Below are 287,635 nucleotides of genomic sequence, written 5' to 3' on the forward strand. Positions count from 1 at the left end.
GACTAAGATTCAAAAACATCAGCTTTTTGGGGTTTCCAGTTTGCAGTCCTTTGTGCTAAAATGACACCATCAACCCTCCTGGTTTTGGGGCCTTTGGACTCGAACTGGAAACTGGAACTATGCCATTATCTCTCCTAGATCCGCAGCTCACTGGGGGCAGATTTTGGAACTTGCCAGCCTCCATAATCCCATAAGCCAATTTCTTATTAAAAAAAAAAAAAAAAGAATACACACACACGTATATGTATTGTACAATCTCAGATATATCCTATTTATTCCATTTCTTTGTAGAATCCTAATACATGGAGTTGCGGGGCTGTTTAATTCAGTAGCGCAGAAGTATTGGGGAGAAGATTCTTGCCACCTTCTCAGTCTGCCATCTTAGCATCCTGCTTATCATCTTATGCTGATTCCTCTCACGGCCCCAGTGGCTGCAGCAGCTTCAGACATCACTTCTTCATCCAGCCACCCTGAGAGTCGGAATAATGCTATTGTTTTTTAACATGTTTCTTTTTTAAAAGCAAGCCTTGGGGAGAAATAACCCCAGGATATTTCCCCTCATCAAAAGATGAAATGATAATTGGCGGGAAAGATCACATACCTCTTCTTAACGCAGTCTCTAGAGAACAGAATAAAATTACAATGATTGGCTAAGAGTAGTCAGATTTATCCCCTTGAGACAAGGCATCTGAGTGACTTTCCTTGAGCCAATGGCCACCCATCAGGTGAACAAATGAACAAGTTTTTTTGTTTGTTTTTTTTTAAAGATTTTTTAAAATTTATTTATTTGACAGAGAGAGAGAGATCACAAGTAGGGAGAGAGGCAGGCAGAGAGAGAGAGAGAGGAGGAAGCAGGCTCCCCGCCCAGCAGAGAGCCTGATGCGGGACTCGATCTCAGGACCCTGAGATCATGACCTGAGCCAAAGACAGAGGCTTAACCCACTGAGCCACCCAGGCGCCCCAAATGAACAAGTTTTAACAGCAAGAAAGAAGGGGAACATAAACTTAAAGCAAACACCAGGATCCGCTCTAAGTATCCTGCCCTAGGATAGCTCTCCATTTCCATGTAGATGGGAAGCTTGAAATTTCCTAATGGTGCTGAACCTCAAAATCAGATTTTCCCACTAAGTGATTAAGAGCTATAGAGTCCACAACTCAGGTCTCCACCCACTCCTTCAAGATTGAAGCACTTACTGCAACAGCTGTTGGCACTATTGGCACCTTCAGTTTTTATCTGATTCCTCCTTGGGAACTGACTTCAGCTGAAGAAAGAACCCTCATTCATCTGGTTGCACTGGGGTGGAAATAGAAGACTGGCCCATCCAGGAAAAGAAAGGTGCAGCCCACTTTGCCTCAGTGCTGAGGTCATCCTAGACTTTCCTGCAGCATTGGTTGAGGTCTTTATTATGGCAGCATTCTAGTTCAATCTCTCCTTTCGCCCAATCCTGCTTTCTTCACTCACCTTCTACCCCACCCTCAGGTATAGAAGGCCAAGATCCCTCCCAGATAAACTTCCCATATCGAAATCTCAGAGTCTGTTTCAGGGAAAATCCAACCTGCTCAGGAGAAGACCACAGAGGGGACTGGACCACAGTTGATGGGATATTCAGATATGCTCCACTAGTGGAGATTATGTTCTGACATCTTCTCCATAGTAAGAATTGTAGCTGTAGTGAAATATATTACAACATCTGTAACTTCTGTTGTCTTAATTGGTATATAAAAGTTCAAATTTAAGATCGAACTTTTCCTAATCTAGCTGTAGAGATCCATTTTTTAAAAATAAATAAATAAATGTCTAAAAAAAAACACACAAGTAGATTTCTAAAGAAAAGCTTTAAGCAAAGGATTTGCAAATGCTATTATTTCTCCCTTTGTGCTGATACCTTTCATAAGAAGGCATAGCCACCTTGGCATAAATTGATTTAAAAACAGTGATCAAAATTCATTAAATTCATCTGTCCCCATGAGAAGAAAACATCATTTCAGAACTTATTTAGAGATTTTTCAAAGGGCCTCCCATGAATAACACCTAAAATGTACAAAGGCGCAGCCTTGGAGATACAAAAAAGTTATATTGCCTTAAGGAGCTTATACCCTAGTGGAGTAGACAGAGAAGTGGAAGAATGTAGTGTGAAAAATGTAGTAGTTGGACTCAATTGCAGTAGTAGTGAAAAATGCAGTAGTTGCACTCAGTTGACCCATCAAGTACAAGGAAGGAAAGGAAAGAGGTAAGAAATGATGTTGGAAGGGTACGTAGGTATCAGATCATGAAAAGTCTTCCGAATATGTCAAATTTAAAAGTTTAAACTTTATTCTAGAAGATAGAGAAAATTTAAAAATTCAGGCATGGTGGCCATGGGCAGAGTTGCCCACAGTCATACCCAGAACAGATTTAGAGGCACAACTGAGGTAGGTAGGTAAAGACACCATCACAGGAATCCAGGCAAGAAGTAGCAGGGACTTGAGAAAAGGTGACAGAAACAGATAAATCATAAAAATCAATGAATCATGGAGATATTTCAAAGTACTATGAAGAAGGCTTGGGTAACATTTTCGATGTGGGTCTTTGGTGAGATACAAACACGTTTGCTTTGAAAAATCTTAGGAATTTTACTGGCATTTAGTGTCCACCATACAATGTTAGTCAGTTGTCCTAACTGATCCGATCTCTAAACGAGAAACCTTCACCAAATCATTATAATTCCCAATAGTACCATATATACTCTGGTTTTCTTGGTTCTAACCCCTTCCATTTCCATGGTAACCCATGTAATAAAGGTAAAAGAAAAAAAGATTTCTGGCATCTGTATTTTTCAGGGCTCTTGTTTTTCTTTGATGCTTCAAAAAGTAGTCCTTGCACCAAATTTTAATTATTCTGAGGAAATAACAAAATCAACTAAATATTACCAAGGGGAAAGATACAGTTTGTAACTTTCCTAATCTATACTCTTCTTAAAGGGAAGCCATAGCTAAACCCAAACTGATATTCATAGATCTTAATAATGTTCCCAAGAATGATAAGCTGGGATTTACAAAAGCAACAGGAAGGCCAGGCTGGCCACTCAATGTTATGCCACCTGGAAGAGATGATCACAGAGAGTAAAGACAATGGGGGAGGGGGGAAAAAGTAAAAGTTCTGTTCTTTTCCAAGTTCACTCCAGTGGTCTGCTTTTAATATTAGATCTTCTTATGAGTAATACCAGCCCTCTATAGTCAGTCTCAGGAATCTGCAAACTTAATTTTTTGATACTCCTACATAATGCCATAAGTTTGAGATAGAGCAAAAGACAGTGATTTCAAAAAAAGGCAAGATATGAGCTAGAATAAAGTATCACCATTATTTTAGTCACATATTACCCACTTTTCTCACAGATAGGTTCACAGTAAAATGGATAGTGAAGGAGGAAGAATAAAAACTTTCAGCCCTAGTCCCAAAGCTATCTTACATATGTTAACATTTTCATTCCCATTTATTACAAATGTATAATAAGTGAGGTTGAAACATCTGGAGTATGAGGCACCAGGTGGTATCATCAAGCAGGAATGTGTCACACCCATTCAAAGCAGTGAGATCTGCACAGCAACATCAGGTTGGACCTTTTAGAACTTCTTCCACATGCCTGCTTCCAATTGCCATGTATACCTTGCTGACTCCTATTATTTGGATCCAATTTGGGGTTTCTAGTGTCTTTTCTATTTGACCCTTGGCATTGCTCCTTCAATTACCCAGTAATTGCCTCTGAATCTACTACATTGCTACTCTCTCCTTAAATTAAGTTTGAGGACACCAGCAGATCTCCAGGATTGACTGTTATGTACCCAGTCGTCTGGTGTTCCTAGAGTTTGTGCAGTACATGATACTAGGATCCATCAATGAGCCACAGAAAATCAACACATTAAGACTGGGCATTCAAAATTGGATTGTGATCAAGATTACCCAGTGTATAAACTTGTTAAATATCATTAAACTGTACACTGAGAATGGGTGAATCTTATGTTATGTAAATTATACATCAGTAAACTGAAAGAAACAGTTTGGTCAGATAATGGAAGTAGGTAGCACAAGTTTGGACTGACACTGAACCCAACCAAAAAATAAGTAAACATAGAGGGTGCTATCATCTTGACAAGGGCTGACCACACAGAAAATCAGTTCATTGGGGCAAATCATAGGATCTGCTAGTTACATCAGCTCCCAGTACCCAGAAAATTGGGGTATTACTAAAAACCTAGTAAAAGATAGCATTGTTGTTGGTGTTGGTGATTCAGCATAGTTACCATTGGGATCCCAAGACGAAGTCCCAGTTGCAAAGAAAAGTATCACAACTGTAAGAATGGGTTAGCATAAGAACGGCCATCTCAAAGGCCGGGAAGCCATTTTACTAAGCTGAGGGACGAGGGACTAGGGGAAGCTTGAAAAACAAGTTTTGAACAACAAGTTCTGAAAAACAATCCTAAGCACCAGAATACGGGCGGCTGCGGACTAGATGCATTGGTAAAGAGCTTATCTCACTAAACCACCTGGGAGTGACGCAAAAGTACACTGTCAGAGTGTGGCGCCAGATATGAATGTAGCTATGGAAAATTACTGTGTGTTAAGTGCTTTGAAAATGCTATATAAACCCTTGGCTTTGAGTACTCGGGGTCCCTGTTGAAACCCGCTGCGCCGGGCAGATACTTGGACCCCAGCTAGCTGGAAATAAACCTCGCTGTGTGACTTGCATCATCAAGAGTGTTCTCTGTCTAATTGAGGGGTGGTCGACTCTGTACCCTAACAGCAACAAGGAATTTACGTTTGCCTAGTTGGGCTTTAGTATGCAAACCAATTCTATTTAATTTATGGAACACCTCCCCAAATGATTTATTACAAAGGTATGATGTCATTTATAAAACCAAACACCAAAGTGTTGGTTAGAACACTGAAAGAACGAGGACAGGGCTGACAGCCTTGGGCAGCCCTCAGTTCCACCGCAAGACGGGGCTGTGGTGCACATCTAAGGCCTTAAGTTCGAGTACCTCATGCACTCGGTGACCCTTCCACGCAACTGGTCCCAGGACTCAAAAAACATGAGCAGTGGCCACTGGGGCTTCCTGCTGCAGCACCACCTTGAGATCGTCATGCCCCTAGGCATCAGTGGCCACGGCAGAGCTGCCACAAAGCTGTCCCTGTAGTCCAGGCCCCAAACCGTCAGTGACTTCTCCTTGCATGGCCTCTGCAAGAAGCCCTTATTAGTGGACCCTGTATTCCAGAGGCGTGGCATAACGCCACAGCTGCTGCCACACATGTGCACGTTCAAGTGCCAAGCACAAATATCAAGATCTGCTCAGTCTAGTGGCGCCCAGAATTCTGAGACCTGGGAGGGAAGTTTCACCAGACCCTGGAACCAGAGCCCAGTGTCTCACAGTGACAACCAGTGGCGGTCCAGGAGGCCCGGACAGTCCAGGAGGTCCGGGCCACCCAGGGTGCACCAGGCTCACCCCTGTCTAGTTGGCCTGTTTTAGTGGCCCTTCAGTGATAACTGCTGCCCAGGATCAAGACCGTCACTTACACCTTTCAGGCCCTTGCGACCACCTCGACCTCCCAGCAGCCAGTCATGCAAGCGGTTCACACCGCCCACCGGATCCCTGCAGTGCCCGTCCCCAGCGTGGCTGGCCTGACCCCAGCGAACACTGTCGCCAGGCAGGTCGCGGTCACTCAGGCGGCCACACTGGTCCCTCCTAAGCCAGGGCCTCAAGATCCGCGTGCAGATCACAAAGCAAAAGTGAAAGTGGAACCTATTCATGCGATTAGCGGAGTCACACTAGAAGCCGCTAACCGGGTCATTCAGTTGTGACAGACCACCCCATCCGGACCGTCACCAGAGTGTAACAGGCACCTCCAGGTCGGCAGCAGCCACCTATAAACACTGAGCGGCAAAACAGGACTCACGTGATGCCAGTCGGCGTCCCGGGCCACGGCCAGGTGAACAAGGCAGTGCAAGTGGTCCGCACAGGCTGGCGACACGCGTCCCTGCCCACGAAGTGCCGAAACCGCGACCAGTCCAGAGCGCAGGCGGCGAGGGCGCAGGCGTCTTCACCCTGCACGTGGGAACGCCCCCCGCAGCCATGAGCGAGGCTGCGCGTGCAACTCGAGTCGCCGGGAGAGCTTTTCCTCCTTAAACGTCAACTCTGTGGAGCCAGAAGGAGACACTGCCTCTCACCCAACGCTCCTAGTGCATCCTCTCCGTGGTAGAGCGCCAGGAGGTTGAACTTCACCTCAGCGCTGGAGACACGAAATGCAAGTGGCCTTCAGTTAAAGACGGAAGTCACGCCAGCACAAACCCTCGTGCACAGAAACCTGCGTGGGGCCGTGTCTCCCACGCCCCGCGCTCGGCTTTCCGAGGCGAAGAAAAGTGTGCCCTTCCGGGTCCTTCCGAGGGGGCGGGACGCCTGGTGAGGGAAGACCTGCCAGGACCCTGGCCGCGGCCACCCCGCCACCATCAGGGGACCCCGAGGACCAGACGCTGTGTAAAACAGTACTTTGTTGTTCACATGTGGAATTAGAATATTTTGAAGTGTACTTTATTTCTTCTTCTTCTTCTTCTTCTTCTTCTTCTTCTTCTTCTTCTTCTTCTTCTTTTTTACAAAATAAGAGAGTCTGACATTCAGATCCGTCCATTTCTACTCCAGACGTTTTAGAATCACACCGGAACTTTCGCGTGGGTTTCAGTAAGAAACAGCACAGTTTTGTGTCCAGCCTATGGCATAGTTTACTTGTTGTGTCTGTCCAGTTAAAATTCAGGTGGAGTTACTTGATGACATCTGCAAGTTTTCCCTGTTAGAGCAGGGGCCTGAGGCATTTAATGCACCTCCATTTCAGTGTGTAGGATGGCCCGGCAGACTGGACAGACCACCACCTCCTGTCACCCTGAAGGAAAGAGCTGCCAGGTTCACCAGAGCTGTGCTGAACAGTTTCTCCTTCCTGCTTCTTGTGGTAGTTCTTGTTTCTTTGTGTTGACTTTGTCCCTGGCATAATTTTCCACCCTAAGTAAAACAAGTCTCCTAAGGATTGTGTATGCATAAGGAATAACACAGAGGACATGGGGAGATGGAGAGAAGGGAGTTGGGGGAAATTGGAGAGGGAGATGAAGCATGAGAGACTATGGACTCTGAGGAACTAACTGAAGGTTTTGGAGGGGATCAGAGTGGGAGGTTGGGTGAGCCTGGTAGTGGGTATTCTGGAGGGCACATATTGCATGGAACCCTGGGTGTGGTGCATAAACAATGAATTCTGGAACACTGAAAAGAAATTTAAAAAATAAATAAAAATTTTTTAAAAAATAAAATAAAACAACAGAACTGTTACTACTTCATTGGGGGGGTAGTCAATCTTTTACCACACACCCTTTGGAAAATGTCAAAGATCTCTCTATGGCATGCTTGTGACCCGGTGTCACTGGCTCTAGGCATCCTCCAGTCCAACCATTTGTCTACCCTATGATGTTGCCGTTTGCCCTGCTCACGGGGAGCCCTTGCAGGGGTGGAACAGAAGCTGTGTTTTAAAAGCAGGGTCTTGGAAGCAAGTGCCATGTAGCTAAGCATTGGAAACATCCAAGTCGTTTTCTGATTTCTAATAGAAAATTCCCCTCAATCTTTCAGAACTGAACCAGTGCTAAGGCTGACTTCTGTCTTATAAAAAATAAAATCCAGAGGAAAGGAAATGAAGTTGAGAGAATAAGCAGTAGGAACCCCTCCAGGCTTCAGTCTATGCTACCCCAGAAGAAAACCACTGGCCTTTCCAGAGTGTTCCATGGGGTTCCAGTTCAGCTGTGCAAACAGAAAAAAAAAGCTTTGGCCTTATTGTGAATTTCTAAAAGTCATCATCATAACATTATTTATTTAAATGTAGTTATTCCGGTATCTAATGGTTATTAAAAAACCACACCCCCCACATACATATGTGTAGACATACCTATAATATATATGAGTACATACACAAACTCAATAAGGAAGACAGAAAGTAGGCTATCAGCAGACAAGAAATGCCATCAATTTCTTTTGTTTGTTTTGGTTTTTGTTTTGTTTTGTTTTTTGAAACGCCATCAATTTCTTAAAGAGAATAGCAGTTAGGTGAGTGAGATAGTGAGTTGAAATGGGGGTCTCGCAAAAGATACATCCAAGTCCTAATTCCCAGAACCTATAAATATCACCTTATTTGGAAAAAGGGTCTTTCCATGTAATTAAGGCTCATGTGATAAGGAGATCACCATTGATTTTCTAGGTAAGTCCTAAACCCAATGACAAAAGTCCCTATAAGAGGGAAATTACACAGACAGAAGAGAAGATAGCCCTGTTGAAGATAGAAGCAGGGACTGGAATGATGTGATTACAAACCAAGGAATGCCCACAGCCACCAGCAGCTGGACACGACAAAGAATAGGTACTCCCCAGAGCCTTTGGAAGGAGTGTGGACCTGCTAACATCTTGATTTTGGAGTTCTGGCATCCAGAACTGTGAGATAAATTCCTTTTGTTTTAAGCTACCAAGTGTGTATAAATTTGCTATAATAGTTACAAGAAATTAATGTAAGTGGTTTCTAAAGAAGCTGAGGAAAATTGGCCTTGTAGAAATACAGAGAAGCTCATAAAACACTAATTGGAACCAAGGAATGGAATATGAGGTTAAATGCAGGAATTAATTGAAAGTAAGTGAAAGTTATAATTGTCCCTAAGACTACTTGCTCATCCCAACAAGCAGAATACCATTATCCAGGCATTTACCACCCTAGCAAAAAAATGACAGATTCTTCTCTATAGAAACTTCCCTGTGGAGAGAAGCAGGGCAGCTGACATGACTGTTCCCCAAACACCCTAAAAAAGGTCAATTCACTGGCAAGCCCAGCCCACAACCATGGAGCTCTCAATCAGCTTTTCATTGCTTTATTTTTTTAGTGAATAACCAATAAGGAAGGAACCCCCAAATAAAGAGAGGCTAGAGATAAACAGGGAATGGTTGGAGAGAGTGGAGGAGTCCGAAAAAGTTGAAATAATTCAAAGAACAAGAGAGAAGCAAGAAAGAGAAGGCAGTCCTTTTTTGAATAGACTCAGATGTCTGCCAGGGAGGGCAACAACACCCGCTCCTCAGTGTCTGCATCTACCTCCTCAGGGCCACCTCGCCGGAGGCTCCAAGTTCCTTCCTTATTCGCTTTTCCCTCAACTTTGGGCGTAGTAGCTGTTCTCTGATTATTCCTTCTCCATACCTTAGAGTTCTCTCTCAACGCTTTTGGTAAATACATCTTTCCTTAGTTCACAATTGTGGAATCGTATACAATTTCTGGACACGAGAGACTCAATTTTCAAGTCCCACTTTTCTTTCTAACTAATGAACTTTTGAACTGAGCCATATAAGGTTATTGTTATACAAGCAGTTGCTCATAAAATCCAACAGCGAAACCAGCATTTGAACCATAAAATTGGTGATAGGAACTTTATGAGGACAGCAAAGTTAACTAATACATACCAGGAATAGTTTTGTGTGATAGCACCAATAAAATATTCAGATAGTAATCAAAAGTGGTTCAATCGGTCAGCACCAAATTAGCAGGGTTTTTGGTTTTTTTCTTCTCTTCCTTATCTAAATCATGTAATTACCCCTCCCTTCCTTCTCATAAAAACCTCTTGCTTTCTGCATATGAGCCAGACATTTTTCTGGTTACTCCTGAGTCTGTACTCTGCAAATTGCAATTCTGAGACCCCAAGAAGGCCTTTGTTCTTTTTCAGTTTGCCTCCTTTTCTCAATTGATGCAGTGTACTTGGTTCACAATTATTTTCTCCATGCAAATTATTGGTGTGGTAATTTTTGTCCGCTGACCAGACACTGACTAACACAATAGTCAGTAAGAGTCTGAATCTTTAAAATTTAAAATTTTAACACTAGAGATTGGGTAAAACTGTCAGATTGCTAAAGTATAATTTTCAATAGATGCTTAGAAGCCAAACTGAGAAAATCTCCCGGAAAATAGAACTAGTTGAAAGACAGAAAATATTGGAAGGGAGATTGAGGTGTGGAAAGGACGGAGAGGGAAAGAAGTGTAAGGTTGCTGATATCTTCATCTTAAAAAGTGGAGTGACCTAGATGATATATAGTTGACCAAAAATAAAAGGGTAAGTGTATTATTTTAACTTACAAAGATAACAAAGACAGAAATTAAATATAATAATAGTAACACTTGTTTAGTGCTTTTAATGTATTAACCCATTTATCCTCATAATAATCCTCCGAGGAATGGACTATTATTATCCCCATTCTATAGATGAGGGAGAGGGTTCGGAGAGACCAAGTCACTTGCCTAAGGTCACACAGCTGGTAAATGGCAGAAATGGGGTTCCAGAGTGTGTGTTCTTATCCATTGTACTCTACTGCCTCCTTACATGACTTTATTGGGAAGAGATGGGTAAGGAATGCACCGGGTGATGCAAATGACTTAATTCATCTATTAGCGGTAGATAAAGGCAATTCTTAAAACTGATGAATTAAGCAATAGTGTTAAGAGATGGAGAAGTGAGCACCAGAAGAAACAAAAACAGAAACTGTTTAAAGGGATGTATAATAGTTCTCCCTAATCCATGGGGAATACGTTCCATGACCCCCAGGGGACGCCTGAAACTGCAGATAGTACCAAACCCAATATATACTGTTTTTTTCCCTATATGTGCATACCTATGAAAATGTTCAGGCTATCAATTAGGCACACTAAGAGATTAACAACAAGAACCAATGATAAAATAGAACAATTATACTGTAATAAAAGTTATGTGAATGTGGTCTCTCAAAATATCTATTGTACTGTACTCATCCTTTATGTGATAATGTGAGATGATAAAATGCTTATGTGCACAGATGATGTGAGGCAAATGACACAGACATTGCAATGTAGAGTTAGGCTACTATTGACCTTCTGCTGATTCGTCATAAGGAGGATCATCCGCTTTCAAACCATGGGTGCCTACGGGTAAATGAAAACCTGGATAGCAAAACTGGGGGGCAGGGGGAATTACTGTACTCTTAGGACCAGTGCTTTGGGAAGGAAGTGGTGAACCACGGATTTGTCATTTTCCCTCATAAGTATCTTTCTGTATTATTAACATCTTACTTTAATAATCATTTATTTTAGACATTTTAAAAAACAAAATTATAAATTATCTCAGGTATGGAGAGGAAAAAATGGGATCAAGAAGCTAAACTACACAAATTATGTATTTTTTAATTTGACATGCTAATTATACAAAGATAATCTTAAAAGTGAAAACAAGGAAAGTCCCCTCTCGCTTGGGGTGGAGATATCTAACCTGAGTCCCTCAGAGGATACCTGGTAATTACACACAACAGCGTTTGGGAAAGCCTCTACTTTCACACTTTGTAAGAGAGATGAAGCTAGTTCTCAATCTCATAAACAGATGTCATTTGAATGATAAGATGAAAAAATTTAAGCGTTGATCAGCACAAAAGACCTGCAGCGGAGAAAAGGGAATGAATGTCTGATATGTATCTTTTGTCCAACCACCGGATCTCATGTCATATTCAAAGGATGAGCTGTCTAGAGAGTGATCTCCAGAAAGTGGATTCTTGAAAGTGTTGCTAGACAGACTGGTGGTATGAGGACTCTTCTGTACTGTATTTATTAATCTAGAAACTACCCTGGTGTCAAATATGTCTCAAGCTATTATAAATTCAGAGTAGTATGTTAAGCATCAGTAAATTAAATGGTTTGGATAACAAGCGGGTAAATGATAAGATGTAATAAGGGCATACCTTTAAAACGGGGGCTTTCTGACACTGGTAATGGCAGATGTTGCTTTACTGCCATCTAGTGTTCATCGCTTTAGAGACCTAAACTGAGCATAGGCTGAATTTGGATTTTTTCTTTCCTTATCTTTGAAGTAGTTCCTGTTTTTCTTGGGGCCTTTTGAGACTTAAATTAAAACACTTTTCCTAACAAAACAATATTCACATATACACAATAAATCCATAAATAGCTTTATACTTTATAGTTCCATGAATTCTGATCTAACCCACATCTATAGGTTCATCAAGTTTATCAAGTTTTCTTAGCAAGTCACTTCACAGAAAGTTTATAAGGAAGGCTCAATTATTTCAGTAAGTCATCTACTAAATTTGAATGGCAGTCATTATTACAAGGCAATTACTATTAACTCATAAATACCTTGCAATATGTGTTAGGAGTTGAGAGAGAAGAAATTCTTTTTTACCCAATATGTCAAAGAGATACACTGCAGGGGGACAAAAGTTCTGAATATCAGCTAAAGATTCCCACTAAATCGCATCTTTGAGTTCTTATAAAAGTAAAGGAAGTTCCCTGGGGCGCCAAGGAGAAAAAAGTGAAAGAAAAAGAGGAAAGTAGGGACTATTTAGTGGCGATCCTACACTAGAAGTATTTGCTGATTCCCTAAATATAGTCCTGGAATGGAAGGACTTCCCAAAATGTTAGATATGAATTCTCATTTGGTGTGGGAATTAAGGTCTTTGCATAAAATTGGGACCCTCAAGAGACTACACCAGCAAAGGAGGCTTGAGTGTCTGAGTTATAGTTTGAGTAGAAAAAAAATTTCCCCTCTGAATTGTAAACATAACCTCTTTTATGTAGGATTTAGGTTCAAATCAATATTAACCTGATAGGTTGTATATGGGGTGTAAGAAGTCAAAGACTACTCAAAGGTGTTTGATGTTTGGCTTGAGTGGGAAAAAAAAAAATGGAGTTGCCATTATATAAAATGGAGAAAGCTTCAAGGGAGGGGTTGATCTTCAAGTGGGGATTAGGAGTTTAATAATTCTGAGATGTGTATTTAACATCTAAGTGGAGGTATCTAAGTATGCGGCTGGATGTACAAGTCTGAAGTTCAGGAGTGAAGAATGGGCTGTGGAGATATCTCTGGGAGGAGTCTGCATGACCATGGGACCATAGAGACTGGCAGAGATACCAAGTGAGTACATGTGGATAGAGAAGAAGTCTAAGAGATTAATTCTGGAATATTCTAATATCAAGAGCTCAAGGAAATAAACAAAAATTAGTAAAACAGACCCAGAAGAAGGAAAAGTACAAAGACATGTAATGCCACTGGTTAGCAAATAGAAGTTAATGAATTCAAAATAACACCAAAATTATATAAAATACTGAAGAACGAATTTAGTGACAATATGAGAGAATTATGTGAAAGCTCTCTTAATTAAAAAACCATCATATTTGGCATTTTTATTATAATTGATAAAGAAACTCTGGAATAAAAATAATATAGCATGAAGCCATTAAAATGGATTAAATAGATGCATATTACTGACATATAAATCCTTCTAGAATGGTAATACATGATAAAGACTAAAACAAGGCAGCCCGAAAAAAGTCTATAGTATGAAATTGTCTTTTTAAATTTAGTGTGTTTAGTATATATATGAAGGAAAGTCTGGAGTAATGTATTAAAGACTATTATCAGTGACCAACATATGGCAGAGTTTCAGCCTCTACAGTAAAAATGTCTGGATGATTGATTGGATTTTTACTATGAGCACATATGAACATTATTTTTAAAAAATTTTTTATTATTATTTGTTTGGGAGAGAGAGAATGAGTAAGCAAGGGAGAGAGAGGGAGAGAGCATAAGCAGGGTGGAGGGTAGAGGGAGAGGGAGAAGCAGACTCCCTGCTGAGCAGGGCCCTGGGATCAGATACTTAACCGACTGAGCCACCCAGGGGCCCCTATGTATGAACATTACTAACAAGCTTGACATTATTTTTAAGATTTATTTATTTTAGAGAGAAGCATGTGTGTGCACCTGTTGCAGGAGGTGGGGGGGGGGGGCAGAAGAGAGAATCCTATAGCCAACTCCGCTCTGAGCAGGAGGAATCATCCCAGGATTCATGAGATCATGAGGTCATGACCAAAGCCAAAAACCGAGTCAGATGGTTAACCCACTGAGCCACCTTGGCATCCCAACAAGCTTAACATTTTTAACGAAGTTTATAGGGCCTATATAAAAGTGTAGAAATGAAAGTACAGCATAATGCTAATTCAAGGAAGCAGAAATATCTTACATACAACATGACCAAAATTAAAATATACATAGAAAACAGACTGAAAGCAAAATTGCTTTAAAAAGGTAATTGAGATTCTCTTTAGGAGATAGTACTGAATATTTTTTCCTATTTCCCTGTGGTTCTATGTCTTTCAAATTTTCTATGACATGAGTTTTCCTACTTTTGTTTTGCCTGCTTATTACAAAAATTTCCAAACACACAAAGAAAACATATAATAGAATACCAGGTACCTATTAGCCAGCTTCAGTGACCATCAAAATTTAGGTATATATGGGTTATCTCCCCCCATGTGTTTTTTTTGTTTTAATTTTGTTGACTATTTTAAGCAAATTTCAGGGGCATCTGTGTGGCTCAGTTGGTTAAGTGGCTGCCTTCGGGCTCCCTGCTCGGCAGGGTGTCAGATTCTCCCTCTTCTTCTGCCTGCCACTTCCCTTATTTGTGCTCTCTCAATCTCTGTCAAATAAATAAATAAAATCTTTAAAAATAAATAAATAAAAATAAAGCAAATTTCAGACATCAAGTCATATTCTACAGATTTAAGAAAAGCTTATTCATACATAATGACAATGCCATTTTTTCCTTTGTACAGAAAGAAATAAAAATTCCTTTAATATAATCTAATACTTAGCCCATACTGAAAAATCTCTATCTGAAATGTCTTTATACAGTCAGTTGGTTTTGAATGAAAATCCAAATAGTTCCAGTCTTTGCATTCTGTCCTAGGTCTAGCACAATACCAGCAGGGTTACAGGCTAAATTTTGATCCCTCCCCACAAAATGCATAAGTTGAAATCCTAACCCCTAGAACTTCAGAATGTGGCTATATTTGGACATAAGATTTTTAAAGAGGTAATTACACTGAAATTAGGTCATTAGGGTGGGCCCTAATCCAATATAACTGATGTCCTAAGAAGAGAAGATTAGGACTCAGGTACAGAAAAAAGACTATGTTCAGTCACAAGGACAAGGCAGCCATCTGTAAGCCAAGGAGAGAAGAGAAGAAACTAACCCTGCCAACATTTTGATCTTGGACTTCGAATCTCCAGAATTGTGAGAAAATAAATTTCTGTTGTTTAAGTCAACCAGTCTATGTATGGTACTTTGTATGGCAGACCTAGCAATGTAATACAAGCAGTAAAGCCAACATGATTTGATTGGTTAATGTACATTTTGTACCGGGGAATAAGTATTCTATCAACAGTATTTATGTTTTATTCAATAAATTAATTATTTCTTATTTAATAAATGTTTGAATGCCCTAAATTTATTTCATGAATGGTTGGCCAATTTTGTTATTACTACCACTACTAGTCTTAATTGCTTGCCTCTCCAAGTACCATTAAAGTGATCTCACTCTTATATTCTGAGCTAATGAGAAGGAAAGCACATATCTGCTTTCTCCAGTTTGAATGGGGCTCACTTATATGTTTGCTATGTATTCAATTGCTTACTGGATATATCCCTCGGAAACTATCTTCCCTCTATACCTGCTAACTTTTCACTGTTAATTAGCCATTTTCCATCCAGTTTCCTAAGCCAGAAACCTCAGTACCTTTAAACCATTTTTTATTATTTTGAAATACTTTTAAACTTACAAAAAAATTGTAAGATAGTACAAAGAACTTCTAACTTTGCCCAAACTCTCCAATTGTTGACATATTACATTTGCTTTATCATCTTTTCTCTATACACATTCACATTTTACTTACATATGTTATTTATATATACTTTTTTCTGAATGTTTGAGTAAGTTGCAGGCATGAAGCTTCGTTATCTCTAAACAATTCAGTGTGTATTTTCTGGAAACAAAGGTAACTCCTACATTAGCAGACTATAGTCATCAAAATCAGGAAATTAACTTTGTTAATATATAGGTGATATGTAAAATATCACCTAGTCCACAGACCCAATTCAAATTTTGTCAATTGTCCCAATAATATCCTTTACAGAAAAAGGATCCAATGCAGAGTCGTATGTTCCATTTTGTTGTCATGTCTCTTTAGTTCCCCACAATCTGAAAAAAGTTCTTTAGTTGTTCTTTTGTCTTTCATGACCTTGACAAACTTTTGAAGAGTAGAGATCTATGATTTTGTAAAAATGTCCCTGTTTGAGGTTGTCTGATCCTTCCTTATGATTAGATTCTCACTTATGCATTTTTTGGCAAGAGCATCACAAAAGTGTGTTCCAATTGTCTGTTACCACGTGGCATACAATGTTGATTTGTCCTGTTACTGGGAATGGTAACTTTGCTTACCAGTGCCAGATTTCTCCACTGTTAAGTTTTTATTTTTCCCTTTGTGATTAATATATTTGGCCAGGAGATACTCTGAGACCATTATGTTCCTCTTAAAGTTCTCACACTCTAGTTTTAGCATACACTGATGACTCTTGAAGGCTAAGTCAATTTTTACTATAATAGTTGCCAAATGGTGATATTTCTACCTATATCATTCCTGCTACATATATCAGTTAGCATATAAGGAATATATACACATATATGTATATGTGTATACATATATGTGTATATATTCCTAATATAAGGAAGAGTGTTACTTTATGCCCATTTAAAAAATATTCATGTATTTATTTCAGTATAGACTCAAGTATTCCTATTTTATTCAGCAGATCATAATCTATTAACATTATTATAATGGTGCTCAAATTGCCCCAGATGTGGCCAATGGAGGCTCCTTCAAGCTGGTTTCTGTGTCCCTTTCATATGTTCCACCATTCTGTGAAAACGTCTTTAATTTCTGGTGCAACAAGGTTTTTCAGGCTCATGTTGTACTTCCCCTGTTACTGTTCTGAATCAGTCATTTCCCCAAGCGGCTCTAGTTCCTTTTAGTAGAAAATGGTGTTTAGAAACCAAGATCTAGGCACTACCTGCTCATTGCTCCTTACATCTCTTTAGCAGAGGGCGCTAGGGAAAAAACAAAATAGATGGATTCAAAGTATAGACAACATTTGGGTAGAGATATGGAGGTGTAGGAGTTTATAAGAGATTTTTCAGAGAAAGGAGACATATGTACAAGAAAGGGGACATGGGAGGGTATGGATTGTTTTGAAGAGTACACATAATTTAATATTACTGAAGCATAACACTGAAAAGAGGCAATGAGAGAAGAAACTAGTCAGGCAGATGGAGTATCTTATAGCCTAGGCAAAGTAACTAAATTTTCTCTTACAGATAATCCTTTGAAGAATTTTCAGGACAGTGGCATTATCAGATTTACATGTTTAGTGAGGTCATTCTGGTAGCAGTATGGAGGGTGGCATTATGGAATCAAACCTGGAGTCAGGGGACTGGCAAAGAGGCTATCTCACAAGAATAGTTAGAAGTAATGAAGGCTGGCATGAGGCAGCCCCAGTCAAGATGGATAGGCCATACACTAGTAGATAGTAGATAGTAGATAATAGAATGGACATAATTTGGTCTAAGAGGCATTTAGGATGCTCTATAGGCATTTACAACACAGGGAGGATGGTGGTTGCTTAAACCAAAATAGAAAATCCAGAAACGGGAGTAGGTTCTAGGGTGAAAAATTGAACAGTTCGGTTTAAGATGCTTTGGATCGATGGTATTTCTCACTGAATTCTCACAAGATTTTTAGAAAGAAAATGAAATATGTTTTGTAAAGTGTGGTTTTGCTAATACGAATAGAAAAGATGGCCTCTGAAGAAACATGCTAACACTCTCACTTTGCAAACTAAGCAACAGGTTATGGTGCAGTGTATGACCGCAACTGCAGGAAATTCGAGAGTTGGGGAAGGACCTGTCTCGTATTTTTCCATCCCTGGTGACTCAGAGGTAAAAATGGCGCCCGTGGCAGAAATTACAAAGTGGGAGGGAGCACTGGGTATGGAAAAAATGAGTTTTTTTTGTTTTGCTTTAAACATTTGGTGTGGTAACTCAGCGCCACACGAATTACGAACATTTTTTTCTTTAAGGTTTGGTCTATAGTACAACACTATTCTCCGCGTTTAAAAGGATGTTTCATTTTGTGGGCGCGATCGCTTAAGGGGAGGTGGCGTGCCTGCTGCTTTGCCTCATTTACGCTTCTCGGCCTCGGCGGGTTCCACGACTGCCTCCCTATCTCTGGCCCCTCTCGTTTTCTTCTCCAGCGCTGGCTCCAGTTCTGAGAACACTTTCTTGGCGGTGACGACCCGACGGACTCAGACCCTACGCATTCGCAGGTCTCCCTGGCGCTCGGGGACGAGAGATTCTTTCTTCGGAGGACTGCGGCCTCGCGCTTCCTACACGCGCACGAGGAGCCCCGCGCGCGACCGCCGGAGCGCGTGCCCGACCGCACTCTGAAGGCCCGCGGGCGGAGCGCGCGCACCACCTCCGCAAGCGCGACACTGCCGTAGCTCCGGGCCCCGGCGTCGGCGGCGCGGGGGCGGGGCCGTGGAGGGGCTTCGAGGCCCCGCAGCGGTTCAGGCCGGGAGCTCGGGCCGCATCTGTTGTCGTGGGAACGGCGGCGTAGGCAGGCACTGGCGTCAGCGGGCGGCGCCCGCACTGCGCCACCCGGGGGGCTCTCAGAGCCGGAGTGGCTGGCGGCTAGGGTGGCTACGCGAGTGCCTGGCTCCCGGCCCGCGCCCCCGGCGGCGCAGGGACCCGCGTCGCACAGTCCCAGTGTCGGCTCCGGCGGGACGGACCATCGGCCGCTCTGGACTCTGTTCTCCGTGAGTACGCTGCAGGCCTGCTGGTGGCGGGAGCCCGGGCCGAGTGCTTGGCCTGCCTGGGCCCTCTCAGAGGGGGCGGTGGCTAGGGGGACTGGTCAGGTCCGAGAGCGCGGAGGCGGCGCGCCGGGGGGCGGGACGGGGGCGGTGCGGCCCCACCGCGGGCTGACCCGCCCAGTGCCGCGGAGCCCTGGGAGGTAGTTCCTAATGAATGTCTCTAAGTACTTTCCCGCTCCCTTCCCTGGGCTCTTGTCTCGTGAGTCCTCGACGCGGTGCCCAGATCCGCCATGGAGGAAATGCAATCTTTGCCTTTCCCACTCCGGATTCTGGCTTAAAAGCATTTAACTCAGATGCGCACTAAGTACGTTTATTTCCTTGTAGGGTGTCAGCTTGGTGCTGAACCTCGAACCTGTGAAATGCCTTCTTTTTTTTTTTTTTAAGATTTTATTTATTTGACTGACAGATATCACAGGTAGGCAGAGAGGCAGGTAGAGAGAGAGAGAGAGGAGGAAGCAGGCTCCCTGCCTAGCAAAGAGCCCGATGCGGGACTCGATCCCAGGACATTGAGATCATGACCTGAGCTGAAGGCAGAGGCTTAACCCACTGAGCCACCCAGGCGCCCCGTGAAATGCCTTCTTAATTAAATCCGAGAAAAGGTGATAAGTGTGTTAACGTTTATAAGAGTCATGTCGATCTGTATACAAACAGAAAAAAGAGTGCACTATTTAGAATCGCTACCAATGGCTGTAGTGTATTTCAGCATTACTGTGGAAACAAACTGCAGTGTGTTGCTTTTACTTTTTTGAGAAAAGGATGCTAACGATTTTTTCACCTGTTGCATTAATTATTTTGCTGTTACTGCTTGGAGTTTCAAGGAAGAGATTGCTCGTTCTGAGAACTCTGGGAAATTTCAAAAAGTATTTGAAAAATCCAAATACCAAAAGTTTTTTAAAACCATATTTAGAATCTTGTTTGTTTATGGAGAGTATCTTGATTAATCAGTTCAATTATGTATACAGGGTTTTCGTTAGTTTCTTCTTTTCCTATGCTATAAAATTCAGCTAAAGGGTGAATTATCCAAGCCTCTGTTGCTTCTCCCTTTGATCTTTAGACATTTATTGGCCAGTAATCAGGTGTTTAGAGAAAAAGAAAAATGAGATGAAATGTATTGTTAATTTTCCTAGTTAGTATTTCTCAGCATCTCTTATAAAAGGGTTTGTGAGGGAGAATCTTTAAAATAATCGTATATATGAGACTCGGGGATGTCATTTTAAGTTTGACCTTATTTTTGCCAGTGATGTTACTAACCAAATATTAGTCATTAATTCTATAATGTATTTGCTATGGGACACATTGTTTGGAAGTGATTATTTCTGTAATGTATTTGCCATATTAAGTAGTATTAGTGTTTGTTCAACTGTGTATTGAACTAAGTAATAGTAAATAATGTCACTACATTATGTATTGTATTGATGTATTTTATTTTATTGCACACATATTTAGTACTATAATAATAGACATAAAGTTATTTTATTGAGCACCTACAGTGTGCCAGCCATTGTGCTGATCACTTTGCTTTTCAGTATTTCCTTTTCTTCTTACAATAAAGTAGGTACCATTTTAATTTCCTGGGTCATAGAACATTTTACCAGGGTGAAAATAAAGGACTGAAGTAGAGAGGGAGGTATGGAGCTCAAGGCACTGTGGGAGCACGGTAAAGTATTTAACCGTCCCTTGAGGTTAGAGTGCTCCCAGAGAAGATACCATCTGCATTTAGCATTAAAGGATAGTTAGGAGTTTGTTGGAGTGACAGAAGAAGGGCATATCTCAGGAGAGAGGTGGGTGTGTAATGGTATAAAGGCAGGAAGGCGTTTGGCACAACTGAGAGCCTCTAAGTATGTCATATGGTTAGAATTCAGAATGTGGCTGGAGAATGAGTCATTTCATAAATAGCCTTGACCCCCTCAATGGTATTGACTTCCAATTTTTTTCCAGTAAGTGACTGAAATCTAGTGAAGAAATTTAAACAAAGAAATGATACCATTGCATTTGTATTTTAGTACTTTTCTTCTGCTTGCAATGAAGAGGATGATTTTTTTTTAAGATTTTATTTATTTATTTGACAGACAGAGATCACAAATAGGCAGAGAAGCAGGCAGAGAGAGAGAGAGAGAAGGAAGCAGGCTCCCCACTGAGCAGAGAGCCCGACACGGGGCTCCATCCCAGGACCTTGGGACCATGACCCGAGCCGAAGGCAGAGGCTTTAACCCACTGAGCCACCCAGGCGCCCTGAGGATGATTTATTTTTTAAAAGGATAAGGTGGTAGAAGCATGGGAACAATCTTAAGAAAAAAAGTAAAATCTTTCTATAGTTTTTTTATCCCTCAAAGCTGCTGTATCATGTCCCTGCCTTTGAGGGTGAGGGAAGAAGGCAGGAAGCAGAATCGTAGAAAGAATTAGCTACATGTTTCTTCTATGGGTCTCACCTTCCATTCATCCCTCCACCTGTTGCCACCAGATTTCCACCCCTTCACAGACAGCTTTGCAAACATGTGACTTGCTGACTGGACTGTAGATCCAGTGGACACTCTTTACAACTTGGTACCACACAGTGATAGAAAACTTCTTTCTTAAAATTCTTTTTCTTTGGGGGGCACCTGGAGGCTCAGTTGCTTAAGCCTCTGACTCCTGATATCCACTCAGGTCATGATTTCAGGGTCCTAAGATCTAGCATGGCACCTACCTGAGATTGTCTCTCCTTCTCCTTCTGCCCCTTGCTTGTTCTCTCTCCCCCTCTACTTGCTCCCTCTCTGTCTCTCTCTAACAACAACAACAACAAACTTCTTTCCCTTGGCTACCTCTCTCTTCGAGCTTTCACCTCTCTCTTTGATGTCCTTTTGCTTTATTTTTGGGCTCCCAGAATTCTGTCTTTGGCATTTTTTCCCTGAAACCACCACAGATATAAAGTCTAGTTCTCAAATCTTTAGCCTGGTTCTCCTTGCTGGATTACTATATTCTATTGCCTACCAAACAACCTGATGATATGCATAAACACGTATGAATATATACAGTGATAATAGCTGTCATTTTCAAAGGGCTTGCCATGTTCCAGGCATTGTGCTGTTTTATTTGCATATTCTCACTTAATCTGTACAAAAACCTTATGAGTGGTTTATTATTGTTACTCTCTTTTGAAAGGTTAGGAAATTGAGGTCCAGAAGTTAATTTACTGACAAGTAGAACTGGGATTTGAATCTAGGGGTCTGACACTGAGCCAGTGCTTGTAGCTGACTAGTGCCCCTCAGATACCCAGCTCAACATGCCCCGCTAAGCTCACTGAGTGTCCCCATAAGAAGTATCTATTACAATCGAACAGATGTGCACTGGTGTTTGTTCTTTTTTTTAAAGACATTATTTTAAATCATTTGACCCTTATAACAACCTTTTGAATATGTACTGGTAGACTGATTTTACAGATGAGGAAACAAATGCCTAAGGTCACACAATTAACTTTGAGACTAATTCCAGGACTTGGGTTTTAAACTTATCCATTATACTTGTCCTGTATTCCAAAAAGTGATACTGCTGGCCTAAGTGTTCTATTTTCAGAAAATGAGAATCATCCTTGACTCTCTGTCCTGCATTGTCAGTAGTTTTTATTTAATCTTTCTGAAATGTCTAAAATACCATAAGTACCATAAATTTTTTGTTTAATGGTAAGCAAATCAAGCTGAATATAAGCAAGTCACTTTTCTTAGTGACTCATAGTCATATAGTTCAGCTGTTTTCCTATATATTGAATGACTATGGAATATATAAATATTAAGTCATTATTTGGTTTATATTTTTTCTACTTACGTGCTTTCAGGTTTCAATTTCTGATACACTTAGATTTACATCTTCTCTCTTTTCTAATTTGGGGTAGATTGGAAAGTAGATGACCAATATTTCTTAGGTGTGTATCTACTAGGAAGAATACATTCGGGCTCCCATCCATAAAGCACAGGAGTCTTTACTGTGTGAATTTAGTGATATCTATTTTGTCTGTGTACCAGAAAATTGTTATATGAGTTAACCCACATAATTAGGTATATGTGTATAATCATTCTTACCTTTTTAGCCTTTCTTCTCAGACTTTTCTGTCCAGAGTACCCATGATATTAGAGGAACCAGTGGATCCCCAGGGATCTGGAGCTTTAACAGATAATTGCTGAGCCAACTCAAATTATGTTTTTCTTATTTTTTTTTTACAGTCTTCTGTTTTATTCTTAAAAATGTGTGAATATTGTGTTCTAATGTGGACATTAATATGTTTGTTTTGGACATACACCCTCATCTTTAAGTAAAATTGGAAATTCAGGAATAAATATACTGAGTTTATCCCTGGTTTTGATATGTAATAATACACACCCATTATATTTGAGGAAGATAGTACAAATGCTTATGCTTAACCTTTTCTACTGTAACATTTTTAGTGGCAGGTACAAAAGTGTCTAAATGCATTGTCTGTGAATATGCTACCTACAAGCATATTTTACTAATTTAATAGTGTATGCTCTTGGGAAAGTCAATTCTTGGATGGAGTTTGTTTTCTTAAAAGTACATTGAAATGAAAAAAAAAGTACATTGAAATGTTTATTTTTCACTTAAAACACTTGTAAAAATACATTAACATATTAAGTACATATTTATTGCCTTTCAAGATTTTTAAAAGTTTTTTGTTTCAAATACATATTTTATTCAAATATGATCCAGTTTTCTTTACTTTTCTTCAGACTCTAAACTAATCATATGTACTTTAAGTCATATACATAAGACCGGATAAGAGAATTTAGCTTTATTGGTATAAACCTGATGAGGTAGTGGACAAATAATCACATAATCTTGTGTGAAAAATGTTTTGTAATTTTTTATTTGCAAATTCCCTACTACAAATAAATTCTCGTTGTTTTAACAGGATCCTGATTGAGTCATAGCTTTGCATTATAACTCAGTGCTCTCCATAAAGCTGAGAGATGCCCACTGGTAAGACTTTTATGAAATTTATATCTGCAATACATTTTATTTATTTACTTATTTTAAAGTTTGAATTATTTTAAGGGGTTCTTTGATCTGTTAATGAATACATTAACCAAATACTACAATTAGATACTTAATAGTTTGATATTCAATTTCCTATTTATTTTCTTCTTTTATTTTTTAATGTTTTTTTATCAATTTTCTATTTATTTTATTTTCTTATTTTGTTTTTTATGTTTTTTATCAATTCTCTATTTAATGTTAGGTATTAAGGTTAGTATGTATTTAATAGATAGCAGTTTGGGATTTCACTGGAGAAGGTAAATAATCATTACAACAATGGTGAGTTTTTGTTCTTTATTATCAAAATGGACGGTTTACTCTAGAGCGGGTATTAGCAACTTTTTCATAAAGGGAAAGCTAGTAAATATTTTAGGTTTATTCTCTGCTATAACTGCTCACCTGTGCCATTGAAGCATAAAAGCATCCATAAGAATTTTTTTTTTTTAAATATTTTATTTATTTATTTGACAGACAGAGATCACAAGCAGGCAGAGAGGCAGGCAGAGAGAGAGGAGGAAGCAGGCTCCCTGCTGAGCAGAGAGCCCGATGCGGGGCTCAATCCCAGGACGCTGGGATCGTGACCTGAGCCGAAGGCAGAGGCTTTAACCCACTGAGCCACCCAGGCGCCCCCATAAGAATTCTTAACAGAGTGGGCATGGCTGTGTTTCAGTAAACTTTTATGTATAAGAGTAGATGACTGCCCTGTAGGCCGTAATCTGCCATCACCTGCTCTGAGGCAATCATCCATTCATTCAGCATTTATTCAGCATTAGGACGTGTTTATTGAGTAAGTACGCTGTGCTAGATCTCATGAAAATAGTAGGGATGGTAGCATAGTGTAGTGGGAGAGACAGATAATATAATTATTTGTGTAGATATACAAATAATTATACAGTTTCAAGCTGTGTTAGGTGCTGTGAAGAAAAAGAACAGTCTGCCATGTGAGGAATGGGGAAATTCAGATGAGATTGTCAGGAAGTGTTCCACTTTTAAGGCAACATTTGAACAGGCGGCTTAACACCAGAAAGCTGAGAAATTAGAGGAAGTTTGCACCAGGTAGAAGCAGCTTAACATGGGAAGGTGCTTATTTTGGTGGAGGAGTGAGAAGGGCAGAATGGCTAGAATGTAGGGATCTAAGGGGCTGTTTCTCTTGGTTTCAAGCTGTAGAGGTAGGCAGGCCAGGAAATGAGAACCCTGTAGGACGTGTGAAGGAATCATTTTGTCCTAAGTGAAGTGGGAAACTGGCAAGGTCTTAAGCAAGGGAATAACATGATCTGACTTATGTTTTAAAGAAAAAAAATAACTTTCAGCTTTTCGTATTTATTGAATGCTGATTATTGCCCAGGCAAGTGTTAGCCATTCTTCATGCAAATGATCTTTGATATAGAATTATTCTGATTTTACAGATAACAAAGATGAAGTTTAGAGTTGTTAAGTAACTTGCTTAAGGCCACCTAACAGTGGTAGATGCTATCATGAGTTACAGGTAGAAAGTTAACTTAGTAAAGAAAACTTTTAAAGGGAGTAGCCCAAAAGGTAAGAGGGATTCAGGTGAGTGTGGTGTCACCAAAACCAAAAGAAAAGTTTTGCGAAGGAAGAACTGGTCAGTTCTGAAGTAGCTGAAGAACTCATGCCGATATTTACAAGACTATGTTCTTTAACATCTGCTAGCATATAGCAGATACTTGCTATCATAGAGTTGTTTAGAAAATGACAGGAGTCTTTATCTTTGCAGTGGAGAGTGAAGCCAAAGTAAAAACCAAAGTTCGCTTTGAGGAATTGCTTAAGACCCACAATGAGCTCACTGATGAAAGAAAAAAACTGAAGAAAAAAGTGGGCAAATCTGAAGAAAAAATTGCAGTGAGTAATCGATCATTTGGTAATGATGACTTATATATCTGCATGAAATTATGACTTTGATATTAAAACTCTGAGGAACTTTGGAAATTGAAAATAGTGTATCTATGTCATAGTCAATAGCACATGATATAAAAAGCTTATGTTAGAATCTGTATGACTCTTGGGGTACTGAGTTCAATCTTCAGTGCTATGCTACCAAAATAATGTAGACAAAATGATGAGAGTGGTGAGAGAATGGGCAAACTCACCTGGCCAACATAGTACACATTTTTAAAGAAAATGAGGGTTTTTTAATCCAGAATTGTGAAGAATTTAGGGAGTAATATGTTACTTCAGATATTCAGCAGCTTGTCTTTATTTAGACTGATTGATCTAATTCTACCCAGCAGAACCAGGAGAAGTCACTGGAATCTGAAGGCAGTAATTATCCTTTTGTATTTGAGGTACACTTTCAAATGACAGTTTTTGGCAGCACAGTTGAAGAGATTAAAAATGCAGAACTCAACAGTACTAAACAGATCAACAATTGACTACACTCTGATTCCAGAATATTATGGAGTCTGTAATCGTATCCACGGTTAATGTACTATTCACTCTTCAGACCTGTCTTGGTATATTAGTTGGACCTTTTATTCCTTTGACCATAATCTGTTATGTACACACACACACACACACACACAGGCACAAATAACTTCATGCATGTTCTGGTAATTGGTACATAGTATTTCTTTGACTAGAGTTTTATGAGTTATGTATAGCTTATATTTTACTTGTTGCAGATTTTACCCTATTCTGAATTTTGCCATGTGACCTCTTCATTCTAATATTCTCTCTGGCAGCCATCAACATGATAGTATATATTCTCAAGTGAGAAATAGTACTAACACTGGCCAGAATCCAGCTGCACACATGTGAGAGGTTTGTAGTACAGCTGTTTACTGTTGCGTACCAATTTAGAACTCCTGGCGGAATCGGGCAGATTAGGTCTTCCATAGTGGATGCTGCCCATTTGTATAATGCGCTTCTCCCAGTGGTACCTGTATGAGTATGATAGGGAGTAGTGGGATATGGAGGATGGAACATTGCATATTGGCATATGCCCTCCTCTTGGGTAGGTGATATACATTGGACAAAAACATAAAAAAAACCCTGAAAACAATTGTATATTTTTAAGGACTCAGTCAAAATAGAACCTCATGTTTTCTCTTACTGGGCTTTGTGAACTGGACTTTGTGAGCATGAACTAGATGCTGTTTAGACCAGGAATGCTCAATTGAATGGATAACCAAGAAATGGGCAGAGGAGATGTCCATTTACATATTGTCCAGTTAGATGTTGGGAACACACAAATGTGAGGTGACTAGAGATAATCTACCTCGCCCCTTTTGGTACATAACAGGCCATTCAGACGCTGCCTTTATTCAGAGATGAGTATCCTAAGAAACAGGAAGAGATTTTTTAGCTCAAGAGAAGGGAACTATTCCTGGAGAACTTAGAGGAAAACAAAATATTTTTGAAATGATTTACTTTAGGAAATAAAGTAAACCTCTTTTTATTTACTAGATAACAGTGCTTCCTATCTTTCAAGCACTTCTAAACATATTATGTTTATTCACTAGTTTTTAATAACGTGAAATGATGAGGTTTTATTCCATTTTAAGTTAAGGAAACGGGATCACAGAGAGGTTGAATAACTGCCTAAATTTGCATAGTTGGTGGCAGAACCAGAATTCAAACTCTAACAGCCTAGCTACAGAGCCCACTCTCCTAACCATAACCCAATAGAACCTCTTTGAATAACATATGAAGAGATGGGACCTCATCAGAACAAAAACACGTACAGAACAGGCAGGCTGAGATTGGAAGGGAAGCTGGCTGAAATAAGAAAAGGAAGCAAGGAAAAGGCTGTACTAAGAGAATTCATAATAATGCAGATTTACCTTATTATTTTTCAATAATCTGTTAGGCACTGTGATAAGAATTTTGCAAATGCTGTTTCCAATACTCGTGTTGATCATGAAACATAGATGGTGGGGCTCTTATTTTGCATGAGAGGTTTTATAAACATCAGAACAGAAAAACCACTTAACAAAGATGTTAAATGTTTTGCCAGAGCCTTAAAGCCAGCAGTAGAGTAAGGGAGATTTAAAATTATAGTCTCTCCATGTTCTGCCTTTAGTTGCTTTTTAAAAACTGTGTCTTCAGCCTAAAACAGTGGAATTGGTACCATGGAAAAATCTAATTAGTGATAAGGAAGATAAATATGAGGCATTCTCCCATGAGAAGAAATGGCTAAAACTAAAATGAAGCTAAGTAATGAAAACCTGTAGAAATATTTGACCTCTAAATAAGTGTTCCCAGACAATGCTAATGGGGCAGAAACAATAGAAAGAGCATGGTGAAAAAAACCTTCTTGAGATTAACAGAAAGATCTAGGAGGAGATGAGTCTATCTTGCATTCCAGGTAAAATTTATGAGATAAGAACTATATTTAGAATTTTGTAATTTCAGGAGAAAAGTTAATTTTGCAAGTATCTCAACAGAAAAAGACACATCTGGTGCATTTCAGGCCTCTCTCAGAAAACACTAAACCCAGAAGACAATAAAGCAATATCTGTACAGTATTGAGGGAAAAACTGTATCACAAGAAATCCAATGACCTAAGTGTCAGTTGTTTGTGAGGTCAGTAGTGAACATGAGAATGAACAGAGAATTATTATAAGTGTTCCCTCCCTGAAAACAAGAAAACTGTTGAATGTGTATTATTTGAATACATAGTACCATTTCCAGAAACATTAATCAAAATTAAGAATGTAAGAATAGAGAATTTATGGTTTGAAAATATATCTGCATGAGTCTTTTGAGACCAGTTAAACATATAGAACTTTATTATTTGTGCCAAAAATAATTACTGAAGATTCATATTACATAATGTACCTCTGATAATGTGAGATAACAGGAACATTGTTCTAAAACATTGGGCAAATCTTTCCTAGCTTGCGGAGCAAAAAAAAGTCCTGTAACGATTACTTTTACCTAAAGTGTAGTCAGAAGTTACTTCATCCTGGAGTTTAAAATAAGTGAAACAAGTAATATATAAAAATGATTATTATACTTTCAGAGTCATCAGATGTCAAGAAAAAACGGGTGCCTGGGTGGCTCAGTCATTAAGCGTCTGCCTTCAGCTCAGATCATGATCCCGGGGTCCTGGGATCAAGCCCGGCATCCGGCTCGCTGCTGGGCAGGAAGCCTGCTTCTCTTTCTCCCACTCCTCCTGCTTGTGTTCCTCTCTCATTGTGTCTCTTTCCATCAAATAAATAAAATCTTAAGAAAGAAAGGAAGAAAGAAATGAACAAACAAACACAACAGACTTTTTTAAAAAGGAACAAAGGTAGTGAAAGAAGAAATTTAATAAACTCTTAGGGGTGCCTGGATGGCTCAGTTGGTTAAATGTCTGACTCTTGATTTCAGCTCAGGTCATGATCTCAGGGTGGTGAGATGGAGCCCTGGGTTGGGCTCTGTGCTCAGCGGGGAGTCTGATTGAGATTTTCTCTACCTCTCCCTCTGCTCCTCCCCCTGTGCATGCACACTCTATCTCAAATAAGTAAATCTTTAAAAAAAAAAAAAAAATGAACTGTTAATCATAAAAATAAATGTAAACGTTTAAGCTTCCTATTTCAAAAAGCAAACTCTAAAATAATTTTTTTAAATGTCAGGTGTTTAGCTTGCAACATTGACAGATCAAACAAAATGACATAAAGTTTAAAACTAAAAGTTGGCAAAAATATATACAAATCTAAAAAGAAACAGGATTTTCTCAATTATGAATATATTGAAAGAACAAAAAGCTTAAATAAATATGAACAAAAGAAATTTAACCATATGTTGACAAAATATTTGTCTCAGCCAAAATAGGTTTTCTCCCTAAGATCTCAAGAATAGCATTGGGGCACCTGGGTGGCTCCATCAGTTGAGGTCCAACTTTTTGGTTTTGGCTCAGATCATGATCTCAGGGTCATGAGCTCCATATCAAGCCCTATGTGGGGCATAGAATCTGCTTAAGAGTCTCTCTCTCCCCAATGCCCCCATATATGCGCACACATTCTCTCTCTCAAATAAACTAATAAATTAATTAATTTTTAAAAAGAATATCTTAAAAATTGGCTGTAAGTCAGCATCAGTAAATCAGTACAAATAAGTTGAATGAAAACCATATGATTGGAGCGCCTGGGTGGCTCAGTGGATTAAAGCCTCTGCCTTCGGCTCACGTCATGATCTCAGGGTCCTGGGATTGAGCCCCGCATTGGGCTCTCTGCTTGGCAGGGAGCCTGCTTCCCTCTCTCTCTCTCTGCCTGCTTGTGATTTCTCTCTGTCAAATAAATAAAATCTTTAAAAAAAAAAAAAAAGAAAACCATATGATTGTATAAAAGTAAGGGGAAAAGCCATAATATTTTACTTAGAAAGAGGATACTAGTGATTTTCGAAAAAATAATTTGGTGTTCATGTAAGTGATAATTATGTACCTTCTGAGGTGCATACACATGGCTTATTGTGTATGATTTCAGGAGCTTCCAGATCCCCCTTTGAGAACGGAGGGTAGTCCCCTGATGACCTAAAAGATACCTCACCAAAAAGTACTTCCTTCAAAATCAGGATCCATAAGGAAAGATCTCTTTTCTCAAGAATATAATTAATATTCTTGAAGTTTTAGTAAATATAATTAGACAAGAAATGTAAATAGCATTGTCATAGTTTTTCTTCACCTAATATTTGTCTCTACTACATGCGGGGGACTATGCTAAGTGCTCTGCGCGCATTACTTCACCTTATCTCGCAGGAATCCTGTCACATGAGTATAGATCAGAGAACAGAGAGATTAAGGAACTTACCCAGGATCTTACAACTAGTAAGTAGTGAATCCAGATCCTTATGACTCCGGAGCTTATATTTGTGACAACTGAGCGGTATGGCTTCCTTGGTACCCCACTGTGTAGTGTGAGCAAATGTATGACTCTCAGTGAGGAGGGCAAGGACTTATACTTGATATTCCAAATAGTAATGTTATCTGTGCGAATCAATTGAAAGTGAACAAGTATACAAAAATAATCTGTTATAGCCTAGAAACACATCTGAAATACTGCAGAACAGAAAAATTAATAAGCATTTCATATACAGAAACTATAAAAGCCTTACAAGATCTTAAAAATAAATTTTCTAAGAATACAGATTCTTATATTAAAAACCTGTGATTTTTTATTAGTAGATATTTCAGAAAGCTTGCACTTTATGTATGCTAGTTCTTTTAAGCTTAACCCAATAAGTAGCAGTCTCCAGTGGACTATTTATTTATTTATTTATTTATTTATTTATTTATATTGGGGGGTTCTGTAACAAACTATCTACCTATTTATTTATTTATTTTAATTAACATGTAATGTGTTATTTGCTTCAGGGGTATAGGTCTGTGAATCATAAGTCTTACAGAATTCACAGCACTTACCATAGCACATAGCCTCCCCAATGTCCATCACCCAGCCACCCCATCCCTTTCACCCACCTCTTCCCTCCAGCAGCCCTCAGTTTGTTTCCTGAGATATAAGAGTCTCTTATGGTTGTCTCCCTCTGTGGTTTTGTCTTGCTTCATTTTCCCTCCCTTCCCCTATGATCCTCTGTCTTGTCTCTCAAATTCATCACATCAATGAGATCATATGATAATTGTCTTTCTCTGACTAATTTTCCTTAGCTTAATACCCTCTAGTTCTATCCATGTCGTTGCAAATGGCAAAATTTCGGGTTTTTTGATGCCTCATAGTATTCCATTGTATGTATATACCACGTCTTCTTTATCCTTTCATCTGTTGATGGACATCTGGGCTCTTTCCATAGTTTGGCTATTGTGGACATTGCTGCTATAAACATTCGGGTGCACATGCCCCTTCGGATCACTACATTTGTATCTTTAGGGTAAATACCCAGTAGTGCAGTTGCTGGGTTGTAGGGTAGCTCTATTTTCAACTTTTTGAGGAACCTCCATACTGTTTTCCAGAGTGGCCGCATCTAGCCTTTTTTATTAAAAAATCTCATTTAAAATAATTTTGATTAGAGAAATACATACTGGTGTGTTTATTCTGTCATTTGACCTAATTTGATAATATTTAATATTGGGCAGCATTTTCAGTGATGTATTTGGATTAATTGTAGGGTAATTCTAAATTACAGACTTTTGATTTTACAGTATAATTATGAGCAAAATGAATGACCTGGGTGTGTTTTCTATTGGGAAACCTGAAATGCTCTAACTCTGTGGCTCCTTTAGCAATTTCTCAAATATCTTATAATTATAGTATGGATCATTCTGCCAAAGAGAAAATTAACATTTGAGATGTGAGCAATTTATTCACTTCTGAAAAGTCATTAAGTATTTATTTATCTCCATGTTAATTATCTCATTTAATCTGAGGTTACTCTTAGAAATTATAAGTCTAATGCCAAGAGCGTAAACTAGGCTAGTGCTAATGAGATGGTCTAGAATGCTATCAGTGTGTTCAAGTAAAAAAATGAAATTATTTTCCCAATAGTACACTGAACACTGATCATTGTGCTTTATCTTTATGTCACTGAACTGCGCTTGGCTGAAACTTTGTTACTGTGCCTTCTTTTCCTAGCTTGATGCTGTTAGAAGCAATCTTCTGAAAAGTAAAGAAACTAGAAGTGATGATGTAAGTCCTACGAACACTAGTAACTCAGAGAAGAGCGTGCAGGTCACTAAAAGCAAACTAAGGAATCCTCAATCAATGCCTGAAAATCCAGATGATGTTAGTGTAGAGGAAGCAAAGCAAGGAAAGACAAGTAAAAAGGCAGTGAAAACAGTATTCCAGATGACTGCACAAGGAATGGAACTGGAAATTCCTGTGAAGAAGGTGGATTCCACACATCAGAAAGCACGGACCAGGCCACAGCCAGGTGTTGCTCATCAGAAGAGCGAGAAGGCAGATGAAGAAAGAGAAAATGGTAATTTAGATGAGAAGGAAGAATTGTTGCAAATATACCAACTCCAAGTAGCTGAAGAAATGGCAAAGGAGATTAAGAAGAAAATAAGAAAGAAACTCAAAGAACAGTTGACTTACTTTCCCTCAGACCCCTTATTGCATGATGGCAAACTGAACAGTGAGGAAAAAATAAAGAAAAAAAAGAAAGTTCCAATGTCTTCTAAGGCTGAAACAAGGTACTTTGCATTGACAGATATAAAATATCCTCTAGTATTCTCAGCTTTTGAGTGATACCTGTAGTTACACTAAGAAAATTCTTAATCTTTCTTATGGATACATTACCAGTACAATAATAAGTTACACTTTCCATAGCACCTTAATATGTGCTAACTGCTTTTAAAGAATTAACTTACTGATGCCTTGTAACAACCTTATGAGGAATAGTAACACTATCACCCTATTTTGCAGATAAGGAAACTCGAAAGTTTAAGTCACAGAACTAGTATGAAGCTGAGCCAAAACCTTAGCAGTCTTGTTCTAAAGTCTCTACCCTTCAATACTTACATCTGCTTATTAAATAATAGAAACCCAATTTGTCTCCCTTTTTTGAGTTACAAATGCCTATTTGGAAAAATGAATATAGTGTTTTTCTTTATTATAGAAATGATATTTTCTTATTGTAGAACATACAGTAAAAACACAAAGAAGGTGAAAGTAACCCAACCATCTAAAGGTGATCATTATAAGCAGTTTAGCATACTTATTTTTTCTATATATGGTGCTTATACATATATGTTTGCATCTGGGGTGTGAGTGCTTCTGTGATCATATTTATATTTATATGTCTCTCTTTGGGGGAAACGAGATAAAAAATACCTTTTAACTACTTAGCTTTGTTTTCTGCAGTCCACATCTACATAAACAACTTGAAGTGGAAACATTCTGTATTTAATTATGCCCTGGCCTTCAGGGACAGTTTTCGCTAATGTCCTCATCCAAAAATAATTCCCTTCTTACCAAAAGCTAGATAACTAGTGGTAACAAAAGGAGAGCAAAAAGAGTTGCTAGGCGAACATGTTACTATATGTATTAACTATCTGTTGCTGCACAAAAAGGCTACTCTAGAACTTAGCAGAACAACAAATATTTATTGTCTCTCGGTTTCTGTGGATCAGGAATCTGAGCATGGCTTAAGTGGGTACCGCTGACTCAGGATCTCTCATGGCCTACAGTCAGGATGTCAGCTGGGGATGCAGTCATCTTAAGGGTTGGCTGGAGTAGGATCTGCAAGTGACAGAGCTGTTGGAAGGCTTGGAATATCCACTTCTAAGCTCACTCGTGTGGTGCTTGGCAGGTCTCAGGTCCTGACTGACTTGGCCAGAGACATTGATTCTTTGCCACGTGGGTCTCTCCATGTGGGCTACTCACAATGTGGCCACTTGCTTCCCCAGAGCAAGGGCTCTGAGAAGGAGAGTCATAGTCTTTATGGAATCTAATCTTTAATCTTGGTTTCAAAGTGGCATCCATTACTTTTGTCATATATTGTCTATTAGAAGTGGGTCACTAGGTCCAGCCCACAATCAAGGGAAGGGGCTCAACAAATATATTAAGAGCAGGAGGCAAGGATCATTGAGGGCCATCTTAGAGGCTACTTGCCACAGTATACCATCAGTCTTTCTTACAGCTACCATATCTGTTATGAATTTGTAAGCCATACTTACTATTACATGTGAGTTCATGAATTTTAAATAAAACCACAGGTTACGTGACCATGGCATGCAAAAGGTAGTTCTCTTTAAATAATAGTATTTGGTGATGTGATAAAACAGTATGGCTTTCTGGAATGATTATTTTGAAATATTTCTCTAATCTTTTTATTTCTCAACCTCTTTTTTAAAAATATGACTATATTGGAAGTCAGTTTTTTATTATTCAGGTGCAGATTTTTTACTTGATAAATTAAAAACTTTAATAGGCTGGTTTTTCTCTACAATGAGTATAACTCTAGGCTGCTACTCCTTAGCATTTATTAGTTCACATGATAACACATTTTCATTTTAATAATGGCCTTCTGAAAATCTGGTAGCACACCAACCCCTGGAAAAGATAATTAATTGTTATCTAGAAATCAAAAGTTGAATATCTGAAGCCTCTTGAAAGCAGAACAAACTTAGAACACTTTTTTTTTTTGCTTTTAAATAAGGTAATTTAGAAATTTGTTCCTTAATCATTGACTTGGCAACACGGTGAGGATGCTTTCATCAGTCCTATAGAAAAACAGATTTACTGCTCATAAAATATACAACTTTATCTTTTCTGGGAGTTTAGAGCTCAAGTTTAATTTGGCTCAGGGGTATATAACTCATTACCAAATATAAAATAATACCTATTGATACCTAATTTGACAGTTCACCATTTTAATGCATAATAAAATATATGTATCCCCTAGCAGGAAAGAATACTGATTTTAGGATTATCCTTGACTCTGTTCACTGTTCAGTTTGCTGCATCGTTAAGAAGAAGAAGAATATATTTGTAATGGCTTGTACTTGGATTGTATTTGCAGTACATTGATCATCTCTGATGACACAGCTGAAAGTGAACAAAAGAAAGCATCTCCAGTTAGATCAGTTACTTCAGATTCTCATCAAGATGAGAAAATAAGCTCAGTGGAAGACAATGTAGAAGACAGCATGCAAGATGATACAAAATCCAAACCAAAAAAAAAGAAAAAGAAGGCTAAAACAGGTTTGTTATCCAAATTAAATGAAAAACATGTCTTGGTAGAAATAAGTTGATTCTAGGACTTTGAGTCCTTAAAACTAAAGAAGATCTATTCCCAAAGACTATAATTTAAAAAATCCAGTATAGACTGCAGTTGACCCTTGAACAACATGAGTTTGAACTGTGCAATGCAGGTTCACTTACACTGATTTTTTTTTTATAAAAAAGTAAAGTACTGTAAACGTATTTTCTTTTTCTTATGACTTCCTTACAGCATTTTCTTTTCTCTGGCTTGCTTATTTTAAGAATATAATATATAATATATGATACATGTAACATGTAAAATGTATATTAATTGACTGTTTATGTTATCAGTAAGGCTTCTGGTCAGCCGTAGGATATTAGTCTTGGGCGAGTCAGAGATTAAGCACAGGTTTGCAAATGCACAGGGGGTTGGCATCCCTAACTCTGGCATTGTTCAAGGGTCACCTGTATGTGACACTTGTTCTTGGATTCATGTATGTTAAAACACTTATTTATTTGTAACTGTGGGTCTCTGTGGTCAGTATTACATAAGTCATCTCTAATTCTTGACTTAATTTAATTGAACCCTAGAATGACATTAACTTTGTTGCTGTTGTGGCACAGATTTCTTCTTTATACCATTGAGTTTCAAACTCCTAAATAATTCAGACTCATATTTATTGAAAGTGTTAAGTGGTCAGCAGTTAATAAACATTTCACATGTTAAGGCTGCAACCCTATGTCACACGTGATTGTCTTCCCACGTCCTTAGCCTGATTCAGTTTCTGTTTTTCCTTCCCACTTTTCCTTCCCACCCTCTTGCTTCGTGTCTTCCTCTTTACTCATTTTCTTTCTTTCCTCTTATTTTTCTTTACTTGTTACCGCCTTTTTCCTACTTCTTACATTCTTTTTTTTTTCCTTTTCAATTTCCATTTAATTGGCCAAAAATGGGGACCAAAGTAGGCAATTTTAGAATTTATGGTAGTTATTCATTGGATATGCAATTGATGATGCTTTGTGGGTCCTGTGAGTACATTTGTAAAACCTTTGTTAAAGTATGATACACACACAGAAAAGTGTTCTATGTTACAAGTATACTGCTTAGTGGATTTTCACAAACTGAACATGCCAGAATCGTCATCCAAATCTAGAAACAACACTGTTAGCACCAGAAACCCCGTTAAGTCCCCTTCCCTTTCATTGCCCGTCAGGAGTAGACGTTATCTTGACATCTAACACAGTTTATTTCTGCCTGGTTTTCTACTTTGATGTGAATAGAATCAGAAATACTGTGCTCTTTGTGCCTGACTTCTTTCACTGAAAATTATTTTTGTGAGATGTAGACTGTGTTGCTTGTGGTTGAGCTTATTCATTATCAGTTCTGCTTTTGCACTGTATGGTTATCTGTTGTGGGGCTATACTGCAATAATTTACCAATTGTATTGATGGACATTTGAGCTGTTTCTAGTTTTAGGTGGTTACAAATAAAGCTGTAATATTCTAGCCATGTCTTCTGGCAAGCATATATATACATTTGGGGGGCATCTTTTTTTTTTAAAGCATAGTATTGTTTATTTATGGAGTTCCTGTTTCTTTCAGAACTGCTCACTGGTAGGACACAGGTTGGGAAACGCTACTCGGAAACATGGCTGTGATCCTTTAAATCTAGCATCTAAAGAAAAACTGAAAAAGTACTCCTCATTGCTTTCTAATATATTTATTTTGTTGAGCATCTTCTTAGGAGAGAGTCACTGTCAGAGATTATGTATATTTATCACTTTAATAAATACTTCCCATTTTCCAGAGTTGGTTTACAAACTGATGACACTAGCAGTATTTGAGAACTTCTAGTGCTCTACATCTTCACTAACATTTATATTCTCAGTATTTAAAAATTTTAGCCATTCATAATGTATAGTGATATTTCAGTTTTACTTTAAACTTTGGTAACTAATGAAGGTGAGCATCTTCTTCATGTTTGTGGCCTACTTGGATTTCTTTATTTATACACTTGTTTAAGTCTTTCGTGTATACTTTTAAGAAATGGAATTGTCTGCCTTTTATAATTTGTGAGAATATTTTTTTTAATTTTTAATTTTTTTATTAACATATAATGTATTATTAGCCCCAGGGGTACAGGTCTGTGAATCACCAGGTTTACACACTTTTCAGCACTCACCATAGCACATACTTTCCCCAATGTCCATAACCCCACCACCCTCTCCCTACCCGCCTCTCCCCGGCAACCCTCAGTTTGTTTTGTGAGATTAAGAGTCTCTTATGGTTTGTCTCCCTCCCGATCCCATCTTGTTTCATTTATTCCTTTCCTACCCCCCAAACCCCCCACATTGCCTCTCAACTTCCTCATATCAGGGAGATCATATGATAATTATCTTTCTCTGTTTGACTTATTTCGCTCAGCATAATACCCTCTAGTTCCATCCACATTGTCGCAAATGGCAAGATTTCATTTCTTTTGATGGCTGCATAGTATTCTATTCCGTTTGTGTGTGTGTGTGTGTGCGTGTGTGTGTGTATACATATATATATATATATATATATATACCACTTCTTCTTTATCCATTCATCTGTTGATGGACATCTAGGTTCTTTCCATAGTTTGGCTATCGTGGACATTGCTGCTATAAACATTCGGGTACACGTGCCCCTTCGGATCACTACATTTGTATCTTTAGGGTAAATACCCACTGGAGCGATTGCTGGGTCGTAGGGTAACTCTATTTTCAACTTTTTGAGGAACTTTCATGCTGTTTTCCAGAGTGTTTGCACCAGCTTGCATTCCCACCAACAGTGTAGGAGGGTTCCCCTTTTTCCGCATCCTGGCCAGCCTCTGTCATTTCTTGACTTGTTAATTTTAGCCATTCTGACTGGTGTGAGGTGGTATCTCATTGTGGTTTTGATTTGTATTTCCCTGATGCTGAGTGATGTTGAGCACTTTTTCATGTGTCTGTTGGCCATCTGGATGTGTTCTTTGCAGAAATGTCTATTCATGTCCTCTGCCCATTTCTTTTTTTTTTTTTTTTTTTTTTTTTTAAAGATTTTATTTCTTTATTTGACAGACAGAGATCACAAGTAGGCAGAGAGGCAGGCAGAGAGAGAAGGGAGGAAGCAGGCTCCCCGCTGAGCAGAGAGCCCCATGCGGGGCTCGATCCCAGGACGCTGGGATCATGACCTGAGCTGAAGGCAGCGGCTTTAACCCACTGAGCCACCCAGGCGCCCCATGAGCCACCCAGGCGCCCCCTCTGCCCATTTCTTGATTGGATTATTTGTTCTTTGGGTGTTGAGTTTGATAAGTTCTTTATAGATTCTGTATACTAGCCCTTTATCTGATATGTCGTTTGCAAATATCTTCTCCCATTCTGTCAGTTGTCTTTTGGTTTTGTTAACTGTTTCCTTTGCTGTGCAGAAGCTTTTGATCTTGATGAAATTTGTGAGAATATTTTATGTAGCTAGACATCAGTCTTTTCTTGGGTACAAACACACACACACACACACACACACACACACACACACACGTATATTGCATACATCTTCCCAGTCTGGATTTTACTATTCTCTTATTGGTATCTTTTGAAATGCAGAATTCTAAAATTTGATTTATCCATTTTTTCCTTTGATGGTAGGTGTTTTCTGTGGTATAAGAAATCTTTCCCAAGTCCTGAAGATGTTTTTATATCTATTCTTTTCTAAAAGTTTTTCGTTTGCTTTTCGCATTTAGCTCTGCAGGTCATCTGGAATTGGTTCTTGAATATGGTGAGAGATAGTGGTTAAGGCCCATTTTTTTCCTGTGTGAATGAATATATAATTGACCTAGTACCATATATGGAAGAGAGCATCTTTTTTCCTCTGTATTGCAGTGTCACCTTTATCCTAAATAACATGGCTGTGGCACTGGATCACTTTCTGTTCTGTTACATTAGACTTTGTACCAACACAACTATGAATAATTACTATAGCTTTATATTAGATCTTGCTATTCAGTTGTGTAAGTACTCTAACAGCTTTTTTTTCTTTAGCATTACCTCAGCTATTCTTTTGCCCTTTGCATTTCTATATGAATTTTAGAAGCAGCTTCTCAATTCTCCCTTTCCTCCCCCACCCCCAGCATTATTTTTATCCAGGTAGGGTGAATCTGAAGAGATTCACAATTTAACATCTCTCTAGCTAGAGTTGACATCTTTACAAAGTATTAATTCTTGCCATCCCTGAAATTGGTATGCACCTCCATATTTACATCTACAGTTTATCTGAATAATATTGTAAGTTTTGGTAGAGTCCGTCTTTAGATGTATTCCTAGGTATTTCATGTTTCTTAATGCTGTTATAAATGGCATTTTTTTAATGGCATTTTTTAAATTTTTGTTTTCTCTTTGTTGCTTGTGTGTGTGTGTATACATGCATAAAAATATATGCAGTGAGAAATATAGTTTGTTTTTAAAAAATTAACATTGTATCCAGTGTTTTTGCTAAATTTATTACTTCTAAGTGTATATCCATGGATTGTTTTGAATTTTCTACATACACAATCATATCACCTGTTAATAATGATTGTTTCATTGTGCCTTTTTTAGTCCTTATATCTTACTTCTTTTTCTTGCCTTGATACACTGGCTAGGACTTTCATTGCAGTGTTAAATACCTTGGAGAAAAGCTTCTGTTAATTCACTACTTGGTGTAATGTTTGCTTTGGGATTTCTTGTAAAATACTCCTTATCAGGTTTATGAGTTACCTTGTATTCTAACTGGCTAATAGTTTTTTTAAAATCATGAATAAATACTGAATTTTACCAGGTGTTTTTTTCTGTATCTTTCAACTTGGTCATACAAATTTTCACCATTTTTTCTGTTAATGTAGTCAATTGTGATTTGAATATTAAGCCATCTTTGTGTTCCTGGCAGGGGTTAGAGGGACCTGCAGCTGCAGCTTGGTTACAGTGTATTCTGTGTGTGTGTGTGTGTGTGTGTGTGTGTGTGTATTTTAATCTGTTATTGGATTTGATTTGCTGATGCTTTGTTTAGAATATTTGTATCTGGGGCCATGAGAGAGAATAGTTTATACTCTTCTTTCTGGAAATACCCAGTTTTTGATAGCACAGTTTTGATAATCTCAAAAAAATTTGGGAAATGTTTCATATTTTTCAATTCTCTGGAAGCATTTATATAAATAGGTGTTATTTCTTCCATAAATGTTTGGAAGAATTTACTAATGGAGACTTTGAAGCCAAGGTTTCTTTGTGGGAAGAATTTTAAATTTTCTTTTTTTTTTTTTTTTAAAGATTCTATTTATTTATTTGACAGACAGATGACAAGTAGGCAGAGAGGCAGGCAGAGAGAGAGAAGGGAAGGAAGCAGGCTCCCTGCTGAGCAGAGAGCCCGCCATGGGGCTCAATCCCAGGACCCTGGGATCATGACCCGAGCTGAAGGCAGAGGCTTTAACCCACTGAGCCACCCAGGCGCTCCTGTAGGAAGAATTTTAAATCAGATTTAGTTTCTTTAATAAATATCACTCTTCACATACTGTTTTTTCTGTCAGCTTTGAGAGACTATTTCTTGAGGAATTTGTTCATTTAATCCAAATTTTCAAATTTTGTCTGTCTGTGGCATCTGAAAGGGTGTCCCTTGATATTGGTAATTTGTTTTTCCTAGATTTCTTGATCAGTCTCAGGATTTTCAGTTTTCAAAGAAATCAGCCATTGGCTTTGATTTTATCTGTTGCTCATTTGTGTACTATTTTGGTTATTTTATTTGTATTAGTTTCTTCATTCTCTTTTCTTTGATTTGCTGTTTTTAGCTTTGTAAGATAGATCTTATAAGATTTCAGGCTATATATATATTTAAGACTTTAATTTTTTCACCTAAGTACTACTTTAGCTGCATCCCACAAATTTTTGATAATATCTTCATTGTTATTCAATAAAAACATTTTCCAATTTCCATTTTAATTTCTCCTTCGATCACCTATTTTTAGAAGTATATTGTTTCATCTCAGCCAGCAGGTGATTTTCTAATTCCTTTTTGGTTTTAGTTTCTATCTGCCATTGTTATCAGAGGACATATTTTTGAATGATTTCAGTCTTTTGAATTTATTGAGGCTTTCTTTATGACCAGCTTATGGTCGACTTGCTAAATATTTCATGTGCATTTAAAAAGAGTGTGAATTCTGGTGTCATTGGGTGCAGTGTCCTGTTTACGTCAGATCAAGTTTATTGTGTTCCGGTCATCTTCCCGATTTTTTTTTAAGATTTAATTTATTTATTGGATATAGAGGGACATGGCGAGAAAGGTAACACAGGTAGGGGGAGTGAGAGAGGGAAAAGCAGGCTTCCTGCTGAGCAGGGAGCCTGATGTGGGGCTCATTCCCAAGAGCCCAGGATCATGACCTGAGCTGAAGGTGGATGCTTAATGACTGAGCCACCCAGGTGCCCCTCATCTTCCTGGTTTTTTTTGGCTATTTATTCTATCCATTTGTTGAGACAGGTATTAAAATTTGCACTGTGATTTGAGGTTTCTTTGTTTTTTCTTTATTTCTTTTTTTTTTTTTTTTAAGATTTTATTTATTTGACAGAGAGATCACAAGTAGGCAGAGAGGGGGGCAGAGAGGGGGGTGGGGAAGCAGGCTCCCTACTGAGCAGAGAACCCAGATGCGGGGCTCGATCCCAGGACCCTGAGATCATGACCTGAGCTGAAGGCAGAGGCTTAACCCACTGAGCCACCCAGGCGCCCCTGTTTTTTCTTTATTTCTGTTAGGGTTTTTTTTCCTTTATGTATTTTGAAGTTATGTTATATCTTCTTGTCAGATTGACACTTCCAAGTTGTCTTAATCATTCAGGCTGCTGTAACAAAATATCATAGACTGGATGGCTTAAACAATAAATAGTTATTTGTTCAGTCTGGAGCCTGGAAAGTCCAAGATCAAGGCACCCACAGATTTGGTGTCTGGTGAGGACCCACCTCCTGGTTGTAGACTGATGCCTTTTTACTGTAACCTCACATAGCAGGGTAGCCCATCCATGAGGGCTGTACCCTCATGACCTAATCACCTCCCAAAGTCCCCACCTCTTAGTACTGTCACATTGGAGGTTAGGATTTCAACATATGAATCTTGTGGGGATACAAGCATTCAGTGTATAAGAGCAATCATTATGCAGTATCTTTTTTTGTCTCTAATAATTTTCCCTCAAAGTCTACTTGTAGTTTGAGTTTGCATGGTATAGTTTTTCCCATCCTCATTTCTCTGTCATTACCACCATACACCGCCAGATGGTGCCAACGTGGTGGGGGGAGTAGCCTTCAGACCTGTGCTTTGTCTGTGGTCCTCAGGTCTAGATGGAGCTTGCCATTACTGCATCTCTCCCCCCCCCCCCCAACCTCACCCCTCTAGGCTTCTTTGCCTGTGCCTACTTTGCATCCCCCTTACTTGGGACAAGTGTCTGTTCATTTCCTTCCTTTTTTGCCTTCACCTCTTTTCTTACCCAACGTTAGAACATGGGAGGGTCTCAGTCCCTAGCCTGCCAGCTCCTTGGGGGCAGACCCTCAGTAAATGTGAAGTGCTCTGCCCTCCTCCCAAAGAGCAAAAAACCCCCTTCTTGTTTCTAGTCTTTCTGTGGATTTATATTTCTATCTCACTGTTTTGTGTATGTGTTATACACTGTTTTGTGTATGATCCACCTGTCTTATATTCCTTTTTCTCCTTGTCTTCTTTTGAATTATTTATTTAAAAATTTTTCTTCTTTTATTAACTTAATTATACATATTTTTACAGTTTTGATTTTTATCCTCAAGAACACTGAGTTTATTCTTGACTTATAATGGTCTAATACAAATTAACTCCCTAACAAAATATGCTTCCCCAGCACTGCTAGAGCATTAGGATAGTTTAATTCCATTCGAATTTTGTCACTTGCTTTTTCTATATCTCTGTCTTTCCTGTCTCATAGGTTTCTTATTATGCATTTTAGTTCAGCATGTATTTTAAACTTCACAGCTATTTTAGTGACCATTTTGTACAGCTGATACTAATCTGTATTCATCCCAAAATTTACTTTTTCCTTAATGAATTTTCATTTTTCCATTTTTCATTTGCTTGAAGAGCTCAATTTAGTATTTCTCCTAGTATAGGCCTGCTAATCCCCTTAGATTTTGTTGTGTTAAAATGCCTTTACTTTCATTTTTATCCGTATTTGCTAGCATAGAATTTTAGGTTGTAGGTTGGTTTTCTTTAGTACTTTGGAGAAGTCATACAGTTGTCTCTTGGCTTCCATCATTTCTCTTTCTAGCAATTATGTCCCATTAGTGGGAATGTGACTTTTTTTTTCATCTGACTCATCTTTAGATTTTCTTTTTGTCTTTGATGTCAGTATTTTATCACATTATGCCTAAATATGCTTTGTTCGAATTTACCCTGCTTAGAGTTTTTTGGTTGATATCACTTATCAGTTGTGGAAAATTCAATTATTCAATTTTTTTTTAGAATATGGCTTCTTCATTATTCCCTCCTCTTTTTCTAAATTATAAATTCACATTTATTTTTTTAAGTATGTCTACTTGTTTATGATTTTTCCTTATATTCTTTCAAAAAATTTTTTCCATTATGATTAAGTTTTGGGTATTGATACTGCTCTTTTTCCTGTTTTACTAATCATGTCTTTCTTTGTGTCCAACATGATATTAATATCATGGATATAATAGAGGATATATGTCCTCTATCTTATTGAGTTAATTTCAAATGCTGTGCTGTTTTGTTTTGTTTTTTAAAGTAGGCTCCATGCTCAGCATGGAACCTAGTGCGCTTGAACTCTGAACCCTGAGATCAAGACCTGAGCTGAGATCAAGAACCAGACATTAACTGAGCCACCCAGACATCCCTCAGATGCTATATTTTTCCTTTCCAGAATGTCTGTTGGGTTTTGGTGTTTTTTTTTAAGATTTTATTTATTTATTTGAGAGAGAGAGTGAGAGAGAGCATGAGAGGGAGAGGTCAGAGGGAGAAGCAGACTCCCTGCAGAGCTGGGAGCCCGATGTGGAACTTGATCCCAGGACTCCAGGATCATTACCTGAGCGGAAGGCAGTAGTTTAACCAACTGAGCCACACAGGCGCCCAATCTGTTGGGTTTTTTAATGGATTCCTGTTCTCTGTTGAAAGTTTCCATTTTAACCCATTTTTTCCTTTATTTTCTTGAACATATTAATAATCATAGTTATCTAAAGTCCTTGTGTGCTAACTCCAGAATGGATCATCTGTGGGTCAGCTTCTGTTTTCTCTCTTTTCTCCTGGTTGTTGGTCATATAGTCTTGCCTCTTTTATATGTAGTAACTTTTTATTATATGCTGGATGTTGTATGTAGAATGCTAGAGGCTACAGATGATTTTATTTGCTACTAGAAAAGGTTTCCTCTTTACTCTCTTAGGTAGATAGGGTGAAGAAACTGATTTTAATCCATCAGGAATTGGGCTATGTCAGGGCTAGATTGTAGTTTTGATAAAAACTGTATCTTTGATTTGCCCCATTTCTAAGATGTGGCATTGTAGGAGTTTTGAACTGAGAATCTGGCAGATATTTGTCTCTCCAGCCTCAAAGATTCAGTTTTGGCCTTCTGAGGTTTTCAGCCTGTTCCTTTAGCCTTCTGTCCCATTCAGCTTCAAAATTTGGCAGATACCTTGAAGGGGAGACTGACCATGTGTTTGAGGCCCCTCAGGTCTACAGTTTTGTTACTCCAGCCCCATGTGAATGCCAGAATCTCTGCTGGTTTCTCTGTCCCCCAGTAGGGGTCTTCTGCCAGGGCCATGCCTGGATTCTCAACCTCTAGTTGTGCCCAGAATTAGTAAGTGACCCCAGGTAAAAAGCAGTTATAGGTGGAAAATGGCCATGCCCTCTAGGGCTTTATTTTGCCCGTTTTGTTTCAGGCCCCTCCCCCTGGTGGGTCATCGTCTCCTAGTACCACAAGCCTGAGAGATTTCACTACTTCTTTAGTCTATCACATAGCCTCAGAATTCAGTTTTGTGGGGGAAAATTAGCTATGTGTTTGAGGCTCCTCAGATCTCTAATGTGACTGCTTTAGCCCCATCAGCCACTTACCACTAAAAGTTTTGTGGGTACTCTTTCTTCCAGTGGTGACCTTTTGTGGGGGCCAAACCCTGATCCTCAGCCCGCACCCTGAAACAGTAAATGGCCCCAGAGACTAAAATAGCTACTAGTTCATCAGCTTACCACTGAATGATTCTCCCCTTCTGGAATTTTAGCCCATGTGCTGTACATTGTCTCCGTACTGTTCTGATGCCTTTACCAGTAAGGTTTTTGTAATTCATTTGGCTTTTTCAAGTTGTTGTTACAAGAAGCATTGACCTGCTACATCCTACTACATCCAACCCAGAAGTAGAAATTACAGTTACAGATGAATTGAGTGTTGCATATTCCACTACATAAAATCACTTTTTTGTCTTTTGTTCTTACTATTTTCTTTTTGTGTTCTTGGTCCTTGTTAGGGAAAAAAAGAAAGATTCCTCATCCTATTTTGATGCATTAGTAAATGTAATATTTTACTCTCAGAGTGTAATCTGCTCTTGTCTGGCTTTTTCTTTTTTTTCCTTTGAAGTTACTTTGTCAACAAAGACAAATAATCATGGATTGTAAAAATTAGCGTACATTTAAATTCAGTGTATATTATTAAATATATTGTTGTGGGAACAATTAATTATAATGTTGATTTTCTTCCATGCATGTAGTTTCAGATGATAATGAAGACACTGATGGTGATGCGGTTCATGAAGTAACAAGCCGAGATAGTCCAGTTTATCCCAAATATTTGCTTGATGATGATCTTGTCCTGGGAGTTTACATTCACCGCACTGATCGACTTAAGTCTGATTATATGATTTCTCACCCAATGGTAAAAATTCATGTGATTGATGAGAATACTGGTCAATATGTCAAGAAAGCTGATAGGTAATTTTTTTAATTGTACAGCCAACCCTTGAGATTGAAACTGTCTACAGTAGAAGTCCTCTTTTCTACCACTAAAAGTCAGTGGAAGGGTGCCTGGGTGGCTCAGTTGTTAAGCGTCTGCCTTAAGCTAAGGTAATGATCTCAGGGTCTTGGGATGGAGCCCCACATCTGGCTTCCTTCTCAGCAGGAACCCTGCTTCTCCCTCTCCCACTTCCCCTGCTTTTGTTCCCTCTCTCACTGTCTCTCTCTCTGTCAATCAAATAAATTTAAAAAATCTTAAAAAAAAAAATTCAATGGAAATAGAGCTAAGGATTTGTAATAGAGAATAATTTACTGGTTGTAGGTGTTCTTAGACCATTGATACTGATCAGTATGTTTTCTAGAAGAAATAGAGAACATTTCTTAATTCATTGATTCATTTTAAGTGGAGGTGAGTTGAGAGAGCTTCTCCCTAACTTAATGACTAATTTATGGCATTGAACTTGCAGTATAAATCATTGCATGTTGCACTGTACATGCTTTAATTGTCTAACTTAATATTTTTCTTTTGAAGTTAATATGTTACTTGGGCCTCATATGAAGTCAGTAAATCTTGACTTTTAATTTTTTCCTAATGTTATATAGCTAATATGTGCTTGAAGCTTATAAATAAAAAGCACCGTAAAATAATTGGTTATACTAGAATTCAAAAGTCATTTGCTTGGAAAAATGACAGTGATGAGGACCGTGAAGATTATCAAAATTCTGTTATTCAATTATCTTAGGGCATACAAAAAAAAATATGACACACCTCAAAGAGTTTGCAATCCTGTTGTGCTCATTTTCTTATTTAAATGTAGTGTACCAGTTTATTACAAACTTATTTAAGATTCTGAAGGAGTCCAGCTCTGTTACACTCTCACTTTATATTTCTGTAATAAGATAATTCTGTGAAACCAATCAATAGTGTATAGATACAAGATGGTAGTAGGATACTACCATTTCTAAGTGTCATAAATTTGTAATTTTCTTGATGTGGCAGTCAAAATAATTTTTCATTGTATATCATGACTGTATTCATTATTTCTTCACCTTGATGACTATATTTTTCTCACCTTCTCAAAATTATAAAGAATCATGTTAATGGAAGCATCTTTTTTTTTGGACAGTGAACGACCTGTTTCATCTCACTATGAAAAAGAAAGTGTGGATTACATTCTTCCTATTATGACCCAGCCATATGATTTTAAACAGTTAAAATCAAGAATTCCAGAGTGGGAAGAACAAATTATATTTAATGAAAACTTTCCCTATTTGCTTCGAGATTTTGATGAGAGCCCTAAAGTCATCTTGTTTTTTGAGGTATGAGTTGAATGGAGCATTTAAACTAAATTTTGTTTAATATTTTAATAGCATAAATGTAAGCTATTGTTTTTACTTATTTAGTAGTGTAAGAAAGTACTGTGCAGATTTAATCCCTAAGATTTAGTGTTTGTAATAGGCTGTGGAGATATAATATGCTATAATAGTGTATGTGCTGAGCATTTACCAGTGTAAGTAGTTAACCATGTAATTCACTTGGAATTATTTAATTCTGACAGTAATGCCATTACTATAAACTGAAGTGATGAATCTAATCTATATCTGTACAATCCTCCGTTGTTAACCCATTTTACAAACTGTAAACTCATTTAACAGTATCGGACTCCCTAAGAGTTTGTACACAACCAAGGGAAAGAAAGATGAACACACACAGACCACTTGACTAATAAAATATAATATATAACCAAGATGAAGTAGAACTTCCTAGAGGTGGAGGGTGAATAGAGGGTCAGCGCTGTCAGGGAAGGGTTTATGAAATAGATGGCCTTTGGTATGGTAGCAGTCGGTTAAGCATCTGCCTTCAGCTCAGGTCAAGATCTCCAGGTCCTGGGATTGAGCCCCATGAGCCTCATGGGTGAGTCTGCTTCTCCTCCCCCCTCCCCCCCGCCTCTCCCCCTGCTTGTTGTCTCTGTCTCTCCCTCTCTTTTTTTCTTTTCTTTTCTTTTTTTTTTTTTTAAAGATTTTATTTATTTGACAGAGATCACAAGTAGGCAGGGAGGCAGGCAGAGAGAGAGGAAGGGAAGCAGGCTCCCCGCTTAGCAGAGAGCCCGATGCGGGGCTCCATCCCAGGACCCTGAGATCATGACCTGAGCCAAAGGCAGAGGCTTAACCCACCGAGCCACCCAGGCGCCCCTCCCTCTCTTTCTTAAATGAATAAAATCTTTTTAAAAAATGAAATATATGGCCTTTGAGCTGACTTGTTATTCTAACTTTTTTTTATGCAAACAAAATCAGTGTTCAGAGTATAAAGTTCTTTACCCAAAGTTACTCCAGTTTTAAGCGTAGGTAATTTGTGTTTCAAGATGGTTTGAATCTAAAGTACACGTTTTTTTTCTCTACTTCATGTCATTTCTCTATAAGCAAAGGGAAATAGAGAAAACCTCTTTCAGTTTAAGCAAGATGGGGAGTTGGAACAGCAGGGCATGAACATCGCCAATGACTGATTTTGTGGAATTACTGTTTTTTTGATCTTTAACTTTCAGATGATTTGTGTATGTTTGGGATATGAATATTCCACCATTTACATCTGTGATTATATTGTCTGATTTATACAAAGCTGTGATTTTTTTAAAGAGTTCTATAACTTGGGGGTGCCTGGGTGGCTCAGTGGGTTAAAGCCTCTGCCTTTGGCTCAGGTCATGATCTCAGGGTTCTGGGATCGAGCCTTGCATCGGGCTCTCTCTGTTCAGCGGGAAGCCTGCTTCCTCCTCTCTCTCTGCCTGCCTCTCTGTCTATCAAATAAATAAATAAAATCTTTTTAAAAAAGAATAATAACTTGGATGTCAAGGAACTTTTTCTTTGTCATAGAAATTTGTCCTTGGTTATAATGTTCCTTCACATTCATTTTAGTAATAGTCATAAATTTAAGGAAGATTGTTGAATTTTGACATTTTTGGTTTCTTCTTAAGGTTTTGGGGGGGGTTTGTTTTGTTTTGTTTTGTTTTAGTTTCAGGAGTAGACTTTAGTGATTTATCACTTACAGATCATACCCAGTGCTCATCCCAACAAGTGCCCTCTTTAATCCCCATCACCCACTTATTCCATCCCATCACCCATCTCCCCTCCAGCAACCCTCAGTTTGTTCTCTATAGTTAAGAGTCTCTTATGGTTTGCCTCCCTCTCTGTTTTTATCTTATTTCTCCTTACCTTTCCCAATGTTCATCTGTTTTGTTTTTTAAATTGCGCATGAATGAAATCATATGGTATTTATCTTCCTCTGACGTATTTCACTTAGCGGTAATACACTCTAGTTTCATCCATGTTGTTGCAAAAGGCAGTTTTATTTTTTTCCAATGGATGAGTAATATTCCATTGTATTTTTTTTTATGTGTGTGTATGTATTTATATACACACACACACACATACCCCACAGCTTCTTTATCCATTCATCAGTCAATGGACATTTGGGCTCTTTCCATAGTTTGGCTATTGTTGATAGTGCTGCTGTAAATATTGGGGTGCATGTGTCCTTTAGAATAAGTATTTTTGTATTCTTTGAATAAATACCTAGTAGTGCAGTTGCTGCGTTACAGGGTAGCTCTGTTTTTAACTTTTTAAGGAACTTCCATACTGTTTTCCAGAGTGGCAGTTGCTTCTCAAATTTTAACATAATGTGTTATTGTCTACAAAACTACTTTTGATTTCAGCTTTTTAGAGTTTATTAAGAACAACTTGATATCTATCAGAAGTCTTAAAAATCATTATTCTACTTTTCAGCATTACTACTAAGGGAAAAATTACAAGAACACAACAATGTGTGTGCAAGAATACTTAAACACTGTTAACAGTCAAAATTTTAGGAAAACAAATCTCTTGAATCAGGAGGAGGTTTGGTTATGTAAATAATAGTTTTTATTAAGTTTATGGTATTCATAATACTAAAGTATACTAGGCAGACATTAACATGATGAAATACATATGTATGTATTGACTTGAAATATTCACTACATGGTATATAAAAATAGTTTGCAAAATAGCATTGGACTTATAGTAACATGCATATACTTAGGAATGCACAGAAAAAAGTTTAGGTGTATAAACCAGATGTTAATTTTGATCATCTGTGCATCTAGATTACAAGTTGTTTTTACTTTGTTATATATTTTTCTTGTATTATGAGTGTTTTTTCCCTGAGCTTCTATTGTATCCAAAAACAGATTTAAGTGTATAAAGAAGAGGGATGAATGGAGTCCTTATTATTTTTTAAGCTACATTGTGTTATAAAGATTTGTTATCTTAGCTAAGCTTTTGAGAAACACCAGTTAAGTTCAAAGTGATAGTCTATGACAGGTATGTAGAACGCAGAGAAGTCTGTGGCAGCTTTGTTCCAAATTCCGTGAGTTTTAACATCTAGGCAGGATGGAGATAATGAAAGAAATCCTCTTGAGATGCCTAATGACAGCATATATCCAAAGAGAAAATCCCCAACTTCAGGAAGGTGTTGCAAGGAAGGACCCAGAGATAAGATCATGAGTTTGTTAAATAGGCATTTGAAGTCTGCACTCAAACAAAAAAAAATAAAAGATTAAGGCTTAAGAATTCTGTGACTGGAATATTTGTGCCTAGACTGTATCTGAGGTGATTAATACTTGGTCTTTGATGTGAATTAAATCTTAATAAATGATTTATTAATAAAAGGTAAACTGGTCAAAAAATACACTCTCACTAACAGGATGAGTTAATGTAAATCTGAAAGAAATAAATGCTTTTCTTTCCTGTGAAGAAAACACCTTTTAAGTGTACAACTTACTTTTTAAATTTCAATAATATGTTACTAGAAAATATTAAATTTTAGGTAGGTTAGTATTCTGTGAAGTAATTTTTTATACTTCTTTACAGATTCTTGATTTCTTAAGCATGGATGAAATTAGGAATAATTCTGAAGTTCAAAACCAAGAATGTGGCTTTCGGAAAATTGCCTGGGCATTTCTCAAGGTATGTTTTTCACCCATTTTAAGTGCTTTAAAAATCCTCTTCAAATCTGATTGGCTGCATTTTCCTAAGCAGTTTAGTTTCGTATAAGGAGTTATGATCTAAGATTTCAGTTGTGAAAAGTTATTAATGCAAGCTAAGGTGACAACTTGGATTCTTAAATATCTATTGAGTGTCTAGTGTGTGCCAGATACACTATTTGGTTCTGAGTATGAAGTATTAAAAAAGATACACAACAACCTGCCATCATTTATTCACCTTAAAAGATATTTATTAAACCCTTTCTGTGTGCCAGCAATGGTTCAAGTCAGTGGATAAGAAAATAAACTCCTTGACCTTATTTTTTTTTTTTTTTTTAAGATTGTATTTACTTATTTGACAGATGGAGATCACAGAGAGGCAGGCAGAGAGAGAGGAGGAAGCAGGCTCCCTGCTGAGCAGAGAGCCCGATGCGGGGCTCAATCCCCGGACCCTGGGATCATGACCTGAGCCGAAGGCAGAGGCTTTAACCCACTGAGCCACCCAGGTGCCCCACTCCTTGACCTTATTGACTTCATATTCTAGCAAGGAAAACAGATATAAAACAATTGCTTATACAATTTATCAATTATTGCAGTTTTTGTAAATACTGTGTGGAGGTCAAGGAAAGATTTCCTAAGGAAAAAACATTGAACCTGAGTATTAGCTAGATGGTAGCAGGGGGGAAGAGAAAGTTGTGGGTAGATAGAGGGTACAATATTTGCAAAAACCCTGATGTTGGAAGGAGCGAGATACCCTCAAATAACCAAAAGGCCACCGAGATTGGAGGACAGAGACTGAGGGGGCAAATGGTTATCTTGATCATGCAAGGTCTCTGAAGCCATTATAGCAACAGGAAGCCATTACAGAATTCTAAAGAACAATGGAAAGCCATTATAAGATTTTAAACAAAACAGTAGAATAGGGCGCCTGGGTGGCTCAGTGGGTTAAGCCTCTGCCTTGGGCTCAGGTCGTGATCTCAGGGTCCTGGGATCGAGTTCTGCATCAGTCTCTCTGCTCGGCAGGGAGCCTGCTTCCTCCTCTCTCTCTCTGTCTGCCTGCCTCTCTGCCTACTTATGATCTCTGTCTGTCAAATAAATAAATAAACTCTTAAAAAAAAACAGTAGAATAATCCAACTTATGTTTTAGAAAGATTACTTTGCTTGGTGGAGGATGAAATTAGAGAGGGTGTACATATATATACTGGAAGATTAAGGTTGAAAATTCTTACAGCAATCTTGGTAGGAAATGATGGTGTCTTTAACTAGAGTGTTTCTGCATAGATGGGAGATGTGATGGGTTGATTTTTACAAAAGGGGAAATGTTAATTTTATAATTCTTTTATCTGGTATCCTTTATTTCTGATTTCAAATATAAATGAATTATAAAAAAATCGGAGGGGGAGACAAACCATGAGAAACTGTGGACTCTCAGAAACAAACTGAGGGTCTTGGAAGGGGGGTGGTGTGGGGATGGGTGAGCCTGGTGGTGGGTATTAAGGAGGGCATGTATTGCATGAGCACTGGGTGTGGTGCATAAACAATGAATCTTGGAACACACACATGCACACAAATTAAATTTTTTTAAAGTCTTGAAATTAACCTATTTTGTACAATTTATAAAACTTTCTATTTGTGTATCCATCCTTTGAACAATATTTATTTAGTGTCTGTGAAGTGCCAGGTACTCTGCTAAATACATAGCATTCATAGATAAATTAGAGATTGTCCTTGCCCTCCAGCTCAGTTTCCATGTAAACATATTACTTGCATGATTTTGTGCTATAGAGTAGATGCTGTGAAAAAGCAGGTAAGTCATTTAATCCATATTGGGGGTTAGAGAGAGGCTTTAGAAGAAGTGCAGGCCGGGGCACCTGGGTGGTTAAGCTCAGGTCATGATCTCAGGGTCATGAGATCCAGCCCTGTGTGGGGATCTGCACTGAGCATGGACACTGCTTGGGATTATCTCTCCCTCTCCCTCTACCCTGCTTGCATGTGTGCGTGCTCGTGCTCACTCGCTCTCCCTCTCTCTCTGAAAATAAATGAAATCTTAAAAAAAAAAAAAAAAAAAGGAGTGCAGTCTGACTGCTGAAAGGAAGCCAGATTGGCTGTAGGAGGAAATAAAGTGGACTTAGGAATCCTTTGGTCCAGTATAGCTTCTAAAATTACCCTTTTGTAACCTGTTACAACTTTTCTCTATCCCCTTCATACTGCTTTAGGGCAAAAAAAAAAAAAAAATTGTTTACACATAGTAAATACTGTCATTGTGTGGTCTTATCAGAAAGCACTTTTGTTCCTTTTAAAAATGCTAAGATTTGTGCAGAACTGCAGTAGTAATTACAAATTGCACTTGGGAAACAATGTGTTACAGCATTTTTACCTTTAAGTGTGTGTAGATTTTTATTTATCCATTTTATGCCATTGGCAGAAATGGCAAATCAGGAATTCTCCCATCTCTACCCCCTACAAAGTGTAAGTATTCTGTGTACTTCCTCTACTGTAACACTTCTGTATTGCCTTCATAGAATCTAAGTTTTTTAAAGTCACCGAAGTGACTTCTTTTTGACAAATTCGTTGAACATGTTTTAGTCCTTATTTTACCAGATCTCTGCATTTTTTAGCACTCTCTTGAAACTCTCTCTTCTTTAATTATCACCAGCTCCCAGCATATTAGTGGCACACAGAAAGTGTTCAGTGAATGTCTGTTGAGAGAATTAACAAATGTATGGATTAGGAAAAATCCACCTTTGGAAGTAGCATGGGGGTGCCTGGGTGGCTTGGTTGGTGAAGCGTCTGCATTCAGCTCAGGTCAAGATCCTGGGACCCTGCGTCAGGCTCTGCACTCAGCAGCGAGCCTACTTCTTCCTCTCCTTTTGCCTCTCCCCTCTGCTCATGCTTTCTCACTCTCTCTCATATAAATAAATAAAATCTTTAAGAAAGTGGCATGAATCAAATTAAAGTTTAAGTGTGTTAATACCTGTACCATTGATTCCAGTAATGTCCTAGATAACTGTAAATTTACTGTAGTGGTCCAAATAAACCCCAACGGACCCTACCCAGATATAAATGAGACTTTATCTTAATTCTCAGCCAGAGGCACTTTTAATTCATTTAGCATATATATATTACTATTATTATACATTATAAAATAATAAAGCCTTATTTAGCCACATTTTACATTATATAATTGTAACTATAATGACAGGATCTTGGCTGATTTTAGTCATGACTCATGCTAAGCATCATACTAGTGTAAACTAGATTGCATGGTGAGTATTAAAACAACCTATAGAAAGTATGATTTAGAAGCTGGGGAATAATATCTCCTTATAATATTATTCTCTTAAAAGCTTCAGGCAGATAGGAGTAGGATTTATGAAGGAAGTCTCTCGAAGGCTTAATGTTTAATTACCGAACACATCTATTGAAACTATTCTTTATCCCTGTATATCATAACCATCTCTCAGCTTATGACCTCCATTGACTTTACATCCTTCCCTAAAAGGCTAAGGATGAAATGGGCTATATTTTTGCCAGCTCTGTTGATTGATGCCTCATTCCTGAACACACTGCAATCTGTATTCTGTTTCAGCTCTGAAAGTATCTCCAAACAAATCATCAGTGACTTCTGTTTGCCACATTAGTGAGTGAACATTTTTCCTTTATACTTTTATCACACCTGTGTGTGTTTAATACATCACTCTTTTGAACCTCTGTTACCTTGGTTTTCTTGACACCATCTTTTCCTGCATTTCCCTATTACTGTTTCTTCAATTTCCTTCATGGTCTTCCACTTCCCTCTCTAATATCAATCCTACTCATGGTTTCAGCTTTATTCTACTTTTCTTAGACTCTTTTCTTGCCTCCACCTCAGATTTCAGATATTTCAACTTGGACAACCTATAAATATCAGACTTCCCCAATCTGAGCATCCTACCTAAATCCTCTGCTACTTCAGTGGGTAGCACTGCCATCAGCCCAGTCTCCCCATTTAGAGCCCTAGAGTTGCACTGTTCATTTTGGTAGCCACAAATCACATGTGGCTAATGAATTCAAATTAAGTAATTAAAATTAAATGTAATTAAAATTTGAGTTCCACAGTTGCAGTAGTCAAACTTCAAGTGCTCGATAAACCATATGTGACCAGTGTGTCTTGTGTTGGGGGTACCACAAGTATAAAATGTTCGCATCATCACAGAAGATTTTCTTGGACAGCACTGCCTTAGAGTCTTTCCTAAATCTTCCCTTTTTTTCCCTTTCCAAGTTGCGTCAGTCAGTAACAGCTATTGAATATATTCTCTGCTCTCAGTCCTTGTTCTCCTAGGCTGCCACCTTCATGTTCTGCCTCAGCTGTCTCCTAACTTGTAGAGGACACAAAGATTAACATGACATTTTCTACTTAGATTCATAGCCTAGTGGAAGAGGACCTATTTTGAGTTGATGAGATTTTTATTTTTCTCATAAACATCTCTATTTATTTAGTTTAAATATAAGTTGTTTTAGGTTTTTTATTGAATAGCCTTTTTTAAGAAGCTAGACTAAAATATTTTTAAATGTGATTAATGCCTGGAATGAGTTTATGTTAATTACTTTTTGAAAATGATTTTGATGTTTTAAAAATTGAAATGTTACCATTAAACATTAAAATGTTACCATTAAAGGGGTGCCTGGATGGCTCAGTTGGTTAAACATCAGACTCCTGATTTCGGCTCAGGTCATGATCTCACGGTGAGATTGAGCCCTAGGTCGGGCTTTGCATTGGGTGTGGAGTCTGCTTAAGATTTTCTCTCTTTGCCTCCCCGCCAGACTTGTGCATGTGCAGGTGCACTCTGTCTTCCCTCCCCTCTCCTGTACATGCGCTCTCTCAAAAAAAATTTTTAAAACTGTTCATTAAAAATACTGATACTGAATAAATAGAAAATGTCTTTTTGTGTTTAAATACTATGCATTTTATCACTGTTATTTCAAACAGAGGTATCTTGATTACCTCCTTTGTGCCAAGTAACATCTGACACAGTAATGTAAATGCTTTACCAACAGCCTGAACTTGTACATGCCAGGCACCTATCAGGAAAATATTTAAAAAGTAATTTGGGTTACCTTTTTTCTAAATGATCTGGAATTGTGTTTAACCAACTGTGTCAGTGTTCTTTGCTTTATATATCTAAGGAATTTCAGCAAATGAGTTTTTACTGTGTACTGTTGCTTACTGGACATATTTATTTTTAGTGAAAATAACATTTTATTGGAATTCTTATTTTAAGCTTCTCGGAGCCAATGGAAATATAAACATCAATTCAAAACTTCGTTTGCAGCTGTATTACCCACCTACTAAGCCTCGATCCCAATTAAACATTGTTGAGGTTTTTGAATGGTGGTCAAAATATCCAAGGAATCATTATCCATCAACATTATACGTAACTGTAAGAGGATTGAAAGTTCCAGAATGTGTAAGTTAATAATAGCACATAGAAAGATATGTTCTCTGTTGTTGAAATTAAATGGTGACGTTTTTCATTTCTAAAAAGATAAGACCTCTAAAATTATTTTATTAAATTTCTAGAATATAAAGGTACTTTAAATAATTTTGTATTAAGACAATGCTAGCTGATATATAAAAGATACTTAAATGAATATTAAGTCCTAAATGTAAGTTTCAGTGTGAGGAGAATTTTAAAAAGTAATACTGGTTTTTTAAAAATTAAAGGTAAAAGAATGATGTAAAGTAGGTGTTGACAAATATTTTCTGTAAAGCCCAAGAGTAGTTAATATTTTAGGCCTTGTAGGCCTAAATTTTGTTACAACTACTCAGCTTTACCTTTATAGTGAGAAAGTAGCTACATAGGTGGGTATGGATGTGTTCCAATAAAACTTTATTGGCAAAGACAACAAGCTACATTTGGCCCAGGCATTTGCAGTACCATGATTTACAGGCGCACTTTCCATAATATTATTCAAATAATCGGTAAATAATGTTTCTACTACTGTTTTCCACAGATTAAAACAATGAATGATTCTAGCAAAGAATTGGTTCTAAAACAGAACTTTTGTTTTTGTCTTATTTGCAATAAGACATTTCAGGACAGTTGTATGTTCTGTAAGTGATATTATATAAGTGTGACCACAGGGTTGGTTACATTAATTTGAATGGAGTTAAATCTCTTTTTAAGGAAAGGAAGATTTAAAAACTTAAGGTCTTTTTGATATCAGTTTTGTGATATTAAAGTGAGGAATACCGTAGTATATCAGAGCTGTGACATAACATCTGGTAGGTATTGGTGAAGAGGCAGAAACAAAGGGCTAGAGTTATTAAAACCATTTCATGTAACTATTGGAGTTCTGTTTTTTTCCTCCCAACTTTCAGGGCTTTTTGGGTATAGAACCAAGCACTTTTCATCTTATTCAGAATAGTGTGCATAAAAGTAGAATGTTTTTCTGGGTTACATTTTGAAAACATTTCCACTTTGTTTGTTTCAATATTTAAAAGACCCTAGATCCTAGAAAAGACAAAAGGGTTAATTTGATATTTATATTTTCTCATCTTCTATTCACATTCAGATAAAGCCATCTTACCGTTCTGTGGTGGCTGTCCAGGAGGAGAAAGGTAAACCAGTGTATTGTGAAGGACACCATGAGGCCAGTTCAGTAGATGCAGAACCTGGACTAGAAGATTCCAAAGAAGTAGTGAAGTGGAAACGACTGCCTGGGCAGGTGAAATACTTGATTATTCTCAATTCATTTAGAGCTGCCTATATTTATTTTAAAAGCTCCAGTAGCTCTGAGGGTAATTAGCTTACTACTGGAAACTCTCAGATTATCCTTGCTTTTAACCACAGTCTTGTCTTTCCATTAATTTACTTGATAATAATAGGGTATATATCGTGTGCATAAAAGCACTATCATAGGTTCTTTGTTTAAGGACTTAGGTTAGTTTTATCTGTTAGCTGGAGCTGCCAGAAGGAAATAATCACAGATGGGGTAGCTTAAATAACAAGCTTACTCCTTCATAATTCTGGAGGCTGAAGTCCCAAGGTTAAAGGTTGTCAGAGTTGGTTTACTCAGAGGCCTTTCTCCTTGGTTGGCAGATGACTGCCATCTTGCTCCTCTTCATGGTCTTTTCTCTCTGCATTTAGATCCCTGGTGTCTCTTCCTCTTAACAATGACAGCAAGTCTTTTTTTTTTTTTTCTTTTTTTTTTAAGATTTATTTATTTATTTGTCAGAGAGAGAGCTTGAGTGCATACACAAGCAGGGGGAGTGGCAAGCAGAGAGAGAAGTAGACTCCCTGCTGAGTAAGGAGCCTGAAAAGCAGTCTCTTAACTGACTGAGCCACCCAGGTGTCCCAGGGACAGCAAGTCTTATTAGATTAGGACTCCACCCTAAAAAAAATGCTCTTTAAAAATTTTTATCTCCAAATACTGCTACATTCTGAGGTACTGGAATTAGAGCTTCAGCATACAAATTTTGGGGGACACAATTCAATCCATAACAGCAATTAAAAAAAGATTTTTTTTGATGTTTTAAGAGGTAAATCTTTTAATGAGTTTTCTTAGTAAAATGGATTTTATTTTAAAAAATGGATCATTCTGATAGATTCATGAGATTTTTTTACAGTCCCCAGCTTCTTCACATTTTGATGGAATTATATATGTATATTTTTCTACCATAGGTTGAGGATTATTTAAGCTTTTATTAATGGTTATCATATTTTGCAGTAGCAAAAAGCATTGCTGATACAGTTTTGCAAATCTATTACTTAGTTCCACAAAGAGTAGAGTGGTTCATTTTGTACATCTGAGCCATTGCCAAATGCAGTTTATCCAAAATCTTAATTTATCCAAACATTCAGGATGCTGTGACTAAAATATGAAAAGACATTTGCAAGGAAGTGTACCACATTCATTGCATCTAGTAAAGAACCAATATGTGTTTAATTGAACTTTCAAAATAATAAACCCAGAAACTAAGGATCACTGAAGTTTGGAAGAGGTGTAATTAGGATAAATAAAAGTAGTATTTTCTACAGTAGATATTATACATGGAAAGTTTTGGTTTCATTTGATAATAGGAAATGAAAACATAAAAATTATGAAATTTTAATAAAATTAGTGAATGAGAAACCAACAGGAGGTGATTACTCTGAAAATACCTTTCAGAAGGTAGGCACAAATGATGGTTATTTTAAGAGATAAAAAGAGAGAGAAAATGAGCATTCATACAGCCCACGCTTAAGCTAGGCCTTTAGGGCAGTTATGGTCTCAGAAGAAGTTTATGGCTCAGCAAAAATCACGAAAATCTCTGTCATGGAATAAGGATGTTATGACGTTTTGTGATAAGACGTTTTGTGTGTGTGGCAATATATAGACATATCATTGTGTGTGTGTGTGCCAATGCGCACGCAATAGTGACAGCTTTAGAGTACTACATAATGAATTTTCTTTATTTTTTTAAAATAATTTTATTTATTTATTTGACACAGAGAGAGAGAGAGCTAAAGAGGGAACACAAGCAGGGGAAGCGGGAGAGGGAGAGGCAGGCAGGGAGCTCGATGCGGGGCTCGATATCATGACCTGAGCCAAAGGCTTAGGCTTACTGACTGAGGCACATAGGCGCCCCAATTACGAATTTTTGGTGAATTAAGTACTATTTAGAAGTGGAGTGTAAAGTGACTTTATTTTATGGAGACCTGATCTCCTCGTTAGGAAATAAAATAATTTACTATAGTTTTCCATCCATTCTGTTTACTTTCCTCTTTCTCTGCATTAGTCAAGGGGCTTAAAAATAAAGCTCTACCACTGCAGTAATTTAACAACTAGCCTTCAAATTTTAATGCTTCTTAATTTATTTTTTTTTGAATGTATGTTTTTAGGCTTGCCGTATCCCAAATAAGCACCTCTTCTCACTAAATACAGGAGAACGAGGATGTTTTTGTCTTGCTTTCTCTCATAATGGAAGAATATTAGCAGCGGCCTGTGCCAGCCGAGATGGATATCCAATTATCTGTGAGTAATAATTCTATCTATTTAATGGTATTGAAGTCTATCTGGAAGACGTTTGTTTTTTAAAATTCATTGAAATCTTAATTTGAGTAACCCCCAGTTTTTTAATAATTATTTCACAGCTTTCTATAAAATATATGTTCAGAAGTAGAATGAGAATAATCAAATGAAGGGTGGCAAGTTTATTTGTGAAACATGCAAGAGGATTTTTATAAGCATTTTCTTAAATATGGAAATTTAGAAACATGAAGGGATTAATAAATCCCATGAAGAATTCTAGCCCATGTGGTCAGTTGATAGAAGTGATAATTTAAATTATGAAAGCCGTCAAATTTCATATGCAGTAGAAAGTAACAGCTCAGGACAGGAGTACCTAGAGGACGATTTCTCAGTAGTAGGGAAGGCAGCAGAGAGACCAAAAACCCACTTTCAAATTGCCTTTAAAAAATACAGAAAACCGTGTTAAAAAGGAAAATTTCTGTAGCTTTAAGTGAGCATTCTCTACTCTTCTAAAGTGAGAGACATTAAATACTTTCCCTAATTTCTTGTGTAATAATGAAAACCAGCTTCCTCAGCAGGAAGTTGCCTGCCCCTTGTGGGCGTTTGCCCTAAGTACTAGGTGGTATTAAATTTCCCTCAGCCTCACAGAGTTTATTTCAGATGATTTATTCTTTTCAGCAAGGACTCATAATTGGCTTGGCTAGCACTTATTAAATAAATACTCCTCTTCATGAAATAATGTTAGCTTTAAAAAACAAAATTACTTTTGTAGCTTGATTATGACTGTGCTATTTTAAAAATTCACCAAAACCAATGCATGGAGGAAAAAAGATTCTTAGGACATCTACTCCAGAGAATTAATAGTGATTTCTTTTTTGGGTAGTGAAAGAATTATTTTCATTCTGATTTATATTTTAGCATTTCAGTGATAAATATGTGTTACTTTATTCTTAAAGAAATCTTATTCAGAATGCTATATAAATTTAGACATTTATTATTATTGCTTAAGTTTCCAAAGCACAGAAGAATTTTTGTCTTTGGTTTCTGATTATTTGGCTATGATGTGTCTACTTGGAATTTGTTTAGCTTGTTGGATATGTAGATTACTGTTTTTCACAAAATGAAGTTTTCAGTCTTTCTTTCTTCAAATTGTTCTTCTCCTTTCTATTTTTTCTCTTCTGAGACTCTCATCATCTCATTGTTCTTACACCTGGTGGTGTCCCACAAGTCCCTGAAGCTTTATACATTTTTCTTCATTGTTTTTCCTTCTGTTCCTCAGACTGCATAATCTCAAATGACCTGTCTTCAAGTTGTTTCTTCTGCCAGCTCAGATCTGTTAGTGAACCTCTTTAGTGAATTGTTTATTTCCATTATTGTACTTTTCAACTCTAGAATTTTTGTCTTTTTTAATAATTTCTGTCTCTTTATTGATACTGTTATTTTAGCAAGAAATTATTCTCACACCTTAATTCTTTAGACATGGTTTTCTTTTTATCTTTGAACATATTTATAAGAGTGAATTTAAATAAAGTTTTTGTCCAGAACTATGTCTTGGCTTCTTCATGGTCAGTTTCTGTGGACTGCCTTGTTTCCTGTGGGTGGCTCTACTGGACTGTTTTGGTTTTTTCTTGTCTCCATATTACATGTGTGGCAGGTCTGGAAATCAGATTCCTCTCCTTCCCCTGCACCTACCCGCCCAGGATTTGTTGTTTCTGAAGTCTCTGCTCACTTAGCTTGGTGGTCAGCTATGGTAGAGATTTTTAAATGGTTTGAGTGAGTAGATCGCCCAGCCTTTACCAAGCAGGTGTGTGGGGGTGTGTGTGTGTGTGTGCGTTCTTAACACTTCACCGCAGGCAGTTGCAGCTCTGCCTTACTTCACTTTCAGGTCAGTCAGAGGGAGAGAGGGCCTCTGGTCTTTTTGTTCACATACATATGTCCTGCTGGGTTCCCAGGAATTTGTTGGATCTTTTTAAAGTCCTCTCTGGACATCTCATTCCCAGTTTTTTCCTTTCTCATTTTTTTGCTCAGCCTCTCCTTGGCCACTCTCCTTAGCTTCAGTTGGCATCACTGCCTCAGCCAACTGTGCCACTGATTATTTCAGCATGCACCCTGGGGTTAGGGCTTTTCACACAGAGCAGACTCTGAGCCAAGCCAAGGAAAGCCAAACCCTGGGAATGGAGCTTTTCAGTGGTAAGTATTGGAAGTAGGGCTTCGTGGGGAGCTTCTTATATTTTCTGGCCCATCCCATGGCTACTAGGCTGCTGGCTTTAAGTTGTGAGGCTATTGGTTTCTCTAGCTGCTCTGCAGCTTGGGAGAGGGGAATGGGACCATGGCAAGTTAAAATGCCACAAAGCTCATGTTCTTACCAAGATTAAGCTGTTTTTCTTGAATAAATGCTCCTCAGGTTGTTGCAAGCCTTTGTTTAACTTCTAGAGTTCAGAAAAAGTTAATTTGGATAATTTTTGCGGTGTTTTCGTTGCTTTTATCAGGGAGCAGATATTCTGAGGTCCTTCTTTGCTATTCCAGAAGTACTTCTGTACTGCTTTGTATTTTAAAGGGCATTTGGTTTTACCACTAGGTGGAAGTAGAGACTTGCAAATTTTGTTGTTCTCAAGTCACTTTTTCAAAGCTTTCATTGTGAACCTAACTTAGAGCAATACTGTAATGTCTTGTTTATCAGATTAGGTCTCTGTTAATTCTCTTATTATATCATTTTAGTATTGGAATTTTTTTTCAAACAAGGGCTGCCTGGGTGACTCACCTGACTAAGCATCTTCCTTCAGTTCAGGTCATGATTCCAGGGTTCTGACAGGATTGGGAGACTCCTCCCTCTCCCTTTGCCCCTTCCCTTGGCTGGCGCTCACTCTCACTTTCTCAAACAAACAAACAAACACATAAATAAATAAAATCTTTTTTTAAAAAAGAATTCTTTTCTAATAGTAGCACAGTTTAAATTTCTTCTTTAAATAATTAAAATTTTGGCTGGAATTTAATTGATTTTCAGGTAAAGTAATATCTTATTCATGAAAACCCAAATTAAGAATCTTTGAAATGAATTGCAATTTAACTGTTATCTATTATTTGATTAATAAATTGATTGTGAAAAACTACTAGGAAAATTGCTTTGAGGAGATGAGAGTAATTGTAGCATGCTATAAAACTTTATATGCATAAATTCTTGTGTCTGAAGGAAATGAAAAACTACTTTTAAGTAGACTTTGAGATTTTTTTATACTGAAAATATCTTTGGTGATGGTATTCTTAGAGACTGTGTGCAAATTATTATAAGCTATATGTTTGTATGTTACTGGATTAAGGACTCTCTGGCTGGAAACCTACTAATTTTTGAATATTTTCTATAGTATATGAAATTCCTTCTGGGCGTTTCATGAGAGAATTGTGTGGCCACCTCAATATCATTTATGATCTTTGCTGGTCCCATGATGATCGCTATATCCTTACTGCATCATCTGATGGCACTGCCAGGTTAGTATACTTGAGAAGTACTTACTGTGTATGTTGGCCATCAAGGAAAGTAAAGAAAATATAAAGGGATATAGCTATTCTTAGGCTTAAGTAATATTTTGCTTATCAAGGGACTGTCATAGAGATGCATCATACAGACTGATTAGATCAGTAGTAGTAGTGGGAAAGCTTTTTCCTAAAGATGTTTTTATTAAATATATTAATATATTAAATATATCTTTTTTATGTAATACATAATGCTTCTAGTTTTTTATGTAATACATAATGCATCATCTGATGGCACTGCCAGGTTAGTATACTTGAGAAGTACTTACTGTGTATGTTGGCCATCAAGGAAAGTAAAGAAAATATAAAGGGATATAGCTATTCTTAGGCGTAAGTAATATTTTGCTTATCAAGAGACTGTCATAGAGATGCATCATACAGACTGATTAGATCAGTAGTAGTGGGAAAGCTTTTTCCTAAAGATGTTTTTATTAAATATATCTTTTTTATGTAATACATAATGCTTCTAGTTCCCAGTGTCCTTAAATGATCATTATGTACACTATTTGATTAATACTCTGCACTGTTTGACATAAGGTAAACAGTTGATATTTTCCTGGAATATAAGCTCTTAATGGTAGGGCTTCTGTTTTCCCTGTTAGCTGTGGGCAGGGGCAGGCCACAGTGATGCACAGTGCATGATAGACAGCAAGGAATGGAAACCTTGTCTAAGACAAAGGTATGGCATAAGGGGAAGAAGTTATAACTGTTAATTTACATGGAAAAATTTTTGAGCATTCTCAGACCCAAATATAACTTCTCTTGGAGTTTTCTGATACCTTGGGACACCTCTTTCTTTAAGGGGGGCACAAAATAAATTGAAATAAAGCACAGGTGCTCACAGATACAGTTCAGAACTGTGGCAGCTTGACGTTGAGATGCTGAGTGTAGTTTCCGGGGACGAGTGTCGCAGTGCCCCCTCGCTGCTGGGGCTGCGCTCTCCCTGTGGAAGGGCTCACGGCAGAACAAGTGCTGAACCCGATTTTGGCTTTTCTCCTTTTTTCATTAAAGTAAAAATCCTCTTCACATTTCTTCTGGTTAGCGAAAACAGGTACTGACGTAGGTCTTAGGTAAAAGTGAAGTGGTGTAAGGCAGACTTTGAAAAGCAGGGGATACCTACATGTAAGTGAATATGTGCCTTATGTTTTAAGAGTTTTATAGATTTTCAGTATTTGCATTTTTCAGAATGTCAGTTATAAAATAATTTAATCCCTCCCAACTTAATACGTATCATAAAATTTTTTAAATCTACTTTGTAAAATTTCATTGACACTGTTCTAGCTGCTTGTTCTACCTTGTGTGCATTCTAAATGTATTATTAGGCAGTTTTTCAAGATGCTTTATATTATATATGTATTATATATGTTATTTAATTTGACTCCAACAAACGTAGGTGGATACACATAAATCTTTATTATCTCTGTACATCAGGAAGCTGACATTTAGAGCAGTTTGGGATGCCTTCTGACTTTACTCTTATTTAATTCTGCTTTCTGTATTTTAACACACTTTTTAACAGACACTTCCAGTGTCTGAGTCTCTTCTATTACTCTTACCAGCTTCCTTTTTAATATAAAATATCTAATTAATTAAGATGTTATCAGGACTGTTGAGTTTCTGTTTAAATGCTTAAACATTTAAATGTTAAATGCTTAAACATTTCTGTTTAAATGTTTAAAAGGTGGTAATTGGTGAGACTTGATTTCCTTCCATGTGTAGCTAGGCACCTGCTGTTGGTCCCTCTTAATAGGATCCTTTGGAACCCCTGGTCTGCTTGTTGTCTCAACACAGCCATTCTGTCCCATGCCAGATTGTACTAGAGAAAAATTCAAAACCTTGGAAAGGCCTGATTGTGGATTTGTAAGTCTTAAAATCACCTGAGCTGTCATCTCAGCCAAGCAAGCTTTTTCCTTATCTTTATTCAGCTATCTTTTCTTATTCCTCTGGCAGCACATCCAAGCCTTGCGGCACTTCAAGTTCTCGACCCTGAGTCACATCTTCCCACTTTCATTAGCTGACTGCCTTCAGCTTACAGTGAATTATGCCAGACATGAACTTCCTGTATCTCCCTCTGGTTTCCCACCCAATATCTATAAATGTACCCATCTTTATCTCTGTCCACTGCTCTTAACAAAGATGTATGGGTAAGGACACCTTTCAGGCCACTCTTTGACATGTGCTTTTTTAAAAATTTTTTTTAAATTTTTTATTAACATATAATGTATTATTAAGCCTAGGGGTACAGTTCTGTGAATCGCCAGGTTTACACAGAACTCACCATAGCACATACCCTCCCCAGTGTCCATAACCCAACCACCCTCTCCATACCCCCTCCCCCCAACAACCCTCAGTTTGTTTTGTGAGATTAACAGTCTCTTACGGTTTTTGACACGTGCTTTTAATCTCAGCCCTTCAATCTACAATTCTGTTTCCTACCTCTCTTATCTCTTCAGTATCTTCCTCTCTATTGATTTTGTCCTCTCGTCTTAAAAATATGCTCAAATTTCCTTATCTTAAGAAATCTTTCAGTTCTTCCTCCTTTTCAGACTACCACATTATTTTTCTTTCTACAACATCAAGAACGTTCTACACACGTCTATAGCTCAACTCAGTGAATCTAGCTTTCACTGCCCCCCGCTGGATCAACCTTCTTTAAGAGGTCAGCAGTCTCTTGCTGATTTTCAGATCCAGTGGCCAATTTGGGTCCTTACCCTATCTGCTTTCACTGAAGTCATTAATTATTGACTAGTTTTAAAATAGTTTCAATTACATGGTTTCTTTAACAGCCTCTTCTGTTTGCTTTTCATGACTGGCCAGTTCTTGTTCCCTGTCACTTGTTCCTCTTCGAAGCTCTGCCTGTTCTCTGTAGATGTTTATTCCCAGAATCCTCCTACTTGAGCATCTTCCTTGGTTTGCTGTGCTTATCCTGGTCTCTCTCATTTTCCCCAGTTTTCAGTCTCACTTCTGTGGGCTGACTTCTAGCGCCCACTTTTTTTCTGAGTTTCACTTTCTGTTACTCTGTCTGGACTGCCAGTGGCACCTTGGATCTAAAACCAGACTTGATGATATCACCAGACTGCTTTCCTCATTTTGTCTTCTTGTGGATTTTTTAATGGCATCCACCCTGACTCCCAAGCCAGGAGTCCAGAATAGCACTCGTTTCTTTTTTTCTTCCTACCCTTCCTTCCCATATCTAAGCAGTACCACAGATCTGTCAGTTTGCCCTCCTAAAACCTTCACCATTCTGTCACACCCTTTCTATCCTCACTCCTGTTACCTTCATTCAGGCCCTTGCTATCTCTATCTTAAACTATTGGTGCTAAACTTTCCCACTGTTCAGTCTCTCATTCCTCTGTCTTTTCACAACCATGCTTCATAATGCCCTGATCTTCAGAAGTCTTCGATTCCCACCACCCTTTTGAAAATGTTCCAGCTCCTTAGCATGACATAACAGGCATGTTTCTCATTGACCCTACATCCTTCTCCTGTGCACTTGCCATGTACCCTTGGCGTCACCCACACAATCTTTTAAAATGCTCTTAGTATCTTCTTCTCCATGTCTCTTCTTCCAGTGCTTAAATGCCCTTTTCCTAGCCTTCCTGCCCAACTCAGTCACTCAGCAACCATTTAAGTGCCTTTTGTGATGGCTCATAGTCATTGTTTAAAACCCAGCTCAGATTTAACCATTTCTTGTAGTTTTCTTGTTTTTTACCAGCATATAATATTTTTATATATACACAATATAGTATAAAGTATGCTTTGTTCTTTATGTAGCTTTGATACTGATGGAGGGTGTTTCACATCATAAAAATACTTATTGTATAGGATTAACTGAGTGAAGAGAAACATTGTGGCTAGAACCAAAAAGAGTGAGGTTTTTGAAAGAGGTAAGGACTACTTAAAATGAATAAGCTAAAGTCAAAGGAAGTGAATTAGAGTTGCTAATGTTCTGAGAGGCAGAGGTATGGACTTCTGGCTGTGTCTTCTCGTTGTCTTCCTGGTTAGTGTTAGTGACTCCTGAGTTATTGTTTCCCACTGGTTAGCTCTTTGCCATGTAGGGTTAACCAAAATCTTCTTTAGTTATCTTTAGTACAAATCTGTATTTTTTCTATCCAACAGCTCTTCATATAATCAGACTTTTCCCACATATAATGGCTACCATTTAGGCATATATGTCCCCATGTTGCCCCTCATCATACATACTGTTGTAACTGTATGTTTTCTTCTTTCCCAATTGTAATAATTTTTTTGTGTGCTCATCTAGTCTTCACAGATTTGTGTATTCCCTTGTTCTCTGTGATCAGCTGTTTTTTCTCCAAACTCATTAACACATTTCTGTTGTTCTTAGACTCAACCTTTGTTTGCTTGACTAAAGCCATCATTGATTCCAGTTAGGTCTTTACATAAAAGACTTCATTTTTATTGTAAATTACTGTGTCTATTTTAATTGATCTGCTTTTAAGATGTGATTATTTCATTTCTGCCTATTTCATAGGATTTCACATAATACTGCTAAGATTTTTAAGCAAACAGCTGAAGTTTTTATCTTTTAAACAATCTTTTAACAGTCTTAATCACAAATTAGTTATTTTGTTCTTTTAGTAAGTATTGTATTTCATGTAGCATATATTCACTGAAAGTATTACTATGGTAAAAATGTTTATGCAGTGATACACGTGTTTTATTTTCACTTGAAAACATGTTCTTTCACTTCCTTCATTATTAGTTTGGATTCTTAGTAATTGTAGATCATATCCTTATTTGAAGCAGCTGCTGAGAAGACTCAGAATGTTATTCTTGAATGGCAGCTGTATTTTTTTCTTTCATCGATAATTTTGAAAAGGACTTAATTTGCTTTAGTTCTTAGGTCATGATTAAAAGAAGGAACTATAAATCCCCCTATTAAAAATTAATCTATTTTTCTAATTCTAACAATTTAATCAAACTGTTTAAAAATCCAGTGTTCCACACTCATTTAGTACCTTTTTGTCCCTAGATTTTTGCCTATTTTTACACACTGACTAGAACTGCAGAGTATTTAACATAAGTTTTAACCCTTAGGGTTTAATCTTTTGTCAGGACTGTAGCAGTGACAGTAATATTACTTTTTAAAAATTATCCATAATTTAGAGGATGACATACTAAAAGTGTTAAATATGAATTGATCGTTTAATGTAAGGTAGCCTGTTTTCTATCAAAATATCATATTTAATCTTACTTTACTCAGGTATCAAACAGTAATTTCAATATGGTTTTTAAGACTTTGAGACCACAGTCACTTCCTAGGCTTGGAAATTATAAATACAGAGTTAATGGACTAGCTTATTTTTTAAACCTCTACTAGGGAGCACTTTGCAAAAGCAATATATACAACTTAAATGGAGAATAATTCAAGCTCTCCCTATATTTTATTTTTTGTGTGTAATGTACTAAATGCCGTATTTTACCAACTATTCCTTGTGTGTTTAATAAATGTCAAAAATAATTGTTTAAAAAAATCCAAATACAATTTTTCATTTTACAGTATAGATTAAAATTAGTAGACAATATAACCATTATGCTTGATAATAACTAAGAAATAGCTTTGTCAAAATGTAAAGAACCCCAGCCATAAAATATTTGATCACATTATTTTTGATTGTTATAAAATGTAGTTTGCCTTTGGTTATTGTCATTGCTTACTTAAGTTCCATTGGCCGTGTTGGTTTTTGGAAAAAGTTTTAGAAACTTCTGCCTTTCAGAAGCAACATATAACTTTTTATCCTTTTCCAGGATATGGAAAAATGAAATAAATAATACCAATACTTTCAGAGTTTTACCTCATCCTTCTTTTGTTTACACGGCTAAATTCCATCCTGCTGTAAAGGAAGTGGTAGTTACAGGGTGCTATGATTCTGTGATACGGATATGGAAGGTTGATATGAGAGGGGATCCTGCCATATTGATTCGAGAGTTTGACATGCACAGAAGTTTCATCAACTCTCTCTGTTTTGATATTGAAGGTATGTCAAAATATATTCCAAATGAAGGCTAGTTGCATGAAGAATTTTTTAAAAATAATTTTTGTTCATTAAGATAATATTTTTAAGCTTGAGGGGGATTTTGTGTTTTGATGATTATACATTTTTAGATTTATGTGTATTTTGCAGATCATGTGATAGACCTGGGCACAGATTTGGCAGTCAGGGAGTTTTGTTTGTAATTTTAAAGTCATTAAATTCTGGGGGCGCCTGAGTGGCTCAGTCCGTTAAGTGTCCAGCTCTTGGTTTCAGCTCAGGTCATGATCTCAGGGTCATGACCTTGAGCCCCATGTTGGGCTCTGCGCTCAGCATGGAGTCTGCTTGTGCTTCTCCCTCTGCGCCTCCCCCTGCATGTGCTCTTTCTCTAATAATAAAATCTTTTTAAAAAATCATTTGTCATTAAATTCTTAAATATTTAGATTCAACTAATCTTTGCTGTAACAATCAGTCATATACCAAATTTCATAAATATATTTTGTTGGATTGGTAATTATCCCCTCAGTAGGCTTATTTCTTTCTTTTTTCAGTAGGTTTCTTTTAAGTGGCTTTTGAGTTAAAAGGTTAAAATGAGGAAGAAGAGGGAAATACCAAAAGAATATTAGATAGATAGCAGGGGAAACCTGTAATTACACTCTGTACTGAGTACATTGTGCACTGAGCACCTCTACATTCAGCTCACAGTTAATAGGTATGTATTATATAATAGTCTGAATGTATCTTAAGAAACAGTCTATTGTTGGCAGTACTTAGGATGTTTCCAGCTTTCTCCTACCATGAACATGATTTCTCTGAATAATATAGATACACATGTACATATATGTATATACAAAACTTTGTTGCACTGTTTTATAATTATTTGCTTAACATATATTCCTAGACCTGAGGTTGCTGAGTCAAACATTTCTGGAGTCCTTGCTTTGTGCTGTAATGTTTTAAGTACGGATATATAGATTATAGCTATAATTAATTAGCATAGCATCCAGATCAAAATGATAGTACTGCCAATATATTTAGTCTAACTACAGGGATGTTAAGAAATTGGAACACATTAAGGAAAAGTCACCAAGGATAGAAAGGTGTCTATAAACTTTGTCATAGTAGAAGTAGTTCAGATTATAAAAGACATGAATTTCTTCAAATACTTGACTAAGATATGCATACGTGAAACAAAAAGAAGTCAGTCTGTATTGCTCCAGTAGATAGAGATGGGACCAGAGCTACCAAAGATGGATATTCTTTGTTCTTAATTGGAAAGAACATTCTAGTATCTAGAGCAGTTCCTCAGTTGAATAGCTCCTTTGTAAAAAACCAAGTTCACAGTTACTAAACAACCGTCTGTTCTTGATGGTATGGGAGATAATCCTGAGTGAGTAAGACAGGTCTCTGAGTTTGATGGTCTCTGAGGTCCCATTCAACTATAAAATGGTTTAACTCTAAGAATATATGTTAAACTGGAGCACCTGTCATTGTTTTATTCATTCCCTATTGTTTATTGAGTTTCTACTGGTCTCAGGCATTTTGCTAACGGTATATATTAGAATATAGGTGTTTTTTCAGGAGTATAGAACAGATCATATAGGTTAATAAAGGTGAGCAATATAGATAACATACTGGATAATTCAAATGATTTGTTGGGCTATAGAATTTGACCTATATACAAATGCAATAAGATGCTCATTTCTTTGTGTATTCAATTTCATGTGAGTAAAAAAGGGAAATAAGTCTTCGAAAGTAATTCAGAAGAATGAAGAATTCATTTAAAAATAATTGGGATTTGATTATGATTTGTATTAGGGGTTTTTTTTTTAGCTTTTTTTTCTTTTTACTAAAATACTGTTTAATAGCCCTCTGATTCTTTGTTATACTGGGATGTGTTTTCCCAATTTCATTTTGTTTCTACCTGGTGTAGCATTCACAAGTGAGTAATTTTTTTTTAAATAGGTCATCACATGTATTCAGGAGATTGCACGGGGGTGATTGTTGTTTGGAATACCTATGTCAAAGTCAATGATGTGCAACATTCAGTGCGCCACTGGACTGTAAATAAGGTATATAAAATCATATTTAATACATGAGATTTAATTTTACAAATGAGAAATAAATTGAACCACATGACTTTAGAAATAAGACATCAGGACATTCTTTCTCTCTTCTCAAAAAGATTTTTTCTCAGGCCCTACAAAGTCAGTTACCATTGATTAATTGTCTAGTCTTCCTGATGGCTAATTGATGATATAGCAGCTTAGTGAAAATTTGCATTTTGGCCAAACTTTCTTATCTTTGAACCCTAATTTGTGATATGGCTTCGCTGATCCATTACTGGAATTATGCTAAAATGAGGCCTATGTTATATTACCATCTATAAGTAATAACTTATATTTTCTGCTATTCATTTTCTTTTTTTTTTTACCCCCATAACATCACTCTAAAAACAGTATGTTCAGTGTTTTGTTAACAGTATTATTTTTCACAATTATGTAATCAAAAGTATGTAATTATGACTAGGGTCTATCATTTACTCACAATAATTGTTTTCACTTGAGTTTTGCCAAGTAGGCAGAAACAGGTGATCTTTCATTTTTGGAATAGAGTCTTTTTAAGGTACCTGGTGTATTAAACAATTTTATTGGTGCATATTCAGTATTTTTAATTAAAAGTATAAAATAAATTTTTAAACCTGAGTTTGTTTTATATAAGTTGATACAGTTTGTCTTATATGCTATACTTTTGTTCTTCAGTGTTTTGTTCTTCTATTATAACAGTTGTCCTCATTTGAAAAAAAGACACTCTAAGTGAAAAAGAATTTTTATGAACTTGAGTTAAATCTGTTGAATCTATCAGATCTATTTTAAAAACTTTATTTTTAGTCATTTTCATCTAGTCTATAGAATTAATGATTGATGGCTTGGGATTCATGTGATAGCCTAATTTTACACACTTTAAGAAGAACTTTCTAATTACTTATATACCTAAGGGATTGACAAGGTTCCAAAGGCATCTTTTCCAATAAGTTGAGTGTACAGTGCAGAGTCTACTATATGTGTTAAAAAATCATGTTTCTGTACCTCACTATAATTAAAAGGCAAATTTGCCTTCAAAATCTGCAGCCTGGTAGTTACTCGAGATAGTCCAAAATAAAAAGTTAGAAAATGAGCTGAAATATCTTTTGGTAGCTGATGCCCTAGGACAAACTGTAGATTTCTTACTTGGTTCTCTTTAGCCATCAGTGTGAGAAATGCTAAATTATACTCATCTCTCCCTTGAGATGACATGTCCATGTGCTGTGGCACATACTCCGTGGTACAGAACATGAGCATTGAAACTAGGGCTTTTTTTGTTTGATTATGAATATGATAAAGAAAAAATATAGAAGAGATCATTAACAGATACTACAAATGCTAAATCTGGTGGCACTTTTGTCGAATTCATGCCTAACACTGAACTTGTCAGACAGTTTTGTGCTTTTTTTATTTTGCCCACTTGCATCTGTGTAAGTGTTGCTCAGACCCCTAGCAGTGCATCCCCACCCCCAGACTGTTGTATTTCAGTCACTGCACCCCCCATCTGTGCTGTCAGTATTTGACTTCTGTAGCAGCTAACAGCAGGCCTTCCTGTGGGCCGTGCAGTAGCGGGGCTTAGCTGCTGAGACTCGGATTGTAGCAGTTTGTCCCCCACCTCTGGTGGTGCCAAACCATCTCTGAAGAGGAGACCCTCTAGAGAAGGAGACAAAACATACTAGCAGGTCCTCGAAGGAGGAGAAGGCTAATTCAGGATTCTCCCTGGGGCTTTAAGCAGACTTGCTTTGGCATCTCTGGACTTCTGTCTAAGCAGTTTTTCATTTACGCATTTTTTTTTCTTTTTTCTAGTAATCCACTCAAGAAGGACCTTTGGTAATTTTTCCTATGTAAGGCTCATGTAGGCAGATTTTCCTTCAGTATGTAGGTCTTTCTTGACATCATTTGTCAGACACCTCCTATAGCTACCTTAAGTAACTACCAAAAAAAAAAAAAAAAAAAATTCCTAGAGGTTCAGGTGCACTTAAGATTCAACGCCACCTGTGACCCATCGTGGTGGCCTAGGAAGGCGTTCCCTTTGGAGCTGTAATGGCCATTAATACTGCTTTACAAGAGGTGCTGGAGAACACCCTCATCCATGATGGCCTAGCACGTGTAGTTTGCCAAGCTGTCAAAGTCTTAGACAAGGGCCAAGCCCATCTTTGTGTCCTTGAATCCAACTCTGATGAGGTGTATGTCAAGTTGGTGGAGGCCCCTTGGGCTGAACACCAAATCAACCTAATTAAGGTTGATGACAACAAGAAGCTAGGGGACTGGGTGTAGGCCCTCTGGGAAACTGACAGTGGGTAACCCCATCAAATCATTGGTTGCAGTTGTGTGGGCGTTAAGGACTCTGGCAAAGTCTCAGTCCAAGGATGTCATCGACAAGGATGAATATTTCAAATGCAAGAAATGAACAAATAAAAAATTTGATTCTTGGGGCGCCTGGGTGGCTCAGTGGGTTAAAGCCTCTGCCTTCCACTCAGGTCATGATCCCTGGGTCCAGGGATCCAGCCCTGCATCGGACTCTCTGCTCAGCAGGGAGCCTGCTTCCTCCCTTCTCTCTCTGCCTGCCTCTCTGCCTACTTGTGATCTCTGTCAAATAAATAAATAAAATCTTAAAAAAATTTTTTTGATTCTTGTTCCTCAAAAAAAAAAAGCCACAAACCTAAAATTACAATCTAAATGAAATGATCTTGGAATATGATGCCAGTCACATACGTTTTTTAAGACAAAGTACAAGTAAGTGCATGAAGAAATAATCTCAGACTGAAATAGAACTTGAAAGTTAATTCTATACTAACTCTTGAAGACATAAAAATTAGAAGCTTTTCTTATATGATGGTAAGCAAAAAAATACAAAGTTAGAAGTTGTGTTTTAGGAAGTGCTTACTTGGGAATACATCACAAAAATGCTAATTAAATGTAGCTATGTATGTGTGTGTATATATATATATACATACACACACACACACACACACACACACACACACTATCAGCTTTATTTTCAACCTATAACTGAAGTTACTGGGATTCCTTTTGCTAATGATTTTAAAGGATCCTTTAAATTGCAGTAAAAAATGACTGACTTAAATTAATTTTGTGCTCTAAAACAGGCTTCATATTAGACAAACTGTAGAGTGATAACATTTTATAATCTTTTTTAATCATTTTAGGAAATTAAAGAGAGTGAGTTTAAGGGGATTCCTATAAGTTATTTGGAGGTTCATCCCAATGGAAAACGATTGTTAATCCATACCAAAGACAGTACTTTGAGAATTATGGATCTCCGAATGTAAGTATATTTCTGTATTGACAGGTTAAGCACTCATAGAATAAGAAATGAGTTAATTCATACTTATAAAATACAGCTGTGGTTCTCATATAGATAGTTTTTCCCCTCAGTGGACATCTTACATTGTTTAGAGGCATTTTTGAATGTTAGAATTTAGTGGATAGAGACCAGAGATACTGCTAAGCATCCTACAGTTTATAAGACAGCCCCCCACAACAAAGAATTTTCTGGCTCAAAATGTAAACTGTTCTGAAGCTGAAATGTAGTCAGTTGCTTTTTGTTGTCACAATTTAAAAAAAAAAAAAAGAGGAAGCCTCTGCCTTAGAATATCTTCTATCTCTCTTACGATACTGCTATAGCATAGTACTATGCAATAATACTGTAACAGAATGACACAGCTTTTGATTAATATATCCTTGTTTTTCCTATTTTGTGTTATTTCTAAATAAGGAAAGGAAATTTCCTTAATATAAAAAGCAGAAGCACAATGCTGGAAAAGCCAGCATAGTTTTCCAATGTGCTTTTGTTTTGTTGTTAAGTATATCAATAAAACAAATGAGAACTCTAGTTTTATTAGATTTCATGATTGTGTTTAGAAAGGAAAATGTAATGTATACTAGTTTATTCCGCAACATTCTTGTAGGGCTAGCTCTTAAGGCTTTTGTTTATGTAGAGCTGTTCAGGATACTGGCATCAGTGCTGTGAGAGAATGATTAGCAGAGTAGTTTATCAGGAGTTTATAATCTAGTTACAGTACCTCCAAAATAACACAAAACATTTAATTAAGCTAAATTGTGAGATCTTCTAGGAATGGGATCTGCCTTATTCTTCTTTTATACATAGTACCCATGTCATGCTTGAGAGATAACAAGTACTTGATATGTATTATTTTAATGACTATAAATACTTAATAAAAGGATTATATCTTTCATGGCAACAGATAAAGGTAAGGATGGCTGTACTATAGTCTTCTGTTAAAGGCTCTGTAGAGGCTGGCCTTTGAGCTCAATTGTAAAGGATGGATAGAATTTAGATAAGATAGAAGTTGGTCAGGAGGGTGGAAAACATGAAAAACCTGGAATAAAATTCAGAGGTAGAATAATAGAAGTTGTGATCAAGTCAGGGTGAGTAAGTCTGTAGGAACATTAATTTCTTGATAGTGCTGAGAAAGAATTTTTTTAGAAATAGAGATTAGTGCCAAATTTTAAAAGGCCAGGCGTAAAGAATTTGGTTATTCTCTTTTCAAGTAGTGTATGGTATTCAGCTTAGACTCCTGCTTGGGCTCTAGAGGTGAACTGCTTAGTGTCAAATAACACCTTTTCCATCCCTGACCAACTGATGAACCATTCTGGGCCTCTCTTTCCTCCTCACTCAAATGGGGGAAATAATATACCTTATTCATAAGAGTTTCGTGGGGAGTAAATAAGTTTACACATGTAAAGTATGGCAAGGACTCCAGAAACTTTTCAGCCAGTAACCTCAGGTCTGGGAATTTATGTGGAAATAATGATAAAACAGTGAAAAAATACATATACACAAGACTGTGCATAGAAATCATGTTCGTGGTATGGGAAAGCTAGAAGCATCCTAACTGTTGTCCCATAGTAGAAGAATTCTTAAGGTATGTTTAGACAGTGATATATACCTACTAAAATGAATACATAATCTATATTTTCTGACAAAAAGTGCCATTATTCATGATTTATTGTTAAATGAAAAAAACATATAATGGGACACTGTATGTAATGTCCTCTCTGTAAACCAGGGATGATAATAGTACTTACCTGGCATGTAGAGAGCACTAAAATAATGTTAGCTGTTGGGGCGCCTGAGTGGTTGGTTAAGCATCTGCCTTCAGCTCAGATCATGATCCCAGAGTCCTGGAATTGAGCCCTGCATTAGGCTCCCTGCTCAGTGGGGAGCCTGCTTCTACCTCTCCCTCTGCTGTTCCCCCTGCTTGTGCTCTTTCTCAAATAAATAAATAAAATCTTTTTTTTTTTTTTATAAATTTTTTTATTTTAATAAACATATAATGTATTTTTATCCCCAGGGGTACAGGTCTGTGAATCGTCTGGTTTACACATTTCACAACACTCATCATAGCACATACCCTCCCCAATGTCCATTTCCCCACCACCCTCTCCCATCCCCCTTCCCCCCCGCAACCCTCAGTCTGTTTCTTGAGATTGAGTCTTTTATGGTTTGTCTCCCTCCCAATCCCATCTTTTCATTTTTTCTTTTCCTACCTCCCCCCAAACCCCCCCCCTTGCATCTCCACTTCCTCATATCAAAGAGATCATATGATAGTTGTCTTTCTCCGATTGACTTATTTCGCTAAGCATGATACCCTCTAGTTCCATCCACGTCGTCGCAAATGGCAAGATTTCATGTCTTTTGATGGCTGCATAGTATTCCATTGTGTATATATACCACATCTTCTTTATCCATTCATCTGTTGATGGACATCTAGGCGCTTTCCACAGTTTGGCTATTGTGGACATTGCTGCTATAAACATTCGGGTGCACGTGCCCCTTCGGAGCACCACGTTTGTATCTTTAGGATATATACCCAGGAGTGCAATTGCTGGGTCGTAGGGTAGCTCTATTTTCAGTTTTTTGAGGAACCTCCACACTGTTTTCCAGAGTGGTTGCACCAGCTTGCATTCCCACCAACAGTGTAGGAGGGTTCCCCTCTCTCCGCATCCTCGCCAGCATCTGTCATTTCTTGACTTGTTAATTTTAGCCATTCTGACTGGTGTGAGGTGGTATCTCATTGTGGTTTTGATTTGTATTTCCCTGATGCCGAGTGATGTGGAGCATTTTTTCATGTGTCTGTTGGCCATCTGGATGTCTTCCTTGCAGAAATGTCTGTTCATGTCCTCTGCCCATTTCTTGACTGGATTATTTGTTCTTTGGGTATTGAGTTTGATAAGCTCTTTATAGATTTTGGATACGAGCCCTTTATCTGATATGTCGTTTGCAAATATCTTCTCCCATTCTGTCAGTTGTCTTTTGGTTTTGTTAACTGTTTCCTTTGCTGTGCAAAAGCTTTTGATCTTGATGAAATCCCAATAGTTCATTTTTGCCCTTGCTTCTGTTGCCTTTGGCGATGTTCCTAGGAAGAAGTTGCTGCGGTGGAGGTCAAAGAGGTTGCTGCCTGCATTGTCCTCAAGGATTTTGATAGATTCCTTTCGCACATTGAGGTCCTTCATCCACTTTGAGTCTATTTTCGTGTGTGGTGTAAGGAAATAGTCCAATTTCATTTTTCTGCATGTGGCTGTCCAATTTTCCCAGCACCATTTGTTGAAGAGGCTGTCTTTTTTCCATTGGATATTCTTTCCTGCTTTGTCGAAGATTAGTTGACCATAGAGTTGAGGGTCTATTTCTGGGCTCTCTATTCTGTTCCATTGGTCTATATGTCTGTTTTTGTGCCAGTACCATACTGTCTTGATGATGACAGCTTTGTAATAGAGCTTGAAGTCTGGAATTGTGATACCACCGACTTTGGCTTTCTTTTTCAATATTCCTTTGGCTATTCGAGGTCTTTTCTGGTTCCATATAAATTTTAGGATTATTTGTTCTATTTCTTTAAAAAAAATGGATGGGATTTTGATAGGGATTGCATTAAATGTGTAGATTGCTTTAGGTAAAATAGACATTTTCACAATATTTGTTCTTCCAATCCATGAGCATGGAATATTTTTCCATTTCTTTGTGTCTTCCTCAATTTCTTTCATGAGTACTTTATAGTTTTCTGAGTATAGATTCTTTACCTCTTTGGTTAGATTTATTCCTAGGTATCTTATGGTTTTGGGTACGATTGTAAATGGGACTGACTCCTCAATTTCTCTTTCTTCTGTCTTGTTGTTAGTGTAAAGAAATGCGACTGATTTCTGTGCATTGACTTTATATCCTGACACTTTACTGAATTCCTGTATAAGTTCTAGCAGTTTTGGAGTGGAGCCTTTTGGGTTTTCCACATATAGTATCATATCATCTGCAAAGAGTGATAGTTTGACTTCTTCTTTGCCGATTTGGATGCCTTTAATTTCTTTTTGTTGTCTGATTGCTGAGGCTAGGACTTCTAGTACTATATTGAACAGCAGTGGTGATAACGGACATCCCTGCCGTGTTCCTGACCTTAGCGGAAAAGCTTTCAGTTTTTCTCCATTGAGAATGATATTTGCGGTGGGTTTTTCATAGATGGCTTTGATAATGTTGAGGTATGTGCCTTCTATCCCTACACTTTGAAGAGTTTTAATCAGGAAGGGATGCTGCACTTTGTCAAACGCTTTTTCAGCATCTATTGAGAGTATCATATGGTTCTTACTCTTTCTTTTATTAATGTATTGTATCACATTGATGGATTTGCGGATGTTGAACCAACCTTGCAGCCCTGGAATAAATCCCACTTGGTCGTGGTGAATAATCCTTTTAATGTACTGTTGGATCCTATTGGCCAGTATTTTGGTGAGAATTTTCGCATCTGTGTTCATCAAGGATATTGGTCTGTAATTCTCTTTTTTGGTGGGATCCTTGTCTGGTTTTGGGATCAAGGTGATGCTGGCCTCATAGAATGAGTTTGGAAGTTTTCCTTCCATTTCTATTTTTTGGAACAGTTTCAGGAGAATAGGAATTAATTCTTCTTTAAATGTTTGGTAGAATTCCCCTGGGAAGCCGTCTGGTCCTGGACTTTTGTTTGTTTGGAGATTTTTGATGACTGTTTCAATCTCCTTACTGGTTATGGGTCTGTTCAGGTTATCTATTTCTTCCTGGTTCAGTTGTGGTAGTTTATACATCTCTAGAAATGTATCCATTTCTTCCAGGTTGTCAAATTTGTTGCCATAGAGTTGCTCGTAGTATGTTCTTATAATTGTTTGTATTTCTTTGGTGTTGGTTGTGATCTCTCCTCTTTCATTCATGATTTTATTTATTTGCGTCCTTTCTCTTTTCTTTTTGATAAGTCTGGCCAGGGGCTTAGCAATCTTATTAATTCTTTCAAAGAACCAGCTCCTAGTTTTGTTGATTTGTTCTATTGTTTTTTTGGTTTCTATTTCATTGATTTCTGCTCTGATCTTTATGATTTCTCTTCTCCTGCTGGGTTTAGGCTTTCTTTGTTGTTCTCTCTCCAGCTCCTTTAGGTGTAGGGTTAGGTTGTGTATTTGAGACCTTTCTTGTTTCTTGAGAAAGGCTTGCACTGCTATATATTTTCCTCTCAGGACTGCCTTTGTTGTGTCCCACAGATTTTGAACTGTTGTGTTTTCATTATCATTTGTTTCCATGAATTTTTTCAATTCTTCTTTAATTTCCTGGTTGACCCATTCATTTTTTAGAAGGATGCTGTTTAGTCTCCATGTATTTGCGTTCTTTCCAAATTTCCTCTTGTGATTGAGTTCGAGCTTCAGAGCATTGTGGTCTGAAAATATGCAGGGAATGATCTCGATCTTTTGGTACCGATTGAGACCTGATTTATGACCCAGGATGTGGTCTATTCTGGAGAATGTTCCATGTGCACTAGAGAAGAATGTATATTCTGTTGCTTTGGGATGGAATGTTCTGAATATATCTGTGATGTCCATCTGGTCCAGTGTGTCATTTAAGGCCTTTATTTCCTTGTTGATCTTTTGCTTAGATGATCTGTCCATTTCAGTGAGGGGAGTGTTAAAGTCCCCTGCTATTATTGTATTACTGTCGATGTATTTCTTTGATTTTGTTATTAATTGGTTTATATAGTTGGCTGCTCCCATGTTAGGGGCATAGATATTTAAGATTGTTAGATCTTCTTGTTGGACAGACCCTTTGAGTATGATATAGTGTCCTTCCTCATCTCTTATTATAGTCTTTGGCTTAAAATCTAATTGATCTGATATAAGGATTGCCACCCCAGCTTTCTTCTGATGTCCATTAGCATGGTACATTGTTTTCCACCCCCTCACTTTAAATCTGGAGGTGTCTTCGGGTCTAAAATGAGTTTCTTGGAGGCAGCATATGGATGGGTTTTGTTTTTTTATCCATTCTGATACCCTGTGTCTTTTGATTGGGGCATTTAGCCCATTAACATTCAGGGTAACTATTGAGAGATATGAATTTAGTGCCATTGTATTGCCTGTAAGATGATTGTTACTGTATATTGTTTCTGTTTCTTTCTGATCTACTACTTTTAGGGTCTCTCTTTGCTTAGAGGACCCCTTTCAATATTTCCTGTAGAGCTGGTTTGGTGTTTGCAAATTCTTTCAGCTTTTGTTTGTCCTGGAAGCTCTTTATCTCTCCTTCTATTTTCAATGATAGCCTAGCCGGATATAGTATTCTTGGCTGCATGTTTTTCTCGTTTAGTGCTCTGAATATATCATGCCAGTTCTTTCTGGCCTGCCAGGTCTCTGTGGATAGGTCCGCTGCCAATCTAATGTTTTTACCCTTGTATGTTACAGACTTCTTTTCCCGGGCTGCTTTCAGGATTTTCTCTTTGTCGCTAAGACTTGTAAATTTTACTATCAGGTGACGAGGTGTGGACCTATTTTTATTGATTTTGAGGGGCGTTCTTAGCATCTCCTGGATTTTGATGTTTGTTCCCTTTGCCATATTAGGGAAATTCTCTCCAATAATTGTCTCCAATATACCTTCTGCTCCCCTCTCTCTTTCTTCTTCTTCTGGAATCCCAATTATTCTAATGTTGTGTCGTCTTATGGTGTCACTTATCTCTCGAATCCTCTCCTCGTGTTCCAGTAGTTGTTTGTCTCTCTTTTGCTCAGCTTCTTTATTCTCTGTCATTTGGTCTTCTATGTCACTAATTCTTTCTTCTGCCTCATTTATCCTGGCAGTGAGAGCTTCCATTTTTGATTGCACCTCATGAATAGCTTTTTTGATTTCAACTTGGTTAGATTTTAGTTCTTTTATTTCTCCAGAAAGGGCTTTTATCTCTCCGGAGAGGGTTTCTCTAATATCTTCTATGCCTTTTTCGAGCCCGGCTAGAACCTTGAGAATTGTCATTCTGAACTCTAGATCTGTCATGCTACCTATGTCTGTATTGATTAGGTCTCCAGCCTTCGGTACGGCCTCTTGTTCTTTTTTTTTGAGGTGAGTTTTTCCGCCTTGTCATTTTGTCCAGGTAGGATTTGCTTTCTCCTGCTGTGGAATTCCGCTGTTCTTGGTGACCGAAGTTGGTTTTGGATGGTTTCTTGTTGATCTTCTGGGGGAGGGGCCTGTTGTAGTGATTCTCAAGTGTCTTTGCCGCAGGCGGAATTGCACCGCCCTTGCCAGGGGCCGGGCTAAGTAATCCGCTCGGGTTCGCTTTCGGGAGCTTTTGTTCCCTGAGCGCTTTCCGTAGAGTTCCGGAGGACGGGAATGAAGATGGCGGCCTCCCAATCTCTCGGCCCAGAGGAGCCGAGAGCTTGGGGTTCCGCTCCTCAGTGCGCTCTCAGAGCAAAGCGCCCAATAGCCCCGCCTCCCTGGCTTGCGGTCGCGCCTCGAGGAAGGCAGTCAATTGTTGGAGCTGGAGAAAAGCGCCGGGTCGCTTTTGTCTCCGTGGCCTCCGGCCGCGCTCCGAGCCCACCCAGCCTGCGACCGGCACAAGGTAACCCCGGGCTTAGAGCTCACTCCTCGGCTTTGTCGCTATAGCCGGCTTCCCCGCTCTAATACCTGCGAGCTCTGCGGCACTCAGACACCCCCAGTCCTTCTGTGACCCCGCGGGTCCTGGGGTTATGCTGACCCCGCCTGGGTTTCCCCCCAGTTTAGCCTCTGGAGCGATGTCTCCCAGTGGAGCCGACTTTTAAAAGTCCCGATTTTGTGCTCCGTCGCTCCGCCGCTTGCCGGGTGCCGGCCCCTCCCCCCGGGGTCTATCTTCCCGTCGCTTTGGATTCACTTCTCCGCAGGTCCTACCTTTCAGAAAGTGATCGATTTTCTGTTTCTGGGATTGTTGCTCTTCTTCTCTTCGATTTCCCGTTGGATTTATAGGTGTTCACAATGGTTAGATAAGCTATCTAGCTGATCTCCTGCTACCCGATGTCGTCTCAGCCTGCTACTTCTCCGCCATCTTGACTCCTCCCCCCCTAAATAAATAAAATCTTAAGAAAAAATGTTAGCTATTATTCACAAATGAAAAAGTCTAGAAGATTATATACCATATTTAATAGAGGATTTAATAGTATTTTTGTCTAATAGTCCTGCAAGGATCTAACTATCTGTTGTGTGATTTCAGAAATTTATCACATAGGAAAAATGCAAGAATATAAAAATCTTATAGATTTTTAAGTAACCAACTCAAATGCTACTTCCATAACGTAGGCTCTCTCTTCATAGCTAGAATAATCATTTTGGGGACGCCTGGGTGGCTCAGTCGATTAAGCATCTGCCTTCAGCTCAGGTCTGGGGTGACCATAGCGCTCCCTGCTCAGTGGGGAGTCTGCTTCTCCCTCTCCTTCTGCCCCCACCCCCAGCTCATGCTCTCGATCTCTCTCTCAAATAAATAAAATCTTTTTAAAAAAGAAAGAAAGAATCACTTTTATCCAAATCATTTTGCTTTCTTGTGGCACTTTCTACCTCCAATTTCCGTTTAATATTGATGCATTCCTTCTCTCTCCTAAATTATAAACTTCCTGAGCTCTGGGACTCTCTTCTTTATTCTTCATCCATCATAGAATGTCTATCATGTAACAGATTCTCAAAAAATTCTTTGTTAAATGCAAAAGAAGTATTTAAAAGAAAAAGTTTTTTTTAACTACCAGTCTTTTCAATGGGTAAGATAGGTTACATTTGTGAAATCTTTTTTGTTTGTAGATTAGCAGCAAGGAAATTTGTAGGTGCAGCAAATTATCGGGAAAAGATTCATAGTACTTTGACACCATGTGGGACTTTTCTCTTTGCTGGAAGTGAGGATGGTATAGTATATGTTTGGAACCCAGAAACAGGTAAATATTTAATTGATCTTAAAACATTTTTAGGGTTTGTTTTTATTTCTGAAGAAGTGGGGAAACTATCATTTTATGGAATAATTTTCAAGAAAATTCTGATTTTAAGTTCTCAATTATGTTTTTCAAGATGGGAGAGCTGATAATGGGACTCAGCTGTAGTCTAAATTTATACTAGATTCTGTCTTTATTGTTTTGATTCTTCACGGATTTAGATTTTGCATTATAATTCAAGGTTTATTCTTTCCTTGCCTATAATAAGGTATTAGCAATCTTAAGAGAAGTATTTTTTATTGTGGTTGACATACGATATTATATTAGTTTCAGGTATACAACAAACATAATGATCCAACAGTTATATACATTACAAAATGCTCCCAGTCATAAGTATAGTTACTATGTGTTACCATACAAAGTTATTTTACAGTATTATTGACCATATTCTCTGTGCTCTGTAAGAGAAGTACTTAAGATTGTAATGCAAAATTCAGAATATTTATAACCTAAATTTGGAATGTAAGTGGGCATACAAATGACTAAATATCTGTAATGTATTTTTTATTAGAAGTAACTATATTCCTGTCAAAGTTTTGGTGTCTGAAATTTAATAGCAATTTACCTGGAGTGCCTGCCTGGCTCAGTTGATAGAGCTTGCCAGTTTTGATCCTTGGGATCATAAGTTTGAGCCTCATATTGCATACAGAGATTACTTAAAAGTAAAATCATTAAAAAAGAAAAACAAAAGCAAGTTATCTCATTTACTGTAATTCATGTTTTTCCAATACAGTAAGTATATTGGGAAGTTTATTTGTGCCTCACCTTTCCTTTTCAAAAGAAAAGTTAAAGCCACATAAACATTTTTAGTAATAAGTTGAGAGTATTTTGTAAAATTTAAAATATCTTTAATCAATAGTATTTGGTTTACTGTGTTAATTTTCTTCATTTTTTTTCCTTAAGTTTTTCATCTGAATTCCAGTTAGTTAACACACAGTGTAATATTAGTTTCAGCTGCAGAATTTAGTAACCCATCAGTTCATATACAACACCCGTCACAGCACATGCCCTCCTTAATCGCACATTCTCCATCTTTCCTTTAAGCATTTTTGACTAGTCGGTTCACTTAGAGGTTTTTCTCTTACTGTGTTTTGATGCTTTAACATCAGTTTGGAACTGTTAAATCTCTTTTCTCCTACAATAAATTGATCTCGGTTGTTTGCTTTTTGAATTCCAGTTCTCATAGGTTCCTTAGATCTCTGCTATAGGCCTCTTTTAGCCATTGATAATCATATCTATCTTTAAAGCAGGTAGTACCTCAGTCTCTGGAAAAAAAGAAATAGAAAAATGAATTCCCCACCAAACCTCCCTCAACCAGTGTCTTCAGTTTAAGGCCCTCCATTCCTCCCAGAGTTCTCCATGAGTTCTTTGTTATTAGTTGGCATTTGCTCAGCTGTCAGATCTGAGTCAGGTACTTCCCTCCTGCTAAGCTCTTTTTTTTTTTCTTCTGTGCCTTGAAAATCTCATTGAAGAGTTAGCATGAGAATTAGAAAGAGGAGGTCCAATAGGATGAAAAATAATATAAGAGTTACTCGATTATTTTTAAGTAATCAAGGTCTTCATGTATATAATGTGAGCTTTGTTATTATTTACTGTGTCTTTAGTTATTTACAGAATAATCTTCTAATGAGAGATATTTGAGGTAGTACAAATTATTGCATGTCTTTTCTTATTTAGGAGAACAACTAGCAATGTATTCTGACCTGCCATTCAAATCACCCATTCGAGACATTTCTTATCACCCACTTGAAAATATGGTTGCATTTTGTGCATTTGGGCAGAATGAGCCAATTCTTCTGTATATTTATGATTTCCATGGTAAGTTCAGTGCTGATAAGAAAAGAATATTTTGAGTAACCTTTCCTTTTAGACTGAACCAGGAATCATGAGCTTTGTGAAAACTGTCAACCTTTGTATCAATAAATCTCCCTTGAATATATTTTAAGACACAGATTAAATAGATTATGTTATTATATGTTACAACATTTTATTTTTCCGTAAGCACTATTATTATGGAGTTGAAATATCAGCAAAGGTACACATAAATGGTTGTGTCTTTTTGTTGGAATCACAGAAAGGTAATCATCACTTTCTTTCTAACTTTAAACAAATAAAATTCACCTAAAAATTATTTGAGAATGTTTAATGTGCTTTAATATGCTCAGCTGAATGTTTAGTTTCTTACTCTGTGTTTTTGTTTTTCCTTAAAGCACAGGTTGTAATCTATAGTTTTAAGAATTTCTTAACTTAGGGGCACCTGGCTGGCTCAGTGGGTTAAAGCCTCTGCCTTCGGCTCAGGTCATGATCTCAGGGTCCTGGGATAGAGCCCCACATCTGGGCTCTCTGCTCAGCAGGGATCCTGCTTCCCCCTCTCTCTCTGCCTGCCTCTCTGCCTCATTGTAATCTCTCTCTGTCAAATAAATAAATAAAATCTTTAAAAAAAAAAAAAAGAATTTCTTAGCTTAAAAAGAAGGTAAAACATCAAATATCAGTGAAAATGAGATCTGGAATTAGAAATTTAGTGTCTTTTTCTACTCTAAAATTACACTATTCTGTCTTTCTGAGAAAAAATAAAGATATGACCTGGGCACATTTTTCAGGAATAAAATGGTATTCTTAGAATTATTTGGATTTATGCTATTTTCATACATTTCTTTAATTTCTGTCCTGAAATTAGGATTTCATTGTTCTGCACTGTATTTACTCATAGTACTGTCACTCCCAAAATTGCAGTTTCATTTTCTTTACATATTAAATCTTGTTCAAAAATAAACAGTCATCATTAGTCTCTGATTTATTTAGGATGTCATATATCATCACTCAGTTTTTCTGCTAAGCTAGGCAGGCTTACATACAATATCTTAAATGCATAAATTTACAGTTACATACATATATATATAATGTAACATTAATGTGGGGTTATTTGGCAGAGAGTCTTAAATTTAAAAGAAATGTGAGTCATTCTACTTATTGCATTAATACAGATATTGGTTAGCAGTTAATTGGTTATTGGTCAATTGTTCTGGTCAGTGCTAAATTATTAAGACAGTTAAGTTCTAAACCTGAAGTTATTGATCATTGTATAGATTTTATTATGCTCTTCCAGGCAAATTGTATTGGGAAAAAAATATGTAAAATTGAGATTTATTTTGAAAAATTTTTCCTAGAAGAAATAGCTAATTTCTCTAACGCATATTCAGGCCTGGTGTCTGGTTCAAACAGGCTGAAAACAGGCTGAAACAGGCTGTTCTTTGTGTGCACTCTCACTCTTCACTTGAAGGAGAGTCATACCTAGGCGCCCCATCCTCATCACTGGGCCTGGTGTACAGAAGCGGGCCGCACGGTTATTTCCTCAGAACCTTTAGAACTTTCACAACAGTTGCCATTCAATTCCTAATGTGCTTTGTTGGCTTTTGAAATTTTCACAAAGGCAAGTGGAAGTTCCACCTCTTTATCTTTCTTTTTTCAGTATTTTTTTCTGTCTTTGATCCATCATCAGGTTAGCCCAGTTAGGTTTGCCAGTTTGGTTTTTAGACCGTAGGCATTTAGACCAAGAAGTCCATTCTAGAAACAAAAGCAGAAAAAGCAAAGCATTTTTAGGAGTTCAGAAGCAGAGGTTTTAGGTTCAGTTCTGTTTCTGTGTAGCTTGTGCAAGCCTCTTGCCTTCCTGAAGCTCCATTTCCTCATCTGCTAAGTAGCACCGCTACTGTCCACACCTGTGCTACCCCGGAGAGCCATTTGTGAGGATACTGTGAGGCAGGGACTGTGAAAGTACTTTGTAAATTGATAAGGACTGCAATAAAGGAAAAAGGTAAAATGTGTTGTTATCATGCTCATTTAACCCATATATACTTGACTTTATGGGACCTGAGGTTTTAATATGCTGATAAGCACCTCTATATGAAAGGGAATTGAAAAAAGTTTTTTCCCTCTCTTTTATTCATTCTGTTGGCAGCGCTTTTTTAAAAAATTATTATTAGAATGTTTACCTTTCTGGGTCAGTTGTATTAGAAAATAAATGCATGAAGTTAAGGACATTATATCTATACTGTATTAATGTAGAAAAGGAAAGAATTCCAAGTGTTTCAGAAATTAAAATGTTCAAATAATACACATGAAATTAAAATTATTTTGTGCCATGATTTTCTAACACGATTTTCAGTGTACTAACACCTTTACAAACAAAACTCAAAATGTTTCAACACATTTTCCTAACTCTTTGCTGCCTATTTTTAAAATAAGGAAGCTTAGGAAGAAGTTACATAATCCCAAGCAATCCAAGATTTAGCACAGTTCTTGTGAATAGTATGTAGTCATAAGAAAAAAAAGTTGTTTTAGACTCTAAAGTGTTTTAGTCATTAAAAGCAAGCCATAATCATCAAGTCAATAGTATTTAGATTTTTCATTAAAGCCTGCAATATTTATCATTAACCTGTTACAGCTTTACCTTCTATTTTACTTATTTTTAATGCAGGAATATTTTCCCCACACTTCCTTGGCTGAAAATAAAGTTTACATGTATCTTTACAGAAATGTTTTTAGTGGCATAAAATTTGAAAGATGTAGAACAGTTACATGATTTTTAAATAGTATTTATCAGAGCTGCTCATACATTTAGGTATTTTTCAAGGAAAATGGAGCAAACTCATTTTTTTTTTTTGTAAGTTAAATAAGCTGCGAATGAGACCACAGTGGTAGCTAAATGTATCATCTATCTTTCAGTTCTAGCAAAATCTGTGAAGAGTCAGCAAGCATCTTTCCCTGTTAAGCATATGTTCAGGTTGTGGTCTTTTGGGTCTTTCATTCTACTGACTTTTTGCTTTTTTTGGTAAGAAATACAATTTTTACTTTCAGAAGGCAGTTTTATTTGCCTGATGCTGAAAGGGTTAATCATCTAGTAATACAAAATTTAGTCACAGAGTACCACAAACAATGTACTTTTAGGATTCCCATAATAACAGAGTGCTAGTCAGAAGAAACGGCTTCTGCTGAATTAAATTTATGAAGCTAGACTTTAGCATTAATGTTCTGTTATTGATATTTGTCTACCTCCATCTCTAGGATCCTGTTCTACATGTAGTGATAATCATAACTAATACTTTCAAAGCACTTACTTTGTTCCTGGTACTGTTTTAAGCACTTTACATACATTTATTTCATTTTTCACAATAATCCTAAGACATAGGTCCTGTAATTATCCTCATTTTACATGAGCCAGGACTTGAATCCATACAGTCTGGATTTGGAGACTGTGCTCTTATTTGCTGCACTAACCTGCCTTTTTAGCAAATTTCCTGAAATAATAGCTTTTAATTTTCTAATAAGCAAACCTTTTTTTTCCTGCAATACCATTTGCTTTATGCCTCTCTGTGAGTTCTTTGTATTATTTGTACTTTGAAGGCAGCAGAGATGAAGGCTTGTTCATCTTTCTGTTATCAGTGCCTAGCCTGAATACTGACACACAATTAATATACATGTAGTAGGATCGAGTGCTAATTTGGGAAGTTCTCAGCATTGATAATCCCAGGTGCTGAGCCTAATTTTCCACTAGGTGGCAGTCTTCTCTGAATCAATGTTAACTCTCCCTTACTTGGTCTTTGTATCTTAGGCAAGACAAATCTTTATTGAGCATCTACTGTGTGCCAAGTTAAGCAGGACTGTAAAATCCAGGAATCAGACCCAGATTACCATGCTCTTTTCCAGTCTTTTATGCTTCCCAAGTAGTTGATTAAACCTCTGGAAGAATTTTAGTTACATTGAACAGCAATCTCTACCATTGACCCTGGATGTGATTTTATTTAAAAAATTCATGTTCATTAATGACCACCTACATTGTTGTTGTTGATAGCTTTATTTTTCACACTGACATACTGTATTAAAGGTAATGAAGATAATGAAGGTAGTGAATACCTTTATGTTCCTATAAAAATTTTGTTATATAACTTGCTCATTGACCAAAAGTCATGGTGTTTGCAATTCCTTATGTCTAACTTAGTACCTGGTATATTCCTGATGTGCAGTAAGTGTTTGAAATGAGAATTACAGTCCTATAGAATAGCATTTTCCCCTTATATTTTCTAAAAATATAGAATGAAAGTCATGATCAGTGAGTAAATTGGAGGCTAATAATAATAGTGGTAGTAGTAGCAGTTAACATTTATCAAACATTTTACTGTGTGTCCTCTACTCTTATGAGCATTTTATGTACATCCTTCCATATAGTCCTTTCAAAACCGCATAAGGTAGATACTATTATTATCCTCATTTTGCAGATGATGACACTGAGGTATAGGGAGAATGAAGTAATTTACATAAGGTCACACATTTGTTAAAGTTTACTCAGCTGTCTGAGTCCAGAGCCCATACTCTTAAAACACTAAACTACTTAGTCTTTTCATTTCCTATTTCATGAAGTAATTTTTTTTTAAAGATTTTATTTATTTATTTGACAGAGAGAGATCACAAGCAGGCAGAGAGGCAGGCAGAGAGAGGAGGAAGCAGGCTCCCCGCCGAGCAGAGAGCCTGATGCGGGGCTCGATCCCAGGACCCTGGGATCATGACCTGAGCCAAAAGCAGAGGCTTTAACCCACTGAGCCACTCAGGCACCCCATCATGAAGTAATTTAATTAAAAGGGTCGTCAGATATTCCTATGATGAAGTATATTGTTTGTTTTCAATTTTAATATTCAGGAGGGGCCCTTAAGACTAAAAGGAAACTGGTTATTTTAATATTATTAATAATTCAGTCTTTTACAAATGTTGGGGTTAATTATAATGCCTTAAGTAATTATATTCTCAGTATAATCCAAAATATGAATTATCTTTATTATGTAGCATTCAGTTTTAATAGAACCAACTTTATAATATTTTTGCAACAAGATAATGTCTAATTGAAATTAATTTAGTATGCATAGTTGTCTATATAATTTCATAGTGTTCTTAAAGTACTAATGATAAATGATTCAGAGATACACTCAGTTACTACCAATTCTCATACTTGGATAAGATTATACAGTAACATATATAATTGATTGTAGGTCATAGTTTAAGTATCTATTTTTAGCCTAGTAGAAGAATTAAGAGATAGAAATGCCATATTTGAAGATGTGCTTAAGCTACCTGTTTCTTGGTTGTATCCTGAAGTCTGTATTTTAATATTCTCCACATAATGGATATTTTGATTTCAAAGGCTGTGTCATTCAAGGAATCAGTACAAATCAAAAACTGGCTTTGAACGTAATCCAGAGCCCTGAATTCCTCATCCAGGAGTTTTGTGTTTTGTTTTGTTTTGTTTTGTTTTGTTTTTAACACATTCATGCTTCTTAAAGCACACCAAGAAGGAAGAGCAGTACAGTGCAAAATAGTGTGTCAGGAAAGGCTGGAGTAGGAGATAACTCTGCAGTAGGAGTTAACTCACTGGGGTTCTAGACAAAGTGCCATCACTTTCTCTTTGACTCTGGTCAAGTAATAGCGTTTTTGCATCTGTTTTTTAACCTGTAAAATCAAAATACCTGTCCTGTTTTATCTCAGTGTTTCATCAAAGGCAGAAATGAAACTGTAAAGCATGGTGTGGAGCGGGGATACACTAAGAGCTCCTGAGCCAGGCTGCAGTCGAGCAATCCTAGCTGGTTTCTGTAGCAGTGCATACATCACACAGTGCAGCTGAATAGCATGATAGGTGAGAAGTGATTGTTAATGGGGTAGGAAATCAACAGGACAATAGCATGTACTTCAGGGATTTAGAGATAGTTTATTATATTTTGGTGTTCACCTAACAGATTTGCTGAATGATGGTAGATGCTCTTGCTTTTGGTTGGCTTTGAGACATGAATCTGTTACACTTTCTTGTTAGAAGACTTTGGTCAGTTTCATTAGTAACACTGGTTCTCCTTGACATGTCAAATATGCCAAGGAAGTACAAAATAACTAACAGGCCCTGAATATACCTGGGCTACTAGAGTCGAAGTGTTACTCAATAGAAATTCTCTGATCAATCCACACAGTTTCTTAAGATTAGCTGAAGTAGGAACAAGTCAGGCCCCATAAAATACAGTTTAAAAAAGAAAAAGTTTTAAGCCCTTCAACGTTCTTGTCTTAGTCCATTCTGATAGCTATAACAGAATACCAGAGCCTTCATAGCTTATAAGCAACAGAAATTTATTTCTTAACAGTTCTGAATGCTGGGAAGTCCCAAGATCAAGGCATGGCAGGTTCGGTGTCCAGTGAGAGCTCACTTTCTGGTTCACAGATGGCACCTTTTAGTAACCTCACATGGTAGAAGGAAGAAGGGAACTCTCTGAGGCCTCTTTTATAAGGGGATTAGTGCTCTTCTTATTCATAAGGGCTGTGCTCTCATGACCTCCCAAAGGCCCCACCTCCCAGTACCACCACTCTGGGTGTTAGGACATCAGCATGGGAATTTCAGGGGGGACACAAACATTCAGACCACAGAAATTCCCTACACATAGCAAATGCTAGAGGAAAGCAGGAGGATGCTGCATAACTGCTGAATGCTGGGAACCTCATTAAGTAGACCTACCAGCTTACGGTAATGCTATGATGAGAAATAGAATCATTTATAAGTAAAAGAATTAGGTATCCAGTAAAGTGACTGTACCCATTAACAGAACTATGTCCAATAATAGATCTTGAACAAAGGGATTAAGTGTTGAACCAAAAGGAAATCTTATTGTTTATATAGTATAAGAGAAAGAATATTTGGGTTTTTTAGTTGTACTTTGCTATAAAGTCAATAACTTAAGTAAACATAGGTTTTAATAATAACAAACCTTTTATTCACTTCAATGCAAAGGGCTCTAGATTAAAATATCTTATTTCCTCTATTCTTCCTCCTATCAAGATAAAAATCTCCTGAGAAAACCACGTTATTTCTTATAATTGTTTAAGGCCAGAACATACCCAAAAGCACTGACCTTATTATAAATCAAAATTTGATTATTAGTTATGAAAACACTTTATGAATTTTTTTCATTGTATAAAATTTAGAATCCCCAATTATAGCCAGTTGTAGGTAGATTGGGAAGTAATTTGATAGGTATAATGTTCCTTTAAGTAAATGTAGTTGCTACCTATATGTTCTTAGCCCCTTGTGGATACATAGTTATCCTGTAACTGTTACCACAGTTAGCACATAGCAGTAATTTCTTGTTGACCTCTAAAAGATTCAAACCCCAAGAGGGGGCCGGTGTCTTTGTATTCCCAGAGACTCTCTAGTGCACTTCTCAAAAAGTGGTGGATGGATGGGGTGAGAGTGTTAAAATTTTGAGTTTTGGGGCACCTGGGTAGCTCAGTCAGTTAAGTACCTGCCTTTGGCTCAGGTCGTAATCCCAGGGTCCTAGGATAGAGCCCTGTGTCAGGGAGCCTGTTTCTCCCTCTCCTCCCAGCTCCTGCTCTTTCTTGTTATCTCTGTCTCTCTCTCTCATTCTCAAATAAAGAAATAAAATCTTAAAAATAAATAAATAAAGTAAAATTTTGAATTTTAGCAGGTTAGGTTAGAATTTTAATTGTACGAAGTTAAATTAGCTAAAGAAGAGAAAATGACTAAGTGAAGAAATACAGTTCTTTAATTGCAACATCATACTCCAGTCGTGGCCTATGTAAAAATGTTTTAGAAAGCTTTGAAATGTTAGAAGCATTGAGTTTGAGGGAATCTCAGAAAGCATCAATTATGACCTATTTTACAGTGAAATAATTTGTATAGTGTTATACAGATAGATGTATATATTGTGGAGGGTGAGGGAGGGGAAGAACGCAAGAACTTGTAAATAGCTTCCGTTTCTAGTATCTGAAAAACTAGGTCTTTGTCAATATTTCTGCAGATTTTTATTTTATGGCTGCCTTTATAGCACTAGGAGTTAAGTTAAAGTAGGGTGTTAATGTGAAACCCTGAAATCCAGTCAGTTGGCTTTTGTTTAGAAAATTCCCCTTAAACAACAGAAATAAGTTTGTTTGACATTTATTTTTGTTATCTTCATCCATGTAGGCCACTTTAATTCTTTCTGAAAGGTATCATAATACTGCAAAAAATAAATATTTAGACAATGTTTTTGTTATTTTTTACCAGTTTTAAAAAACTCCTTTTTAAAAAGAAATGTATGTTTAGCATAGCATAATACTTAGAAAATACAGTTTCGCAAAATGAATCCGATAAATATCAAAATCCTGCTCTCCTCTATAACTGTTGCTTATATCCACGTTTATGTGCTTCTCCGCATACCCACTCAGAGCTTAATGTGAAATTGTGGTTGGCAATAGGTAACTAGAAAGTATAGAAAAACATGGAGTCAGTAAATGCCATTAAATAGTTAAATCCAGCTTTACTTTCCATTCATAACAATAAAAAACAATAAAATGTTAAAAGGACGGTTTTGAAAAAATAAGGCAAAGATCATATAACATAATTTTTATCTGTTGATTCATTCATCCCTGGCTCATCTACTACTGTTAAGCTTTCCGATATCCAATTCATAGAGAACTTTTCTTTCACAGCTTCAGTTTCTCTTGTTCTTTAAACAATCTTTGAATATTTAGGAGTAAATTGTTGAGAGTGCTGTGAAAGGAAGTCCAAAATATGTACTGAAAAACAGCAGTCAGACCCATGAAAATCTAAGTATAGAAGCAGCTACACTTCCATCTGAGAACAGTAATTGGTATTGAGGAACGAACATCTGTCTCTAAAAGGGTAGATTGTAAGCAGGTCTTCTCCCTTAGTAGTGGTGCCCGGCACTTACCTCATCAGGGTCTGCAGGGAGGGAGTGCCCATTATTACAGAGCTGTGCTTTAGTTAGAGTGTGTAAATGAAGTCGGACATGAATACAGTGATCAAGGACCCAATATTTTTAATAAGTGCTATCTCAGATTCATGGGTGATGCAACCAAGGTTGTGACTAAAAAAAGTGATCCTTTTGTATATTCATTATATTGCTTTATAAACTATTTGCCTCCAATTAATAATATTTTAGCAATATTTCATCATGGCAGTTATACTTCTATATATAATTTTAGTGTCTGAATTCCCTTTATTAAATGAATATTGTACAATTCTGCTGTTACATATTTTTTCAGTATTTTAAGCAGTACTTCAGTACACACCTGGCTACTCTTATGCAGTTTATTTCTTAGGAAAAAGTATCTTGAAGTTCAATGAATCAGTTAAAAAGGCAAAAAAAAAAAAAAAACAGAAAAGAACCCATCACTTTCTAATTTTCCTTTTTTTCCCCCTTTATTCCTTCTTATTCGTGAGGTTAAATACATTTTTTATTGGCCATATAATTATTCTTTTGTGAATTTTCTATAGTGGCCCTCTGCCTGTTTTTGTTAGATTATTTATTTTTAATTCATTTTATGGGGACTCTGCTTGTTAAGAATATTAATCCCCAGGGTACCTGGGTGGCTCAGTTGATTAAGCATCTGACTTTGGCTCAGGTCATGATCTCCAGGTCCTGGGATGGAGCCACATCTGGTTCCCCGTTCAGCAGGGAATGCTTGTCCCTCTCCCTCTGTCCCTCCTCCCATTTGTGCGTATGCATGCATGCATTCTTTCTCTCTCAAATAAATACTTTTTTTTTTAAAAAAAGAATATTAATCCTTTTTATCACTAGCTTGTCATTTGCTTTTTTTAGTGTGAGCAGCTTTATTAAGGTATAATGACATGCAATAAACTGTATGTTTAAAATGTACATTTTGATAAGTGTAGACATATTTAAACACTTGTGAGACCATCATCTCAATGAAGATAACATATCCATCATCTCGAAGTTACTTTGTGCTCTTTTGAAATCTCTCCTTACCTCCTCTTTCCCCCAGGCAATCACTATGAATTAATCTCCATTCTCTAGAATTGTATATAAGTGAGACTATTTATACCATGTACTCTTTTTTTGTCTGGCTTCTGTCACTCATAATTACTTTGAGACATCTATATTTTAGATTTTATCAATAGTTCATCCTTTTTATTTCTGCGTATTGTTTCATTTTTTGATAGATCACAGTTTGTTTTTCTGCCCACCTGTTGATGGGTGTTGGGGTTGTACCCAGCTTTAACTATTAGAAATAAGCTGCTAAGAATATGCATCTACAAGTCTTGGTATAAACACGTGCTTTCATTTCTCCTGAAGAAATTCCTGAGAGTAGAAGGGCTGTATCCCATTGAAGATGTCCATTTAACTTCTTAAGAAGCTGCCAGACTTTTTAAAAAGTGGTTAGGCCATTTAACCTTCCTACCAGCAGTGTGTGAATGTTTCAGTATATCCATAGACTTGCTAAAAATTTTTTTTAAAGATTTTATTTATTTATTTGACAGACGGAGATCATAAGTAGGCAGAGAAGCAGGCAGAGAGAGAGGAGGAAGCAGGCTCCCTGCTGAGCAGAGGGCCCCGTGTGGGGCTGGATCCCTGGGCCCTGAGATCATGACCTGAGCTGAAGGCAGAGGCTTTAACTCACTGAGCCACCCAGGTGCTCCTAGACTTGCTAAATATGAAGTGGTCCGTCTTTTCCATTTTAGCCCCTCTCATAAGTGGGCAGTGCTATTTCACAGTGGTTTTAATTTGTTTATCTTTTGTGACTAATGATGTTGAGCCATCTTTTCATGTACATATTTGCTATCCATTTATCTTCTTCAGTGAAGTGTCTGTTTAAATCTTTTGCCCGTTTTTTAATTGGCTTCTTTGTTTTCTGACTATTGACTTTTAATTAACAGTTAGATTTTCTCTATACAAGCGGTGCTCAGTTAGATACATAATTTGCAAACATTTCCCCCAGTCTTTGTCTTGACTTCTAATTGCTTTCTTGACAGTTTTCAAGAACAAATGTTTGAAATTTTGATGAAGTGCAAAATTACCAATTTTTTTCTTATATGGATTTTTGGTTTTGTATCTACAAACCTTTGCCTAATCCAAGCTCACAAAAATATTCTCCGTTGTGTTCTATGAAAGTGTCTTATGGTTTTATGTTTTACATGTAGATTCATTTTGAGTTATTTTTGTACGTGGTATAAAGTATATATCAAAGTTCATTTGCTCACATATGAATATCTAATTGTTCTAACACTATTTATTGAAAAGACTATCTTTTTTACATGGAATTCCCTTTACACCTTGTCCATACATGCTAGGTTCTTCTCTGTTCTCTTGTTCTATTTGTTGATCTTTATGCCAATAGTGAAGTGTCTTGATTACTGCAGCTTAATGGTAAGACTTGAAGTCAAGTTGTACAAGTCCCCTTTGTTCTTTTTTCAAAGTTGTTTTAACTCTTCTGGGTTCTTCGCATTTCTTTGTGGACTTTAGAATTTGACAATTTCTCCAAAAGTGACCTACTGGAATTTCGAGTGGAATAACACTGAATGTACAGGTCATTTGAGGAGAATTGGTATCTTAACAACATTGATTAGTCCAACCATGAACATAAAATATTTCTTTATTTTAGGTTCTTCTTCAGTTTCTCTCAGCAGTTTTGTAGTTTTCAGTATGCATGTCTTTCACACCTTTTTTTAAAAAGTATTTTTATTTTTGAGAGAGAGAGGAGAAAACAAGTGGAGGCGGAGGGGCAGAGAGAGAAACAGGCTCTCTGATGAGCAGGGAGCCCGTGTAGGACTCGATACCAGGACCCTGGGATCATGACCTGAGCCAAAGGCAGACGCTTAACTGACTGAGCCACCCAGGCACCCTCACATCCTTCATCAGTATTTCCTGAAGTATGAAATATTTTTATAGCATTGTAAATGATATATCTTTTAAATTTCCAATTTCTTTTTATTACTTGAATATAGAAATAGAGTTATTTCTGCTTACTGCTCTTGTATCCTGGAACCTTGCCTAAAGTTGATTATTAGTTCTAATGGCTCATTGTTTAGATGCCATTCAGATTTCTTACACAAAGTGGGGCCAGGACCTGAGATTGAGCAAGTCTCCTTAAATTTTTTCCTCATGTACTTCACTTGCCTCGCCTGTATAGATAATCCTATCTGTAAAGAAAGATGGTTTTATCTCTTCCTTTTATACATTCTCTCTCCTTTTTGGTAATGTCAAGCAGGAGGGCACATCTGGTCCTTTTTACTCTTACTTTGGCCAGAGTTAGAAGAACTGTATTACTTGTCATTTGCTTTTTAATTTTGATTATGATAGTTTTTTTATTTTAATGAAGACTCTGTAAATGTTTGTGTAGCAAAATCTGTCCATCTTTTATGTTGACAATTCTTAACATTTTCTGACTCATGCAGTCCTTTGACAAATCTGATAAAAGTACAGATCTGATTTCCAAAAACATTTATACACATTCATATTTCTGTATGTAACTTCAGTAGTACACAGAATCCCTGAAGTCTGGTCTATTGTTTCCCTATTACAAATCTTGGTTATATTAGTTACTTTTCATGTTATGTTTAGAAAGGCCTTCTATTTAAAATTATATAATTAAAATACTTTTTAAATGATCACGGTATATTTTTTTCTCCTTTTTATATTCAAACAGGCGCTTACAAATTTTCAAATTCCTTTATTTTAAATGATCAAATAAGATAATATATGTGAAAGCCCTCTTAAAACCATAAAGTTCAGTATATATGCTGTTGTCCTTGTCATCATCATCATCATCAAAAACATTCACCCTGTTGACCATCTATTCCATCCTGGATAATTAAATCCAAAGAAAGAATTATTTTAAGAATTAATTTAAACTATGAAAGTACTCCTACATACATGGTCTGTAATGAGAGAAGACAAAAAACATTGTAAATATTCAGTAATAGAAGAATGCATAAATAAATAACTGCTTCATTAGATGAGATGTTGTAAAGGACTTAAAAATGGTAATTACAGAGTAGCAAAGATATGAAAGATGTCTGTATTTAAATTGAAAAACTTTACATTTTATTCACATTATGGTATCTTGTATAAAATGTACATATGCATAAAGATTAAGATGGGTATAGAAATATGAAAACAGTTGCTTTAGGGAGATGGGTTTATAAATAATTATTTTTATTATTCTTGCCTTTCCTTTAGTTCTACTCTGTATGCCTTTGAGTTTTTATATTAGATACTTTCTGTATACATATATATAATTTAGGCTCCCATCCCAGCTTGTTGCTTACCAGACCGAGATTGCCATGGACTTCAAGGCTCAGTGATAATACTGCCTGACGTAAATTTTATGTGACATTATTTTTTTCTTTTTTGTGTTTTTATAGTATTTTAAAAACTTCCCATTTTGTCAGTCATGTTGTTTTCTTATTACCCAATTTTTAAAATGTATTATGTAGTTTCTGATCATTTATTTAATGCTGTAATTTCATGGCTTAATTATTTCATTGTGCTTTTGTTGTATTGACTTGAACTAATTACAGATTTATTTTTCCAGTTGCCCAGCAAGAGGCTGAAATGTTCAAATGCTACAGTGGAACATTTCCATTACATGGAATACACCAAAGTCAAGATGCTTTATGCTCCTATCCTAAACTGCCTCACCAAGGCTCTTTTCAGATTGATGACTGTGTCCACACTGAACGTTCTTCAATGAGGATGCAGCAAGTGAAACAGAGACTCGATTCTGTCACAGTATGTATAATAATTTTATGCAGTTGAGAAGTTGGAAATTTTAAAACAATGTTGATTCTGTTTCACATTGCCGTGACAATAAATACTAATTCAACAAAGTAAGTTAATTATTTAAAAATAGGCTTTCTTGTGCTTTTATAGTTCCTTTGTGGTGTTTGTTCTGACATCACTCATTGCAGTAAATAGACCAATTTAGGATAACCTACATGCTTTCTTGAACTGATACTTCTGTAAAAACCAGCCCAAGACCTGTTTTGCTGTTTAAAACTGGAAGCTTATGTATGCATATGTACAACGCACACAAGCACAACAAACACCAACCTGGGAAAATATTTATATAAAATATGTTAGGAACAGCCTCCTTAATGTGCAAAACTAAACAATAAAGAAAATTAGACCTCCACAAAGAAATGGATAAAATTATAATAAGTACATACTTCCAAAAAGAGTGGATACAAATATTCCTTAAGCGTATTTAAAAGGTCTGTTATCTCACTACAAGAAAATAAGTGCCTCAAAAACCAGGTGTTGCCCATAAAACTGGAAAATAGATTATGAAAATGAGGAGGAGGATGCTTAGTTAAAAATATTGTGCTATTTATCCTGTTATTTATAGATTACTACACAGTCTTTCTCGAAGGTATGATGTATGGAGAAGCTTAAATATCCTTAAAAATATTTATGCTCTTTGACCATAATAGTACTTTTAGTTAGAGTTAGCCTTGAGCTCCTTGAAGACAGGGACTGTGCAGACTTGTTCCTCGTTGTGTTCCCACCTTTTGGCACAGTGCCTGGCACTTAATAAATATTATCCCTTTCTCTCCTCCTTTGATAGGAATCTTGACCAGTTTTAAACCAAACATGTCAGGAGCTACACTGAGGCACCTTTAGTTAGGACTGTATTTACTTTCTTTCCTTTTCTCTCTTGAGAAAATTAGAATTTCAGGTATATCAGACTGCAGGTTTAGTTGGAATATCAGAGAAATATTTTTATTCTTCTCGGTATAAATTTTAGAATATACACTATGAATTAGTAAGTTTATTTCAGTGTTGTAATTCTGTGTTTTTTAACATTTAATTTAATTGAATAATGTATGATGTTCCAGTTTTTAAAAAGAAGTAGAAGTAGACAAATTGAGTTTTGAAAATTAGAGGAAAATCTTTCTTCACTAGGAAGAAAAGAAGTGTCCTCTGTCTAAAATTTTACATGAAAAAATGATTTTGCAGATTTAAGAGAAACTGACTTACAGATAAAAGAACAGGTTTCCTACAATCTGTTGATCTTCACACTATAAAAGTTAACATCCTGGAATCAACTCAGTCTTGTAGCTTTCTTTTCCATCATCTTACATAGCTGTCATCTTCAGGTAAATGAAAGGATATATGAACAAAAGAAAGCAGATGTAAAGGAAAAATCAGAAAGATATTTTTTAAGATATGACATCAAAGGCATGGGGGAAGCACATTGGTAATTTATTGTAAGAGAAAAATTCATTTCTCTTAGAATCAGTAATTTATTTAGCTTTTACCACATCTTTCTTTTTAAAAATTATTTAAAGTATATCCATTTGCATTGGGATAGAGGTAGATTGAGGCTGCCTTTGGATTTGAAAACTTTGTTTGCTGTGTTTTTTGAAAAACTGTATTTTTCCCACATTGAGACAATTCACTGAACTTTTTTCCAAATGTTATCTGCAGTGGGTATATAACATGTATGGGAATAAAAAACAAAAGTTATCTTTATTCCCATGGCAGCTCTGTTCTTTTTATATTTTGCAAACATTTGAGGTTGACTGGATTTTTACCTTTTGTCACAAAACCTTTTTCTTGTTTCCTGTAATTTATTTTGGTAGATTCTCAATTTTTTTTGTCAGGTTATTACTTAATTCATTAAAGACTATAATACTGGTCTAACAGAGAAGTATAATAGAGAAGACTTGATTACTTCTGTATTATAAATTATTTCTATAATATAGAGTTACTTCTGTATTATTCTGTATTACTGGAGATACTTCTTTCTTTGTAACCACAGTAGGAATTTCTTAAATAAAATATAGTGCAAGCTTAAGGTATGGGGGTGTGGCTCTGTGTGTGTGTGTGTGTGTGTGAATTGCATAACCAATTTAGTTCAATGGGCGTTTAATAGGCGTTTACTCATTAATGGGTAAAGGATACAAAAATAGAGAATTCTGTGTTCTCTGTAGCTTTACCATGTAGTCCTTTTGCTGTTTCCTACATAAGAGGTTTGTATGTACTGTTGAATCCTATTAGCTAGGATCTTGTTGAGAATTTTGGCATCTGTGTTCATCAGGGATATCGGTCTCAAATTCTCCTTTTTGATGGGGTCTTTGCATGGTTTGGGAATCAAAGTAATGCTGGCCTCGTAGAAAGAGTCTGGAAGTTTTCCTTCTGTTTCTGTTTTTTGAAACCGCTTAAGGAGAACAGGTATTATTTCTTCTTTGAATATTTGGTAGAATTCCCCAGGGAATCCATCAGGCCCTGAACTCTTGTTTTTTGGGAGGCTTTTGATCAGTGCTTCAATCTCGTTACTAGATATTGTTCTACTCAGGTTGTCAGTTTCTTCCTATTTTAGTCTTGGAAGTTTATAGGTTTCTAGGAATGTATCCATTTCTTCTAGGTGGCTTAACTTATTGGCATATAGCTGTTGATGATAATTTCTGATGAATGTTTCTATTTTCTTGGTGTTAGTCGTGATCTCCCTTCTTTCATTCATCATTTTATTAATTTGGGTTCTTTCTCTTCTCTTTTGGGTAAGTCTGGCCAGTGGCTTATCAATATTGTTAATTCTTTCAAAGAACCAGCTTCTAGTTTCATTAATGTGTTCTACTATAGTTCTGGTTTCTAATTCATTGATCTCTGCTCTAATCTTAATTTTCCCTTCTCATGTGTGGGTTAGACTTAATTTGTTGTTGATTCTCCAGATCTTTAAGGTTTAGAGATAGTTTGCATATTCAGGATTTTTCTGTTTTTTTTGAGTAAGGCTTGGGTGGCTGTGTATTTTCCCCTTAGGACTGCCTTCGCCATATCCCATAGGCTTTGGATCGATGTGTCTTTGTTCTCTTTGGTTTCCATGAATTGGTTCCTCAAAAAATTAAAAATAGAGTTACCCTATGATCTGGCAATTGCACTACTGGGTATTTACCTCAAAGATACAGATGGTATTTACCCCAAAGATACAGATGTAGTGAAAAGAAAGGGCCATTTGCACCCCAAAGTTCATAGCAGCAATGTCCATGATAGCCAAAATGTGAAAAGAGCCACACGTCCTTCAACAGACGAATAGATAAAGAAGATGTGGTCCATATATACAATGGAGTATTACTCAACCATCAGAAAGGATGAATACCCAACTTTTGCATCAACATGGATGGGACTGGAGGAGATTATGCTAAGTGAAATAAGTCAAACAGAGAAAGTCAATTACCATATGGTTTCACTTATTTGTGGAACATAAGGAATAGCATGGAGGACAGGAGAAGGGAAAAATGAAGGGGGAGAAGTTGGAGGGGGAGATGAACCATGAGAGACTATGGACTCTGGGAAACAAATGGAAAGTTTTAGAAGGGAGGGTGGGTGGGAGGATGGGTGAGACTGGTGACGGGTATTAAGGAGGGCACGGATTACATGGCACTGGGTGTTATATGCAAACAATGAATCACGGAATACTACATCAAAAATTAATGATGTACTGTATGGTGGCTTATATAACACACACACACACACACACACACACACACACACGGAGAGAGAGAGAGAGAGAGAGAGAGAGAGAGAGAGAGAGAGAACAGGTTTGACTGTGTTGATGAAATAGCAGTCCCTGGAAGGCATCCTGCAGCCCAGATAGGATCTCCTAGGTAGACAGTATCTTGAGAGCATTGACAAAATTCATTCTAAGGTTTTAAAATTTGTTCCTGTCAGTGCATCCGGACTTGCTCAGAATCTAGGTTACCTACTAGGAGTAATCAGTCTTAAAAAATTTATTTATAGGGACGCCTGGGTGGCTCAGTTGGTTGGGCGGCTGCCTTCGGCTCAGGTCATGATCCCAACGTCCTGGGATCGAGTTCCACATCGGGCTCCTTGCTCCGCAGGGAGCCTGCTTCTCCCTCTGCCACTCTGTCTGCCTGTGCTCACTCTCTCTCTCTCTCTGGCAAATAAATAAATAAAATCTTAAAAAAAAATTTATTTATATGCCTAAAAAAAAAATCTTATAGTCAAAGGTATATCTTTCCAGTTGCCTGCCCACTCAAGACTACTCTCCCTTTTTAAAATTAATCTGAAACCCAGGTTAATGGTTACAGAGTTGATTATTAAGCAGAGTCATAGGAATAGGGATTAGATGGGTTTAAAGACATTTTATGGTAGCTTGGAAAAAAAAAAAGGTTAATTTTCTTTGCCCTATAGGAGATTTCACCTAATAATGCTTGTTTGGTGCTAACCAACATCTGTATAATTATGAGTAATAACTGGCGTAATGAGTTCCTGGACTAATTGCTTTACATGTCCACCATATTTAATCCTCAAAACCATTGTATAATGTGGGTGCTAGTATTACCCCCATTTTATGGAACTTGAAGCTGAGGTTTCCAGAGCCCCTGCTGTATTGCCCGTGTTACAGAGATGGCAGGCACTGGAGCTGAGATTCAGTTCAGGCAGTCAGACCTCATGACCAGTCAGCTTCACCTTCTCCTTTTAGGGATCAAATTACTAATATCCATTAGACAGAATGTCTCTCCCTTAGAAATTTTTGGATAAAAAATTGATGTTCCTCTTTCCGTTTTCTTTTTTCCTAAACTCCACATTCATCATTACCGTTTTTCTTTTCTCTAGTTCTTTTGTACACTGATGATACATCCTAGCCAACCCTTTTGGACTTGAGTATTTTTTTTTTGTCTCCTTAGCAGCAGATTTTCAAATCATTCATTATATGTTGACCTTTACTAGTTTCTTTTTCAGAAGTGATCTTCTCTTGGCCTTGTCCCATGAATTATTGGCAGTTCTTTCCTATAGCTCTTTCAATATGGATCATATACTTTGCCACTCAGTAAGGTTTATTCTTAGATTTCCTATGAAATAAATTATTAATGTGGGAATTATATTTGTGGGCATTGTTATTTATGGAGATAATTATAAATGGCAATTAAATCTGGGTGTGTCTTTGAAACTTGTTAGTGCTCTGGTAGAATTTTAGCGTTTACCAGTTTATTATTATTGTTTGTCATTAAATTTATTGAAGCCATATGTCTTTCTTGAGACAGATACATGTAGGCCCTCCAGGGTCTTTTTCTCAGTGCCTTTTGTTGTGGCAGGGTAGATTTACCAAGAACTCATTGGTTCTCTTTAATTCACACTACAGAGTGACAGGTATAGGGTAAGGAAGAAACTCTCCCAAATGTTGATTTTGGTTATTAAAAGATTAATATCAGGATATATTGAGAAGAGTTGATAATTGTATTAAAGAGATATTATGAATATTTCCCTGCTTAGTGTATTGTTTTTCTTTTAGGAGGTGATACAAGCCTGTGCTGCAAAGGTAAATAATTTTTATTAGAAGAAAGATAATTTGGATGCCTGGGTGGCTCAGTTGGTTGTGTGACTGCCTTCGGGTCAGGTCATGATCCTGGAGTCCTGGGATCGAGTCCCACATAGGGCTCCCTGCTCAGCAAGGGGTCTCTTTCTCTTCCTCTGACCTTCCTCCTCTCATGTTTACTCTCTTTCATTCTCTCTCTTTCTCAAATAAATAAATAAAATCTTAAAAAAAAAAAAAAAGAAGAAAACTTGAAAACCATGGCTTTGACTGCGATGTACCAAAGAATTGAAATGTACCATTCATACTTTTAAATAGGACTTTTACAAAAGTTAATCAGATGTGTATTTTCCTTATTTGAACTTGAATTTATCAAGGAATTATATATAGGAATCTGAGAATTTAGCAAGTACCTTCCTATTTTTGAAGATTTAAGAATATTAAGTGATAGGGATATACTTTTAGTAAAGGACCTGCACAGTCATTTGATCCTCTGAAAAAAAAATTATATATGATACTTAATAGGTAAGAGACACCAGTACAGTTCTAGTGGACGTATGCTGACTAAATTGTGTAAGCCTTGAAATGCATGTAAGCTGCACATGAATAGCAATGATAGACTGTGCTGGTAATGCTCTTGATTATTTATTTATTATTTATTATTATTATTATTTATTTAATGTTTCACACTTCTTTTCCCATTTAGCTATGTAGCAATCCTGAGACACAAATTAGATATTATTGTTATTCCAACTTTAGAAAGGAAAAAGCTGAGGCTTATTGATATTAAATTATTTCCTCAAGACACCAAAGTTAATCTAAAAATAGTAGCATATAAAAAGGCTCTGATTATTAAATAATTAAAACAAAATTGTATCTGAGATGCTTTTAACACAGCAGCTTTCTTCCTTTTATAAGCAAGTTTATTTTATATCCAACCTTTAACTCAGTTCTCAAGAAAATAAATGTTAATTTAAAAGAGTTGGAATGGCACGTTTGTCCTTCCCTCTTCTTCTGTCTATTCCCAAAATTCAGTTGAATAATTAGATATTCATTCATTTATGAAATGTAATTATATCTGTCACGAGGTGAAAGGATGAGACCTTCAGAACAGAATTAGACTGTGTTTGTATGTTCAGAGACTGCTTTATGTAATAACAGTGCAGCGGAAGTATTTTTTTATTTAGTAGACATTTACTCCCATGTGGCAGGCACTTGGAATACAGAAGTAAGTAGTAGGCTATTATTTCTTTTCACATGGGGCATCTTATGGAGGAAACATGGCAGAAAATACTGGGCTCACCCTGTCACTGAGCTGTCCAGTATCGTTGAGGACCCATCACTTTTTTACCTAATCATCACAAACAAGATAATGGAATATAGACAAGGGGAAGGAAGATGGCGGGGGAGGGGAAGAGAACAAGCTATATTCTGACTTGGGCTGCAGATGTTCAGGAAACTTGTTCCTGATAGCAATGATTAGTATGATGATTATAACTCTAAGATTGCTGAATCTTCTTAAATATACATAGTATATAAAACCAAAGTCCAAAAAATAACTGATTTTCTGACTAGCAATTCAGAGGTATTTCTCTTTAACAAATAAATACACACGCTTCTTTTATAAAACTCTCTGAATATCCAGGTAGTAAAGTGTTCTGCATGTATTTGGCAAAGGTTTATGGAAACTCTTATCTGCTAATCTGGAACCTCTCTGTGGATGAAGGATCTTGTTCTATTCATCTTTGTATCCTAAGTACTAAACAAAAGTAAAATAAATGCTCATTGAAAATAGAGTGACAGGGGCACCTGGGTGGCTCAGTGGGTTAAAGCCTCTGCTTTCGGCTCAGGTCATGATCCCAGGGTTCTGGGATTGAGGCCCACATCAGGCTCTCTGCTCAGCAGGGAGCTAGCTTCCCTTCCTCTCTCTCTACCTGCCTCTCTGCCTACTTGTGATCTCTGTCTGTCAAATAAATAAATAAAATCTTTAAAAGAAAATACAGTGACATATTTGGGAATTAGCTATTTGGAAAGATTAACCTTACTAGTTACTTTAGTTATTTTTTATACATTTTATTGAGAGATAATTCACATACCAAAATATTTACCTTTTTAAAGTATGCAATTTACTGGTTTTTACCCTGATAACAAAGTGTGCAAGTATCACTACTATTTGATTTTGAAACTTTTATTCCCTCCAAAAAGAAATCCTGTTTCTCTTAGCAGTCCTTATTCCTGTATGTTTATACACATACACACATACACATACACACACAAACTCCTGGTAACCACTAAAACACTTTTTGTCTCTGTGGGTTTGCCTATTGTGGACATTTTATATACATGGAATCAAATAATATGTGGTCATTTATAACTGGCTTCTCTCACTTAGGATAAGATTTTCATAATTCCTCCATTTGTCACATGTTATAAATGCTACTTTTAATTGCCATATATGATTCCATTATATAAATGTATTACATTTTGTTTATCAGTTCTTCAGTTTATAGACATTGGGTTGTTTCCACTTTGGGGCTATTACAGACAATGCTACTATGATCATGTGTGTTCACATTTTTGTGTAAGCATATGTTTTCATTTCTTGGGATATATATCAAGGAGCAGAATTGCCAGGGCATATGATAACTCTGCATTTAATGTTTTCTAAAACTACTAAACTTACCCAAAGTAGTTATACCATTTTATATTCCCACCAGGAATGTATAAGGGTTCCAGTTTCTCCCCATTTGTGCCAACACTTGTAATTTTCTGTCTTTTTTAGGAAATAGCTATCCTGGTGGGTAAGAAATGATACCTCATTGTGCTTTTCGATTTGTGTTTCCCTAATGACTAATGGCCCTGAACATTTTTGACCTGTCATTTGTGTATCTTACTTGGAGAAATATCTGTTCAAATCCTTTGTGCATTCTTTAAATTTTGTTTTGTTTTGTTTTTTTAATGTTTACGTTTTAGAGTTCTTTGTATGTTCTGGATATAAGTCTCTTATCAGATAGATGATTTGCAAATGTTTTATTCCACTTCATGAGTTGTCTTTCCACTTTCTAGATGGTGGCCTTTAAAACAGAAAGATTTTAATTTTTATGAAATTCAGTTTATCTGTTTTTTTCTTTTGTCACTTTGATTGTGGCGCCGTATCTAAGAAACCATTGCCCCGAACTCTACATTCCAAAGATTTACTTCCTTTTTTTAAAATTTTAATATGTTTAACTCTAACATTTAGGTCTGTGATTATTTTGAGTTCATGTTTTTCTATGTATAATGCGATGTAGAGGTCTAATTTTATCCCATTGCATGTGGCTGTCTAGTTGTCTCAGCACCATTTGTTGAAAAGGATATTCTTGCCCCATTGAATGGTCTGAGCACCATTGTCAAAAGTCTTTAATCTTGAAAGCAGAGTATATTTCTGCATTTCTCTTCTGTTACAACCAGGATAGTAAATTTTTACCAAGTATCCAAGTTTCTTCTTCCCTGAATCCCAGCCAAAGTTTTATGTTGTTGAAAATTCATTCCTTTTTTCTGTTAACATTTTTTAATCCGTGCCTACTAAGTATGGTGTGTTTGTGTGCATGTGCATGTGTGTTTGGGATATAACAGTGTATAGGCACATTTTGTTATAGGGAGACAAACATAAAAAAGGAAATAAGACAATTTCAGATAGCAAGTGATGTTGAAGACAATAAAAATAGTCCCCTGGGACAGAGAGTGACTGGTAGCTAAGGCTGCCCGTAGTAAAGTATTCTCCTTAAAGACCTCTCTGAGAGAAACACTTGACAAGGAGCAGGTCCTGTCCTGAAGAAGTCCTCATCTAGAGAGATAACTGGCATGCTGGAGAGCAGAAAGAAGAGCACTGTGTATAAGTAGTAATAGTGAGCAAGCAAGGGGAAGCAGTGTTTGATGGCCAGGTTGGAGAGGTGATCAGGAGCTCATGCATGTCTGTTAGCGTGGAAATGCAGGGGAGGAATAATTTCCCTTCTGTCCTAGATTCTGTGGCTGGTCTAAGAGTTAAATTGACTTAAGAAAAATTAATACAAGAAAAATAATTATGTCCATATGGGAGCCCCACAAAGATAGGAGACCACAAAGCTGCCAGGCAGTTGAGGCTTTTCTGCCATCTTTACTGGAGGAAAGGAATAGGGGTCGGGGCTTCAAAATGGGAAGGCTGAGAGGGGAAGCTGAGAGGAGGAACTGTTTGGTAAACGAAGGAGGTGAAAAAGTTTTCTCAGCACAGCTCTCTTCCAACTAGAGGCCCCCTTTTTAATGTAAATTTCTCTTGTTAAAGGGCAGCTTCTGTACTTGTTCTCAGAGCTTCTCTAGTATCTGCAGTTTCTTAAAATAATCCTTATGCCAAAGAGGCATATTTAAGGGTAACATGTTCTGCTAAACCTTCAGTAAAGATTTTGATATTTGGTTTAATCAGAGAAGTAGGTTTAATCAGAGAAGCAGATATTAAGTTGGGGAGAATGTGAGAATAGATTTTAGAAGGGGAATAAGTCTTCCAAGTAGAGAGATCAGTTGGCTGACTTTTATGGTAATCCAAGAAGAGATGGTAGCCTGGACTAAGAATGATAAAAGATAAACAGATACCTATTAAAATTTTTAATAAATAAGTAAGTTTAAACAAAAAAATTGATTTGAATGGCATAGTCCCAAACTGGAAGTGGTTAGAAGTGCTCCATAGGCAGGAACTGAGGAAAGACTTTTATAGAGGAAAGGCTGAAACAAAGCAAGGAAATTATAGATTGGCCATATTTTAAAGCCTATTTGGCTGTTGGTGATTGGTTGTCCTTAGGTTTTGATTTTGTAACCTTGAGGTATTTACAGTCTTAGATTTGGGCTTGTTTCTGTAGCCTGTAAGCCCAGCCACCATGGCATTAGAACTGCCTCAGACTCTTGGCCTCCCGTTTAATTAATTTAACAGTGGCAATAATGAAGATGCAGGCAATGGACGGAATTGTGATACATTTTGGAAGTAAATTTAACACAGCTCGGTGATGGGTTGGATGCGGTGTAAGTGAAGAAACTGTTGTCACTTCCAGCAATTGTACAGATGCTAGTAGTGCTTTTTAAAGAGGAATGATGGAGTGGAGGGAGCAATTTTAGGAGTGGAGTTTGGGACATGGATGTAGTTGTGTAATAGACAATTGAATTTCTGAGTCTCAAGACTCAGGAAAGTCAGGGCTAGTGCTCTATATTTTTAATCTGTCAGATTGGATAAGATCACCTGGGGAGAGACAGCTAAAAACCTGAGGCTCTCGTCCAGGAGAAGGGGATGTCAGGGAAGCCTAGAGGAGAGTATTTCAAGAAAGAAGAGTGGTGAACTGTCACATGGTACTGAGAAAATGAGGAAATGAGGATAGAAAATTGACAATTGTATTTGGCTTGATGGTGTCCTTTGGTTACCTTGATGAAAACCATTTCAATATGTGACAGAGACAAAAGCACAATTGAAGTGGGTCAAGGACAAAATGGAAGCCCATAAATTTTGACTGGGGAGCAAAGAAACAGGGACTGAAGAGGAATCTTAAGTGGACAATATTAAAGCATACTTAGCTGCTGATTGGAATAATTCAGTGGTGATGGAGAAGAATTACCATGGAGATGGTAATTGCTGGACTCAAGTCCTTGAAAAAGTGAGAGGAGATGTAGTCCTGAATGCTCACGGAGACGCTGGCCTTAAGAGAAGGGATTTTGCATCCCTTCTGATCGGCACGTAGGTAGAAACTGGGTAGATGCTTACTTAGATACAGATTTGATGATGAGAAGCTGAGAGTTCTCATCCGATTGCTCGAAGATAGTAACTGGTATTAGAAGTCTTGTATCGCTCTGAACTGATAGAGCCCTTAAAATATCTACATATGAATTTATAATTTACAAATTTCCTTGCTCCTTTCTTTGCTTGGGGTTGGATTGAAGTATATCAGAAATGGTATTAGCTGGAATCTGTTTCCATTAAGCTTTGTATTATTCCTCATAAACATAATTAATTTGTTTTTCTTATGTTCCCAAACATATTTATATTCATACCTGGCATGTGATATAATTGGGCCTACTCTTCCTTAAATTATCATTAATTCTGCCTGTCTTTGTGAATTCAATTATGAATTCCCTCAGGGAAAAACAACTCTTTCTGCTTTCTCTCCTTTCCTTCCATTCTGCCATGCTCCCTTCCTCCCATCTTCCCTCCTCCTCCCTGTTTTCCCTCCCTTCCTTCTTTCCTTTTTTTCAGCTTTACGTAGTATTGCCTCAACCTCTGATCTTATATTATTGAGTTTTCAAACTCCTCTGTCAACTTATTAATGCCATGAAACTGTTTATTTGTTTGTTTAATTATTAATATCCCCTACCCTAGATGAATATAAGGGCAGCCAAGCTAAAGTTTATTAATTATGTTTAGTAGAATAATTTTATACAAGTAAGGTAATAATTACAGTCAGATATATCTTAGAACATTTGTTCACTGAAAAGTAAAAAAGTTTAAAAAATAGAGAATCCAGAGAAGATAATTTTTTTAATCTCCTAAAAAAAGTTTGGATATTTGAGATTTAGATAGAATAATGGTATGCCGTTTTTTGGACAGTTTTTTTTTAATAATTTGTTTTTAATGCTCGTAATTATTTCTTCACATCATTCCAAAACTGGATAATAGCAAATCAAGTATTGTTATTTTGACAGTATTTGGGAGATTGGCTTGACTGGAGGAGTGGTACAGGCCACAGTAGGCCACTAAAATTACGGAATTTCATTCCTGGAAATTTTAGAAAAAGTCCTTGTGTTAGGAAAGCCAGTTTTTCTCCCAAGTGTCTCCTTTACTCTTGCACTGCTACCAATACCTGAAACACTTCTAACACCAAATGTGCTGTGGTTTTCCCCACACCAAGTGGTTCTCTGCGATCCCAGCTGCATGTCCTACAATTTGACTCCGTTTTGACACAGTGTACCTGTGGTTGGTAGCAGATTGGCAGATCCCACAAGTTAAGGACTCAGTCCCACAGTACTTCACCTGCTCTCCCTGCCCCCACCCCTGCCATTTCCAATGTCAGTTGCAGGTCCAGGTTGTTACCTGTGTTTCTGACCAATCAGCTATAAATTGGAGACATGACAATTCCTCAGGTTCAATTAATTTGCTGGAGCAGCTCACTAAGAACTCAGGAAAACAAATTACTTCCTATTTGCCAGTTTATTATAAAGGATACAGATAAACATCCAGATGGAAGAGCTGCATAGGGCAGAGTATGTGGGAAGGGTCCTGGAGCTTCCATGACCTCTGTAGGCACACTGCTCTCCAGCATTCCCATGTGTTCACCACCCTGAAAGCTCTTCAGACCCCATATGATGGGGAGTTTTATGGAGGTTTCTTCAGGTAGGCATGGTCAATTATAATTTCATTTCTAGCCCCTCTCCCCTCTCTGGAAAATGAGGGATGGGCTAAAAATTCCAAGTTTCTAAGCATGGCTTGGTCTTTCTGGAGAGAAAGAGCATACCAAGAGTCACTTCAGCAGAACAAAAGACATTTCTGTCACCCAGGAAATTCCAAGATATGTTAAGAACTCAGTGTCTGGAACCAGAGTCAAAGACCAAATACTAGAACAAAAGACCCTCCTAGTAGTTTTATCACTTAGGAAATCACAGGGTTTTAGGAACTCTGTGCCAGAAACTGGAGCCCGAAACCAATATTTTTTTTTCTATTATTTCATACATTCATTTCTAGATTTAAATTTGAGAATTAAACCATGTATTTTAATGTGTTCCTTACATTTAAGCATTTTATTCTCTAATTCTTTTCATTAAAAAGTTAGATTTGGGGGGTGCCTGGGTGGCTCAGTCAGTGAATCGCTTGCCTTTGGCTCTGGTCATGGTCCCAGGGTCCTGCGATCAAGCCCAATGAGCAGGGTGCCTGCTTTGCCCTCTCCCTGCTGCTCCCCCTGCCTATACTTTCTCTCTCTCATGTCAAGTAAATAAATAAAATCTTTAAAAAAAAAAAAAAGATTTGGGAAGTCTGAAAAATAAAAAGGTTTAAAAAATAGAGAATCCAGAGAAGATAATTTTTTTAATCTCCTAAAACAAGTTTGGGTATTTTTATCATGAAGAGGTAAAAATTAGGTTGAGATTTGCATAGAATAGTGGTTCAACACAAATACCATGTTAAGTTTGGGCAAGACAGTAAACATATACTCCTTTCACATGTATATTAAGTCATTTGACTTCCATGCAGTTCTTATTAGTGCTATATGAGTTATTTACTAAAGAAAGATGAACAAAAACTGGTTCTTTACCCTCAAGAAGATTACAGTTTGGTGGATGGTAATTAACTAAATACATAAGCACACCAGAGTGTTACTAGTGTTGTGATAATAGAAGATAGAAAAAACATAAGACATAGTGGAGAGACAGGGAAGGGAGTAAATTCTCCTGGGAGAATCTGAAAGGCTTTTCACACATGATGTTAATACTTGAGCTAAAGCTTGAAAAAGAAGTTGGCATCCACCAGGAAAATGGAGCCTAAAGGAAAGCCCATTCCTGGAAATGGAACAGTAAGAGCTGAGTCACAGGGACATGAAACAACCTGGCGGGTCTGCAGAGCTCCATTCATTTTGTTGTAGCCGGAAAATAAGAAAAGGAGCGATAAGGTTGGAGAGCTAGGTAGTTGTTAGAATATGGAGAGCTTTTTATGTCAGGCTAAAAACTATTGACTTTACCTAGTAGAACAACTGATGCTGGGTTTTAACCAGAAATGTTACTGAATAAAATTAGTATTTTAGAAAGCGCATGTTGTCAGCAGTGCAGAAGAATTAGAGAAACAGGAGATAGGGAAAACAAATCCAGAGGCGACTGCAGTAGTTTGCAAGCAGAGAGGAAGGCCTGACCCAAAGCACTTACTGGAGAAAGAATGAGGTCAGATGTCAGAGCACCTAATTGACTTCGTGACTGATTCTCTGTGGAGGGCAAGATGGCAGTGTAGGCTTCCCACCTTTCTGGCCAAGGCAACTTAGGTGGATAGCAAAGCTTTCCTGAGGAAGTAAATAGTTGAGGAAAAGTTGGTTTAGTCTTGAACCTACTGATTGGAAGAGTTTTGGATTTAAAAAACGTCTTGTGATGAGCACTGGGTGTTATTGAACACTACTTCTGAAACTAATGATGTAATCTGTGTTGGCTAACTGAACATCATAATAAAAAAGAAAGGGTGGGAGGGAGGAAGGAAGGAAGGGAAAGAAAGAAAGAAAGAAAGAAAGAAAGAAAGAAAGAAAGAAAGAAAGAAAGAAAAAGAAACATCAGCATAGTTGGCAGATGAAGTGATGAAAACAAATGTTGCTGCCCAGGGTAAGCTTGCAGTGTGAGGGAAGAGAAGGTCCAGTGGGTCTAACAAACAACCCTGATAAGCAGTGGCAGGATAAACCAACAGAAAATAGTTTTCCAGAAACAAGAGAGGAGAGTGATGGGCAGTGTTAGAGATCCTAGCTGCTTAAATCAGTCTGTTAACTGACCATTTGAAGTCTTGGGTGTGGTGATTTTAACTTCAGATTTAGTCTTCTGGTGGAGAAAAGCTTAGTTGTACTTGGTTGAGATTGAATGTTTAAGTTAAATGGGTAGTAGTTATGTGCTGTTTTTCAAGGAGTGTAGCTTTTAGTGAAGCTTAAGGAAATTATGGAATCATTGAGAGAGTTTTTGATTGTTTGCTATTTGTTTTTATACTGAAGCAGAAAGATCTGTGCTTATATCCTATAAGGAAACAGCCAGTAGAGAATTTGAAAGTAGAATTAGGAAGAACTTTAAATATCCCCAAGGGAATAGACAGAGGTACTAATCTTGAACAGAAGGACACTAGAAGAAAAGACATTGAAGGTGGAGGCAAGATGTATATTCTTTCATAGGTTTGAAAATGAAGATTTCAGAGGGTTGAAGACCAAATTTTCTCTGTGAAGTAAGGAAATATGTTAAGAAAAGAGGCAAAGGTTTGAAGAAAACCAAAATATATTGAGGTAAATTGACTTTGACTAAGGCATGTTGTTGGGTAGATGGTTTGAACCAGCACCAAATCTTAATTTTAAGTTTTGCACAGGGGAGTCCCATTAATCATCTTGCACTACCAGTCCTTGGTATATATATCAGAGGCTCAAAAAGTCTGCATTAAGTACTGAAAAACTGAACTTCATTATAACTGATTCAAATTGGAATTCTGGTTTTAGTTCATGCAGCCGTGATGAACTGATTTGAGGGGAGATTTTCTGGCACCTTACCCCACTGTAGAAATTTCTCTTCCAGCAGGAACCGTGTTTCTTCCTAATCCCTCACGTCACTATAGTAATTTATAAGGAAAATATCTAGAGAAGTAGGGCTCATGTTTGGATTTCTCTTTATGACACCAAAGGCTACTCATTTGTTAGGTTTTACCTGGAAATCACAAGAACTTAAGCTGCTTTAAATTTATCGTGCTAGAATATTGATAACTGCCTTCAGTTGCCTTGAATCTCACTGTGGCTCAGGTTTTCTGTTTCATTTGTTCTTTAATTACTGGGATTCTAATTTTTATAATAGACATTTGATTTGCCATAAAACATTTCCTGGGTATTGGGGGTTTTTTTGCAACCAGAACCATCCTCAAATTAAAGTATTGACTGTATTGTTTTTCCAATTTAATGGAAAAAAACAGCCTTCTGCAGGAAGAAGGGGGGAAAAATTTGCAAACGTAAGTATATAGACAGTATTATCATGTTTCAAGTTACAATTTAAAACCAATTGGAGGTGTCTTCACAGCTTGAAATTTTAAAAACAATTCTTCAGGTGAATGTAGCATGTGATCTAAAATCAGCTAAGATGATTAGGCTTGTAAGTGTATATGAAAATGAGTGTTACATATCTCCCAAAGGTTTCATAGTTTAGCTAATCACCAAAAAGAAATTAATTGTTAGCTTGTTCAATGTTGTGCACTCGGTTTTAGATCAGGACAATGACTTTTTTAATATGAAAATTAACCTCCTCTTAGAGAATTACTGTTTGCATATTTTGCACAAAGCTGCTTCTGCTCTGAAAGAGTAGCCAAAAACATTTTTGTGATTAACGTGACAGAAATTCAGGTGATACTTTTTTTTTCTATTATGAATTTCATTAAATTTTTATGCTTTTTGTTTTCCCCAGTTTGGAGGTATTAAACTGACTTTGGCAGACTGTGGTTTTTGCATGAAGCAAGCAGAAAAGCATGTTGTGAAAAGAGGGCAGATTCGTGTAGGGTAGACTATCTTAGCCAACCCTTCTGTTGTTGTAAAATTATTAAGCAATTCTTTTCCACAGCATGTATTTCAAAAATAGATATTGCTTCACTCTATTTAATGGTTATTATTATTTTTCTCCCTCTAAGTAGTGAATGTGTATAGGCTAGCTTTGAAAATACTTTGAGTACTAATTTCAAGTCACTGTAATAATTAACAACTGTCCAAAACCTTTGAAATCTGCCATATGTTGCCAATTACCACTACATAGATATAAGATAGTCTCTTCAAAATTGTGTCAAGAAAGAGCAGAATTTTAAAAATGCTTAGGAAGAAACTGTAAAGTTTCTCTCTTTGAGCAGAGACAAGTATCCTATTCTAGCTTTCCTGGTGTTCTTTTTGTTTTAGCACAAGTAAATATCTGAAGAGGAAGACTGAAAAGACTGTGTGTGTGTGTGTGTGTGTGTGTGTGTGTGTGTCTCCCCATCCCCAGCATACACCTGTTCTTTTGCACCAGATTTCAAAATGCATTGTTTGACATGTAGGATAAAAATTTTTAAGAACGCAGAAGTAAAACTGAAAATGATTCTAAAAAGAGAAGTGGATTAGATTGTTAAATGATAAATATATCACTGTATATAGTACTTCCATTTAAAAGCATAGCACCCTGAAATATTTACTGCATCATCGTACTAAATTACATATCCCTAATTACTCTGATTTCTAGTGATGTTAATAACCAATATTTCTGTAGAACTTTATTTGTGTAGTGTCCTATGGCTTCCCTTTGCCAACATACTCAATTTAAATCTGTTTTTTATTTAATATGTTATTTAGGGCTTTATGTCTCACATATGTGAATGGTAATTTATAATTCCAGTTCATCTTTATTGTTCCTCCAGCACATTTTCCACTGAAGCATGCTTACTATTTTTATTTTTATTATCTGTGCTTTAAGATGGAAATAAAGCTCAAAGATGTGAGATGATTTCATTGTTACCTTAGGTATTATATTACTATAAAGTCACCATTAATTTCAGTCAATGTTTAATAATGGATTCTGATAGAATTTTTAAAGCTGGATAATTTTTTTAGCACTGGTGTGGTATTTGACCCCATCTAACTACTTTGAAAAATATTTTTGCTTTTTGTAAAATAATATCACAACAGTTTACCAACTTTAGAACTATATTGTCATATGGTCTTAATGATTGTAGACTTTTCACCAAATATGTAAAAGCCCTTTGCTTTAAGAGAAAAGTTTAATCTAAGATACACCATTTACTGTCACTGAAAGAAGAGAAGCATTTACAAACATTATGTAAATGATGAGTCAGATAAAGGACATGTAATAATCACAATCCACAACTATGTAGAGCATCAAAAGGGAATTTCGATTATTTTTTACAATGAGAGAAGGCAGCTGTTTCATATATTAGCGTTTATATGCCGTAAACTATCATTTACTAGTTGACAAGTCACAGATTACATTTTGCAGTAAATTAGAAATTCAGACTTCCAAATCTTTCAGAATTAGATCACATTTTTATTCTGGTTTCTGAAAATTTTTATCCTGATTTTCAAAAAATAAGTAATGAATAATAATCCAACAAGAGACTAGATCATTGCCAAAATTAATTCAAAGTTACAAGATAAATTTACATGTAAAACTTTCTTTGTGAGCTGTTCTTTGTTTTCCTACAAAAGCTATAGTTACAATGTTGTACTTGTTACAGGTGTCATTTCTGGAGGACGGTATTGTATTCAGACAGTCATAGTAAGCTTCTTGTGTTATAGAGCATTGTATTTACTTACAGAAATTTTGCTTCATCATTAGATCAGTATTGTTTTTAAACAGTACCTTAAGAATAAGTGTTTTTGATGCAATGATAGCTATTCCATTTGGCAAGTGAGGTTACAGCTCTGTTACCCATGTCACCATGATGTGTGTAAACATGAGTATTATAGGAGTTTTCTGTGCAGTCTCTGAAAAGGAAGGACCTGCTAGTTCACAAAATGCTGAAGAAATGTGACTGTGAAACATTTTAACTTTCTTAATTGAAAGTCAGAAGTGGGGTCACTTTTAATTTTTGCCTGTCTTTGCATAACTTTTAAGACCACTCTAAGTTATTAATAATGTCAATTTCACGATAAGCAGATTTGTTTTGGTAAGGCAGATGTACTTTCATACAGTGATGCTTTCATTACCACTCTACTCCTTCCTTGATAAAAACGATTCCGTTCTGTAAACCTTAAAAACTAAGCATATAAATCCTTACCATTTGTTTTGACCTGCCATGTGACCTGGTTTGCATCGCAGGCAAATATTTCTCATCCAGTTTTTGCATCAGTAACCCAGGAAATTACACTTTGGTTCTGATTTGCCTTTCCTATTACAGGTCAACAAAAATCTCTCCTTTTCTTCAACGTCAGCCTCCTCACAGCAGTCTAAGTTAAAACAGTCAGACATGCTGGCCGCTCATCAGATTCGACCTCAGTCTGGTTTCCCTCAGACCGGTGAGCCCATTCTTATTTTGAGTATTCTTTTAAATGTGCAGATGCTATTTTTTTAAATGAATATCCTTTATTTCACTTCAGAAATACAGCTCATAGCTTTGTAATGGTCAGTTTTCACACTTCAATGATATTCTAGCATCTTTTTTCTTTATAATCACTAAAATTATTTTAAAAGCAAATTTGAATTTGGTAACTTTAGAGTGGATACTCTAAAGCTCTATTTTATTGAGCAGAAAACAGTTTTAAAGTAGCAAAACATGTGAGTCTTAAATCTGTGTAATATTAAATCTGATTCACTTTCCCTTGGATAAAGGAGCCATTATTGATGAATAATCCCATTCTATAACTCATTTCAAGAAAAACCAAGGTAAAATGCATTTGAGAAGAAACAGGATATAACCTGCCAGTGATACCATGTTTCTTCAAGGTTGGAAAATTAATAAGATATGCAAAGAAGCTACTTATCAAAATCTACATGAATCACTGAGTTGAAACAAACTGTGCAGTTGCAAATTTTTAGGCTAATGTTTTAAATTTATTTGAATAAGATTTTCACAGGATGTCAAAGTAAAAGCATCAAGGTGAGAAATGTATATTTTGGGTAATTAAAGAAGACGATTTCTGTTCATTAAGCTATATGTTTGCACAATATTTTTTCTACTGAATTCTTTTAGAAAGGTGAGACAGCAGAGAACAAAATGATTATCTTTGACAAAGAGATTATAATAAACTTGAGCTTCAAAAGAGCAACACAATTTATTTAGAAATTTGAGAACCATATTACTTTTCTACTTTAAAAGTGTTTGGAGTTACATATGGAAGCTATTTTAATATTATTGTATTTTAATGTTGCTGTATAAGTTACACATTACAGTGAGAACATACTTGGATTAAGAATTCTTGTATTCAGTCCTGGCTGTGCCTTTTATTACCGTCATCCCCTTAAATCTTCATTTGAAAGTGGAAATGATGTTTACACTTGGTGCTGTTGGAGTTCAAGTCACAACGCACGTACAAAAACACTTCGTAAGCATAAGGCACCCTATGCATGTAACATAAACATGATGAGTGTGCATGCTAGTTTCACACAAACTTTCAATTCCAATTGCAAATCACCATAATAACGAAGTTATCCCAAACCTTAGAAATTTTAAATTTCTGGTGTTTCAGATGTGTGCCAGAAGGTGGAACAGCGGCGTTGGTTGGTCATTCTTACGCACAGTAGAGTCTCAGTCCGTGCCACCCCTTTAGACTCTTATTCTCTGCACCCTGTCTAGATACTTGGTTTGCCTTCACATCATGTCATTTTAATGACCAGGAGGGAGACAACTGGTCTCCACCACTTGATTCCTGCCATCTTCCTGCTGAGGTATAAAATTCTTCTGGGAACAAATCCAGGATTCCATACTTCAGGATCAAAAGCATAGAAGTATCTGGTTGAGTTATAATATATTGATTAAAATTCATTCAAGTAGTATCTTAAGTTTGTCAGCAAACAAGGTGAAGAAAATAGAATTAAAATTCTTTCCTATTTCATAAAGGGAAAAATAAGGATATGTAGGAAGCCTTTTGAAATGGGAGGAAGGATTACCACTGAAACAGGTAAAGAATAAAGGGAAAGCTAGATATGATGAAGGGAAGTCGTTCAAATTTCACCATTGTACATAGGCTTTGGTCCATTTACCTTCAGCTTTCCGTGGCCATATAGCTCTTAAGTTTAGCATTTCTATCATGCACATCTCTGTGTGTGTGCCCACTCTCAGAAGCATTACCATCAAGCCACGTAATACATGGTAACACTGCTTCACGTGACTGTTTTAGTTACTAATATGCTTGACCTCATTTTAAGGCATAGCCTTCCTGTAAAATTTGTTGGGATATCACTGTATAGATAAATTATAGAAGCAGAATATGTAATCCATTGCAAAATGGCCAAATTAATCCATTTTATTCATTAAGAAGTTTATCTTTGTGGAAAAGAATCATGTAGTAGGAAACAGGTGAACTAGTTTCTACACCTAGCTCCATTTCTACATGACTATAGAATCTTGAGAAATTTTTTTCAGGCCTGTTTTCTTATCCCTACAGATAAATGAGAGCTCTGGATTTAGTGAGTTTCTGTCTTAAAAATTCTGTGATTTTAGGGACTCCTGGGTGGTTCAAACAGTTAAGCGTCTGCCTCCAGCTCAGGTCAAGATCCTAGGGTCCTGAGATAGAGCCCCATGTTGGGGGATCTGCTTCTCCCTCTCCCTCTGCGTGCCACTCTCCCTGCTGGTGCTATCTCTCTCCATCTCTCTCTTTCTCTGTGTCTGTCAAATAAATAAATAAGATCTTCAAAAAAAAAAATCTGTGATTCTATTCAGTATTCAAATGAGCTTTTAAAAGGGAAAAACAGTTAAACGTTCCTGACTATACAAGAAATCTATTAGAATCTGAAATATAAGAATCTGTGTATATTAGTATCTGAAATACAAGACTACAAAAACAGGGGGCCTGGTTGGCTTAGCCGGTTAAGCATCAGCTCTTGATTTCTGGTCAGGTCGTGATCTCAGGGTTATGGGATCGAGGCCCCCGACCCTCTCTGCCGCTACATGTGCGTGCACTGGTGCTCGTGCGCTCTCTCTCTCTCTATCTAAAATAAATAAATAAAATCTTAAAAAATAAAGATTACAAAAACTAATGTAGATGATGTTTAAAAATAAAAATCTTACTTGATTTTTATTTTAAATATTTTAATATTTTTATTAATATTATTATATTTAATATTTTAAATATTTTATTTTAAATATTCAAGTCATATCTGTAGATGTTTGGCTTTGTACACTATAAAGAAAAGCTTTTTATGGGTATCTGGGTGGCTTAGTTGGTTAAGTGTCTGTCTGCGGCTCAGGTCATCATCCCCAGATCCTCGGATTGAACCCCATCAGGATCCCTGCTCAATGGGGAGCCTGCTTCTCCCTGTCCCTCAGCCCCTCCCCCTGCTTCTGCTTTCTCGCTTGTGCTCTCTCGCAAATAAATAAATAAATAAAATCTTTAAAAAAAAAAGAGCGAGAAAGAAAAGCTATTTGACACTGAGCTAATCAGTATGGGCCCCCTGTTAGGAGGCTGAAAAGCACAGGTTGATTTGATATATGTTCTATGTGAGTTTCTGTGCTGGAAGCCTAGACTCCGAGCAAGGCAGGTTTATGGTCTGCAGTAACTTCTGTTAACCCTGATTCAGGGTAAGTCCTGGATGATGGAGACTGCTAGAAAAGTAACTTTTTCTTGTTAGGTTGGCATTCCTCAGTTTCTGGAACAGTACCTTTTTCATTCTATAGTCATTTTAAGTGACTGCTTTGTTGAAGGTCCTCTCTTAAGGATATGGGACTAAATATTACAGTCTCTGCCTCAAGCAGCCTCCAGTCTGACTGGAGAGAGTGATAAGCATGGAACAAATTATGTCAGCATGTGATAGATTATAAAATCACAGTATAAACAGAGTGTCACTGGAATCAAGAGGGGTAGAGCAACCAAGAGCTTTCTCAGATTTTTTTTTTTTAAAGATTTATGTGTTTATGTGAGAGAGTTCGTGCATGTTGCACATGTTGGGGGAGGGGCAGAGGGAGAGAATCTCAAGCAAATTCCCCGTTGAACGCAGAGCCTGCTGCAAGGCTCCACTTCAAGACCCATGAGAGTATAACCTGAGCTGAAACCAAGTCAGATGCTCAACCACCTGAGCTACCCAGGCACCCTGAGCTTTCTCAGATTTTATATGTCCAAACAAAATTCATGCCCACACCCCTTCTACCTCTGCTTTCCCTCCTACACACAAAGGCTTCCCAATCCCAGCACTCTGACCACATTTACCCAGTTGTTCAGAACTAGGAGCCACTTTTTAGTCGTGTTTTCCCCCCACCACTTCCCTACTTACACTCTTGTCTCTTAGCTTATTCTCCCCATAGCAGCCAAAGTGATTCTTTAAAAAATGAATTAGATCGGGGTATCTGTGTGTCTTCCTATCACAATTAAAATGATTCTTAGAGTCCTTATCCTGTCTTATAAAACCTTCAAAGATCATGCCTCTGTCTTCGTGTTGGCCTCATCAGCATCTTTGAGGAGCGGGGTTTCAGGAGGCCATGCCAAGTAAACGAAGAACTAGGTAAACAGACATACCGTTTGATGACAGCTTGACTTGGCTAGGAGTCAGGCTGACTCTTAGCTGGAAGAAATGCTGAGGTGGATGTGTTTAGGAAGAACTGAGTCTGTAAAGGTAGATTAGGGTCAAATTGTGTCCTACTGAGTAATTCACATTTTATTTTCTAGATAAACTAGAGCTGTCCAAACATATGAGTATGAAAGACATATGATAAAATGTGTTTTTAAAAAACATATCTGGTAACTAAGTGAGGGATGGGTTCCAGAGGAAAAAAGCTGGATATAACTCTTTTTTTTTAAATAATTTTCTTTATTTTTTTATAAACATAATGTATTATTAGCCCCAGGGGTACAGGTCTGTGAATCGCCAGGTTTACACACTTCACAGCACTCACCATAGCACATACCCTCCCCAATGTCCATAACCCCACTACCCTCTCCCTACCCCCGCCCCCCCCCACAACCCTCAGTTTGTTTTGTGACATTAAGAGTCTCTTATGGTTTGTCTCCCTCCCGATCCCATCTTGTTTCATTTATTCTTTTCCTACCCCCAAATCCCCCATGTTGCATCTCCATTTCCTCATATCAGGGAGATCATATGATAGTTGTCTTTCTCCGATTGACTTATTTCACTAAGAATAATACCCTCTAGTTCCAAAAAAGCTGGATTCAACTCTTAAGAGATACTTACTTTAAAGTATTATGAGATACTTTATGAAGTAAGATTCATTAGGCTATTACCCTGGGTTCTTAATTACAAAGAATCAATCAACTAATCCTATTAATCCAATTAAAGCTAAAACTATAAATCTCTCCCTGAGTAACTTTTATGAGAAAGGAATGTTTATAGTTCTGTCAGTTATCCTTTAATAAAACGGGGTGGAATAAAAGAAAATTGTAATTTTAACATTTTAGGTTAAATTGTAGGCTGTAGCTCATAATACCTCACCATGTAGAGAACATGTAATACTGCATCTCAAAACTGTGTCCATACTTCTTTAATATAATGAAGACCTCTAAAATAGTAACAGCAATTTGTGTTTGTAAAAAAATGATAAAGTGCTTTCATGTACATTCTCTGATCCTCAGTAAAACTTTCTAAGAAATAAGGTAAACATTAAAATCATACAGAGTGGAATCTTTCCAGAGCTTCTAGGACTTTAAAACTTTTGCTACTCAGCCCCTGTAGTGTGGAAGTGAGAGGCTGAGAGGCAGCAAGCCTGACTGGTCAGAGTACCCATAGCTGGTGTTGTCTTAAAGCAGGATCTCCTCACTCCTAGCTCAATCCTTCTCATGCTACAGAACCAAAGTGCCTACTTCTAGAGGAGGGCACAAGTGCAGGAGGTGGAGTGGACTGACCCTCCATGAAGCTGTGCCTGGAGCCACTCCATCATTCCTGGCCCAGGGACCTCCCGCTCTGCCTGTGGCCCCTCTGGCTGTGGGTGTTGTCTGTTGTTACCAGCTTTGGAGGTCTATGATCTACTGTAGAGTAATAACCTGAACAGTATGGCCTCTGTGGAACAGGTGCAGGTGTTAAAATTGAGGTGTCAAGAAGGTGTTTCCTGAGGATTAATGAACTTACATTTTTCTTTGACCTTTAAATATAAGTCTGATTGCTACTTATTGATTTTTTTTAAAGAGTTTATTTATTTATTTGACAGACAGAGATCACAAGTAGGCAGAGAGGCAGGCAGAGAGAGATGGGGAAGCAGGCTCCCTGCTGAGCAGAGAGCCCGACGTGGGGCTCGATCCCAGGACCCTGGGATCATGACCTGAGCCGAAGGCAGAGGCTTAACCCACTGAGCCACTCAGGCGCCCCTAGTTATTGAGTTTTTTAAGCTTTGGTTTTTGTGAGACTGTGGTATTTAGGGCCGCAGTCAAACCAAGAGGTTCTCTGTAGGAAAATTTTGTTCTGTGATCATTTGTCTGAATCCCAGATCCCCTTGAAATATCTCAAGGGTTTTTATGGAAGTAAATTTTAAAATGTAGATTATTCAGTAAAAAGTAGAATTAATTACTGTTGCAGGGGGAGCAGAAATTTGCAGGAAGTGCTTATTTGTTGGCGGGGGTAGTTGTATCATCTTTGCATGTTTCTATTTGAAAGACAACATGTGGGGCGCCTGGGTGGCTCAGAGGGTTAAGCCTCTGCCTTCGGCTCAGGTCATGATCTCAGGGTCCTGGGATCGAGCCCCACATCGGGCTCTCTGCTCAGCAGGGAGCTTGCTTCTCCCCCTCTCTCTGCCTGCCTCTCTGCCTACTTGTGATCTCTCTCTCTGTGTCAAATAAATAAATAAAATCTTTAAAAAAAAAAAAAAAAAGAAAGACAACATGTATCATTTGTATGTACTTAGTAGGTTTTTTCACATTTAGCTGGAAGTTAAATTTACTTCATGTTCAGTAGATAAGTTGTCATATAAAATATGAATCATTTTATTAATATGTCTTCATTAGTGTAGTTTTATTGCATCTTTTTTTAATTGTGGACTGGGAATTTGATGGGAAAAACAGAGTGTGACATGGTGTTTTACAATAATCAATAGCTTCTGTCTTATCCATATTTTGCTTGTACTTTTCATTATCCCATGTAAACATGTGTTAAACCTTATAGCCAACCATTTAATCTAACTTTTTATCTCATCCTAAATAGGCAAAGTATTTGATTTAAACATAACCATAAAATGGTTCAGATGACTTCAATATTGATTAAGAGATGTCAGGTTAACTTCTGTGCATCCACATGTTTAATATTTGAAGAACCATATTTTTTCAGTTGACTTTTGTATTTCTTTGACAACTGTACACTTACTCCCTTGACCAGCTCTTAAAATTAGGAGCCATTTCCAGTTAAAATTTATTTTTATTGTTTTCAAGATTTCAGTATCTCTTTAAGATTTTAATTTTCTTAAAGAAAAATATAAAACTTTTGGGGTGCCTGGGTGGCTCATTTGGTTAAGTGTCTGCCTTCAGCTCAGGTCATGATCCCAAAGTCCTAGTATGGAGCCCCACAATGGGCTCCCTGCTCTGCAGGGAGTCTGCTTCTTCCTCTCCCTCTGCTCTCCCCCCTTCTTGTGCCCTCTCTCTCTCTCTCTCTCTCTCACACACACACACACACACACACACACAAATAAATAAGTAAAGTCTGAAAGAAAGAAAGAAAAGAAAAGAGAACGAAGGAAGGGAAGAAAGAAAGAAAAAGAAAAAAAGATGCAAAACTTTTAAAATAATACCACTGAAATCTAAAATGAATCCTGGGTCATAATTTAACCAGAGATTTTGTGATCATTATATAACTCATTGTAGAAGGTAGATTATATCTAAGTTGGAAGCATGATGCTTCTTGTATTTCAAAAGAAAGGAAAGAAAACATTTTGGCAAAAATTGGGAGTTAGAATGGCCGTGAATAAACACAGCTGATGGCAAAAGGGGGTTTCCATTTTAAGGAAGGTAAAATGAGCTTCAAAGAACTTTCTCTTATTATCAGAATTGGCAGTTTTCTGATAGTATTACTTAATAAACTTTAAACTGTTAGTTGAAAAGCATGTTTTATTCTGATTTCAAACTTCCAGAATTCCAAGATTTCAATTCAGGTGCTGGATGGGTGAAAGGAATCCATTCACTGCCATAGGTAAAGATGTCTACAGAATTGATTTTCTGTGGACAGGTGTCTTTAAATGTGCTTTATGGTACTTAAAAGAATCAAAAATGTTTTTATTATGCAGTTTTTAAGAGCAATAATTTGTTTTCCAAAACAACTACTTTTCTGAATTCAGCACATGTGCATTATGGTGCAGAAAGCACTGGACCTGGGGTCCAGAAAGGCTGGGGATTTGGGCCTGAGCCCTAATTGTGCCACTTTCCAGCTGTTATCTTGGCTGACTGCCTTTATCTCTCTAGGTGTATTAGGTCTATTTTCTACTTCATATGAATCTTCTACTTCATAGAATGGTGAGGATCAGAAAAAATATTTTTAATACTTCGAAATCCATAAGAAACTGTAGGAATAAACAACATGAGATTTCCTAGGAGATTCTTTTTATATACTTTTTTTAAGTTTGAAATCATGCAATTTGTATTGTGGTCAAAGGAATGGAGGAAGTCTTATATTAAGACATGATTTAATAAAATGTGTTAAGTGATATTATAGAAAAAAGAACATGTCATAGAAGCAAACAATGGATCTAGAATTTTCAGAAGCATGCCAAAAAAGACATTAAAATGAAGTAATTTTAAGAGGAAAGTTTTCAAACAAGCATCTCAAACTTAATCCACTGGAACCCACTTAGCTTTTGAAACTTTGGCTTTCCCCATAAGTACCAGTCAACACAAAAGCCCTGGAGACGTGGTACTATTTTCATATTTGAATTTTTCTCAACACTGAGCAAATGACCTTGATTTCATGGGGTTTTTTTTCTTTAACACATCACTATTTTCATATTCCCTTTCCACAGAGACTGAGATTTCATTTGTTACAATTTCTTTATTGTCTCTTATAATTGGATTCTCTAAAATTCATGTTTGATTTGTATATTGAAGATATATGACACCATTTTAGAACTAGGAGTCTAAATTTTGATGCTGACCTTTTACAAGGCCAGTGTGTCACAAGTCACGGTAATAACCTGCATTACTGTACTGTATGATGCCAGTCTCAGTATTTTACTAAGTAATTCTCCAGGGATCCAACTTAACCCATTTGTTAAAGATTAAAACTTACCTCACTTGTAATAGAAGCCCCTGTATTTCCTGAATAATAAACAATATTTGTATTATTAAGGTATTACTGTATTGATAACTTAAAGTATATCCTATATTTATCACTTCCTAATTTAAAAATTACTCTGTCAACTCTAGTAAATATTAATGTACTTAATGGTTCTTCATTCACGTGAGTATGCATTTAGTATTCATGTCCCCATCTAGCTACTAAATTTCTCCTAGTAACCTCTGAAAAGAAAATAGGAATGCAAACTTTTCTCCTCATCTAAATCTCGTGATTTGAATGAGCTTAAATTTGTCCACTATTTCCTAGCCAATTATTTTCTAAGAAGCTATTTTACATGATATTTACATGGTGTATAGGTTCCAAACTTACAATTTTCAGCCCTTTTCCCCATCTGTTAAAAATAGAAAACTTTAAGGTATTTTTTTTTTTTCACTCACCTTTCTCTGTGTGTGGGTGTGTGTTTTGTTTAAGAACCTAAATTAAATTTAGTTGTTGAAGTATATTGTAACATTTGCCCAGTAGGTTAATTTTTAAGGTGAAATAATTATATTAACACTCAGTAAAAAGCAAAAAGAAGGCAACTGAAAACTCTTAACTGTAAGAAATTAAAATGAGATCCTGTTGATTTATTAAAAATGAAAACTACATAATTTTATCCTAATGCAGCCAGAGTACATGCCAGACCACTGAATTTGCGTTTTATAGATCTTCTGATGTTTACCTTTTTTGAAACTTTCCAGTTGGTGTATTAACAACTTCTTAATTTGTCTTTTTTTATATTTTGAAGATCTATAGGAGATATTCGCATATAGCATCCTTTTTTAAAAGATCACGTGTGAATCTTTTGAGGCCATAGGCAAAGTTAAACAGAGCTGCTGTAGTATATAGATGGTTCTGAAATATGAAAACTAATTTCGGAAAAGATATTCAGCTACAAGCTTGTATAGCAAGATGTATGTAAACTAACCACTTTTGTCATTTAAGTGGCAGAAACGTAATCATCATCATGCATGAGCTTTAATTTCCTGAAAAAAGCTCCTGTATTTTACTTTCTTGTCTCATTTCTAATGACAGCATTACCATTTTTCAGGTAGAAACTGTGGACCCATCTTTGACTCCTTATCCTTTCCTCTAACTAGTCTCAAAGGCCTCTCATTTCTTTACTCTAAATCTTTCTTAATTTACCGAGTCCTTTTGATCTTTATGATCTCTTTCTTATCCTGTTTGTTCCTTTTTTCTAGTGTCAGAGTTTTGTGGGTATCATTACATCTTCCTAAATCTCTCTAAGTTCTTTTCTCTGAATTGATGTTTTCCTCTGTGCTCAGTTTTTTCATGTTTATGTATGCTATATTTTCTTTCATGGCAGTGTTTTTTCCTTGATGTTTGATGATCCTTGGTATCTGTCTCTTTTTAAAAAGGAAGGACTGGGGGGACGCCTGGGTGGCTCAGTTGGTTAAGCGGCTGCCTTCGGCTCAGGTCATGATCCCAGCGTCCTGGGATGGAGTCCCACATCGGGCTCCTTGCTCGGCGGGGAGCCTGCTTCTCCCTCTGCCTCTGCCTACCACTCTGTCTGCCTGTGCTTGCTCGCTCTCTCTCTAACAAATAAAAAAATTAAAAAAAAAAAAAGAAAGGACTGGGTACAAATACGATGTCCCTTTCTGTTGTGTAAATAACTCTGTTCAGTATTTTGTTCACTTTAGCAGACATCTCTTGAGAACTTTGCATTTATGACTAACACATATTAACTGGCAACTTATATTTAGGGTAAGCAAGCAAGATAAATGAATCCACCTGTCAGGCTATCAGATTCATTGCCAGAATGACAATAAGGGGACAATAGTGTTCATTGTAGAAGTCTTTACTCTTCCCAAGTGGTATGTTCAATAATATTTTTAGGGACAATTCCACTGATTCATTTTGTATTTTTAAATCTTTTTTGCCTATGGTTAATGCTCAGCAGTATCCATTTTATATGGGATCTGCAGCCTGTTTGGCCTAAGTGTTTTACATACTAACATTCAGTTATTTCTCGTGGGTTTTGTTTTGTTTTGTCCCCTACCAAATATGCTGTTTCTCTATTCACAGATCCTGACTTTCATGTCCAGATAGATTCTGTATCTACTGCAGCCCATCATAATGTTTTCAGGCAGATGTTTCTACTCACTTTTCATCTTCTATGAATTTGTTGAAATCTCTGACCTGTTTTCTTCAAGCTCACCAGTGACTTTCACATTGCTCATTCCCATGGTCAAATCTTTGTGTTTATCTTACTTGACCTATCAGCAGCACTTGACACATTCTACGGCTTCTTAATACATTGGTTTTTGGGACACCACATTCTCGGTTTTCCTTTTATCTCATTAGCCACCACTCTGCATTCTCTTTTGCTGATTCTTCTTCTTTTCTTCCATGTCTTATTAGACAGTTCCACTGCAATCTGATAGATCTACAGAGTCCAATACAGTAGCCTCTAGACTCATGTAGCCATTGAATACTTAAAATATAGCTAGGGTGACTTGGGAACTAAATTTTTAATTATATTTCATTTCAGCTTTTAAATATAAATAGCCACATACATTACCATTGGCTATCATGTTGGACAGTTCAGATTTACAAAGTCTACTTCTATATAAATCTTCATTATCTGATACCAGACTGATCAACGTAAAAAATAGATTTCCACTTTTTTTAATTTAATACACATAATGGTTTTAATATCAAAACTTCCTTGAACATAATGTTAAAAATTTCATAGTTTTTCATCATCATGATTGTAGAAATGTTATTAATAAGCAATGTTGGGGGGGGCAGTTGGGTGGCTCAGTCTGTTAAGTGTCTGACTCCTAATTCTGGCTCAGGTCATGATCTTAGGGTCATGAGATCGAGTCCTGTGTCACGCTCCCCGCTCAGCAGGAGTCTGCTTGAGATTCTCTCCATCTCCTTCTGCCCCACTTCCCATACCCTAGTACACGCACGTTTTCTCTCTCTCTCTCTAAAATAAGTAAATGAATCTTTAAAAAAGATAAGCAATATTGATATTAATTTGAGTAGGGGGGTCTACAAGTTTCTTATTCTTCATATTTAAATCAATACACGACATTCTTCTTTTACTTAGCTGAGAGGTCAGGGACACCTGAATTTAAATCCAGATTCTGTTAGTTATGCTATGACATGGAGTAAGTTATTTCATTTTAGTGACTTGTCATTTGAAAATAGAAGATGGGAAAGTGTTCACTGCAAGTGAAAGTTTTTAAGTACCAACCTATGGTTGACTTAAAATGCACTAGAGTTATAGATAGTATCCTTATGACTGTATTCAGAGCTATTTTAAATATTGAGCTTTTTATTTTAAATTTACCTAACTTCCCACTAAATTTTAGAAAGAGAAATAACTATGTTCTTAGAATTAGATTTAGTAAATGTCTTATGTTAAAATCCAAATTCCTCTAGTACATACATATTTTTTCAAAATACAATTTCCAGGCATACTGATTAAAGCATTTCTGTAACAAAAGTGATTTTTATTATATAAGTTTAAAGTAGGAGAGGTGGAAATTTCAGCTTCTTTATCAGAATATAATTTACATCATGATGAAAGCGGTGAATGTTTGTGATTTACTGCTGTGCCTCCAGGGTAAAATGAAACTGTCAGTAATCAGTTCCCTCAAAGGTGAAGATTAAAGGAAGAATTACAGCTTGACACGGCTATATCCGGCAAGAGGAGAAGGGCAGGTTATAAAATGGATAAATTGCTTTTGACCAGGGATAACTTTATTCTTATATAGTTTGAGAATAAGACTACATATAATGTTATTTAATATCAACCATAGATGCATTTTACTATTTTTATAATCACAAACCGAAATTGACAGTTTTTTTCTATTTTTAAGTCAGTGAAACATACAAAATAATGTTATTGTAGGGTATATTTCCATATATGTAGCTTTTAAAGTAGATTTTTTCATAACTTTTTTCCTGAAAATAAACTTATTGCATGGTTTTGAAGGAAATAAGTATTCCATAATTTTGATGTCTTTCTTTAAATGTAGATATTATTTTTAGTTTTTCAGTATTACAGTGAATATATCTGCATGTCAAAATGTTGTGCATACCTCTGATGATAAAAATATTTTTAATTCATGTTTAAAATAAAAGGTCAAATTTGACTCTCCGTTAATCATGTTTGCTCATTCCTTCCCTTGATGTACCTGCACGTGTTTCACATCACTGCTTTTTCAGCCTACATGTTCTGTAATTCTGGGAAAAGTGGTGAATTTTAATAATAGTAATCATTCTTTTATTTACTAACTTCACTCAGGGTGGGCACTGCTTATAACCAAGATAGCAGTTCCCTATGTATACGCCCTTTTTTGGGGTGGGTGTTGAAATACCATTTATATCATAACAATAATAATTCTTCTCAAAAAACAGACTGAGGGTTGCTGGGGGGAGGGGGGACGGGAATGGGTGGTGGGAAATGGACATTGGGGAGGGTATGTGCTATGATGAGTGCTGTGAAATGTGTAAACCTGGCGATTCACAGACCTGTACCCCGGGGGATAAAAATACATTATATGTTTATTAAAATAAAATAAATAAAAAAGTAAAATAATAATAATAATAATAATAATTCTTATTTCCTTTCTAAATTCCAGTTTCCCTAAGTAACTTTGAAAAAAAATTAAGTCTATGACAAGACATATTTCAGTTTTCAAACATTTTAGTTTAAACATTTTAGTTTGTGACTACTAAAGCTCTAGAAATTTGGAGGAAGACTCTGGAAATTTGGAGGAGGAGGGCTATCTAACTTAAGTTCTCAGTCACTCTTAGGTTATGCTTTATAAGACTATCTTCAGAATAGCCTTCAGATTTCTCTTAGGCTAGCTAAGTGCATACTTTTGCATTTTGTGGTTTAGTCAGTTTGGTCTGGATAGCAAACAGTCTGTGATATCATAGAATTTACTGGTAGTGTTTTCTGGAAATGAATATCCATCACTTATTGAAAATGTCAACTAACAGTGGAAATTAGGTTTAGGAACCAGTTCTTCTGGTAATAATAGAGATGTCCAGATAATGTTGATTTGTATTTTCCAGAATTTTAAATGTGTGTTTTCAGGAAGCTTTTTCCTTGAATGAAAAGTGAATGAAAATGTAAAGAATCATTCTTTGTGTTGTTCTTAGTCAGCAACTTGCCTACAAGTATGAGAGCAAAGTTGATGACAAATATGGCAACTAAGAAATGACTAAATGGAGTGACTGGTCATATTTTAAAAATAATTTAAGAAGTTTTTACATTGTAAATGTCCAATAAGTAAAAAGTAGAACATTGTGCTAACGTTCTAATTTCAGGCAATTTACTTTTTTCTCAACTTTCTCCCCTGAAAAATATTCAACTGTAATTTTATAAAGAGTAAAAATTGAGAATGGCTTTTTGACTAGCATCCATCTTTTTGAGCTGAACCAGGAAAACTGTATTTTAGCAGAAGCATCTTAATAAAACCTGTTACTCAGTTTAAAAAATAAAAACCTTTGTATACTTTATCAAAAACTAATTCATGCAGTTCATCAACCAGTGTTTACAGAGAGCCTACTATGTGCCAAACTCTGGGAGAAATGGATGATGAAAGACTGCCCTGAAAGCCCTCCCAGTCCAGTTGAAGAATCCGGTGGGCAGAGAAATAGTTACAGTAAACTGGGGCTGAGTTCAATAGGAGATAAGCATAAAACACTAAGGGAGCACAGATGGGAATCAGTCTGCTTAAATTTATTATTCCTATGAAATACACTTAGTTTTATGGCCTTGCTTAGAACTCCATGTTGTCTATTCAATATGGAATAATATTGTCTATTTAAGACTCCTCCAAACCATAGTTTAGAACTAGGAGTCTAAATTTTGATGCTGACCTTTTACAAGGCCAGTGTGTCACAAGTCACGGTAATAACCTGCATTACTGTACTGTATGCTTCACCTCTGCCTCTCTAGGGTGTTCTGGGAATAAGTCAGTGAATATTTATAAAGCACTCCAGTTTCTTTCCTATTAATATGTGTGACTGTGTGTGTGTGTGTAGTATATGCTCACCCTTCTTTTGAAGAGGAATCAAGTCACATCTCACAGCTATTAAGTTTTGTCAAAGCGAAGTAGGTAGTAAGCAGGTGTTGTATTTTGGCCAATTCAGAGTCAATAAAGTTTGGGGTGTTTTTGTTTGGTCCAGGGGGAAGTCTCTTTTTTCTTTTTTTCTTCTCTATTTCTATTTTTGTAGTAACATGAGGCTTGATACTCAATGTCATCTCAGTCTTTTTCATCTGTATATTTTCAAGTGAAGATTTAACAGAATTGAAAGTAAAACACATTAGTAGCTGGTGTTAAAGGCATTTATAAGTGCACAGTATAACAGGCAAATTAATCTGCTTCATTTACGTGAAACTTATGGGGGAAAGTTGATATAGCATAAAAAGCATATTTTTTAAAAATGACTTCTCTTTGCTTTGGGTTATGGAAAATGTCTTCTAAATCAGCATGCTTATGTTCAAAATCTAAATTTACTACCTCTCTCTAGAATTTAAATAATATATTTTATGGATAGATAGACCTGAGAAAATGAGTTCTCTCCTTTGTATGTTCTCAATACCCTAATAGTATAACAGATGAAAATACTTTTTCCATTATTAAATCTTTTCTTATTTTAACTTTGTTCTTTTAGGGTTTTTTGTTTTGTTTTTAATTCTAAAGGATGTCTAATTCTTACACATGCAGATACTAGGAATGCAAGATTCATTCATACATTTAGTAAGTACCCAATGAGTACTCACTTTGTCTCAGGCACTGTTATTGGTGTTGTATGAATGTATCAGTGAACAAAACAGGTAAAAATCCATATCCTTGTTCAGTCAAAAGAGGCAGACAATAAGCAAATAAGTATAGAATAAATAACAAGCAAAGGGGGGAAGGGGGATAAAGTGAACTCAGGAGTGAGGTTATGTTGATGTTTTAAATAGGGTGGTCAAGGAAAATGTCACAAAGAAGCCGACACTTGAGCAGAAGTTTGAAGATAAAAGAAAGCCACGTCACTAAAATTAACAAGTCAGGAAACGACATGTTGGCGAGGATGTAGAGAAAGGGGAACCCTCCTACACCGTTGGTAGGAATACAAGCTGGTGCAACCATTCTGGAAGACAGTATGGAGGTTCCTCAAAAAGTTGAAAATAGAGCTACCCTATAACCCAGTAATCGCACTGCTGGGTATTTACCCTAAAGATACAAACGTAGTGCTCCAAAGGGGGATGTGCACCTGAATGTTTATAGCAGCCATGTCCACAATAGCCAAACTATGGAAAGAACCTAGATGTCCATCAACAGATGAATGAATAAAGAAGATGTGGTATATATATATATATTTATACACACACACACACACACACACACACACAATGGAATACTGTGCAGCCATCAAAAAAAACCAAAATCTTGCCATTTGCAACGACATGGATGGAACTAGAGGGTATTATGCTAAGCGAAATAAGTCAATCAGAGAAAGACAAAATTATCATATGATCTCTCTAATAGGAATTTGAGAGGCAGGGAGGAGGGTCATGGGGAGCAGGGAGAGAAAAAATGAAACAAGATGGGACCAGGGAGGGAGACAAAGCATAAGAGACTCTTAATCTCAGGAAACAAACAGAGGGGTGTTTGTTTGCTGGGGGGTGGCGGGCAGAGGGCTAGGGTGGCTGGGTTATGGACATTGGGGAGGGTATGTGCTATGGTGAGTGCTGTGAATTGTGTAAGACTGATGATTCACAGACCTGTACCCCTAAAGCAAATAATATATTTTATGTTAATTAAAGAAAAAAAAAGCCATGTCATCTGAGAATAGCATCCCTAACCAAGATCTCAAGTCAGAAATATGCTTGGCGTGTTCCTGATCTCAATGGGAAGGCTGCAAGCTTTTTCCCATTCAAGATATGTCTCCAAAGGCGAAGGAAACAAAGGCAAAGATGAACTTCTGGGACTTCATCAAGATAAAAAGCTTCTGCACAGCAAAAGAAACAGTCATCAAAACAAAGAGGCAACCCACGGAATGGGAGAAGATATTTGCAAATGACAGTACAGATAAAAGGTTGATATCCAGGATCTATAAAGAACTCCTCAAACTCAACACACACAAAACAGATAATCATATTAAAAAATGGGCAGAAGATATGAACAGACACTTCTCCAATGAAGACATACAAATGGCTACCAGACACATGAAAAAATGTTCATCATCACTAGCCATCAGGGAGATTCAAATCAAAACCACATTGAGATACCACCTTACACCAGTTAGAATGGCCAAAATTAGCAAGACAGGAAACAACGTGTGTTGGAGAGGATGTGGAGAAAGGGGAACCCTCTTACACTGTTGGTGGGAATGCAAACTGGTGCAGCCACTTTGGAGAACAGTGTGGAGATTCCTCAGGAAATTAAAAATAGATCTTCCCTATGACCCTGCAATTGCACTGCTGGGTATTTACCCCAAAGATACAGATGTAGTGAAAAGAAGGGCCATCTGTACCCCAATGTTTATAGCAGCAATAGCCACGGTCGCCAAACTGTGGAAAGAACCAAGATGCCCTTCAACGGATGAATGGATAAGGAAGATGTGGTCCATATACACTATGGAGTATTATGCCTCCATCAGAAAGGACGAATACCCAACTTTTGTAGCAACATGGACAGGACTGGAAGAGATTATGCTGAGTGAAATAAGTCAAACAGAGAAAGTCAAGTATCATATGGTTTCACTTATTGGTGGAGCATAACAAATAATATAGAGGACAAGGGTAGATGGAGAGGAGAAGGGAGTTGAGGGAAATTGGAAGGGGAGGTGAACCATGAGAGACTATGGAGTCTGAAAAACAACCTGAGGGTTTTGAAGGGGCGGGGGTGGGAGGGTGGGGGAACCAGGTGGTGGGTATTGGGGAGGGCACGGATTGCATGGAGCACTGGGTGTGGTGAAAAAACAATGAATACTGTTACGCTGAAAATAAATAAAAAATTTAAAAAAAAAAAAAAAAAGAAATATGCTTGGTGTGCAGTTTGAAGAACAAAGAGGCCAGCATGGCTAGAGTAAAGGGAATGAGGGGGAAGTAGAAGACAGCGAGGCCAGAGAAGTAGCAGGGGGCAGATTGCACAGAATCCCATCTAAATGAAGTGCAGAACACTACCTATTCCCTAGTACTGGCATAATTCACAAGAGACATATTTTTTTAAAGGCAGGGGGAGGGGAAAGGTGTATGGAATCTTATGGTTTGATACTTTCTAAATAAGAAAAATGAGTAAAGTGAACTGGAGAGTATATCTGAAGTAGTGGAAAATCCTTAGAGAAGGCACTATTTAAACTGATTGTCACCAGATGAGAAAACTAATAATCTTAAGTGTCGGGGGGTTCCTGGTGGCTGTCTCTGTCAGTTAAGCATCTGCCCTTGGCTTAGGTCATGATCCTGGGGTCCTGGGATCCAGTCTCTCTGTCAGGAATCCCTGCTCAGCAGGGAGTCTGCTTCTCCCTCTGCTTGTACTCTCTCTTTCTCTCTCTCAAATAAATAAAATCTTTTAAAAAGAAACAAACAAAAAGTGTTAGGGCATTCCAGCTAGGAAGGTCAGTTAAAAGGTGATTTTACAATTGAGGTGGGAGAATGAGACTGAAGTAAGAGAGATATTAGGTCATTAAGTATTAGAGATTTGGAATGAGAGTGGTAAGGGATAGAGAAGTAGAATTTGAGCGTTAACTAAGGCTACTAATTTTGGTGAGTAAGTGGATGACTGTCCATTAGCAAAAATAGAGAAATCTAGAAATATTGGGAAAAAGATAATTATATTTTGGATATATTGAGTTTGAGATGCCTGGAAGACATCCAGAGTGAAATCTCTATTAGCTTGCTCATTCATTTGGACCTCATTTATTAAATATCCTGCTATGAGTCAGGCCCTGTGCTAAGAACTAGACTGTATGCTTTGAAATATGGGTTTGGAGCATAAGTAGATATTAAGGATGTATAGTTCTTGAATCCACAGGAATTAACAAGATAAGGTGGAAGAAGCTATTAAATGAAAAGAGGCCAAGAGACTAAGAACCATTAGGATGACCATGAGATTGATGGCTTGGATGCTCACTACCCAAAGACAGTCAAGGAAAAATTGAGGACACAGACAATTACAAGAAGTTTCTTTTGGTGCTATATGTCTTTTTTTTTTTTTTTTATTCTTCACTGCAGTAATAAATTTGAATTTAAAAAGAAATTTGTATTATGATAGTATACATTTTATCTTTTTTGTAGCTGTGCTTGTGATTTTCAAGATTCTATAATATTATTGCTAAAATAATATTAGTGTTAAAGACTTACAGATGTTAAATTATATTTTAAGGATTAAATACACAATTGAATATTTTGGCTTTGTGTATATAATAAATATGTAACAATTATATGGAAACATAGCTATTCTCAGATTGAATATCTGGAGCATGTCACAAAGGATATGATTTGGACAGACTTCAGTTTCCTGTTAGAATTTACTCAAGATACTTGTCCAATACTAAAAATTGTATGCAGTTTTTGACAATAAATAACTAATGTAGGATTTTGAGTAATTATTGGTTAGCACAATTAAATTATTTGAGCATCAACATAAAAGTTAAAGATGTACTAACATATATTCATTGAATCAGCAAATTTCATTTTTGGTTAATATTTAGGAATAAGTAGCACAGATTATTGGAGACCGAAGAGACACTCCCAAAATGCATGAGGCTTAAAACTGAGGCACAGAAAGACTAAATTATACTCACTTTTGGTAGCAGGGCTAAAACCAGGAGCCATATTGCCTAATCGATGAAGTCCACACCGTAGAGTTATTTACTTTTCCCTGCTTGCTTTGTGCTTTTTCAGAAGCATTAATTTACCAGTCTCAAATGTTAGGGACCCCTTTCCCTCCTTCTCAGTATTCTACCTACTCATTCATGTTTACATTCCCTTGATGAGTAGGTCACCACCAATTTCCATAACTAACACAGGAAAGCCTACTGATTTGTGGTTTTGTATATTCACTGTGCTTTACCTCTGTGGTCTGTATAGGCATCCAGACCTTGTAGACTCAGGGCCCTCAGCCTTTGATGTTTCTAAGTTTGGGAGAATTTTTTCTTATAATATATGAAGCATATTGCTCAAAGAATGTTCTCTTTCCACAATCTGAAATGTGTACCAAATAAATAGAGGGCTTCCCATAGCATCCTGAACAAATCCAATATAAAATAAATATTAACATTTTACTGGGCTAGATAAGGATAAGTCACTTTAAGTTTCACATTTATTAGATGAATATTTAGAAAAATATTTAGAATATGGGATGACTGTACCACTGGGGAATCTGTAGCCTATTTTGCCACAAGATGTTTTTAACTCTCGTTTTCTGCTTTTGTGTATTCAGTCACTCACCAGGCACATGCAACTAAAATGCTGTGGTAGAGGATTGCACCAGCATGCTGGAGATGGGTATATGAATCAGTGGGGTCAAGAGAAGAATATCACAAACTCTTTCCTAGAGGACACAATGTTTGACCTGAGCTTTAAAGGATGTCTAAGAAATAATTAAGCTTGGAAAGAGGTGTCAGAAAGGGAGAGAGCTTAGATACACCCTGACTGGAGTAAAGAACAGTTGGAGGAATGGCAAGGGTAAATGAATGGGGGTGGTTTTTAGTGAGCTGGGCAGTAGCTATGTCCTGAAGGGATTTGTGTGCCATTTTTAGTAAGCAGTTTGAGTTAAACACTCAAGGAGGATGATTTTTTTCCTGAAGATTGTGCTGGAGAATGACAAGATAACAATTTTTCCTTAGAAGAGCTATTCTGGCAGTATGGAACGTCATTGGAAAGCCCCATGGAGCAAGTCAGCGGGTTTAGTTAGGAAGCTATTCCAGTAATCCAAATGAGGAGAAAGGGTCCAAGCTAAGGAGTGGGATAAAGAGAAGCGGACAGGTTTTATCTATCTATCTATCTATGTATGATGTATACGCATATCTAAACACACACATATATATGTCTGTGTGTATATAATTTTTAAGGTAAGATTATTTTCACCTCAGGCTGTATGAAGCAAGCCATTAAGTTTTCTAAAGCAGAACTCATTGTTAGAAGTCTAACCCTTGTCATATGAATATTTAATTATAATGCTTACTATGTTTTATTCCTTTAAAACTTTAGTTCTACATGTATTTAAAGGCTGCTGAAAAAATATACAAATATAGGATATTTTAAACAACAAAGTCAAAATAAATCGTGTGCACGCACGAGCGCGCGTGTGTGTGTGTATCTCAAACATACATAACATGCCAAGTATGATTTAAAGTGTTTTTTCCTCTGTTAGTTAACTAATTAATTCTCCCATCAACCTATGAGATACATATTGTTTCCCCTGTACTGAATGAGGAAATGGAGGCATGGAGTGGATAAATAACTTTACCAAAGTCACATAGCTAATAATTGCCAGAGCCGGTCTTCCAAAATATGCAGAGTGGCTCTGGAGTCAGGATATCTTATACTACTGAATTGTCCCTTAAAATGCACTTTTTTTTTCCATGAGAAAGAGACAAAAAGTAATAATAGAGAATTATAAATAACTGATACTTCTGATTTGGGACAGGAATTTGCCCTGAAAATTACTATTATTTTTTTAAAGATTTTATTTATTTATTTGACAGAGATCACAAGTAGACAGAGAGGCAGGCAGAGAGAGAGGAGGAAGCAGGCTCACCAATGAGCAGAGAGCCCGATGCGGGGCTCGATCCCAGGACCCCTGGATCATGACCTGAGCCAAAGGCAGAGGCTTTAACCCACTGAGCCACCCAGGCACCCCCTGAAAATTTTTTTTTTTTAAGATTTTCTTTATTTGAGAGAGAGAGTGCACCAGCAGGGTGAAGGGCAGAGGGAGAAGCAGACTCCCCAGCAGGGAACCCGATGGCACTCAATCCCAGAACAGAACTCTGGGATCATGACCTGAGCCAAAGGCTCAACCAACTGAGCCACCCAGGTGCCCATGCCCTGAAAATTATTATTTCTCAATAAACATAGATTTATTGAGTGAAGCTATCAATATATTGTAAAATATAAATACATGTTATAGTAGCTATTTATTCATTTGTGCATTAATTTTGGAGCCCTCTCTTATTTTTAGGAAGATACTCCAATAAATCCAGAGCTAGGAGGAGAAGTGTTTGGTTTTCATTGACTGTTTTTAAATAATGCTGAGAAATTTTTTTCAGGGAAAACCTAAACCCTCTTTACTCTGCTTACATGGAAGGTTTAGCAATATTCAAAACCATTGAACATATGCTTGCCTCCAATGTAGTTGTTAAATGTCTAATAAGGGTCTATAGTCCTTTCCTGAGTGTGTTCTGAAATTTTTTAAAACAATAAGAAAGTTGAAAAAAAAAGATAAAACTCCTAAATTTGTACCATTTGCTTCTTCCCCTCAAAAACTTCATTGATATATCTGCTAAGAATGAGAATATTCTCTATATAATCATAGTACTGTTATCGTATCTAGGAAAATTAACAATGATTCTATAATATCTAATAAACAGTTCATATTCAGATTTTCTTAATTGTGTCTAAAATATCTTAAGCAGTTTTTTTGTTTGCATGCTTCTTTTGTCCAGCATCCAATCCAGAGTCACACTTAATATTGGTCACTATGTCATTTTAGTCTCATTTAATCTCTGCTAATCTAGACTCCTTTGTTGTTGTTTTTTAATGACACTTACTTTTTTAGAGTCTGGCTGAACCAATTACCCTGTAGAATATCCAGTGTTTTGTTTTTATCTATTTCACTGTGATTAGGTTCAGGTTAAGCTTTCTTTGGCAAGAACACTGTAGTAGTAAAAAGTTAAAAAGTAACACGTACTTTTTTGCATCACATCAGGTAGCATGTAATGTCAGATTATCCTACAACTTATTTGCTAAATTTAATCCTTGATTAACATAGTGAACACTAGGTCTCGTTGTAAAAATAAACTTTTCCCTTTGTAATTGCTGGGTATTCTGTGGATCACTACTTTGAGACCATGTGAATAGCCTGTTCCCCAACAACCTTACTTAGTGGTTTCAGCAGCCATTGATGATTCTTGCCTGAATTAACTGTTAACAGTGGTTAAGAGATGCAAAATGATGGGTTTCTTTTTTTCTTCCTTTTTAAAGATTTTATTTATTCATTTGAGAGAGAGCACAAGCAGGGGGAGAGGCAGCAGGAGAAAGAGAAGCAGACTACCCACTGAGCTGGGAGCCCACTGTGGGACTCAATCCTAGGACCTAGAGATCATAACCTGAGCCAAAGGCAGATGCCTAACCATCTGAGCCACCCAGGTGCCCCAACATGGTCGGTTTCTAATGTTATCATTGCTTCTGCTTCTATTGGCTCATGTTTGTCAGGAAGAGCACTTTCTTTGAGTATTGTGAATTTTTTCCCATTCAACTTGTTATACTTCTTTACTCTCATTTTCTTTGTGTTGCTGAAGTTGTGCACTAATCTGGCAAAGGAGAGCCCCTTCACGTCTATTCCTGTATCCTTTGATACAAACCAGTTAGTTTAGAGTACTTCATGCTGCATTGTGCCCTCCGTGCATTGTATACTTTCTCTGCCCTGGATTCAATCATTTCTCCAAGAAGCCCTGGCACTATTTTAGTGGAAAATGGAATTTAGAAACTAAAATTTGGGGCTAAGTTGCTATTGGGATAGCATTGCTTCTTAGACATTTATAACTGGACTATTTAGAAAATCAGGTTTTAAAAAATCATTGAATTCATAGAGTGATTTCCAATTTAAATTTTAAATTATCTTTATTGTGTATTTGTATGTTTTTGCTTTGTATAATAGGGAAACTTATCTGTCAGTACTATAAGTTGCAAATATTTTCTCCAAGTTGAACATTTGGCTTTGACTTCACAGCACAAAATTTTAGGAAAGCTTTCTTTATACTTGGGTTTGTAAACAGATTCCTATGTTTTCTTCTAAGATTGGTATAGCTTCATTTTTAGCATTTAAATCTGACCCATTAAGAATTTATTTTCCTGGTTTATGGAGTGAGATATCGATACAGTTTCTTCTTTCTTTTCTTTTTTTAAAGATTTTATTTATTGAGAGAGAGAGCATGAGCATGGTAGTTGGAGGCAGAGAAGGAGAAGCAAACTTCCCACTAAGTAGGGAGCCCAACACAGGACTTGATTCTAGGACCCTCAGATCATGACCTGAGCCGAAGACATACGCTTAACTGACTGAGCCACTCAGGTGCCCCAGGATCCAGTTTGTTTTTCAGAACAGCCATTCCTTCCCAACACCATGTATTTAAAATTATCTCTTCCTCTTGACATGTAATTTCTGTATGTAATCAGATCTTTTTTGAATATTTTAATGTATTCTATTGGCCTACAGGTCTATTCATGTGTCATTATCACATTGTTTTAATTGCAGAGTCTTCTTATAAATTGATATTTGGTAGTGTTTATTTCTACTCTCTGCTGTTTTTATTCCCCACAGATTTTCTAGGTATTTTCTATAAAATTCTATATAAATTTTAGAATCAACTTGTGCTGGGGAAAAAACTTTTTATCAGAATTACACTAAATTCATATATTATCTTGGAGGGAATGGGCCTTTATATAATGCTAATTGTCTTGTTGCAGAATAAGGGATGTCTATTTGTTCAAGATTACTTTTATGTCTTTTGTGTCTTTCAGAAGTAGTTTAACATTCATATTGTCTCTTGTATTTATTCAAGTATTCTGTCTTTTGTATTGCTCTTAAAAATAGGGTATTCTTTTTCACGTATCGTCTAACCAGTTCTTTGAATATATAAAGGATATTGATTTTTGTATATTAAACTTTATAATGTGTTAACTTTCTGATGTATTTGTTCTGTTATTAATGTTATTTTTAGCAGTGATTCTTTTGCATTTAATAGATATAAAATTATATTGTCTGAAAAACAGTTTTACTTCTTTTGTAGTTATTAAAAATGCTTGCAAGCTCTGCACAGACAACTTTATATTTTAAATTTGGCAGGAAAGAACCCTGCCTCTTAAAACAGTTTTCTACTGGAATATAATAAATTTTATTTCATTTTTTCCTAGCCAGAAGTAATCAAAGCATAATTCTCTCTGCCTTACATAGAGACTAATGGTGATCTCCAAAACAAATAGGATGCGTAGTTATTATAGTGTTGCCTGAAGCAAATGAGTCCTAAAATACGTGTCATGAAAGAGAGAATCAGGGTTCCCCTGTCCCTAGCACAGTGCCTTGTGCTTAGTGGGTAACCCATAAACTTTTGGTGATGATACATAATGTTGCTGGATATATGTTCTGGCTTTAGAATTTGGCATAAATCCTGCTTTTTTTTCTTTTGCAATAAATCTGATCATATTTGTTCTTTTTTTCTTTTGATCATTGTCTTGAATTTGGGAGCGTTGAGGAAGACTAAAAAATATGTAATTCTCCTGTTCAGATCAGTCAAATACAGTGGGCTAAAATGTCATATTCTAGTTTTCTACAAAATAAAAATAAAAATAAAATAAAATAAAATACCTAACCATCTCCCCAAAAACAAAGTTTTTTCCATTATCTTCTCTAGAGTGTATAATATGTGGAGAATTAGGGAACTTTTCAGATAACATATTTCAGTTTTACAGAAAGTTTAGATGCATTACCAAAGGAAATAGTAAATTAACATTCACTAGAAATAGTAAATTAACATTTACTAGAAGATTAACTCGAATATTCTGATAACTAATGCACACAGTTAAGAATTCAATGTAGCACAGGAACTCAGTGGATATGGTATAGATTCCATTTATTCAGTTCAAGAGTTGAAGGCCTTGTGGGTTTTAGGCGTTTGGATTATAGGCATTGTAGATGGAAAGATGAATAAAATCAGGGCCTTACTACAGGAACCAAACACACAAATGGGTCTGGATTGCTTATGACTTAGATGCATAGGTTTCAGTCACAGTACTGCTGCTCATTGGTTGTATGACTTTGGGAATGTTACCCATCTTCTGATTTACTTTCTGGAAGTCACTACTGTTTCCTTCCTTTAAAGTGGAATTATCTTTGTGGTTTGTTAATTAACTCTCTTAAAATCCTTAATAGTCGTTGAGTTTTATTTGTTTTGTGATGTTTTAATTTAAAAAATGTTCTAATTCTTCCTCTGTTATTAATGGCACTACCAGTTCTAGAAGGTTATTTGGTCATGTTCAGGTTACTTAAATTCCTTATGAGAGTTGCTGGTTTTCTTTTCACGTTCATGGTTTGTGGTCCCAACTATACTAATAGAGGTCTAAGCTGTGGCAAAAAACAAAAACACCCCTCTGCAGAGGCACAGGGATAAGCTTCTCCTCTCAAGTCTCATCAGTTGCAAGTTATAATCATTTCCCAGTGGCTGGGCCTGGGACTAGATACCTCTAGCTATGTAGGTCCTTTCTCATGTAGGCCCCTTATAGGTTCATTGTGGTACATAGGATCTGCCAGACCCTCAGTATACTACAGACATTAAAATGACAGAGATAGCCATTTACCCACAGCATTATAGCTTCTGCAGGCTGAGAGCCCTCAGTGAATTCTGAAAAACCCATTTTTGCGTATCCCTTTAGAGGAGACCTGCTTTCCCTGCACAGGTCCTTGCTCGGCACCAAGGAGAACAGAGCCCTCCCACACTCATTTCCTGTCCCCCCCACCCCCATTCATGACACACTGACCCTGAGATTCCAGAAAAATCTTTGTTTTCTGATATATTCTCCAGGGTTTGCCATCCCTCTTGCCTTAGTCTTTGTAGGCCTCTAGAAAGAAATTAAACTAAACTGCATGATTTCAGATTTTAAAATCATGAGACAAAGTGAGAAAAGAAGATGCTCATCTAGAAGATTAAGTGGAATCGTTATAAAGAAAAAGTTATGGAAGTGGATAAAAGACCTCAACATGAGACAGGAATCCATCAGAACCATAGAGGAGAACATAGGCAGTAACCTCTTCAATATCAGCCATAGCAACTTCTTTCAAGATATGTCTCCAAAGACAAAGGAAACAAAAGCAAAAATGAACTTTTGGGACTTCATCAAGATCAAAAGCTTCTGCACAGCAAAGGAAACAGTCAACAAAACAAAGAGGCAACCCACGGAATGGGAGAAGATATTTGCAAATGACAGTACAGACAAAAGGCTGATATCCAGGATCTATAAAGAACTTCTCAAACTCAACACACACAAAACAGATAATCATGTCAAAAAATGGGCAGAAGACATGAACAGACACTTCTCCAATGAAGACATACAAATGGCTATCAGACACATGAAAAAATGTTCATCATCATTAGCCATCGGGGAGATTCAAATTAAAACCACATTGAGATACCACCTTACACCAGTTAGAATGGCCAAAATTAGCAAGACAGAAAACAACGTGTGTTGGAGAGGATGTGGAGAAAGGGGAACCCTCTGACACTGTTGGTGGGAATGCAAGTTGGTGCAGACACTTTGGAGAACAGTGTGGAGATTCCTCAGGAAATTAAAAATAGAGCTTCCCTATGACCCTGCAATTGCACTACTGGGTATTTACCCCAAAGATACAGATGTAGTGAAAAGAAGGGCCATCTGTACCCCAATGTTTATAGCAGCAATGGCCACGGTCACCAAACTGTGGAAAGAACCAAGATGCCCTTCAACGGACGAATGGATAAGGAAGATGTAGTCCATATACACTATGGAGTATTATGCCTCCATCAGAAAGGATGAATACCCAACTTTTGTATCAACATGGACGGGACTGGAAGAGGTTATGCTGAGTGAAATAAGTCAAGCAGAGAGAGTCAATTATCATATGGTTTCACTTATTTGTGGAGCATAACAAATAACATGGAGGACATAGGGAGATGGAGAGGAGAAGGAAGTTGAGGGAAATTGGAAGGTGAGATGAACCATGAGAGACTCTGAAAAACAATATGAGGATTTTGAAGGGGCGGGGGGTGGGAGGTTGGGGGAGCCAGGTGGTGGGTATTATGGAGGGCATGTATTACATGGAGCACTGGGTATGGTGCATAAACAATGAATTCTGTTACACTGAAAAGAAATTTAAAAATTTGGGAAAAATAAATAACATGAATGAAAAAAGAAAAGAAAAAGTTATGAAGGTAAAATAAAATGAACTGCAAAATTTAAAGAAATAATAGAATAAAATTTCCCTGGACAGATGATAAGACTGCAGATTAAAGGGTTTATCAAGTCTTGGGAAAGATGAATTGTAAGCAAGACAGAGTTATATATACCTTGGTGAAATTCCTGATTTCCCAGATGCAGGGAAAATCTCAAAAGCCTGTACAGAGGAGGAACAGGTTCTTTATCTAGAAAGAGAATTGAATTGGACTTCTCCTTCTCATTTAAAACTCTAAAAACTGGCTGATAGTGGAATAACTTGTCCAGACAACCAAGGTAAAGGTTTTCTTATCCAAAAACCCATTATTCAGACAAAGCATCATACATCTACTAGCAATGGAAGGCATTGAATATACAAGGATTTAGAGAGTATTCTAACTGAATGACAGCTCAGTTAGAATGGAAATCTCAAGTTACAGGGGAAAACATTAAATTTTTCTGTTAGACATAAAGGAAGCATTAGGTTTTTTTTTTTCTTATAATATTTTTTTGTTTCATAAATTCATACTAAGCACGTGTACAAATTCCTGTGCACTTTTATCCATTTAAATTTAACTATAATTTATGTAGAAAAATAGAGAATTAAAAGCCTTCCATAAACCTAATCTTTTATGGAGTAAGGATGTATTGGTAAATACAGTATCCTGGTTAGAGGGACATTTAAATAGTTTATTTGGGTAAATAATAATGTACTTATTACTGTTAGAATTAGGAAGATAACCAATAGCATCATTGAAACATTGGTAGAAATTCAAGAAAGAAAAAGGGTATGCACTGAAATGGACCAAAAACAAGATAAAAGGTAAGACACAACAATATAACTAAATGGAAGTGGAGTTGTGCTTCCAGGTAGGAAGTACAAGGTTGGTGATGATCATTACTCCTAGTGCAACATCCTGTTGACTTTGTATAAAACACAAAGTCATCAAGAGACTCTTAACTATAGGAAACAAACTAAGGGTTGCTGGAGGGGTGGAGGGAGATTGGGGTAATTGGATGATGGGCATTAAGGAGAGCACATGATGTGATGAGCACTGGGTGTTATATGCAACTGATGAAATATTGAACACTATATCTGAAACTAATGATGTACTATATGTTGGCTAATTGAATTTAAATAAAAAGTCATCAGAGGGCTGTGGACACAAAGACATGTACATGGATTAAATTCCAAAGAGGACCTACTCCATAAGGAAGTGGAGACCAACAGTTGCTTTAATACCTGAGACTATTGAGACAGACACACAGAAACTAGTAGCAAGTGTTTTATAGGCAGAATGACTTTGCTAAAACAGGAATCAACTCAATTTCCAAGGACTATGTGGGCTGGCATAATGGATTGGAATCCAAAAGGCCCCAGATATGTGTCCGTCGTCTCCACCCAGCATCTCCCCAAAAAGCAGTGTCATAGGAAATGAGAAAAGCAGAGAGAGAAAGTTCCCTTATTCTCTAGAGGTTTAAATTCCAAATTTCTAGAAGGAGGAACTGATCTTATTTTTTGGATATTTAATAGATAAATCAGCCCATCCCCAACCCAGGCCAACTCCAGATTTGAACACAAAGATGCACCCCTCACCAGAGCTTTCAAGAAGGGGAAAGAGTGAGCCCTTTTTGGGGAAGCATGTTTTCTGTTTCATTCTCTACTAATTATATGTCTAACAGATCTAACCTACAGTCAGAAATATGAAGAAATAAATGAGCAGGAATAGGTGGCCTATAATCAAGAAAAAGAATAATCAGTAGAAGGAAACTACAGATGAAAATGTTGGATATGCAGACAAAAACTTTAAAATGGCCTTTATAACTATATAGATTAAATAACTTTTGAGGAAACATGGTATGATGAATTATTTCAGCAGAGAAATGGAAACTGTAAGAAAGAAATAAATGGAAATTCTATACCCAAAGAGTATAATAGATGAAATGAAAAATTCATTAAATGGGCCTCATTGCTGATAGTGCACATAGAAAGAAAGGGTCAGTGAACTCAAAGACAGAACCATAAAATTTATCCAAATTGAAGCACAGGGTATGGGAGGGAAATAACAGAGCATCAAACTTGTGTGACTACATCAAATTATCTAAACAAGTATAATTGGAATTCTAGAAGGAAAATAGAAGAGATAGGGCAAAGAAATAATGGGCCAAGAGTATTACACCTCTAATAAAAGACATTAATGTAGGAGATATAAAAAGCTTACCAAATCCCAAGAAGGATGTATATAAATGAAACCTCACCTAGGTATATTTTAATTAAACTGAAGGAAATGAAACCTAAAGAAAAAAACCATGAAAGCAGCTGGGGGAAAAAATGCATCACATTCAGAGAATAACAGGAAGAATTGATGGCCCCATCCTCATAAGAAATAATGGGATAAATCAGTGAAGTTCTGAAAGACAATGGCTATCAACCTAGATTTCAATACCCAGCAAAAATGTCCTTCATATATGAATGCCTGCTAAAGACTTTCAGAAAAAAAGTCACCCACAGAGAGATTCTACAAAAGGTTCATCAGTCTAAATGGAAATTATCTCAGATGAAAACCTGGATCTGCAGAAGGAATGAAAACACTAGAAAGGATAAATACATGTATAAATATAAAAAGCTGATTTTTTCATTCTTAAGACTACTGACTGCTTAAAACAAGTATTGTGACAGTATGTTCTGGGATTTATAACATGTAGAGGTAAAATATGACAGTAGCGTAAAGGGTAGAAGGGTAAATAGAATAATACTGTTTTAAGATACTTAACATTGTTGGTAAAGTAGAAAAAATCTTAATTCAGGGTATACTGTAACAAATTAGAGATGACTGAGATGATCTCTCACCACTAAAAAAATAGAAAAATGTGTAGCTAGCAGTATAGCCATCAGGGATGTAAAATGGAATAGTAATAGTATTTGATTATTTCAAAAGAGTATGGAAAAAAGAGGAAGGAAGAATGGAACAGATATAGATGCAATGAAATAGCAAGATGGCAGACTTAAACACAGCCATATTGGTAATCATATTAAATGTAAATCAAAAAGCAGAGACTGTCAGACTGGAAAGTCTAGTGTCTAGATATTTATTGACACATTGATTTTTTTATTTGGTAGATTAATTTACTCTACAAATGTAATATTCTTAAGTTCATTTGAGGTATTTAATAAATTGGACCTTTTAACTGTATTACTATTGCACAACTCATGTATTTAGTAAACAAAAAGTTAATTTAAATAAACACAAACAGTTGTATTTTCATTTTATTTGTTTATTTGTTTCCCAGAAAGTGAGCATATTAGGTAGGATTCTCTAGAGAAATACAACCAGTAGGATGTATATATAGATTTATTTTGAGGAATTGGTTTACATGATTGTGGATTCAGGCCAGGTACAAAACCTGCAAGGTTAGTTGGCAGGCTGGAGATCCAGGGAAGAGTTATAGTTCAAGTCCAAAAGCAGTCTGTTGACAAAATTCCTTCTCTTTCGGGGGAAGTCAGTCTTTTTCTTAAGACCCAGGATGAAGCCCTCTCACATTATGGAGAACGATCTGCTTTACTCAAAGACTACCAATTCAAGTGTTCATCTTATCCAAAAAATACTTTCACGGAAGTATCTGAAATGTTTGACCAAATATCTGGGTACTGTGGCCTGGCCAAGCTGACAAACAAAAATAACTAGCACAGCAATCTATTTATTAGGAGCTTTCACTTATCATCATACCTTAATAAAAGTGAAATAACATGCAAACAGATTTTTAAGATAAAATTTACTTAAAATAGTCATTTGGGGGCATTTTTTCTTAAGTTTATTTTTTCTGTATATTCTTTACAAAAAGCTTGAGCAAGCATGTTTGATTGTCTTTCCAAACGGTATTATTTCAATAAGCAATCTAAGTTTAAAACTAAGAATTTATCTTTGGGTAATCCACTTTTCAGAATGTTAGGGTTTTTTTGGTTTGTTTTGTTTTTTATTTTATTTTATTTTATTTCAGTATTCCAAAATTCATTGTTTATGCACAACACCCAGTGCTCCATGCAATATGGGCCCTCCTTAATACCCACCACCAGGCTCACTCAGCCCCCCACCCTGCTCCCTTCCAAAACCCTCAGTTTGTTTCTCAGAGTCCACAGTCTCTCATGGTTCGACTCTCCTCTCCGTCGTTTTTATCACCTTCTTATCCTGAAATTGAAACTGTAAAATATGTAGTTTTTTCTTTGTAATTGTATAAGCTGAAGATATATATCTGGGGTTTTTTGGGTTTTTTTTTTTTTAGTTTATTATTTTCAACATTTTGAAGTTACTTTCTAATTGGATGTAAATTTTAAAATTAGTAATCAGTCTAGGTCAGTTTTATAACAGTCAGATTACAATAGTGAGAACACACATGTAAAATGTTGCTAATTCCTGAGTCTCGTGGTGTGACCACTCATTTAAAAGCCAGTGTATGCCAGACTTCTCAGTGAATGTGGCCAAAGAGGGCTGTGGGAGTGTGGGCACCAGGGAAGTGGGGATTTCACCATTTGTTCTGTAGACCTCAGTATTACTAAACTCTCACAGTAAGGATCAGCATTATCTGAACATTTTCTAATATGTTTCCTTGGAGTTTTTAAAAATTTTTTTATTCAAGGCCAGTGTTACTCCATGAGTAAAAATGTATCTTTCCATAAAAATCGCTTTAAAGATTTTATTGATTCTTTAAGGCAAAACTGTTAATTTGCTTTGTCATATTTTTTTCTTTTCAAAAAAGGACATCTCTGTTTTACTCAAGTCTTGAGGTCAGAAAGTACAACTTAGCCTTTATAATTTGTCTTTTTTCATTGATCCCAAGTATAGCTACTCAGTAAATATTACTTGATTGAATAAGTATTATTTATACTTCATTGGCTAATAATAGATGCTGAGAAAATTTTTTTAAATGAAACAAAAACCATGTTTTTTTAAGATCATGTTTTATGGTACTTTGTTCATTTTTAGTATATTCTTGCACAGTGATAAAAAGTGATTGTTTTGTGATGCTCTCACTTAATCCTTTATCATACTTGAAGAAAAATGAGTTTTAAATGCCTGTAAATGAGAGAGCTAGTGTTTGTTTCAACTAGAAATTGTGCTAATTGCTAACAGTACATTGCAGTTCTCGCTTCTAACCAGACCTGCATGTAACAGCCTATACCATTATTTGACAAAACTTTTCTAATGTCCTGACTCACATATTGGTTTGCTGATGGACAGAGACTGTGAAGTAAATGAGACCCACACCTGTGTTCATTTTTAACTTGAGCTAGACTTTGAACCATTATCTTTACAGATGAGATACAATATGTTATATCCTTAAAAGCTGTTTATTAAAAAGAATGCAGGAGAGGACATTGGGAACAAAAAGGTAAATCTACACATGATAAAAGGAATTTTCTGAAGTTTAGCAGTCATTATTTTAAAGGAGAGAATAAGGGCAACTTTTTTTTTTTTTTTTTCAGACACTCCATGGTGATTGAATAAATAGAATATGGCATGGTAGGAAGTCAAATGATCAAAGAGAAATTCAAGTGGATTTATTTATTCTTTTTGAGAAAATAAGGAGGTGATTCCTTTTATAGCCTTTGTGATATTTCTTTATGAAAATTTAACGACCTCAAGTCAGAAATAAAACTTTAATGGAAGAAATGCAGCAGAGTGGAGATAATGATATAATTTTTGAGCCAAGAGCAGGATATGGACACATCTTGCACTATTGCTAAACACCACTTGAATGGGAAGATTGGCTCAGCTCACTTTGAGTTGGGTCTCTTAGTTAGCTAAACTCTCCAACTGTTTCTGACCAAAGAATTCATGATATGACTTTAAAGGATCCTGCCATTCATGTGAGGCTTTTTTTTCTTATAAGCAGTAGGAGTCCCCTCTTACTGACATAAATGTTTTTAAAATAAAATGGTTAGGTATAATAAGCAAATATTCACCATCTTTTCTTTTCATAGGGATTAACAGCATGGAAAGAAAGCCTTGTAACCATCATGTAGATACAGCACCAATGGTAAGGCAGTCTATTTCTGCATTGTTAAAATGGATAAGCTACAAATTGATACTGGTTATAGTGACACAAAATGCCATTGTAGAAAAAGCTTGTAACCTTCCTTTTGCCAAAAGTTATATCCCTTCCAGAAAATTAACCTCACATTTTCTTACTTAATGAGGAAAACATACTAATTTTTACCAAGATATAGGAAAATAAGATACTGTATAATTTTTACAGGTGCTTACTTATATTAATGTTATATATAGAATGATTTTAATTTAAAAATATCTCATATTTTGAACAAATTTATATAAATACGCAAATTGATTTACACTCTTTTTAAAAGGAGTGTTATTTTGCACACTAGCATCATTATTTAGAGTGAATGTTTCATTTCTTTTATGGATTGCTATGCTTTATTATTACAACAGTGAAATCTCTTATCCCTCTTCCATTACTGCCAGACAACAAAAGGCATTTAACAATTACAGTACCTATGTACTATGTTAAAAATAATTATATAAGAGAATGTAGAAGGAAAACAAATTTCCCTTTTAATTTCTGAATATAATATTTGAATGAAATATGTACCAGTTGCCAGTTTCCACTTGAAAGAGTCATATGACAATATAGGCTAGCACATATTTTACTCTTCACCAAGCATAATCTTGTTTCTCTTATCCTTTCTGTACATTAAGTCTTTCAAGTACTCCATAGAATTCATCATTTCCTGTTAGAAAGATTTGGTAATATATTTCAGAGAAATAAAGACAATATTAAACCGTATTTAACTTTATTGATAATATTTTCCTCACTGGCAGATTGACTCCACTTTCTATTTGTAAAAAATTCACGTGATTGAGACAGCATGTTTGATAAATTAGTATGTGGGACTCTGGAAATGAGTAGTGTTTGAGGAATTGAATATCATTATAATCATGAAAAATACTTGGCTAGGGGCATCTGGGTGGCTTAGTTGCTTAAGCGTCTGCCTTCAGCTCAGGTCATGATCCCAGGGTCCTGGAACTGAGCCCCATGTCAGGCTCCCTACTCAGCAGGGAGTGTGCCTCTCCCTCACCCTCTCCCTCTGCCTTCTGCTCCCCCGCTTGTGTACTCTCTGTCTCTCTGTCTCTGTCTGTCAAATAAATAAATCTTAAAAAAAAAAAAAAAAAGAAGGAAAGAAAGAAAAATACTTGGCTCTAGTGTGTATTGCAGTTATATATAGTAGTTATAACATTGTGTAAATTGTGTTTTTTAAGGTTAAAAAAAATGAAGACTAGCAATTATGGGAAATGATTTCTTTTCTCTCAGGTATAGGTCTTAAAAGTTGAGGTGCCTGATGTGTGGCTTGAACCTTTTGCTCTTTGGGGAAAACTCCAGGTTTTACTTTTTCTCCTGGTTGTGGGTCACTGTCCTGGAATGGGGTTTATGGCAAGGTTGTACCTCAGGCTCTCTCCTACATGCTTCTGTGTGGTTTTCTTCTTGTTTGCCTCAGGTGTAGTCAGCATTCAGCCAGTCTTTAGGTTTGTTTTAGGTTTGGTGTTTTTTTTTTTAAGATTTTATTTATTTATTTGACAGAGACCACAAGTAGGCAGAGAGGCAGGCAGAGAGAGGAAGGGGAGCAGGCTCCCTGCCAAACAGAGAGCCCGATGTGGGGCTTGATCCCAGGACCCTGGGATCACAACCTGAGCTGAAGGCAGAGGCTTTAACCCACTGAGCTACCCAGGCACCCCAAGTCTTTAGGTTTTTTAAGAGGAAACTGTTCCAGGGTGCCTGGGTGGCTCAGTGGGTTAGAGCCTCTGCCTTCAGCTCAGGTCATGATTCCAGGGTCCTGGGATCGAGCCCCACATGGGACTCTCTGCTCAGCAGGGAGCTTGCTTCCTCCTCTCTCTCTGCCTGCCTCTCTGTCTACTTGTGATCTCTGTCTGTCAAATAAATAAATAAAATCTTTCAAAAAAAATTTTTTTTAAGAGGAAACTGTTCCATATGTAGCTGCAGACTCAGCGTGTCTGTGGGAGGAGGTACGGTGATGATCTTCCTATGCAACTAACCATCTTGAACTGGAACCTCTTAATGTATTTCAAAAAGATCTCACTGGATTATTTTACATACTTTTGAAATTAATTTTATTTCTACAGGCATTCCTACAGCACCTGTGTTTACATTTCTGGTTTTGTTGGCACAGGGGGTGGGGGGGTTGTACATTCTAGAACTCAGAAAAGTACATCCTGGCAGAGTTGTATTTCTTTTTTAAGTGGGCTCCACTCAAAATCCTGAAATCAAGACCTGAGCTGAAATCAAGAATCAGACACTTAACAGACTGAGCCACCCAGACGCCCCCAGAGAGTTTTTTGTTTTGTTTTACCCTGTAGACAGATTGTAAGTTTCCCTGTTAATTAAATGAGGAAATAATAGAACTGACTTCTCTTGCAGTTGTGAGAAATAATGGCATTAACGTTTGCAGCAATGCTCTAATGATCTCGGAATGATTCCAAAGAACCAGGAAAAAAATCTAATATGTAGGAGTTTAGGTATTGTTGATTTTTGTTTATGTTCTTCCAGTTGGATTGTTAAATGATAGCTCCTAATGTATTAATAAAATTTCCATATGTTTTAATATACTTGGTTTATATATACTTGGTTTAATATACTTGGTTTATACAGGCACACCCCAAAACTCATTAGTTTTCCAGGTTCTCACTTGAGCCAAGCTGCATTTTCGGTATGTTTTTCTGAATCCTTCTGTCCGTTTACTACAAACTAAAGATATTCTACTGCCCCTCACTCCTATTTAGTCCTCCAGCTTACTGACAGTTAACCTTGGCCCTTTCTCCATAACATAGAATTACAAGCCTTTTACCCAATGTCTTCTGGTCCTCAGGACAGGAAAAGGGATTTTTCACAGAAATATGATGGTACCTAATTTCCATCCTCTGTATGGGTGTGCCCTTGTTTTCCTTAAAGGGTTTAAGAAAAGAAAATATTTATAGAGATAAAAGAAATGAAAAGGTCTGTTTAAAAATATAACAAAGTATGATATTTATAAGTTCAAAATGTGGTACCCTACTAACCTAAAAATGAGAGATACTTCTGGGGCCTGAGGAAAGGAGTGGACCCAGGGTCTAGAATGGCTGAGGCCGGGTCTCTGAGTGACTTCCTAACCTGGCCCCTAACCATCAGTCTCCAGCTTACCGCTCTACGTGGTATCATCCCGACTTCCCACTTGCTCCACGTACTGCCATGAGTGGCATGGGTCTAGGAGAGTGCTAAATGCTAATTACAGCTATTCAGCAGGGAGGAAAATGAGACTTTCTCAGACCTCTGTAACAGGGAAAGCTGTGTTTCTTGAGATTCCAAGTGGGAATGAACTTTTCAGTAAATATATGGTTACAGAGGATAGTTTGATCCGGTAGCACTATAATGTGATGCAGTGTTTTTTAAGTAAGTATAGGTTAGCCTGAGAACAATACCACCTCAGTCTTTGTTCTGTGTTCTCTCCCACTCTCTTTTTAACTTACTTATATCCTTCTTTTTTTCAATTATTACATGAGATTTAATTTTTTTGTTTGGTATTTTTTTCTTTCTGACATAAATAATACCATATGTGTTTTTGAGATGCCTTCAATAGAAATAGAACATTATATCCCCACATGATGTGACCTCCTCCATCAAACAGAATCAAACCTTCGTAACTGGCTATAATCACTATTTTTTTTTTTTTTTGCATTTTGAGCTCTTAATTTTGTTCATATTTAGGAGTACATTTTCAACTTTTGTTTTGTTTTAAAAAGACATATTTATTTATTTATTTATTTATTTGACAGGGCACACCAGAGAACACAAGCAGGGGTGCGGGAGGTAGGGGAACAGCAGAAGGAGAAGCAGTCTCCTTGCTGAGCAGGGAGCCTGATACAGGGACAGATCCCAGGACCCTGGGATCATGACCTGAGCCAGAGACAGATGCTTAACAGACTGAGGCACCCCTCAAGTTATTTTTTTTTTTTTTTTTTCAAAAAATACCAAGTGAGAGGTATATTGTCTGAGTCTAAATATCTTATTCGTCTTTGAATAAGATAGTTCGCCAGAGTTTTTAATTATTTGGACATAAACTTTTCCCCTCAGAACATTATGGAAATTGACCCTCTTTTGCCTTCCGGTATTTAGTGTTTTGGGAGAGACATTAGACATCAGTCTAACAGTTCTTTTGCATTGGTAGCCTGTTTTGCCTACTCATGTGTTGTAGATTTTCTTTTATTTTCTTTATACCTGATGTCCTAGTTCAGATTTGATGGTTAAATGTGTATCTTTCTTTTTGTCCTGAATGGTATTTAGGACACTGAGTTTTTGTCCTGAATGGTATTCACTCAAACACTTTACTATTACAGGAAAAGCAAATAAGACATGAGACAGTCTCATCATAATAGGTTATATGAAAATAATTAGATCATGCCACTTTAAGAACTAGTTGCTGTTAAGGATAATATCAGACTCAGATTAATCAGAGGTCATTGTCTGAACCCTGAAAGGCAGGTGTAAAAGTTAGTTAATAGTTAAGTCAGCGCAGGCTTGAGTCCTCATATTTACTTTAAATGAAAGACTCATTTGCAAATCAAAGAGAAACAGCACCTAGCATAAGGAAGTCTCTGTACATGTTTGTTCTTATTTAGGTTATTACAAACCTGCCTATAACCTACTCTATGTATAACAGTTCCCATAGCTTTTTATAGTTTCTGGTGGAATTAAAACATGGTAAGCCATGCTGAATGTATACAGAATTTTTAGTGACTTGAGAAGAATTTTTTTCAAGTCTCTTCTAGTGAAAACTGATATGTTAAAATTCACACATCAGCCTAGCCTCTTGTAATCAAATTCTGATTTTTGTAAAGCCCCTGCATCCCACACCTGTAACACTAATATTACTCCTTTCTTCTCTTACTCAGTGATCCCACAACCCCCATTAATGAGAACAAATTTTCTTTTAACAAATGGATTTCCTGGCCGTTTATAAAATTACAGCTTGCATTTTCACAGAAGCCTGCATATCTGCCGTAGCAGGTTCAAACAAAATTCAGGCTCTCTCATTTAGATTATACCAGTTATGAGATACTTTTGCCATTTTTCTAAATATTTCATTAGTTATTAGGAATAAAAATATCGTAGACTGATTGGAAATTTAAATATTTAAATATTCATTTTTCTTCATTGTTATAAGTGAATTTAACAAACTTTTAATTCATTCATTCTGCAGTTATACACCGAGGTTTTTTAAGGGTCTGACTGATAAATTTTTGTCATGTAATTTTCATCAGTATAAACTTTAATATGTTTAACAGTATTTTATCCTGAAAATATATGAGATGTTCATGATGTTGTTCACCCTTTAAACTTATTTATAAAGGTATTAATCTGAATCATACAAGTTAAACTTTATTCTGAGACTCTTTTGGATTATATGATCATCTGTATTTATTCTACAACATTTTAAGTTGTCTTTGTTGTTAGATTCATATCATTGTTTAGCCCATTCTAAGTTCACAAGACTGCTACATGTTCTGTTATTACATGCTAATATAGTATGCCTTATCTATATATTTATATAAATTATGTCTTTCACATAATATTTAACATAAAATTTGGGGCAGTTTGTTTAGTTCAGGTGAAATGTCCTTGATCCAAAGGAAGCACTCTATTTTTTCCAATCTATAGAATTTTCCAGGAATTCATAGTATGCAAACTGGGGTGAATGTGCCCCTATAAAACTCATAAAATAGAACCTCTGACCAATCTCTTCCTGAAGATAATTGCAGGGTGGAGAGGGAACCGATAAACTATAAGCTTTTATAACTTGTCATAAAAGAATCTGTTTTTACTTATCAATAAAGTAGCAATTCAAAGCAGTCCTGTTGAAATTCAAATACAAATACTGAATAGGTTTTCCTTTAAGATCACTTGTGAGTTGTCCATAATCTAACATTTTTCTTAAATACATAGACATTGGTTATTTCTCCAGACATTGTAAATTATGAAGCTTTATGTAGGTTTTTCCTGTTATCATACTCCACTGACATTTCTGTGTTTCTTAGACTTTTTTTCCCTAATTCTCTTTTGACTTTATGATTTTTAGAGAATAGTAGATTCAGTTTTAGACATGTTAGACTTCAAGTAACCAGAGGCAACAAGTACAGATGTTCAGAGAACTGAGAATATAGGCTTGAATTTCAGAAGAGAGGATGAGTTTGAAGATGGAACTTTGCTGTGCTTGATAGAGCCACACTCTACAGCTGTGAAGTCCAGAAGGGAGATGCAGGAGTCAGAAGGCTCAGGTGTAGGTGTGGGAAGTCCTGTGTATCATCATGGGCAGGGAGTAAGCAGGTTCTTTACAACAGGCATCCAGACATTGGGAGTTGGAGAGGAGAAGTGAGTTGGGGGAAATCGGAGGGGGAGATGAACCATGAGACACTGTGGACTCTGAGGAACAAACTGAAGGTTTTGGAGGGGTGGGGGGTGGGGTGTTGGGTGAGCCTGGTGGTGGGTATTAAGGAGGGCACATATTGCATGGAGCACTGGTGTGGTGCATAAGCAATGAATCTTGGAACACTGAAAAATAAAATAAAATAAAATTACAAAAAAAAAAAAAACACCAAAAACCCCACACATCCTATCTTTATAATATAAGCTGAATCAGAAACGAGTCTCCTCCTTCTCACCTCCCAAATCCATTCTCTGCAGAGCTGTTTATCCAAAATGCAAATATAGTCAGACATTTAAGATCCCATGGTGTGCCCCTTTTCCTACCAGTTGAAAACAAAGCTATTTAACATATCATTTGACATCCTTCTACTACCTTTCTAAACTTATTTCCAGCTTTTCCCCCGTGCTCTGAGCTACTTGCAGTTCCCTGAACATATCTCTGCCTCTCTCATTGCGAAACAGTATCAGAAGAGGGGCAAAGAACACTTGAGTTGAGAACCACATTACCTGCCTCCACGGCCTGGTTCAGTTACCTTAGGCAAGTTTCTTTTGCTCTTTGTGTTTCAGTTACCTCATCTGTAAGTGGGGATAATAACACCTACCTCAAGGATTGCTATGAGGAATAAATGCGTAAGATGCATTACACCCACTCAATATATTTGTGTGTACCAGATATTGAATATAATTTCATCACTAGAGATGGCCAGATATTAAGGAAAAAAACATATCCCAAGCCTGAGGAGTAAAACTAAGTCAAGAATCAAAGGGAGGACCCCAGGGTCCCAGCTGGGTCAGAAACATCAGGAACAAGGGAATCTTTGCCACAATGGCCTGCCCGTGTCTTGCCCAACGTTCTTTGTTGTTCTGTGTTCATTTTTTAGTTTGTTTTAGTATGTATTTATTTATCACGTATTGTGACTCGCAAGGAGTTGATGTAGAAGTCTCGTTACACCAGGACAACAGGCCTAAACTGCGACTGTTAGGCAACCCTCAGCTTATTCATCAGTTTCATAAATCATGACAGCCAAGGTGATCTTTTTTAAAATGTGAGTCATGATGGCTTATCATTCTGCCTAACAGTCTTCAGTAACTTTTCCTATGTTTAGAATAAATCCCAGGGCCTGTAGGGCCTTGCATGATCTGGTCTCTGCCTACCTCTTAAGTATCACCTTACGATACTCTCTGCTCTGAGTTTCTCAAACACAGCCAGACTCTTTCCCACTCACCCACAGGCCTTTGGACATTCGGTCTCTCTCCCAGGAATATACACAGGCTTTTTACGTAACAGATTTTTTCTTTAGATCCCAGTAAATGTCAACTTTTCAAAGGATTTTTCTTTACCACTCTGTCTGAAGTAGATACACTCCCCCCTTTTAACCTTTATTATTGTACCTCATTTTTTCTTTCCTAATATTTTTCTCCACTTATAATTTTTATTTAGTTCTTTATCACCTGTCTTCCTCAATAGGATATAAGTTCCATGAAAGTAGGGACTATGTCTGTCTTACCATTGCCAGTAGACTGTCGTTATATACTCCTTGGATGAATAAATGAAAATATGCTGCAACTATAGGAATAAGTGAGAGCAAAGAGCCAGGATGGAACTGAGGGATGTCCATATTCAAAATGTTGGAAGAAGAACCTTCACAAAAGACAGGTAAAGATAGAAGAGTGCCATAAGAGATCAGGAGTAGTGTAGCATCTTGGAAGCCTGGGGAGTATGGAAACAGGGAGTTTTTGTTCTATCATAGGTAGGAACTTTTCGAAGAATGGGAACTGTGCCCTAACTTGTTGTTATGGTGAACCAGAAGAATTCAGGAAGCCTGTCACAAGAAGAGGATGGAAAATAGAATACAAATTAACTCAGCCTTTTGTGTATGTTGCTGACTTACTTCACAAAAGAAAGTAGCATTTAGCCAAAAGGGTTGCTACAAGATGAACCTATATGGAATGCAAAGTAAATGTTTTTCCATGTTCTTCCAAAGTGAAAAATTAAATTTGGGTATTTATGTAATAATACATTCAAAATAAGTATTTCCCAGATGGAAGAAAAGACCCAGCAATATAAACAGGGCAGGAGAAAGATGCAGATTGGATTTTAACATTTGGCAAAGGAGTAGGATAGGGCACTCTTGCCAGGGAACTTACTTATCTAGTTGGTAAAATGAGGAATGTTGAAAAGTTCATTTTGGGGTCTAAAGTTCTATGAATCTTAGCTGCCCTTACTGTTTCAACAGAACTAATAAAGCAGAAAATCTAAGCACGTCTCTGACAGTCATCCCTTGAGTTCTCACTCATCATTACTCTCATTCATCTTCTCGGAATTCAGTTAGAATACACTTCCTTATATTATACGCATGGCATTTGTGCCCACCATGTCACGTAACAAATGCCCATCACCATCACTGCTATTGGAAATTGCCTGCCGCTTAAGTGGTAGACACAGCTTAGCTGTCTTCAGTAGATCAGAAACATCCCTTCCCTTCCCTTTCCTTCCTAAGTCCCTTCCCTATAGGACTAAATCTCCACCTTCACAAGCCCAGTGCAAGGTGAAAGGATGCCAAGCAATAGAATATGGCATTCAGGTGTCTGTGCAAGTTGGCCAACAGGCTGGTCGGAGAGCATGTGTAGTACAGTCAGGGAGAGGCACTGGCCAGGGTGTCTGGTGTTCCACTGAAAGAATGCTGCTCTTCTTTTTTGTCCACTTCAAACTCTTTCACTGTTTTTCCTAAAATAGGAATAGGCTAATGAAAGCCATGACTCAAGGACAGTTCTGAAGAGCCTAAAATTTTTAAAATAGTACATACATCTAAAACATTTGAAAACCAAAGAAATTAAAATAATTTTATTTTAGGTGAGGTACTTTCTTAATTAAGCCAGTGAGATATCTAGAAGTATGAACACATGGTTCCCATAAGACCTTACTCCAGAGGAATTGTTTTGGTTATTTTTCCCTTCTGTGCAGCAAAAAAAGCAAGTGCTAGAAGAGTGTCTGCTCCCTTACAGACTTAACCTAGGAAGACAGGAGCCAGAAGGTGGAAGCTCTGTTTATTGATATAAAGGGGAAGTGGTGATATGCCCTGCCCAGAACATTTGCTTAAGCCCCTAACCTTTTTTGTAGTACTTACTGTCATTGTAAGTACAGTCTATGTTTCTAGGGTATCAGTTAGCCTGTGTGCATTAGTAGATGAATGATGTCAGTATGAAAGTAGAGGAATTCTTTTCTGCATGTTTTAAGTGTTAAAGCAATCAGAGGCCGGCTTTCTCACCATCAAATGGAAAGATGGAGCTATTTTTTCAAAGACGATAAAACCTTTTTTTAGTGGCTACTTTAGTCGCTGCTAGTACAAATGAAGCTGCTAAGACATTTCTCCCAATTTCAAAAAATCGTCTTATTTGATGGATGAAGTCTAAAACCTGGATTGGATTTTTACTTTTGATGAACTGGGCTCTATTGAAAGTAAATCTTTTTAAGGACCTGCATTTCAGGCGAGATCTCACGGATGCTAGGCAGTGAAGCTGCAGAGTCTCAGGATTGACAGACAGTGATGCTGGGAGCAAATGCCTGCACAGATTTCACACGGTATTAGCACTTCCGTTAGGATTGTTACTGACAGTACCCTGGTGATGAAGTACCATAGATTTTAAGTAGTTGGCAACAACCAGATTTTTTCCATAAACCCTGCTATATTTAATTCACAATTTTAAGTATGTGAGGCTTTATAGCAGAAAAGCATATAAAAAATAAAGGAATATAGCTCCCCTACTAAAACATATAATCCATCAAGAGAAGGAGTTTGGTGTTTTATTTTTTGGGTTTGATTTTGGCTTTGGTTTTTTGTTTAGTACCTCTCTCTCCAGTTTGACATTTCATTGTATTGTATTGTATTGTATTGTATTGTATTGTATTGTAATTGAAATGTACTTGACACACAGTATTACATTAGTTTCAGGTATACAGCGTGATTCAACAGTCCTGTAGCTATGTGCCCTCACCAAAAGTGTAGCTGTCATCTTTGACTACAAACACTATTACAATACCATTGACTATAGTCCCTGTGGTGTACCTTTTTTCCCCATGATTTATTCATTCCATAATGGAAGCCCATACCTCCTACTCCCCCTTCACCCATTTTGCAGCTTTTAATATGGTTAAGACCATCATTTTACCTTGGTCTTCTCTTTTTTAGCTTAATGATATCATTTTCTTCTACTTACCTTAATCTATATTGTTTCCATTCCAGTTTGTTCCCATTCTTAGGAAAAGTGGTATCCAGAACTGGACTTAATATTCTAATCGTAGTGAAAAATATAGTGGTTATTATTGGTTTCTGTAATCTGAATATTGTGTTTGATACTAAACTGTGACCTACCATCACTCCTCGAGGCTTTAAAGATGTGCTGTTAAAACATATTTCCCATTATTTACAGATCTGTGCCTCGATATCCTCATCTCTAGAATGGAACTAATAATAATACCTACCTTATTTAGTGTTAGACTGTTGTTTCAAGTACTGAGTACAATGTCCAGCCCACAGTAATCTTTCAGGTATTAGCTTAATACTATTTAACCCAAAGCATAGATTTGTTCATTTATCCTTGTTGAATTTCATCAGTTTATTTTTGACTCACTATCCAGCCTACCAGAATTCTTTTGAATTCTATATTTTTTTCCATGTACAATAATAGCTCTTTCCCAAACTCTGTAACATTGACAGATTTTATAATACTGCTTATTAATTATATTTATTCAAAACATTAGAGAAATATTGAGCAGTGAACAAAACCAAAACAACAATAATTTCCTTGCATGTGGACAATTTAAGTTTTTATTTGTTAAGTCATTTTGTTTGGGACATATTATTATTTAAAAGCAATTTCAGTGTTCCATTGCATTATATACTTCAGCAAAGTATTTACTTGCATGTCTTTTAAAATAAGATTTTGTGATTACTTGAAATTTTTCTTCCAACCAGTACAAAATTTTATTCTTAAGGAAGCATTAATATAGTCCATAGCAGAAACCAAAACTTGAGTTGATCATGCCAAAAAAGGAAGGAAGCAATCGTTTAGAAAAGAAAAAATTTAACACTCATCATCTTACAGAGTATTATTTTCCACTTCAGGGGAAATTTAATCAAAAGTCATCACACTAGTGCTCTGGTTTTCCTGCCTAGATGGACATTTATATCTGCAACTATTAATATTCCATAGATCCTTTTATTTTCCTTGACAAAATACATACACTCCTCTTCTGGAATTTATCCTGCTCTTTATCCTGCCATTATCTCAGGATCCCCGGAGATCAGTCTATGGCAGAAGTAGCAGGACAGCATTCAGTAGCACAGACACCTCCTGGTATAACCACATAATTGGGTCACAGATTGGCTTGATGCACAAAGATTGAGATAAATCCCTAGAGGAAATGAAACTTCTTTTTCTGTGTCTTGAATGAAACTTCATAAAGTTTTCATATCACCGTACCTCTGCCTGGCATTATATATCTTATGGCAACATGAGCAGACTTCTCTGAGGGCACTTTCTGGATTCAGAGCTTATTTGCCAAACCTAGAAATAATTTTTTGCTTTGGGAGATGGAATTGGAGTTAGTAGATCCATATTTGGTTTAGAAAATAGTTGTTTGGTGTTCTGCAGAAATATTTTACTACAAAACACCTTTCCTCTGTGATAACTTGAAGAACTTTAGGAGTTGAATGGTAATGATTATACATATCATTTATTGGGCACTGACTGTTTGCTAGACACTGTGCAGAGTGTTTTATGTAAGTTCTATCACTTGAATGTCATAAGAGTTCTAGAAAATAAAAATATTATCATCATCATTTGCCAATAAGGAGTCTGAGACACTAAAGGTCTTTAAGTATCTTCTAGAAGCAATTATTGGATGTGTTAATAAATTATGGTAGATGAACCAAAAATATTAATTTCCTAAAAGTAGAGTCAATTAATGAGAATAAACCATTACATACTAATATCACTCAATGGCACAAGGAAATTGGGAGCAGCTCAGGTAATGTTAACATCAATTAACACTTACGAAAACAGTTGATGGTTTTAAGAGCCCTGCTATGTACTGTATATTACTTCATCTGATCTTTGTATCCTCACTGTAACTTGTAATGGGATTGAGCAGGGGTAGTCATGAAGGGTAGCTGAGCACTACTGGAAAGGCTGACCAAAATAAGCTAAAAGTGTCATGAGGGCCTGGATTTGAGGAAAGCACTAGCCATATAGGACTCTTCCCTCTGAATAAATCTAATACAAAGTTACCTAAGAAAGCCAATTTTAAAAAATATATATTTTGGAAAATATCCATCTGCCCACCAAGACGTTTTAATCAGATATGATTTGAGGTTAGTGGATGGAGTCTTAGTAGATTTCCTGGAAATAATTCAGTTTTAATAGCTATGGGTGAGTTAAAGTCATATAAGTAGCAGAGAGTAATCTGGATGTGAGAAGGGGATCTTGGGGTTTGGTGGGAAGAAAGGGGCCCAGAAGCTGTGGTTTATCGAGTGCACTGGCAGAGTCACCTGTGACCTTGAGAAAGGAAATTACAAACACCTGCTGCACTTCAAACTATGCTACCCACATGCCACAGACAGCTGTTTGAAGAACTGGAGTGAAGGAATGAGAAGGTAATTGTAACTATTACCCAAGAATGAGGTGATTGGGCTTCATCCCTCTTCCTTGAGACTTAATGTAAAGCTCATTGTATACATGTAAGTTTTAGCTGATACCTAAGTATGACTGATTCCTCAATTGATGTTTCTGATCTTATTCTTTCCTTTCTCCGTTCTGCTAGAAAAATCTTTGTAAGAAGTACTTAGGCCGTTAACAGTTGTTAACCCAAAGAACCTAAAAATGAGTACAGCTCAAAATTCCTGTCTTCCCAGGACTTTCATTGGGCCTTTCCACGGTAATTTTCTGTCACTGGTTATACCAGCTGCTTAGTTCTTACCAGCAAAACCTTGTAATATACATATTCAGCTTAGCTCTCTCTCTCTTATGTCCCACATGTATTTCTTTCTCTTCCATTATATTTCTGCAGTTGAACCTCTCTTGTCCATGGTTCCATAGCCAGAATCAGGGCTCTCTGCTTTTCCATGGAGAACTCTGTATTTTTGCTCGAATCTGTTGTTTTATTTATCATAACCAGTTCTACTTCCCATAACCATAATTTCTGTGATGCTCTTTTTTGAATCACAGCTTTATTTGGATTTAATTCACATAGCATAAAATTTACCCTGATGGGGCGCCTGGGTGGTTCAGTTGGTTAAGCGCATCTGCCTTCAGCTCAGGTCATGATCCCAAGGTCCCAGGATTGAGCCCCTCATTGTAGCCAGGCTCCCTGATCAATAGGGAGTCTGCTTCTCCCTCTCTCTTTGCCCCTCTCTCTGCTCCTTCTCTCTCACTCATTCTCTCTCCAAATAATTTTTTTTTCTCCAAATAAATTTTTAAAAAATTTTACCCTGTTAAAGTCTATAATTCAGTGAGTTTTAGTATATTCACAGTTTTATAACCATCACCACTCTCTTTTAAAGTATATTTGTTACCCAAAAAAGAAATCCCGTACTCATTAGAAATCGCCACCACGGTCACCACCTCTCTCTAGCCCCCGCAAATACTAATCTACTTTCTATCTGTATGGATTTGCTTATTCTTAACATTTTATATAAATGCAGTTATATCATATGTGACCTTTTGTATCTGGCTTCTTTCACTTAGCGTAATGATTTCAAAGTTCATCTGTGTTGTAGCGTGCATTAGAATTTCATTCCTTTTTATGGCCGAATGATATTTTGGTACATGGATATACCTTACTTTATCCATTAATCTCTTGAACATTGGGTTGCTTCCATTTTTAGCTATGATGAGTAATACTACGTAAACATCTGAGTATAGGTCTTTGTGTGGACATGTTTTCGGTTCTCTTGGGCATAAATAGTACTGGAATTGCTGCGTCATATGGTAACTCTCTGTTTAACATTTTGAGGAACTGCCCAAATATTCTTCAAAGTGGCTAAACCATTTTATAATCCCACCAGCCATGTATGAGGGTTTAAATTTCTCCATATCCTCACTAACACTTATTATTGTCCTTTTTATTATAGCCATCCTAGTGGGTGGAAAGTAGTATCTTGTGACTTTGATTTGTGTTTCATTAGTGACTAAGGATAGAGCATTTTTGAATTGCTCTATGTGTATCTTCTTTGGAAGATCTATTCAAATCCTTTGCCCATTTCCTAATTGGGCTAATTTTAATTCTGTTTTACTATATAATTAATTAGATTTTTTTAATGAATGTTATATAAGTATATGTATATATTGGTTTGAAAGATTATTATGCCAAATGTAGAAATGAATTGTTTTTAGAAATTGAGTTAAAGTTAGCAAATCTACATTTAATTTGGAAAACAGGACCACATTTATAACTGTGGGCATCCTACAGAAATATGTTATTACAAAACCTCTATAATAACTCAAAGAACTTTAGGAGTTAAATAATAATAGTTATACCTAACACTTACTGAATGAGTACTTACTATGTGCCAGGCCTATGATGTATAAATATATACATGCTATATATACATCAATTGCATAACTATATAAATTATATATAAATATAAATATGTAAATATAATTGTATTACGTATGTCTAGTTGCGTTTGTCTTTTTATTGACTTGTAAGAGTTTTTTATATACTCTGAATACAAGTCTCTTATCAGATATATAATTTGCAGAAAATCGCTCCCATTCTTAGGTTGTCTTTTCTCTTTCTTGATTGTGTCCTTTGAAGCACAACATTTTAAAAAAATTTTTATAAAGTCCAGTTTATCTACTCTTTTGTCACTCAGTATTTTGATGTCTTATCTAAGAAACCATTGTCTGATCCAAGGTCACAAAGATTCATGCCAGTTTTCTTATGAAAATTTTATACATTTAGTTCTACCTTTAGTTCTAGAATCCATTTTGAGTTAATTTTTGTATATGGTGTGAATTAGGAATGCAACTTCATTTTTTTGCTTGTGGCTATCTAGCAGCACCATTTATTGAAAAGACTGTTCCTCCCCCATTTAATGGTCTTGGCACCCTGTCAAAAATCACTTGACTGTAAATGTAAGGATTTATTATCTGCGCTCTTAATTATATTGCATATAATTCCATATTCCTGTGTTTATATCTGTAAACTACTGTTTTAATTTCTGTACCTTTGTAGTTTTAAAATCAGGGTATGTCCTCCAACTTTATTTTTCTTCTAGTTTGTTTTGGCAATTCTAGGTTCTTCGTTTCCATGTGAATTTTATAATCCCCTTCTCAGTTTCTGTAAAATTTTTGATAGGGATTTTGTTGAATCTGCAGATCAAAATTGAAGAATATTTTTTTTAATTTTTTTTTTAAATATTTTATTTATTTATTTGACAGAGACAGAGATCACAAGTAGGCAAAGAGGCAGGCAGAGAGAGAGAGGGAGAAGCAGGCTCTCCACTGAGCAGAGAGCCCGATGCGGGGCTCAATCCCAGGACCCTGAGATCATGACCCGAGCCGAAGGCAGAGGCTTAACCACTGAGCCACCCAGGCGCCCCAAAATTGAAGAATATTTTTGTCTTACTATTAAGTCTTTAATCTAGTAACATGGCTCTTTCAATTTATCTAGATATTCTTTAATTTCTTTCAAAGATATTTTATGATTTCCAGTATATAACTCTTGGACTTTCATTTGAAGTACTTCATTTTTTTATGATATTGCAAATGAATTGGTTTTATATTTGGATTTTTCATTCCTCAGGTATAACAATATACTTGATTTTTGTTTATTGATGCTGTATTCCACAACCTTGTTGAATTTGTTTATTCTAAAAGATGTTCTGAGGTTTTTTTTGTGGATGCCTTTTTATTATATATATATAAGATCATGTCATCTACTAATAGAGGTAGTTTCACTTCTTCCCTTCCACCCAAATGCCTTTTTATTCCTTGCCTAATTATCCTAGCTAGAATTTCCAGTTCAGTGTCTTGTTCCTAATTTGGGGGGGAAAACTTTCAGTCTTTGACCATTAAGTATATTTTTTTGTACATTGCCTGTATCAGGTTGAGAAAGTTCCTTTGTATTCTTACTTGTTGAGTGTCCTATCAGGAAAGGAGGTTGGACTTCGTTAAATGATTTTGCATTATCTACTGAGGTAATTGTATGGGTTTTGTCCTTAATGCTATTAATATGGTCTTTTAGGGGCACCTCGGTGGCTCAGTCTGTTCAGTGCCCAACTCTTGATTTTGACACAGGTCATGTTCTTAGGGTTGTGAGATCAGCCTCACACTGAGCATGGAGGCTGCTTAAGATTGTCTCTCTCCCTTTACCCCATACGTATATATATGGTCTTTTACACTGACTGATTTTCATGTTAAACCAAACTCTCATTCCTAGGATAAATTTCACTTGGTTATGGTGGGTAATCCTTTTTACATGTTGCAGATTCTGTTTACAGGTATTTTATTAATGCTTTTACATCAATATTCATAAGAAATCTTAGTCTTGTCTAGTTTTGGAATCACAGCAATACTCCATAGAATGATTTGGAAAGTGTTCATTTCTCTCTTATTTTTTGGAAGTGTTTGTGAAAGATTGATGTTATTTTTTCTTTAAACATTTGGTACAGTTCACCCGTGATGCATACCATGTGGGGGCTTTTCTTTGTGGGAAGTTTTTTGATTGTTAATTCAATCTCTTTATACTCAGGTTGTCTTTTTCTTGTTTAGTCAGTTTTGTGTCTTTCTAGAAATGTATTCGTTTTATCTAGGCCACTTAATTTGTTAGCATACAATTGATAACAGCACTCCCTAGGATCCTTTTTATTTCTCTAAGGCCAGTTCTGATATCTCTTCTTTCATACCTGATTTTATTAATTTGAATGTTACCTCCTATCCCATGGTCAGTCTAGATAAAGTTTTGTTAATTTTATTGATCTTTCAAAAGAACCAATTTTTAGTTTTATTAATTTTCTTTATTCTTTTTCTATCTGCTATCTCATTTACTTCCATGCTAGTGTTTATCATTTTCTTCCTTCTGCTTACTTTATATTTAGTCTTACTGTTTTAGTTTTAAAGTATAAAATTAAATTACTGATTTAATATCTTTCTTTTCAGTAAAAGCATTTACAGCTACAGAATTTCCTCAGAAATTCTTTTTGTTGCATTCATACAATTTGGCATATTGTGTTTACTTTTTTGTGTGTATCTTTTCCTAATTTCCCGGGTTGATTTCTTTTTGATCCATTGGTTATTTAGGAGTGTGTTGTTTGATTTGCACGCATTTATGAATTTCCCAAAGATTCATAACTGATTTGTTTTTATTTCTTTGTGGTTAGAGAACATGCTTTCTATGATTTCAGGAGTTTTTTAAAAGGCTTATTTTATGGCATAGCTTACAGTCTATCCTAGAGAATGTTCTGTGTGCATGTAAGAAGGATATGTACTCTGCTTTTGTTGGGTGCAGTGTTCTATAGATGTCTGCTAGATCTAGTTGGCTTATGGTATTGATCAGGTCTTATGTTTCCAGATTGATGTTGGGCCTAGTTCTTCTCACTGTTGAACGTGGGGTATTGTAGTCTCCAAACATTGTTATGGATCTGTTTCACATTTTAGTTGTACCAGTTTTGCCATATGTACTTAGAGGCATACATACTTAGAGGTTGTATTACATGCACATATATTTATACATACTTATGTCTTCCTAATTGACTGACTTTTTTTTTTATCATTTAGAATGTTCTTCTTTGTCTCTACTGATGATCTTTTTCTTAAATTCTATTTTTTGCCTGATACTATAATAGCCACTCCAGTCCTCTTTTGATTTCTGTTTGTGTGGTTTATTTTTTTCATCCTCTTTACTTTTTTTTGTCTTTAAATCTAAAATGTGTCTATTATAGACAACATACAGTTGGATCATTTTTTTTTTTCGCATTCTGATAATCTGTGTTTTCTGTTTGGAGCATGTAATCTATCTACATTTAAAGTAATTATTGATGGGGTAGAATTAAGTCCACAGTGTAGTTTTGTTCTCTTTTTTGGGGGGGCAGGGGAGAAGGCAGGGGAGGGAGAGGAAAAGAGGGAGAGGGAGTGAGAGAATCTTAAGCCAGCTCCATGCCTAGCATGGAGTCTGATGCAGAGCTCCATTTCACATATCTCACAACCCTGAGATCAAGATCTGAGCCAAAATCAAGAGTTGGACACTTAACTGACTGAGTCACCCAGGTACCCCAATTTTGTTTCCTTTTTCTTTTTTTTTTTTAAGATTTTATTTATTCATTTATTTGAGCGAGAGAGAGAACATGAAGTGGGGAGGGGCAGAGGGAAAGGGAGAAGCAGCCAAGCAGACTCCCCACTGAGCAGTGAGCCCAGTCAGGCTTGATCCCGTACCCCAGGATGGTGACCTGAGCCAAAGGCAGATGCTTAACCATCTGAGCCACCCAGGCACCCCCCAGTTTTGTTTTATGTCTGATATATCCTTTTGTTTTTTTTATTTTTTTATTTTTATTGCTCACTTTTTCTAGTTAAATTAATATTTTTCACCATACTATTTTAATTACCTTTTTTTTTATATGACTTCTCTTAGTAGTTACCCCGAGAATTACAGTTAACATTTTAACTTAAAACAATCTAGTTTGGATTAATAGCAGCTTAATTTCAGTAGTATGTTAAAAGTTTACTGTAATACGCTCTTTTTCCTTTTATCTCCTTTATGCTATTATTGTTACTCAGATTACAGCATTATACATTGTAAGCTCATCAACACTTTTTTATAATTATTTCCTTATGAAGTTGTCTTTTAAATCAGGTAGAGTAGTTACCAAAAAAAAAAAAAAAAAAACTCTTTTATATTTATCTATGTAGTTACCTTTTCTTCTTTCTCTTACTTCTTCATGTAAACTTGAGTTACTGTCAAAATGCCCTTTTGTTTCAAACTGAAGGACTCCCATAGTTTTTCTTGAAGGGCAGATCTGCTAGTTATGATCTCTGTTATCATTTATCTGGGAATATGTTAATTTCTCCTTCCTTTTTTTTTTTTTAAAGATTTTTTTATTTTATTTGTTTAACAGAGAAAGTGAGAGATCACAAGGAGGCAGAGAGGCAGTCAGAGAGAGAGGAGGAAGCTGGCTCCTTGCTGAGCAGAGAGCCCGATGAGGGGCTCGATCGCAGGACCCTGAGATCATGACCTGAGCGGAAGGCAGAGGCTTAACCTGCTGAGCCACCCAGGCTCCCCTCTCCTTCCTTTTTAAAGGATAGTTTCGCTGCATGTTGAATGATAGGTGAATCTTTTAGTACAAAATGTTGAAAGCCTGTTTCTACTAACTTTTGACCTCCTAAGATTTCTGATGAGAAGTCTGTTGTTAGTCTTATTGAGAATCCTATGTGATGTGTTTTCTCTTGCTACTTTCAAGATTCTTGGTCTTTGTCTTTCAGTAGTTTGACTACAATATTTCTAGATGTGGATCTTTTTAAGTTTATTCTTTTGGAGTATGTTTAGCTTCTTGGATGTGCACATTAATGTTTTTCATCAGATTTGGGAAGTTTGGGACCATTATTTACTCAAATATTTTTTTCTCCCCTTTCTCTCTTTTGTCTCCTTCTGGGATTCTCATGCATATGATAGTATAGTTGGTATCCCATACATCTCTGAGGCTCTGACATTCTTCTTTTTTGTTTCTGTTCCTCAAACTAGGTAATCCCAATTTACTTATCTTAGAAGTTCACTGATTCTTTCCTCTACTGGTTCAAATCTCTTGAATGCTTCTAGTTAATATTGTACTTTTAAACTCTGGAATTTGTATTCTATTAATAATTTCTGGTTTTATTGGTATTTTGTATTCACTATGACATATATATATGTAAACATACATATGTGTTTGTGTGTGTGTGTGTGTGTGTGTATTTTTTTTTTTTTTTAACCAAGTAAATCTAATGTCTGGGCTTCCTCAGAGATAATTTCTGTTGACTTATTTATTTCCCCTGTATGGTTATACTTTACTGCTCCATTTTGTGTATCATAATTTTTTGTTAATAAGTAGACATTTGAAATGGTATAATGTGGCACATCTGGAAATTAGATTTTCTACACCTGCCCATGGCTTGTCATTTTTGTTATTGTTACTGTTAATATTTATTTAGTTGGTGACTTTCCTGGAGTAATTCTATATGATAAAGTCTGTATTTTTTGTGTTGTTTGACCACTGAGGTGTCTGTATGGTCAGCTGATGGTTGGAGAGAAATTTCCTTAAATGCCTGGAACCAAGTTCTGTAGCCTTTTCCAAGGGGTTCAATGTGTGTGTTGGGATTTGTTTTCATTAATTCAATAGGCAGTTTATAACTCTGCCTTACTTACACTTCACTTTCTGCTTGCAAAAACTGTCAAGGTTAACCAGAGATGAAAAATTAGAGCCCTCTCTGGGCATATACACAGTCCTGCACATGCACATGGCCTTCTAGGTTTCCAGGAATGTTCGAGCTTTTCAGAGTATCCTATAGACATGTCATTTCCCAATTTTGTCTTTCAGGTTTTTTGTCCAGTTCCTTATTTGTCCTAACTCATATTATCACCTAAGTTGCCACTCTTTGTTTTTGACAGTAGCCCTCAGGATACAGCTCTACACACTGCTGGCTCTGAGTCACACCAAGTAAAGACAAGCCCAGAGAATGGAACTTGACAGACTTTTCAGGAGCTGCCACCTAGGTCATATAGTGGTACTTCTCTGAATATAGGGCTTTGGAAGCTTTGAACCCATTCTGTGCTATCTGGTGACTACTAGCCTGCTAGGTTTTGGTTACCATAGTTGTGAGTCTGTTTTCAAGGCTGCCGTAGAGCTGGCAAGAGGTTAATGGGAATGGGACAGGTTAAAACTCCACAAAGCTTGCAGTGTTTGCCAAGATTCAACTGGGGTTTTTGTGAATACATGATCCTTGGATTGTTGTAGTGCTTTGGCTAATATTCAGAATTGGGTTTGACCATTTTTGTCAGTGTTCTTGCCTTTATGGAAGAGCCAGATTTTCTCCCCCTTTCCAAAAGTGCTTCTCTACTCATTTGTTCATAAGCTCAATTTTTCCATTTGCATCTTTAAAATTCTATGTGCCAATTCTTGTTTTTCCATTTGAAATACTCTTTGGTGAGTTTTATATAGTGTCTTACTTATATGTGTACATCTCCATACATTACACAATTAAAATTATATAGTAATGTAGGAATGTTTTCCATTAAGCTTTTTCATTATCTTTCTGTTTTTCTTATCTTCTTCCCCACTAAACCAAATGCTCACATGTGTGTACATGAGCTTTCCCTAGAATATTTGGATTGACATTAGAATTGGAAATAGATGAGCATCAGTGCTTAAGATGAGTAGTGAATTATTGATGTCTAGCTATTAGCAACCTGAAAAGCTTCTCTCTTTACATTTAAAAACTGATTACTCAAGTTTCTTTTGCAAAGTCTTTCCTAATTAACTCTGCCTGTAGTCATTTCAATAATTCCCTCCACCCTTAAATATAAACTGCAGTAATCAGAGGGGCACACATGTTAAGATACATATATAAGCTGTCACCTTGGCCCAATTTCAGTTTCCCACCTAATTTCCCAGTTCAGTGACCTCAACAAATTGTGACTAAGAAGCTAATATAAAGAAAATGTTTTGATGATCTTCTTTAGTACCCTCTTTTATAGAAATACCAAGTTTTTAACACCTCCCTTTCAGCATAACCTTAAGGAAAGTCACAGTGAACCAAGCAGCCTCATATTTACTTGGTTCCATGAAGGCCTCTAACTTCAAAATTAAATATGTAAATTTACAGATTAGAAGCATAGGCTTAGGAGAAAATAGACCTACTACTATCTAGAATCTTCCAGACTGTGATTTAGACAAATAAAAATTATTTTAGTTTATAATCAAAGAAATTAAAGGCATAATAAATACTAAATACGGTAGTGGTTATGAATGTGTGTGTATGTTTACAAATACACACCCACACATACATAGAATATGCTTTAGTGCACCTGGGTAGCTCGGTTGGTTGGGTGTCCAACTCTTGGTTTCAACTCCTGTCATGATCTCAGGGTTGTGAGATCAAGCCCTGCTTCAGACTCCACATTCAGTGGGGAGTCTGCTTGAGATTCTCTCTCCCTCTGACCCTCCCCCAACTCATGTGCTTGCTTGCTCGCTCTAAAATTAAAAAAAAAAGAATATGTGTATATACCCTATGTGCTTAGCACATCCCTGGCATATAGTAAATATTAAATAAATAGTAGATACACATATTTCTGGATATATCTAGATGAATACACACATACCTATAGCATAGCAGATTATTAAATAAATGTATATCGATGCTGAGAAATGACCCAAACTGAGATTTATATACTTGTTTTAGAACTAATACATTTAAAACCTTGGTTGAATAAGACTAAGACATATCAATGTAGTGTTATTTTTATGTAAAATATACCATAAAACAAGACAAATTGTTATAAATATATTAATTTCTGCTAAACTTTAAAAATAAAGATTTTTAGTATATAATGCTTGGAACCGTATGTTTTTCTTAATTTTATTCTAAGAATTTTCAGGTCAAGAACCATAGGCTGCATTTCTTTATCTTTCCCATACTGTGTACACTGCCGTATATATAGCACACGCTTGAGATATTTTTTATATGAACAAGATATTAATTAATTCATATTCTTAGAAAATGCTTATAATTTGAATGAGTTCTGTTAATTTTAACAAAAGTATTTAGGAGTGCTCTTAAGTAGTTCTCAAAAGTTTCTGTAATATCAAGGACTGCAACTCTTTACAATTAGGGTTGGTGGCCAGAAAATCTTGAAGATGACATTAAGCATCAAAAAGAGATTTAAATTTCGTTCTCAAAAGACTTGTCTCCAGACCTTACATTACTTTTAAATAATATGTCTGTTATCCCTATAGTGGGTGTTTAAGCACAGATATGTACACCTGTACTTCACTCTAAAAAAAAAAAAAAAGAAATTGCAGCTCACTTAGACATTTTTGAGTTCCTGTAGGTGCCTATTCAAGTTTAGAGAAGACTTCTCCTAAGTAGTTTTGCAGCAATACAGCTGTTTGCAGACCATTTCCTAACTTATTTACCTATATTTATTTTTAAGTTTTTAACATTTATCTGTTTGTCTTTATAGTCTTCACAAGTTTATACATTTTTTCATTTTAATATTTATAAATTTTCATGTTTCAGTATTTTAAAAATTCTTTTACTACCTCTCACAGCTCTATGACTTATGAAAAGACCTGGCCAGGAAAGCAGCATCTACACATAGATAAAACCAAGTAATAAATGCGGTACAGTAAAGGAAGAACATTCACTTATCATAAGGGATATATCTCTATCTATAATCTCTATAAAGCGCTACCTTTAAACCATGGAGTATAAAATTTATAACTACTAAAACTGTGTCTATAAATTGTTCATAAATATGTTCTTTGCAAATACTTGAATTTATTTTTGTTTAGATATGTTATCTGCAGCTAGCTCTTTCTTACTAATATTTTTATATTTACTCATAGCTCATGGTTTATTAAGAGAATTTAAAGAAATTCATCATCCTTTTCTGAAGGAATTATAAGTTATTATTTTTGAATTTAATATGAGCATATACCCTGGTACTATGTATTAGCAACTTGAAAGTAGATAAACAGAAGAGCAACTTTTACAAATACTAAGAGTATCCCTTTTCAGAAAAGAGCTACCAGACCAAAAACAATGAAATGTGCAATAAAACATAAGCTCTCTTAGAGCATGGATCTTTGTTGGTATGGTTCCCTGCTGTCTTCCTAGCCTGGAAGAGTAGCTCACTCACAGTAGGGATGTCATAATTACTGCCAGATGAACAGATTTGATTTTTCAATTGTGCTTGTTTTTCGATTTTAAAAGTTTTACTAATCCTCAAGAGATTGTAGGGAAACCTAAGAAATATTTGCCCTGACTCCTAGTTGCAGTTTGAGCATGTGCTTTTTGATAAAATGACAAAATAGGTGTTAAATTACTCAAATCTGGAGCTAGTCAACATTTCAGTGAGATAAGAGGAAAGCTAAGTGAGATAAGTAAAATTAATAGGAAAGGAGGAACAGGTTTACTTTTTTTTTTTTTTTAAAGTTTTGCCAATAACACTTTGTTATAAGATTTGGCTTTATATTTCTTACCTATTCAGTTGCATACTTGATATGTGCAAAAAAGAAGTATGCATGTTTTATAAAGTAGATCACTGAAATAAAGTATTAACTAAATAAACTTTAGGTACGTTAGAATCGTCTGGAAGGCTTGTTAAAACACAGACTCCTGAGCCCATCCCCAGAATGTATGATTTTAATTGCTCTGGAATGGGGCCCAAGAATTTGCCTTTCTTTTTTTTTTTTTTTAAAGAATTAGCATTTCTAACAAACTTCAGGTAATGTTGCTGTTGCTGGTTTGGAGACCACACTTTTGGGACCCTAATCTAAACCAGTGATTCATAATTCTCCCTTTCCTATTCCTCCCAAGAAGGAAAATTAAAGTACCCTGTCATTTTTTCTTCACTAACAAAAAAAAAAAAAAAAAAAATTTGTAGTCTAGTCCAAAAAAATTTGCATCATTCTCTTGATTTTTTAAAACACATCTCAATAAAAAGATATGTTTGGGAGCCTTTTTTTTTTTTTTTTAAGATTTTACTTATTTATTTGACAGAGAGAGATCACAAGTAGGCAGAGAGGCTGGCAGAGAGAGAGGAGGAAGCAGCCTCCCGCTGAGCAGAGAGCCCGATGCGGGGCTCAATCCCAGGACCCTGGGATCATGACCTGAGCCAAAGGCAGAGGCTTTAACCCACTGAGCCACCCAGGCGCCCCCGTTTTGGAGCCTTTTTAAATGAAGCATTAATGATTCACTGTAACAAAATATATGAATTATGATTTCCAGTAAGAAAAGTTTTAAGTGAATACTAATCATTGTATAAAATGAGTAGCTTTATTTGTGAAGTCCAAAGGTCAAGTCATTCGTATTTGTCAAAGAAGTAGTATTTCCAAATGTTAATTCAGAAGAAACGTTTTATTGTCATTGTTCTTTATTTATTACCAGGAGGCTTTTCCTCTGTAGTGTTGCAGCAGTCAAACAAGCTTTTCCAATTCATGGATGATCACAAATTATACAGCTAAACTATTATCCAACAAATTAATATTTTGAATTTACTTTAAAATCTATGAATGCTCTTCTTTTAGAATAGTTATTGGAGTGCCTGGTATAAGAGAATTTTAAAGCTGGAGGGTATACCATGTACATACATAGCATCGGGTCCAGACCCCTTCGTCTATAGACATCCAGTGTGATTGTTTTTGTGGTATGCTTCAGCCTTGGATGCCCCAAACAGGACTGGAAACTCAACGTTTTGATTCCTAGTTTAGTATTCTTTCCATTACCCTAGTTACTTTACCAGAAGGTATTTGGATCAAATATTTTCAAATATTTGTTTGATGAAGTGTATATAAAGTTCACATATATATAGCAGGATAGAAACAGATAGTTTGGTACAGAAACAATAAACTTTGTGCAATTATTTACTTTTTTATCTCTGTTTTCTTAATTTATTATTATTATCCAGATAAGATCAGTTCAAAATAACAGGACCTTAGTGTCTTTTTTTTTTCTTGGTGTCTTTTTTATAAATATCTTTCGGGTATCTTACATAGTACTTATGGAAATAATCATAAGAGACCATATATATTTTAGCACTTGATGCTTAAATAGGGCCGTATGTTTCTTTATTCCTTGCATGAAATAAAATATAGGTCCAGTGTCACGCTTACAAAGTATTTAGTCTTTGGATATTCAGTAATGCACTTCTGTGCAATTCAGAATTTGTTGTTAAATTTGGTTTCCTGCTAACATTTTTTAATCTGTTCCTTGTTTCTATTTTCATAATGATCAAATATTCTGTAATTGTTGTTATTGAGAAATGAGACTTTCTTAAAGCTTATTTTACTTGTTATGTAATTACTGGGGGCAGTGGGCAGGCAGAGCCAGGGCAGGAAAGGGGGCCCACGTGGAGGCTGGCTGGCTGCAGCATGGCTCATGAGCTGGCACGCCAATACTCAAGTGCACGGTGCTCAGTGAGACAGGGTGCTGGGCAAGTTTACTCCTGAGCTCTGTGCCGCTGACACTTTCCTGGACCAGTGGAGCCCACCATCTGCAGAGCAGGCAGCACCTCATGAGACTGTGACACAACAAGTGTGATCAGACAGGAGGACGATGGTTGTCTGAGGCCTTTAGCTTATCCAGTGACTGTTGTCTTCCTTTGCTGCTCTGTGGCCTCACTTCAAAATGTGAAGGAGGAGGGACACCTGGGTGGCTCAGGGGGTTGAGCTTCTGCCTTCTGCTCAGGTCATGATCTCAGGGTCCTGGGATCAAGCCCTGCATTGGGCTCTCTGCTCAGCAGGGAGCCTGCTTCCCCTGCCTCTCTGCCTACTTGTGATCTCTCTGTCAAATAAATAAATAAAATCTTTAAAAAAAAAAAATGTGAAGGAGGAATGGGCACCAGAACTTAGGGAATACACACTAAATGTGCCTCATTTAACAGGAACTCAGACTGATCTGCAAGGTGATCCCAAAGCTTTAGCAAGACTGGATAATATAAAAGAAAAACCTGTGTGTAGAAAAAGGACAGAAACTAGCAAAGAAGATAGGCACTGACAGATGGAAAGTTCAGCTTTAACCCAGAAAGGATTGAAAACTGTGCGATGAGGCTGTCATAGCCATTTTAAGTCCAAAGAAATACACAGTTAAAAAAACAAAAAACAAAACAAAAGAACAACAACAAAAAAATCAAGATGTATAAACTGTTGTTTGAGTTGAAGTGCTGCAGCTATACCTAGACCTCTTCTATGAAGAAGTTTACAACTGAAAAGAAGCGGAAGGTGGGGAGAGGGGTCGGGAGGGATCCCTGTCCTCAGAGATTTACAAATTCATTAAGAATGTTTCCTAAATGTCCAAGCAGTAAGGAACAGCATCTGAGACACAAACTATTATAAATATTTTGTTTCAGGTAGCAGTTACAGCCTCTCAGGCTGTTTCAAAGTTTTAAAAAGCTGTAGTCCCATCACATTGTAACTACATAAAAAAACAGTGCTATAAGTGGAGCTGCCTGGCTTAAACCATACCCATTTCTGCACGATCCTTATGGAATCTGCGAAGAGAAATATCTGCTCTCTTTGCTCCAATAATTGTAAGAACATTCAAGAGCATGTGAGTCGCTTTCTGTTTACCCAGAGTGGTAAAAATCACAAGACCAGCCACTCAGCCAGAGGTCACTCTAAGGATAGAGGAGAGGGCCATTCATGAGGAGAAAATACATAAAATAAAATTTAAAAAAAAAAAGGTCTTATTATCATTTGTGCTCAAGTTAGGTTTATGTAACCTAAATATTTCTATATAAAAGATTAATGTGCTTTTTTAAAGAATGCCAAATGTATAATAAGGTTGTAAGTGCCTTTATCATGAGCACTAAAACTACACATTTTAGTTAATGTGGTTTTAACTGTAACAAGGCATCTGGCAAATAAATAAATAACAATTACTGAGATGTTACTTTTTGTTTCACCTTACGTTAATTGGTCATAATCCTGCCAGTAACCATAAAAGTACCCTTAATAAGTCTTTGGCTGAGTACTGATGTGCCCATGTTTGGGATAAATCTCCATAAGGAAAGAACCATCAGGAATTAGTAGGCTACACAGAGAATGGGAACAATTCACATTCCTGACAGCCAGGTTGAAAAAAACATTCTAATATGTGGGGCATCAAGTCAGGGTCACACCCTGGTAGTGGGAGTTACTGAGCCCTAGACTAAAGTCCTCCCTAATCCACTCTAACACAACTTAAAATCAAACCTGGAAAGGGTCAAACTGATAAGGGGAAAACTGTACTCTAAGATAACCAACCAAAGCAGCAAGGGAATTCCAGTCCCTGTCTCAAAGCCCTTTCAGGTTCTTCTTCCCTACCCCATTTCCCGCATGCAAGTCAAAAGTACCAAGTATGCAGAAGTAGAAGGGTATAAATTACCCTCCCTGCTTGTGCTTGGGGGTCAGACCTTTGGAGAACACTCTCCTCTGAGCCCAACTGTGTTAAATAAACCTCCGATTGTCCAAAGTCTCTGAGAACTGCTTGGTTCTTCCATCAGGATCCAGTCCAGGTTCCCTAACAAAACTAATAAGTAACTACATGCCAGAAAAAGGTCCAACACTTTGTACAAGTACAAAGGTCTTATACTCTTTAAGGGATTACAAGAAAATCCAACATTCCCCAAAGTAAAATTCACATATATTAGTTTTCTAGGGCTATTATAACAAATTAGCATAAACATGGTATGGCTTAAAACAAGAGAAGTTCATTCTTTCAAGAGTATTCTAAAGGCCAGAAGTCAGAAATCAAGTTAAGCAAGGAAGAAAGCAGAGGGAAGGTGGTGGGATCCAGATGCACGTTGGCTACAGCCTGGCACAAAGAAGTTCCCCAGTGACCAGAGAGTCAGCTGGGGCAATCAGAGAGGAGAAAGTACTCACGTGTCTGAGTTTATTCAACATAACTTAGCCTGTTGAATGACTTGGGACCATTATGAGTATTGATTCTTTGATTATATTAGAGCCGAAGTTGCAAGAAATCTCTGCTGCTGAACAATACTGGTTAATGTTCCTTCAGTACACTGGTTTCAAGAACCACTGAGACTTCTTCAGAGACAACAATAATAATGAAAAATCTCTCAGAAGATAATATAAAGAGGAATTCACCTAAATGTCTTAAAACAGCCTGACAGACTCTGCTTTATTAAACCAAGAAATTGTCTTTGGCAAGCACTGCTTGGAAGACTGAAAAATGAACATCAGGAAATTAATTAACTAATTAATTAACTAATTAAAAAACAAAACAAAACAAAAAACTCACAATGGCACCTCCCTCATGCCTGTACCCAAGCAGCTTGGCAGGCTGTGAGAAGAAGGAACTCTGTTTCAAGTATTTGAATCATGGACAAAATTTGACCATTTCCCAGACCTGTCACTAACAGGATTGGCACGTAAATGAATGTTTTTAAACTTCTTTTGCAGAAAGATGTCATAACTCCTCTGTCAGCTCAAAGATCTTGCCGAAGATACTCTCTCATATAAGTGCCAGAGCGCTGTGTGGTACGTTGTAAAAGATATTCATCACAAGAGCTACCAGAAGACAGAGAGAAGATAGATGCAGGATTAATTTAAAACATTAATTTAAAACACACCTCTTTTTTAAAAAAAAAAAGATTTTATTTATTTGACAGAGATCACAAGTAGGCAGAGAGGCAGGCAGAGAGAGAGAGGAAGGGAAGCAGGCTCCCCGCTGAGCAGAGAGCCCGATGCGGGGCTCGATCCCAGGACCCTGAGATCATGACCTGAGCTGAAGGCAGAGGCTTTAACCCACTGAGCCACCCAGGCACCCCTAAAACACACCTCTTGATGGGACTGTGTCTCCCAACATTTTTTGGTTTTTGTTTTAAAATTGATTGATTGATTGATTTGAGAGAGAGAGAGAGAGAGCATGACTGGGAGGAGCAGAGGAAGAGAGCGAATCCCAAGCAGACTGAGCTTAGAGCCCCATGCGGGGCACTATCTAAGGAACCTGAGATCACAACCTGAGCCAAAACCAAGAGTCAGACATTAAACCAACTGTGCCACTGAGTCACCCCTCCCAACTTCTTTATGGAGCTTTACTTTACTCTGAAACAGTGAGATTATAACAAAATGTAATTGGAGATGAGGAAGACAATTTATACAGAATCCACTGCAAATTAAAACAAGCAGAGAAGTTTACTGTGTATACTAAGATGCTCAAAAGAGAGTAAGTAGTCCTCAAATAAGAAGATGGCATATTGGATAAAAACACACACTGGAATGTAAAGCAGATTATCATAAGCCACATGGCTTTTGTCATGTACCTTCAGTATGAGGAAGGAATGGTCATAATTCCACTGCCATAATGTAGACTTGGCATGTGAAGCACACGATTCCTCACTGTATAGCAGTTTTGCACTTTCATGTCAGTAATGGTATGAGGATGAGATTCTCCAAATACTTCCTTTGCTCTGAGGGATGTAGCCTCCCCAGCCGTCACCCTCCTGAGGATGTTGGTGACAAGGCCATTTATTGTTTCTGCATCAGGAAATAATACTATCATGGTGTTGGATGCAGTTCTGTAAGCTGGTTAGGACCCAAAATAGCTAGAAGTGAAGTATTGGCCATTTGCGGTGCCATGACAGGCCATAGTGAGTGATTCATCCAGCACCATCCAGCTGTAGAACTGTATTAGTCTGCCAGGACTGCTGTAACAAAGTGCCATCAACTGAGGGCTTCAACAAAAATATATTTGCTCACAGTTCTAGAAGCTAGAAGTCCAAAATCAAGTAGCCAGCTGGGTCAGTTTCTTCTGAGGATACCTCTCCTTGGCTTGCAGATAGCTGCTTTCTCAAAATGTCCTCCTGTGTCCTTTTTCTCTGTGCACATGTGCTCCTGCTAGTTCTTCCTCTTTTTTGTAAGGACACCAGTCCTGTTGGTTTAGGGCCCCACCCATATGAGCTCATTTGGCCTTAAGTATCTATTTAAAGACCCTCTCTCCAAATACTGTCACCTGATGAGGGCTTCAACCTATGAATTTGGGGGGGTACGGGGGGGAAAGGGCGGCATACAATTCAGTCCACAACAGGGATGTAGAGAGTGGATTGTATTTACCAGGACTGGAAAGCCACATAGAACTGGTGTGCTAGATTTGATTATATTTGGAGGGCAATATATTTGATTATATGAGGAGGGCAATCCATGGATAATTTAATTGGAAAACGGAAATGTAGAATCTTCTAGATCTTTTGGACCCCTGTACCTCTGAAGGAACTTTTATCATCCGGCCCTGGTAGACAATTCAGGAAAGGTTTTCTGACTCCAGTTTGATGAATTCCACATTATCAAAATCCGCACAAGGACACAAGCCTGATGTGGGACTCCCTAAATGATTCTCTTGCCCAAGCTGAATCTTTCGTGCTCTTCTTCCCAGCAGCCACCTCTGTACTTATTCAGAGAAATAAGTGCACACGGCCTTTCTTCTTCTGTAAGATTCGTCAGAGTTGTGCTGTTTCCGTGTACCAGAGCTAGGATGAGGAACAGCAGCAGCAGATGCTTACAGTTTTCTAGGACTGGGTCTCAGGTGTCTTGAAAGGAGCACAGTGGGCCTGCTAGTGACCCAGGATTGTTGGTCCTCTCTGCAGTCAGCCACTTTAATAGTGCCACCCAAAAATGTGTCTGATCTTTCACGAGGGATTAGGATCTCTGTCCCTCCCTTCCCCTCTGCTGCTTCTTCCTCAATGTTTGATTCTAGACTGAGATGTCCTATACATGTATTTAGTTTGAAGAAAAAAAAAAGTGTAACTCATAGTTAACTTTAGTAAGTTACTAAATTTCTCTGTGCATAAAATTTCTCATTTATGAAATTGAAATAAGAATTCATACCCTGACAGGATTGTCCTACAGATTGTATAAGAACTTTCATAAGCCACTAGCATCATACCTAGAATGTGGCAGGCACTCAGAACATTTTCATTAGCTTTCTTCTGTGATAGTACCAGGTAGAAGAATAAAGGAGAAAAGGTTTGGAGACGAAAGAAGAAAGCGAAGAGTTAAAAGTTCCACTTTTACATAAGTGATTTGACGTCAGTACACTCAAAGTCATAAGAGATTTGTAAACTTGAAACAACATCCTGCATAATGCATTGTGAATTACAGACTGTGCTAGGCAGTACATTTGGAATGGCATTTGTACCATTTGACTTAAATTATTATTACTGCCCTTATACCAGGTAATGACAGCAGGTAATTCCAGATTTATCCATTAAAATCTCCTGGTTAATGTGTTAATAAATACTGTAAATTAATTTAAAAAGCACCATCCAGAGTTTTGTGAACTCTTATGGCATCTCCTACATAAACCATTATCTCTTCCCGTTGCCGGTAGTATGAGTATGAGCTCCTATAGCATGCCTGATCTGGCCCCTACTTACCCCAGCAGCCTCACCTCCCCCACCTGGCTAGCGAGGCTCTTACCTCTAATTCAGGCTCCCGCCGTTATTAGTCTATTGTAGGTTTCTCTTCCCTGGACTCTCACACATGTGGTACAGTCTGCCCAAGACACACTTTCCATCTCTTCACCTAGCCAATTCCTGATTATCCTTTGTTCTCCTGCAGAGCCTAAATGAGTTAACCCTTCTAGAAAGGATCCTATTTATTGTTGTATATCTAGCCCCTAGCCTTGTACTAGGCACATTAGGATTTCAGTAAATACTTGTTAAGTAAGTGAATGAGTACTCAACCTAAATGCAAAGGATTATAATGATAATTTTCCATTACATATATAGTCGTATAACCTGCTAATTTTTTTTTATTAAGTAGGCTCCATGTTCAGTGTGGGGCTTGAACTCATGACCTGAGATCAGGACCTGAGTCAAGATCAAGAGTAGGACGCCTAACGCACTGAGCCACCCAGGGACCGCCTATTAATTTTCAAATCCCATTTAAGTAGGAAAAGAAGTAGTTTATTCTTTAGTACACATACTATGTCCTACGTTATACAATGCATGACATATAAAATGGATTAAGGTCTGCATCTTCCTTGTAACTGCTATAAGGGATTTGTTAAGTTTCTGTGTACTCATTCATTTTGATTTTAACTTTTTGGAAAAGAAAAAAATCAAATATAGTGACTACTGTACAACACAGAGAATTCTTATAGAAAGGCTTTTCCTCTTTAATTTTTATCTAGTGAAAATAACCTTATTAAGAGTGTTTTAAAGGTAGTCAAAAGATTTAGATTGTGGATAGAAAAACCAAAGAGCATGTGTTTTGGGGGAAATAGATCTTAAAAAGAAACATTAACAGTAAACCAAGTGATCACAATGAAGTTATGTAATCAGGTTGTTTCATTGCTCTTTCCTTTTTATAAAATTGTTGACATTCTGAAGAATTTTTTTTTTCCGAATACATCTGCTTAGAGATGGGAAAATGGGATCTGAAGGTAGTATAAAAATTCTAAGAAAGTGAATGGTGTGTGAGCCTTTTTTTTATTTGCTTCACAAGTAATTCACTTGTAAAAAAATTTAACATCTGCTATTTTGAAGCTAATCTTAGTGTATTGAATGCTCTTAACCATTTCTCAATCCCACAGTCTTTTATCTTGCTTCTCCTGCTGTGTTCCCACCACCCCTGATCCCATTAGCAAACCTTGAGACAGCCTCAGACTTACCAAAGTACTGCTTTGGTTTCAGCTGCTCTTCTGCAAGAGGAAGTGAATGTTGGGGGTTTTCTCTGTGGTACAGTTGTGATAAAGCTGTGGTGGTCTTATCTCTCTCGTAGGTAGTGGCTCTTTATGACTACACAGCGAATCGATCAGATGAACTAACCATCCATCGCGGAGACATTATCCGAGTGTTTTTCAAAGATAATGAAGACTGGTGGTATGGCAGCATAGGAAAGGGACAGGAAGGTTATTTTCCAGCTAATCATGTGGCTAGTGAAAGTAAGTTTTATGCTCCCTTCCTGGTTTACGAATATGGTGTAACTGATAGTCCAAGATTTTATCATTTGCTACCCTTTAATTTACTTGCTTTGTAACTTTTGCTTATGTTTACCAATGGGTATCGCTTTTCATTCTTGTGATACAAAAATAAATAAATAAAAAGAGGGGGCAGTAATGCGCAAGAAAGCTACTCCATTCTGAGATTGGAATATCTGCTTCACAGACTCATCCTGGGGCTCTGCCTGTCTGGCTACGGAGACATTGTTCTTCAGCCCTTTCTGCCCGCCCCCTGCTCTGCACACAGTTGTGTCAGCTGTCCTCTGGCCACAGCAGCTCCTCAGTTGACAGGCACCATCAGAACCTCTAGTTCCCCAAGTCCCATTCTTTGACTTTGCATACCTCAGTCCCAGCTGGAACCTGCTGAAACAAACCTGTAGTAGGTTGTTTCATTCTTGGGTAAATAAAGTCCTCATTTGTGAGAAGAAAGAAGCTGGAGGAGAAATTCTACACGGGAGTTGTGAGAGCTGTCGATTTACTCCCAGGCCTCGAGAGGCGCAAATAGAACTGATAACAGAGAAGCTGGAAATGAAATAGCTTACAGACTGAGGAAAGAGGAGAAGTATAGCAGGGCTTCTTCAGGAGAATACTTCCTATCGACAGTTCCCTCGGTAGTGTGGTAGGAAAGCCCAGTACTCAAGGGTCAGGAAAACTTGACACTAGTACCAATACTCCTCAGTTTCCTCCTGTAGAATGAGGAAGTTGAGCCCTGTCACCTATGAGCTTCCTTCCAGAAACACTGAAATTGTATAGTTCTGGTTTAAAAGGTAGTCTAGACAGCCTTGAAAACACTCCCTTTTGAATCATTATTGTTAAGTCTTTTGTTTCTGCAAAGAAGAAATTATTATAAATAACAGTTGACTTTCAGGTTTGTCTGTAAAGCCCCATCTAACCCAAACTGGCAGAACAAAAGTACTATTGATTCCTACCTAAGTTCTAGATTTTGAAAGCAAAGGAGATGAAGGAAAACAGGAAGAATAATTTCATCCATGAGGACTGGGTGCTGGGCTAGGCAGAGATGAAATTAGTTCTCTTTCTGCACCCACCACCCTGTCTACACCCTGGTACTTCCCAGGGCCCCCCTGCCCCACTCTCCAGGGCTCACTGTCTCTGCAGCTCTTTCCCTCAGCTTATCGGCTGCTTTCAGCAAACTCCTCCCCTCAAAAGTGCTAAGTGTCTCAAAAATTACCCACTTCTCTCCCTCATAACAAAATTCTTCATTTCCTCCGTGCCACTGTTGTAATTCTTCTTTGAGTACTAAATGATTGATAGCTCCTAAGCTACTTTTAATGTTCAAAAGAAGATATGTAATGGAGAAAAATTAACGCAGTGTGGAAGGAAGAAATTTCAGGACAAGTTAATTCCCAGTCATTTTTCATAAGCTCAGTACTTGCCACTTCCAGGTTGCCTCACATATCCCAGTTTCTTCCCTCCCCTTCACAGTGACGGCTCTTCTCACTGCATCAGCAGCTCTAGTGCAGCAGGAGTAGCTTCCATTTCCAAATCAGGAGAGCTGCCTGTGCAGTCATAGTGGCTCGAGAGTATTTCTGTAATTTTAACTGGATATTACAGCCCATTGTTTCTTCCAGACACGAGTGGAAACATTTAAACTCTTTTTTTCACTAGACAGGATAAAGGTGATGTGTGTATTTCTAGAGAGGATGATACCAGATTTTTAACTTTAGAATCTAGTTAATTTGCAGAAATAACCTCTTAAACTTATGAATCTTGAGAGGCTGTAGATACTTCATCCGCAGTGGGTTAGAAATCCACTAAAGTTAACTCTTTTCCATAATAACCAAAATGCGACTTCTAAAGCATACTGCAGTGCTGCTTGGTGGCTGCATGCAGAAATTAATTCCATGTTTCAAGTAGTGATTGTCCTCCAACTGCCAGAATTCCATATTGTATCCCAGAAGAATTAATACTTTCTTTTGGCATCAGTCACTGCTTCTTGAAAAAGGCTTTTAAAGGCCAGAACAAACAAAGAATTCTCAGAAAACCTGAGAATATAATGTTTGAAATTCTCACTTCATCAGGGGTTATCTTCTTTTCCCTTTTATCCTATTTTATAACCTGAATTTAACAAAAACTCACCTGCTCAGTTTTAACATTAGGGGAGAAAAAAGACCATCAGCAGCATATTCCACTCTAAAAATAGTAGGAGAAATTGTCCTTTATCTTTATCTGAAGCCAAATATGCCAAGCAAATGCTCTAAAGGAGTGTATAGATGTGAACAGAATCTCTACCAGCTGTTCAGTTAAAAGCCATGTTCTCTGAGAGACCAACACAATGGACGTTCCCCCCCATCATTATAAAGAACTTACTCCTTTTATATCTTAAGGCACCAGAAAGAAAAACATGAACAGATTCACTTAATGACATCTAACACCCTTTCCAATAAGAGATAAAGGAAGCCATTAATAAAATCAACCCATACACAAAGCCAGTTAATATATCTTATAGTTAAAGAATTTCAGTCTGGTATATTTTACCAATTTCTCTCAATTGAGAGTCATCCAGGGTTGTCATTTCACTGAAACACATTTTCTTTTTAGTCCTTGAAAATTCCCATGTAACTTTTTAGAGTCCACACTGTAGATTAAAAGATTATATAAATTATATGTATATTTTATTATTATATAATCTCAGTTATATAATTATGTATTCTCAAATTATGTATCTCAATTATATAATCTCAAATTCAACCTGTGAACAAATTCAAGATTATGTGTAGCCCTAGCCCTGTGTTCATTTCTTTTGTACCATCTTCCCAAATTATTCGTTGTCCATACTTCTGCCTGGCAAAATCCTACCTGTTCTTCAGAGTCTGACACACTTACCACTTCTTGCACTGAACCTTTGCTACCCATATCAGAATCTGTCTTTATTATCTCTCTTCGGAATAATGTCACATTGTGCTGTATGTTACGCTTACTTGTGAACATACTATCTCCGACCAGATTGTAAGCTCCTTGAGAGCAAAGACTGTCTTTTGATCATCTTCTGTCAGCTCCAGCATTACCTAGCAGACAGCCTTGCATATGGCGGGTTCCTGGTGAATGTGAATTGAGATAAAATAAGCAAGTCTCTGCATGACCACATAATAAGTGAAAAGGACCTGTTTTCTGTTTCTGAAATCCTGCTGATGAAAACTTTCCAACCATAAATTATGTTCTTTTAATAACTAATGTTCATAGCTGTAGATCTCTTTCTTAACACTAAGTACCAGGTAGCTTATTGTTACATGAAGGAAGTGAATATCAAGATCTTTAGTTTCATATCTGCCCCCTCTCCATCACTGTTTATTTCCCCCCCTGGCTCAGTACTCCTCAGTTTGATTACATGCACTCCTTGTTCAATTCCAGCATTATATCAAGAACTGCCTCCAGAGATAAAGGAGCGATCCCCTCATTTAACCCCAAAGGAAAAAACCAAAGTGGAAAAACCTTCTTCAGCTGCTCAAAAGGTAAATGTTTTCAAGAATATGGATTGCCTATGAAGTTAATTTTTGCTCTCTCTGTATAAAATACTACTTCATTTTTCATGCTTATATATTTCATGGCTTTCATTATTATTTCTTTGACTATTGACACCAACATTATGGAATATATAAGGCAAATATTATTTTATAATCATTAGCATAATATTATTAAAGCCACTTTCCAGATAAGGAAACCAAGGAGGCTCAAGAGAGATTAAAGTAGGCCCCAAGTCACAGCCCAAGTGATGGGATGTGGAACCAGACTGGAACTTGGGACTTGAAGTGTGAGCAGTATCCAGCGGACACTTATTTCTGTAGCTGTGATTCTGGCACTCTCATCAATGCCACCGGAGCGGTACACAGTAACGCTAAAGGTCCCTGGGGCCCACAGAATAAGTAGGTTCTATTTTCTGGGAGCATTCCTCTTACTTGCTAGTACTTCAAAAATGTTTTCAAGTTAAAATGAATATGGATATATTAGCTAGAGAAATGTCCCGTTTCTAGCCTGTGCCATCAGATCCCCCAGGGATATCAGTCAGTATTCTTTTGTTGATGGTGCTACTTTGGTAGAAAAACTTAATAAGCACTGTACCATCATATATATTACCTGTTAAACTTACTTTATTATGTAACATTAGCTCTTGCCTTAGGCTGAATGACTTCACTTCTTGACTCCTTGAACTGACGTACGTTTTTTTGTACAAATACCATGTCATGATACAGTTGTGGTCCCCCCGACAGAGTGTTTTGACAGTGGAACCTCTCATGTGTCATCTGGTCATTCAGCCGTGTTTACTGAGTGCTTATTTCCATGCTGGGCATTCTGTGATCCTCAGTGGAACAAGATTGAGTAGGCAAAGCACTTCCCCATCAGGAGGTTGCAGGCCAGTGTGTGAGACAGCCACAGACTATGGCAATTCCAGTGGACTGTGGCAGGAACTATAATAAAGATATGTGCACCATGCATTGGGTTAGAGTTAGAAACACCCAGGAAGAAACCGTCTAACTGTGCCCTGGGAAGTCCAGGAGCAATTTCCAGAGGGGATCATGCTTGAGCTAAGGCTTGCAGGATGAAAAAGTATATGCTAGGTAGAGAATTGTAGAAAAAGACATTCTAGCAGAGGGAATAACTTGAGAAAGGTGTGGTGTGGTATGGTACGGTTCTGTTTGGGGATCTTAGGGGCTAATGGAGAGAATGGGAGAAATGCAAGAGCCAGGCCATGGAAAGCCTAGTGTGCTCTGCTGAGATGCTTAGGTTGTAAATCCTTCAGACAAAGGAGATCCCCTAGAGGAGGTAGTCCAGGGAGTGACATGGGCAGATTTGCATGTTAAAAATACATTCTAGTGGCCACACAGTGGTTATTTTAGAGGTCTCTAAGAACTGGGTCAGAGAAATTCATTAGGAAACCATTGAGATAAAATATAAACACCTGAACTAGTGGGGATGGAGAGGAGGGCATAAGTATAATTGACAGGGTTTTATGATTGATTGGATATGATTAGAGAAATTGGAATCTAGGATTGTGCTAAAGCTCTGGCTTATTATACAACTGGACAGATGGTGGTATCACAGAAATAATAAAAGAATAAGGATATGTGGATTTGGAGATCTAGAGACAGGCAGTGGTAGGAGTAGGCTGTGATGAGTTCCATTTTAGGTGTCTGGATTTGTTAGCGGTGTCTGTAGAAATATTCCCTAGGGAGTCTGACATGCAGGACTGGAATCTGAGAAAAGGTAGGGCTTCAGATCACATGGGGAGGAGTTAGTGTATTCAGTGTACTGCAGCAGAAGAGTTGAAGCTTGTAACGAAGGAGATAGCCCAGAAGAAAAAAATGTTGTAGAGTTCTGAGAGAAAGGCCAAGGACAGAATCCCAAATGAACACTGTTATTTAAGGGACAGTCTGAGGAAGAGGAGAGATTAAGAAAAAATAATCGAAGTGGAAGGAAAAACCAGAAGAAAAGTATTCTGGAAACCAGGGGACAGGAGAGGGTCAAGGAGGGTATAGTCAGTAGTGTCAGAGACAGCCAGTCAGTTAGTCTGTCTGACCATTTAGTGATCAGGAGAACCCTGGCACCTGTGCAGAAGTATCAATGATTGATACTAGCATGACAAGGTTTGAAGAGTACAATGAGGCCTCAGCAAGTGAACTCATGGAAGTCATTCCCAGAGCTTCACTTGGGTGGGGGGGGGAGTCACATGGTGACTGGTGGGCGATAAACTTCTAGGAATGACTTTTTTTTTTTTAAAGATTTTATTTATTGAGAGAGAGAGTGAGCTGTAGAGGGAGAGGGAGAAGCAGGCTTCCCGCTGAGCAAGGAGGCTGATGCAGGGCTTAATCCCAGGATCTCGGGATCATGACCTGAGCCCAAGGCAGATGCTTAACAGACTGAACCACCCAGGCATCCTAGAAATGACTTTCTAAATATGGAGTGACATGGAAATTTATATTCTAAGGAGACAAAACCAATGGACAGTTTCAGGTTGGAGATAGATAAAGAAAGCACACATGGATCTTGGTGGAAGCAAGAGGTTTTTATCAGAAAGACAGGTTGATAAATTAGTCTTGGCTTACAACAGTGGTTCTCAGCCTAGGGTGATTTTGCCTCCCAGGAGACATTTGGCAGTGTCTGGAGATGTTTTTGCAAATACATGCATGCGGGGGGCTACTACTGCATCTGATGGGTGGAAATCATAGATATTGCTCACCATATTAGAATGCAGAGGACAATCCCCACCCCACCAAACGATTATCTGGCTAAAAGTGTCAGCAGTGCTGAACTTAGAGCAGTGCCCCTCTACGTCAGTGAGGGATACAGAGAAGTTGATAGAGTGAAACTCTAGAAATTACAGATACCGTTTTGTCCTCCAAAACATACAGAAGGTCCACTTCGAAAGTGGAAGTCAAAGCAGTTAGAAGAATAGTGACCATTAGAGCACCTGTACGGGTAGTAGGAGCAGGAACTCATTTGGAACATAAAGGGGTTCATAAGTAGTGCTAAGAGCTGATATTTGGATGCCCTAAAAATGTAAGCGGCATAATTCTGTGTAGTTGGATTTTTTTTCTTCAGTAGTGCTCAGCATCCCGGCCATAGCAGCGGAGAAGGCATATTTGGCATGATAGGTAGTTGGGGCAGTTGGGAAAGTGATCAAGCACAAGAGGATAAAAGATATGATTGTGTTGTTAAGAGAGTCACTGGGGTGACAGACACGCCGCAGAGGGCTGGCCAGATTGGAAAGGGCATGGAATCAGAATAAGACTGGCAGCCTTAGAAAACAGCATTCTCTGCAAGATTGCAGGAAGCCGCGTACACACACCCTGGAGGAGGCAGAGTGTCATAAAGAAGCTAACAAGCGGGGCGCCTGGGTGGCTCAGTGGGTTAAGGCCTCTGCCTTCAGCTCGGGTCATGATCTCAGGGTCCTGGGATCCAGTCCTGCATAGGGCTCTCTGCTCGGCAGGGAGCCTGCTTCCTCCTCTCTCTGCCTTCCTTTCTGCCTACTTCTGATCTGTCTCTGTCAAAGAAATAAATAAAATCTTCCAAAAAAAAAAAAATCTTCTTTAAAAAAAAAAAAAAGAAGAAGCTAACAAGCCAGAACTGTGGTCTGTAAGCCCGCAGACACTTTTGCTTATTTAATACTTCAGATGTTCAGCAACTCGAGGGTCTGATAAATTCAGAGTGTGTGTAAGAGATGAAGTGCTATTGAAGGACACATGGTTCAAATTGAACTGGCCAAGGAATTAGGACCCAGAGCGGTGCACAGGTTGTACTCTTCGATTTTCAAGTTCTGGGATTGTTGCAAAGGTTGGAATGCAGGGGACACTGGGAAAGCAAGAGCTGAAGTCCTGCACATTGAAATCAACTAAGAAATTTTAAAAATCAATACTGAGGCATGTCCCCATACCGACAAAGTGATTGAATTGGCCTAGAATGGGAGCTCAGCATGGGTAGATTTCAAAAGCTTTCCAGATTGTTCTAATGCGTGGCCAACATTGAGAACCATTATGTGTTAGAGTAACTATAAGGTCTGAAGGTAACAGCTACAGAGACAAATAAGAGATGGTCTAGGCAGGTGTCAAGGCATCCAAGGAGGAGTGCTTTGAAAGTATAATATCCTGTGGGGCACCTGGCTGGCTCAGTTGGTAGAGCATGCAACTCTTGGTCTTGGGGTTGTGAGTTCAAGCCCCTGTTGGGTATAGAGATTACCTTAAAAAAAGAAAGAAAGAAAGAAAGAAAGAATAATAACCTAAAATTAGCAACAGAGAGCTAAGAGGGGGGCAGTGTTAACTCCAGATCCCTGGGGTTCATGATTGGGTTATGTGAGAACAAATAGACTGTGCTACAAAGAACTGGAAAAAAAAAAAAAAAAGTTTCTAGGTAAAGCGCCGGTTTCAAATACAGCAAGGACATATGGCAGTGGTTGCCTGTGACAGTATGGGGACAACAGAGGATACAGTTCAAAGGATTGTTAAGGAATTTGGGCACATGTTGCATGTGTAACATTATCCATTGTTTGGAAGTGAGCACCAAATTTAAGAATTTAAGGAGATACTGATGTAAACTTACAACCTAAAGACATTTAATGCAATGAAAGCATTTATAACATTAACACCAGGGATTCATTGTAACAGCTCACAATATTCCTAGTCTGTGTCAAGAACTGTGTGAGATGCTATGAAATACATAACGTTTACTTACAGTGACTTACTGGTATCCCTGACTCCACATCGTACTGACCTTTGAAATTTGGGTTACTCAACCCCCACGCCTACATGCAGTAGCCTTGAACTCCTTCTGCCTCAGCTGGAGGAGGAGCTAGAAGGAACTTGGTCAGTATCTTACTGGCTGCCTGGGAAGTTGGTACTGCCCCTTCCTCTTCCTGATGTCCCTGTGGATAGAGACCTCTTACCTGCTTCTCAGAGTCCCTGGTTCTCACTACCTCGGCCACCCCTCCTCCACTTAGAAGAACTCACTGCATCGTAGTCTTCATTGATTTTTTAGTGTTGTGTGCTTTTTCCTCTCACAGACTGATCTCTGTATTTAATGTATACCTTTATATTTATATCCCAGTGGACCAATTCTTCAAATATCCATCTTGACCCTAATCTCACTGCTGCCCTCACTAATTCTAAATAGAGTTAAAGGAACTCACAGACATGCAATGTAAAGCATTTTAAAAGAACTTAAAATAGGTAAAGCAAGGGGGCACCTGAGTGGCTCAGTGGGTTGAGCCTCTGCCTTCGGCTCAGGTCATGATCCCAGAGTCCTGGGATCGAGCCCCGCATCGGGCTCTCTGCTCAGCGGGGAGCCTGCTTCTCCCTTCCTATCTGCCTGCCTCTCTGCCTACTTGTGATTTCTCTGTCAAATAAAAAATTAAATAATTAAAAAAAAAAAATAGGTAAAGCAAGGAAGTTGCAGAGGGTAAGATTCCATGTGGGCAAAGGAGTAGTAAAGTTCTCATGGTTGAGAAGGAACTCCAATGGCCTTTAGGGTTTAAGGTGCATAGATCTCTTTTGTTGAAGAGCATGATTTGATCTGCTTGGTCTGAATCCATGTGTTACAATAGAATCCTACATGGTTTTCTTCTTAGGGATGGAGGTACCAGGTGTGTAGTTAAGTAATGTTTGACTTCTCTCTACGGGAAAATATCAAGAATGATCTCTGCTTATATAAAAAGAAGAAACAGTAATGTTGTCCCAAGTAATCAAAATGCCTTGGGTTCACTCTGAGTCATGATGCCAACAGCCAGCCCTTAAGAAATGTGTCACTGGGCTTCCTTAGCACCTGGCATAGTTGCATTTCTTCAGTTGAGTTCCTTTATCAGGATATATATGGTTTGATTTTATCAAGATCCTGCCACAAATTCTATCAGATGTTTAATTTCAAGAGCAAGTTTTATATTTATTATCATATAAAAGATGTGTTTAAAAAGAACATGAAAAGTAGTCTTTTATGATAAGTGCCTAGAATTGGGGAGGGGAAGGTCCTATATTCTTAGACTGACAGAACTGGTGACCTGGAAGGAACCCTAGAGATCATCCACAGTGATTCTAGTCAATCCCTTCATTTTATGGATAAGGAAATCAAGATCCAGAGGACTTGTAAGAGTTTAGTTCAGGATGACTCCTAGCTGAGAGCTGGGCCTTTATGTTGTCAGACCAGTGCCCCTTTTGTCCCTTATACTAGTCCGCAGCATGGACAGCTGCCCTCCACACAGCCAGCCACAGTTTGTGTCACACCAGCTTTCACATTCCTGTGAATATCTGCTTCATGGTGCTCGTCTCCATGTGCAAGTTTTTAGAATTGTACTCTCTGTACTTTTTAAGGAAAAAAGGAAACCTCAATAGTTTTCTTTCTTCTTTAAATTTTCTCTATTCAAACTCTATTCAAAGAATAAGAAGTAAAATTATACCTTTTTAAAAGCTTGGCAGCTGCTGAATCCTATAAGTCCTTCCAAGTGGAACACACCTGTCCTGTTGCTGCTCATGCCAGGTACCTTCCAGCTTTTCATCGAGTTCACTGCAATGTCAGTGGGTGATGGCATCATCGGGCTCTCCCAGGACAGGTGGCAGGCACAGGGCTGGAGGTGGCGACTCTCCACGATAGGCCAGAAGGTCCCCAGACACATCAGTGATGACCTGTGGTGCAGGGGAGTGAGAGAGAATGCTTTCCTTAAGCTCACTCCAGAACATTTGTAGCATGAGGTGCTATAAATTTGCATCTAATAGAAGGAAGAATATTGGTGCTATCAGGGAGAGGAAAAAAACCGAGATTTGAAAAAAAGAAAATAGTGCCGATAGCCTTGGTTTATTTGTGTTTATATTTTGGATCTTGTTTTCTTAGGCTCTTTATTTTTGCCAGCCTAAGCATGAATCTATATCATCCATTTATTTGGGTAGGAAGGTTGTTAAAATTCCTGTTTTAAAAAAATTTTTAATGATTTTAAGTTGTTTTACTATAAAAGTATTATATGCTCATAGTTTTAAAATTTTAACCAATAAACAATAGTGTAAATAAAAAATAAAACCCCTCTGTCTGGCTAATATTTGTGTTCATTCTAATAGTTTCTTCCATGTCCTGTTAAAAATGTTGTCTGCATATGAACACACGTCTTTATTCATGTATGTTCTTTTTTTCAATGAAACTAGGATCATACTTAATATTTGAATTTTTTCTTCCACCAATATATCCTGGATATCTTATTAGCATGGGCTAATGAGAAAATGATTCGTTTTCTTTTTTAATTCCTAAAATGCCCAGTATTTTTGGATTTCTGAAAATTCTTTTTTTTTTTTTTTTCTAAAAATGAAAACCAAAGCAGAAAAGTACCTTCTACTCTATAAAGGTTTCAACACTGATACAACTAGGTATGTTTTCGTGTAAATGCCAGACATAGAGTAGTAATTATTCATAGGAATGTTAGATTATTTCTGAGCATAGAGACATTACTGTCATGTTTTTGTTTGCTTTTCTCTAAAAAGTCATTAAAAGAATAATATTAATAGTTTTGCTTATTTTGAGATGACTCTAAAAATATCCATTATAGCTCAGCTCCTCGCATGAGGAGAGTATTAATTTTAATTATTTTCAGTATTTTACTTAGCATCTAGATTCAGAGTAGGCAGGGCTTATTCAAAAAAACTGACCCCTAAACCAAAGCGCAGACTCCAGTTTTATGCAGGAACAGCTTTTTCTTGTCTAGTCCAAACCAAAAGAGAAAACCCAGAGACATCAGTTAACTCCATGGTAATTCCTCTTCCAGCCAAGCCATACAACGCACACAGGATTTTATGTTGGTAATTCTCTCAACCTCTCAGAAAAACAGTAGGTGGTAAATAAGTTGCCTTCAATGTGCTTGTGTCTGTCTTCCTGTACAGAATATCTGATTTTCATTTACCTTCTTCATGCCCAAAGGAGTCACAATTCATTAAGCCTGGATTCATTGTCCTCTAAGGCATCATTTTCACAAATCGCTTCATACAGAAAAAAAATCTCCATTTACTGGTCCTTCTACCAGGAGTGCATCTGAATTATTTTTAACCACAGAAACAATATGATTTTATTGTGTTAAATCCAACAACCTGTTTATAATAGATTATGGCTATTTTTGGCATCTTGAAGCACATTTTCCAAAATATCCAAAAGTTGGTTAATGTACACTAGATCATTTAAAATACAATCATAACTTTATTGCCTCTTTCCTCTATTGCTAAAGAATAATACTGCTATAGCACCACATTTTTCTGCCCACAGGTCCTGTCCTTGTGCTTTAATAAAACCAACATTTTGTACCAAAAAAAGAATACCAATTTATGTCTTTTTTTTAACTTTAATAATTCTGTTTATCAAAGAAACTACAGGTGATTTATCTCTAATTTGTTATATTGAGTAGATAAAAGTTAACTTGTGTTTGCATTTGTTTCAAAATTTCAGGAATGTTTGAAGTTTTCTTCCTTCATCTGTAGAGAACTAAACCAAAATCGTAACTTCTAGTGAATATAAAACCAAAGTTCTAATTTGTGTCCCATGAAGAATCTCAATGCAGACAATATTGATATATATTTTTATTTATAATTTGTTTCAATAACTTATAAATATTTTGAGAAAAAGATATTAATTTCAAAAGCCATTATTTACATTGGAACATTTTCTGTTAGTCTAGAGAGAGAACGTGTCTGCAGAGAAAGTGAGTGGACCCTGGTGATGGGACAGCAAAGCAAGCGTGAGTCACTTCATACCCAGGGACTCTGCCCCCAACAGTAATGTCCCTAGATGTTCTGTACCGAGAAACTTGAAAAGCCCCCAGAATCTCTTACCCCAAAAGGAAACCATAGTATATTTGACACATCTACCTCAGTCCTGGCTCCATCTCTTCCCCTCAGCAGCTGTGTTGCTTGCTATTGGGGCAGTTTCCCTCCATGTCTCCAGGACCATCTGACCTTCAGCAGGATGAGACCACACTGACAACTTGTCTACTCAGTTTATCTAGCCTGAGGCCCAGGACCTAGATAATTGCCAGTGCCAGGCAAAGGGGCTACAAGAGAATCCCCCTGCAGCCTCGCCTCTACTGTATCTGAGTATACATAAAAGGTATAAGATAAGTGGTATTATACTAGGTCTAACCAATATTCCACTTGGCCCATTACTCTATCTTACTATAACTTTAAGGGTTGTTTGATGGAATAATATGGTGTTTGTTCTTCATGATGATATTTTCAAAGATTACCCTAAATGTCAGCAACATCTCTCTAGTAATCTATCACAGATCTAAAATGTATAAGATATTGTTGGGAGAACTTGCCATCAGTCATTCCTAGTTGTAAATTGTCCTTTAGATAGTGGCAGAATTGATTATTATCAGTCACCCTATCTTCTGACTCGACCAGCAACATGTCCTTTTTTCTAAAGGTCTCTGATACCCTAATTTTCCTGTCCTCTTGTCTCATCAAGTACTCCAAGGTTTCTCAGCCTTGGCACCCTGGCGTTTTGGGCTAGATAATTCTTTGCTTGAAGATGTATGTTGTGTATTGTAGGATGTTTAGCAGTGTTCACTAATCCACTAGGTGCCACAAGTTGTGGCAGCTTTTTCTAGTTGTGACAATCAAAAATATCTTCCAGACATTGCCAAATTCCCCCTGGGGGACAAAATCATCCCTTCCAGTTGAGAACTACTGCTCTATTTTAATTTTTAAAAAATATAACACATATGTTATATACATATGTGTGTGTTTCCTTAAATTAAATTTTTAATTTAAGGTCCTGTTGTTGAGATTTTGGCTTCATTTTTCCATTTCTGGCAAATATATGAGTACTGGTGCTGGGGTTAGACTATCCTTCTTAAAAATAATAGCTTCACATGAAAATGTATCCAGCAGAGTCAACATGAAGAATATGTATAAAATGCCTCCTACTTACATGTAGATAGCTCTTGACTGCCATTTATTTCCTTTGCCTTAGAAATTCCCTGGATGCTAATGTTCTTGTCACTACTTAGCGGTCCCAGTATTGCCGTAATGCTCTCTGATTTTAACATGGTTCTCCTTAAGTTGACATACAAAGGAAGAACCTTTTTTTAATTTAAAAGTCTCTTTTATCCACACAAACCCAGCATACAATACAGCACATTGAAACAGATTTGCTTTTATCACTCTTCTGCAAAATTTTTTGTGCTTTATGAGACTTTTCTTTCTTTTTACCCCTATTTATGCTTCCCCATCACTATGGGTATGTTGAATTAGCAACCTCTGTTAAATACTGCTGGGTCTTACACAAAGAAAATATAGAATGTTGGAATGTCTGGAGGTTGACATCTGCTGTGTAAGAAAATCTTCTCTGCCCATGTGATACCAGCTTGCAGAGTCACTGACTAGAAAGCAACAGCATCCCCAAGATAACTGTAGAAAAACATGCCTAGGCCAAGATCATGAGACCAAATATTGCCCTGTCCTTAAACTCACTGACAGGTTTAAGTCTAAATTACATTTCAAATTGAATTTTCCCATATGAGCAATCTTACAGTGTGGGTCACATTTTTTATCAAAACTTTCGTAATTATCACAAATATCATTTATAGTTATTCAGTCTATTAGAGCTAATAAAGTTTACATTTTAAATATTGTTAAAACAAGAGTGTGGTTTGTTCTCGGGTACACATAGTAGATATAAACCTATTAAAAAGATATAAAGAGCAAAGTTAAAAAGAACAAGTTAGGGCTCCTGGGTGGCTCAGTGGTTTAAGCCTCTGCCTTTGGCTCAGGTCATGATCTCAGGGATGTGGGATCGAGTCCGGAATCAGGCTCTCTGCTTGGCAGGGAGCCTGCTTCCTCCTCTCTCTCTCTGCCTGCATCTCTGCCTACTTGTGGTCTCTCTCTGTCAAATTAAAAAAAAAATAAAATCTTATTAAAAAAAAAAAGTTAAAAACAACATCAGTGAACAGTTTTGTTTTGTATGGATATATGTGCATATGTGTGCATATTGAAATGAGGAGGGGCACATGGGTAGCTCAGTGGGTTAAGCCTCTGCCTTCAGCTCAGGTCATGATCTCAGGGTCCTGGGATTGAGTCCCGCATCAGGCTTTCTGCTTGGCAGGGAGCCTGCGTCCTCTCCTCTCTCTCTCTCTGCTTGTCTTTCTGCCTACTTGTAATCTCTGTCTGTTAAATAAAATCTTAAAAAAAAAAAAAAATGAGGAATAAGGAATCATTCATTTAGACTGCAGACTGCCCAGAGCCTCCACCTAGAGGAATGCTTTTCCCCCTTAATCTCATAGCATATTGTTTTTCTCTTATTAAATTTATCAGCTGCTACCTCAGTGCCAAGGTATTTGTACATACATTGCCCTCAATAAATTATGAGACACAGCCTCACTATGTCTGTTTAGTGTTGTTTATCCGGAACCCTAGAAACTTCTAATAGGAACCCTAGAAACTTCTAGGGAAATTGAAATCCTTGATGGGTAGATCTAGTAAGAATCAAGATTCAAACAAGAAGGGAAGAAAGCAAGAAAGGGAAGAGATATGACAACAACCCATGCTTATTGGTTACTAAGCTGTACTCACTAAGTCAGCCTCAGACACCCACATCAAAGATTAGTCCTTAGCTCTCCTACCTCAACAAATTGCCAATTCCACATATGCCAGATTAATAGTTCTCAAAGTGCTAGGCCTCAGATTCACTTTGGGCACTTGTGTAAAAATCCTGGTGCCAAATCCTATCCTAAACATATTTCTGAAAGCCTCCTTAGTGGACGCAAGAGTTACAGAATTTGCTAGAGAGTGCCCTTCCAGTCTCATTGGAGGAATAACATACCTGTTTCAGATCCCGTAATCTCAGAATATAAACTCCGAGTTGACCTGATTCTACAGCAGCTTCCAAAACGTTGCCCACAGCTGTGTGAAACCAGTGGGAATCAACTTCCCAGTAGCCCTATGCCCTCCAAAGCCCCCCACCTTAGTACTCTACATGTAGAATAGTCTCAGTAAATGATTATGATTTGGGTGAGACAGAGGTCCCCAAAACTTCATAGGTATATCAGGAATAAGAAGGTAGCAATGAAGAACTGTAAAATAGTAGTTTGGTGGATACTCAGAAGCCATGTGGAAAAACATAGGGTGGATTCTCACTTTTCACGGTAATTATGTTCTCTGAAGTCATCATGAACACTGAATCAGTGCTACTAGCAAATATACAGGATTATGTTCCTGTGAGCCTCTGGTTGTAACATTTTCATCAGCCGTTATAAAATGTAAAGACACTTTAACATATATTGTTGATTCGTTAAAGGTGAACTATCCAACAGTACTAGAATTTGTGCCTGAACAAAGCTCAAATTGACTCATGTATTTTATCTAAGGCACATCAGTCTCCTTGCATGTAGTCACGCTAGATAACACTTCAGCCCATTGTTTAGGTATCTTTTAAACCACAGAATCACCAACAAAACTCAAAAATGTGACAAACGTAGGGATACTTATTTACAGTATGGAAGCTGAATTAGAGTATTTGAAACATGCTAAAGCATTAGAAGTTTCTAGGGACAGCTGGGACAGTGCGCATTGAGCAGCTCAGATTTTCAGCACTCAGCCTGTGTCCATGCATTCCAACGGCTATAGAAAGCATTGCAGGCATTGATCTGGGCTTACAAATGAGCTGCCATGAGGAGGTGAATTTGCAAACAGGCAATCCACAAATAATGAGGCTCAGTTGTGTTTTAAAGCTATTAAAAGTACATAGCTGTTTCAGAAAACCCATTAAGTCTTCATAATAAAGACAAAGGAGAAGTTCAGGCAAAGGGAGTTGGTTCAAAAAGAAAAAAAAATAACCTACTTCTAGCGTGGCTCATGTGTCTGACTGTTTTCTTCTATTTCTTTCTAACTCTCTGGATGGGAATAAAAGGGCTAAAAGTTCCTTGAAGGCGGGGACCGTGTCAAGTTCAGAATCAAATTCCCAGCATCTAGTGAATGTTTGTTGAGCAACGGAAAGATCCCATAGACAAGTAGGATCAGCTGCACTGAGGTCATTACAAGACTTCAAGTCAGCCCTGCCCCACGCTGGGGTCTTCTGGCGCCGGTGCTGCGCGCCAAGGATGTTTCGCCATGCAGGGAGGGCTGCAATGGACTTCATAAAACCTTTAGGTCTCCGTCAGTCTCTCCAGGTTCTTTCCTTAACTCCCATCTCTAGGGAATAGTCCCATCCCAGAAGAGGCAGTGGATGACCCAAATGGTTCTGTAGTCTGCAAGAATTAGATGGGGATGGCATTCTGATGTTTCCTGCCTTCCTGCTTATCTGCAATCATTTTTCCTTCTCCCTGAATCAGGTCACTTGGGCCACTAGGACATAAATTCACGGAAGCAGCAATTATTTACCAGTTTGATGCCAGACACATGTAGTATTTGGAGCACATGACTGAGCCTACTTCTCTTACCAATCCCCAGGTCGGGGAGCAAACTAGTTGCCCATTTTTTGTACTTAGCCTCTGGAGTTTTATCACTGCCAAAGAAAGTCACGTAATTGTCTTGGGTGTCTCTGTGTCATTCTTGTGATGGATTCCCAGTCTCATTGGGGCCCATGGTCTCCATCATCTTTTTTGTTCTTCCTGACTGACTCCCTACCATCACAGTACTGTCCACGTTCCTCGGGTCCCTAACCTTACACCAAGTTGACTTTGTCTCTTCTTCCTGAAGAGAAGTTATCCAGCATGAATGTCCTCTACTTCTCGTCTCTCCTTTCTCTGTATTTCTGTTAATTTCACCTTTCTTCTCCAGCCGCCTTCAGATCTCACAGAAAGAAGCACCCTTCTTTCTATAGCTGACCCCTCCACTTGTAATTTTGATCCTCTTCCCCCTCCCACATCCTTCTAGCTCTCCCCCATCAGGGAGAGCCAGTGTCCTCATTCTTCCACTCCTTTGGCATCTTCATTATTTATTCATTTCTTTCATACATACTGAAAGCCTGCCGTTTTCCCAGGCACTGTGATGGAATGTTGTCTGTATGGTAGAATGGCAAATTAAACACACAGCCCCTCCACTTATAGAAGTTACTGTCTAATGAGTGAAAGTCACTGTAATTAGTGAGTCACAGAAGGAAGCGTAGAAGCAATGAGAAGACAGTGAAGGGAGACTATGAGGCCATGGGGTGGGAAGTAGATAGTTAGTTTTTATGAGGAGGATACATTTGAGGCACTAGCAACCGCAGGTGCAAAAGCCCTAAAGTGGCCAGAAATGCTCATCAGAAAAATTGAAAAGCCAGCTGGTCCCGGGGAAGGGACAAGGGATGAAGCACAGAGTGGAGGAAGGACCAAACCCAGCAGTTAATAGACCATGTAAAGAAATACTCCATACCCCCAGTGTTCTGGGTCATTCACACCACCATCTCTTTGCTGTTTCTCTCTTTCCTTTTGTAACGCTGCACTTTCAGCTCCTTCCTCCTTCTCTGGCTCAGCCTACCACCATAATACAAGCCTTCTCCAGCAAACATGCTACTGCGTCTTTTCTGTTGTTATATATTTTTCTCTAATGTATTTTTTTTTCTAGATTATCCCTTCTACCCCCAAGTTTTAGCTAGTAGTTTGGTATTTCAGATGTATCAAATCCTACATCTGTAACTCTGGCCCTATCCTAAATCCCCAGGTCGATTTCTACCTGCCTCCCAGAAATTTTTATGTAGATTATCCTGGAATCTCTGACCTCATATGCCCTTCGTCTTGGAGGAGTTCTCTCTTGAAAGAGCTGGCAGATAGTCCAACATCGAGGTTTTGCAGCACAAGGGGATGATAGACTTCCACACGAAATGCAAGAACAAATAGAAATGGTCCCTGACCTAAGCTTAGTGAGGTCAGGAGAACTTTCCAGAAGAATCGATTTCTCAGGAGAGTTTCCACGGAAGGAAGGGCATTCCTGACAGACTGAATCTATACTAAGGCAGGGTGCACGGGGGCACCATAAAAATTTCATCATGGCTTGTGCTTGGGATGCAAAGTTTAAAAACAATCTGCTGAACCTGAACAAATGGGCAGGATTAAGAAGGTCCTTGTATGGCATGTTAAGAAGCTGGGTTTTTTCCTGGAGGTCATAGGGAGCCGCTGAAGGAGATAGCATGATCAAATGGGTTATTTCAAAAGCTCACTCTAAGGGCATCGGGGTGGCTCGGTTGGTTGAGCATTTGACTCTTGGTTTTGCCTCAAGTCATGATCTCAGGGTCATGAGATCAAGCCCCACTTCAGTCTCTATGCGTGCTGGGTATAAAGCCTGTTGAAGATTCTCTCTCCCTCTCCCTCTGCCCTTCCTGCCTCACTCCCTCTAAAAAACAAACTAAAAAAGCTCACTCTAGAAGCTCTGGAAAAAAGCAGTACTGAAGGAACTAAGCAGGAGAAGCTGTTGCAATAATCCAAGCCAAACACAGTGAGACCCGAGGGCATGGTGACTAAATGTGAAGGCAAAGGAGAAATCTGGGTTTCTGACTGGACTATCTCAGTGTGTAAGAGTATGAGAAACACTGTCGTTTGAGACTCACAAATTTGGAAGGGTCTGTGCTGCAACCTGTTGCAGACATCTTGCTGGCTTCTGAGGAAGTCAGGAGAGATTTGCTGACAACTCAGACTGGCTAGGTAGTTTTGATAAAACTAATTATGTTTCAGAAAAAATCGTGTTTATAAAATGTGCTGAAAAGTGGCGACTTCCGAATCATCTTGAAGAAAACTTAAGATCTGGTTTCGTGGTATTTATTTGGAAGCCATTAGCCTAAACACACTGATTAAATGCATGGGAACAGAAGAATATAAAGAATGGAAAGGACAAGGGACAGAGGTATTAGGGAAGCCAATTTTTTTTTTTAAGGATTTCTATCTATTTATTTGACAGAGAGACAGAGATCACAAGTAGGCAGAGAGGCAGGCAGAGAGAGGAAGCAGGCTCCCCGCTGAGCAGAGAGCCCGATGCAGAGTTCAATCCCAGGACCCTGAGATCATGACCTGAGCCGAAGGCAGAGGCCCAACCCACTGAGCCACCCTGGTGCCCCGTGATGCCAGGTTTTTTAAAGAGTGAACTGAGAGGAGGGAGCACGGAAAGGACATTGCTGTGACCTCTGGTCCCAGCCTCCAGCAGTCTTCGCTCTTCCATTCTCCAGCCTTTAATTCACCTGTTCCCTGGGGCGCCTGGGTGGCTCAGTACTTCGGAGTCTGCCTTCGGCTCAAGTCATGAACCCAGGGTCCTGGGATTGAGCCCCCCATTGGGTTGCCCGCTTGGCGGGAAGCCTGCTTCTCCCTCTCCCACTCCCCCTGCTTATGTTCCCTCTCTTGCTGCGTCTCTCTCTGTCAAATAAATAAAAATCTTTTAACAACAACAACAAAAAATGTACCTGTTCCCTGCCTACCAGAGAGGAGATACTTTGCTAAAATAGAGATCAAGTCATGTGACTTACCAGCTCAGAAATCTTAGTTGGCTCTACATTTGTCTATAAAGTTCAAATCTCATAAATGTTTATCTAGATCCCACACCTTAAAGATTGAATTGAATTCTAACCTACTTTTCTTCATCTTCTAAAACAACCTCCTGAGTAGGCTGCCCAGCACACATTCCTCAAACCTCTTCTCACCCTGTTTTCTTGAACTTTATAGTTTTGTGTGCTTCTCCAGTTATCAGAATTTCAGTTCATCCCTTTAAGATCTCTCGAAATGCTCCCTCCGCTGTGAATCCTTCTCAAAAACCTCAAGTTACAATTCGAGGCTACTGTTTATTTCCACACATTTTCTTTTTACCTTTATCGTAACGTATATCCCCTTCTGCCTTGCTGGTTGTAGCCACAGCTTTTGCCATTAGATCGTAAACTCTTTACTCTTAAAGCCTACTCAGCTTCGTACTCCCAGCATGTCTAACACAATGCCTCCCTTACAGAATGCGGTTTCATAAATATCTGTTGTTGTTTTTTAATTGGCACAGTTAATACCAAAAACTACAAGTCAGGGGGCGCCTGGGTTAATACCAAAAACTACAAGTCAGTGGGTTAAGCCTCTGCCTTCGGCTCGGGTCATGATCTCAGGGTCCTGGGATCGAGCCCCACGGCGGGCTGTCTGCTCAGCGGGGACCCTGCTTCCCCCTCTCTCTACCTGCCTCTCTGCCTACTTGTGATCTTTCTCTCTCTGTCAAAAAAAAAAAAAAAAAAAATCCAAAAACTACAAGTCATGAACCAAGATGAAGACCTTTGCTTTTTGTTTTAATGTACTTCTAGAAACTGCATCTTCATGCAGGGGATTATTTTGTCTTTAAGGAAAAGCATTATAATTCAATATATAAAATTCACATAATCAGCAATAAATTCTAAAATCAAAGAATCAACAGCAAACTTATATAAATATATAAAATTGTAAAATCGTGTTCCTGGAAACAGAATTTTAGCAACAGAGGAAATCTGGAAGACCTTGTCTAATCCAGTGGTCTATACACTCACTTCCATAGACCCCTACTCTTTAGGGCTCTGGGGAGTAGGGCTGGCCACCAAACCTAGCTTCACCTAGAGTAATTCTCTGCTTTGGGGTTTTTATATGAGCCTTTCAAGCAAAACCGTTCTGAAAAATAGTTTTGCTGTTAAATCAGTTTGGAAAAACAGAATTGTAGCCTTCCACTACTTCTGTAAGCTTGGTGACCCTGGGCCTCCATTTCCTCATCTGTAAAATACAAGAATGGTGCTATGGTCATTCATGCTTTTATGCTGAGCCCCATCTGTTCATTGTCAAGCAAAAAACAGATCCCCAAAGAAGTTAAGTGTCTTGTGCTTAGGCCACAGAGAAAGTTAATGACAGAACCAAGACTGGAACTTAGCCACCAGCTCTGGCGGTGGTGGTTTTCCTCTCTCTCTCTTTTTTAAAAATTCCTGAAAAGTGGGCATAAGTAAATTATAGACACTAATAATATGGGCAAGATAGAAGATATCAGAAGGTATTATAAACAGCATGTATATATAGAGCTATACTATATCATAAATTTGCCTTATTTAAAGCTCACTGGTATGCTAGCTACAACAGACATTGATTGAACATTTACCTAATTTTACATTCTTTCCTCAAGTTTACAGAAATTTATGGGTGAGTTGTCTGCATGGCCCATTTCTCTTTTACAAAGCTATTTGAGTAGTTTTCTTCTTGGTGAATCTCCATGTGCTGAGTGGAGGCACTTAAAATCACGCCAATAATCATTCCTCTCATGTTTTAAGTCTCACTGCATCTAAGTTTAAAAGCATCACTGAGAAGCTGTGAGGGTTTGGGAAACAGGAGCCTCCAGATTCTGGTCCTTTCATTCATCTCCTTTGCTTTGCTCATCTTCCTCGCTTCATCCCCTCCTCTTCAAATCAAGGGTTTCCGTGAAGAGAAAACGAAGTCACAAAACAACTATGAGATGTGTACATGGACAGGAGGGGAAGAAGGGCATCATGCTCCTAGACCATGTTGATGGTGGGGCGTGGTGCTTATGGGATGATTGTATTATAGCCTTGGGGGCTTTTTTGTTAAAAGAGAAAATGAAACAAAACAGCTCACAGAGACACCTCCTTCTTCCCCCTTCTTCTGCCTCCATGAGTAACTACCCATATGGTGTGCTGCTGCTGAGACCAAGGAATGAGTGAGTAAAGGTGCTTAGAAGTGGAAAATTGGTCTGAACTAATTAAGTGTCCTTTAACAAATAAGTGTTAAAACTTTGTAATGTGGATACCCTAGTAACTTAGGATTCATAGGATTTGAACACAAGTTAAGCCACCTTTGCATCATGAAAAAGGACTTGAATGTGCCAATTACTGTAACACAGTAATACAGTAGGAAAAGTGGCAGGGACACTGTTAAACCCACTAAGACAAACTTTCTGAGGACATGACAACATCCATTTCACATGAACAGACAATTAAAGGCAGGTTTGGTAAGACCTACATGGCAGTATGTTGTTACTCATTTGTCAAGCTCACTAATGATTAAAAGTAACATTGGCTTAACAGTGATGTATAATTGTCTGACTTCTCTTCCCTCAACCTCTGGAGTAGGTTCAGGTTCTGATTAGAGCTGCTTTGTTGAGGGGTTTTTTGTGTTTTTTTTTAATTCAGAGTTTTGCAAAGTTTCACACATTATACATATGTTTATGGTAAGCTGTTGGTCTTGCTGTGGGCAAAGAGATAAAAGTAATACTTAGACCATGTAAAAAATAAAATTAATTCAATTGCTATGTCTGGAATTTATTTCTTAAGTCTGGGGGAAAACTAAAGAAATTCGGTTATAAACGATGCTCTCTGAGTGCAGATTTTGATGGTTTTTCTTTGCGTCATGTTCTATTGGGTTGAGAACAGGTAGACTGTTCTGCAACCTGAATTAGTCCTTGAATTTGAGTTTTTCATGTGTTTGTACTTGTTTTCCCAAATACATTTGAACTGAGTCAGATCATCTTCACCGGTAGAGAAAAATCAAGATGTTATGGTTCTTTTGTTGTTTTGTGAAATTGGGTCACTTGCTACAACATCCACCTCTCACCACCAAGTCTTCTTGTTCTTTTATTCTTGTTTTTCTGATATGCTTGATTTAAAGCTGTACAGAGAGCAATAATATGACATAATTATGATCTAGAAAACAATATCCTTTTGAAATATTTATAGTAAGTAATACTTGTTTCAAGATATTCAGTGCCAAATCTTGCAGAAATCTGATTGTGGAGGAGGAAATCTACAAAGTGAAACAAACTACAGGAAAGATAAGAATGGGAAAGTAGTAGTTACTCAAACAACTTAAGCCTGAAAGAAAAGGTTGTACTCCCTTTCTTTCATTTCATTTTGGTTTTTTGTTTTTTTTAATTTAAATTGTATTTTAAATAATTAAGTAGATATTGACATATTTGTATCTAATTATATTATATATTATATATTATTTGTATATAACTGAAAACTTTAACGTAGGAACAATGTATATTTTCTGTGTGAATTTTAAATCAATTCCTTTCCATGACATGTAATTATCTCTAAAAAAAAAAAATTGTAGTCAATTTTATAGCACCATTGGGTTGATTTATAAAAGATTTATCTTGTGATTATCAAACACCATTCTCCCACAGTATACTTTCATCTGGAGTTAATGCTCGAATTCCAGAGGAACAAGACACTCAGTATAATCTGGCACCCTTGGAAGTGATTAATAATTTGTTTTCCTCAGGAAGGTGCCATTAACAAAATATGTACTGAACAAATTTTGTAGAAGACCAAGTTTTCAGACCCAAAGTTTTACACTTGGCTCCATGATTGTCATCACTATGAAAATATTAAGTGTACCGAAACGGTGAGAAAGGAAAGCTGCAATAATGAAAGATAAATTTAGAACTTAAGCAATCTCCATATAGTATTTCTCGATTAATTTAGACTGACTCACACCTGACTTATTTGCCACATACCAGAAAACTGACTTGAGGTAGAAAGAGTGTTCCGATGATCTGGAGAACCAGTTCCTTGGTTTTCCATTGGAGTGAATACACGATGCTGATAGACATTTATGTTCAGAACAGGCATGCGCTCTCATTTCGAAAGTTGTAACAATTGCCTGCGCGGTCTTCTCTGAATCTTTCCTCACCCATTGCTGTTCTTCCTTCACAGCGGCCAGTCAAGGACAAGTCCCAGGATTTCCGACTGGGCTCAGAGTCCATGACACAGTAAGCAGCTTTTCCTCCTAAATAATTTGCAGTGACAATAGTTATTGTTGTTGTGGTTGGTTTTTGTTTGTTTTTTTTTCTTAAGGGCAATTTCTCTATTTCTCTTTTTACAACATTACATCAAAAGTTAAATTTCAGATCATTGATTTTTGAAAGAGTTAAGGTAGCTGAAGGAGAATATTTTAATGGTTGGACTTTGAAGATATATATATATATATATAACTAAGTTACAAGAAATAATATTAAATAAAATAAAATATCACACTGAATTTTGTTTCTGTGGACCTACTTTGTCTTTTATTTTTGAGTAACATTTTGTTTTTTGAAAGATTTTATTTCTTCGTTTTAGAGAGAGATAAATTGTGTGCACACATGTGAGTAGAGGGAAGGGCAAAAGGGAGAGGGACAGAATCCCAAGCAAACTCTGAGTACAGAGCCCTATGGGGCTCAAACCCGTGACCTGAGCTGACACCATGTCCTGAGCCAAAATCAAGAGTCAGTTGCTCAACCAACTGAACCACTCAAGCACCCATGTTTGAGTAACATTTTTTTCCTTTTAAAGATTTTATTTATTTATTTGACAAAGAGAGAGAGATCACAAGTAGGCAGAGAGGCAGGAAGAGAGAGAGAGAGAAGCAGGCTCCCTGCTGAACAGAGAGCCCAATACGGGGCTCAATCCCAGGACCCTGAGATCATGACCTGAGCTGAAGGCAGAGTCTTAACCCATTGAGCCACCCAGGCACCCCTTGAGTAACATTTTTAAATGACATTAACTGAAAACAAGTAGATGGTGTGGTTAAAAAATACATATATGAAATACCTATTTTGAGGCATTAAAGAAAAAAAGCTAATACCCAGAATATTATCATTGTGTATTTTCTACAAGGTGTAATATATTTAAATGATTTACTTTGAGGTATTTATTTGAAAGATCACTAGGAAGTTTTTGTATTTTTATTTGGTAGTTGCTGTTTTACTTAATAAATAGAAAATCCCTTTTACTTCAAAAAAATTACATCAGGGGCACCTGGGTGGCTCAGTGGGTTAAAGCCTCTGCCTTCGGCTCAGGTCATGATCTCAGGGGCCTGGGATCGAGCCCCGCATGGGGCTCTCTGCTCAGCGGGGAGCCTGCTTCCTCCTCTCTCTCTCTCTCTCTCTGCCTGCCTCTTTGCCTGCTTGTGATCTGTCTGTCAAATAAATAAATAAAATCTTTAAAAAAAAAAAAAAAAAAAAAAAAATTACATCAAAGACCTTCCCAGAATATTTCTCATTTATTTTAATCACTGCAGATCACTTTGTACCTAACTTTCAGCCCAAACTTCATATTCACACATCACTAGCAAACCATCACAGGAGTTTAACAGCCTCGAACAATCTAGATACCTGTCATGTCCTCCCGTTCAACCACTGCTATCCCCTCATATGCGAGAGAGTATGTGCTTACACACGTATGCACCCAGATGATCCCTGCCGAATTTCCTTCAGATAGGTATTTATTCAAGTTAACCCTGCTACTTTTTTTTTTCTTAAAGATTTTATTTATTTATTTAACAGAGAGAAACACACAGAGAGAGGGAACACAAGTAAGGGGGAATGGGAGAGGGAGAAGCAGGCTTCCGGCTGAGCAGGGAGCCCGATGCGGGGCTCGATCCCAGGACCCTGGGACCATGACCCATGCCGAAGGCAGAGGCTTTAACCCACTGAGCCACCCAGGCACCCCCGCTTTGACCTTTTGAAGAATAATATGTCTCTCTCAGTTCAAAAATTCTGAGGTAGGTGACAGTCTAATTTACCGGAATTATCAAATAAACTTGTGCGCTATCTTACAAAATAATGTTTCATTCTACAGATGAAAGACAAACATGATTTTCAAGTGGTGTTTTAAAGAGTCACAGAATCATGACCTAGAAGATTCCTTAGACAGTCTGTTTTCTAGTCAAGAAAACTAGGGGAAGGCCTTGAGTAAACATCACAGGGAGCGTCTGTGTCAGCACACAGACCAACACGGGAGAGTCCCAGACTATTGCAGTGTCTGTCTGTTTGTTTGTTTTTTTAAATCATATTTAGTGTTGTCAAGCTTCTTGGTAAAATACCATTTTGTTGGAAGCTTAAAAATCTTTCTGAGAGAGAAAATCTATTGATGATGCTCTATCTATAGCCCTGCATGACTCAAGAGCTCAGCCACTCATGTTAATCACATTTGATTCCCACCATTTCGCTGCAGACCGGTATCCTGACCCCTGTCTTACATATGGAAAAACAAGATCTTTAAGGTTGGGACGTGTTTCACGTCACTGTGGGTACTAAGTGGCAGACCCAGTTCCAGAGCACAGGTCCTCTGTTTCCTAATCTCCTTTTCTCTCCAGGCTTTCCTGTTGCCGGTCATAGGATGCAAACACACACCCCAGGTCTTTCCAGTTTTCTTTCTTGTTACATCTGCCAGGAAAGTTTTCAGTTCCATTCTCTAAAAGAGTGAAATTTTATATAGTAGTTGATAATACAGTCAAACTCCCCTAAGGAGTTTATGCTTAATGACAGATTATATATATAAAAAGTACCCTGGAACAATGAGGACACGCTCTTTCAGTGACCAAAAAATAACCACACTTAATATTATGGCAACAGTGTTCTTGGTGTTTTTGAGCATGTTTTATAAAAACTTAGGACCTTTACCTCAAATGCAAATGAGAGACTACAGTCACTCTGACTGCATTGGATACCTATTTTCAAGTGATAACAGAGATCCAGCCACACCACGCTCTCCTGATTAAAGTTTTAAAAAAACAAAAACAAACAAACAAACAAACAAACAAAAACAGGGCACCTTGGTGGCTCAGTGGTAAAGCATCTGCCTTCGGCTCAGGTCATGATCCCAGGGTCCCGGGATCGAGCCCGGAACCAGGCTCCCTGCTTGGCGGGAAGCCTGTTTCTTCCTCTCCCACTCCCCCTGCTTGTGTTCCTCTCTCACTTTCTCTCTCTCTCTTTCTCTGTCAAATTAATAAAAAAATAAAATCTTAAAAAAAAAAAAAAAACCCTCACAAAACATCCCAACTCTAAAGGCTACGAAGGTAGCTTGACTTTTCCTTTTGAGTGTAGAACACTAACCAGGCTGCTGAAAATAAATTTTCATGAGAAGTTCAGATATGTCTAAGTGCTCAAGTTCATCTGCAATCTTCGGGCTTTCCCTATACGAGTAATTTCTTAGAAGTAAAGATGAATTAAGATACATGTCTCATGACCTGTAAACTGTAGGCGAGTTGAATGTGAAAATATTATAGTCCAGTGTGTACAAAGTCATTTCTTTATTTCTTTAATTTACCTCGGTGAGTCCGTTGTACCCAGATAAATGGAAAGAGGCTAATTTTTCTGTTCTTTGCAGTCTTGCCATTCAGTTTGCAAAATCTACTTATTTAGTTGGTTGACCAGAATATATAAATAAGCCATGTAGGACTACCTCTTACCACTTCCACTTGAATTTCTTGTCTTGTTTATTCTTTCTTACTTTTTTTTAGAAATGTCAGTACTTCTGTGCAAGTGATTTTTACACATTTTAGTAAAGCTACACTTCTTTTTAAGACTGTCAAGGAGAGGGGCGCCTGGGTGGCTCAGTGGTTTAAGGCCTCTGCCTTCAGCTCAGGTCATGGTCCCAGGGTCCTGGGATCGAGCCCCGCATCAGGCTCCCTGCTCGGCGGTAAGCCTGGTTCCTCCTCTCTCCCTCTCTGCCTGCCTCTCTGCCTACTTGTGATCTCTGTCTGTCAAATAAATAAATAAAATCTTTAAAAAAAAAAAAAAGACTATCAAGGAGAAACTCCAGTAGGTTAATTTAACAAAGGCATTTTCTTAAAAGTCTTACACTTTCACTGTTTGTACTTCATGCCCTTATGACGTTATTATCTGCTGCCTAAGTCAGAGTTTGTAATAAAATTTCTGCATTAATTTTAGTAAGTATTGGTATTCCTTAGTCCTTAATAAGAAGTATTGGTGTTCCTTAGTCATTAATCTGTTTTTAACTAGAATGTGTTTGGGATTTTTGTTGTTGTTGTTGTTGTTAACATAGAATGTTCTGAGCACCTGGATTGCTCAATGGGTTAAGCCTCTGCCTTCAGCTCAGGTCATGATGTCAGGGTCCTAGGATCGAGCCCTGCATTGGGCTCTCTGCTCAGCAAGGAGCCTGCTTCCTGCACCCCCAACCCCACTCCGCCTGCCTCTCTGCCTACTTGTGATCTCTGTCTGTCAAATGAATAAATAAATAAATAAATCTTTAAAGAAAAATAAAAAATAAACATAGAATGTTTTATTTCATTAGCAGCTTTGATCAGAGAAAAGTTCATTCAGAAGGTCACTCATATTAAAGTCCTTTATGAACACTCAAATGTGACCTGAATGAATGAATGAAATCTCTTCTTAATATAGTGAAGCCATAGGGATTAATTCTAAATATCCTGTCAATTCTCCTATGTACTGATTCTATCTTTATAATAATCCTTTTCCAGACACGCTCAGTTTCTTTTTCTGTCCAGGAGAAGCAAGTAGTTTATCTTTTTCCCTAAAATACTCTATTGTTTGCAACCTTTTTTTTTTAAGTTTATTTTATTTTATTTTATTTTAGTAACATAACATAACTATGTTATGTTAGTCACCATACAGTCCATCATTAAGTTTTTGATGCAGTGTTCCATGATTCATTGTTTGCATATAATACCCAGTGCTCCATGCAATACGTGCCCTCCTTAATACCCACCACCGGGTAACCCATCACCCGACCCCCTCCCCTCTGAAACCCTCTGTTTGTTTCCCGGAGTCATAATTTCTCATGGTTTGTTCTTTATCCATTTTTCAGCCTTTTTCTTACCCTTCCCCTTTGTGAGATCTGGTCAGGGGTGTGATGTCACAATATTCTTTATATATTTTAAATATGTTCTTCATCAGGTACATGATTTGCAGATATTTACCTCCAGGCTCCGTTTTTCCTTTTCTTTCTCTTAACAGTAGCTTTCGAAGAGCAAGCTTTATTTCAATGAAGTCCAGTTTATCAGTTTTTTTCTTTTATGAATCATGTGTTAGTTATAGTATCTAAGCACCCTTTACCTAAGGTCATGAAAGTTTTCTCCTCTGTCTTTTATAAAAGTATTATAATTTCAGGTTTTATATTTAAGTCTATGATCTGTTTTGTGTTCATTTTTATATATGGTATGAAGATCAGAAGGTTTATTTTGTTCTGTTTGCATTTGTGTATCTGGTTGTTCCAGCACCATTTGTTGAAAAAACAGTCCTGCCTCAGATGAATGGCCTTTTTGCACTTTTGTGAAAATCAGTTGTCAGTCTATGTGTGGGTTTGTTTCTGGACTCTTTATTCTGGTCCATTGATCTATTTTTCTGTCTTTACATCAATAACGCACTGTCTTGATTACTACCGTTTTATAATACATCTTGGAATTAGGTATTATTGGTCCTCCAACTTTATCCTTTTTGAATTTTGGTTTAGCTATACAAGGTTCTTTTAATGTCCATATGAATTTTAGAATAAGCTTGTTCTACAACAGAGCCTACTAGAGTTCCAATTGGCATTGCCTTGAGTCCGCAGATCAGTATGGGGAGAACTGACATGTTAACAATGTTCACTAATTTGACTCATTAACATGCTATATTTCTTCATTTATTGAGATCTTCTTTAATTTCTCTCAACACTATTTTTTTTCAGTTGTCAACTTATAAATCCTACACATGTTTGGCTCATTTATTCCTGAGTATTTCATAGATAAATGATATTATTTCCCAATTTCAGTTTGTAATTGTTTGTTGCTCATTTATAGAAATACTGATTGTTGCATGTTAAACTTGTACTATGCCATCTTACTAAAAGGCCTTTTAGTTTTAGCTTTTCAGTATATTTTACTAGATTCTCTACATAGATATCCAAGCAAATAAGAACCAGTTTAATTTCTTTCTTTCCAAACTGGATGCCTTTTATTTTTATTTTTATTCTTATATTTTTGCCTTATTGCATAGGATAAATCTCTAGTACAGTGTTACAATGTCAAATAGAAATGATGAGAGTACATAGTGTTATCTTCTTCATGACCCCATAGATAATGAGTGGGAAAGCATTTAGTCTTTCACCATTAAGTATGATATTATCATAGGTTTTTAAATAAATGTACTTTATCAAGTAGTTTCCTTCATTTCCTGGTTTTCTGAGAGTTGGTATCAGGAATGGGTGTTGGATTTTTGTCAAATGCTCTTTCTGTATCTATTAAAATAATCACATGATTTTTCTTTATTAATTTATGGTAATACAGTAAATTACATAGATTTTCCATTTTTTTTAAAGATTTTATTTATTTATTTGACAGAGATCGCAAGCAGGCAGAGAGGCAGGCAGAGAGGGAGGGGGGAAGCAGGCTCCCTGCCGAGCAGAGCCCCATGCGGGGCTCGATCCCAGGACCCTGGGACCATGACCTGAGCTGAAGGCAGAGGCTTAACCCACTGAGCTACCCAGGCGCCCTAGATTTTCAAATTTAAACTAATCTTTCATTCTTAGGATTAACCCTGTTTAGTCGTGGTATGTTGCCATTTTTATAGATTGGTGAACTTGATTTTCTAAAATCTAATTTAGAACTTTTTGCATTTTGTTCATGAGAAATACGGGTCTATAGTTTTCTTGTAATGTCTTAGTCTGTTTTGTTATCGGGAGGTCAGCTTCATGGATAGAGTTAGAAGAATTTCCACCTCTTCTGTTTTCTGGAAGAGTCTGTGTAGATTTGGTATTTTTTTCTTTTATAATTTTTATTTCTTCATTAATACCCCCTATTTGATGACATGATTTCCTTTAGTTTTTTTAACGTATTTACAATGGTGGATTTCAAGTCTTTGTCTAGGAAGTCCAATGTGTAGACTTCCTAAGGGACAGTTTCTGTTGATTGCTTTTTTACCCTTTGTATGGGCCATACTTGTTTTTTTGTATGTCTTATAATATTTTGTTGAAAACTGAATATTTTAAGTGCTATAACATGACAACTCTGGAAATTAGATCCTTCCCTTCCCAGGGGTTTGTTGTTGCTACTTATTGTAGTTCTTTGTTTGTTAAATAACTTCTCTGAATAACTTCCATAATGCTATAATATTTTTGCCACTGAAGTTTCTGCTTGGTCAGATTAGTGATTAGCTAATTAAACAAAGATTTCCTTATTGCATGGAGCACTGGGTGTGGTCCATAAACAATGAGTGCTGGAACAGAAAAGAAATAAAATAAAATAAAATGAAAAAAAAAAAAAAAAACCCAGAAACACAAGGTCTTAAAATCTTGGTAAGGGGTTCTCTTGGGGTATTGTGCACCCCTTCAATATTTAGCCAAGCCATTAGCAACTCTGTCTTGGATTTCACCTCTGGTTAGCACAGAGCATTAAGATCAGCCAGAAGTGAAGGCGTAAGGCCTTCTTAGGCCTCTGCTGTGCATGCACACAACCCTACACACGTGAAACATTCTGGATCCTCAGAACTATGTCCAAGCTTGTTAAGACCCCTGTGGACATCTTACTTCCCCAGCTTCTCCTTCTCAGCTTTTCAGGTAGTCTATTGTTTGGCTACTGTTAATCCGTCACTCAGGCAGCCACAAAGTTAACTGTAACTGTTTTTATTTAACAAGAGCCTCCCGGGAAAAGGCAAGCTCTGAGATAGGTCACATAGAGACAGCCTTACAAGAGGTATCTTCCAAAGAAGTACCAGACAGATCAAGTAATGAGCATTCTTTGGAAATGAGGCTTTGAGAGAGCTCCGTCATTCTTCTGTGCCTGCTGCAGGCTCTCACCATGAACACAGGCTCTTCTTTTTTAAGGTCTTCACAGAGCCAACAGTGGGGGGATGAGACTAGGTCAAATTGAAATGCCACAAACCTCCAAGATCTTACCAAGATTCAACCATTTTTATTGAATAAACATTCCCCAGTTGCCACAAGCTTTTGGCTAATCTCCAGAATTCTGAAAAAGTTGATTCTAACCATTTTTGCCAGCTTTCTCCTACCTTATTTGGAGAAGAGAACTTTCAGAAGTCAACTCCACCACTTTCACGGACATCATTTTGTTTCTTCTTCAAATATTGGATAAACTCACCAGTAAAGCCGTCTGGTTCTGGAATTTTCTCTTTTGGAAAATGTTTAACTACAAATTCAATTTATGTAATAGAAGTAGAGCTATTAAGGTTATCTAGTTCTTCTTGTATAGACTTTGAGAGTTTGTTTCTTTCAAGGAATTTGTCCATTTCAGGGGTGCCTGGGTGGCTCAGTGGGTTAAAGCCTCTGCCTTTGGCTCAGGTCATGATCCCGGGGTCCTGGGATCCAGCCCCTCAGCGGGGGGCCTGCTTCCTCCTCTCTCTCTGCCTGCCTCTCTGCCTACTTGTGATCTCTTTCAAATAAATAAATAAAATCTTTAAAAAAAAAAAAAAAGGAATTTGTCCATTTCACTCAAGTGGTTGAATTGATTGACATAGTTTTTCATAATATTACCTCATTATCTTTTCAGTATTGAAAGAATCTGTAGTAGTGTTGCATCTCTAATCCCTGCTGTTGATAATTTCTTTCTTTTTTTCTCAGTCAGTCTAGCGGTTTATCAATTTTATTGATCTTTTCAAAGAATTGGCTTTTTGTTTCACTAATTTATATTTATTGTTCATTTTCTATTTCATTGATTTCCACTCTGGTTTTTATTTCTGCTTACTTTGGATTTAATTTGTCCTTTTTCTAGATTTTTAAAGGGGAAACTGTGGTCATTGATTTAACACCTTTCTTCTCTACTAATATAAACATGTAGTGCCATAAATTTCCCACTAAGCACTGCTTGAATGGCATTCCACAAATTTTGATATGTTGTGGTTTCATTTTTATTTCTTTCAAAACACTTTAATTTTCATTCAGATTTCTTCTTTGACCTATGGGTTACTTAGAAGTGTATCATTTCATTTCCAGTGTTTAAGAAGTTTCCCAGAGATCTTTCTGTTACTGATTTCTGATTCCATTGTGGTCAGAAAACATACTGTCTGTGATCCAGATCTTTTTAAATTTATTGAGAATTGTTTTGTGATTCTTAATATGGTCTTCTGTACCTGAAGTATTCTTTTATAAATAAATTGGATCACACGGGCTAATCGTGTTGTTTATGTCTTTTGTTGCCTAACTGATTTTCTGTGTACTTTTCTGTTATTGAGAATAGGGTATTGAAGTCTTCAACTAATATTGTGGGCTTGTTTTTTTCATTCTTATAGCTCTGTTAGTTTTTGTGTCATGTATTTTGAAGCTCTGTATTAGGTGTCCATATATTTAGGATTGTTATGTACTCTTGAAGGATTGACACCCTTATTATTAAATGCTATTTCTGATCATATTTTTTGTTCTGAAATCTCCTTCACTTAATATTAACAAAGTTTCTCCAGCTTTCTTTTAGTAGTGTTAGAATGGTGTATGTGTTTTCATACTTTAAAGATGCAAATAGGTTGAGAATTGAAGCGTGTTTCTTATAGGCAGCATACAACATGCTAATTTTATCCAAAATTACCAGTTCTGCCTTTTAATTAGGGTAATTAGGCAAACATTTATATGTAATATGATTATTAATATGGATGGATTTTGGTCTATTGTACTACTTTTTTATTTTCCATTTGTCTCATCACTTCTTTTTTCATCTTTTTCTGCCTTATTTTAGATTGTGTTTTATTTTATCTTGCTTGCTAGCTTAATATCTATAATGCTGTGTTTCGCTATTTTAGTGATTTTTCTTAGGGTTTGTAATACAAATTTTATCACACAGTATATCTTCAGGAGGTTTAGGATGGTGCACTTCCATATCTTCCCTCCTAAGCTTCGTGCTTCTACAGTCACACATTTATTTAAGTTATAAACCCCTCAGTATGTTATTATTTTTGTTTAAACTGTCATCTTTTGAAGAGATGACATAAGAAAATCTTAATATTTGCCCATTTTGTTTCCATTTTCAGTATTTTGTAATTCCTTTGTGTAAATCCATATTTTCACCTACTATCGATTTCCTTATGCCTGGAGGACTCCCTTCAAAATTTATTGTAGTGTTGGCTAGCTAAAAATAAATGCCTTCACTTTTCACATGTCTAGAAAGAACTAGTTCATCGTTGTTTCTGAAAGCTTATTTTCATTTGGCATGAAATTCTGTGTTGAAAGGTTTGCACTTTTTTTCTGGTACTTTAAAAATGTTGCTCCACTGCCTTCTCACCTACAGTTTTTTCCAACAAGAAATAGACTATTATGCTTATCTTGTTTCCCTGTACATATAGCTTGTTTTCCGCCATTTTGGCTCCTTATAAAATTTCTATCACTGGTTTTGCTCAATTTGGTTTTTATGTTTCTTGTGCTGGGGGTTGGTTGGATCTGTAGGTTTATATATTCATCAAATTTGGAATATTTGGGCCTTGTTTCTTCAGTTTTTTTTTTTTCCTGCATTCATCCATTACTCTCTTCTTCAAGGATTCCGATTACACGTATATTAGGCCACATAAAGGTGTCTCACAACTCACTGATGCTTTATTTTTCTTAACTCTTTTTTTTTTCCCCTGTGTATTTCATCTTTCTATTGTTGGGGCTTCCATTTCATTTCTATTAGAAGATTCTACTGCTATGTCTTTGAATTATTTGATCTTTTCTCTGCAGTGTCTATTCTGACTTTAATCCCTCCAGAATATCTCTTACCTCAGGCATTTTAGTTTTCATCTCTAGAAATTCACTGTGGGTCCTCTATCCTCTAGATATCTTCCATGTGTCTACTTAACCTTTTGAGCAGGTGGAATATAGCTATAATAACTGTTTTAATGTTTCTTCTGACATTGTTTTAATTATAATTCTAACATCTGTGTCAGTTCTTGGGTCAGTTTCATCATAGGTTGTATTTTTCTATCCCTTTGCCCCCCCCACCCCCAGTAAATTTTTATTGGATGCCATACATTGAAATTTTTACCTTTTGGTTGCTAGATATTTCTGTATTTCTAAAAATATCCTTAAGCTCTGTTATAGAATGTAGTTAAGCTACTTTGGAACAGTTTGATCCTTTCAGGTCTTGCTTTTAAGATTTGTTAGGTGGGACCAGAGCCATTAATTATTCCTCAGTACAGACACAAATCCCCCTCAGTACTCTATGCAGTGCCTTCCGAGTTGTGAGTTTTCCAGCCTGGCTGGTAGGCACAGGCACTGTTCGGGCCTTGGGAAGTTCCCTGAGCATCCATTCATCAGTACTTGCTAAATACTTGAAGGGAACTCTTTGAAGATTTCCCATTCTCACACTGTGAAGCTTTCTCCTCCCTGGCACTTTGAAAACTCACCACCTCCATCTCCTCAGACCTTCAGCTGTCAGGGAGTCCACCAGGACCCACACAGGCTTCACCTCCCTGTGCTATGGCCTGGAAACTCTCAAGGTAGTAAGCTGGGTCACCATAGGGTTCATCTCATTTATTTTCCATCTCTTGGGTATCAGTGGCTTTTGTTGCCAGTGATTCATTGCCTTGAAAACTGTTGTTTCATACATATTGTCCAGCGTTTTGCTTTTTGTCTTGTTTTTTTGGTGGTGGTTTTAGGCAAGCAGTATAGTCCCTGTTACTGCATCTTGGCTGTAAGCAAAGGTCTAGATATATGTGATTTCAAGGTAATTTTCTGTTAGATTGTATATAGATTATTAGAAAAGGTGGAGGGGATCACACAGTTTGATTTTCCTACAGTTATCTGTGAAAGCCAAATGTAAGATAGCACATAAGTCTTAAAGACCATATTGAGACAGGATGAACAAAAAGAGAAGGACCCAGACTTCAGGACATCGGAAGCTAAAGTGTGAAAGTGCCTGGGGTTTCCTGAGGCTAACGGGTACTCTGTGGCTAGAACAGAGGTCAAAAACTAGGGCCTGCCCAGCAAGATGCAGTCCTAGTATCTTTGGTTGGGTCCAACGTGTGTGTGTGCCTGCGTGCATATGTGTATAATTTTCAGTTGCTCAAATACAAAAAGATTTCACATAAATGCAGACTTTCTACTTTTCTTGAAAATAATCAGGAGTTCTGGACCACAGTTCCACAGTCTTCCATGGTATCCCTGAGCTGGAGCTGAGGCAGTGGATTGCCTCCCCTGTGGGTCATCCACTCTCCAGTTTGCCAGTTTATTGTGTTACCCCCAGTTTGCTTCTCTCATTCACCATATTACTCTCCTGGATCCCGGAGATACCCAGATTTTTACTTTAATGTCCAAGGATAGGTTCCCTGGAGAGAGATTGCAAATTATCAGTGCTTATTTTTTTAGAGCTCAGATTTCCTTTCTCTCATTATTCTCTCCCTTTTGAAATATATACTTTATTTGTTCTTTCATCTTTTAATTTCTGACCTTTTCCTTCTCAGCCATCTGACCTCATTTTACTTACCTTTATATCTCCACATCATCATCTCCAACCTCCATAACAGTACCACCAACTGGGTCGCTTAAGCAACAGAAATTCATTTTTTCAGTTCTGGAGGCTGGAAGCTCAAAATCAAGGTTCCAGCCGGGTTGATTTTTGATGAAGCATCTCCTCCCAGCTTTCAGATGGCCACCTTCCCGCTGTGTCCTCACATGGCCTTTCCTCTGTGCATGTGTGGAAAGAAGGAGCTCCATGCTGTCTCTTCCTCTTCTTATCAGGACTGCCAGTTCCATAGATTAGAGCCTCCCCTATATGGCCTCATTTAAGTTTAATTAACCTCCTTGAAGGCCCTCTTTCCACTTTGGAGATTAGGGCTTCAGCCTGTGAATTTTGAGAGAACTCAGTTTAGTTCATAGCAATCTGTATTCAATCCTACGTATTACTTGATTTTGAAATTCTTGCATCTGTGGTAAACTCTTCCACCATTCCCAGATATTCTAGAAAGGAGACACTGTCTTCCACTCTAAAGTTTCCTTTTTGGGGAATCCCTGGGTGGCTCAGTCGGTTAAGCATCTGCCTTCCTTTCAGCTCATGATCCCAGGGTCCTGGGACTAAGTCCTGCATTGGGCTCTTTGCTTAGCGGGAAGCCTGCTTCTCCCTCTCTCTGCTGCTCCTCCTGTTTGTGCACACACACTCTCTCTCTCAGACAAATAAATAAATAAATAAAAATTTTTTTTAAAAGGAAGCATTTTTAAAAATAATAATAATAAAAATTTCCCTTTTTTCATTGCTTTTGTATTTTTTTGTTCTAACATTATTTATACTAGTATGCACTCATTCACAAAATATTTGTTTTATATTTACTCCTACTGTTGGACTATTTAAAAAGCTGCATTCCACATCCCACAGGTCCAAATATCACAGCTTTACAGCTCTTTTTTTTTTTTTTTTTTTCTGAGTATAGTTGCCACGCAGTGTTCTGTTAGCTTCAGGTATACAGCATAGTGATTCGATAAGTCCATACATTATACTGTGCTTCCCACAAGGGTGGCTACCATCTCTCACCATACAACACTATTACAGTCTCATCGACTGTATCTGCCAGGCTGTACCTTTTATTCTCATGATTATTCATTCCATAACTGGAAGCCTGTATCTTCCACTCCCCTCTGCTCTGGCAACCATCAGTTCTCTGTATTTATAGGTCTGATTCTGCTTTTTGTTTGTTTGTTCATTTGTTTTGTTTTGTTTTTTATATTCCACATGTAAGTGAAGTCATACAATATTTGTCTTTCTCTGTCTGACTTACTTCACTTAACATAATGTGCTAGATCCATCCATGTTGTCACAAATAGAAAGATCTTGTTCTTTTCTGTGGCTGAGTAATATTCCAGTGTGTGTGTGAGTGTGTGTGTGTCTGTGTGTGTGTGTGTGTACCACATCTTCTTTATGCATTCATCTATCAGTGGACACTTGGATTGTTTCCATTTCTTGGCTGTTATAAATAATGCTGCAGTAAACATAGAGGTATATATCTCTTTGAATTAGTGTTTCCTTTTCTTTGGGTAAATACCCAGTAGTGGAATTCGTGGATCATCTCACAGCTTTCTTATACACAAACTTCCTTCACCTTTCTCTTTGTCAGTAAGCAATCTCCTGTTATTTCTACATACATACACACACACACACACATACACACAAGCACACATATGCACGTTTTTCCACTAATTTGATAAAAACTTTTCTTTCCTTTTTTTTGGTAAAAAGCTTTCTGGTTTTTCCCAGGCATCTAATATTTTTCTGAGAGAAGTGAAATTGATTTTATTCTGTCCCTTCATCATGATAAAGAAGGAGCCCAATCAGCTAAAGGTCCATGTCTCTCCATTATTTTGAGCAGCTCCCTGCCTCTCACCCCCCAATGTAATCACTTATATATGGGTGTCACATGTTCTTTCAGAACATCTGTTCTGTCAAGCTCCACTTTCTGTTCCTACAGCCCCTGTCCCAAATCAGAGCCTTATGTGAACTGTTGCCGCAGCTTTCTCATGGGATCTTGTTTCTCATCTTGCCCTCCTATAGTTCTGAAGTAGGCAAAGAGCAGAGCCGTGAGGACCAAGCACACATAATGGATATGCACGTGAAGAAGAATGAGCCAAGCCAGCAGAAGAGTAACCCTAATAGAGGTAAGAGGAAAACCAACACAAAGTTGTATTGTAGAGTCAGCAGAGAAAGATTTAGGGAAGGCATGGTCAGCCGTGACAAATGCCAAATAAGTCATGGAGATGAAAAGTACAGCATATTCCCTACAGCACAGGGAATATAGTCAGTAATATTGTCATACCATTTTTTTTGGTGACAGGTGATAACTGCACTTAGCATGATAACTGAGTAAGGTAGAGCGTTGTCAAACCCCTGTGTTGTAGCCCTGAAACTAATATAATATTCTTTGTTAATTATACTGCAGTTAAAAATAAATAGTGACAAATGCCAAAGGGAGAAGTAAAATACAGACTGAAAAGTGCCCTTTTGGGATTTGTAGCCGAGAGGCCATTTACAACCTGCAAGAGGAGAGTTTTGTGGAGAGTTCTGGAAGCATGAAGCCGATTGTTTCCAGTGCAGAGGAAAAGATGCTCAGAAGGGACTGCTTCTCCAAGAAGCTGTGCTTCAAAGGAAAGGAAAAGCTGGGCAGCAAGCAGTGGAAAACACAGGATGTAGAGACCCTTATAGAGAGGAGTGACAAGAGTAGGTACAAACAGAGAGGCAAGAGCCCCGTGAGAGGAACCACTCAAGGTGCAGGACAAGGGGAGTAACCCCTGGGGACCAGAGAAGATACACACATTAAAATGTGAAACAAGGAAGGGTCACTTTTCTACCAAGAAAGGCCAGTAAGGCACATTTGTTTAAATGACGATGTGTTCCGGTGGGGGAAGGAAGATAACGAAGGATGCGGTTCTCTCGGTCAGGCACAGTGAAGTCTGTCTGCCGGAAGTGAGCGTTCTGGCTGTATCATGGCATGCTTACAGACTTGGCATCGTCAGAGAACCATTTCGGAATTCTGTAGATTTTCATTATAAAAAAATAAAGATTCACTATACCAAATGCATACAGATACATAATCATGGGTTAAGGAATAACTTTATCCTTGGTAACAGAGTCAGAAAACATTTTGAAACAAATTTTAAAAATAAGAACTTTGAAATGATACATGTCAAAGAGAAAAAACACACCATAAGCAAAATCCAGCAACAAACAATAACCCAAGATGAGGAGGAATTTCATAAAATATATGATAGATAAAGAATTAATATCCTTAATGTATTTTTTATTAACATATAATGTATTATTTGCCCCAGGGGTACAGGTGTGTGAATCATCAGGCTTACGGATTTCACAGCAATCACCATAGCACATACCCTCCCCAATGTCCATCACCCAGCCACCCGCTCCATACCTCCCCCCCACTGGCAACCTTCAGTTTGTTTTGTGTTATTAAGAGTCTCTTATGGTTTGTCTCCCTCCCAAGCCCATCTTGTTTCATTTATTCCTTCCCTACCCCCCAAACCCCCCGCCCTGCCTCTCAAATTCCTCGTATCAGAGAGATCATATGATAACTGTCTTTCTCTGACTGACTTATTTCGCTCAGCATAATACCCTCTAGTTCCATTCACGTCGTTGCAAATGGCAAGATTTCATTTCTTTTGATGGCTGCATAGCATTCCATTGTGTGTGTGTGTGTGTGTGTGTGTGTGTGTGTGTGTGTGTGTATACCACATCTTCTTTATCCATTCATCTGTTGATGGACATCTAGGTTCTTTCCATAGTTTGGCTATTGTGGACATTGCTGCTATAAACATTCGAGTGCATGTGCCCCTTCAGATCACTACATTTGTATCTTCAGGGTAAATATCCAGTAGTGCGATTGCTGGGTCGTAGAGTAGCTCTATTTTCAACTTTCTGAGGAACCTCCATGCTATTTTCCAGAGTGGTTGCACCAGCTTGCCTTCCTACCAACAGTGTAGGAGGGGTCCACTTTCTCCGCATCCTCACCAGCATCTGTCATTTCCTGACTTTACCCTTAACATATTTTTTTTTAACTCTTCAAAATCAACAAAGAAAAGAAGGAAAATTGACAAAGGGCATTCAGAGGACAGTTTTACCCTATTGTAGGAAAATATTCAAGTATACATGCACCAATTCAGTTAAAAGGCTCTTCCTTCAAGCAATGTTTTAAAAATAGGAAGAAAAGGGGGCACCTGGGTGGCTCAGTCAGTTGAGTGTTCGACTTTTGATTTCAGCTCAGGTCATGATCTCAGGGTCATGAGATCAACCCTGCGTTGGGCTTCGCATTCAGTGGGGTGGGGGTCTGCTCTCCCTCACCTCCCCTCCCGCGCTCATGCTCTCTCTCTCTCTCTCTCTCTCTCTCAAATAAATATGTAAATTTTTTTAAAAATAGGAAGGAAAAAGTTGAATTTATAGAGTTGACTAAGTTATGAAACCTGTATATAAGAGAATACCATGTGATATTATTCATTATATTATGGAAGTATTTTCATAAACATGGAAAGGTGTTTATAATAAATTTTTAAGCAAGCAAAAGATAATTATAAAATAGTTTATATATAACATATGTAGTTGACTCTTGAACAACACAGGGGTTAGGGGCACCAATCCCCAGCCCACACAGTTGAAAATCTACATATAACTTTGGGCTCCCCCAGACACTTAACAATAACAGCCTACTGTTGATTAGAAGCCTTACTGATAACCTCAGTAGCTGTTTAACACATATTTTGAATGTTACATGTATTATATACTATTCTCTTACAATAGAGGAAGCTGGAGAAACAAAAATGTTATTAAGAAAAATATGTAATAGAAAATACATTTATAGTACTGCACTATATTTATCAGTATCATCAGTTTACAGCATCTGTGGACAAGATGAATCATCTGTACCTCCATCATTATTCTCTTATGTGATACAGGACATTGTAGATGTTAACACGTGTGACTAACACTGACATCAAAAATGAAAGGATAATGTGAAAATTTGTATTTATTTAAAGGTATAACTATTTATGCATTGATAACAAAGAAGCAGCAATATGGTTGCTTTATGGTGGCCCAGTGTAACCAATGTCATTGCTTCCCAGTCCCCTAGCCTATATAGTAATGAATGAATGGTTACAGCATAGAGTACTGTAGTTCTGTTTCATGATACTGATTAAAAACATTGTTATGTTAAAAAGAAAAAAAAACAACTTATGTGTGATGAAAGGCGGATAAGCAGTTTCTCTGATTAGGGGAGAGAGAGGTATCCTGTCTTGTAATGTAATTCTTTGAAAGCAAAGTTATAAAACAGGAGGAAAACTAACACATTATTAACTTTATTACCCATCACTGCCTACGTAAGGTTAGTCTGTCCACTTCCATACAGTGAATACTTAGGCAGTGATGAGATGATGACACAAGCTACTTAAATTTTCACACGCAGACATACGCACATACACAGTAGATAAGTTGATTGACTGTGTGGCATGATCATCTACTGTTCAATGGAAGTGGAGCATCGTAAAGGTCAGGCGGAGGAAGAGGAGGAGGAGGAGCTCGTCTTGCTATCTCAGAGGAGGCAGGAGAGGCGGACACACTCAGTAAAACTTTACAGAAATACGTTGTAATTTCTAACTTGTTTGCTTTTCCTTTTCTCTAAAAACGTTTCTATATTGGGGAGCAGGGTGCCTGGGTGGCTCAGTTGGTTGAGCTCCCAGGTCTTGATTTCGGCTCAGGTCATGATTTCAGGGTCATGAGATCACGACCCCTGTCGGGCTCTGTGCTCAGCAGAGAGTCTGCTCAAGATTCTCTATCTCTGCCCCTCTTCCCACTCACTCTCTCTCTTTCTTTCTCTAAGAAAAATAAATAAATCTTTTTAAAAATGTTTCTATAAGGTACCCATCCCTTTTCCACCATTTGCTTTAGTTTCATTGCTACCATTTGCTTCATATCATAAAAGGGTCCCAGTCATAAATGAAGTCAAATCCATTTTGAATAATCGGAAGACTTCTGCTGGATTGTCTCCTGTCCAGTGTCAGTTTGTCTTCTTATGTCTTTCTTCATCATCTGACAGTGGTTCAGAGGTACTCATCTCTATCAAGTTGTCTTCTATTCATTCCTCTGGTGTGGTATCTATCAGTACTTGAATTGCTCCAAGATCCATATCTTGAAACCCTTTACCCCCCTCCCACAACTTTTTTGCCACATCTCCAGTCTTTTCCATCGTTTCCTTGATTGGCTCTGCTATAAATCCTGTAAATTCATGGACAGCATCTGGATACAGTTTTCTCCAGCAGGAATCTATCATTTTGGTCTTGATGGCTCTCACGGCTTCTGATGGCATCTTCAGTGATGTAATCCTTCCAGATTTTCATAATGTTCTCTCTGTTGGGGTTCTCTTCCATAGCATTGACAGTCTTTTTCCTAGAGTAATGTGTGTAATGAGTTTTAACATTTCCTTTGGCCCCCCTGACCTAGAGGCTAAATTAGAGACATTGTGTCTGGGGACAAGTAGAACATTTCAGTGCCTTCGGTGTTGAACTCTTGGGGTTCTGGGTGGCTAGGGGCATGGCCCAATATCAAAAGAACTTTAGGGGCGCCTGGGTGGCTCAGTGGGTTAAAGTCTCTGCCTTCGGCTCAGGTCATGATTCCAGGGTCCTGGGATTGAGCCCCGCATCGGGCTCTCTGCTCAGCAGGGAGCCTGCTTCCCTTCCTCTCTCTCTCTCTCTGCCCACCTCTCTGCCTACTTGTGATCTCAAATAAATAAATAAAAATCTTTAAAAAAAAAAAAAAAACTTTAAAAGGCAGTCCTTCACTGGCAAGGTACTTTCCAACTTCAGGGACAAAGCATCAGTGGAATCAGTCAAGGAAAAGGGTTCTCTTTGTTCAAGCCTTTTTGTTGTACAACCAAAACACTGGCAGTTAGTCTTTGCCTTTTCCCTTCAAGGCCTTGGGGTTAGCAGCTCTATGGATGAGGGCAGTCCGAATCATAAACCTGACTGCATTTGCACAACACAGTAGAATTAGTTTATCCCTTCTTGCCTTCCTTAAATCCTGGTGCTTGTTTCTCTTCCTTCCCAGTAAATTTCCTTTATGGCATTTTTTTTCCAGAACAAGGCACTTCCGTCTGTATTAAAAATCTGTTCAGACAGATATCCTTTCTCCTCAGTGATTTTATAAATGGCCTCTGGGAACTCTTCAGCTGACTCTTGGTGGGCAGAATGGCTTCTCCTGTTATCATGACTTTTTTTAGACCAAACCTCTTTCTGAAATTTTCAAACCATCCTTTGCTGGCATTCAATTCTCCAACTTTGGATCCAACTTTGGATCCTTCACCTTCCTTTTGCTTTAAGTTGTCACATAATGACTTTGATTTTCTTGAATCAGAGTCTATAAGTACATCTTTCTTATATCAGTCCTGTACACACATAAAAGCTGTGTTTTCAATACAAAATAAAAAGGTATTTTGCAGGGGCACCTGGGTGGCTCAGCCAGTGAAGCATCTGCCTTCGGCTCAGGTCGTGATCTTGGGGTCCTGGGATTGAGCCCCGATGTTGTGCTCCCTCCTCAGTGGGGAGTCTATTTCTCCCTCTTCCTCTGCCCCTGCCCCCACTCATGCGTTACTCTCTCTCTCTCAAATAAAGAAATAAAATCTTTTTTAAAAAAATATTTTGCAAAATATGCAGGGTTTTCATGCCTATTGGTGTAGCTGCAGCAAGAACTTCATGAGTTTCCTTTTCTTTTTTTACAATGGTCCTTATATTGCTTTCATGTGCAGACAACCACAGCTGCAGACCTCAGTCTATGGTAGGCATCTCAAGCAATTCACGTTTTTCTGGTAATGTCATGACTTTTCTTTGCTACTTGGGAACACTTCCAGTATCACTGGTGACACTTTGCCTGGGTCCCATGGTGTTGTTCAAGATTTACTGTATTGCACTAAACACAGTGAAAAATATCCAGGAACCGCGAGAGATCACTTTTTTTTTTTTTTAAGATTTTATTTATTTGACAGACAGCACTCATAAGCAAGCAGAGAGGCAGAGAGAGTGGGGTAGGCAGGCTCCCTGCTGAGCAGAGAGCCCAATGCAGGGCTCCATCCCAGGACCCTGAGATCATGACCTGAGCCAAAGGCAGAGGCTCAACCCACTGAGTCACCCAGGAACCAGAGAGATCACTTTTTACTGCATATGCAACTTATGGAGAGATGAACAGCTTACACACCTATATTTCTGTATATTTCATGGTAGTAAAAGATAAAAGAGAGTAGCATCTACATATATTTTATGCATTCGTGACATACCTTTTTCTTAGTCTTTTTTTTTTTTTATATTTCTAAGCTAGTTGGCAAGTTTTTTCAACTTGTTAAAAACCTCCAAAAACTTTTCCAACATATTTATTGAAAAAAATCTGAGTCTAAGTGGACTTGTGCGGTTCAAACCTATGTTATTCAAGGGTCAACTACAAACAATATACTTTTTAAAAATGTCAATAATTCCCTCTGAGTGGTGGTGGTGTGGTGATTTTTTTTCTTTCATTTTACTTTGTGTATTTTCTAATTTTCCTACTCAATATGTATTGATAAAATGAAAATAATTTGAAAAGTTTTCTAAATTCTTTCTACATGTGCAGAAACCGGGTTTCAGAGTCAGAGGTAAAATGCCAGAACTAGGACTGGCTCCAAGTTCAGGACCGTTCCTGTCACACAGTGCTCAGTGAGCTCCGAGTAGATGGCAAGTGCTTACAGGCAGGGGCTCTACTGTGCTTCCCTCATTTCTCCCTGGTACTTAGCCTGGTGTCTGGCCAAGTAGTAAGCGTTCAGAGACTATTTACTGGATTGAGTTTCTTTCGGGGTAAGGCCCAGTATTTTTATGAGTCTTATTTTTCACACGAACATACACACAAATACTAACCTGGTTTCATATTAATTTTCCAGAATCTTAGTATGCAGATTTTTCCTTTCTCTTTCCATATGATTTCCCTTAAAAAAAAAAAAAAAAAAAAAAAAGGCCCTCACTTTGTTATTCTCTACCTGTGTTAGCTTATGGGGCCGCATCCTGAGGAGACACCTCAGAGAAAGACCACATTTGGATTTGCTCTGGGATCTTTCGGTTGGACAACCTCTCTTCCCTTTCAGCAAATCTACCTCCACCGCCTCAGCTTTCCAGTAGTGTGCTGTCTGCACTTGTTACGCTCACATGCCACTCCCGTGTCCCCCTTGTCATAGGTGTTCACTGGACATCACTTGTTCTTTCTCTCTCTTCTGTCCCTTCCCTCCCTCTCATGGGCAGTCTTTGTCATTCTGTGTCCAGCGGTCCTTCCTCTTCTTAGTCTGATTCACTTCCCTTAAAGATGTTATCTATACTGCCTACTTCAGCATGTTCTGGTTACATTTCTCTAGAGGGTTCCCTCTCCTGAGAGTCCTCTGGCTTCTCTGTTTACTTCTCAGACTGCAGGCTCCACCTGATAATTGTTACTTGTCCTACATCCTCTGCACGTGCGGGGTCCAGCTCACTCACTTCCAGCTGTTCTTTCCCTTCCCTTTTCTGTTTTTCTTCTTTGTTTTTGTTACCACTTTTACAAACGCCTCCTCCCACTCTCTTTTCCCTTGTTATTCTTCTAAGATCCCCTTACCCTCATCGTGGCCCCTTGTGGATGTTTGTAGGGTCTCTCAGGAACTTGTGCCCAGCATCCGTTTGAGCCTTTACTACTTCCTTTCTCATTTTTATTGGGCCCTAACTTGGGACAAGCGTAGACACATTGGGTCAGAAATGAATGTGACTCCCTTTTTTGGCCTCTCTTGCCATGGTGTCTTGGCACACCACATCTGCGCCATTTTATACTCTAGCAGCTCTCTTGAGCCTCACGTGAAACATTTTTGAACTTCCTGCGTGGAATCCCGGCTTATCTGTGATAGCTCTGTTCAACAAAGTTAAAGTCAGGAAACACAGACTGACAAAGGATTTTTCACCCCCTCATGCATAAATGTCTCTCACCAAAAAAGATATCAAAAAAGATAGTGTAGCTATTTATTTAAGATTGAGCCTGTCCCTGAAAACACAGATGTTACCTGTGCCCCCTGTGCTACCAGGGAAGGACCTTAGGAAATGGTTAGCCTGCCCTTCCGTGCCCAGATGCTCTAGCCTTTGCTTTTCTCAGAAGTGTTCTATGAAAGTGACTACCACCTTAACCAGATTCTTAGGCTGCATTTGTTTTCTCAGAGCAGTTGAGCCTTAAGCCCCTTCTGTTCAGAGCAAGGACAACAGCATTTTTATCTAAGTCTGGATACTCACCATGGTATGTGAATACTTGCTTTGAAGAGTGCCAGGTTCAACTCCACTAGCTAGGTTTTGTATACTTCCTACATGGTCTCTAAGAAGCTCCTTGTTTCATCCACATATTGGTTCTTGATTTTTATTAATGGTATAACTTGCTTTATTTTAGAGCTGCATTTAGATACATAATTAGCCATCACCATCTTTGTTAAAAATGACACACACCTTTTTTTGGACTTATCTGAAAAAAATATAATAGTTAACCCACTTGTAAAAATAGACACAGCCATTGACCAAATGGAAGACTGTCATTTAATAAAATGGTCTCTATCCTTTCCATTTATTAACCTTGGAGCATCATCTGTGACTTTTTTTTCCCCCCAATGAGTGAAGAATTCTATGAACTCTGGTTGCCTGCTCTTAATTTCCGGAAGTTGCCCCAGGTTTGGAGTGCTTAGTGTCTGTATTCGAGAAATGTCTTTTTCACTTGTCAGTGCCGGGCCTTACGCATCTGCTGATGGTACTAGGAGATGTTGACAGGGTGTTCAAGAAGCAAAAGTGATTCGTGCTTTGGTCTTACGTGTGTGTGTGTGTGTGTGTGTGTGTGTGTGTGTGAGAGAGAGAGACATGGTGTGTTTATTACCCAGGCTGTTGCAGGAGCACACTGAGATTTGGTTGTGGACAAAAGATATTGTTTAAGTTCATTGAGCACATTTTATGTACTTTTCTCCTAGTAAAGAGTTGAAGAAGAAAGAAGACAACCAAATACACAGAAGTGAAATGAAAAATTAAACCAAACAATTTTTGTTCAGAGTTAAGAATTTTCAGATACTAGGAAAGGAAGGACTGCTGCTTCTTGTCCTGATGAAAGAATCTAGAAAAATCAGAAGCGAGGTATGAGTAAAAAACTAAATGTGGCCTTTTGACCTTCATTGTTATAAACCACTGTGATTGTTACTGATCAAAGTATTGGTACTTGTATTTATTTATTAGTAATTACATCAGCATTACATGACCACTTTTGGAAAACCCATTTACACTGTTAGGATGTCCATTAAGCAATCATTTAATATTATTTTATCTGTAACATGGTTGTGTATATGATGTTATGTTCAGAATATGAAGTGTATGCTTTTGAAATTTAGCTTTATTTAAGAGATAAGCAGCTTCAGAATATTGTGTATTCTAAATGGTCCCAGTGAGAAAGACATTAAAAGAGAACAAATTTGTTTGATTTGAATGAATCATATATGTACCTTGATACATATAAACTAAAAATGGCCTTTGGCTAGACTGGCAGCAGGGTTTCAAATTTCCTTACTTTTTAAAAAGAACATTTCATATTTAAGCATATAAGTCATTTGTAGACTTATATTGTTGAATATTTATTTTAGTCTTAACATTTGTTCTTAAATTATTTATTTATTTATTGCTTGAGTTCCATAATTAATGGTGTCATTACTATGTGACTATATATTTTAAAGTGTTATAATAGGAAAGTTCATTTGCTTTTTTTTTTCTTGGCTTCTTTCTCAACCGTGTGATTTTAAGTCTGTCAATAAAATATTTAACCCCACAGAGGTCAAAGCTAATATAGTATCAGAAAACATATTTACCAAATTAAGCAATTGGATCAATTAAAATAAGAAGTGAGAAAAACAGCGTTGGGCATTGAGGTGTAAATTTTGCCCAGATGTATATTCGATGTGAAATATCTTCTAGTAAAAATATATTTGGCTCCTATCCCTGCATGTTGTAGAGGGATGAAAATTGGTAAACATGCCCCTGCTGTGTAGAACTTAAAGGGGAGAGCATTTTGGAAGGTGGTGAGTGGCACCAAGCTCCCACTGTCCTGGACGCACACGTCTGTGCTTCAGGTACAGCTGGGCCCAGAAGGCTGAAGTCACCCTTGCGTGAGCTTGTTTTGTCTGTCTTGTGAATGCACTTGATAATTACAGAATTAAATATGCATCTTTCTGCAGTTTCAGCTCATAGTTTTGAGTTATGTGTTGATTCTGTGATTTAGGTTTTAATCAAAAAGGATTTCAACAAGTTGCAGAAAGATTTTAAAACAAGACAGGGTGCCTGGGTGGCTCAGTCGGTTAAACGTCTGCCTTCAGCTCAGGTCATGATCCTGGAGTCCCAAGATTGAGTTCTATATCAGGCTCTCTGTTCAGCTGGGAGTCTGCTTCTCCCTCTGCCCCTCACCCCACTCTTGTGCTCTCTCTCTCTCTCTCACTCTCTCTCTCAAATAAATAAGTAAAATCTTTAAAAATAAATAAATAAAAATTAAGACAAATGTGGGGTGCATGGGTGGTTCAGTTAGTTAAGTGTCCGACTCGTTTTCAGCTCAGGTCACGATCTTCAGGGTCATGAGATCAAGCCCTGTATCAGGCTCCCTGCTCAGCAAGGAGTCTGCTGGAGATTCTCTCCCTTTCTCTCTGCCCCTCCCCCCGCTTGTGTGCTCTTCTCACACTCTTTTGCTCTCAAAAATAACTAAATAAATCTAAAAAAGTTAAAGTAAGACAAATGAGGGGTGCCTGGGTGGCTCAGTGGGTTAAAGCCTCTGCCTTTGGCTCAAGTCATGATCCCAGGGTCCTAGCATCAAACTCCACATCGGGCTTTCTGCTCAGCAGGGAGCTTGCATCCCGCTCTCTCTCTCTGCCTGCCTCTCTGCCTACTTGTGATTTCCGTCTGTCAAATAAACAAAATCTTAAAAAAAAAAAAAAAGACAAATGAAATATGTCAGGGAAACTAAACATTTGCTGAGGTCTTGATGTTCATATGAAAAATAAAGGGTTATTTTTGTATTGCAGCTACTGAAGACAAAAGTAAGAATTGAGGCAAAACGAATAGTTGGCGTTACTCAAAACCCAGTCCTTTTCTCTTTTGTACCGTTGACAAATAAGATTCCAGTTATGTTCATGAATAGATTAATAAAATGTCTTTATCATACTCTCAGACATGAGGTGGAGCAGAGGACAACCTAAAAGTGCTCTCCAAGCACAAGTCCAAATTATAGTCAAGTAGAGGAATCAGACAGGAGAATCTATTTGAAGATTCTGAAACTGCACATTTTTCTTAGTAACAGATTAGTTTTGTTTATCTTCATTCTGAAATTAATAAATTTTGTCCCATTTTTTAAAGTCTCTTTTCTCCAAACAAGTAACAATTTTTGACACTTTTTCTAGATCTAAATATTTTTAAACCATTCTTAGAAATTTATTTCCCATTTGATTCTACTTTATCTTGAACATTAAAGTTTCTTCAGTATCAAAACTATACCATGAATAAGATTTACAAAGCTAGAACAAAAACCAAGTTTGTTTGGGTTTTTTTAAAGATTTTTTATTTATTTGAGAGAGAGAGAGCACGAGCAGTGGAGAGGGGCAGAGGGAGAGGGAGAAGCAGACTCCCCACTGAGCAGGTAGCCTAACTCAGGGCTCGATCCCAGGATTGTGGGGATCATGACCCAAGCCAAAGGCAGGTGCTGAACTGACTAAGCTACCCAGGCACCTCAAAAAGTTTTTAAAGATTTAAGACATGAAACATTTTTCACCATGACATAAATGTATGTTTAAAATGTATATTTTAGGGGCGCCTGGGTGGATCAGTGGGTTAAGCCTCTGCCTTCGGCTCAGGTCATGATCTCAGGGTCCTGGGATTGAGCCCCGCGTCAGGCTCTCTGCTCATCAGGGAGCCTGCTTCCCCCTCTCTCTGCCTGCCTCTCTGCCTACTTGTGATCTCTCTCTCTGTCAAATAAATAAATAATCTTTAAAAAAAAAATAAAATGTATATTTTAAATGAAATCAATGTTTCTAAATGGCTAATACTTGGTACTTTTAAAACCTTGTGCAAGGTTTCTTTCTAGAAAAGCAAATACTTGACCTTTATTTTAAGTTATAGTAAAGTTTTCTTAAAGAAAGGTATTTTCTGTTTAGGAAGTTCAGCAAGAGTATATCTAGGAAATAACTTACCATTTCATAGCTTCATGTGACATGCCACTTTAATTGTATATTTAACTCACATATTTCTTTAATACTTTTTTATTTATTTACTTCAGAGAGAGTGAGTGCATGTGTGCACAGCAGGGGGAGGGGTAGAGGAAGAGATAGAATCCTAAGCAGGCTCCACACCCAGCATAGAGCCTGATATGGGTCTCCATCTCCCAACCCTGAGATCATGATCTGAACTGAAATCAAGAGTTGGACGCTTAACCTACTGAGCCACCCAAGTGCCCTTAACTCACAAATATTTTTGAGAGTTATAAAGTTCTAGAACCTATAAAATTCAAGATCTTACACTTTTTTTTAAAGATTGTATTTTTAAGTAATCTTCAGACCCAACATGGGGCTCAAACTCACAACCCCAAGCTCAAGAGTCACATGCTCTACCAACTGAACCAGCCAGGGTCCCCAATGACCTTACACTTTTATTGATGCATATTTAAATAATTTACAGCTGAGAGCCATATCTGTTAAGTAAATTATGAGAACATTTTTCAACAAAGCAACTTTTTAAAGCTATATATTTGTTGATTTCTGCTTCATTGAACTTAATGACAGAAAATATTCCCCCAATCTTCACTTTTTGTGTATGATCTTATTTACTCTTCACATCAGACCTATGAGATAGTTAGAATCTTCCTGCCCTATAAATAGGGAAACCAAGATTTTGAAGGTAAAGTAATTTGTCCTAGTGCACATGACCAGTAAACATCAGCGCTTAGTTATAAATGGAGGTTGTCAGACTCCACTGGGAGGTTTCCAAAGTGTGGGATCTCAGTTGCTGTAAAGAGGAAGCCAGTAAATGCTTACTGTTGGAGACTCCAGCACAAGCTAGAATAAAGAAGCAATTTAGATGTACCTACAACCACACTCAGACTAGAAAGATCTAATACGTCCTAATGCAACAGGCACCTAAATAAAATGAAATATATCTGACTTTAAAAAAATTTTAAGCTGATAACTTGTTTGTCCCATAATTATTTTGGTAAATCTTTACTCCAAACTCTAATTCTTACATTTTCTGAAGAAACCAATTCTGTGGAATCAAAGTAATACATGTACAGTAACATATTATTCAAGAAACAGAAAGGCGCCATTCCAGTCATATAAAAGATAATAAAAACATCAAGAGTCATGTCAATCAAAGGGGTCTGTTGACTGGCAAACTCAATCTATGGATGGACCCAATTATCTGCAGGAGAATTGATGTCAGCATCATTTAGAGTTAACAATGAACCAACGAGGCAGGAGCAGACAGCTACTCTCTGTAGAGACCCAGAAAGCAAACTTGGTAATGAGGCTCTTCATTCATCATATCCTTCTGCTCTAATTATTAAAGTGAATAGGAAATACTTTAAGTTAAGGCGGGAACTGGATAACATAAAAACATTTGTTTTGTAAACACAAAGAATGCTTTTTTTTCTAATGATCCTCTTCAAATCTACATCAGGCATATGTTCCCAGTACACTGTTTTCTAAAGTTTCTCTTCTAACACCTCAAATTCATGCTGATTATGAATGGGTTATTTTTGTTATCGCAAAAAGGGAGGGTAAGTCTGCTAAGAGTCTACAATTTTAATTTCTACCCTTCAACCTAAAAAAGGTGGGGAGAGGGTCACAAGTACATATGTCACCATAGTACATGGTCCACTGCCATCAATTACATCAAAATAGCCCAAATATATCTACCGCAGTGCCATTTCTAAAAGTCCTGAACACTCTAATTTTACTTACTCTGGTTCATTTTTTCTTAATTCATCACTTGATCCTTATCAAGTGATTGTGAAAGAACATGGTAGGAAAAAAATGCAGGAATGTTTTGTTTGCACAACCTTTATGTAAGTAAAGGCATATACTGCCAGCCATTTAAAATTGCCTGGATGGAAATGATTTGCTTAATGAAGATAAAAAGTAAAGTCCAAAAGGAGAAAAGAGAAAGGAGGTGAGGAAAATAACAGTTGTCAGAACAAAAATTAACTGAAGTTTGAGAAAAGCAGTCATGAGACAAAGGAAGGTTCCCTGGAGAAAAGTGTGGTCTCTTCAGTTCGTTTTTCAGTGTTTTCAACCGACGATCTGTAGTTAAATTTTTTTTCTATGAAGTTTGTTCACAGAGCCGTTTTATATAAATGTTCCACATAATTTTTTCTGAGCTATGGTTCTTCACTTTAAAGTAAATGGAAGATGGTTAAGCACGGTAATGTTTTTAACCATCCCTGCCTGTTCTACTGAAGTTAATGTTCAGAAGTATCCGCAGATACTACTTTTAGCAACTAAATATTTCCATGGTGGTAAAGAAATGTCAGTAAAATCTATGTACTTTAAGAACATCAAATTCTTATTATACTTATCATGTGTGCAGGCAGAGTACATAATAAACTAGTCTATAGCAGCTGTAAATTTCTGAGGATTTATCTAACCACAAATACATTGAAATGGGGAAATAGGGCTATATTAAACCATGCAAGATGCTGCTGGAGTTTTGCCATTTCTGCAACATCCTGTAATTAATTTATCATGACAGGTCTGGCAAACTGAAACATCCAATACACTTGCAACAGACTGTTGTACCATAGTTGCTGGAGATCCTGCAGCCACATAAAGTCAAGGTAGATTTTTCTTTCAAATGTGAATATAGTACTGTTGTATTTAGAATGCCCTATAGCCGAGGACAGACTTGTCACTTTTGAATTTCAAAAAAAAAAAAAATCTAGAATATAGAACAGATCCTGGGCTGAGATAAGGAGTTTAGTCTGTCCTCTGCATTTTGTGGTCTTTTCCTGAAGAGGGACAGCCCTGGGTAGGAGACTGATACAGTCCAGTCAACCCTTTCCATGCATGCATGCCTGCAGCTAGATACGATGGGTTTCTCTCCTAGAGGTTTGACGGTCACTTGCCTCCTGGTAGTCTCTTGGACACATGCTCTTCCTGAAGAGAAGACTCACAAGACCACCTCATCCATCTGGGTGTCCTCCTCTTCTGGAAGTCAGAGTCCCGCCATTTTGCAAACTTCAAGCACAGATATTCAGTATTTATCCCTGCTCCAACATCCTCCAATCTAAAGAAAGAAAATAATGTAATAATGGGGTGGGGATTTTTGTCAAAATAGATTTTCTTACTAAACAGTGAGATCCCGGGTCCCTGGCTGGGTCAGACTCGGCAGAGCATGTGACTCTTGATCTCAGGGTTGTGAGTTTGAGCCCCACGTCGGGTGTATAGTTTACTTTAAAAAATAATAATAAACTCTGAAAAAAACACAATGAGTTCTTTGTCAGTTTGTATCAGTGTGAAAGAATGATCCCCTCTTTACTTGGTGTGTCATCTGATACAGGTGTTACCGTGGTTGATGCTAAGGATAGATCTTAGTAAACAAGGCTTCTTGCTAGAGAAGTAGAGAGGTACCACCACTCATTAAAACATGAAATCTACCTTGTACCAATGTCCACAGCCTTGCCCATATCCTTTGGAAGGTCAGTATTCCTCAGACCACAAACAAGAGGACCCAATGTGGTCTTCCTTGAGTCTGGAAGTCTCAGTGAGAGGGGATAGTTCCCAGGTGGTAGACGGTAAGATGGGTGTTGCTCAACAGAAACAGGTAAGAAGTCAAGCAAACACAGTGGTTCCAGTTCCAACCCAGTCACAAAAGGCTAACTGTAAACACTTTATGCTCTTTGTATTTTCTCTAGTGGTTGTCTTTTTCTTGCTCCTTATTATATTGAAAATGGATCGTATCTCAGAGGACCTGACAAGCTTGTGTTTGGGCCTAAGTTTAAAAACAAACAAACAAACAAAAAATGGCATTCCCCAAACTGAATAACCTGAGGGAACGTGAACAAGAGAAAATGTAGGAAAGTGTTTATACCCTTCCACCGCCCACCTCCCAGCTGCCTGAAAAGTTCCCTTCAGAGCTCTTCTATGTAAAACCTTGGAAATCAGATGGATCATATGTATGTGTCCAAAAAATAAAACAAAGACCCTTCTTTGATACACCCCCATTAGGTAACTTGTCCAGGATCATAAAAATCAAGGGCAGGACTCTGCCTTCTGCTGATTCCCCTGCTGCTGCTGCTGTTTACTTGTTAATATTCTTACTTCACTTAAAAACTGCATTACCGGGGTGCCCGGCTGGCTCAGGCAGTAAAGCATGTGACTCTTGATCTCAGGGTCCTGAGTTTGAGCCCCACGTTGGCTGTGGAGCCTACTTAAAAAATAAATTTTTTTTGAAAAGCTGCATTACTAAATCCTAATGCTGAAAATGCTCTAAATATTCTCAACCTCATACACAACTAAAAGTAAACATTCCATGTAGAGCATGGTCTACATTCAAATAAATCCCCGGTAAAACTAGGTTATTACAAGTGATGAATTTGAATGGATGAAGTTTGGAAGAAGGTTAGAGTCTGGAGAATTGACATTTTTTAATGCATGCATGGGAAGAGGTTTTTTGTGTGTGTGTGTGTGTGTTTTTACTGTCTTGATGACTAAATACAGAGAGGGACTAATTCTGTTTACATATATCAAAAGCTGGAGCTAACTACTTTCCTAAATACATTTTTATAATTCAGGATCATCAATGATTTTAACACTTTAAATGTTTCTTAAAAGTGTGTGTGTGCCTGCGCATGCGCACACATTCACTTAGTCAACACCGCAGGATTGCACCCTGGTTGTCGAGCATCGGACAAGAGCTGGGTGAACAGTTGAACCAGGAGCCTCAACTCCTCTCACCTTGAAGATGTCACATGTTTTATGGCCCTTGTCACCCTACTGTGTTTTTCAGAGGACCTCGCCAAACATTACCAAATTTGAGCCTCATTAACAACCTTTATTACACAGAAAAAGCATGATTCTTCCATTTTTCAAACCAGTGACCAGAAGGTTAAATGATTTGTCCAACAACTGTCGATCAGAGTTAAGCTCTCCTCCTCTCAGCCTTGTGTTCTTTCCAACCAGGAAAACTCCTCACGGACATCTGAAAACTGTGGAAATAAATTATGTGGAAAGCCAGCAAATGTTTACTATACAAGAGGCCACTATAAATTAATAAGACTAATTTAGATGTGTCTTTTGGAATTGGGGGATGATCTCCTTCTGTAGTCAGCTCTCAGTTGTTTGCGTTTTTGCTGCTATCCTGTATTTGTAGATTTTAAATGTGAGAACTTAAAATGAAGTTAGCCCAAAAAGAGCATGTAAGATATTTTTAATTATGTTTTATAGTGCAAAGAGGCAGAAGGTGTACAGAAAATGGCAGAGTCCCTTTTCCAAAACCTTTTCGTGAACCAAGTAAAACAAAGTCATTTCATGCATTGTATATTTAAGGCATGATTATTGTTCATGTAAGTTACACTTTTTAGTAAAGCAGTAATTCCCCCATTTGATCTAAAATGTCATTAGATCAACTGAGCAACTTGGAGGTACCACAGGATATTTCATAAAATGCCAACATGGCATATCACACCGTGCTTGAAACCACTGGCGTCCCTGTCCACTGCACTAAATCCATTCAGCTTTTCCTGTTTGCTTAGAATAATGACTGTAAATCAAGTCCTGTGCTCTAATCACAGGAAACTCTCAAATGAAATTCAGTCACCTCAGAAGTGACAGCAAATGTAAGAAACTGGGTTGGGGCACCTGGGTGGCTCAGTCAGTTAAGTGCTATTGGTTTCTTCTGGCTCAGATCATGATCCTCAGGGTTGTAAGATCGAGCCCTGAGTCGGGCCCCTTGCTCAGCAGGGGTCTGCTGGAGACTGACTCTCTCTCCCTTTCCTTCTGCCCCTCACCCCCACGTACGTGTGCACTCTCTCTCTAATAATAAATAAAATCTTAAAAGAAAAAAAGTAAGAAACTTGATTGTTATCTGGAAATTCAAGCAGTAAGGCACAGCACAGATCTCCATGATCTGTCCTCTGCCGCTTCTCCATTTTGTGATTCATGTGTAGGTCCTCTTCACATTTCAGCAAGACCACAGTACTTCCCTCCAAGCACCATTGCTACCTTAAAGCCCTTTGGTAATCTCAACTTGAAAACAGTTCCACAGCATGCCTTTGCCAAATATTGCCATTCGGGTTTCATCTTGGTTGTCACATGCAGCAAGATTCCTTTTCTCATTATTAATGACTTCCTTCCTCACTGTGTTCTCATAGTGTCCTCAAAATAATGTCCATCAAAACACTTATTAGCACCTGACATTGAAATGGAGTCTATTGATCAATGTGTTATTTAACATTAACTAGTATATAATTTTTGATCAATGCATTATCTCCTATTTCTTGTGTGACTGAGATAATTCTTATAAATGGATGTTTGTGCTCAATATCATAGGATGTTCCCAAGTGGAATATAATTTTTTTTTTTTATTCTAAATAGCAGGCAGGGAGAAGGGAACCTATGGAAGGAATCTAAGAAAATGTCATTAGTCTTTCTATAGTACCTTTCCATGGTCATAGCAGTCTTTTGTCTTTTTTTCCTTCTCTCTTCCCTTTCTTACACTCTCGCCTTTTCTTTTTTTTTCTGACTCTCTTTTGTCTCTTTTGTCTTCTTCGCTGCCTGACATCAGCCAGTGTCATTTACTTAATTCAGCATTAAACATTAAAACCATGATGCATCACCATCTAAATGTGTTCTTCAAACCAGGGAATCCAAAATGGAGGACCCATGCAGGCAGTGACTTCTACTCAAGCCCCCAGGTGCATTCCAAGCAACACTGTATTTACATAAAAACACAATCTTAAAATGTAGATGGAGCCCTCCTTTTAAAAATGTCTTTAACTTTTTTTATTGAGGCAAATTATCCAGAAGATTAAATCTGGTTTGCATAATATTTTGCATTCCCATTCATCTGAGGGTAGAAGCCCTTCAGAAGGCTTCTAAAATTTGTATATATCTAAACCACGTTACCTGTGAACCTGATATCTCGACCATTCTTTTCTTAAAACTCCAGTAGTTTTCTGAAAGAAATAATTCCTAGATTCATAAACAGAAGTCCATACTATGATTGTTGCTAAGGCTGAGCAACTTCCGTTGAGGACTCACAGCTTCGTGTTATCTATTTTCATGCCTGTAAGTGAATCCAATCATTTTCATCACCCATATTTTTATCATCTAAAAAAACCTAAACGCTTCAAACAACTCTTTGTTCAATAAGCAAGCCCAATATCCAGCCCAGCATGTTTACCTAAAAAGTCAAAGGAGCTGCCTGGAGACCCTGAGGCAGAGGTGTGGGAGTTGGGCGGGGGTGGGGAGAGCAAGCACACATTTCTTGGCCTGGGTCCAGCAAAGGCAGGTCTGCTTATGGTCATAACACTGTGCGCAGGGATTTCTATGGGACTGATGTTCAAGATGCTGCTGAACACCTTTAACTTTTACTCTTGATGTGCTTTCAACTTTTGATCTTCTCATTCTCCTTAGGATTAGCGTAAGTCCTAAGTGTAAACAAGAGTCTGGGCAGCTCCTTGAGAATGTGGTCCATTGTGGGTAACCTCACTATGACACTCACTCTGCACAGCCAGGGAAATAGAATTTTGACATCTGTCCTATTAAGTAAGTTACTCTTCAGCACTACGGGATTATTCCACTCAAAAATTTATGGAACCATTTTAGTAGGCTTTATCCACCAAATTCACAAAATGATTGTCATTATTCCCATTCACTTTGTCCTATGCATAATTTAGCAGAAAAAGGAAAAGTATTTATTATTATACTTATTCATGATTATAGACTAATTTTAATAATAGTTAACATTCACTGAGCACAAGCTAGGTACGAGGCTCCTGGTATGCATTATCTCATTTAATTTTCGGAGAGTCTGGGTGGCTCTTTCGCTTGGGCGTCTGCCTTCGGCTCAGGTCATAATCCCAGGGTACTGGGATCGAGTCCAGAATTGGGCTCCCTGCTCAGCAGGGAGTCTGTTTCTCCCTCTGCCTCTGCCTGCCACTACCCCTGCTTGTGCTTACTCTTTCTTTCTCTCTCTCTCTCTCTCTAACAAATAAATAAAATCTTCATAATTCTACAAAATAAACTTAAAAGGTAGATATTATTACTACTCCCTTTTAAAACAAAAACTGAAGCTCAGAAAGGTAATGCTCTGTATCTCCAATCACATTTCTTATAAACTAGGGTATTAGGATAATTAGATAAGAAAGTTAAACAGTTAATATTTTCCAAATGTCTAATACCTCTTGCAGAACAAAATAGGTTGATCAAAAAGGAATCTCGATGTTGCATATTGCCCAGGAAATATTCACATCAAACTTCAGCATTTAAGTAAAATGTATTTTCAAATTTCATGTGCTACAGAGACATTACCCTAGTCCAAAAAGAATGGCTAATAAAAGATCACCACCAATACATTTCACCCCCTTGTGGGAATTGTGTCTGCAACCCTTGTGGGGTTGCTTTGGGGGTGAAAGAAGACATTTGGGTATGATACTTCTTAGGGCATCCCCTTTCCAGTGTCCCTTCACTACCCTAGGGAGACCAGGCAGGCCCATTCCATTCTCACAGCCCGTGGGACATCTCTGTCATGTCACTGTCTCACTGTAAGTGTGACTTTGCTGTCTGAGTGTAGCATGAACTATCTTTTCACCATCATTGTTTCTGAGGGTCTACCTCGGTGCCTGGCACATAGTAGGCACATTCAGTACTGAGCAAGGCAGATCACTGGTCTGAAGGCTTATTTTCTGTACATCGATAATTTGAGGATGAATTGTATGTAGGGATATTACCATATCATGGAAAATACACAGCAGTATCACACCATTACAAATTCCTATGTATTTTTCTATTTCCTCTAGTAAATTTATTTCTTATTCCCTTTCTTCCCCACCTCCCACCCCTTTCCAGGACTCAGCTCCTAGCACTGGCTTTTAAACTCTTACATTCTCTTTATTTACAGTCAAAATTATTTGCAATACTCCACACCTTCTGGCTTCCAGCTGGTACTTGTATTCAGGGGCAAACAAAAGCAAGACAAACACATATTGCATCTGTACCTTGAAACAGCCTCAACTCCAGGTGGTTGAAAGGACTCCCTGGGGCACCTGAAATTCAGGTGGGGCCTTAGCAGTGTTTCAAGTCCAGCCCGCCCGTAATTCCCCTTTCCTCCCTGCCTCGGGGCAGCAAAGAGCAGGGGTGCAGAGCTGATCGCTGGAGTCCTATCTGGTGGGCAGCCATGAGGGTTAGGCTGGTTTTCCCAAGTATATTCAGCCTTGACTTCACGGAGACCGCAGTCAGAGGACGTCACTGTTTCCCAAAGAGCATTTTTTCCTCCTGGACTGACGAGGAAAATCCTACTTCCTACAGTTTTTCTCCAGAACTACTGCACTGTGGACAATCAGTGGGGCCAGCCCTTGGCGAACCAATGCACTCAGCCCCTCCAGGCCAGGTTGAGGTGCTTGCTGGGGGGGGGGGCGCGGTGCTGGGGGGGCTCGGACTCTCCCTGTCACTGCTCAGGGTTATCTTGTAGCACCCATGTATCTCAAGGCATGTCAACACTTCCATTACAAGCTCTCTTGTCACTGATTCCTAACATCAGCACAAATAATCACCTGGCCTTCATCCTGGCAGGAAGGAAGAGATGCAGATAGCATAGTTAACAAGAAGGTAATGCGTGTGAGTTGTTCGGTATTAGCTAATTATTTTCTGACTGGGAGAACCAGATACACGGTGGCAATGCTTTTTCTGGCCCCACAGCTTTAAAACATCCCTAACCGGAAAATGGATGTGAATCCTGAGAGGAGGGAGGGCAGGTGAAGCGGGCTTAAAAAAAGAAAGATGCCTTCTTTCAGTGTTTGGCTTGAGTTCCTTTCTGCCAAGAAATGAAGAAAGCTCCATAACACCTTACACAACACTTCCCGTTTTCTTAATTCTTCTAAAATTCTTTTATTTTAAGTTCGGTTTTAAAAATTGGCAAATCAAGCAAGAAGGAAGTACGTTTCCTTATGGCACAGCTTAATAAGAGACCCAGGATAAAAACTCAGAATCTTCATTCCCAGGACGATTGCGGATGGGGGGGAGGGGGGCTTTACAAGATTTATGCAAAACTTCAAAGAAAGCCCCTCCCTGCCCACCCCTCCCCCTTGCGTGGGTGTTTCCTTCATCCCACTACCACCAGTGTTGGTTTTTATGTGAGCATAATTGTGCTTTTGTCTTGGAGTTGGCTCACCTCACTACGCTCCAGCCTGAGATCCCCTGGCCCGGAGCCCAGGGTGGGGCTTTGCCCTCAGAACTGTAAATAATGGTAATTACCTTTACAAACTTTAAAAAAAAAAAATTACTTTCCCAAGGCCAAGAATATCCAAAGTCTAGAGCATTCTATATAACCCCTTGTGCAAAAATCTGTTAGAATGAATGTGGTGATGAAAAAATATCTCCCTCATGGCGTGACCAAAAGGAAAAGAAAGTCGCCAGCACTCAGTGGCCTCATGGGTCCCTCTGGGTCTGTCAGTTCTTTGCTTCCACAGTCATGGCAACGGAAGTCCACATAAAAGGAGTAAATATGGAAGTAGAATTTAGGATTTGTTCTCACCACTCCCACGGAAGATTTCATGAACTGGACTGAAGCAAAAACATATTCCCTGTGCCGGCTAGAAACTCCCAGGGAGAAGGGTTCTGCCGCAGGACTTCCAGACTGTGTGCTTTCTGAGGCACTACTTCCTACAGTATCACCGTCTGCTTGACGGCACCTATTGTTCTCATTAAGTTGACGCACATCCAAGCTTTTGCCTCATTAGATTATCACCATGGTGCCGAGGCTTTCATTTCTGCATAATCTTGGTATTTTATTTCATACGCCATAGCGAGCAGCTGCTATCTATCTTTAAGATCAAAGCAATTATTGAAAGTGCAAAATTTTAAAATGCAGTCGCTTTTGGCCACATGGCTATACCGAGAGTCCTACAGAAGTTCTGATACATGAATAAGAGGGATTTGTCTTCCAGGCCACAGAGTTCCTTTGATTATTTTACTTCCAGATTAACTGGTTTGAGGGTGGAGACCAGAACATCTGGACAGATGCCCTCAGCCTAACACGGACTGGTTTCAAAGCCCATGTCAAGGCCAAAGACCCAGAGTAGGGAGCTTCTGGGGCATGTGTGGTAACTGGAAATTTACTAAGACTCCCGAAGTGTCAGAGTGGTCTGCGTGTCACTTTTTCCATTCAGAAGTCAAACCATTGCTCTATGACCATGAGGGTTAAGGAGGTCATGCTCTGTGCTCATATCACAGTGTTCTAGGCATTCAAATTCTTAAAAATATTCATCGGTAAGGTTTCTGGTGCTGAGACAAGGTGGTTTATAATACACCTACCAGAACAGAAAGCCATCTGACCCACAAAACTATCACATCATTAACATTCTCTTTCGCCCTGGCTTGGGGCTATGCAGAGGGGTCCACCCCCCGGGCTCAGGAGAACAGTAACAAACCTCCCTTCTCACTAGGAGGGCTCCCAGATGAGGAGGTAATTCCTCCTTTGCACTTGGCCTTGTTCCAAACGTTCCAATCTTGTGGAGGTTCTGAGAGCTATTCTTGCCACCCTCACATTATTTGTTCTTTTCGTTTGTTAAACATTGGCCTGTCCCTGTGTGATCCCTCAATTCATCCTCCCCACCTCCTCGTGAAAGCTCCGAAGACAGCCCCTATGCAGATGACCTGCTCTTCTGGGCTCTACACAAATACAGCTCCTCCAAGGGGACGCCCCACATGGCTCACCTCCTCGTGCACAACCATGCAAAGTCACCCCACGGAGATGTCATGGGAGTTGTTGTGGGGGTTGTTTGTTTCCCCGAAACAGTGAACCAAGGCTGCCTGTTCTGCCATCTTGGAAAGAGTTAAAATTAGGCTGCATGGCAGTGTCTCCTCTCTGCCGCTTACCCTCTAGAACATCTTGTTTGCTGGTGAAGGGGAAAAGCTGAGGGCAAACGGGAGTTGGTCTTCTAGGTCAGGGACAAGACGCACTGCACACCTCGAGAATCCAACCCGCGATGTCAGTCCCATTCTGGAAGAGCGTCCATCACACACAGTCTCTGACTGGCTGTCTCTCTGTCCAAGAGGAGTATCTCCTCAGCCCTGCAACAAAACTGGAGAGACCCAGCCATAGCTCTCCAGAACCTTTGTCTAAAATGGTCATGCTCCTTCTTTCACTGAAGGTAACACTGGCTTGAAGCTCTGTTGCCATCCTTTTCGGTTGTATATCTTTAGCACAGACAGAGGGGCAGGAATTAATTTGCTAAGCCACGATACTTGACTCTGGCTCATGCAGGGGAAGAAAGGGTTAAGTCCTCTGGGTAAAACATTGTCAATCACTGGTGACTGCCACCAAGATGAAAAACAAGCTGCACCTGTACATGGGCAATTCAGGAGATTCTGGTCAGCTATTTTTCTCTGGTGCTTTGTTCTGCCAGCTGCCTCTGTGCTTTGGATGCAGGTGGAAACATGGACTTTGCTATCTATAAAAAATTTAATGGTGAAGATCAACTTCCGCTTCACCTCCCCAGGGATCAAAGTTTTGGGGCTTTTTTTTTTCTCCTTGCTCTGAAAGACTAGCAGAGCAAAGCTCAGTGCAGACAATGGGTATGCTGTTAAGACACCCGTTCTACCCCCAAAAGTAGCAGGACACCTTTCGTGGGTTAGAATTTTTCTTCCCAATTTGAAGGAAGTAACGGAAGCAGAGAGATGCATGCCTCCACAGGGTGAGGGCAAGCATCTGCTGAAAGGAGGGCTAACGATGACAGCCGGGGATCCTCATGACTGACACTGCATTTCCCTTCAGCCAATGGCCCGAGCCTGACGGGGAGCCTGTGGAGACAACGTGGAAATGACAGGACCCACGCCTGGGAGCGGGAAGGAGGTCCTGACATGTGTACAGCCTCATCTCTTAGAAGCGGGGTGTCACAGATCTGATATCTGGTCAGATTATTCGCCATGACACGATCGACAGCCAGTGAAATGTGTGGGTAGAAGAGCAGCTTCAAAGTCAGAGCTAGTCTGGATTACCTACTACAAGAAACTCTGAGTGGCACGCTTCCCCGACGATATTATCGAAGTCCTTGTATTAATTCAGCATTTACTGAGTATCAGGTGCCGGGCACAGAATTAGTTACTGGACATACAGTGGTTCTTATGGACCAAACCGTGCCTCCCCAAAATTCATACATTGAATTCCTAACCCCTGACACATCAGGATAGGACTGTATTTGGAGACAGGGCCTTCAAAAGACTCAAGTAAGTTAAAATGAGGCCATTCGGGGGGTCCTCACCCAGTCGGACTGGTGTCTTCATAAGAAGAAGAAATCTGGGCTCCCAAAGAAACATCAGGGACTCATGGACGAAGGAAAGACCAAGGAGGGGTGCACAGCAAGAAGCCAGCCGTCCACAAGCCAAGGAGAGAGCCCTCAGAAGGAACCAAATCTGCTGGACTTCCAGCCCCTGGGACTGGGAGGAAAGAAATATCTGTTGCTGTGGTGTTTCATTATGGCCCCCTGAACAGACCATGACAGCAGTGACCAAGATGAGGCCCTCACCCTCACTGAGCTGGCAAGCTATTGAAGAACTCACAGTCTCACGCCCATGTAGGCAAAGGAAAAAGGGAGGTGACTAGAAGCACTTTTAAACATTGCCTAGACAGCCAGAGTCCGTGAAAGAGCCAGGAGCAGGAATCCCAGTTAATATTTGCGTGGATTTTGTTATGGCCCATGGGGCCATTACCCTTTATTTATTAATGGAGAGTGAAACAGTATGATCACTCTGCTTCGCCATGAGAAAGCAAGAAGTCCCGCACTGATCACGCCGCAGGGGAGGAAGTCTCACACATCTGACCTAAAAGGTTCAATGCAAAAGAGCCGTGTGGCTGAACACACATCACGTGCAGACACAGCACAAATATGTGGGCTTCACCATTAGCAGCAGAAGCAGAGGACATCTGTATATTTTTATAATCACTACACAGTTGCTTATTTTAGATTGTTTTCTTGAAAGTTGTTAGTTATTTCTTTTTAACCTCACTGCCCCAGACTTACTGCCTCAAAGGAAGCATAACAGAAGATAAAAATACAGAAGTTGCTCCCCGGAGTTCAACAGGTTAAAACAGAGCTGAAAATAGCCCCCAGGCATGTCCTACGGTTGGCTGACTATTTAATCCTCCGATATGTAAGAGAAATGGAAATGTTCTAGTCTGAAGAGCTACTAAGCGTCCCAGAAGCTTTGCTTTGGTGGAGAATTTTGAGCACGGTCCCTGGGGGACTGAGTTCAGTGTTCCCGAAGAAAAGTGCAAGGCCATTGTGTGCTGATTGGATTAAAACAGTGACAGAATGTGGAATTCCGGGGCGCCTGGGTGGCTCAGTGGGTTAAAGCCTCTGCCTTCGGCTCAGGTCATGATCCCAGGGTCATGGGATCGAGTCCCACATCGGGCTCTTTGCTCAGCAAGGAGCCTGCTTCCCTCTCTCTCTCTGCCTGCCTCTCTGCCTACTTGTGATCTCTCTCCCTCTGTCAAATAAATAAATAAAATCTTTAATTCCTGTTGTGTGGAAAATACACTCCTCGTAGGTTCAGATACTGTTACTCTGTCCATGCAGGCGAGAGCCCCTGCTGTATAGGAATGGGAATGGGTAGGGTCTCAAATGAAGGAAGAAGTCACAACTTCGGAGAGGGGCAGCTGACAAGCTCCCCTACGCACCAGTGAGGGATGTGCAGATACCCATGGCCGGAACCCAGAATGAGGATTGGGTGGAAAGGGCCTGACTATGATGACAAGTGAAAAATCTCCTCCCTGGTCTTAAGTACAGTTGGCAGCTAAAATTGGAGCCTCCCAGTCAAGTCTGAATGTTAGATCCACGACAAATTGTTTTTAGTGATAAATATATCTCATGCGACGTTTGGACCATGCGATATTTGGGGTGTACTTATATCACAAAATCCTTTGATATATGTCTGGGATTCAAATTTAACTGGGTGTCCTGTTTTTTGTTGTTTTTGTTTTTGGTCCTGTGTTTTTATTTGCTAGATCTGACAATTCAATCTTAAATGGCAGCTACCAGCTTGGCTGCAGAAAGGAAGTAAGATTTGTTCCCTGCTTGTGGCAATGAGAACAAGTGTCATCTGTGAAACTCTACCCATCTTTTAGGGTTCGATCTGAACAACCTCTCTTCTCTATACGGTATGTGGTACCAGAACCAGCAGGTCTAGAAAGATCGGGAAACCACATGGTATAAATCTGATAGCTTATCCTTCTTGAGCTCTCTTGGCATTCTTGTCTTTTCTACTCCCTTGGCATCTAATCAAGTCTTCTAGAACTCCAGGCTGTCTCAGCTGCTCAAGGGACAATTCTCAGGAAAGGATCTGGAGCCACATTATGGCAGAATTGTTAAAAGCAAATCCCAGTCCCCCAGGGGACAGCAAGTGCTGAAATCAAGGAGACAAAATTGGAGCCATTTGGCCCACTTCCCCTTCCTACCTGGGAGGCTGTAGGACTTGTTTCATAGAGAGAAGCAAATGCTTCCCCAAGTGTGAAGAAATCACACAGAACGCAAAAGCTCCCTGGTTCTATTGTAGCTGCTCCTTCCATCTCCCAAGGATTTCTCAATTTGTCAACTGACATTTAGAGAGAACCCAGCAGGTGCCAAGTACTGTGTCAGTCTGGGGACTTAACAGCCCCGGGGACTGCCTGCACCCCAAAGAGTCTCTGGTCTCACAGGGATCCCCACGCTGCTCTTAGACTCAGCCCTGGCCGTGGACCTTGCTGTCCAGCCCGCCACCTGCATTACCTCATAGAGGCTCATTCAGTTCTGATCTACTGCCCTTCGGTGTGGGGGAAACAAGGAAAGCGTTCCGGGCACTCATATTGTGCTTGGGTTCCCTTGAATAATTCACATAAGCCCGGGGTTCTTTATTTTCATTCCAGCTTCTTCACACACCCCGCAGCTCGGCCCGCCCCTCATCCTAAGACCAACTGGTTGGTTCCCACATTGCCACACATTCCAGGTATATTTGAGTTTAATAACCCCGTCCCCGGACACCGCCACTCCCTGTCGCTATCACACTGCCCTATTTCATGGTCCTCACTGCACATCCTACCATCTGCAAGAATTTCCTTTGTTTGTATGTTTGTTTATTATATCTTCCTAAATTAGAATGAAAACATCATAAAAGAAGTGAACTCATCATCTTTCATTTGCCTTTGGACTTCCATAGCCTAGAACAGTACCTGACACTAGTAAGCACTTAACAACTATTTTTTTAATGGATAAGAATCTGAGGGAATGAGGGGTCAACCAAATTGCCTGCTGCAGGCAACCTGTGACCCATATGGGGTGGATCCTATGCCCGGGAACCTGGCTGCTCTTGTTAACCTTGTCTTGTAAGGATGATGAGCACATGCTGTTTTCTCAAAGGCATGTACTGAATTCGTCTTCCTTATTGAGCTCAAGGACACCAGCTGGGCATCCACACCTGGGAGCCTGGGAATCAGCCTAGTCTCCTCCTTTTCTATCTTCTTCCCTCTGCCTTAAAACTATAACCCAGTACTGTTTCTTCCACTCAGTGGTGAGGACCTAGCCAACTGCCTTTCTATCTCTATCCCCACCTCCTCCAAGTGTATGAGCCAAGGTTCTCCAGAGAAACAGAACTAATAAGGTCAATATGATGTATGTGTACATATGTGGGCCTGCTTCTCTTGTCCTCCCAAAAAGTTTGAGAGAACCCAGTTCCCTACGTTATATCCCTTTCTAGCTGAAATACCCAGCGAGGTCACCTCCATAATCCCCCAACCCCAGTTTTACTGACATAGTGGCAAGCAGCACTGTGTGAGTTTAAAGCATACAGCATCATTACTTGACTTACATATATTGTGAAATGACCACCGCAGTAAGTTTAGTTAACATCCATCACCTCATACAGATACCAAAAAAGAAAAAAAAAAGAAAGAAAGAAAGAAAGAAAAGAAAAAATGTTTTTTCCCTTACATTGAGAACTCTTAGGATTTGCTCTCATAGCAACTTACAAATATATCATACGGGAGTGTTAACTATAGTCATTGTGTTGTGCATTACATTCCCAGGACTTATTTATCTTATAACTTGAAGTTTGTACCTTTTGACCCCCCTTCATTGGGGACCTTAGTCTTTTGTCTTAAAGCCTTCTCCTGATTAGCTGTGCCTTCCCACATGATGGAAGGTAATCTGCTTTAGTCAAAGATTGAAATGTTAATTGCATCTAAAAAATACCTCCCCAGCAACATTGAGACGGGTGTTGACCAAACACTGGCACCATAGCACAGCCAAGCTGACACATGGAATGAACTTTCACAGATGCCTCTTTGCCTCCATCCCTATCTCCCCCAGGGCCCCTTCAGTACTGCAGCGGACAAAAAGCTAAGAACTCTATTTCTAAGACTCCTTTGCAGCTAGAGTTCTTAACAGGGCTGGGACTAGGGGACACAAGTAAGGTACCTCACACACAAAATTTAAGGGGACATCCAAAAACTCAATCCAGACAAATAATGCTAACGCAATATTTTCAAAAATTAAAATGTAATGCACTATTACATTATGTATTACAATATTATTTTCCCTTTTGCCTTTGGCTCCAACATGGCTTGGCATGTCACTAGCTTCTTAATCTTAATTGGTTCCTCCAATAAGATGCACTCATATGAAATCCGGAAAGCAGAAATGAGATGGAAGATATCTTGTTATGTGAGTTTCTGTTGGCAAGCACAGTTATGCTCCAACACCCAGGCACTTGCTGCAATTACCACTGCAAGGCATGGGCTGAGGCATGCATGTTTTGCTGTGGTGGATGGGGTGGGTACAGCACAGTTCTAGAACCACTACTTGGAACAGCAGTTTCTATTACAGCTAGGATAGGCTCTTCCCGAAATTGACAATGCTGACCGTGGCCTCCTAATTCTCCCCTTTTCTTATTGAGATAGGGGTACAATTCCCAGGTGTGCCATTTTGGAGTGCTGTTCATTCCTAGAGGTTGGCCTGGAATCTGCTGCTTCTGCCTTTCCAGAAATGTTAGAAAGAACCCAGATCCCTACATCATCTTCCTTTCAGGTTAAAACACCTAGAAAGACTGTGTTTCCTGTGCCTGAACCCCAACCAATGCCATCACCTCTCTCAGATTCATGCCATCCCTCCCAGCTCCACCATCCTGCCCTTATTCAGATCCCCTTTTGAGATCCCCCACCTTCTCTAATATGGTTTTCACTTGATCTTCCACTCACCATCTTTACACATTTCTTTTTCTGCATTCTCTACTCCCCACCCGCATGGAATTGTCCTCTTCCCTGTGGGTCCCACTTCACTGTGTAGATTCACCCTGTTGCTAACTATTTAGGTAACATCAGCATATCTTATGGGAAGGCCAATGTCAAAATTCCAATATGGAAAGTCCTTAGAATTTCTTTAGATTCTCAAGGAGCTTACATTCATCTCCTACCTTCTGTATCCACTAAATTCTTCATTTCTTGATTTCGCACATTCTGTATACTCTCATAAAGTTTTTATGCGTAGAAGATCTTACTGAACACTGACATGCAAAGCAAACTCTTTTTAAAAAGTCCTATATGGGGGCACCTGAGTGGCTCAGTCGTTAAGCATCTGCCTTTGGCTCAGGTCATGATCCCAGGGTCCTGGAATCGAGCCCCACATCAGGCTCCCTGCTCCGTGGGACGCCTGTTTCTCCCTCTCCCTCTCCCCCTGCTTGTGTTCCTGCTCTCGCTCTCTCTCTCTCTGTCAAATAAATAAATAAATAAGTCCTATATCTTCTCTGCCATGCTGCTGAGCAATCCCTGATTTTATCCTTTCTTATCTATTTGCTGCATTCCCCCCAAGAAAGAAAGGAAATTCTTCATTTTTCTAATTTTCTAAAGCACTTCTTTTCTTCTCCCCTCTCCGTATAGATTTTGTCCTCTTAATTCTACATCCAGTTGGTCCATTAATGCTTTCTTCCTATAAAATGTCATTACTTCTCAAGGAAGACTTCCTCTAGAGCTTAGCTTGGGAATATGAGCTGGTAAGAGCTAAGTTGCTGCAGAAAATTGTATCAAGGTGCTAGGAGTTCATGGGAGCAATCCGGAAGAAGAGGTGAGAAAGACACAGGTGAGGAGAGGACCAGGAAAATGGCTAGAAGCCAGAGCACTCCATAAGGGGATCTGGCCAGTGAGATTGGGGAAGGGAGGTGAGGAAAGGACTTCCAAGAACAGAAAGGTCTGGCGTTCGATTAAAGCGCCATAGATGGAGATCGGGTAGCATTTGGGAGCACAGCTTCTGGGTCGCTGACCATGCTCAAAATTCAACTCTACCCCTAACTAGCTCTGTGATTGGTAAATTCCTCAACATCTTTTACTTTACTTTCCTTTTTTTTTTTCCCATAAAATGGGGTAATAATTTTTTTAAGTCTATTTCCCATGACAATTGAAGGATTAAAAACATAATATATGAAAAGCATCTGACAAAAGCCAGTTGTCTGGAAATGTTGGCTTTGAGGATGACATAAACAATGTTGAGCGGATGCTATTATTGCTCCCATGTAAATGACATTCTCTCCCTAAATCTTCAATTCAAAGTCCACGTTCGTTCAAGAATATTAGAACAACTGAATTCCCCACTTCGGTTGAAGCCATCATGAAAACAAGGGCAGGCGAATCCATAAACTGGCAGAATTCAGCAGAAGAAATTGCTCCCGGACACGAGCATGCAAGCTCCTTGGGAAGTAACCAAAACCATTGAGTTTGACTTTCCTACGGCTGGGGATGGAGGGAGGGGTCAAGGGAACCAGATCTGAAAGGGTAGGGATAAACCACCTGCCACATGAGTTAACTAGGCTTTGAGCAGTCACCACAGAAATGCCACTGCGTGGCAGGCCGGGCTGTCCCCTGCCACTCCTTGCGGTTGTCACTGGCAGCGTTGCTGTGTTGAGAAGAATTTTGAAGAGCTGCCCAACTTCAACTTGAGCTTGTAGGACCTTGACTGATTAAGGGCTCTATCTTGACCTGGAAATGCTTCATCCATATCAAGAGGCAGCAAACTAAAGCCCATGGGCCAAACCCAGTCCACCACCTGTTTTTGTATGGCCCGTGAGCTGAGAATGCCTTTTCCATTTTCAAATGGTTGAGAAGTTTTATGAAGAAGATTTCATGGCACATGAAAATAATATGAAAGTCAAATTTCAGTGTTCATAAACAAAGTATTGCATTTGGTTAACTTAAAAAGTTGTGGGACTCTACTCTTCTGCTTTTGTTATTAGAGTGCCTACATAGCATTCTAGATCTTGTCACTTGGCCCAGAAAGCCAAGTAAAATATTTGCTCTCTGGCCCTTTATAGAAAAAGTCTGTCACCCCTGTTTTACATAATCCAGAGGAGTCCAAGATATTGCCACACAGTGTCTTCTCCCTCTCCCCCTCAAGGCTGTGCTGATTGTATTTCACCTGATTTTACCACATAGAAGTTGTGGGTGGGAGCCCAAGAGGCCTCTGGCCCAATTTCCTTTCTTTTGGTAGAAAATGTCTTTTTTAAATTGTCCCCTTAGTGACAAGTACATGGTAAGTCAATAAGGCAAGACCAGTAGATTTTTTTTTTCTTTCATCAAATATGAAAAATGAGTTAGTGGCTCTCATCCTCTTCTGCTTTCATGACTAAAGGATCAGGTAGGCCCACCCCAAGCTCATGATACAAGGTTCTCAGTGTTTCTTTTATTTTCATGGGGACTCCCAGGTCTACTTTCCCTAGCTTTTATTCTTCTCTTAAAAAAAAAAAAAAAAAAAAAAAAAAAAAAGATTCCTTATCTGCTCACTACCACCCACCTCTTCTCTCTGACTAATAGCAGACACCTGAAAAGGATTTGCTTCTTGGTAAGACCTAGGACTTGGCTACACTATCCGCCGGTTGGGTAGTGTTCTCACATCTATGGCCTTGCACATCTTCCCCGCCCCAGGAAGGGAGGCACTGTCCCCTTCTCCCTGAAGTACCTGAGTGCCCTTTCTCCTGAAAAACTGTGTGAACTTTGAATTTTTTCAATGTAATAATTTCCCTGATAATTAAATTATAATATCAATGGAGCTTATCTTCATTTCTGATAGTTCTTCAATTGGCACTGACTCCTGAAACTTTCTCTCTCCTGGCCCCACCCACCCTGTCAAGTACGTGGTTAATCATCTGTTAAATGTGTAAGAGCTTGAATGGAGTTGCCTTTTTAAAAGGGAGCCTGTGGAGATTCTTTCAGAGGAGAGAAAAACCCTCTACAGAATGAAAAATAATACCCTAATTATAAGTTCTGAGGATTCTAATTCTCTTCTTCAGATTTTCTTGGAGTTCGCACCACCTTAACGGTATTCCCTCTTCTCTGAAAACTTCTCTCCCGAAGCCCATTTACTCATTCACCAACCATTTACTTCATTTTACTTAATTGATTTTACAAAAGCAATATAAGCTCTTTTTGACAAATAAAGAAAATTACCTGTCCCTCCTTCGACTCTAATCCCATTCACTGGGTTAACCAAAGATTGAATTTAGGATTTCTTCCATCCACTTCGCTATATTCAGATAGAGGAAGACAAATGTGAAGAGCTGTTTTTTTCTATCTTTTACAAAAAAAAATAGATGCCTATCACTCTGAGGCTATAATCAGAATGTGTGAATCTAATTCATTCTTCTTAGTAGTTGCATGGTATTCTCACTGTAGAACTGTTGATGTCTTTGGGGGATAGGCTTTCAACTCAATAAACATTTACTTCACACAGAATAAATGCCAGACCCTTTGATAAAAGCTAGAGAGAAGAAAATGCCCAACACACCATCTTTGATGTGAAAGTCGAGGTCCCATCTGGGAGATGAAACAAATGATTGTAAGTGAACATGAAGTGCTACAATAGAGGAGTGTATAGTCATACAGAGATGGAACACAGAACTTGGAGGGGGATTCAGAATATTCTGGAAATAAAAGCAACAGATAAGGGGGGGAAGGCCCAGGCTTAGGTAACAGCATGTGCAAGGCCAGGGAAGCTTGAAAGAGCATGACTGACCCTTGGGGAACAGGCTGGTGCACAGTGTGGAGCAGCTGGAAGAGGGCAGAATGGTAGGCTGGCACCAAAGTGAATGAACTTGGATGCCAAGCTAGTCTGGACTCAACCAGTGGGCTGAGATTAAAGGGAGGGTGGAATGTGTAAGGGTTTTATTTTTATTTTTTTTTTAAGATTTTATTTATTTATTTGACAGAAATCACAAGTAGGCAGAGAGGCAGGCACAGAGAGAGGGGGAGGCAGGCTCCCTGCCGAGCAGAGAGCCTGATGTGGGACTCGATCCCAGGACCCTGGGATCATGACCTGAGCCAAAGGCAGAGATTTTAACCCATTGAGCCACCCAGGCGCCCTGTGTAAGGGTTTTAAACAGGAAAATGGATCCTCTTTTCAGAAAGATGTCTGGAGAGCATCTGGGGGATGAATTTGTGAGGAGGGACAAGATAACAGGAGATGATAAGAAGCAATTGACATAATCTAGTCAAAAGAGGGTGATGGCCTGAGGCAGGGCAGTGGCCAGAGAATGGATGGGAGAGGATAGGAATTAGCTTTTTTGAGGTGAGCCCAGGAGGACCTGCAGGCAGACTGAAGGCATGGCGGTGCAGACAGGCTTTTAGCTTGGGTGACCAGATGTACCCACCAAAGGAAATGCAAGGGAGAGGTAATGACTTCAGTTTTGCCCATGTTGAGTTTGAGGTGCCTGTGGAAACATCTTGGGCTTTTTTGAACATTTTCCAAATACGTGGCAATGATGGCTTTCCTAAGGTACTTCATTTAACTCTGCGATAGGTTTTCCCCCTTCACAGAGAAAAAGAAATGAAATGACTCAGCAGGGTTCCAACCACGGAGTCCAGTCCCAGGAGGTGGGAGCTATGCGGCAGCAGGGACTCTACAAGCATGCTCGGTGCCTCTGAGTGACTTCTGATGGCCTCCTCTAGCTAGCAGACTGCAGAATATGACCCTCTAGGTAGATCAGTAAGTAGACAGTATCCTTCCACAAGGCTGAGGCATGCATGTCAGAGGGCACGGCTAGGGCAAGGGACTGTGGGTAAGATTACACAGTGCCATCCCCAGTCAAGCACTTGTGTGCAAGTCCCAGTCCACACATTTATAGGAGAAGCCCCAAAGGCAGCCTGTCACTCATGAATATTTCTTCTGGAGTGACCATGGTGACCAGTGACCTCCTAATTGCCTAACCTAACCAATATTTGTCATTCCACATCTTACTTCATTCATTAAACACACAACCTTCTGCTCAATGATAAGCACATCAGATGTCAGAGACATACCATAAAGAACAAGACTTGCCCTTAAGATTCTCTTGGACCAGTAGGGAAGTCAGAAGTGACAACCTCCAAATCCCATGAACACAAGAGGAATGCTTCCATGCCAATAGGTACAAAGTATAGCCGTGTGACAAAAATAAAAGATACTTCGGGTGGAGTTACAGAAAGCTTCGGCAAGCAAACGGCAAGACTTTTCCAGGGTAAGCAGGAATGCCCAAGATGGACAGGGTTTCCAGAAGGATTTCCACTGAGGGGAAGCCTGTGGTTGCCAGACACAGTCAGGGGATTGGCTCCATCAGAACCATCCGTAAAGCTTTTTAGTATCCCAACAACAGGGATCTTTGCAATTTAAAAAATCTGACAAGGGAAGGAAAATTACAATATTTATCCTTGGCAAATACTACTCTTTTCTTTGGGGGATACTCACTAATTTTGTTTTTGTTTTTGAAGTACAAGACCCGGGAGCTCAGCTGGAGGGAGAAACTGATGCAAAAAGGCTGAGCCAGTCTGCAAGATGAGGGGGGTACAGAGGAAGATGCCTCCAATTCAGGCACCTTCTGGGTTGTTCCCAGAGAAAGACCCTCAGTGGAAGATGATTTGGGAGGGGAGGCAACGTGTCTTAATCAGTTTGGGCTGCTATAACAAATTAGCATAGAGTGGGTGGCTTCAACAAACACTGATTTCTCATAGTTCTCAAGGCTGCTAGGTCTAAGACAAAAGTGCCAGTGGATTTGGTTCCTGGTGAGGACCTGCTTCCTGTGTGTAGATAGCCACCTTCTTTCTGTGTCCTCCCATGGCACATGTAAGGGCACTAATCCCATCATGGGGCTCCATCCTCCTGACCTCATTTAAACCTAATCAGTTCTGAAAACCCAACCTCCAAATATATAGTCTTCACATTAGGAGTTTGGGCTTCAACATAGAAATGTGAGGGGAACAGAAACATCCTGTTGATAGCAGGAAGGCACTTGAAGCAGGGGTAGAGAAGGCAAGAGGAGATGGGAAGAAGGCCCTATGGGGCAGGACACAGGGAAGGTCAGGGCGTGTATAAGGTCAGGGAATGACTTTGATAACTACCCAGTTACTTCTCGGATGGTGAGAGGGGCCATGTCCTTTTAAGAGCAGTCGTGTCTGATATTGGACATTACCTGGTTTCCTATTTTGCCCTGTCTTTAGTCTTCCTGCTAGTTAAGGTTTATTAACCCCTAATGAAGTGTAAGCTGGTGGTGGTGATACCCTGGGGGAAGGAGGAGGAAGGTCAATCAGAACAAAGAAAGAAGAGGGCGATGCCAAACAGATCCAGGAAAAAGTTGAGGGCAGGAGCTCAGAGTTGGGTTAATGAGAAAAAGAAAAAAACAAGGACAATCTCAGAACCTTCTTCCCTTCAACCCAGGAACCCTCAGAGGCATTCAGGAGGGAAATTAAATTCCTGTGGAGATAATATATCATGGAAGCTTGCGTTCTTTCATGTGGTTGTAGTTATTTCTCTGAATCCACAAAGCTGGAGGACTTGAAAAGTGAAATATAAATACAGATTTCCTTTCTGTGTCTGCTCCAGATAATTCTGATTCTGAACGTTTGTGATAGGGTCCGGCCCAGATGGCTCTGATGAGCCGCTAGGCTCAGGGGCCACTGTCGTAGGCTGTGGAGACCAGTAGAGTTTCAGGGAGGCGGGTTTTGTTTTAGAAAACTCCCCTTGGTGGCTGGGTGATGGTGGGCGGCAGGGACAGAGGTTGGAGTGGGAGGTTCTGTCAGGAGAACTCATGGCCCCCTGACCCTGGGGCCCTCTCAGGCTTCCCATGAGGCACACTCTCAGGGCACCTGTTATTCATCCTGCCATTTTGTCTTCCCACTTTCTTCCACTGAGTAAGCCTTCTCCTTGGCAGCAAAGTGTCTTTCATTTGTAATTCTCACTGTCTGTTGTTGAAGGAAAATAAAACCCAGCATGTTTGTCTTCCCTCAGCACGCCACCTCTGGAAGTGGGTCAGAGCCAAGTCACGTGGACCTAATATTCGACTCCGGGCTTTGGAATCCTGCTAGCTCCTACCTTTTACATCTTATCAGAAAGTCAGGAAATTGCTTAAGCAGACACCCCCCTTTTCGCATTAGGCTAGGCACAGCCTGAGCCGCTAAAGAGGAGCCGGCACCTTCCCCAGCCGGGCGCCCCACTATGTCCCTACTTGACCAGAAAAGGCTGAAAACAATTTTGGTTGTTGCTGTGCTTACAAAATGACATTTAATATGGGTACTTAATTAAAGCTGAGAATAGGCAAACTCCTTTCAGGGGTTTTCTCCCCTTAGAAGTGTGTCCTGTGCTCTACAGTTTGAGGGACAAAATGTAACAATTTCTGAGCATCATACAGGGACTTGTCTATGGAGCCACGCAGCCTCTACACAGGGCGTCACCTCCCTTTTTCATGTGAACGTAGGCAATACCAGGAACCAAGCAGGGCCCGTATTTGCGCCCTCTGCTATCTCCACTCTATTTGGCATCTTGGGTAAACAACGCCCCCGGCCACGGCGCATGGCCACAGGTGCACACCATACCTCTTCGACCAAGTGCATCCTCTGTACATTCTGATTAGCATCTCTGTCAAGTCCACTGTACGCTTGTGGAGGCCGAGGACAAAAGACACTGTCCCAGCACTTAAACCAGTAAGTGCCTCCCCCAGGGAAAAACCTTTAATAATACATCGTTCTTTCCCAAACATCAGGACAAAACTCACAGGTAAAGGCCATCTCCCTCTGGTCACGATCACTTTAACACTTCAGGTGGAAGACGGAGCTGCCTGTGTGTGGGAGTACGTCTCTAAATGTGCTATCATTACTAGAATATAATCCCTCCGCTCTGGTTCGGAGTCATATGCGGGTTACATATAAATACATGCCTCATTATAAGAGTGTCACACGTCACGGTAACGTTTGTACTAGCGATCACGATATAGCATTCAAAATGCTAATGGTCATTTTTCAGGGTCCAAGCATTTGTTTTGGGAGAACAAGGCCACAGCTGACATTGTTCTAACAGTATGGCCAGCAGCTGGCTTTATCACAATGAGACCCATTGTTGGGTAAATGGAGTCCCTCAGGTGAATGTAATTATGCAAATCCTTCCCTAACTACCCGAGCTCTCTTGGCCCTCTCCCCGGTGGCCTCCCACCAGTGAGAACACTGTCACATTTCATTATGGGAGGCCTCACTTGTTTGCTGGGAGTGTCCTCCCCACATTCTCAGGCCTGAGGGCCAGAGAGAACCTGCCACTGGCCTTGCCCCCCTGAGGCCTGCTGGGCCCACTAAGGAGCTCCCCAGAAGACCAAATCCTTTCCACTAATGGACACATTTCTTCACATGTGTCAAACATTGAAACACATACCTTTAATTACCTAAGGTGCTATTTACCTCTGAGTCAAGGCAGGTCTGCACACAGTAATTCTAATGCCATAAGGTCCTTTGCTGACGATAACAGAAGTTATATAGACCCATGGTCAAGTGTTGTCCACCACAGACACACACGCGCACACACACACACACACACACACACACACACACACACACACACACACACATTTCCGGCTACTCTTACTCCAGCATCCCCAGTCCACCAACATGAGAAAACTGAGCTATTTGCTTATTTATTTACACAACTGTAGACATACCTAGAAATAAGGAACCTGAACAAAAAGATCTCTTGAAAGTCCCCATCTTTTTAAATTTACATGACTCACCCCATGTGCAGGGGCCATTTTTTCCACATTTTTGGTGATTTCCCACTGTCACCAAAATAGAACTCTGCGTACAAGCAGGTCCCACATGAATGTTGAGGGAACACAAGCTGAAACAAACCTCTGTTTACATTCTAGAATCAATGAAATAAGAACATTAGTTTAATTACATGTTATTAATGAATAATATTTCATTTCTCAACATTTTGTTTGCTGTGCTCTTTGTAAATACAAATTATTAATGAAGAATGAATGCTAAGTAAAGTACAATGATGGTGAACCAAATAATGATTTTCTGGAGAAAATAAAACATAGAAAGGAATTTTAAAATGTGGAACCACTAATTACAAAATTCATTTACCTTAAATTTTTTTTAAAGTGGGTTCCGTACCCAACGTGGAGCCCAACATGGGTTTGAACTCACAACCATGAAATCAAGACCTGAGCTGAGATCAAGAGTCAATCGCTTGGGGTGCCTGGGTGGCTCATTCTGTTAAGCCTCTGCCTTCAGCTCAGGTCATAATCCCAGGGTCATGGGATCAAGCCCTGCATCAGGCTCCCTGCTCCCTCTGCCTGCCACTCTGCCTACTTGTGCTCTCTACTCTGTCAAATAAATAAATAGAATCTTACAAATAAACAAACAAAAAGAGTCAATCAAGCACCTCCAAAATGTATTTACTATAAACCTACTTGACCATAATATCCTCAAAGACGATCCTCAAAGAATGAGATATTTTAAATCATGGAGGTTCTGTAAAATATGTAAATCATCAATGAGGGTACGAGACTAAGTTTGGGTTAGCAGAAGAAAAAGGTCAGATTTAGAGGACAAGAACTCATAATTCAGAGCTGAGATGAGACATGATGGAGATTGTAAGGGAGGACATTTGCTTGTCCCTTATGTTATAGAAAAACCTTATAACTACTGTAGGAGGGAGCTGGAAGAAAAAGAAAGATATGTGGGGGTAAGTGAATAGGATTCTGTGTGTTTTTAAGGTTTTCCTGTATCATGTATCCTGTTCCATTTTTCAAAAAATGAAAAAAAGGTGGGCTCTGGTAATAAAATATAGTTTTTGCATAATCTTCCATATTAATTCAAGGGATCCTAGGTTTAGGTGTAAGAAATAAGATTCATGTGTCCAAACCTACTGCAACTATATTCAAGATCTGTAAGAGGGTACATATCTATCACATGTAGGAAATATAAAACAAGCTCATTACCTAAACAGTTTAATCACATCCAGATTGTGATAGCTTGTATTTGTCATTATTTTTAGCGGGGATTTGTTTAGTCCTTTCCAGTGGGAAAAAACCGTGCCAAGTACTTTATTCATTTGAACATCTTCATTCTTTAAATAATTACATGGGCTAGGAGTTATCTCCATTTTACGGAAAAGGAAACTGAGGCCCAGCTACATCAAGGAGGAAAAGGAAACAAGAAAGGAAATAAATCCATCAGAAAAAGGCCCTCACATGAAGTGGACCCTAGGGAGCCCTGCCTTTTGTGGCCTCTTCTCTGATTCTCCCTTGTGGGGAGGTTGGCCTCCGTGATCCAAGCACAGGGGCTTGGATCCTGTGAAGCCAGAATATCAACTGTCAGGATTCTAACTGAAGGTGGATACTCCACAGCCCTTGCTGAAAAAGCCACCAGTAAAAGCTACCAAGATGTCACATCACAGCCACGTCCTGTACTCACTCCTAAAAGTACCTGGTATGTTGTGAAATGTTTACATGTGGAATAAGGAAAAGAACTAAAATAATGAAAAACCTACTTTTATACAAAAGACTGCCACAGTGAAGCAGGCAAGGAGTTGCAGCCAATATTCTATAAAGCACAATTTTTCATATTTTCCACTGATTATGTATATATATAAGTATATATATATATGTATATATATACTAGCTTTTATTTATTTATTTGACAGAGAGAGAGACAGCGAGAGAGGGAACACAAGCGAGGAGAGTGGGAGAAGAAGAAGCAGGCTTCCCGCTGAGCAGGGAGCCCGATGCTGGGCTCCATCCCAGGACCCCGGGACCATGATCCGAGCCAAAGGCAGATGCCCAACAACGGAGTCACCCAGGTGTCCCTTTGTATATGGATTTCAAACAATCCTTGGGGTGCCTGGGTGGCTCAGTCAGTAAGTATCTGCCTTTGCTCAGGTCATGATCCCAGGGTCTTGGGATGGAGCCCTGCATCAGGCTCCCTGCTTGGTGGGAGGCCTGCTTCTCCCTCTCACACTCCCCCTGCTTGTGTTCCCTCTCTCGCTGTGTCTCTCTCTGTCAAATAAGTAAATAAGGTCATGACCTCAGGGTCCTGGGATGGAACCCCACATCAGGCTCCCTGCTCTGCAGGGAGTCTGCTTCTCCCTTTGCCCCTCCCCCCACTGGTTCTCTCAATCTCTCTCTCCCACTCTCTCTTCAAATAAATAAATAAATAAAAATCTTTAAAATAATAAAATAAAATAGCTAGTCCTGGTCCCAGAATTGTCCTGACAGTCTGGATCCTTGCCCTATTTCAGTTCACCATTCCTATCAGTTTCTGTAAGAGAGCTAATTCTTTACCAAGAACCAAATCACATCAGCTCTACAATATAGGAGAACAAATGATCGGTCAGGATTGGGCCCCATTGGCACTAAAAATATTTTTGAGGCCCAGAGTTAATTATTTATATATAATTCTTTAAAAAAAAAGATTTTATTTATTTATTTGACAGAAACACACAGAAAGAGGGAACACAAGCAAGGGGAGTGGGAGAGGGAGAAGCAGGCTTCCCGTTGAGCAGGGAGCCCGATGCGGGGCTTGATCCCAGGATACTGGGATCAGGACCTGAGCCGAAGGCAGAAGCCTAATGACTGAGTCATCCAGGCGCCCCTAATTACATAAAATTCTTATTGTAGGAACCGTTTGCTGACTCTCAACCACTGCTTCTCCCTCCCCCTGCCCTCCTTCCCGAAGCCAGTGGCATTGCATTCTGGGAGACCAGGGATGAGCTGTGGCAATCAGATGCTGTCCCCAGAAAGCTAAATCACACTTTGCCTTTCAAGATATTCTAAAACCATAGATGTCAGCGCTTAAAAGAAGAACAAACCCCCTACCACCACATCTCAACTTTAAAGATCTTTAATAACCTGTCAAAAAGGCAGTTTTGCAACTCTAGGAGTGGGAGGCAGGAAATAGAAATCTTTTTCTTATGTTGTAGTTTGGGGCTTAAGTATTGAAAGGAAACAGGCCCTTGTCGCTTTTCACAGCTGAGGAGGCAGAAGTGGCTATGGTTGTAAATCTGACATCTCTTCCGCCTGAAGTTGTCAGCCCAGAAACACGGCTGCCCATTGATCCCAAGCCAGAGCAGTGGTTTCTTGGGTTGTTAGAGGGGTTTTTTTGGCTGCCAGGCTGACAGCAATGGAAAGCCTAGAAATGACAACCAAACAATAGAAAAATTCCACCATGTTGTTATTAATCATGAAAAGGGAAAGCCTGTTCCCTCATACTTGGAGGAAAAACCAATGGCAGGGAATCAGGAAACTCCATGGCTTCCATCCCCTCTGACCAAACTCAGGAACCAAAGCAATCAGACAAGTGTAAGATGGATGTGAAGGAGAAGAAAGGCAGGCCAAAGGCCAGATTGTCCCCTTTTCTTAGAAAAAGTATCTTCGTAGCTAAGGTGGAGTGCATTGCTATCAGATAAAGGATAGTACGGCAGCCTGTATGTACAATGAGTGACTAATAGTTTATTATTTGATGGTGATGATTAATACAGCAAAATGCCAATAGGTAACTCTGTACTCAATCCCAATTCAGAAGATTTTTATCAAGTGCTTTTTTGAAGCTTGCATGAAAATATGAACAATCATTTACCTGAATAATCTTTTCCCCTGTATAGAAAGTGGATGCTTTTAGGCACCTCCTGGCTTACAAAAACCAGCAAATAAAGCAATCTATTGCATTTTTTTCTCCCCTATTGTTTTCTTTGTTATTCCTCTTCCAGAAACTTCCAGGGTCAGTTCAAAGCTGTGCTCTCCTCTCTGTGAACAATGAAGAATGGGGCTACCTGCCAGCCTGGGAGTGTCCATGACTGACAGTGTTGCCTTTCTCCTGACTAGGAGCTTGTGCTTAATTACTAGTGTAAGGATACAAAGTAACAGTAAGAAGGACAATAAATCCCAACTACTTTCACTTCTGAAATTTCCCTTCTATTCCTAATGGTATCCATGCTCATTCTTGCTTTGTAGCTAATTTAATAAGTACAGAAGGACACATCCTACTTTCTTTTACTGAACATTACATAAAAAGCATTTTCCTTGCTTTTTTAAAGGGTACATGTTATTTCAAATGGCTGCATTATGCCATAATTTAATTAATGGCTTTTTTAAAATTCCTTCCCTTCTTCCTTGCAGCTTCTTAACTTCCAACTCACCTGCCTTTCTTCCTTTCTTCCTGTCATAAATCCTACTGCTTTGGGGTGCCTGGGTGGCTCAGTAGGTTAAGCCTCTGCCTTCAACTCAGTTCATGATCCCAGGGTCTTGGGACCAAGTTTCTCAGTGGGGAGCCTGCTCCTCCCTTTGCCTGCCACTCTATCTCTGACAAATGAATAAATAAAATCTTGTTTTAAAAAATCCTATTGCTTCTTATTTATTCTGCTTTGTTTTGTTTTTTGTTTTTGTTTTTTTAGGCCTGGGATTACTGTGTCAAGGCCAATAATGATTTTTATTATTCTTTATGTGTAGTACTAACTTGTTTTTTGAAATATTTGCAGCCATTCCCATTGTCAGCAGGGATAGATAAGTATATCCAATCCCACAGACCTCTTCTAATAGTGTCAAGTATGTCTAAATTGCCAAAAAATCCTTATTGCTATTTTTATGTATATTTTTATTTCTTAGCAAGATTGCTAATTTTAACTCTTTTTGTTAACTATGTTTCCTCCTGTTCAAATCATTCATTTACCCACTGAGTTTTTTTGTTCTTTAAATAATAAAGAATTTGCTGTATTTGGGGCATCTGCCTGGCTCAGTAGGCAGAGCATGAAACTCTTGATCTCAGGGTCATGAGTTCAAGCCCCATGTTGGGCATGGAGCCTACTTAAAAAAAAAAAAAGAAGAAGAAGAAGAAGAAGTTGCTGTATTTGTCATATTTGCAGTATACATCTTTTCACAGCCTTTGTATGTTTTTCTACTTTAAAATTTTTTTGAGATGTAAATATTTTCAAAATCTCTTTAAATCTGTTGACTTCTAGTGTTATGAGTTGTTTATTTCTAAGATGAATAAAATAATCCAGAATTTAGATATTAGACACTCAACTCTTTTTCTATATTTAGTTTTTTTTTTTTTTTAATTGTATTGCATAGTATGTGATACGGGTATAAATTGATTTTCTGCTCCAATCACTTCCGTCCTTTTCCTTTCTGGCAATTTTATGAGAAATCATCTGTGATATATTAAGTTCTTACTATGAAGCAATACCAAACTGGTGCTACATGTGTATTTATTGTTGCTGGCTCCCCTTCCTACTCTTTTGCTTTTTTAGAATATTTTTTGATATTTTTATTTTTTCCTTCTTTGAAATAAAATTTAAAATAGTATTATCAGATTTAAAAGCATCGTTTTGGGATTTGATGGCATTTCTTTAACCCTGAGAAATTATTTTTTATATTATGTGGGATAAGTTAGCATATGATGACTGGGATACTTTAGAAAAATTTGTCTGGATCCAAACTGGGTTCCATGACTTTTTGCTCAAAACAGCCTGAAACAGACACAAACTAAGAGGCCAAAATAAATTACAGCCAAGGAAAGGAGTCCAGATCCATATTTGAGGAAAAATGTCAAGAATTGGGTCCAAGGGGAGAGGGTCTTGAAAGGTAGAAAGGGTATTAAGAAATCTAGAACCCAGAAGAACAAGAAGAAATCAGAAAACAGACATTATATGGCCACTGATGTCTAACCAAACTCTTGGTTCTTCCTCCTGGTATTTTTCTATGAATGCATGGCATTTTCCTTTGTGTTAGTGCATCTGGCCATGCATTTTATAAACTAGAAAGAATCTTTTGTAACCCCGTGAAAATGGTCTCAGTGAAATCCAAGCATCTGTCAGATTTTCATAGATTTTCATGAGTTTAGCAGGCATCTTACACAAATTATCAGAGAATCCTTCATCACAGTTACCTCATTACAGATTTCTGAATAAGCTGAAGAAACACTTACTTTGTGATACCCAGCAAAATTTTATCTTGGAAACGTGTAGTTTTTTGGAGTCAACTGTAAGTCATAATATTTACCTTTATCTTCCAACTGAAAACAAATTTTTTAATCAGAAAGACCTGTGATGCCCTCTTAACTATAAACACTGTTTTCCAGGAAATCAAATACTTTCAGTAACAAATTTCAGGTAGACTCTATTTCCTGAAATTTAGATTAAGATAACAGATAATACGATGCCAGATCAGTTCCCCATAAATCTGTCTTTACTCAAACGTTGCTATGAGTTCAGATACATTTGATTTATAAATGCTTTCTGAAGTTCACTAGAGCTTTTTCTTTTTATTAGAAAATCTTCTCTACAAATGGCATCTCCATGAGTAAATATCATTAAAGGAACAAACATTAGAAAGAACAGAATGTTGCCTCCTTTATAATACTGTATTCCTTTTTTTGGAATAAGATTGGATTAAGGAATTAAGGAATAAGAATTTATCTATTTATTTGTCAGAGAGACACAGCGAGAGAGGGAACACAAGCAGGTGGAGTGGGAGAGGGAGAAGCAGGCTTCCCACGGAGCAGGGAGCCTGATATGGGCCTCGATCCCAGGACCCTGGGATCATGACCTGAGTGGAAGGCAGATGTTTAACAGCTGAGCCACCCAGGTGCCCAAGACTGTACTCCAGTTTAGATCTCAATACCAAGATTCTCTGAAGCTTCAAAGTTATCTGCAGAATTCCAGTTGAAAATGCTTCCCTGTTGTTAATATTTGGGGCGTAGCTATAGAAGACAATTCTCTTGTACCCGTCTATCCCATTACTTTGGGAAAGCTCCTTTCCCTAGTTTAATCATGACGTCTCCATGGTAACAGCCAACATTTATGTTATCCCGTATCCTTAGCCATGGTGACTTTTCAGGAGAGTCCTTGAACCAGCTGAAGGTACATAGAATCCCACCGCACTGACAATAGCACTCGCTCCTGGGAAAGCCTCGTGGAACAGACATTTTTGATTCTTTGTGTCTAAGAGCTCTCATTTGTCTCCAGCTAGTGGAGATGCCTGGCTTTCCCGTATCACTTGCAAGCAGGTTCAGGGAGGCAAAAGCATCTGGAATTGATGCTTCTCGGGAGGACACTGAGCCAGTGACCAGCTGTTGTGACAGTTTGAAAGTGCCGCAAATTTATGTGTCTGGACAAACTCTGAGCATCCTTTGCACCCCAGAGCTTCCCGCAGGATCAGGCTGAAACTGAAGCCTTTTCTTGTGCCTTTCTCGTCCCGCTTCCTCCACCCCCGTTCCTGTTCTCCACAGGGCACTTTCATTACAAATGACTTGGACACAGTCTCTTCGCAGGCGCGGCTCCTAGAAAACGGGACCCGTGCGCGCACACAGACTCCTCCTGGGTCAGTGCACAGCTTTCCCGGAGATTTTCATACATGGAGCTGGGAAGTAGAAATCCGACCAGGAAGAGTCTGCGCTGCTGTGGGTTGGAGAAAACGCAGCTGACCCACAGAAAGCCGCTGAGACAACCCGAAGTGGTGCCTTCCTGCCTCCAGCTGTCCCCGGGGGCATCTCAGGATTCCCCCCATTCCCCTGTTAGGTGTGGTTGAGATAAAAATGTGGGTTCCGATCGTTAAATTCAGTTCCTGTCATTTGCATCCCAAAAATTTCCAACTAATATTGCTGCCATCAGAGTGCTCTCAAATGCTGAAGACCTCTCCACGGAAAACAACACAGTGACTCAAAGCTTTGTATGTGATCTCAGAGGTTCACATTCATGGGTTCTTCATGGTCCAGCCCCTGTGTGGCTAGCACCGCATGGACGCGTCTAGTTTTATGGGATCACACGCTCACAGGTTGTCTTTTACTCCTCCTGGCAAGAGCGCTTGCGTTGCTGGGTAATCTCTGGGTAATTTTGGAGAAAATCAGTAACCGGGATCTTTCTTTTGGATTTTTTTCTACCAGGTAAACACAGTTACCTATATAGAAATCACAACCGATTGAGTCAATAAATAAGGAAGTTAAAAAAAAGTTTATGTGTCAAGCGGAGTACGTATTCAAAGCTGTGCAAATGTCCACATGAACAGAAAGTTCATGAAAACAAGGGGACAGGACAGAGAGATGGTATCATTGAACTATCATCTTACTTTGAGAAATACTTATGTGACTGCAGTATTTCCTTGATGAGGGAAAAATGTTTATACTGTTGCAAGATCGATCGAATCATGCCTTTGGTTCCACAACTCAGCTACTTGATTTTTGTATTTTTAGTCAGTTCTCTTCTGACTAAATGTGTGTCCAAATGAAAAAGAGAGAAAGAAAGAAAGAAAACTGTTTCTCACAGGACAGCTGGGAGAGCTCCTGTCTTCTTGCTGCCCTGTGCCCCACCTACACACAGTACATTACCTCAGAAAGATTAAGTGACCTCATACCACCAGGTCCATATGTACGGGCCCACATTTGTTGTTTTCATCCTAGACCTGTGCTCTGACGGCTCACTTTTCTCTGAGTCCTCTGACACCCCCTCTGCCATCAAGGTACCCCTGTGTGTGTATACCTCGGGCCAGCGTGAAGCGGGGCCTGCTGAGAGGCACTGCTGGGACATTGCCTTCCCTTCCTTTCATCTCACAGCAAACACTCGAGAATATCCTGGGACTGTTTTACACTGTTCTTGGTCCCCAGTAAGCAGGCAGGGAGGCAGGAAAGGGTGCCAGAAGGGGACAAAGGAGATCTCCCGAGTAGCAGAATCTTCACTCCAAGATGGCGGTAGGCTCCACAGTTGTAGCCAGATGTCCCTTTAGCGAGTTTTTTGGGGCCTCGAAGTTTTACCTCCCTCTGACTGTGTTATCCTCTGCTTTATGAAAAGCTGTCTTTATAAAATGTGAACATATTTATATATCTCTTGAATTTATGAAAGAGAGAAGAAAAGAAAGAAAGAAAGAAGCCCCTACTTTAATAATGGTATTTGTCAGCATCTTTCTGTTAATCATATCATCTTCTCATTTTGAGAGGCAGATGTTAAACTTGAATGCTGCCTCCATCTCTGTGCCTTAACTGAAACTTGATTTTGCCTGAAGACAGTTTTCCTTCGAGCCAGTTCTCAAGAAGAGACTTCTCATATCCCCCCGGCTTCTCTAAAACGTCACACCTTCAAACTGCATGGTCTCATGCAGCTGCAGAACTCGTTACCACAGTCAGTGCAGCTTCAAACAACACCCATTGATTAGCTCACAGTCATGTGGTCAGCACTTCCAAGAGGGCCTGACTGCGTTCTCTGCGTAGGGCTTGGCAGGCTGAAGTCAAGGTGGTGGCTGGACTCAGCTCTGATCTGGAAGGTCTGGAGAAGAATCTGCTTCCAAGCTCACCTCGGCTCTGGGCAGAATCCACATATCCTTAATCATTGGTTAGGACGGAGGTCCTCATTTCCTTGCTGGCTGTCAGATGGGGACAGTTCTCACCTTCTAGAAGCTTCTCTCTGGTCCTTCTGTGAGGCCCCCCCCCCCCATGACTTCAAAGCCAACAATGGGTCTGAATTCCCCTCACACCGTGAATCTCTCTCCTTCCCTCTTCTGCTACATTCTGGAGAAATTTCTCTGCTTTTATATCTATTTATTTACTTGCATACTTATTTCAAGTAGACTTCTTGTCCAGCCTGGAGCTCCATGTGGGGCTTGAACTCATGACCCTGAGATTAAGACCCGCGCTGAGATCAAGAGTCGGACTCTTAACTGACAGAGCCCCCCAGACACCGCATCTGCTCTTACATAAAGGGTTTACCTACTGGGTCAAGTCCACGACTGAATATTTATTAAGACTGATTTGAGGGGCACCTGGGTGGCTCCGTCAGTTAGGCGTCTGCCTTTGGCTCAGGTCCTAATCCTGGAGTTCCAGGATGGAGTCCCACATTGGGCTCCCTGCTCAGTGGGGAGACTGCTTCTCCCTCTGCTTCTCACACTGCTCGTACTCTCTCTCTCTCTCAAATAAATAAATAAAATTTTTAATTAAAAAAAAAAAGACTGGTTTGAGACTTCAGTTACATCCTTTCATGGCAGCACCTAGATTAGCGATTAATGAATAACTAGCACACAGGAATCTTGGGCATGGGGGAGGGGCATCTTTAGAGTTCTGCCCACCAGGACTATCAGCTTGGAAGCCCTTTAGACTGCTTTGGGGGTCATGGATTAATGAAGAAGCCTCCACATTCCAGCGCTGGTAAGAATATTTTCTCCTGGGACAATGCAGCTGTCGGAGATGTTTACTGCTTACTCTTTGGATTTTGTCTGCTGAGCTCCTTCATCATGGTCTTCCATGGCTGGAGCCGGGATCATGGGGATTCCTCTTGCTTTTTTGAGAGGCTAAAAAATTATTTTAAAAGTATGTCTTAAAATATATATGAAATCTAGCTATGTTGTAATGGGAGGCCGTTTTAGAGCACATACTCCCCTAGAATAATGAATTCAGTGTCCACTGACTCCTGTGATGTGTGTGTGTCTTTACCAACAGCACATGACGGTCACTAAGCAATCCGGATGGACGCCAACCGGGAATGTCCAGTGCAGCTCAATAGCAGCCTGCAATATCTAGGAGGTACTTCATAACGCACTAAGGGAGACCCAAAGATGAATACAAAATAAGATGTAACCAAAAACAATCTTGTGAGGAAGGCGAGCTACGTATATAAAGTAGCATGGAGAAATGTATAGGTGTCAAAAGAGAGATAAAAATAAAATGCTTTGTGAGATCAGAGGAAAGAAATCTGATTTCCTGCTAAGGAACCTAGAAGACTGCAGGGAATACAGTTCATGAGGGGAGGCTGTAGAAACCAAATATTCTGGACCTTTCACAGTTCCACCTAGAGGAAGCCATTTATCAAGATCCTGTTGGAGAGCCCTCTACACGTGCCTGTTAATGAGCTCAGAAACTATAGGAGATGCTTTCCTATCAAATGTAGGAGTACCTGTTCTGAGCTAGATTTAATTGTGATTATTTAAGGATAAACCATAACACCAAGATATCAATATCATGACATTAAGAGACTCACCAAGAGATTATCCATTGCTATTTTATTCTCCACCCAAAATGAAGTTGTAAAATATTCAGGTATCATTGCATTTGTTTTTTGGAGCTGACAGGATATCTTTGTTTCTGGCCTCTCACCTTTTTTTTTCTTTCCTTTAAGATTTTATTTACTTGAGAGAGAGAGAGCAAGCACAAACAGGAGGAGGGGCAGACGGAGAGGGAGAGGCAGGCTCCCCGCTGAGCAGGGAGCCTGATGCCCATCTTGAACCCAAAACCCTGAGATCATGACCTGAGCCAAAGGCAGACACTTAACTGACTGAGCCACCCAGATGCCCACCTTTCACCTTTTGATGGCCAATCCGGAAGCAGATTTGGCCCACAAATGCACATCGGCCTTAAAAGGGAAGATGCGTGGACCCTTTCAGCAGCCTCTTCCAGAGTGAAAGTGATCCAGGGGCTGATAGTTTTCATAGACTCTTTGCAAACATGGCTACAGTGATTCTGCTCCCTTTGTGATGTGACATTGCAATGTGACATTGTAGGTCTTCCCATCAAGAGGTGGGGTCTATTCCCCTTCCCTTGACTCTGAGGTTGAGCTTGTAACCTGCTTTGACTAACAGAATGCAAAAGGGGTGACACCATGCCTGTTCTGAGCGTGGGTCTCCAGAGACGGTGCCCACCTGTCAGCTCCTTGGAACTCTGTTGAGCCACCATGTGAACAAGCCCAGCACCCTGTGGGGCCAAATCTAGAAGCAGATTTCAGAAATCCAGACTGGATTTCAGGTGCTCAAGGAAACCCAGCTGAGATGAGCAGAAGTGTAGGTTCACAAATAACCAGTGGTTGTTATTTTAAGACATTAAGTTTCGTGTTGCTTTGTTGTGCTATCCTAGCCCCATTTCTCTTCTGAGACAAATTAGAAGGGCAAGTCCCTCTCTGATGTTTAGTAGCAACACCAAACAGTGACCTGGGAAAAGGATTTCTCACAGGAATTTTGCAAGTGTGACATATTTAATTTGTTTTAATAATGTGCAAATTATCTTCCTGTGGTGGGTACATACAGATTTTGTGTAATTTACTTAAGAAGTTCTCTTAAAGGTCACAGTATTTTATTTCCATCTTTTTTTCCCCTCTAAGACTGAAAAGACAAAACAAAACAAAACCCAAACCATTAAATGTATGATGAGTTTCAGGTGCTTCAGAAGAAAATGGTGAGTTGGACTGAGGGTCTCCTGGACCTCCAACCTTTTCTCTTTTTAAGATTTATTTATTTATTTGAAAGAGAGAGAGAGAGAGAAGCAGGGGGAGGGTTCAGAGGGAGTGAGAGAGAGCAAATCCTCAAGCAGACTCCCCATTGATCACAGAGCCCACTGCAGGGCTCAATCCCAGGACCCCAGGGCCATGATCTGAGCTGAAATCAAGAGTCAGCCACCCAACTGACTGAACCACCCAGGCACCCCTGACCTCCAGCCTTTCAAAATGTTACAGCTGTGCTGTTAACATAGCACTGGCCAACTTTGGAGGGGCTGGTCTGAAACATCAGAATAACAGGTTCTTTTTAATTCTTACAGTGGATTTATTTTTGTAAGTAACATTTATAAAGTACCTTATCCTTTATGGAGAAGTTAATTCTTTCCGTAGAATTTGAACCCTAGAACTTGAAGATGTGCTAATCCTCACCACCAGCAACACCACAATTAGTCCATTTTATACTTGAGAAAACTAAGGCTCAGAGAGATTAAATAACGTGACCTAATGGAAGGTGTGGTATGTTCCTATTATCATCTGAAACCAAAAGCTATGCTTTTATCCATGTGTTAATAAATGATTAGTGGTTTGGAATTTGCTAGTAAGTTACATGTAAGGTGTTCAAAAAGTTAACCCCATTTTTTCTTGTGTAATATCTACGTCTTTAATTTGGAAAATATTAAGGAAATAATTAACTCTCAATAAGTCATTTAGTTTTTTTAAATCTCTTTAGTCTTACTGGCATGCTCATCTTTCAAGGGTTTATAATCTGCTACTAACCTCACTGCTGATACTGGTATATACTTTCCCCCCAAACATTTTATTTGTGAATATTTAAACATCCAGAAAAGTTGAGAGAATTTTAAGGTAATACCCAAACACTCACTGCTTGGATTCTATAATTAATACCTTATATTAATTATATTATATTAATTATAAAATTATACTTTATAATACTTGCTCTATAATATCCACCTACCTATTCCTATCCATCCACCAATCAATCCCTCTGTATTCACTTTTAGCCAGCCAGTTTGGTAGCCCAGAGAAAAACACTATTGAGAATATTGTGTTGTGAGCAAAGTTTGTCACTTCACATTGGCACCAGGGTCTGCAGACAAAACCACTGATGATCTGAAAGTCAACTTCAAAGGAAGGATGCCAATAAAAGCGCCAACTGCAATCAGTTTCAAAATGACTCACATAGTCTGAATGGAGGCAATGGTTGCCTGCTGATAGGAAGGGTTGGCAAGAATGCAACTCCTGCCTGCTGGGCCAGAGAATGTTCCTTTACTGCAGCTCTAATTCTGAGTCATATTTTGGGCTGGTCTTTTTCTCTTTCTCTCTTCTTTCTTTCTTTCTTCTATCCTTCTTTCTTCTTTCTTCCTCTTTCCTCCTCAAACTTCCCACTCAATAGTGATATAAATAAGAATAGAAGATATGGAAAGGAATCATGGAATCATGGAATGTAGAAGGCACAGGAGACCAGAGCACCCTGTGACTCTGCCCAAGGGCCCAGATGTCCAAGATAAAAGGTAAAGCCCCTTGAGCAGAGAAAACTAAAAAACATGTACAGTGATGGAGAGAAGAGACAAGGCAACTCCAGAAGAGTGATATACCAAGGTACTAGGAGGGAGAGCAGTCAATAGGTGTTTGGGGGGCTGGAACAAGAGGGCCAGGAAATACTCTTCTATTGTGTTAAAACCATAATGTCCACATAGCCCAATAACTGATTTTCTGTCCCAGGAGCATGCTTCTTCACGCCTTATTCCACTCACATGATACAAGTATTGAACCAAAGGAAAATTCCAGCATTACAAATGGATTTGAAATTTATGGCATTGGGAACCCCACAAATTCCAACGCATGCTACTAGCTTTTTATAAATTGAGTGGGGGAAATTCTATGGCTGCTTGACTGGCTGCTGGGAGTTTCTCCAGTAAGTAAAACCCCAGTGACTCTTCCTCTCATTGCTAAAACCACAACCACTCTGTTTGGGGATGAGCAGATGTTTACACACTGTTTCCACCTACCCAGAAAGCACTCAGAGGGGAACACTTAGAGGAGTGGAAGAGGGAATTTTGGAGGAATTTAGGCAACTTTCTTGCTGAACGAAGAGTAAGGAAAAATTTTACTCCACCTCAGTCCATTATTGGTGTAGTACATTATTGTTACTTTTTTTTAAAGAAAACTCCACCCCAACGTGGGGGTCAAACTCACAACCCTGAGATCAAGAGTTGTCTGCTCCACTGACTGAGCCAACAGGATGCCCCGAAGTAGTTAGTACATTATACATGGATTTCCTTATGGACAAGATTATTTGGATTTGGGCTTGAAAAATGAGAGTTTCTGATAATAGTCTGTAGAAAAGGATTAAAAAGTGATGTCCAGGATGAAAACCATCATGTCATCCTAACTCATTCTGGAGATAAAATAAGGCTATAACCATTGCAAGAGAGGTGGACAGGGGCTGGAGGGAACACATGTCATGGGAAGCACTGCAGAACCAATGTGGTCGGAGGAGAACAGCAACTGAACATGGGAATGGAAGACGGCTTGGAGGCACTGGACCATCACAACTAATGTGATATCCCAGACAGCCATCTTGCTCTCCACAAGGCCTGGGTCTGACTGTTTCCTTGGTCTGTGCAGTCTTTTTTTTTTTTTTTTTTTAAGATTTTATTTATTTATTTGACAGACAGAGATCACAAGTAGGCAGAGAGGCAGTCAGAGAGAGAAGGGAGGAAGCAGGCCCCCTGCCGAGCAGAGAGCCCGATGCGGGGCTCGATCCCAGGACGCTGGGATCATGACCTGAGCCGAAGGCAGAGGCTTTAACCCACTGAGCCACCCAGGCGCCCCTGGTCTGTGCAGTCTTGAGCAGCTCAGATAACTGAACATGGAGACCTTCTCTCATTCTAAGATGTCCCGGCATTCCAAAGCCATATGTATGTGAGAGAACCAAAGAAACGAGCTACATCATCTTCAATCACACCTCCGTGTCTTTCCTCCTGCTAAGAATTAGGAGCTTAGCTATATTCGAGGCAATGTAATTTTTAGTTGATGAAATAAGCCTATGTTTATATGGTTGCTAAGGACCAAATTGGGTCCCCTCAAATTTCCTATATTGAAGTCCTAAGCCTCACTGTGACTGTATTTGGAGGTAGGGGTTTTAGGAGGTAATTAAGGTTAAATGAGGTGGTAAGGATGGGGTCCTAATTTGATGGGATTGGCAGCCTTATGAGAAGAGGAGGAAGAGGATGAGTCAGTCTCTTACTCGCTTCACATGTGCACACCACACAAAGACCATGTAAGGACACAGTGTGAAGGTGGCCATTTACAAGCTAGGAAGAGAACGTTCATCAGAACCTGACCATGGTAGCACCCAGATCTCAGACCTCTAGTCTCCAGAGTGTGAGAAAATAAATTTCCGGTAAGCCAGCCGGTTTGTGGTATTTTGTTATGGCAGCCCAAGCTGACTAATAGGGCTGGTAATAAGACCAAAGCAGGATCACAGTTCTGACTTCTGGTCAAACACATGTTTTGCTCTTCTTTTTATCTATCGACAAGCTTTCTTTCATTCCCATTCTCTCCCTCCCTGCTTCCCTCCTTCTCTCTCCCTCTCTCTCTGTGTATTTTCCCAAAATTCTGTTCTTAGATTCTAGCTGACCTAGTGATGATAAAACATAGCAACCTGGGACTTAAAAGGGGCTTCTCAGAGGGCCAGGAACCATTAGGTCAGGGGAGTTCTATGTGCTGCAATAGTATTCCATCTTTCCTTTTGTAATATTTATGTTCACCCTTGAAGGTTTTTTCTTTCCTTTCCTTTCCTTTTCTTTTTTGAGGCATTTTTTTTCCACCTATTTCACACTCCCCCCCCCCCCGTAACTATCAGTTTGTTCTCCATAGTTAAGTGTCTGCTTTTCTGTTTGTCTTGTCTTGTCTTTGTTGCTTTGTTTATTTTTTAAATTCCACATATGAATGAAATCATATGGTATTTGTCTTTCTCTGACTTATTTTGCTTAGCATTCTACTCTCTAGATCCCTCCATGTTGTTGCCAATAGTGAGATTTCCTTCTTTTCATGTCAGAGTAATGTTCCATTGTATATACACACCACATCTTTAGCCATTCATCAGTCCATGGAAGATTGAGTTGCTTCCATAATTTGGCTATTGAAATTAATGCTGCAGTAAACATAGGGCTGCATATATCTTTTTGAATTAGTGTTTTTGTATTTTTTTTGTCAGCCCTGCAATTTTGTGTTTTTCCCTAGAGTATAAATTCTGTGAGGACAGGCTGTTTGTCTTGTTTACTGCCATATCCCTAGTTTCTAGCATCAAGAAGTTGCTAGCTTTTTCCTTCCGCCACAGTTCTCTCATTTCCGTTCAACAAACACTCATGAAAGCCTCACTCTGAGTGAGGCACTGAGCCCATGGAAGATACTAATAGAACAGTGGTTCTCACGGTGACAATGAGCCAGCATTGTCAACATCACCTGGGACCTTGTTAGAAATGCAAATTCTTGGGCCCTACCCCAGGCCTACAGAATCAGAAACTCTGGGGGTGGGCCCCGCAGTCCGTGATTTCACAAAGCCCTTCAGGTGATGGAGGCAGCCTTAGTTTTGCAGGTTATCCCTCTCATTCATGACAATTGTCCACGTTCTTCTATCTAGGTGGAAGGTGTCCATAACACCCAGCACCTAGGTGTTGCCAGAAGCTCTTCATAGCTCAGTGGTACTCAAGCCTGATGGCTCCTTAGAATCACCTGGGGTTTGTCCACCATCCCAGATGGGTCTGCTTCAACTGGCTGTGTGTGTGGCCTAGACATTGGTGTTTTAAAAGCTCTCCAGGTGATTTGAATATTTAGCCAAAGTTGTTAACCACTAAAGCAGTTGGAAGTCTACAAAGGGCATGGGGAATTGAAACCGAGCATACTGGAAGAGCCTGAAGTATTAGGGTTGAGTCACATGAAGTTGCCGTATTTGTGGGTCAAAATCTGTCAGGTGTTGGCTGTTGTATGTAGTTTAACCTGCTAGATGTTCTCCGCTCCCAAACAAAAGCAGTCACGGCAAGCAGCCAGCAAAAGAGCCCAGGAAATGGAGAAATCAGAAAGTCAGTCTAACTGAAGCAGAATCCATTATCTTCACTACTCATAATAGAACTGCTATTGTGATTTTTTTTTCCCTTAAGATTTATTTATTATTTTAGAGAGAGAGAATGAGCGAGGGGGTGGGAGGCGGTGGGAGAGGGACAGGGAGAATCTCAAGCAGACTCTCAGCTGAGCCTGGAGCCAAATGCGAGGCTCAACCTCACAGCCATGAGATCATGACCTGAGTTGAAATCAAGAGCTGGACACTTAGTTGACTGAGCCGTCCAGGTGCCCTTTTACTGTGATTTCCCATTACTTTTCCTCAAGGACTAGGGTCACAAACTTTTCCCATAAAGGACCTGATAATAATTAGTTTAGATTTTGAAGACCATGTGGTCTCTCTTGCAACTCCTCAGCTCGGCTACTGTAGTGGGAAACCAGCCACAGACAATGCGTTAATGAAAGGGCGTGGCTGTGTTCCAATAAAGTGTATTTCCTAAAACAGGCAGTAGGCCAGATTTGGCCACGGGTCATAATTTGCCAACCCTTGTTCTATGATATGGATTTTTTATACAAGTGCTAGAGTAGAATTAAGATTTTTGCATGATGAAACAGCTGGTTAGCTGATTCTAGTAAAGTTATACAAATTAGCTATAAAACACACATACACAGAGCTTCCATATATCAAGTAGATTTTTGGTGACACAACAGAGTATTGTTGAGTTCTTTGGAATAGAAAGACTCCCATTTAAGCAGCAATTTTGAGGCTTGCGAATGGAGATGGGAGGAACCCCAAAGTATAGAAACTCCTTTTCCCTTTTTATACAATGTTGATAAGTAAATGTTACCATATTGTTTGCTAAAGCTACCATATCAAAGTGCCAAAGAGTGGTGTCTTAACCACCAGCAATTTATTTTCTCATAATTCTGGAGTCTGGAAGCCTGAGATCTAGGTGTTGGCAAGGTTGATTTCTTCAAAGACATTTCTCCTTGATTTGTAGGTGGCTGTCTTCTTCTGTGTTTTCACATGGTCATTCTGTGTGTGTCTGTATCCTAATCTCTTCTTCTGAGGACATAGATTATATATTTGACCTCATTTTACTTTAATTACCCCTATTTAAAGGTCCTTATTCTACATACAGTCACATGGTGAAGTGCTGAGGGTTAGAACGTCAACTTAGGAATACAGGGGGAGGCATATTTTAGCCAGCAGTTATCAAATGCATTACTCTCGTGAACAATACACCTGTCAAATAAATCCTCTAAAACCACTGTAATTTCTCCTGTGCAGCATCTTAACGACTTCGCCTACTCAGAGATGGCTAGAGCGGGAAGGGGTCTGTAGCTGAGCTATTCATATTCGTTTTATAGCTAAGCAAACACAGACCCAGAGAGATGAAGTGTTTGATCATTTTTACGGGTAGGTCATGAGACCATGCAGGGATGCTAACTCACATTTTTTCATGGATTTTCCAAATATGTAGTAAGCACCTATTACACGTTGGGCATTGGGTTAGACACTGAAGATAAAAGGGGATTCCCACTCTACAGTGGTTTAGACATGCTTCAACCCATGAGCCACAGTTCAGCATGTGGCTCGGATATGCTTGCGAAAAGTGAACAAAATTGGTGGGGGCTGAACACCTGTGGATTTCATTACTAAAAATTCATAACTAAGAAGTTAGGGAATTTTTTTTTTAAATAAGCTCTATGCCAACATGGCGTTTGAACTCACCATCCATGAGATCCAGAGTCACATGCTCCCGACTGAGGCAGCCAGGCACCCCTAAAAAGTTAGGGAGTCTTGCAGAAATTTCTGCTTCTAAGTTCTAAGCCCCTCTTTTATTTGATGGGGGCACCAAGTATAAGGCCCTATGGGCTTCATAACAATTTTCAAAATAAGAAAAATCAGGCTATGTTAAAGACTTACCTGATGTCAGAGAGGATAAAATGTGAAAATGGACATTTAGTCTTAAAGAAATATGGCTAATAAAACAGCAAATCTGAAACAGACCATTTTCTTAGTACTTATGAGGGGTAATGAAGACAATATTGCTCTGTCAGTAATTTGAAAATTATATATATATCAGATTTATAGAATTTTGAATTGCATCAAAAGTACTCAATAAATATTTGTAGAGTAAGTAAATAATTTAGGTTCTTGGCCAAAAATCTCTTGCCTGTTGTTTTCTATTTTCTTTGACTTGTATATTTGTGTTCCTTACTGCCCCATTCATTGTCATTTGGTGGAATTTCCTGATGGAGTGGCATTAATTTTTGTTTTCCACTCACTATGTCTAATCAGGGTACAGGTTTCTAATGTCTTCTCATTTTGGCAGACTTGCAGTTGGGGAGGGAAATGTATTTGCTATGATCCAAGTCAAGCCATGTGAATGCTGAGTACCATCCCAGTGCTTCAGGCTGTCTACTTGGTCACTGCTGGCACTGACTTGGAAACCAACCACGGAAGGGAAGGCAGGGAGCCTGTCCATTATTAGGTATTTGGGATCACTACGTTATAGGCAGATGGATTTGCATTCTTTAGAAAAGTGAGTGAGTGAAAACAAATCCTAGCTCTGTCTCTAACATCTGCCCCCAAACACAGGCTAATTTGTTAACTTATAAGTTCATTTCAGGGGATACTTCCCAGCATGAAAATCTCATAATTCTATCCTCTGTATTCCAGTGTCTTTGGGCTACTGTCACTTTCTTTGAATTATATTTGTCTTTGATCTGACAACCTTTGTGTGCTTTGTAACTATATACAGGATTAAATACTTCCTCCATTTAATGTAGAAAACCCAAAGAATAGAGATGTAAAGGGACTTGAACAAGCATTTGGCAAGTTGATTAGAGACTGGTTTAGAACAAGGGACTGCTGGATGGAAATGGTGTTTTTGTATTTTGTTTATGACCTGAACTTCTTGGGGGCACCTGGGTGGCTCAGTGGGTTGAAGCCCCTGCCTTTGGCTCAGGTCATGATCCCAGGGTCCTGGGATCGAGCCCCACATCAGGCTCTCTGCTCAGTGGGGAGCCTGCTTCTCCCTCTCTCTCTGCCTGCCTCTCTGCCTACTTGTTATCTCTGTCAAATAAATAAATAAAATTAAAAAAAAAAAAAAGTAAGCTGTCTTAGGGCGCCTGGGTGGCTCAGTGGGTTTAAGCCTTTGCCTTCGGCTCAGGTCATGATCTCAGGGTCCTGGGATCGAGCCCCACGGTCGGGCTCTCTGCTCAGCAGGGAGCCTGCTTCCCTTCCTCTCTCTCTGCCTGCCTCTCTGCCTACTTGTGATCTCTGTCAAATAAATAAATAAAATCTTAAAAAAAAAAAAAGTAAGTTGTCTTTAACAAATATAGTCAGGATTCTTTAATGGGCAAGAATTCTACCATATTTTTAAAAATTCAATGGAAGATTTGGCTTTTGAAAATGACAAGGGAAGTTTTAGATAAATTATTGGTTATTGGTTGAAAATATACTGCTCTTAAAGGTGAAAAGTGTTTCATGCAAATAAATTTTCCTATATTAATTAGTTTATATACTATAAAATGTGAAAATAGCCTTTATGAACTTCAGAGCAAAAAGTATTTTTCAATAAGTTTTTTCTGGGATTAAAGCACATTCCTTTGAAATTAAGACACAGTAGGAAATGTACTGTGTAAAACCCAATTAACTAAGTATAAAATTCAGTTCCTGCAGTCATCTGGCTCTGTTAACCTGAGCTTTCATTTTATGCTATCTGTAAAAAAGGGATTTGAAGAGAATTATTTATGTAAGCCAGATATAAATCATTTTATTCCCCTGCCTAACGCAGGTGAATTCAACATTCAGCGACTCCCCATATCTCTAAGGACACAGTTCAAACTCTTTGAGGGTGGCTATAGGCTTTTCGTGCTGGCCTCATATCTTTCCTGGGCCCCTAGGTTTCCCTTTCATTTCCCCCTCATTCTGACCGCTCAGGCATCACCATTCTTCTTCCCTCTGCCAGGACCTCCTCCCCTCCTCTCCCTTCTTCCCTAGCATATCAAAGCTCTTAACACACAATGGTTCACTACTACTAATGTCCTTACTGACCATGGAGAAGTGTGGTACGTTTAAGGTGGTATATTCTCGAGGTAGAGTACTCAGGTGCCTCTGCGCTGTAGGGTGTAAGGAAGGTTGCAAGGTAAAGGGAGAAATCAAGGATGACACTTAAATTTTTGGCTTGAGAAATGAAGGAGGGAGGCCTAATTGCTACAAGTGAGACTGATTACAAATGAGAAAAATAGAAACATTGAGTGATTATGAGCTTCCTTTCGTTCCTACTAAATTTAAAACATTTATGTGGGGAAGATGTTAACATGGAAGAGCGTACAGAAGTCTGAAGTTCCGGAAGGGGGGTCAGGGCTAAAGATAGAGATGATACTTAAAGAAGGAGCAGTAATAAAGTCCCTTGGGAGGGATGATGGAGAGGAAGGAGGAAAGAGCCACTTGGAGGCCAAGAGGAGGAGAGTATCAAACTGTGTTAAAAAGAAACAACAGGTCCAAAATGGAGTCACTTATGTTAAGCCCCACCAAGACTTAATAGTTAACCTCATTGCAGTGTCCACCTCCCCCCAGAGTAGAATTTTAAACCACTCAGTCTAGTATTTCTTGATCAGCACCAGTGAGGTCATCTGTATCATCTGCATGAGGAGACCTCCCGCCCCTCCCCCTAAAGGAAGATGACCTTGTCTGAAACAATTTTTGGTGATAACTTCCTTGTCCTGGCACCACTCAGACCCTGCCCATTTCTGCCTAGAAAAGCTTCCTATTTGGCACAATTCCTGGGAGCTCCCTTCTA

At 38.2% G+C, this 287,635-nt stretch overlaps 1 protein-coding gene and 1 pseudogene across 2 annotated transcripts; both read left to right on the forward strand.

Annotated features, from left to right (window-relative positions):
• Positions 1 to 17,890: 17,890 nt before the first annotated feature.
• On the forward strand, positions 17,891 to 240,859 carry AHI1 (Abelson helper integration site 1; the record flags this gene model as incomplete). The annotated part of the gene is given in 27 exon segments (XM_080806476.1): positions 17,891 to 18,774; positions 23,729 to 23,796; positions 25,589 to 25,713; positions 32,379 to 32,938; positions 35,269 to 35,450; positions 46,194 to 46,413; positions 47,562 to 47,754; positions 51,334 to 51,429; positions 56,708 to 56,893; positions 58,002 to 58,154; positions 60,311 to 60,443; positions 63,803 to 63,926; positions 69,744 to 69,973; positions 71,933 to 72,039; positions 75,222 to 75,340; positions 84,113 to 84,243; positions 85,975 to 86,115; positions 99,673 to 99,869; positions 105,394 to 105,420; positions 119,039 to 119,156; positions 153,195 to 153,250; positions 187,177 to 187,339; positions 190,766 to 190,866; positions 211,484 to 211,539; positions 226,008 to 226,080; positions 226,082 to 226,111; positions 240,782 to 240,859. Coding segments are annotated over 26 exon segments (3,609 nt in total). The 5' UTR covers positions 17,891 to 18,774; positions 23,729 to 23,786.
• LOC308344730 (small ribosomal subunit protein eS12-like) lies at positions 74,095 to 74,461 on the forward strand (annotated as a pseudogene). Its single transcript has one exon. The product of its transcript is annotated as a small ribosomal subunit protein eS12-like (transcript).
• Positions 240,860 to 287,635: the final 46,776 nt, after the last annotated feature.

The sequence above is a fragment of the Martes martes genome (genome assembly GCF_963455335.1).
Source record: "Martes martes genome assembly, chromosome: 6".
Taxonomy (NCBI): domain Eukaryota; kingdom Metazoa; phylum Chordata; class Mammalia; order Carnivora; family Mustelidae; genus Martes; species Martes martes.